The sequence below is a fragment of the Glycine soja genome, chromosome 9 (genome assembly GCF_004193775.1).
Source record: "Glycine soja cultivar W05 chromosome 9, ASM419377v2, whole genome shotgun sequence".
Lineage (NCBI taxonomy): Eukaryota > Viridiplantae > Streptophyta > Magnoliopsida > Fabales > Fabaceae > Glycine > Glycine soja.
This window is the reverse complement of record NC_041010.1, coordinates 44407668-44661129: the sequence shown is the minus strand read 5'-3', so window position 1 is coordinate 44661129 and position 253462 is coordinate 44407668. Positions and strand designations below refer to the sequence as shown.

The window sequence follows — 253462 nt, the reverse complement described above, 5'->3', positions numbered from 1 at the left end:
CACATATATAATTATTTTTACTTTTACGTACATGATGTCATCATGTATTATCCAAACACATTATAACTAACGTACTCCTCCGGTGTCAAAAGGTTTTTGGCTATGCAAATATATGAAGTAAGATGGTTGTAACTAATTTATCCTAGCTTATTACATATGCAAAGAAATTGTTTCCCTTATTTTTTTTATAAGCTAATTTTTTCTGATAAGAGATAAAGTAGAGCACAAGGTGTACCCTACTCGATCCAAAAACCAACAATACAAGTAACACAAAGAAGTTGATGTTGCGGAAAAAAAAAAACAACGCTTCCTACCACAGCACCTGTTTTTACAATCCAGCCCTCACAATTCCATCTGATCAAAGAACAAAAAACAAACCAAAATATTTAATTACGTGCTTCAAAGCCTGCTTCCCACCACTTATACGCATGCACACCAGTTACATAGCACCTAATAGAATTTAGGTATTCAATAGTGTAAAAATACTACTATTATAACGGGTTTCTGCATCAATTATTCATTCAATTTTTTCTTTGCCTGTTAATTAGACTCTTAAATTTCTTACACACACATCTTTTTGTCTGTATTTTAATTATTCTGTGTTATCTTTTAAATTACAAGACTAGTTAAACAATTTTGATATATAGGTTTTCTTAAATTTTATTTCCTTCTTAATTTTATATTTACAGTATTAATTAGTTCCGAATAAGGTACTAATGTTTATCATGCATATTGTCTAGCAGAAATTTGATGTGATTATCCGTGATTTTGTTATAATATATACTACTAGAAAAATCAGTTTTTAGGATGATGATTTATAATAAAAAATTTATAATACTTATATATTTTATTTTAACTAATTAATTAAGTTAAACTCCCTTAATTATCATATACAATCTACACCGGTATGTCAAAGGCTTCCATAAGAATAAAGCATGAATAGCGACATGCTATACAACTTATCAAGAATGGGTGTCAATGTGCCATGCCACCTGTTCATTGTGCCCTTCAAGACCTTAGGAGTTAATTAAAAAATGGTTGATGAACACCTTTTAAGCTATTGAACACTTAAAAAAAGAAAGATAAAAATAAGAAAAAAATGTTGATATAAATTTTTTTGTGATGTGACAAGAAAGAAAAAAAAAGATATTGATAAAATATTTAAAATTAAAGGATACTTATATATTATTACTTGAATTAATTAGGACTCGATCATTCCATATCAGTCCAGTAAGTCTTCAGAGAAAATAATGATGCAGCATAGTATACAAACAAACAATAACTATTTGGTTTAACAAGGATTAATTTGCAATTCCCTGTTGTAAATTGAACAAGCTATTGACAAATTCTGCAATGTTTTTACGAGAACTTCCTTCCTCGCTAACAGCTCGTGCAGCCAAAGCCTTCCATCGCTCCATATTGCTTTTCACCTCTTTGCCTCTCTCACTCTTCATTATTTCCATTATGCAACACTTTAATACTTCTCCTCTCACAATCTTTTTCTCATCAACTGTGGTTCTGATTCCAATTTTCAAGACATCTACAATTTGCTTAGCATTTGTACTTTGGTCGGACCAATATGGCATTGCAACCATTGGAACTCCTAAACTCATGGCTTCCAATGTGGAGTTCCAACCACAATGCGTTACAAAACACCCTATAGCTTCATGAGCTAAAACTTTTAGTTGTGAGCACCACCCTACTACTAAACCCTTCTCTGACTTTTTTTCAAAATCTTTGGGAAGCTTAGTTTCTTCTGAGGCTCTGAGCACCCACAAAAAGTAAATTTCGCTGTCACTCAAACCATAAGCTAATTCCTTTATTTGCTCTTCGTTGAGTATTGCCATAGACCCAAAAGAAACATAAACAACAGACTGTTTTGGTTTATCATCTAACCATTTCATGCATTCTTCACTCTTAAATTGTGTAACGCCATCATCTTCATCATCTGTAAGTCCCTTGTTTAAAATCATAGAGGTTATGCATGGTCCTATGGCCCTAAATTTGGGCCAAATCATCTCCGTCCAATCAGTTACCTAAAAGCAATTTGTATAATTAATTACAAACTATTACGTTTCAAAAGAATATATATATATATATATATATATATATATATATATATATATATATATATATATATATATATATATATATATTTACATCAAATGAAGGAATTGTGTGTGCACATGCAGAAATTATTATGATACTGATTAATTTTCACGTGACACATAATTAAATTTTACTAATCATATATAATTATATAATGATCTTAAATTATATAATAATTTCTCATGTACACAGGCACAAGGTGTTACAAGACTTGAGTTGCTTACCTCTTTTTCCAACTCGTAGAATGAATTGCACATGATCCAATCAGCTTTGTCGATATTGGAGAACTGACCCACTACCAAATCAAGCAAAACTGAATTATCCACATCTGTGGGGAAGAAGAACGAGGGCATGTCCTTATGGTGAAGTTTGGGTAAGAAAGGAAGGGAAATCTCATTTTCTGTGAGGGGAACACGCAACTTCCCTTGCTGGACATGGTAGTATATACTATTAACGGACATATTTTGAGTGAGAAAAACAACTCCAACTATCCCAAAACCCTTTGCAACCTCAAGAACCCAAGGGAAGAATGAGTCATAAATAACACAATCAACAGGGTCACCTGATCTATCAAGTTTCTCAAGAAGCTCAGCAAGGGTCTTTGGCCCTACTTGCCAAAAACGTTCCATGTAGACCTTCCAGTTCCCTGCCTCAGCAACACCACCATTGTCAAAACCATCAGAAATGGTTTCAAGTGCAATAGAAGCAGGTGCATTCTGCAAGTTCTTGCAGTAGGAAAGGGTGGTGACAAGTGTTATTCTCACCCCTTCTCGTTGCAAGAGTTTGGAGAACTGATGAATGGGGTTAATGTGGCCTTGAGCTGGATATGGTAAGATCACACAGTGCACCATACTGACTATGCTTTTGTTCTTGTGTGAGGTGAAATGGATGAGAGAGGGTCTACTTATATATACACTTAAAGGAAGGATAATACTAGAGTTGAATGGTCATACTAGAATAATTTTATATTATTATTTAATTATAAATCATTATTGATAAATTTTTTTAAGTAACTATCTAAAAATTAAAAAATTTATCATAATAAATTGTAATTAAATAATAGTATAAAATATTTTAAATTGCATGTGCATTACCTATTTTCTCATACTATTACACAAGAGAATTATATATGTGATAACTTTTGAAAGTGGAAAACAAGTTAACAGACTATGATCATCATTATTTAAAAAAAGTTTGAATATTTATGTATCTTCTAAATTACGGACTTGTATTAATGTTTGATGTAACTTGTGAATAAGATATATAGACTAGATCGAGTGTTAACATTAATAAAAGAAAGATGGGTATATTAGCCAATTTTGTTAAAGGCACTGAGGTCAACTTAATTGTATTAACGTTTGTTGTAACTTGTTAATAAGATGCACTGAAAGGTTAAGTTGAGTATGTTAGTTCAGAAATGCTAGCTGAATCGTGCTAGACGAAATTACGCACGAACACACGTAGCTGATTTCTGTTTTATCTCATAATTATCATTTCTTCTTTCAGAAATGCTTAATCGTACAAAATATGAGACCAAATTACCAACGAACAGATGTGGCCGATTTCTGTTTATCCCATGATTTTTATTTTTTCTTTATTTTATTAAAAAAAACCAATCATAACATCAACCATATAGCATTGCCCTACAAGTCTAGATACATCAGCTAATTTTAATTTTTAATCTGAAAGCCTCGTGATCTTTATTATATACTCCAGCTATTAACTCAATATTCAGATTCTTTTTAATTTCAACACTGTCCTATATAGTAAAAAAAGCTGGTAGAGTAGATTAATTGTCAAATAAAAATGACAAATTCAGGAGAGTTGCCTTTAGTTAATACTAATATATTAATTTTAAGCTGCATGCACCTATATATAAGCTGCCGTATAGAAAACAAAAACTAATTTCTGATCCAGTTTCAACCCATCAAAACCCCTGAATTGCTCATCTTTTATAGATGTACCAACAGCATTGCATAAGTCTTTAATACAGAAGAAAATTCCCCAAATTAAGCTTAATTAGCCTCTAATGCAACTGGTAATGCAGGACTTTACTGCAACAATAATTAATTAAACTCACGATCGGCCAGCCATGTGTGCATGAAAAGCCTCTGACAAAACACCTTGTGATAGGTAGCCTTGCAATTTTTTAAAAATGGAAAATTTTCTATATCAATTTCAAAACACAACTTGAACCTAGCCGATATCAATTGTCAGACATTAACAGTTGTCTCTATTCCCTTAGGGACCTTAATTATGAGTTCATGTGAAGTTGACTTGCAAAATAATTTTTCAATGTTATACAGACTTTTATTTTTTTTTCAAACAAAAATAAAATTAATAAGTCCATATTCGTTTGGCTTGCCAATGTCTTTTTATTTTATTCGTCGGTCACGTTAAAAAACGTAAGTCGCGCGTCGCTAAACTTTGTTTTGCTTGCATTGAGCGCAATTAATTATTTTCATTTGCGCATCCCATGTGCGTTCTTGAACATAAAATATCTTTAACCATGTCCTATGTTTGTCATATTCTATTACTGCAAAAATGTAAAGGACGCATTTCACCTTCTCTCTCTGTTAGACAAAGGGAAGTCTAAAAAACACAGAAATTAAAACAAGCTACATCAAAGAAAAGTAATAGGGTATGACCCCTACAACCATACCAGAAAGCGAGAGCTATCTCTATAGGAGAAGCCAGAAGAAGATGCATACTCAGCTCTTGATTTAAACTCTATATTGGACTATAGGCCCGTCTCATCTCACATAAGCAGCCCAAATTCAACAAAGCTAACATACTAGCTAGGCTAAATGTGAAGCAATGAAACAACCCAATACATGCATGGCCTAGTTGAGAGTATTCCTTATATAATGTATAAGAACTAATCTCTCCACTGATCAGAAATTTTCATTAGAAGAGAGAAAGACACAAGGTACATGTGATATCCTAATGGAGATTTCTAGTAAATGAAGATGATCTTTACTCAAACTAATCTCAACCAGCACTAAAATATTACGGAAGCCCATATGAATGCTTTCACCATTCACTTAGGTAGAGGACGCCACCCACCTAACATGCATGGAAAAGATTAGAGCAAATTTTACTAGCATACCTTGAATTATTTCTTAAAATTATACATAGTATTATTTTTCATCTATGTTTATACTAACCTTCATTTATGTTTGAGAACATTATTGACAGCCTCTTATATGTTTCATTATCGTCCTTTTAATGTTTAAAAATATGACACTAATATCTCTTATATATTATACTAACATATCCTATAAGAAAAGCTATTATAATGACTAAAAATAAAGAATGTGCTTATATAATTTCACAAAACTTCACTCGCACGCACGCATATATATATATATATATATATATATATATATATATATATATATATATATATTAATTTATTCAAAAGATTATTTGAGACAAGCATATAATAAGCGTGAAGTATACACTTTCTTTAACTCTCAGTCCTACCATCCTATAATTATTAACTTAAAACACGAGAGTCTTCGATTGTGACCATGCATATTGAAGCTTGGCTTACGGATTCCATTGGAGATCCCTGCAAATATTATATTGGATTCCTCTTCAGTCTTCTTTATGAGACTCAATTAAATATTTTAGGAAACTAGTTAATATATATAGTTAGTCAGTAACATTATATTTATATGTTTTGTTTCTAAAATTACTCCTCTAATATTAATGATTAAGTATATGCCCATGTGCTTTTTTTGCTTATATCCCAATTCTATGTTCAAGTACGTTAATTTAACTATCATTTATTGTCACATTTGACTTTGAGTGAGTTGTTAAAAATTGTGAGTGATGTCATATTTAGTATATTTTATGAATGTTGTTAGAGATTAATTTTGATCACGTTCATATTGTCAAATTATTTTGATAATTTTCTATTTTATAAATGTTGAGTTACTTTATTGGTAAAATCCTATTTTAGGATTTATATTTGCATTGTGGAAATTTTGTGCTATAAAATGTTAGAGTGGACAATTATAACTTCTTTAGTTTTGCATGTCAAGTATGTGGTTATGCGTATTTTTTTTTTTTCAAATTAATGTATGCCGAATATGACTTCTGGTGATAACATGAGAGAGTTTTGATGAAGAAAAAGTCGATGATAGAAAACTCTGGATGAAGACAAAGCCAAGAAAAGAAAAATCTTGATGAAGACAAAAGGTAGACAATTGTCAATCCCACATTTTTGGAAAAGAATACTCAATAGTCAGTTGAACTTGTATGCTTAGTCCTCTTGTAATATAATTGCAACAATAATATTGCTACTATGCATTTCGCTTAGAATAATAAGAGTTCTTCGCATTCATAAAACTTTAATATAAAATGTTTGGCTGTTAGAAAAAAATTCTAGAATTTTGAACTCAAATTAAGTACATTGCTACAAAGTACATATTACTAGATTCAATGACCAAAAGACTTAAATGTTGGAGTTTTTTTAGGGTTTGGTTAATTAAGTCTTTAAATGTTTGGAATTAGCTAGTAGAGCTTTCATTAATTCTTTAAATATTTTGTATTAGTATATGTTTGGTTAAGTCTCGGACTTAAATTAGTTGCTAAATTTAGTGACCGGAAATTGTTTTTCTATTGCTAATTTTGAAATCACTAAATTGTATAGTAATCATTTTTTTAAAAATTTACATTTAGATTGTTCTATCACTAATTTTAAATTTTTTATTCTTCTTTTTGTCCTAATTAATCTTATTATCGTTCGTTATTGTCATTCAATACAACACTTTTATTATCATAACTTTTATAACATTATAAAAATGCTTGAATCATTTATTGAAATTACATATTTATCCTAGAAAATTATGTTTTCCTTTATCTATCTTGCATATAAAATATAAGTTAAATGATATTTATCTCATTCAGATGTTACCTTTTCTAATGTTATTAAGACTTATATTTCTTAAACCATTGACATGTACGTTTTGACTGTAATTGATTGCAATAATTTTATAACTTTAATAATTGATTATTCAAGTGGGAGATTGAGAGAATATTTATTTGTGGATTAGCATTAATAAATTATTTATAATAAAAAATTAAATTATTAAATATATTATTTCTGGAGATTATTAATTCAGTCATAATACTTGACTATATATATATATATATATATATATATATATATATATATATATATATATATATATATGAATATTTATTATTGGACTTTTGATGTGAATTACCCATGATGAGTTGGGTTGCTCACTTTATTCCAAACGGAGATTCCTCCTCTCATTTAATTTGACTATAAAATTGTGTTTTATTTAATTTGAACTTAGTAAACAGCTAGAAAACTATTAATTGTGGGAAAACTCTATACAGAGAGTAATTCTCTCTATTCCTTTTTATACAGAGTCAGATCAACACTATATATGAACATTGATTCTAGCTTTCTTTCATGTATGCACACTCTAAGACATCTTTTAATTATTTAATTTGTGTGATGAGAACATGCTATATGTCACAAAATCTTAAAATTTTCTTGTGAAGTTCCTGCAACTAGGAAAGACTAATGAAATTTTGGTCGATAGTTTCGTAATTGTATTTTATGTTAGACATGGTTGACTGTCTTGGTGGTGGTTAAACGATAGTCTTTTATCGTTTAGAGACTAGCAAGGCTTACAGGTAACGTGTCAATCACATTTTTCTCTCTCCGTAAGTTGTCCATGAGCTTGAGTCCAGGTTGCAGAAACAATATATTATTATTGCATATTTGAATTACTTTTGACAAAAATGTATGCCTTTGAACTATATGAATCTAAACCAATGATACATATTTTTACTTAAACAAAATATTAATAGAAAAATAAAATAAAGAAGAATGTATGTGCTAGATTGAACTGTACTCTCCGCAGTTATTTTCCAACAGCTAGCAGAGGGTCCGTGGCCGCCAACTAATTTTGTTTGATTCCACGATACTTCATGCCAACATAATATCGTTGAAATGTTGGTATGCATTTTGACAAATATATTAAGGGGAGTCATGGAAATACATTAAGCATTATTTAACCCTAAATTTAGTGGATAGTTGTAAAAAAAATATCCATTATATGAAGGGGAGTCATGGAAATGAATATTTATAGAAATAAATGTCAGTATGAGTATTTTATTATTCAACTTAGACTCATAATTAAACATTATTTAATGCATTAAATTTAAAATAAAATATTATTATAGCCTTACAACTTTTTGCCATATCTTAATTAATTTATAATTTGTAAATCATATCTTTAAAGGATTTAATCTTATTATTTTAAAATTAAAAATTCTAACTCCTGTGTTGCATCCAATATTATTTCCATCTTTGTGCTTATCTCGCAGTGCTTTATATTACTACAAAGTTTTTTTTTTTTTTTTTTAAGTTGGTGGCTTGAGAACTTTACAAGTCAACCGTTGCTTTATATATCTTTATTTAATTATGACATGAAATGACATTTCTAGTAGGCTAAAGATTAAAGTATGAGTAATGAGTCCAAATATAAGTATTTAGATATTCAGAATGTGGAAATAAATATTATATAATTTCTATTGTGTATAAATTAAATATAAGTCTAGGTACAAATATTTGTTAAAATGTGAGTGCGAAAATCAGCACTATAAGTCTATTATACTCTACCTAACCTAAAGTGAGTGTCATTCCTGCTAATTAATGTAGGATAGTAACTCCTCTTAAATGTTTTCCAAAGTGATCTTTCACTCAAAAGTCAAAAGTAAGTGATTAATCTCTTAAAATATATTTAGACGTTAAGCAGGAATCTTTTTCAACTGTGCTTATTTATATATTTTCATTATCTTGGAATCGAAATTTTGAATAGAGTTTCAGGTTTACACAATTAAATAGTTGAATCTTTTCCTCTAAGACGAACTGACCTTAATTTTATTGAAAGAATACAAAAGAAACCCATACTGCTAAACCACAGAAACTGATATTGTTCATGAGAAAAATGCATAAAAATTTGTGGAATGTTTTCACAAGGGAAGGAGAAAATAAAGGGAAATGGACAATAATAAAGCCAAATATTCTGAAGCTACCAAGGATAATGATAGTGGATTGAGGGTGATGCAACCAAGGTAAGGAGAGAAGAGAGGCTATTTCAATTCGGTGATTAAATCAAAGAGAACGGAAAATGCAAGTTTGGCGAATCAACCAAAGAAAAAGAAGATAGTAGTTCTAGTGAAACAACCATGAAAGTAAATATTGAAAGGGTTATAAAGCGTTTGTTGTATATTATGTTAATCCGCAAAGTATGTGCATGCGTCTATGCTCGATCCAAAGCTTTTTAGCAAAGAAAAAGATTGTTGTTTTGTTTGTGTGTGTGTTGGGGGGTGCCGGAAACGGGGAAAATACACAATCGAAGTGATTCATCTCATCTCATAAAAATTACCAATAACCAGAAGATTATCCTCACTCTTACCTACGATGTTAGAGTAAATTACATTAGTTACTCTTCATGAGATTTTGTTAAATTACACAATTTTTTTTTTATCTTTTCTACTCATACATTAATGCCTTAATATATTATTTAAAAAACATATACTGACACCCTTATACATTACTCTAACTCTCTTAATTATTTAAAAAATATTACAATGTGTTTCCTACCAGAAAGGTTACTATAAAGGTTTAAAAAAGAAAAAAGGCTGTGTGCTTTTATGAAAATTCAAGAATGATTAGTATAATTTACTCATGATGTTACAATTAATTTGGTTAAAATGAACCAAAAATTCACATATCATAAGGTATATATCTAGTGTTTTTATAAATACTTTTGTACAAGTATATGAAATATATTTTCATGTAAGTCAAGGAAGTCATGGAATCAAATATAGTATTCAAGAAAAGTTAAGAGTGTTTTCTCTTCTTCTTACCTATATTTCCTTGTTATTTCCTTCATATATAACAACTTAAGTATGATAATGATTTGCCTTTTTCTATTTGCTATATAAAAGTGTGTGTGCAAAAGAGAGAGAAACTACGTGGATAATAGAAGCATGATGGCTAAGCTAACCTCTAAAAAGATCGCCTTGTTGCTCTTTGAGAGTACGTCTTAAAGCATTAACTAGAAGGGAGAAAAACAAGAAAGAAAAGTTGGATGCAAGTATATCAAAGCTACAGCATGTTATGCTTTTAAGACATTATGTGGATAAACATGCCTCTTGTTAGGTACGACCAGTGTGAAATAGGTTAAATCCTATATCTTTATGAATCTGTTTTACGTATAAAACGAAAGAATATTGAATTAGTTCACTCAATCTAGCAATCAAAGTTAGCTCATCTACTGTATAGGAAAAGCTGGAAAATATTCTTAGTTTCGTAAAGTAGTTGCTTGCACAGATTTTGTCGCTTTGAACCATTGGATAATAGTAAATATAAGATAGACGAATCTATTTAGCTTCTAACAAGGTTTGTTTTACACATTATATATTATCAAGCCAAACTCTCTCGTAACGCCCTAAAAAATGTTATGACACACTTGGAGATCTAGCTATCACACTCTTTTCTTTCATCTCACTCTTCGTGTATTTTTCTTTCATCCACTTTCCTTTGTTTCCAACTAGCTTGATTCAAACCTAAAATAGATAATTTAGAAGGGATCAAGTTTAGAAGCCTCAAATTGCTTTATGTTAATAAAAAATTGTATGTTAGTAAAACATTAATTAAGCTTATTACACGACTTCTATTAATGGCCGGCCTAATGAAATAATGGAAACAGAAATCCAAGAAATATAATTAGTTTTTCCCCACTTGTTTGTGGTGGCCGGAGTTACTTAATTATAAGAGAGAGATGTTCCACTTCACTCGGTCAAAAGCAATAATGTTAGGATTTCTTAATTAATTATTCTCTAGAATACCAACAAAACAAGAGAAATGATCTATTAATTTGTCTTGATTATTTGATGAGCGAGTTGGTTGGTTATCCATATAACTTCAAGATTGTGTTTTTGTTTTGATGTTTTCACATATGTTAGAGTAAAACTATCCACTGTTATTTGTTCCTCTCTTTGCTAATTAATCATGGAAACAAAGAAATTGTTAGATGAAAAACGAAATACGTATAGACATCATCACAACCCAACTTAAAAATCCAAAATATATATTTTTGTTATTGATTTGAGCCTATGATTTATTCAACTCAAGGTTAATGCACAACAGTCTAGTCTAATAACTCCAGCAACCAAGAGAAAACGTTTTACAGTTGTTCCTAGAAACTGATCGTCCTTACAACAAACCTAGCCAAACAAAACGATTCTTCAATAGAAAAATCAGTACTTCTTCACAAGCAATATTCAGAGGAAAGATTAGAGAAGACCAATATATATGAGATCAATTCAACTTCTCACCTTTGTGCCCCCAAAGACTCTGGATCAGTAAGATTGCCTTCCACCAGAGTTGCCAGCCCAACAATCAACAGGTAACTGAGGCATGTTTAGTGGCAAATTGAAGAATGGAAGCCCGGAAGACGGATCCGGAAAAGAGTTATTACTAACTCCACCACCATGGTCACCGCTACCATCACCAGCTGATGATTGCCCTTGTTGCATCTGCATAGATTCATCTTCATCCAAAGGCAACCTCTCATATGCTACATTAGTAAAAGATGAAGCAATAACAATAACAGGCCCAGAAGCCACCAAAGGACCAACAACATTTCCTCCCACCACTTGACCCTGTCCTCCACCAAGGAACACAGTCAAACTTGTAGCACCTGGTGGAGCTGGAGGTGGGAGGAATGATCCTGACAAAGAGAGGATCTCAAACCTTCCGTGCAGCGTGACGACGGCACCAGCCACGGCCGGCTGCCTCAATGTCACGTTGGTCACGGTGCCACTCCCACTGAGGACACATATCCCTCTTTGCCGCTTCCTTGCATAGGTAGCGACCGATTCAAAGACGTCACAACCAGTACTAACTTCAAGGATGTGAGCCCTAAGGGTGTTTGCACTCTCTCTTGTGATGATAACTGGTGGTTTTGGCTTGTTCTTTGAACCTGGGGGTCTTCCTCTTGGCCTGCGACCAACAACATCACCAGGACCTGGATTTGGTGTAATTAGGTCAAGCCCTTCGTGATCGTTAAGGTTGTTGTCTTGGTCTTGTTGGTTCTCATCGTCTTCAAGGTCAGGGCGTTGAAGGCGATGATGAACAAAATGTGATGCTGAACCCAAGTCTATGCCGGCCATACACACAAAGCTCTAAAGAAGTGTAAACAGAAAAACAAAAGGAAATAAAAAAAAAATTGGAGCAATTAAAATAAGAGGAATTTAATTAGAATAGTAACATGAAGAATTAAATTATGTACAGGGAATTTTAAAAGAAGTATTAGGGAGTGCCCAATGATTCAAACCTCAGAACGAATAGAAAAACAAAGGGATCAATTGAGTACTGCAGAGAAAACGGAATGGGAGGTTAGAAGGGAAAGAGAGAGACAAATAAAGTGGGAAACCTGCAGCCATTCTCACAACCATAAAAGTATACGGAAGAATAAAATAATGATCATGGGATTAAACTATGTACTTATTTTATTGATTTCTTTGAAAACCACATTTATAAAGTTTTTAAAATCGTGTGGGGTGAAGCTAACATGTTGTGTCTATATCTTTGGAGGATGTGTGGGAGTGGGTGAGAGAGACAGAGAGGTTGGATGATTGTTTAGGAAACCTAGGTCACCTTTCGACAAAGAGAAAACCTAAAATATTTGAACCCTTCGCTAATAAGTAATTCTTGCACATGTTGAACAATTACTTTACAAAAAAATTAGTGTGTATTTTTTTTTTCTTTTGCTCACCAATGAACATAAACAAGGCTTGTTGACACCAGGGATACAAATAGTTCTTGATCTGTTATAACAGTCTTTTGACTTAGTTCAAGAGGTTTTGACTCAACGTGCAGCTCTTCCTATATATCTTGTTAGGGTTGAAATCTTCCCTTAGATGCCTTGTCATTTGTTTTCACACACCAGCTGGCAAAAGTAAATTAATACAAGTTGTGGAATTTAAATGACTTTTGTGTAATTAAGATTAATTTATTTCACATGCATTTGAAGTTCAAAAAGTTTTAATGTTTGTAATAATGATCACAAGACACAATCCGTCCAATATATTCATATAGTTTATTAGCCTTGGCCTACATAAAAGCTCCCTGCTAAAAAGAAAAATATACAGTATAAAAGAGAGGGGGAAATGGATAAGCAAACGAAAAAATTATTCACAAAGTATATTTTTGTCTATTGATGAGTGAACTTTAATTGTCTCTTTCCCTAAATAAAATTTAGATGGTCCTTAATATATTTTTTTACCTCTCCTTAAAATTAGATGTTTCTTTTTAGCCGTCATTGGAATTAATTATCGATCCCTTTGCTAATATATATAATATATGTTACATATTATATACTCTACTTAAGTCAAAACCCTCTACTTAACTAGTTAGCTTAGATTTTCTCTGTATGTTTTAATATTATGTTTTATAAAAATCAATCTAGATTCTTAAGCATCGTGCCCAACCAGCTTTATGATTTGTTAATTTTACGCTTATTAATTAATTTCTTAATTCTTCCTCGAAAAATTTTATATAACAATAAAGTCTTTTTTTAGTATAATTATTAACTATTAAAAATTATTAGTATATTAATAAATAACCATTTTTTGCTGAATATGATAAATAACCATTTAATGTTTATTTAAACATGTTACATATTTAAAAATTGAATAAATTACACTTTTCTCTGATATAAGATGCTCAAATTATATATATATATTGTTTCCTCATATAATTTGGAAAAATTATATTATATATTCTCTTTCAAAAATTGAAGTGTAATTTTAGTCTATTTTTAATGAGAATTCTTTTTTAACTCTTAAAATTGTCAACAATTAATTTTAAATATTTTCTATTGTGACTTTCAGACGTTAGAATATAAAATGAAAATTTTGGGTGAATCGAAGCCTATAATAAGGGAATTCAAATCTTCTTCTACTCGGACTCATTTAGAAATTTGGAAACAGAAATTAAGAGATTGACAGATGACATGGAACTTTATTTTAGATGTGAAGGCAAAAGAAAAAGATATTACAAAAGGAGACGCAAAATAGAGAAAATCTTTATTGGGAGAACTTTGGCAAAATGCAATAGTACTGAAGGCCGGGCATATTTTGCATAACATATTAAGAGCAAAATGAATTAAAGAAGAATATGCCAATATAATTAGATACCTACGCATGTTTGAAAGTGAGAAGGAGGAATAATTACATTTTTTCAACACTCAGCTTCATGGGTGTTGATGGATATGGGTCACTAAGTCACTCTCACGAAATCAAGATTTTAACTCCTATCTTTTTTCTGTCACTCCTCACTCAACCATGTCAGAAATCAAAAACACACCAAAATAGTATGACATAGATTAATAAAAATTTTAGCTTATAAAAATATTAGATTTTAAATGCGTTAACAACACAAATTTAAATGTTTTGACTCCTTGACGTGACTTAACCCAGAGTTTACAAACAAGTTGGTTTGAATATTTTTTTTTGAAAAATCAATCCAAACCAACCCATTTAAATTTGATTAGATTGGATCATGAATTTAGTTAAACTCAACTTAAATCGACCTGCTTACAACTCCTACTCAACTTTAGACTTAAATAGCTTGTGGCTAGCTATATATATTAAGAGTGCTGAGGAAATGACTAAATATCATTTTTCTAGTTAATTTGTTTTTCTTAAAGAAGAGTGTAAGAGGCCAAAGATTCTGGGTTCCATTTTAGTACGTAGATGATCGAGGAAGATATAACGACGAGCTAACAATAAAAATTTAGATTGGAGGAAATTAAAGAAATTAATGTTGTTAGGGTGCGAAGGGAAAACATTAATTAAGGGTAGATATGGACTCAATTTTTGTTGGGTAATCAACACTTCCTCAAATAAAATTATCCACACCCACAAAGGATCATGAGAACACAACAAATAGTGTATCACTTTACAAACTCGAGTACTTCACTCAATGGTTACAAGAAATGATAACACTCTCACATAAAAATATTTTTCTCTCAACAAAGTGACTATGCTTCACAATCTTTCTTCTCACACACTTTCTTTATGTGTCGTTTCTCCACTAATTATCTTCTCTATTTATAGTGAAGATTGCAATCAATTATAATAAATAAGTTCTCTTGAAAGTTGAAACAAAAATAACTTTTAATGCATCCATTCAAATAAGTTTCATCTAGTAAAATACAATCTTTCACTTTGTATTTAAGCCACCTAAACCTTAATGATAAAAAATTCAATTCCCAATATGCATGTACCTTATCTTTTGGCTTGAAACTCTATAATTCTCCCCCTTAAGCCAAAAGAGAAATATCATTTAATCAATTTGAAAGTGAACAAACTCCCCCTCCAATGGAAGTATCTCCCAACACTTCTACAACATTAAAAAACTTCACTTTCTTCTTCACTTTGCTTTCTTGGTTCCTCTTCAAGGTTTGTCCATCCAAATAGTAAAGGTTACCTTTATTTTTCTGTCTTCACAACACCAAGTGTCTCCTTTTGTACACCTTCCATCCCCACTTTGAACCAATATACTTGTACCCTGTAATATCATATTGACGGTAACAGAAGGTACAAACCTCACATTTGAGAAAGTTTGAATAGTATCATCATGGAGCTTCATCCTCGTATTCCCTATGTCTTCAACCTTCATTTTTCCACCATTCCCTAACTTGAAATGGTCAAATTCTCCATCAGTTTTCAAAGTATCAAACATCTCTCGATCTCGACAAATGAGCTTTGAGGTAGCAGAATCTATCACCCATTTTGTTTTAGCAACCTCATCATTTGTTGCCAAAAACACATTATTTTCATCTTCAACACTTTTTTCTTCACTAATTTGGGAGTTGACGCTATCTTTGTTCATATCTCTTATTTTTTTTTCAAGTTCTCCTTCATTTGTTTGCATCTCACTTGCACATGACCATTCTCACTACAATAGTAACATTGTATGTTACTTATATCTCGTTATGGATGCGATTGTGATTTTGATCTTTCTCTTGACCCATCATGTCTCCTTGAATGATTCCTCCCTCGCTCAGACTCCACCATAGTTATTGCATTGTGTTCATCATCAATATTTTCAGTTCTCATCATTCTCTCATTTTCTCTAAGAGCAACGATCACTTCATCCAAATTCGAAGTTGACATTGCCACAAGCAATGTTTGAACCAAAGTTTTGAAGGACCTTGGTAGTGAGGCCAACAACAACGCCTACTCCTCATCAGAGAGTTTATCATCTGCATTTAACAATTGACTTACTAGCTTATTGAACTTGTTGACGTGGTCATGGAGATCTCCTCCCATCTCCATTTTGAGTTGATACAACTCCATCTTCAAACAAAGGCGATTGGTTAGCGACTTTGACGAATAGATATTCTCGAGCTTTTCCCACAAGGTATTCGATGTTATCTCTTTCAACACGTGTTTTATCTCGGGAGCTAGCAAGGGCTAACTGAATCGTGCTCACAGCCCTCATTTGAATCTTATTCTACTTGGTTTCATTTATAAAAGTTGACCTTTCATCTTCTAACGCCTGATCAAGACCTTGCTGCACCAAAAGGTCTTGAATAGTACTCTGCCAAATCATAAAATTTATTTTTCCATCAAACAACGGTATCTCAAACCTTTGTGTGCTCCCGACCATAGCTCTAATACCACTATTGGATAATCAACAGTCCCTCAAATAAAATTACTCACACCCACAAAGGATCATGAGAATACAACAAATATTACATCGTAGAAAGAATAATAAGAAACAGAGGAATTTAGCGTGGTTCGACACCTCTTGCCTACGTCTACCGAACTGTCTCAAAAGTATTTCCTTAGTACAAAAATGATTACAAGATTGTAACTCACCCCAAATAGTGTATTACTCTACAAACCCGAGTACCTCATTCAATGGTTACAAGAAATGATAACACTCTCACACAAGGATATTTTTCTCTCAATAAAGTGACTTTGTTTCACAATCTCTCTTCTCACACACTCTCTTCATGTGTTGTTTCTCCACTAATTTTCTTCTCTATTTATAGTGAAAATTGTAACAACTATAATAAATAAGTTCTCTTGAAAGTTGAAACAAAAACAACTTCTAATGCATCCATTCAAATAAGTTTCATTTAGTAAAATACAATCTTCCATTTTACATTTAAGTCACCTAAACCTTAATAAAAAAAATTCAATTCCTAATATACATACACCTTATCTTGTGGCTTGAAACTCAACAATTTCATCAAAAAGTTACTATCAAGTGTTGTGCAAAGGTTTTGAATGTATTATTTCTTTTTCTGCATGTCATCCTTCGCATCCCAAAGAAAATCCACAGAGAATAATAACATCGATCGCCGCATCTCTTTTATTGGCTGTACATGTAAGATCCGTTCTAAATTGTTAGAAAATAGATTAAAGAGAGTTCTGAATTACGTAATTTAACATGTTTCAATTTGCATCCCTATCAAATTGGGAAGTGTTATGGCGTTACACCAAATACATGCTAAATATTTATGCTTTGTGCAGAGACAATGTTGAAACACACAAAAGATGGTCACTCTTCCCTTAGTTGTGATATCTCATCTTGAGTATACAAGGTGCACGCACACCTTTATGATCTAAAAAGTATTGTGAAATAATGCATCAAAATAAAATGAAATTAGAATTTATTTTTGTTGAGCAGACTCAGGACATAGTAACCATATATAGTCAATGTTGTTCGTTGGATTGGGGAACTGCATATACAACCAAGAAAAAATAAATTAAAGTACATCTATCATTAATTTTAATTGTTTGAAGTTAATTTTTACAGTATTCTACAACGATCCACTTAATCTTATTGAACAGAGATTTGGTACACTAACTCCAATATAATAGCAGAGTAAAACATCATAATTCTGAACCAAAGAAAAACATATACACAATAAATTAATATGCTTACTAATTGAACAAATTTTTCATGTCCATGCATGTGATTCTTGGGATCACGATGCAATGAATCCATGTAATAGATAGTTAGTATAGTAACATTGGTGAAGATCAACACCCAATATAACCTAAATTAATAAATATTTAGTTAGCATCAATTTTTTCATATAATTGATTATTATAAATTGAATTTTATCAAGCGGCTTATCTGAAATTAATGTATAGGATTGCATTTTTACCACAATTTCATTTTGTAAGACTTTACACACATATCCTTGACCATATTAACCTTTTGGGCATGTGAAAAATATGAAGAAGGACGCGCAAAATTTTTAGCTCTTATCCACACTAAGATATTAAAAGAAAAAAGAATTAATAAAATATAAAATTGACGTATGGTGTGGCTTAAAATTTACCACACAATTTTAATTACTTGGTGAGATAAAAGCCAAGTGATGCTCACTGTCGTGTAGGTTGGCGAAGCCTTATACTATCTGATGTAGTAAAAATGTAGGATCGAGTATCGCATACATACGCATTTAAAGTTGAATTTTAAAAGAGTGAGCTACATTTGGAATGTGCGTTTAGGGTTTAGGGTTGTAACAGCTAGCTAGAGTAAGATTTGTATCTCTCGATGAAGATTTGAGTCTGTAAAGATATTGTGATTTGGAGCGACTCTGATGCATTGCATAATAAGAATGTATGCAATTGTGATTTTCTTTAAAATATCCATAATTTATTGCACTTGTTATTGTCTTGTCAAGTGTGTTAACTGTATTAATAAGATTGTAAAAATTATTTTGTTAATTTAACTACCTAAGATATTATGTTTTATAATTAATAATAATTTTCTTTTGGTTCCACGTTTTTATCTGAATCTGCTCACCCCTAGTGTTTTTTTTTTATCTCTTTGTTGTGTCTATGCAATTGCATGTGACTTGTAAAGTTGACATTACTGGTAGAGAAAACGTATCAAAGCACAAAACTGATTATCCTTCTACGAGTATAGGATTCCAATCCAACTATTAATAGAGTCACCATCACCAGAATGATCATGTATTATACTCCTTACCGTGTATATCCAAATTTAAAGTATATCATCTTTTTTTAACATAAAATATATTATCTTATGTATACGTGTTTTTACTATTTTATTTTGACTATACATAAAAATTATGATATTATAACAGCTCTCTAACATTGACACTCCATTTTCGGATACAACATTAAGTAATTGACACCCCTTTATATATATGTATATATATAAACACAACCGAGACAGCACAAATTTGCTGTGGCTGCCAAAGGGGGGCACTGCATTGGACGTCTGGCTTCTAGGTTCTAATGTTAGGGCATATTAGTTGTTTAGAGAAAAATGCACGTTTTAAATATGTTCATCAGGACAGACCAGAGTGATAATGTTTGGGTCAAATCTAGCTGCAGCATATTTTTGTCATCATGGTAATAAAATAAAGGATAAAATATAAAAGATTTTCAAAGTTGATCTTAATCTTTGTATTTAAAAAACTGTAATTTCAATCCTCGTTTTTATTGAAATGTGGAGGAATTAGTTTCTATTGTCACATGACTGCCCTGCCACTCACACATGCTAACATGTGGTGGCCAAGTGGCTAACACGTGATTGACACATGTCAGTCATTAACTACATCGTCAAAATAAGCTAGCAGTTGAAAAACTAATTTCACTCATTTTCGTAAATATGATAATTAAAATCATTGTTTTCAAAATGTGAGGACTAAAGTTAGTTTTGGTAAGAAAAAATGAACTTCAAACACATTTTTGTACCCTAAAATGAATGAGCAGGCTTCTTACTTACCCCCACAATGATAAACGATGCACAGATATTCTCCCAAAATTTTAAGGTCGTTGCAGTTATTAACAAGCAAAACAATAAAAATAAAAATATAAAAATCAAAGTGTCCGCAATTGTCCTGATTATAAATATAAATATCATGAATAACCAAACAAAAAAAAAAACAGATACTTATTTAATAAACAACATAGATGGGAAATAAAAAAATACTAACAGCACTGAAATCCCACAATACATTTAAATGCCATCACTGGCGACAACTAATTTTCCCCATCACCCAGAAAAAAAAATGGCACAGGAAATGGAAATATCTATGGGGTCTTCATTCTAACTAACTGAGGAAATCAAAATATGAGACACTCAAACAGACTCAAACCTTTTATTATATATAATGAATATGCTGTGGATAGAAGAAATAAAGATTGTTGGATGAGAAATCTAAGAAATAAAACAATCGTCACGGTCATTACAAGATGATTGAGCATGTGACTAAGGTATAAGACCTTGCTATTATATCATCAGTTTCCGGCATCTCGGCTGTAGAACTGATCAAGAGTCTTTGCAGGAATACGATGAAGAAGCTCGCGAGGGAAAATCCGAAGCAAAGTCCATGCAAGATCTAGTGACTGGAAGATATTGCGTGTATCGTAAGCTCCTTGGGCAACAAACTTCCTCTCAAACTTCTCCAAAAATTCCAAATACAGCTGTTGATCAAAAAGAATAAAATTAATTAGTACCACCACTTCAAGGACAAACACACCATACTCAAACAAGAATTCCCAAGAGAAAAGTAGTAGAGACCAGGTCCTCAGATGAAAGTGCTTCTTCTCCGACCACAGCTTTCATTGCCTGGACATCCTTTCCAATGGCATAATTTGCATAGAGCTGAAAAGAAACAAAACACCAATAAGATGGCTTATAAACAGAAAAAATAGCAATGTAGTAAACAAGCAAAACCAGACCTGGTTGGACACATCGGAATGATCCTTTCGTGTCATTCCCTCACCAATGGCACTCTGCATAAGCAAACCTCAAATATTTACTTTTTGAACTAACAAGGGTAATGCTGCTTTAGCCAGGAAAAAAAGTTGCAGAGTTTTAGTGATTGTTGGATGGAATCCAGTGGTAGGGACCACTCACCGAACCAAAAAGTCACAATTTTATCAGTTGATGGCATTTTGACATCAAACTAACAAGATTAACCTCACCTTCATCAAACGAGACAATGATGGAAGGACATTGATTGGTGGATATATCTGCCAATAAAAAAGGAATTGAATGTTTAGTTTCAGTCTAATATTTCGTAAGCAATTTGCAAAGTGGCTTTAATTTGATACCTACTTAAATACATCAAGAACAGAGCAGATCATTGGAATAAAAGGATGGCTTCATTTTATGCAGTAATGAAAGGATGAACATAATAAAATCTCTATTGATCTTACAGGTGACCCTATTTGTCACAGCATTCCATCTTAATTTTTAGTAGTGTTTGGTAAACGAGTTAAAATGGGATGGAACAGAAAATGTGTTTTATTTTATGTTTGGTGCATTTTAAAAATAGCATAGAATAGAAAACGACACAAAAATAGGGTACATTTTGGTTCAACTAAGGAGGAACCAAAAGCTCAAAACAGAAATGCCATGTTGTATTCTATCCACACACCAAGCACTACCTTAATGTGTCAATGGAAATATAAAATCAAACCATTTCAAAATACTTGTTAAGGCCATGATAGAAAGAAAATTTACATGTTGGGGAAAATGTACTATTCTTCAATTAACATTATGCGTCAAATGTTAAGATTTATTCTGCACCAAATTCTCTTGTACATAATTCAGGTGACTAACCCAGCATTTTATACAATATTTACAGCAGCCAAAATCTTCAAAGAACCCACCTGCCTGTTATACAACTGCCTGTCAATATATATCTGTCCCTCAGTAATATATCCTGTAAGATCAGGAGTTGGATGTGTAATATCTGTACAGAAGTTCAAGAAAAACAATCAGTCAGAATTGAGAGTGCATTATGCATGATAGCTGATAAGATTCAATAATATTTCATCACCATCATTAGGCATGGTTAGAATTGGAATTTGTGTAATAGAGCCTTTTCGCCCCTCAATTCTTCCAGCACGTTCGTATATTGTTGCAAGATCTGTATACATGTAACCGGGGTACCCACGTCTACCAGGTACTTCTTCTCGGGCAGCAGATACCTACAGGATCCAGAAGGGGTCAATAGTTCCATTGTCAATCTAATTGTTTGCAAAATACTTAGTTACTTTTTATAGTCGGAGAAAAAGAGATAAATAAATGTCAACTAGAAATTATTGTGCAAGCTTGATATATTATTTGTAGACAAACAAGGAAACTATAATCCCAATAGAGGCTATAAAAGATTACTCATCTCTTTTCTTTTCTTTTGCCACCTTATTATAAAAGTTAGTTTTTGGTGCATTACCTCACGAAGAGCATCAGCATAAGAACTCATATCTGTGAGTATCACAAGAACATGCTTGCCACATTCATATGCCAAATATTCAGCAGTAGTAAGAGCAATACGAGGAGTGATGATACGCTCAATTGTAGGATCATTTGCCTATAATGAATCACAGCAACAAAAGAGAGAATTTTAATGATCAGTTCCTTCATACAGGTCATGAAATCAAAATTTGAAAATAACACAATGATAATCCACAAAAAAAACAACTGTAAGGTCATAATCCATCAAATGGTACTTCCTAAAAAAATTTCTATTTCAAAATTTTACAAGTAATTCAGCTTAACAAGGGAAAATAATTGTTTTGTATTAATCATGGACATATTATCACTACAACTATGTCAATTTGTCTTGATTAATACAATGATCAGATTACAATAACATTTTGATACTATCCTGACTGGGAATAATTTTAATGTAGCATCCCATAGAAAAATGAAGAAAATAAAATTATATTCTGGTAATTCCAATTACCAGACAATATTGGTACAAACAAGGGCAATATTTTTCTTTAATGTCTCAACTACATAGATAAAATTACAAAGAAGGAAATCAGGAAGGCAAGTAAACAACAAAGAAATGGGAATAAAAGAACATTTGCATACTGGTTCTAAAGACTACCAGATTAAGGAAAAGGGTCACTCTCTCCATCGAGCCATTCTCCTCAAAGTCACGTTTGAAAAACTGTGCAGTCTCCATGTTAACTCCCATAGCTGCAAACACGATGGCAAAATTGTCCTCTTCTCCTCCACCCTGTATATTGACAAAGTTCGATTGAAAAATCACTTTCTTCATCTTGGTGTAAAGTAGCAAGTTCCAATAAATGAATAAGAAGAAAATAGCCTTATTAATTTGAAGGCAACTAGCAGAAAACTAGATAACTAGATAATCTGTAAGGGATAAAACAAAAGGTAAGGTCATTTAGTACACGTTTTAATATCCCCTGTAAACAAGCAAAAAATAAGCTGATTCTAAAGCCACATGCCTGATAGTCAACCAAGCAATAATACATATGTTGCAAGCAATAAAAATTTAATTCTTCTTGATAGAAATCTTCAAACAGAGCAAACATTAGTCCTCATTTATTGATGAAAGTAACGACATCTTACAATAGACCCATTACTAGACAGTGGACACCATATATAAATAAACCTTCAAGCAAGTACAAGGAATGAACTCAACATTTATTGAAGGAATTAATTCATTTAAAAAAAAAAGGCACAACTCTTCCACTGCATTAAATCCTGCAACTAAAGTAATGCATGTGCAATGACCATTAACAAGAGGTCAGCCCAATAAGTCCACTTTCTTTTGAAGTCCTCAAACATGCTGCTGAATGATGAAAACACTCAAATTGCCGATGCTAAGAAAGTATTAATACAAAATGTGAGGTCCTCAACTCATGATTCAGGAGCATTTAACATAGGAAATTCACTTCACTTTAATACATTGTATATACCTCGAGAAGATTATCAGACTTTTCTAGTCGCTTGACTAAGCCAGCCTGACGGCATATCTGTGCAGCAATTTCATTATGGGGGAGACCAGCAGCTGAGAATAGAGGGATCTTTTGACCTCTAGCAATAGAATTCATGACATCAATGGTAGATATCCCTGTCTGTATCATCTCCTCAGGATAGGTTCTCTCACTAGGGTTGATGGAACTTCCTGAATTATGGGGGATATATTAAAAAAGGCAAAGATAAACATACATATTCATACCTCCCCAGAAGAAATTTTATACCTGATATGTCCAAGTAAGCCTCGGGTAATATGGGTGGACCATTATCAATTGGTTTTCCAGAACCATTGAATATGCGGCCAAGCATGTCCAATGATACTGGAGTTTTTAACACCTGTGAACAAAAACAATAATTGAGAAAAAAAATGGGAGTCAACAGTTAAACTGAATCAAAGCAAATCAAACAATCAAAATGAAAAAGATTCAATAATCAATAACATGGATAAATTTGTAGAAGGGAATAGAGCAATTATAAGGTAATCAGATTCGAAACAATAAAACTTGGGAAATTATCCTTCTAGAACAAATTTAATATCTTAATTAACATGCTAACCAGTATATATATCAAAATACCCTTCTAAAATCAAACTCATAATATAATTTTTTTCATTTAATCAAGTCAATTGACAGGTAATGTAATCAATATTGATAACAATGAACCGCCCTTCACTGTTTTCTCAACCACAGTTTAGACATGCTAATGGGATTACTATTCTATACTAGGATTTATCTTATCTATTAACTATTATAATTTAGATGAGAACACATTGAAAGACCCAATTCTAAATTAACAACTACCAAAATAAAACTCTCAAACTAATAGTTAACATGTTATCTAGGTCCTACACAATTAGAATTACAATGTTACTGAACAAAGTCACCAATTAACAGAAAATTGACAAAAAATACAAAACAAAATTTGCATACATAAATTTACATTTAAATTTGAAATAAAGTAGATAATAAATAAAAAGAGTTTATACCTCTCCGGTAAATTGCACAGTTGTAAATTTATTGTCAATCCCAGATGTACCCTCAAAGACCTGGTGAATGGTACAATATGGTAAATAAACAAGCCCACTGTTTGCAATAATAGCAACAGCAGAAGATAGAACAAGACAGACAAAACCATTTGCTATTGAAATCAATACCACAACATCAACAAAGCATACAACAATGAAGGGTTTCTTACTAACTCATAATTCATAAAGCTTGAGAAATACCAGCAGAATCCTATAACAATTGGTAATAGGTAAAGTAATAAAATGGGGACGTCATCATATCAAAGATAAGGGTGAAGTATCTCCTCGTGATATATGCAACTACCATCTCCCAGTCTCAAGAAGCAGAACAGATGATTAGAGATGCGTTAGGCAGTTAGGGAGAAGTCAGTAGGCAAACCTGAACAACAGCCTTTTCACCATCAACTTCTAGCACTTGTCCACGCCGAGTAGTTCCATCTCCCAAGCGAATATTAACAATCTCTTGAAACTTAGGTCCCTGATGGAGTTGATCAGCATAAAACTCGGTCACAACACAAAAAATAGTTGGTCATCTTCATTGAGAAAAGTTGAAAATTTTAGAATAAGCATAGCATACAGAGGAGTATCACACTACAGTCATTACCTTAACTTTATCAAGAATGACCAATGGCCCAGCAACTCCAGACACAGTTCTGTATTCTGCAGCACAAACAGACAATTCACAAAGTTACCAATCAAAATTTGATCAATCCAATACCCCTTCAAAAATGACTTCTTTTTTTTTTTTCAAAATGACAAGCATCAAACATAGAGTTTTCTAGATTTATCAAACACTGGTGAATACATCCACAATCATAATAGCAAAACTAACGCAAAATAGTTAAATAGAAACGATACTCACCCATTCCAATCTCCAAGGTTCCCTCCTCCGCATCGGGAATGTTTTGAGCCACACCCATTTCTGGAACATGAAGAAAGAACCGTTATAAAGAGTCAAAACGTGAAAACAGCCACTAAGTATTTAAAGGCAGAGCAAGAGGAAGAATAGTGAACCAACCAAACCAAATAGCTTAAGGACAAAAACGTTTCAGACTTTCAGTGATTATTGATCCTTAATGTTCAGTTATTAGTGTGTGGAGAAAAAATACGAGATTGAAGGAATGAAGAGAGTAACTAACCTGAGAAGAGATTGATTTGAAGAGCGTAACTGTGTGCGTTTGATCTGAAGAGGAACAGCGAAGAGAAAAGATGGTTGATGTGGGCGTGTATGTGACAGATCTAATAGATGGGCCAAACAAATTCAGGAACCATCGGGGAAATAACAATTATTGTCAAGACAGATAATAATTAAAATATATGTTTTTTTTATTATATTATTGTTATTATGGTCAATAAAAATGTGATGTATTGATAAATTTATCATTTGAATGATAAAAAATTTAAATTTAATTTTTGAAGGTATAAAAAGTATAAAAATTTAATCTTAGAGACAATTTAATGACAAGTGGATCATTAGAAATTACAACTTAGAATTAGATTGGTTATAAAAAATGTAATTTATTATTAAATTGATCCTTAAGCATTATAATTAATGACAAAATAATTTTACAAATTTAATTCAAAACCAATTCGTCACACTTGTTGCATTTAAATATTTATATTTCAAGGACCAATTTTTTATTTTCTCGTACTTTCAAGCAATAAAAATCAATATTTACCCTTAATATTATTTAAAAAACCAGGGACTTATTCTTTTCAAAATAATATTGTATATTGTATAGTATTGTAACAAAAAGAAAATAGTATAGTTTGAGTAATTGTATATTTTTATTTTTAAAAAAATTGATGAAAATTCTTGTTGATTTTTGTACACAAAGTTCTCGTGAGTGTAGTTCTTATATGAAATGACAAGAGGAAAATATAATTTTCTACAACATTTTTTATTATTAGTTAAAATTTATAAAATTATGAGTAGAATTTATTAAATAAAAGTAAAACTTACAAAAATTTATTATTTCTAATAAATATCAATAAATAATAGTATGTTTAAAAAATTGTGTTTTTTTAACAGGTAAAATATTGTGTTAGAAGATATATTACTAACATTTTTTAAATGATACCGGAGGCAAAATTTCATTATTTACAAAGTAAATTATGTTAAGGAACTAAATGTAAGGAAGGAAAAAAATTAAAGGAAGATTGGTCAAATAAAAAAAATTCAAGAATTAAAAACAAAAATTGTAAAAAACATAGGAATAAAATAGATAGTAAACCTTTTTTAAACAAATTGCTAAAAAGATGGGATATTCATAAAATAATTTATACATTAATTTTTGTGTTTATTTTTCTTTATCATACATATTGTCTATTACATTTGAAATTTCTCCTTCTCCCTTCTCTTTTTTTAAGAAAAAAAAAATCGTTGTATAAATTATTGTATGAATAACATGACTTATATGTTTTTTCGCATATTTTGAAATAAAAAGTGTAATACAATTTTAATGGCGGCGCTCTGTCCCCTTCACGGGAAAAAATAGTGAGTCTAAATATAAATTTAAATAAATTTTAAAAGAAAATATTTATGAACCAAATGATTAAATATAAATGATTAATATGTTAAAATTAAAATTAAATCATTCAGTTGTCATTCAAGTTCAATCCTTAATAAAAAAAATTATCAAATTTTACTTACTTTTTAATCAAACTCCAAATTAATCAAAACCTCATTTTCTGTTAACCAGGATCAAGAAAAAAGAATATTTATTAACGGAATCCTCAATAAATAGTCCATCAGTAATAGGGGAATTAGTAAGGTTCATAGGAATCTCAACAACTCAAGTCTTCTAAATTGCAATCACTATGTAAAGGGCGTTTGATGTCATCTATAATTAAGCGTGCTTGGACATAATTAAAATATTTAAACGAGTGATCTTTAAAAAGTTCTGGTGTCGAGTCTTTTTTAATATATAATATAATTTTATTTTTTTTAAAAGAATGTCCGGAATCGCAATGATATTGTCTATGGACCAAAGTCCCGTCTAAATGCTGATAATAAAAATAGAAGACCCAAATAAAGATACAACTTTGGAAGATCTGCTCAAACAAATTTTATTGGCCCCATGTAGCAATAATTAATAATTAATATATTCAGAGAAATTGTACACCTCTAAATATTCAGAGAACTATGCTTTCAGGAAATCGGTAGACATGTGTATATACTTCATCAAAATTTCAGCACCTTGAGACATTAGTATCAAACAAGTGATTTCGTGAAGGCAAGCAACCATTCAGCCAGGCTATACAATTTGTAGGGAGAAATGTTTTCAAAATTCAAATTCATGTTTAAGCAAATGTGATGGTTCAATTTGAATATGATATATTGAAAATAGGATTCTGTTCAAAATGTTCCTAAGCATTTACCACTGCTAAAACTACAAGGCAGGAGCTTAGAATAACAAAAGAAAAGTTGTGCCAAATATCAACCAAGCATCATCATACTAGGCACCAGTTATAGATGTTCACCCAGCAGAACTCAAGCCAAATGACTTGACAATTGTGCTCACTCTTTCTGCAAAAGTTCTGGAGGTTATCTTTTTGCCTGGTACATGGAATGGGTTTGAAACGGCATCTACATATGCAGAATGGAACCTCCTGAAAAACTGTACAGTAGCACAATCCACCAGAAGTCAGCAAGGAGAAAATAACAAACAAATAGTTATAATACCATACTTCACAGGAGGTCATATCTCTAAAGTGAAGTGACAAAATGAAAAGAATAGTAGATAAAACGTGTACTCGTATCTCCAATAAATCTTACCCATCAGAATGTAGTTAACAACAAAATGCACATGAAATAAAACTGTGATATTGAAGATTGTAAAATTTTAAGCAACTTATGGAAGGATTTCATATAGGGGCTCTTAAATGTATACCACTAAAGTTAGAAACAAAAGCAAGTATTTCATCAAAGGAGAAAATGATTACAGGGAATCAGAACAATATCACATTCCTAAGTGAAACATTTGGCAACAATTAAAAACAAATAGTTAAAGATTTTTAATTTTTATAAAACAAAAATATTACTGAAGCAAAAGGATACCTTAGAGAACAAAGTAAAGCAGCAATGCAATGCAAAACCATCAACAAAAGAGCATCAAAGGGAAGCCATAAAAATGTGGAGAGCATCAAAGGGAAGCTGTAAAAATGACCCAATAACAAAACATGCTAGTCTCTCTCCTAAAAATGCTGAATCATTTTTATATGATATATGACAGCCTTGCTCTTATAACTGAAATTAAATTCAATCACATAATAAGTTAACACAGGACCATGACTACAGAGAATATTTTGCTATAGATCTTTTTGTCTACCACTACTTTGAAGAGGTAGCTGTGCAGAGGAATAGTGAAAGAAGAAAAACAAAAGGAAAAGGATAGAGCAGTGATACCATCCTATTGTTCCTTTCCTCTACTCTCTCCCAGCCCTCCTTTTATATTCTATCTGATTCCCTCCCTTGCCTTCCTAATCCTACCCACATGCCAAGGGTTCAGGTGGTTACAATTCAGATACCTAAGATACTCTCTCCTTGCATTTTACCCTCATCACCAGTACAGACTACTAATCTCCTGCTACCTGTTCAATTTTTCATAAAATCCTCTTTTAGTAACTGCCAAACAAAAACAGATTCTACACATAATACATACAATGGCAATAGCTACTATACATTTTAAACATCACGTTGTCATGCACAGCTCATGCTTAAAAAAGCATCAGCATTTCCTTTCTGAGGATAGGTGCTCCAATCCATAAAAAAAAATTGGAATCGGTAGTTAAATTATATGGTTAGGTGCTCCAATCCAATATCTTACGACCACAATCTAGGGATCAAAGTAGCATTAGTACCATTGTTAAAAGAATTACCTCACGAATTATTTACTTGCACCCAGGAAGACAAAGGAACTGGTCTAAGGAAAAAAGCATAGTTCTAGAAAATTTTGCAATGAATGAAAGAAGACAATCAATTACTATCCATACTCACATTCCTTACATCCGCATCTTTAACATCCAGATCCGTGGTCACCAAGATAAATTTCACCTTCGTATTAGTCAGATATCCATATCTGCAAATCACATCACATTATGAAAAAAAAAGCGTATCCAAAAACATGTCATCGTTGGATTAAAGATAATCAAACAAAACTTCTCTAACAGATAACAAATGAAACTCACACTTTGTAGTTTTCAATAGGATAAAGCAGTCCCAAAAACGTCTCATTAAGCATCGGTCCAGACTTTTTAGGATTGTTCACTGCCAAGCAAACACATTACATCACATTCAGATTATTCAGAGTTCCCCTAAAATTGAAATCTTTAACAGAAATTTTCTCCAAACTTAAGGATCTCAAAGTCACAACCATTGCATCAAATACATAACATTGCAGATAAATAAATCAAATTCAAAATCACAACAAACAAAAACCTAGGGTTCCAAAACGAGAACGATTGCATAGTAAACGCAAACTCACCTCGCTCGTCGACCACATCGAGCGAGCAATGGACGATGTGGTGGAGCTTAAGAGCATCGTCGGCCTCCGTGAAGCTCTGAATGTACAGCGGATTGTTCTGCACGAATTCAGAGGAAACCGGAAAATGAGTTTAGATCGGAGATAGAAAACCGGCGATTTTCGCCTGACGTTGAAATCGGGAGCGGGAAGTGAAGGAGACTCACCTGGTGACCGACGACGGCGACGCAGACGATCATCTTGTTCTCCGGCGGTGTGCCGACACCGATCAGGGTCTAGCTCGGTTTCGCAGCACCCGCACCCACCGAATCGATGGAGTGAATGGAAAGGCTCGTAAGAGGAGGAAGCAACCCGCCGCAGAAGGAAGTGTTCTGGTGTGCATGGGTCTACTGGAATTAAATTTAGAACGCATTATGTAACTCTCCTTACTCCTCACATTAGCATTATTTATTCCTTTTAAAAAAAAAACTTATCATTATTTACTCTTTTTTTTCCTTTTAACTTTCACTTTTTTATATAATTAAAAATTTAGATGAGTTGAGTTTCAGCTCAATAAACATATATACTTACATATACATATTATCCACACTAACAAGATTTTCATATCATAGTGAAATAGACTAATCTTTGTTAATTTTTTTTACTTGTTTTTCTTTTATGAGTTTTATCTATATATCTCGATATATTTTTAGTTTTTTTTTTTTTTTTACTTTTCTTTGTTTTTTATATTTAAAATACTTGTATAGGTATGGATCAGATATGAGGCAAATTTTCAACAAATGGGGTGGGTTAAACAGACTTATTATGAGTGAGTGTTCATTCCATTATCATTCATGAATTTACCATGCAAAGTTTTTTATTAGACAAAAAGTGTAAAAGATATTTACACTCGAGTGTATATGTTATTTATTGATAAAAAATCAATGTGATATTTTAAAATAAAATAATTTTATATGAATTGAATATGTAGATATTTTTATTATGTTCGGTGAAATTAGCTAAAAACTAAAAACTGATAGTTTAAAGTTAAAAAAATTAATTTATTAAACTATGAATATTCAGTAAAACTATCTATTAAAGTAGATGAAAAATATAAAATAACAAAAACATATATATTTATATTCTACTATTTTATGTTACATTTTTTCATGTTAAATATTATACTATTAATTTTATATTATTTCTTAAAATATTTTTAATCAAGATTAAAATAATATAAGAAAATACACTTAAGTAGACACCATACTTTTAATATGTTAATTAGTGTAATAATTAAAATAAATCATCTAATATAAAATTATTAAAAAATAATAGACAAAATATAGTGTTACATAACGATGGTTTGTTACAAAAATAAGGTTTGTTACGGTAATCAGGCGTCCTAGATAAAGATGGTTGTAAGGAAATCTTACATTACCCACAACATTGACAACAAGTCATCAGGAAAACACAATCAAATAAAAAGGTCAACTCAAACTTGTCCCGAATGATTTAACTGGTGGTTGTCCTGAGTAGCAAAGTCATTTTTTCCTCAAAAGGATGACTCCTAATTTCACATGTTACTATGTAGACATTAAAAATAAAATTCTTCCCAGGGCAGATAAACAATAGGTACGTAGTGATGAGATGAAGCTGATTCAACTTGAAGGTGGAAAGAATGGCATACTTCAGTCCTTTCAAAACAGTTCAAAGATGTCCAAAGGTAGTTTTTCCTGTGCCAACATATTTTATGAAACCAATAACCCAGTGACCCTGATCATCTCAAATAACAAAACGCCACTATACCTAAGTCTTCTGCTGAACAAGGAACAACTGCAACACAAATATTAACCTTCAAATAACCTTGAGAAAGTTTCCAAGAAGCAAGGATCATCTAAGGGATTAACAAAGTACGTTTGTCACCGGCACAATTTAATGTAATCCAATTCCAATCATCTCAGGGCCATACTGAAACTCTGCTGCATTCACTCAACGGTTGGATAGATCTGTTAGGCAGTTTATGGCCACATCAAGTATAGTTCTAGTCAAGCACAGGTAATTATGCAATCTATCAGACTTCATTATTTCAATATAAAGGGCATAAGGTGAGTTAGTTAGATATCCCTCGATCTCTCCAACTCCATTATACTAAGAATGCAAGAACCACTCATTTTTTATTCATAGAAGAATTTGGACCAGCGCATTCCAAAACAAAGCAAGGTAGGAAACAACCTGATAGCTGGGATTAAGAATAATCAACATAGAATGATAGAATGCAACAAATAAAACTCAAATTACATTACTTTGGGGGTCAACCACGTAGTAATCAAATCATCTATCCTATCTCCCTGACTTAAATCATGTCCACTAAACCATCAAACCATCAAGTATCAATTAACTCCGTGTCAGATAAACTTCTCAATTAGTGCTTATAGGAGGAAAAAAATAAAAAAACTAAACTGAATTAAAATTCTTCTTCCCATAAGTTAAAATTAGCTTATAAAAATTCTCTCATTTAGTTTCTATAAAAAGTTAATTTTAACTTATGCATAAGCTCATTTTCTTCATTTTATCTTCTTGTTGTCTTTAATAAGTGTTTATTGAGAAGTTTATCGAAACAGAACCCATAGGAAAAAACAAACACAGCATATCCCACATTTTTGGAATCAGAACTCAGCATGTAAGTCTACCAAATATCCATCTCTGATCGCAAATAAACCTATGAAGCCTACACACTAAAACTTGTCAAGTCAAAAAGCAAATCCATCAATTGAAACTTTTGCTCTTATTCCAAATTTATGCCTAAACCATGACCCTAAAAATGAACAAGACACAAAGTTAGTTGCATGCCTCATCCTTCTAATTGTAGCAAAACTTAAAAACCCAACAATGCAACCAATTAAAATTCTAATTCAGTAATTCTCACCGAACCAACAAGAAATGAAGCTAAGCAGAAAAACCAGTTCTTCACAAATTAAAAACCCTGTTGTTATTCCACTTCGAGGTCTCACAAAACCCAATAAATCTAGGAAGCCCATAAACTAAAGCAAGTTAAAAAGCAAATCCATTAATTGAAACTTCATTCCAATTTTATGTCTAAAGTAAAGCATGACCCTAAAAATGAACAAGACACAAGTTAGTTACATGCCCCATCCTTCTAATTGTTGCAAAACATAAAAACCCAACATTGTAACCAATTAAAATTCTAATTCTCCCCGAATAACAAGAAATGAGGCCAAGCATATACCATGACCTTTATTAAGCAGAAAAACCAGTTCTTCACAAAACAAAAACCCTCTTGTAATTCCACTTCCATGCTCACAAAACCCAACAATGCAACAAGGTATATAAATATAATCTCACGATTCTCCTCACCGAATCCAATTCATAAGCCGGTCTTGATGATCTTCCTCCTCGCAAGGAACCTGGCGATGGGAGGAGTGAGGGCGACGGTGATGGGAACGCGCACGGGGAACAGCGCCTTGTTGCAGAGGATCGCCAGCGTGAAGGCGCCGCCGGCCGAGGCGGCGAGCTGAGCCGTCCGGTTCTTGGGCGGCGCAGCGACGTCGTCGGAGGGGTTAGGGTTAGGGTTTTGTTCCTCGGAAACGGTGCCCATGTGGAGCTTCTCGAGGATGGCTTCCACGTCGACGTTGTTTCTGATGGCGACATATAGACCCGTGATGGAAACGGTGGAGACGCTCAAGTGAACCCCGAGTGCGACTTTTCCGTATTTCTTCATCAGCTCGCGGAATCGACCAGCCATTGTTTGTGTCTGTGTTTTTGTTTCTTTGAATTGTTAGCACGTTGTGCTGCCGAGGTTGGTGCTGTGTTGTGTTTCTTGTTTTGTGTGCGTAAGAATATGAGTGAGAAGAAGGGTTTTCTTTTTTTGCCGAAAGAGGATTGCGACGGTTATTGAAGAAGGCGGCGGCGGCTGTCTCGCTGAGGGGCTTAGGGTTCTAATTTTAGCCCAAGCAAGCCATACAATACTATGCCGTTTTCAACAATCTTTTTTTTTTCTTTTTTTTTTTTTTATCGTACTGCGATGTAGAGATTGGAATATAAATTGTCGGAGATGTTACTTGTTGGACTAAAGTAAATTCATCTTAACATTTTTTAAATGAAAAAACTATCTAAATATTCATTATTTCTTTTTAATTTTTCTTTTATATATATTCCTAAGCTAAATACTCCATTTCTTTCTATTTATTAGATTTCGATCTAGTCATCTAATTCATTCAAATTAACAAAAAGATTAATTTAGTTTATAACAATAAATTTATAACTGGTTTACAAAATTATCATAATTAATAATATTTTTCTTTCTCTTTTAATTATTTAATATATTTTCTCTCTTTTTTTAATTAAAAGTATTTTAATTTAAAAATAATTAAGGTAAAACACATTATAAATGGTGTCTTATAAAAAAGAAAAATAAGAGTTGAAAGTAAGGAAGTTGGCTGTTGAATGGGGTGTGATGGAAACTGTAGAAGGGAGAAGGGGTTGGGGTGCCAACTGTCAACTGTGAGAGCAAAATGTGAGGGGAAGGGGTAATTTTGTGGCTTCACATTTTTTTGGAAAAATCTAGCAAAAAGATAGGTGAGATCTCTGTTACTTTGCTTTCAAGGCCCAAATTGTGTTGATGAGGTCGAAAATTGTGTATCCAATGTTTCAAATTCCCGGTTTCTTACATTGACCCAGTGAAATATGAATGTAGTAGTACTTTTCTCCCTGATTCAATTTCCAAGCTGAAACATGGTCTATATATAAAAAGGCACCCAATTAATTAATCCGCTTATGCAAGTTTTGATCAAAAAAATAAAAATGTCTCCTATGAACTTTGGCTAAGATACTTTGAATATGATGAAGAAAGGGACACCCCAAGTGACACAAGAAACATTCTTCTGATAATCTGAATCACTCACTCACAAGTTCCCTTTCCATTTCGAGATATTTGTTGCCACTGTTTCCATGGCTGTGACTTTTTATCAATATATTTTTGCTGTCTCCCCAGATTTCGCTATGTCCTTATCACTCCTACGGGACCTTTTGTTTTTAGACTTCTGCTTCTTATCTTCAACTTGTTCTTGAGGAAATGTGTTCAGAATCAGAATCTACTACCTTAGTCAGACTCAGTTCATGCTTGATCTTGTTTCTTCAACTCTACCCATCACTTGATTGATTTTATAATTATTTTTTGTTTTGGATCGACGAAATACCTCGTCTTAGACTTATTAGTTTTTGAAAATATTAGCTAGCTCTGTGATTACTTTAGAGAGAATTACTTCTGAATTAATACGAAATATTATAACTATGTTTCATTAACATTGGACATGAACTTCATCAGAGGGGATAACTGGATTTTGACCGACTTTTTTTAATTGTTTCGTTGATTGAATATTTTTTTTTTTTGACATCTTGGATCTTTTATTTTATCTAAGATTTGGAAAGATTTGTGCTCCAAACCTTGAACCAATATTATCAATTGTTTGATAATAAACCATCTTGTATTGATTGAAGGAGTTAATTTATGATTTTGTTGCTAATATTGTTGCAGGCCCAGTGAGCAATCATCTGTCAGAAGTTGATATCTAGTTTATAAGCATTTTCTTTCTAATTGCAGTGTAAATTATTTTATGAAACCATTTGCCCAGGAAAATGTACTCCCTTTCAGCTTTGAATTTTAGTGAATTTTTTATTTAATGAATGAGTAGACAAGGAATAGGATCCATAATTAGGTTAATGTATATATATATATATATATATTTTTCAGCATATATTCTTCAACAATATTTACCTGAGAAGTTATATTCCCTAGTTGCTTCTTATTGAAGCATTTCTATCCATCAGAAACTACAAGGGCCGGGACAAACACCAAAAAGAGCAACAAGGGCCAGCATATATTCTTCAGCAGTATTTACCTGGAATATAAACATTATTTTTTCTTTTTCTGGAATATATGTTAATTTTTCAAAGGTAAGAGAGTCACTTCACATTGGTTTACTGTTGCTGATTTGATGCTACGAATTAGTACACCTGAGAAGTGATGTATCTTTATACTTGAAACATGTGAAGCAAAAGAAGATAATGTATTCTAGTCTTAAAATGAAAACACTAGGAATAGCTTGGCATGACTGTGTTTGATGCTGTGTAGGAGGCAGAAATAAGAGAGTCAAACCAGTATGCACTAGACCAAAGTGAATTACTGCAAGCTCAATCAGTCAATCCCATTCATTATCCTTCTATTGGTGTGGGACACAATAGTAAAAGAAAGCAGCTGGTAAGAAAAAGATATAATGCGTTTTTTTTTTCAAGTAGAAAATGATAAACCTTATTTTCTTTCCTTTCATACAAATTACTAGTAGTGTTTAATAGCTTCTTTGGTTATATTTTCAGATATTTACCTGAGCATCTGAATTTTTTTTTGTACAGTTTGAAATTTATCTGAAATGTGCATGAGATATTAAATGCCTGTTTTAACAAACTCAAATAATGACCTTGGAGGAATTTCATGATGATTTGATATGCATCATAATTTAAACACGATACTAGAAGTATGAAAGATAGATGATTGCATAGTGTTAGTACTTGTTTGATTTATAATATGATGAACATGTCTCAAACTGATCAGGTGGAGCTCTGTGGCTTTGTTTTAAATGATACAGTTGCTAATTGCTTGATATGAAATCTAGTATTTTGTTTCTCTTTGGGATGCCCTTGAGTGATTTTATGTTCGACCTATATAGGATTTTCACTTATTTCAATCAAATAGATTATTAGCAGGTGAATGTTAAGCAAAATAGGATAAATATAAGCATGTAGGGCCTGAGTCGGTTTTTGCTATTGATAGTTAATTGGTGGGAATAGAGAGTGTGAGACTACATATATATAATTCTCTTTGAAGCTTTGTAGCTATTTCTACAATCACTTTGATTTAGAACCGGCCTAAGAGAAAATTTTAATACAATTATTTTTCTTAAAAGTTGTGACAAAATGTCCTGGTATAAGTGATAAAGCTATCATGCTTTCTTGCATGAAACTCTTGTTTGCTCTAGCAATTCAAGCTTTGAAATGTGCTAATAAACATCTAAGTTCACTCTTGTTCACCCACCACAACTCAATTCTTTAATGAAGAACTTGAATTCACTGCTGCTTATTGTTTCTTTTTTGTTCTTATGGTTTCCAAAGAGTAAAGTAAATTAACTAAATCAATTTCTAGTTTAGATTTTAGAAGAAGAAATTATAGTTCTTATATCATTAATTAATAGAAACCACAAAGGATGATATAAATAGGTAGAGTTAGCTGGAGTTTCTCTAATTTGATTACAATTCAAACTATTAGATAAAAAAAAAGTGAGAGAAACAATGACTATTGAAGTTATGAATACCTTTTTTCCTCTTTGATATCTTTATTAACTGTCATAAATCATTGGGGTTTTCATGAATGTTAGTTCTTCAACTCTATCAATTTTTTTCTATACTACATTATTTTGGGATTCCCATAACTAAAAGTACTAGATTTTTTTATTTTGTATTTTGTGGTAGTGGTGATTGAAATTTCTTGTAATTTCTATTAAAAAAATTTGACATACATTTTAATATCTTGTTACTTCTTTGGTTTGGGTCCAAATGTTGTATTTTATTACATGCATTACATTTTCTACTTCACTCTTATCTTTTTTTATATATTTTTTTTCTGATAAAAGAAATAATAATCACTTTTCTCTGTCTGTTTTGATCGATTTTGTTCATAAAAAATACTACATGTATTATAATAATAAGCTACACTGTAAAAAAGTAATGAAAATATTGTTGTTAGTCTTTCGCTTGTTTATTATTTGATTTTTTTTCCTACTTGGTGGATTAACTAATGTGTTTTTCCAAACAAATTAGTTACTGATACAGGTTAACACATGTTAGAATATTTACATTTATATTAGAATATCAGCATTGATGTTAAATATTAATAATATATAAAACTAATTTGATTGTAGCAACTTGTCACACCAACTGTGATCTTCTTAATTTGTTTGATGACTGAAATTGAAAATATTGCATTTCAATTGAAAAATTGTCGGTTATTACCAGTAGGTTGACTGAAATATAAGAACGCGTGCTACTCTGTAGTTCATGTGGGGAAAGTTGTTTAAAGAGCTGAACACTAATTCATCCATCAAAATTTAAGCATTAACAGATTAGTTTTTTTAATAATTAAAATCACACATGTGAACACCATATGTTTTAATTTTTCACACCTTTCCGCTATTTTCTCACCTAGTTTTTTTTTTATATTGTTTTTAACAAAAATACCCTTGAGGAAATGCTTCATCCTATACTATACAAAATGAAAATGTATTTTACCCAATAAGGATAACTCAATTAATAACATACGAGAGAACAATTTGTGGGGAAAAAAAACCTAATCTTAATTCTCGCATACTAAACTTTTAAAAGAAAAATTTAAATGTGACTAAATGTAGTTTCGATTGTTAATAAAAAAATATTATTTTCATTTGAGTTATAGTGAAAAGGTAGGGGGTGTGATATAAGTTATAACACAAGGACAACAAATTTGCGTTGTGTATATGCATGCAAGTTGAATGAGTGGACAATTATCTAGAGTGATCTCTGGGCAATCTATTATATATCGGCATCGATTATGATACATATATTAACGGATTAAATAATTCTAGACTAGTTTAAGATTTTATAAATATAATTTATATAATAATATTTTTTATCTAACAAGATATTTGAGATAAAATTATTCAATTTATTAATAATGTAAATTTTTAGCATAACTTGTAACAATATAATTTGATCCCTCAATTGATAAGGGATTAAAAAAATGAAAACTAATTTGACATTACGAAACCGAAGTCACTTTTCACCCATTTAATTCCATGATATTATTTTATTATTAGTTATACGGCTCAATGATGAAATTATTAATAAATTATATTTTTTTAGAATTAATTTGATATTAAATTATAAAATTTAAGAATTAATTTATCATTAAATTATATATAGGATTAATTCATTACACTTTTACATATTTTTTAATTTTTTCATCTTTCAAAATTAATTTGTACTTTGAAAGACGTATTTGAGTATTTATCCTCAAATTTAACTTTCTATGATTTATTATTCCACCACTTGAAAGTTCAAACTCGTGAAAATTAAGCAAGGATTTCCCGAATATTCCTTTCTACCAAAACAAATTACCCTAAATTTACGCTCGCATTCTATCAATTTTCGCAAACAATTAATTCGACCATGAAACTTATCAAGGGACATTAGTTAATCATCTTCATGACCTCGTACATACTTTGAAGACAGCATATCTTTGCAATTATATCAATTTATTCTATTGAAAATTGAGAGATATGTTACCAAATAATTAATTATACATTTTAACTTCTTAATTTATTAATTCGTTGTACAGATTTTATCCTGTACATTGCAACCTCTTGAATGTAATAATTACTCAACATATATGATTGTGTTCTTTAATTTATAGCTTGCAGATCCAGCAAGTACCAACTATTCTGGAAGGAGGTAAGAAACTGACAAGTGTGATAAGATGCACTTTAATTAATTTGGATCGGAGGGGTAGGCGGAACTACGAAACATAACCTATAGGTTTAGATTAGAAGGAAGAGGATAGAACATGTGACTTCTATTGATCATTTATGTTAATTATCTCAAATAAATTACTATTTTAACAGAAAACCAAACATTATAAAAGATTGTGTTACCAACTAGAGTTAGTTCAACGGGTAGTGAAGTACTATAGTTGCAAGATTCCTTTGAGGTAACAATTTGGATAATTTTGTCCCTAATTATTTTCAAATATGAAATTCATTTTTTATATATACTTTTAAAAGAATGTCCAAATGTAAATATGTATTCAAATTAATTTAAATACACATTCATACTTGTTTGGGCACTCGTTACAAAACGAAAAACTAGATCAATTTTTCTATAAAAAAAAAAGATGTAAAAGCCATATTTACCAATTTCTTATTAAACAATCATGTCCCGTACGTAAGATCAATTAAACACGCTATAAAAACACATTAAAATAAATTCTTCTGAATTCTAAACCAAACAAGTACTTTATCATCTTCTAAACCTAATTGAACCATATTTGATATTTCATATCATGTGTTAGTTTTTTAAAGAAAATAGTTTAACACTTCTAAAGTATAGACCCCTCTTTAGTATATTTCTAAAGTAGTGTAAATAATGCGAAACTTTATCCGCAATGATCTCATTAGCAATTTTTCGTGAAATTTCTTCAAAGAGTTTTTTACTATCTTTTTTGTTTCTTCAAATATATGGTCGCATCATTAGTGGTGGAGAAAAAAAATATAATTGTAATTACCATATACTCAAATCTCAAATGACTGAAATTGTAATTTGTAGAAGTTTATTTTTCTTTTTAGAAAAAAAAGAAGCAGATAGAGACTTATACCAAGCAGTCAAGTCTTGCTTCGTGGTGCACTACTCTCTCTCCCTCTGTCACTTTCTATATACATGTAACCAACTAATTCTAGTTGTCCATTATTGCACATGTTTCTTTACTTCCGAAGAATTAGCCCAACTGTCAATTAGCACGCACTATCTGTTTGATGTTGAATGGAATGTCGGTGATTATGCTAGTTTGTAAAGCCACGAAAGTATGAAAGGCATTCTAAGACCTAAGTGAGTATGCAAACCAGTAGATTAACAGTGAATGGGATGAATTAGTCTGACTAATGATAACTGGACCCTCTATTTAAGACACTCCAATGTGGTGTGGTGAGTCAAAACTCATAATCATGTCATCCAAGTATAGTCATTAGATAATCTAAAATATTCTAGATATCCTGATAATTGAATTCCCACTTGAGAATAGAGAATAGAGACTATTATGTAGTGTAGGTTCTAGTGAAAAAATGTTTTTATTTTAAGTAAAGTATTTCCACAGTAAAAATTTATGATACTAATCAACTTTTTAAGAAAATAGATACTAATCAATCTTTTTCCTTCAAGTAACATACTGAATCTCTAACTGATCCCTGGACCCTAGAAGGGATGGACCTATTCGGTGTAGACTAGTGCTAAGCTACATTAAAATAGTAGCTCTCTATTGAACTGTGCACATCATTCTTTTGTCTCCTTATGGCCAAAATGGACATGTACTCACCACACAATTTTTTGTCCAAAATGTAGTTAAAAACTTTTCTCTTCGTTTAAGTGACAATACAATTGCAAATCACCGAGACTCGAGAGAATCCAAAGGTGGACAACACAAGAATCGGTCCCAACCACACAAAGAAACAATAAATTATTATATTAGTCGAGCTAATTAAAAATACCACTCATCTAGCCAGACTGTAAAGAAGAGACCATCATCTGTAGTTCTGTACAATGCCAAATAATTTAACCAGTATTCAGAAATAGAAAAATAGATTCTTTTTTTTTTTTTACTAATTAGAGACACAAAGAAGTAAGAAGAGAGCACGAGCAAAATAATTTAATTTGCAAATCTATAATAGGTTCACTACATCTACACCTAGATTACATGCATTGAGGTAATGCAAGAAATCAAACAGCTAATTGTTGTTGCTTTTGATGGGAAGAAGATTCATCCTCATTGTAGCATAAATGTGCCTTATTTAGAGATTTTCCTAAACTTAGGAAAGAATCTGCAAAATTCAGTGGTTGCATCAGCAGCATTTCGCTTTGTAGATGTGCACAGTAGGCTTGGAAGGTGCCAGGGGTTACATTTAAATGGAAACCCAAACCAAATAAAAAGTCCACCTCAAGAAAGTTCATCTCTATTGTAGTGATTCCTCCAACTTTGGCATAGTAAGCATTGTTGTAGTACCTAATGATTTCAAGAGAGACAGAAAAGTTAACACCAAAGGAATTTGCTGAATAGCATGTAAAAAAAATTAAGTTTTTAAACAAGCAAGCCAATAATCATTTAAGAGTTTTGGCATTTCCTTTTGTGTCTTGTGCTAAATTCGATCATAGATTTGTGTAGAGACATAATTTTTCAGGAAGATTATGATTGTTTTTAAAAGTTAGCTGCTGCGTACATGCAATAAAGTGGTGGGGTCACATGGGTGGGTTGTCTCTTTCCAATGTAAGGCCAGCCTGGACATAGTATTATTCACAAGCAAGACTATATTCTTTTAAGAAGCATGGTCGTTTTCAATTTACAACTATATACCAGATCATTATTATGGTAGAAAATGAAAGCCAACAAATTTAACAGGGAGAAACTAAACATGCAAGATCTGGGTTTTACTGAGACTTTATTTTATTTTTCTCCTATGAATGAAATACTTCACAGTTAACCAGGAGAAACACCAATCTCCAAACACAGGAATGGCAGAGCAATTCTCCTGCTTTTCTCTGATTTGGTTTAACCAGGGACTAATCTTTCGATTACAGATATTTATTTAAGGATTTAACCTCTTCCAACAAATGTTGTTCATTATATACAACTCTGAGGATCGAACCTGATCACATACTTAAGCGTCATGATTATTTGCCAACCATACCTCACCATGTTAGTTGATTCACATGTATCTAATAATCACAACAATTTCTTAATGAGAAATTCAAGAACACCCAGACTTGTCTCAAATTTGCTCTTCCAAGTCAATTAACTTCACCTCATCAAAGGAATATCTCACAGAAATTTCAAAGAGGACTGAACATTACAATTCATCATTGATTATCATAGACTTAAAGGGTATCAGATTTAAAAAAGAAAACAAAATTAGCCATTATCTAGATCACATTGAGATACTTACAAGTCATCCATGAATTTTGCAGCCACCATAACGCTGGTGATGAGTAACCGGTGCACATTGAAGGAGTTGATGGGCAAAGAGGGTTGCCTTTGAGTGAAACGATCAAGATAGACATATGCAACAATGAAGCACGATGGACTGCAGTTGGCATACTTGAAGATTCTCTCAAGGTAGCTTTGAATTGAGATGGTGGGGCGGGTCAAGCCATGGAAAACTGAGACCTTTTGGTGTATGAGTTGTTGCTGGTTAAGATCATTAGATTCAGCTACCCTTTTGAGCAGAGATGAGAGAAAAGATATCAGCTTAGGCATAACATTAGGACTCTCAAGCTCTGCCATGATGAGTGTAACAAATTCTAGGTAGTAAAGTGCTTGGAATTGATGTCAGATAGTGAGGGTATATATAACGTAAGGTTTGTGTTAGACTGGTGAAAGAGGTTGTTTGTTAAGGGTAGGTACTTTTCTTGGCCAAAATGCCCCTTTGTAATTTAAATTATCTATGTGTAAGTTGGCATTTGTGGTGGCTTGTGTCCTTTTCGTCTTAAAAAAGTTTTGGGGTTTTGAGTTGGGTAATGATTTTTTGTTTTTCTTCTTAGTTTCAAAACTTGACTTGCAAAAGAGGGAAAAAAAAATGGGACGTGTTTATTGTGTATTGGTGTCTCTTTGTTGCAAAGGAACTGTGGTTTTTCTGGTGATTTATTTTGTGACAACGGTTTCGGCATTCCATACCCATCATGTGATTACATGTGGGAAATTTGCGACGGTAATATAAGGGTCCCACGTTTTATTAGGCGACCTATGCATGTGTTTTGATTCTGAAACAAGTGGGGTGACATAACATGGATTTGCTATGTTGGTCCATGGCATTAGTAAATGCTGCTTTTGTTCCTTCTTATTTGCTTATACCCCATAAAACAAATGCAGAGAAAGGTGGTGTTTGGTTTCAAGATTGATTCATGTGACCCAAATCAATTTCAGATTTTTAACAATATAATAGGGAATAATAGACACTAATTTGTAAGACTTAAGGGCATCTAAATTTAATTAGATTTAGAGATTTGGCATCTTAAAAGGTCCATTAATTGTGAACAAAAAAGAAGAAAGGTCCATTAATTTGTGAAAGGGTAGGTGAATGTTTTGGGTGCCCTCCGAGTGTTCATTTATTTTACAGTTGTGTACTTGTGTTGAATTGATTTTGATAAAATATATTTTAAAGCATTTAATATAATTTAAATATGTGTTCAAGTAATATGAATATCAATAACATACTATATAATTAGATCATTGTACTACATATATGGAATTCATCTAATTAATCTGGCAGTAAGTACGTAGTTACAATTAATCTCTGACTTTTCATAATGAAACTTTTTGTTACATCACATGAACTTGATGAACTAATGAACATACTCTAGGGTTACTTAAAAATTTCACCTAATATTCAATGTACACTGCTAATTTGAATCAGTGTTTGATGGCTAATAAATCAATAATTGCATAGCAACAACTGGGAACCTAAAAATTACATTCCTTATGCAATGTAAACTTGATTGTTGAATTAATGAACATCCATATATCAACCACAAAAACGAACATTCCTTATGCAATAACATAGCAACAACTGGGTACCTTGAAATCACAGCTAGAATGAGGTGGATTTAGCCTACTAATTAAACAACCAAGCTGGAAAAATTGGCTGTAGCTGTAATTGCAAATAGAAAATGGAGACATGAACCTTTTGTATGGCCTTTATGGGTAGCTATCGTGCTAGAAAACAGAGTATAGTATTTTCTGACCCGTATCCTTATGCTTGTTGTCCAATTTAGTACAACTATCTCTAACTCGGTACTTTACTCAACCTGCTGAGGAAACCATTGTTTCGTTTCGGACAGAGAAATTAAATAATCTAAAGTCCAAACATAACGACAGAAGCTGGCTTTGTGTAACAGCTACCATATCTAATCTTTCGTAAATTAATTCCATTAAATATAATTATCGTGAGATCTTCTAATGATATCTTTAAGTTAGTCGCAGTTAAGTTACATCGAGTAATTAATCAGAACAGCTAGATAATTTAAGCCAATTTATATCCATCTATCTATATACAAGTACAACACACTCACTAAAAAAATAATGTAATATTTAATACTACTAATTATTATATTTATTCTATTAATCTATTTATATTAAAAATATATTGTTAAAAATTAATTATTACAAAATTATGTATGTAATAAAATAAATGTAGTATTAAAAAGTATTTACATAAATATATCAATCAAAATATTTTTTCCTTGCATTGTATAATTACCTTTACTATTATGATACAATATATAATTGAATTTAATATTATTATTTTATATTATATTTATTAAATATAATATATTTATTATATTTAATAAATATAACTTATAATTATTAAAATTGTGCCAATTATAGAATTCATCTAAAATAAAAACGCATTATTAAAAGAAAAGTAATTAATATTTACAAAATTTAATATCATATAACAGTATATATTAAAATGTATAATAAAAAATTTACTAATAAAATTATTAAATATACTATATTAATTTAATTTAATAAATATAAAAAATTATTTTATTAAATATATGCCTTTTTTTTATAGGAGTTCGTATTTATTAAGAAATTATTATTAAACAAAAAGTAATTACTAAAATTTTCTCTCTATATATATATTTAAATATTTTTTTATTGTTTAATCAATGTAATATTGATATATGTGTATATAATAATAATTTTCTTAATAATGTTATTAAATATTACATTCATTAAATATATTATTTTAACTTAATTTGCTAAATCTTTCTCTTCGTATGAATTAGAATAACGTTTTTAACTGTCATTCTTTAACGATAACTTTTTAACTATGTTTTTTTTTTAACGAAAATACTTTTAGAGATTTTTCTTAACATTTTACCCCCTTCATTCTAATATATCATTTTTAATATCTTTAGTTTTACAGTAATTTTAAGAAATTTTAAAACAAATTACCAGAAATTAAAACATTGTATATCACAATACAGGTTATTTATCGTAAATCAAAAATAAATTTTATATGTTTAAAAATATTTATTTATTATAAATTTTAATTATTATACGATTTATATATTTAAAAATCGGGTAAAAAATGTGTTATTTTATAGTTTGGGGACAAAAAATTGCAAAAACGTGAAAGATGAGTAAAAAAAGTGCTACTAAGCCAACAATATCTTAATTAAATTAAATTCTACAATTATCTATCAAATAAAATATTTTTTATGCAAAAATTAGAACACATGTTTGTTTGTGATATAACATTCATAATTGTTGATGTTTCGACGATTCACACTCTAGGGTATTTCATATGATGATTATTCACTCAAGATCATTGTAAAAGTCAGAATCTCTTTACTGGTCAGAATTTGAATAATCTCTCCTGAGGTCTCTCGACAATTAACTAACTGATTGTGTGAGATTATTAATTGTCCATATCTCAACATAAGACTCTTTAAAGTCATTTGTCCCTACTCATACTTTTTGGAAAATATTGTAACATCTCAACCCCAAGCTAATATACACTAAAATAAAATAAGAGGAATCACTAAAATAAGAGGAATCGAGAGACATAATAGATACTTACATTTAATCATGATTCAACAAAATTAGTTAATACTAATTATATAATAAAATACATCTATTTTTTATACTCATCACTTAGTTTACTTGACTTAAAATAATTATGAAATTCAAAATAATTATGAAATAACTGAATTTCTTGAAAGTTTCCCTTAATATAAGACTAGAGGATTCACTCAACTAAATAACTAATCTGAATATCATTACTTGGTTGAAAGAAAATCATGATAAGTTTCAATAAGGTTAATATTTTGAAGATAATATATGCTCAATTAAAAATATAATTATTCCTTTTACTCAATTTTAATATAATTATATTTAATATGATGCTAAATATTTTTTAAAAGATAGTAAGTTTATTTATTTACATATTTTTAAAAATAATACTAAGTAAAAATATAATTTAATCAAACCCGCATGGATATAAAATCTATTTAGAATAATTATAGAATAAACAGAACGGGAAACGTTAATTATGACTAAGCTTTTGATTTATTTTTCAAGGGGACTAAGCTTCGGATTAAAACTAAATATATATATCCTTCGTCCAAAAATAATTGTCATATCAGATTATTTTACACGGATCAAAAAAATATAATAAATGGATAAAAGAGAATGATAATTTTACAAAATTAACTTTGTACCATCATTAATTCATTTAGATTTTAGTATTCCTCATTGATGGTATAAGAAATATAGGTGAAAAAAATTAAATAATGATACATTCAAAAACTAAAATGATAATTATTTTGAGATATTTTTTTTTTCTTTCACGACAATTATAATGAGACAAAAGAGTATTAAATTATGGATGTGCATTGCATTGATAAATTAAATATATATCAACTAATTAATATATAAATAAGTCATTTAAAAAATGCATAGAAATCATAGGAGTAACTTCTTTCTCTCCAACAAAGCAAATTTTATACTCGATCGTGTTTTGGATGAGTTGAAATTTGGGAATTAAATAAGTTTGCAAAAAGCTGATAAGATAAGTTGTTTCCAAAAGAAAAGAAATCTTTGTTCTCAACACATTAAAGTTGTCTTGAAAAAATTTTGCCCCTTCAACTATAGGCCCTAGGAGTTGCACCCCATAACTAAAACAGCCACGGCTGCCACTGATCTCATCGATTGGTTGGTGAAATGTACATTTAACTCGACCTAAGTCCCTAACCCTCCCCCTATGTGTTAACATGAGATGCTCTTGTGTGAATGGGTGCTATGTTTAATAGACCTCAACTCTAAGCTCATTGCTTCAAAATATGTGAAAAGAGAGAAAGAAAAGGTAGGAATCTCTCTTCCCAGCTACATTCCTTCGTAGCTATCATTGTGGAAAGTGAAATTCTGACATCATAAGTCTCTTGATGTTGGAAAATGATCCTTTTTAGAGCACTTAGGTCCCGAGCCCAGTACACCTCGGCGGAAGCACAAATCTGTATGCATGATGGACATCAGAATGCGAATTTCCTACACCTCTTGATGGGTTTCATTTGTGCTGCAGATCGATAATAATCATGCTTATATTGGTAGGATTTCCTTGTCAATAATTGGCTGATATGATCGGCTTCGGAGGGAGTTGTTGGGATCAAGGTATTATCAGGAATTGGGGGATGCTATGTGATGTAATGGAACAAAAAGAAGTTAACGAAACAAATGTATATGCATTGTGGGAGTGTATGTCCTTGGTATGGTGTTTTGTGTTGGCTCGTTGATGGCAGTTGCATGCATGCATGCATGCTTGTGGGAGTTGGTTTTGTATATGCATTGGATTATGCAACAATGATTCTACGATGGTTCAACTCAAAGGAAGAAGGAAGAGGGACACACGACTTACGGTAGACGAGTGAGCTTACATTGAGTTCGTGAAGAGTAAAACTAAACTTATCGAGACAAAAAAAATTTAAAAAAAAAAACCCAAGAATTTATATGAATCAAAATCATATTTAAGACTAAAAAATAACAAAAATATAAAGTTAGCGGGTGGGAATAACACGAACGGATACAAGAATAGCAATCCCCAGTCCCCAGAAAACTATGTCAGAGACCTCACCGAGTATTGATATGCCAACTTAACTTGTTCCACAGGGATGTTGTGTAAGTACACACCATAATTTCATCAAGAGATACCCTGCTACATCAATTAAATTATGTCCACTAAGTTGAATAATTTGTTTTAAACACAAGGCAGCAATCTAATTTATACCTCCAGTAAAATCAAATTAACCCGAATTGCATATTTAATCACTGAAATTTGGTCTATGTGCCACTTTAGCTTCATAATTTACTAAAATGAAATCTCACATTCTAGAATTTCAACCAATAATTAATAGATCAATCAAATTTAAAAATAAATAAAAAAACAAAAACTACTTTTTACGTTTTATTCTTATTTAAATGTTTTATACATGATTTTTTTAAAATTAATTAAAATGCATTGATATTATTAAGAAATTTATACACTCATCCGTCTGTCAAGAAGGTATAACTCATATGGTTGAATATGAATGCATAAGTTATTATAAATTCTGTTTGTAACACTTTTTTCGGCTCTCACGGGTAAAAAAAAAAAAAAAAACACTCGTCCATCCATTCATACATCCAATTATCAACTAACATGGTGGACTTGATTAGTGTAGATGGAAAAATCTTGGTTCAAAATAGAGATCTCATTGAAAGTATACCAGCTAGGTTATCAGTGCAAATATTATTCATAAACAATACTGATATACATCGCACTAATAACATAGTAACAAGTTAGTAACCTAAAAAATATATTTCCAATTATCAGATAACTTGGTTGAAAGAGAACAAGTTAAGTTGAATAGATATTAATCATGGACAAAACTTTCAAAATAGTCGGCACAAATAACACATGACCCAACAAATGCATGGCTAATTATCAGACGAGACAATTCATCGGAATAATTAAAAACTACTAGAAAAGTTAGATGTAATGAAATGTAACTATGAGTAGCAAATCTGTGAGTAAGAAATATGAGACAGAAAATTACAAATGCTAAACCCACATTTACCCATCCTAAACCCAATATCAAGTTTCCAGCATTCAACACATCCAAACATCACCAGCTAACAATTAAAAAAGTAACACAAGACTATAGCAAAATATGAGAACCTATCTAAACCAGAAACCGAACCACTAAAGAGAATTAATCAATCACCGTCACCGTCACCGTCCGATTTCAACCTTTTCGATTTGGAATTTTCTACGGTTGCGATGAAGGCGAGGGCGTGGACTTGCCCTTGGTCCTCTTCTGCGAAACGGCCCTAGCAAAAGCCTCCACAATCCTCTGCTGCGAGTCCAGGATCATCTCGGTGCGCTTCATCTCCATCTCCATCCGCATGCTCTCGATCTCCCTGGCCATCTCCATCTTCATCTGCTCCATCCTCACGAACCCGTCGCGAAGGACCTTAATAGCCCCCACCATCTCCGCCACCGCGTCCCTCTCGCGCTCCCTCTTCACGCCCCCGCCACGTGGCCCCATCCCGGGAGGAGGATGGCTGTTAAAAATCTTATTTGACGACGCCGTATGGTGTTGTTGTTGTGGCACGCCGGCCGGGATCCGGATCCGAAATCCGGATCCGGAGCCCGAACCAGCCGAATTGAATCCGTTGTTGTTCTTGTAGAGCTTGTTGAGGCTCCTGGTGTTGGATCCGGGGGCGTTTTTGAATTCCTCGTACAGATCGTCGTCGTCGACGTCGTCATCGTGGAAATTGTTGTTGATGTTAAGGTTGTTGTCGGCGTGAGGTTTGTGGTTGGGGCCTTTTTCCATGGAGTCCATGGATTTGAAGTGGAGCCAGGAGGAAGGGGAATTGGTGCTGGCGTTGTTGAGGCGGGGAAGGGGGAGGTTGCGGAGGCGTTGGATTTCGGTGCGGTACCGTTTGCGGAGCTTCTCCATCTTGTGGCGGCACTGCACGGGGGTTTTGGCCGTGGGGGAGGCGTTGGGGCACTGCGCCGTGACGGAGTCGGCCACCTCTTGCCAATGGGTGGCCTTGAGGTTGGTGCGGCCGAGGGAGTACCATTTGTCGCGGTAGGCGTCGATGAGGGCGGAGGTTTCCTCGGGGGTCCAGCAGGGAGGAGGGAGACGGCGGGAGGAGGTGGAGGGAGGGGGAGGGATAGGGAGGGGGAGGGCAGAGGGAGGGTTGGAGTCGGTGGGGGAAGAAGGGGAGGCCATGGGTGGAGAGAGAAAAGAAAGGGTTTTTAGGTTAGGGTGTGGTGGTGGACTTGTTGATCATGTTAAAGTGCGGCTGAATAAGTGACGTGGGTGGATGAGGAGGGGAGCACCGCTTGGGAGGGGGGCTAACGTGCGCCGCGGGGGAGAGAGGTCCACCTCTGACTTTGGCCATGACCAATTCCAAATCATCAAAATTACCTCTTTGTGGTGGGTGTTATTAAAGTTACCCACCGCCAAGGCTGGGTGACTGAGTTTGCCAACAACAACATTTTTAATGGTGTGGTGGCAAGGAGGAGAGGGACAAAAGGTGCTGCTATTATTAGTGGTGGACAGACTCAGAGAGACCCAATAAAACAAGGACAGTGGGCGCGGAATATATCTTCTTAAAGTTTGGAAAATTTGCGGGCTTTATGTGATTTTCTGTTCACTCCATCACGTGATGCGTTGCCTTCTTAATGCCCCATGGATGGCCCTTTAAGCACTCATCAACATCACTTTTATGTCAAAAATCTCACAACTCACAAGCCAGTCAAGTTCTGACTCTTGTACCATCGCATAAGTTATGAAACTAAATACTTTTTGAAATTTTTAATCAGCAATTCTAATTCTAATTTTTATTTTCTAAACTATGTTTCATACTTTAAATATGTCAAATCCTCGATCAGTGTATAACGAAACTAACCCCGAGTGTTTTTTAGTGAAACTTGCATCTTATTGTTTAAGTTAAACTACCAAGTTCAGTATTACTCTCGCAGTAATCATAGCGCATGGTTGGAAGGTAGCATGCCTATAAACCTACCTAACAGCCAAGGTGGATTAGGTTTTATCTATCAATATCATGCTACTTAATATTTTTTTTTTTTGGATGTTACTGTAACTTTCAGGCCAATAGATTAATAGATTTCTTTTTTATGTGATATCAAACTCTTAACTAATTCGGGTAAAACCATATAAACTTATCTCAAGGGACAATTCTTTCTATACTTCTTCTTTTACTCCAATTCAAGACTTTGTTTCTAAAGAAATTCGAATTTCTTATCAATTCAACCAATAATTGTTAATTTAGATAGATTTATTTTCTAGGTTCCCAAACAGTTACAAACACATGAATAATTGCAAAATTTTGGACTAGATTAGAAGCTGTCAGGTTAGATCAATGCTCCAATATTTTTAAGCCCATGTTTTATTATGTCACTTGCTACGATACAGCGTTGAAAATCGAAGTTCCATCCAGAAACATAGAAGACACATAACCCAAAAGCTTCTCCAAGAATTTTTTTATGACGTGAATATGAAGACTAAAAGGCTAAAAAAAAGTGCACGCCACAACTTCCATACAATCAGTTAGTCAATTCTATTCTATATCTCCAACTTGTCTACATCATTACAGGTGCATCAAGAAATGTCCACTAATTTTTTAGCACACAATGCTTGCAAGTTGCAAATGTTTGTCATGATCTTGTATCTTGGGACCTAACATAATCTCTTCTATGCCTTCTGTTTTCAAGGAAAATGAGAACCCTTTGTTTTACACTAAATTTAAGTTCTGTACAGGGAAAAATGAAATAGAATCATGAAATATCCAAAGCTCTCATGCCTATCAAACTTGTAGTATATTCAACTCTATTTGATTTGCAATCAGCTATAATTTGGTGCCTGAATAATAATACCTAACATTATTCGAACCCCTTCAAGCATGTAGAGAAGTAACTTTGAGCCCAAGATCCATTCCTGTATTGCCTTGATAGATGAAGTCATTATCACTTAATAAAGGAGGAAAAAATTGAGAGAACAAACCAATGAAACTGAGGATTTAAGACTTTTTGTTCATTCTCCGAAACCGTACTGAAATTGGGTTCTCTAAGACAGAGACTTTAATATTATTCCAAATTTCTGATTTAGTTGGAAGCTGAGCAATTTTCTCTAAAATTTCCATATCTTCAGATAGAACAGAGCCAAACACAGTGTATGCATTTCTCCATTCTGCGTGATCGGCGAGGCTGATAAAGAATTCTGGACCAGAACCAACCCATGCAACAGATCCTCTTCTTATGGTAGGACAGTGCTCTTCTGGAATATCCTTGAACATAGACCCATAGGATTCCAATGTTCCTTGAATAAGTGCGAAAGGAGGACCATATGGAGTCTGCATCAACATTCAAATTCAAAAACACATCACATGGGTGGTCAATAAATCAATGGTCTGGATGTAAGTTACGCAGAGATTAAATTTAAGAACAATGCAGTTAGCACTGGGCAACTTTCCACCATACAGGAACAGACTTCAACTATTTCAAAATAAGAAAGCTAGGATAGAAATTAAGCAGATCCAGTTACAGGATAAAACCAGCACCAAGCACAAATGGAGCCACCAGTTGATTTCCTCTATCTCCTCCTTTTGTTATTTCATTTAAATGGTCGATACAAGAAACAGAAGGCCACAAAAAGTTGAGTTAAAACCATGAAATGCAGTAAAACATAGAGTAACCAAGTCAAAGATAGTTTACCTAGAAATATTGGCATAGGGAAGCATGCAAAATAATAGAATCATTTAAATTGAAAATAGGATAACAGGAATTCATGGGGAGCACCAGCTCGAAGCCTTTGATTCAGTAAACTTCATTACTCTTTTTTCTTGAAGTCATGGATAGTAAATATTAAATTAAAACCATAGTGATATTTAAAATGACCAAACTCTTAATATCAAAACAAGCTCACACAAAAAGTTTAAAAGGGAGCACGATAAAATATGAGCATCTTCCGGACTTTTTCATGTGAGATAGACCCAAGTATTTCACAATGTCCAGTCCAATCATAAAGTAAACAACATGGTGAAGTAGCATAGGCATTCGGTATAAAAGTACAACAACCAAGCATATGAAAAGCATGGTGTCTTGATAACTACTAATTATGAATATATTTTGGGGTTAAATTATATAGGAATTTGTAATTTTTCTCTCTTAATTTCCTTTTTTAGCAAATAATTATTAAATTAACATCATTTAAGTTTTTGTGCAAAGAATATTAAGAGTGATGAATTTATGGTGTTTAGTGAATAATTAAGGAAAGCAAGCTAATTAAGGAAATCAGGCTAATTAAGAAAAACAAACTAATTAAGGAAAGCATGACTAATTAAGGAAAACATGTTAATTCAGGAGAGTAAAGGCAAGCTTAGTGCAAGAAACCCACTAATCTGCACCTATAAAAGAAGAAGAGAGAAGAAGGAAAAAACATACAAAAATTTCAAGAGAATACAATTTCTTATAGAAGGCAAAGACTAGAAGGAGAAACAAGCATTGAGAGTCATTCCTTTCCTCCATTCCCTTTCTTATATTTTCCCTTTTGCAATTGTAAAGCCTTCATCAATCAGAAGCTATATCCTCTTTGTTGGGAACTTGACAACCAACTACTCTTGATGTAATTTCTCTTCTTATCTATTTATGAATATTAAATTTGTATTATCTTTTCCTATACTTAATATTATTTCTTGTGGCTTGATCACCCATTTGCATGGTAAGTTTTAGGGGTAGCGTTGGGAAGTTCTAACAGAACTGGAAAAGAATATGTAAATAAAGTCATCACTAGGGATATGTTGATTTTTGTTTAGCTTGTTATACATCTCTATTCTTAATGCAATTTACTATTTTAGCTCTGCAAAGAGATTTGGGAGAGAAAATAGATAAATTGAACTCTTTCATCTGGGGGACCAAAGTTAGAGTATACTAGTAGATGTAAGTGTAAATTGGAATAATTATAAATAAAGAAAAATCATTAACATTACATCAAAGAGTAGTTTTGGTATGCTAAGTTTTCAACATTTTCATCTTCTGAATTTACTTCTACAATATTATTGGATTCTCTAATTTTTCTGTGTTTAATTAATTAATTTAAATTCTTGTTTAATTTCTTCTCTTGTTTGATTTAATTTTTTACCAATTTAAATTACTATTTTTCCCATAACCTTTTCAAATTAATTTTCTTTAACTTCTTTTACTAATCAAATATCCATCTACTTAAGTATAAGCAAAGTCCTTGTGGATACGATATTCGGATTTCCATTTTATTTTTATTACTTAGGACGAATTGATGTACTTGACAATCCATCAACATCTGTATGTTGTACACACAAAGAAAGGAACTACTAGTCTAAATTAATTCATTTACAGAGAAATTGAAAGAGAGAGAAGTTCCTATAAAAAACTAATAGTCAAAATTAATTCATTTACAAGGAAAATGATTGGGAAAGAAAAATCATAAATAAAGTAAAAGAAGCAAATCTATGAAGAAGTAGCAATACATATGCACAATTTTGTATAGTTATTCACATAATGAATCTTACCTTTTTTATGTGGTTTCCTTCTGTATCCCAAAAGCTTCCTCGGCTTTCAGCACGATGAATATGGCAACCAACACAATGAGGCAACGCCAACAGCTCAAGGATGTAGGAAACAGAATATGGAGCACATTCAGGCAAAAGCTGTAGCGATGAAAGTTCAGAACACATTTTTTCAGTTTTCTCCCCTCAAACACATTGGACATGCCTCATTTGCTAGATTAAACATTAAGGAATACACAATAGAAATGAAATAAAAATGGAAAATACGTCCGGCATACTAGATAGAAAATAAACAACATAAAAAAAGTGCAACGAATGTAAATGATATAAAATATAGTGGGCATGCAGATAAATACTTACTTTTATTCGAAGAATTCCATGGTCAGTTTCCATACCAACAGTTCCCTAAAAATACAAGTGTATAAGGAAAGTTAAGAATATAGCTCAAAGATATAGAGAAGCTAAAATATATGCAACAACCACAATGCTTAATCATGAGCAGAAAATAAGTATATTGAGAATATATTTTGAGCAAATTATAATGAACATAAAGCATTGATTAATGCTAACACATAATACATTTATGGACAAAAAGATGGGATAAATCTTAACACCATAAAGACTTTAACTTTAGGATCATGAAAACATAAAATTAATCAACACATTAGAATGAAGTGATTCTAACATAAAGCTGGATTCTCAAAAATATGTATTGAGAGTAATGTGGCTTGATATCAGAAGATCCTCCAAAAGTAATTAGAAGACTCAAAAACACAAGTGTCTAAACAAGTAAACATCTACAGATTAAGTGGCAGGGAAAACAAAACTTTGGCCTTCCTATTTGTACAACAAAACTTTCTGCCTTTTATAACAATCCAAAGAAGAAAAACATTCTGCAGTTCCATCTACCTTGTTTCTCATCCAATAACAAAAGCTTTTATATAGTGTATTCCATAACATTATTTTTTTACAATTTGGTGCATTTGGTTGGAGTGTAACTCTAGTATTCTTGAGGAGGTTTCATTGACAACACTTGCTTTATGATAGATTAGGCGTTCATTTTCTATCTGGTGTTTAGGACATGGCATATTTAATAATGGGATTTCCCTAGTAGATATTTTGAGTGACTGGACAGCTTTGTTGCATTGGTGTTCTCTATTTTCTTTGTTGCTTTTTGTTTGTTTTTTTGCAGAGGAGAATTCCTCATCCTCCTTTTTCTTCTTTCTAGTTTTTCCCTGTGTTGCAATGAATTTCTTTTTAATTATAAAAGAAAATACTTATAAAACCCAAACAAAATAATTTGATAGAGATACATATCCCAAATTGGTATATGCAGTATATGTCAATTGGAGAACTAACTACAATAAATTATATTCCTACCTCTTCCTTATCAAAGACAAACCCAGAAGTCCACATAACTAGATCTCCGGAGTCTCGTCGATCAGGATTTAAGGCATCCTTTTGTTTTTTTAACCAACACTGAAACAAAAGCAGGAAATAATATTAAGATCAAGTACATCTAAAATTTTATGCATAAAAACAGGAATATTCCATCCTTATACAATTGTACATTTGAAGCAATAATAAACTACACCAGCTAAAAGAGTGTATCTTTACAATGAAGTACTATTACGCCCAACCAAACTTCCCAATCAAGACATAAATCATAACCCATTCATGAGTACCATCCAGTTAAAGCAGAGGCATTAAGCCAACTAGATTTATATCCATCCAAATAGATCTTTGTGGCAATCTCTAAGAGTTCACCATGTATCAAGTATTCAATAAACAGATCGTTAAAAAAAAAGAATTCAATAAACACAACATAAAGATATAAAAACCAATCGCAAGTAGGCGAAAATTGAAAGCATCATCATAAGATTCCGAGAATAAGAAAGGTTGGTTTTAGGCTCATAGGCTTAAAAGAAAATCGGACCTCCAAGATGGAGAACCCAATTCACAACCATTGGGGTCTCCCCTAGGGTACAATTATCATACAAATTGAATCTCAAGCTAGATCTCACAATGGGGAGTATAACCAATGAAAAATACACAATAGTGATAAATAAGCATTACATGTGAAGCCATAAATATTTGCCTGAACCAATCAACACTGCTGAATGTCCTAAATCACATGACACACAAGATAAAATTAAATCTTGTAGTGGCAAAATAAAATAAAAGAAACAATACCTCACCAAATCTAGGTCCACAAGCCTCTCTATCTCCACAATACACCCAGGAATTACACATACAAGGTCCTCCATCACCGCTACACATTCGCTTACAAGCCATGCAACATTCCTCCGAGGAATTCAACCTAAATTCAGAGCCCCATTTCACAGCATCACCCCAAAGCTCCAAATGTTCAATCCCTCTGCAGCATTGCTCCTCTTCTGCAACCCCCACCACATGATCATCCACTGAAGGAAGAGATTCAGGGCTGGGACTGAAGACCACCGTAAGGAAAAGGTAGATCACGGAGCAGGAGATTGCGCCTATCAAGAAGAGGACGAGAATCGCGAATCTACCGAAATCTGAGTCGTTTTGGCGACGACCCATTTTTCAGATTGCAGAGAAAATCAAATGGGGTGTCTTTGTTTTTTTCGTACTTCTTTCTTTTCTACGTTTGTGGTATGAAGAACAGAGAAACATGGGACGACAGCGACAACAAGCTTCGCGGCTTTTTCATTATGAAGTTGCAACAAAACACAAAGGGTGATGATGTTTCCTTCCACCGCAAAAAATAACGACAAGTTATTTCCAATCTACTATCTTTACCTCTTTCCTTTTTCCTTTGTTTTTTATTCACTCAGCTTCGTCACTGTTTTCACCTCACAATCACATTGCCTGCATGCATAATTACTATGTGTCTGAAAATCACAACCTATCTCGGACGCATTGATGCGGTAATCGAATTTTTTTAATACAAATCATAAATGTAATATTTAATTTTGTTTTAGAGTTTTTTTTACTACTACTACTATAATTTTATTAAAAAAAAAAGTTTATTGAGACGATGGGGTGGAGGGTGCACCGCCGCCAGAAATTGTCTCCGACGACGGCGAGCGGTGATGGGCGGCAGGATTACTTAGGGAAATAATCTGGTGTGGTAGGCGTGAAATATACCTATTAACATGAGATTACTCCAAGGACCAAAATTTATGATTATCACGGAAATGAATGTCCTTAATTTATAAAAAACTGCAGAATCTCAATTTAAAAAAAAATAATCATTAAGAAACTTACTTTTATAGTTTTACTTCATATATTTTTTAGTTCACATTAAAAACATCACTTTTAAAACTGAAAGATTGCTTCATTTTATAACTTCTTTATAGAGCTGCAACACACAACAGTAAGTAATGGATCTTCTCATCCTCTTCCTTCGAATATCAACATCCTCTTACTTCACAATCTTTCAATTCTGTATTGCAGTTCTGTAAAGTTGTAAAAGGAAACAACTTTTCAGTTTGAGGAGTGATGCTTTTAATGCGAGTTAAAAACATATGTGAAGTAAAATAGTAAATTTTGTTAAAATTTATTCTAATCATTAATTTTACTCCAACGGTTATTATTTATTTAAATTGAAATTTTCTAATTTTTTATAAGTTGAGAAGATCCTTGATAAAGTAAATATGAAAAAGTAATCAATTAGTCACCTTTTTGCTCTTTTACGAAATCATATTCATACTAATTGGCATCTAAATGTTTTTAAAAGGCTTGCTAATATGATATAATTTGTCTCTAAAATATTGATTAATAAACTGTTACTCGTTGTTAACTCTATCATTATTTAACATATTTAATAATAATTGGAAACTCTAATTTCAAAACTCGAAGGCAGTAATTTCAAGTTACCAGTAATTATTAATTTCAAGTTATTTTATATTTCAATTTAATTATAATTAGAAACTCTAATTTCAAAAATCGAACGCAGCTCTTTTTTGGTGTTGTTCTAATTTGAATTGGTTTACCTTGATAACTTGTGATGACATTTTATTATTAATTCATATCATCCAAAATTACATTGAATTACCAGCTTTTTTAAGTGAATTTCTACATATACAAGTCTCACATTAAATAAAAGTCACGAAGCTTGTTGTCGCTGTCATTCCATTGTTGCCGCGGCTTTTAGATAATTGTCTTGAATAAAAAAAAATATTTATACTAATATTTTAACTTTTAAAATAAAAACAATCAAACATAAATTACTTTAAAACTTATTTAAACCCAAATAAAAATTCACAAAATTATTTTTATCTAAAATCACGGCTTAATTATTATTTTAGTTAATAAATTTGAGATATGTGATTTTCTTGTCCTAAAATTTAAAACTGTATTTTTTAATCACTAAATTTTGATAAATTATTTTTTTAATCTCTAAAATAATAAATTAATATTTTATGATAATTTTTAACTGATATAAATTAATTTTTATTTTTTAATTGCTTAAATTTATATTTTAAAACTGTCATAAAATATTAAAAAATTACCAGAGTTAAAATCCATAGTAAAATATCAATTTATTATGTCAGAAAAAAAAATTATCAAAATTTAACGACTAAATAAATATTTTTTAAGTTTAGGAACTAAAAAATTACAAATTAAGAAACTAAAACAATAATTAAACCTAAAATCAATTTTACGTATTCACCCAAACAATGTTTAAATCCATTTTAGATAGCAAAGTTGAAGCTCAAATCTCTTCAAATTGCAAAAAAAAAATAAAAAAATCAAGGAAGCTATTTTAGTTGCTTCTACTTTAATGCATGTTAGACCTCATGAAGGCAACAGCAAACAGGCAGTTAGTTGAGTCAATTACCTCAATAACTAAGACAAGACTCTTTTATTTTTAATTTTAGACCATAGTGACTTATGCCACAAATTGAGGTGTTTAAAACTTACGTTAACTTTCATTATATCAAAACATTTCCTTATGATTGCCATGGACGAATTTCATCATTGTCACCATCCGCTTTAAAAGAGTAATCCTAATTGTTTCGTATAAATTCATTTTTTTTCTAGATTCCAATGTAGTGATTTAATAAATAAAAATAACGTGCATCATTCCTCCATATAAGAATTGATATCTGAATATGTAAATAAACAAAATTGGTACTTTAGTAATTTCGGACAACTCAATAGCCAGGATTTACTCTTACTAGTTGAGAGGATCAATTTTACATCAAGCATTCCAGCATAATATCCATTTAAATGGGCTACATGGTACAAGATTCAGTATATTAAATGGACTAGTCTTAAATTTTGTACAATTCGACAAAGTGGGTCGAACATTAATTTAACAAAGGCAACCATGAGGTGTATCTTTCAAAAGAAAAACATCTTGACCGTTAAGAGTTTTATGTCATCAAAGCAAGTTGTTCCAAATTAATTGTTGTAAAAGCATGTGACAGGGAATCCCTAGACACAGAATCCCTTCAGAAACAAAAGCAGCTCGAGAGTGTATCAGCATACAACCATAATAGAAGATTAGTAAATTGGAAACCTAGCATCATATGGTACTTTACCCAGAATTACAATGTCATGAATGGAACAATTTACAAAACTTGTAAAACTAAATCATGATGTCAAATAGAATGCCACAGAAAAATCCAGAGCTAAGCAGAAACCAATTTAACCAAACTTGATGAAGGGCAACACCCTGCACAGTGCAGAAAAGGAACACACGGGAAACTAAAACTTCAACAAGTCAGTAAAGATCCCTCATACAGTGAAAGGGTAAAGAAACGAAAGCCTTTCACCAAAAACTAAGAACCATGCAAACCCTGATCGACACCAATTATTCACAAGCAACACAGGGATCTTAGAAAAACATAGAGCATGTAGAGAATTTGGATACGCATGAACACGGAACATCATCAAAGTAACAAACCTCTAGTACTGATCAGAACCACTTTTGAAAAGCAGATAAAATGTTAGAAAAAACCTAAAAAGTCATTAATCTAATATTCTCATTTCGGGGACATCAGCTTCCAGCACTTTTTAAGACTCCGAGCATCAATACTTCATAAGTATTTGCTGCTTAAGGCTGATAAAATGGTATGAGTTGGAAACTAACTACCCAACTGGGGATTAAAATAAATGAGAAGACCTAGTCCATGAGCGCATAGACATTCTAGTGTGATATTATGGTTAGTTCATGTTTGCCATTGGGGCATGAGTTCTGCAAAACCAAGCAGGGTATATAACCTGGTGCATAAAATGCCAAATTCCATAGATTCTTGAATTTCAAAATCTGTTGGTAACACATGATATTGAATCCATTCCAGCTACTATACAATCTCGCAAAGTTGCATTTTCCAATGATATAGCATGGGCAAATGTCTTCCAATATTATGCAATTGGATTGGATAGTAATGAAGTGCGCAAAAATAATTGCATCACAAAGAAAAATTCCAAGGGGTGCAAGTAAACAATCTTAAGGAAAAATATGCAATGCTCCATATGCATCTTGTACTCCCCCTCAGTACAAAATACCATGTTAGAAACACTCTAGCCACACATAATCAGTGCATGATGCTTCCTAGGATATGTTACTATATCAAAATCTTTCCTTTATTTATTGCCGAAGTAGTGCTCATATAACTACTACCAATGGTAGCTCCACAAAGTGCTGGGTACTCTTGTTCATGATCATACCATTGGCGAAAATATAATGAATCCAAAGAGTAACAATATATCTCTTTTGTGAGGGGAAAAACCAACTTTATGACAGGAGAAAAAATCCAATATCAAAAAGTAATATCTGAGGCCTTGGTTCTTTCCAAATGAACAGGATATGGAGTGATCTTTCAAATTACCCACCCATAAGGGAGCTTTATAATACGAAGTTTATTTATACATCACATGCTCAGCACTTCTCATTCCATTTCTAATCAACTTCAGTACTTACAGCACAAATTCAAGAACTCAAAATTTGTCCATTTGAGAGAAGACTTGATCTTTGATAAATACCCAAACCAGGCAATTAATTAGCAATGTTCAGCTCCACATGGTAGGCATCAAAATGAGCATAAGCTTCAAATTCCACATCCTACAGCAGCCTCTTTATTGTAATTAGATCTGTTCACAGACAAATTCACTAGTGACCAGGTGATCAATCTTCGCCAGTCATCCCTTATGGAAAAATATGGAGATGTCGTTTGAGGGTAGAGAAATCTTCTAGAGAAAGCGAGATTTACATATACTGGTGCCTCCCCATGTACTTCATAAAATGCAATGGCAAAGAGTTAGAAGACTTACCTCAATAATAAGACCCAGATCCACCACTACCCATATAATTGCTGCTACCACCCACACCTCTACCAGAATACATAGATGAATATGAACGGCCACCAACCTACATCATCAAGAACGCAATAAAATGAGAATGTTGCAAACAGATAGCCATAAATCGAACTACTCCCGATTGAGAAAGAGAAACTTACATCACTTCCACGGGATGCATAATCACCACCATAACTTGATGAGTACATACCACCATCACTACCACCAAAAGAACCTGATATGAAACACACAATAAAGATGTAAGCACTAAGCAAATAACATTTGATGTTTAAATTTAAGATACCATTTCAGATTATATGTGTCCACCTCCGCCATAACTCATGCCTTGTCGACTGCCATAAGTCCCATGTAAATCTTGATTAGAAATAGAATTTCTGCTGCCACTGTATCCAAGACTAGATCTTCCAAGTCTACAAACCAAAATGCAAGGAATACATTCCTGAAGAACAACGCGATTGGAGCGAGGAGAATGCAAAAACCTTGTTTAGAGGAAACTAACCTGTCACCATAAGCATCTCCATACTGTGAAGCACTACCTCCATAGTCATAATCTAAACGAGACCTTGACTGGCGAGCACCAGTATCATACCGAGGAGGAACATCATCCTGTTGAGAAATTAAAGTAAAATAAGTTCATTTAGCAAAAAGAGAACTAAATGAAATTAAAACAATACTATTAAAGTACATAATTAGAAATAATACTTACTATAGCAGTATAAGGACGTTTTGAGCCAGATAGAGAATCATAATCACGCGGCCGTCCTTCATGGTAACTTAGATGGGGGGGAGGAGGAGAAGGAGGAGCCCTCTCAAATCTTTGGCCATAGCCATCATCAACATAACCTCTCTTTGGTGCACCACGAGATGTACTTCTATGCAGCTCAGGGTAGTCAGAACCACGGGCAGGATAATCCCTGTAAGATGAATGCCTCTGAGAGGCTACTCTAGAGCCATAATCTGTAGCAACTCTACTTCTTGGAGGTGGTAGATCCACGCGTCGACTATAATCTCTTTTCATGCCACTTTTGGGATAAGCAGGAGCTAACAATTAAAAATAATATATCATTTTTTTGACAGTCAAAAATAATATATCATACTAAAATATTCATGAAGACAGACTAACAAGAGGAAGTCAGATATATATATATATATATATATATATATATATATATATATATATATATATATATATATATATATAATCATACCAGCCAATCTCCTGTCATAGCTTCTAGCTGGAGGAGCCACTGGCCTGGCTCTTACTAGCATGGGTGTGACAGGACGTCTATTTCTCACACTAATAGGTCTAACTGGCGGAACACGACTTCCAACTCCTCTCACCACACGGGCAGGAAGACTACGTGGTGCAGGTTGACTCCGTGAAGACCTTACCAATCTTCCAGAATTGCGGCCAGAGCGGAAGTCCCCATGATTAACATATTTTCCACGGCCTCTCTGAAGAGGTTTTGAAAGAGGCCGTGACAATCTAGCCCTAACTTTTGCCTGAAACAAGCAAGAAGCATTACAAAATGCCACATTTAGCTGTTGCAAAGTACAATGAACTTAAATGCCAAACAAACCTTTTTGTCACCTTCACCTAACCCTGCACTAGTAATGCTATCAGCACATTCCACAGCAGCAACATGTGTACTAAATGTAACAAATCCATAATTCTTCCTCCGAGCAGCTGGCATGTCCTTAGCAAGCTCAACTTTTTCAATCTCTCCATATTTCTTAAGAAGATCTCGGACATAATCTTCATTCCATGAAGGAGGCAGCGAATCAATAAATACAGTTTTAACCTGCAGATAGTTATACTTCATAAGGTACATAAAAAACAAATGATGATAGATCCGCAAATATAAGGTATATTAAGTTATTAACAGCTGAACACCTATGAGGCTACAACCATGACAGGGATAGAATGTATGCTTGTCCATGTATTAAAACCAATAAATTTTATGCCCGCCTAATCTCCAGAGTAAAATAAACTGGCTTAAATTTGTAGAAATTTATTAATCAAACACAAAAATAAACCCACAGTATTCTTTTATAAATCAGAAGAAAACTAAAGTTATAACACCAAACAGTCTACCAAAAAAAAAAAACTCTGTTGGAAGCCAACATAGATGTTTACAAGTAGCCCAAATGCTTCCATAAGATTGAAGAACCGTACTTTGCAGTTTCTATGTAATGACCCTTGGAAAAGAAAATCAGATTCAGAAAAATACCTGTGCCATAATTTCATCACCCAGATCAATAAAAGAGTCGGCAAAGGAAACCTTTGCAGGCTTATCAACTCCAAATGCAACATCTCTCTTCTGCAGTCGCTTATAGGCTTCCTTAGCATCTGAACGAGAAGAAAACTCCAAAAATGCAAATCCTCGGTTCATCCCCTCATTGGTATCATCTTCTATTAAAGTCAAATCCTCCACATCTTCTACTCCATAATGTTTAAGTTTCTCCTTTAACTGGCACCAGAAGTTGCATTAACAGTTAGAATCTCAGTCCTTGAAGGTGGCAAGAAATAATCATAGTAAGCATAACTCAGGTGTTAAAGATAGCAAGAAAAGACCAAGAGAAAAACTTACAGCTTCCTTTTTCCATGTCTTGCATATGTTACCTAAGTAGAGAGTATCACTGTCCTGACTTGGAGTAACACCACATCGTTTGCCATTAATCTGAAATTGTAGCAATGAAAACATATGATCTAATACAATAGCAATTTAAAACCTGCTTTAACTATGATAAGATCAAAGATTACCACAGGATTTTTTAGCTCCACCACAGCTCTTCTCGCTTGCTCAACCGTTTCAAAACGCAAGAATGCAAATCCCTTGTTCCTTTTTGTCTGGGGATTTATCATCAGCCGGACTTCAGTAACTACCCCAACTTTACCGAAAACCTTTTTCAGATCATGCTCAGTAGCATCCTTATCTAGGCCACCAACAAATACTTCAAATTCCTTCCGCTTTCGCCTCTCCTTTACCACTTCACGGTGTTCCTCTTGCTCCACATCAGGCATCTGTGCATGCTCATGCTCCTCACCAGCATGCTCATCATCATCATCCTCAACTTCTTCATAAACATATTCAACTTCTTCATCACCTGTATCACCCTCTTCTTCACCTACAATCTCTTCGGGATCTTCCTCGACTTCATCTCCCTCCTCCTGACCTTCATCTTGTTCAATTCCCTTCTCATCATAGTCAACACCACCATATTCCTCTGCTTCATACTCAGGATAATTATCCTCAAAATCTAAGTGTTCATCTTTTTCATATTCATCTATAGACTCCTTAATCTCCTCTTCATTGTCTGCCAAAAAATAAATATTTAAAATCATCCCAGTCAAAACACAACTTTCCTAACATCAAAGTAATTATTAAAATAAGGGAGTCCGTATTCCACAACCAATCCTCAGCATTCTTGGTCCAAATTATTCCCAACATTGCATAACACTAACACACAACAGAAAAGAAATTAGAGCAAAACAATAAAACCCACTTTCATATTCCCATCCCATACAACACCCTTCCATCTCAAGTTACCAAGCAAGTAAAGAAAATTTTCAATAATAGGTAGCACCATCTAATCATAATCTATCATAAAAATGCTCGCTACAAATAGTTCCGTAATCCATAACTTCTCCAAATGGTTGGGGCGGAAGGGCTATATCAATTTTCAGATTTCCCTTACTACATAAGCAAACTATACGTCTACCAGTTATTTCCTAATCAAATTAAGATATTCACGAAGAACCAATACAAAAGTGTAGAACTCAATGTTTTAAAAACTTGTATGCACCACAATTTTGGCTGCAATTTCTCTCAATGTCAAGGATTGCAACAAAACCGCGACCATCACTGTGACAGCAATTTAAAACCTTGGCAGGACGCAAATTCACATGATACACCCATTTAAAAGTCCAAGAAAAATGAAATTGAACTTTTGACAAACCCCATGTAACATAACATCCAAAACATACAACAAACGTTAAATCACAAATAACACCCTGTTAAGATCCAAATAAAAAAAATATAATATATGTATATTATATAATAAAAAAGGGACTTACTTTCCACCTTAGCCGACCCATTTGGCACTTCCTCATGTTCTTGCTCCACATCAACGGGCTTTTCTTCCACCACAGCATCAACAACAGGATTTTCTTCATTATTTTTCACGACCACTTCCGCAGTTTCAGGCTCAGGTTGATTCTCAGGAGCAGCCTTTGAGGATCCCCTCGATGCCCTCTTCGCCGCAGCACCTCTCTTCACTATTCTCGGAGGCATTGTTCGCGGATTTATTGACCCCAAATCGATGAAACAAGATTCCCAAATAAAAAAATGACCAAATTGGAAATTAAACCCTAATTTGCAGAAGATGGAAGAAAGGAAGGCTTGTCAAAGTCGAAATAAAAATTGGAAAAGAACCCAATTGCCGAATATGAATAAAGATAGGAAATTTGGTGAAGATAGAGACAACGGAAAAACACGGAGAGAGAGAAAGAGAATCAAATAGGGAGCAAAGAAGAACGCAAAACCCTTGAAAAGGAACAGCCGGCGATGTTAGTTATTAGTGTTTGGAATAAGTCCTTGGTCTTGGGAGATTATTTGAATTTATGGAAATAATTTATGATTATTACATGAGGTTTTCAATTTTAATGTATATTAATATTTTAATATGTATAATATATAGTACAAAAAATATTAATGAAATATACAGTAAAAGATTATTATTATATAACTAAAATACATAATATGTAATTTTAATATATAAATTTATTTATTTTTATAATAAGTAATTTATATTGTGATATATTTTTATTCTTAATCATTAATAATTAAAAAAATATATAGATTAAAAGAGATAAGAAAAATCCTTTAAAACACTTTCAATGGAAAAAAAATCCTGAAAAAAGATATAAATCTTATGTTACTTTTAGGTTCAAATCTTTATAGGATAGTATCATTTAAGACGTGTCATGACTGATTTTTTTTAATTACTTATGATTTTTTTTATCAATAATTACTATGATTATGATAACGAAAAAATTTATCAACATCAATAATAAAATTTAACAGTTACGCTAATATTCCTTCTTTTGTGGCATTATAATACAAGACTTATTATATGTTGGCTGTTGTTAGTCTCTCAAATTTGATCTATGTCTTTTTTAATCATTTAAATTAAAATTTGCATTTTTTTAATCTCTTAAATTTGTGGGGGGGAAATTAACCGTTCCTATACAAGTTATACATTCAAGTCACCAAAAATCAGTTAAAAAAGACTAAAAAAATGTATATTTTAATTTAGAGATTAGAAAAGACACCCAAATTTTAAGGGACCAAAAAACACATCTATATAATATAATCACGATATCTAAACAATAAGATTAAATTAATTATAAGAAACTTAAGCAGTCTCAATATATAATAAAATTGTCCAGACATTGGACAGGCGTTGATGTGTATGGCTCTATTTTTTGGCATGGTTTCTTCTTTCTTCTTTTTTAGTTATTACTATCGAAATTAATGATTGGGTTGAGTTTGTCTTGGCCCTTCCTACAAGGCATGGAAATAGTGTTCTAGTTTATATAAAACCATAAATTTATATCTCAATATAGGACATGAGCGTGAGGCGTATGTGTTTGAGTGTGTGACTACTTTATTTAGTTTTTTTTTTTAATATCAACTTTATTTAGTTTAAACTAGGAACAAAGACAAAGTGCATGCTAAAAGTCATGGTACAAACATCATTCATTCAAAATAACAATCATCTATTGTTATACTACTAATTTTGTCGGGAAATCTATATAATTTTTGTTTCCTACCTAGTCATGATTTTTTTTATAACTTTTGGCAAAATAATGATAATGATTTGGATGGTATTTTTAGTTACTTTCCAGGGGAATTGCCAAACTTTGTTCTAATAAACACAACAATAACAAAAATGTCAATGGCGCAAAAAAAAAAAAAAAAAAAAAGAACATAGTGACTTCACCGACTTGTATTGGGCTAAACTGCCTAAACAGGTTTACAATAACTACGGATTACAAAATTTTATACACTATCTTGTACTTTTTTCTCATTCTTACTTGAGACAAAAGAAAAATAAACAACATACATTAGCTAGTATATTTATATTATTCGATTATCTTCAAAGAAAATAATTTAAAAACGATGTAACAAAAATAATGTATCATTTTTCTTCAAATTATGATTGAATCATCAAGAATTTCTTCATAACTATCGACATGCAAGTTACAATTAGGCATACCACATACTACGTTAAATACATACTTATTTCAAGGATAGAGATGATAAAATAGATTACTTAGTTCGATTTAGAATATGTTTGTTAAAGCATTAAAGTAGTACGTATTATAATTTTTGTGTCCAATTGATAAAACACAGGGAAGCTACAAGGGAAAGCATTGAGTCAGACACAAATCAAGTTGACTTAAATGTGTATCCAAATATACACATAGGTCGGCTCAGATGCAAGTTGTACGCTATAATAAATTGGACAAAAAATAAAACATCAATTTCAAAGCAAACTTGAATCAAATTATGATTAGATCAAACAAAAAAGTTCCGTATTAATTTGAACTCAAAATTTAAAATATAAATCTTATCTTTTATTGAGTGAGATCAAACCAACTCAACTCATATTATCACATCTATTCAATAGTTAATTTGATATGGTAGGAAAAAAAGAAATATAATAAAGAAAAAGTGAAAACACGTGGAGGTGTTGTCCAACCCCTTATTTGCTGTCATCCAACAAAACTTAGATTTACTTTGAGATATTTTAGAAATGGTTTGAAAATCTTGTAGAAAGTACTAGGGAAAAATGACACAAAACAATAAATTAATTTACCTAATAATAAATTTAATAAATAATCTACCTATATTTTGATATTCAATTAATTGCCTCAACTTCAGTAACTGACATGATTAAGGCTACACAGGATATGTGACAAACATTAGTTGGTATAGTGTTACCACTTCAGAGTAACAAGCATGGATCATCAAATAACATTTTTTAATATAAACTCTCCTTATAAGGAACTTGCGATAGGAGACAGTTTTGCATTCATCACCCTTGAACAATCTTTAAAAACCAATGGTCACGGAATAATATTCAGAATATCTGAAAACCATCACCTGCAAACAAAGATCAGATTAAAAAAATGTGAATGCATTTATGCTTTGAAATAGGTAAAACACTTCTAATTCCAATCAAATCAAATCACAATAGGATAAAAGCCAGTAGTGTGGTTGTTTCAACTAGTTTTAAATTTATCATTAATTGCATTACTGGTCTTGTTTGCATTATAAGTTTCTGGTTATTTAAACCTTGTTTCGATGCTTGCATTAAGTTTAATTACAATTTAGTGATTGGTCAATGTTTAATTTAAGTTTAAGGATTACTTATATGACTTTTTAAGCAAGTTGCAAGTAAGATCATAACTTATTGACTTTAAAGCTCAATTTTGATTTTAAGTCTTTATCAATGGATGTATATCAATTACACGTTCTTTGAAGGATATTTCATGCAGTACGTAAAATATTTGCCTTTAGACCCTCTAAAAATGATTTTAAGAACATACTTTCACAACAAAATATAAGACTGAGATATTTCTGTACAGTACACTGGTTATAATTTTAGTAAAAAATTAACAAAGAAAAAGAAACCTTAACCAGCTGGAGAAACAAAAACATAAAATGAATATGATGTAAAAAGAAACAAAGCATTTCTTACCCTTTCTTTATTCACGAAATGGTGTGAGATCAATGTTGAACCGTTGCTTCCCTTTGCTTATCCTCTACAATACATCAAATTGAAGATAATCAAATATATAAGTTCAAAACTACAAAGCAATTAAAAAAAAAAAAAATCGGCGGAAAATAAAATGTATTGTCACTAAACAATCTCATACTTAACCAGACTATAAAAACAATGCAAAACACTTATAATACTCAATAAACAAACTTAATGTGATTTAATGAATGTGCTTCATAAAATATTTCTGACTTTTGAGATAGGATATTAACTTTCTTTCATTTTTTATGATTTGTGCTTTCTCCATTATTTTTTTGTAACTTTTTTTGTGTTGTTTTTTCATTTTTATTGTTTAATTATAAAAGAATGACCCAACCTAAATGTGATCAGGTTCAGGTTGCACCTAAAATTGCCTAAACCCATCCCGACCAATTTTAATTGGTGAAGATCTAGAATTAATTTAATTATTTCCAACCATCTTCTGGTCACTCTTCTGAACAAAACGGTATGAGTTGGAAATTTATCCTAAAAGGGGATTTATTATCATCTTTGTTGGCAAGATATTTAATAACAAACAAGATTTTCTATTTACAATAAGAGAACTTAATACGTCCAAGGCCCTAGAGGTATGAAGACTAGTTCAATTAGCCTACTTAGAGATTTATTATGCAACTTAGAATCATAAATTTCAATTAACAACTTACAGCAATGGCTACAAGCTCTTCAAGTAGCTCCTTAAAGTGGCGCAACGGCTGTCAAATAAGAGAATTTAGTACATAGTTCATTAAGTGCCCTATTTGATAAAAAAAAAAAAAAGGGAACATCCAAAGGAAAACAATGTTGAGGAAATGATGTTTATAAATCTAAATAACTGTGATAAGCAACAACTCACCCACTGTGTTGGGCCATCAACAGGTGCTTTCAGTGGATCATCATGCACCTGAAAAGTCAAAAGGCTTTTAGAAGCTCAGTGATTGACAAACTAAATAAAGATACTCTTTGAATAGCAGATCTTGGAATCACAAGTATGATGACTATATAGCTGAGATTTTACTCTGAACTACTTTCTTTTTATAATAATACTAGTAAATTATAACTGGCATAGATTAGTCTCCGAACCTCCATGAAGATCCCATCCACTCCAACGGCAACTGCTGTCCTTGCAATGCAAGGTATCAGTTCTCGAAGACCTCCACTTGCCACACCTCCTCCATCCAACTATACACAAGAAAGCAGAATTTTAATTCAACGAACCAGGTGTAAGATGTGGAAAGGTCATTTCAGAAAGTTATTTAAAAGCTAGAACTACAGAAGTCAGATCTGATAGTTGGGTTCAGAAGTAAGCATACTTAAAGATCATGTGAGACTTCAATATACTTAAAAGATTTCAATGGAGCATAGCATAGAGGTTTACACAGCAAACACACAGAGGGAACAACACAATACTTGAAGATTCTAAATGATCCTCAGTTCCTCACAAATCTGCAGCATAGAAGCCATTCATGAACTTTTGACATTGCAAATCTGAAAAGAAAACTATTATTTGTAATTCTCCCAGCGAAATTAAACGAGTGACATTTTTGGCCTACACTGTATTCACATACTATGACATGCCCAATGCAAATATAAAAAAGAGACTGTTGAAATTAAGATAAATGATGTGAAAGAGAAAGGCAGAAAAAGAATTGTCAATTGTTGATATAATATTCATGTGCTGGTGCTGTAAAATACAAACAACACTACTTGTACAGTTGTACTAGTAATCTAGGTCATGTTCTAGTGTAGCACAATACTATCAATAGAAGCCTAGCCCAATAAGACTACTAACATACTAAGACTCAGAAAGCACTAACAATTCAAATATTCTAACAGATATTGTCAACACCAGTACTTCAACAATAAAGGTTTATTCCACTATTTTGTGGTTTTTAAAACATTGCAGGCTAAAATAGTGTCACATGAAATATACAGTTCAAAGTGCAGTTAATATCAAACAAATATGGGAATAAACAATACTAAACACACCTTCTTTCCAGCAGGCTGTTGTAGTGAGTGAGTTATATCAGCTACCTGAGGCAAACACCAAAATCAAATATTTGAGTTTTCTAAAAAAAATAAACAGCATACAGAGATAGTGGCAAGAAACTTCACCATGAGAAAATTTAAACAATGCCAAAAGAAAAACTGCTTAACAGAATAGTTCTTTATAATAAGGGAATAGTAAAGAATTAAGTTCAATCTCACTCTTATAGTTAAATAAATGGAAGCACTCTGCTTTACTTCTCAAGTAAATAACTATTTTATTAATTTGGGATTGCAAGAAAGAGAAATATTATATACCCTTTGACTAAAAGATCAACAAAAATGAATTAGGTCCTCCAAACCACACAAGAATCAATTCTTTGCATTTTGAATTCAAAATAAAATACTCTTGTTCTAGCTTATTGATAAGAGTCATCTGTACATTAAAACTTGGGTTATTATCCAGTCCAAGGAAAACATTTGCAAGGACTACAGAATCAACCTTCTCCTAAGTCAGTAAGTCACAGAAGGGAGAGACGTGAGCATTTCAGAGAAAATGTCCTGTAGAGTAAGCAATTGAAGCAACTTTTACCATTAAAAGGTGTGTATCAGCCATCAGGTTGATTGTGTTCACAGGGATTCATCTCATTTTATCAACTATAATATTTTCATCAAATAAATTATTAGGACAATGCCATCAAGAAAAGCTGCAGGAAGAAAATGCACTTCTTGATTGTATCCTTTCATTCAATAAGAAATGATATAAATGTTCAAACAGTATATCTTAAAGCATACTATAAAAGAAAGATTTACTTACAATGGGACAATTGGCTTCTCTCATCCACTCCAAGTTACGTGGATCAACAATCAAATCATCTGTATGAAAAAAGGAAAAGATTTTAATCAATTCTGGGTTTTGAAAACAAAAACGCAAAGGGCAACTAATTTCAATACTCACTTTTTTAAGGCAATATTAAACCTCAGATACACATTAAAAGGAGAGGCCAAGAGGTTGGGTAACAGATTAATAAAATAAAATTGAGATTTCAATTTTAAATTAGATGAGCGAAAAGAACACAAGACAACAATGAAATAACAACAAGTGGACATAGAGAAATAACTAGCATCACTTGATATGACATTTCCTTGGTGAAATTACATCCTGCAGTGCAGTAAAATGCTCTAAAAAATGAAGCATTACAAAATGAAAGGAAAAACAATAATTTGCTCTGCATTAAGCAATTACTGATATCAATTATTGAATGGTTCTTGCAAGATTCACATCATTCACGAACAGAAAACCTCAAAATAGTTGCTACTAACTCACTGTATCCAAACATTGTTCCTCTCTCACAAACCATCACATTAGGATTTCCAGCTAACCGGACCTTTTCAGCTGAATTTGTCATCACCTATAGACATGAAAACTATGAAACATAAATAATGGTAAAAATCAGACTAATTCCGAGGCTTAAGTTATGTCATTGCTAACTATTGAAATTGTAAATTTTTAACTCATAAAGTTGGATAATATACTAACAGAAGGAGCGCAGAACTGGCCCTTCTTAATGTTGATAATTTTCCCAGTTTTGGCTGCTGCAACTAGAAGATCTGTCTGTCATAAGAAGCAAAATTAATGAAATAATTGAAGTTGGCACATCTATTAAATTTTAACCAGCCTATTATAATGGAAATTGAAATTGAATGCAATAAACATTTACTTGGCGACACAAGAATGCTGGAATCTGAATGATATCTGCTACTCTGCCAACTGCTTCACACTGGCAAAAAATATAAATGCGTCAAAGGCAGATCATGAGTTAGAATCTGAAATATCAATACCATACTCCATTCCTAAGTATACACTGGAAGAATCAATTTAATTATTCAATATGATAGTATAAAACTTCGTACCCCATTGCCCAGAGGCTCTTCGCTATGCGAAGGTATGGGGGAGGGATGTTGTACGCAGCCTTACCCTTGCATATGCAAAGAGGCTGTTTCCGGATTTGAACCCATGACCAACAAGTCACCAAGGCACAACTTTACCGCTGCACCAGGGCTCGCCCTCATTCAATATGATAGTATATTACAAAATTATTAATAATAAAGGTGCTAACCATTCTGATTTTCAAATTTACATGGGTGGGTATAGCCCATTGTTAAGGCAAATATCAGTGATAATAAGAGAGCCAAACTTGGATTTACAAGATATAGTTTCATACCAATGAATGATCCAAGCAAAATGTTTTTCAAGTTACCATTTCTACATAAACTGATTGCATGAGGGGAAAGAAAATATAAGAATTTAAGACAGGTATCAACTAATTCATGATTTTAACATTCCATTTATCAGAGCATCACTTAAAGAAAAGTTTGTGCTATTTTTTTCTATCAACACTAACAAACAAGTAATGATTGCCTTCAAAACAACATATAATTAAGACCAAACTAGTCTGATTGGTATGCCTAATGTTAGTACTGTATGTGATCCTTGACCCATGAAATATGAATTCCATACAACATAGCCAAATAGCCAAAAATAAAAATTAAACTGACAACCGTATATATAGTAAAACTAAACATTTTACCTGGATAGACTCATGCACATCTGTCACTATAGGAATGTCATAAGCTATTTTAACCTTCTCGAGTATCTGAGAATAAAAAAAAAACATTCAACAAAGATAAAATAGCTTTATCCAGTACAAAACTCAGTGATTTAGATAAAGCAATATACATGTTAAACAAACACACTAACTGTATATTACTGTACCAGTGCTTGTGCCAATGGCTACTAAAGGTCATAAATAATTCCTTCCTAAGTAAGACTTGAAATTTTACTAGTATTAGTATAGTATCTTTTTCTTTTGGCACTGCAAGAGGTGACATTTGACCCATAGATAAGATTTTTCTAGGCCCTGCCGTAAGGTATACAGATGCTACCTCCAACTCTGACGACATTTAACTCTAAAATCTCTAGGGATAGATGGAACCAGAAACAATATAAAGGACCCTTTCATAATCTCACATTAGCGAGATATATGGCTAAAGTACCCCCTTACAATGATTTGGAAACTAACACACCCCACCCCCACCCCCTCTCGAGCTACCTTTGGCGGTTAGTTAGGATAAGACAACTTTATATTACTCATATTTAACTGAAGTCATGAAAATTTAGCAGAGCTAATACAGTCTCATCTTATTGAACAATTACAACACCTAGAATCCTCAAGATACAAATCACAAGGAGATATTATCGCAACAAAGTAGCAGAAATATGAACCTTCAATCCCTCAACCATCCCCGGGCCACGAAATGATTTTGATGATGTTCGGTTAGCTTTGTCAAAGCTTGACTTGAAAACCAACGGTATTCCAACTCTGGAAGACACATATACACTCAAGATCATGTTAGCTATCAAATATACACCCGTTCTTCCTGCTAGCTTTTTCTAATGGATTTCCATCAAATCACATTTATTTTCCCATTAATAAAAAAAATAATCATAAATAGAGATAATTACATACTCAGATGCAATAGTCTTGATGTTCTTAGCCATCCGCAGAATGTGCTCCTCTGATTCAATCACATTAGGACCCGCTAGCAGGAAGAACGGGTCTGCACCCTGGTGAGATTGAAAGAAACACGACCCATCAGAAAATTAAAAAAAAAAAAATAAGAAAAAGAAGGAATTCAGGTCATGACCCAGAAAAATTCAAAGTCTAGAAACTCATAATCAGCGAGAAATGACGGACTTTGAGGTGGTTAAACAGCAATGCCGCAGACGGATCCATTTTGCAGAAATTGAAGCTGCAGAGAGTGAAAGTAAGAAAAGATGCAGTGATTCAGAACGACATTGTATGTAAAACAGAGTGAGAATGAGAGAGATCTGAAGAGAGAAACAATGGAAGTGTGAGGTTGCGTTGCGTTAACATGTACCTTCTTCTTCTAGTTGATGACGGTAGAACGAAGGAATTATTGCACTCTAAATTCCAAAACACAGTTATGTCGGTGGTTAAATACTAGTTACTGGCCATTTTCAGTTATTGATAAAGAGAAATGTTTTGTTCAGAATGGAGTATAATATTTACCGTGACTTTAATTTTTTTTTATGAAATATTTGTTCAGGTGTGTATAAAAATATATACTATGATGTCAAATATTATAAAAGTAATTTAATATTTTAAACTGAGTTTAATACATACACATTTTTTGAATGTGTTTGGTTTGTATTTTTATTTTGAAAGATTGAAATTTTTAAAATATATTTTGTTTGACTTTTTATTTTTTGTTTTTAGAAAATAAAAAACACATATATTGACTTGTTTTGTTTGAAAGCACTGAAAATGAGATTTTATTATTTTTATTCTTTTCTATTTTTATTTTTATTGGGAATGTTTTTAAAAATCCAATCAAACATATTTTTATCACCATTTTTTGTTTTCAGTGAACATGAAAACAAAAAACAGTCAAACCAAACGATCCTTATATTGTGGACCAGTAAGAAATTATTATTGGTTTTTTGAAAAAAATTATCATTGTTATCATTTTTAAAATAGTTAATACTTTTTTAGACTAAAGCAGGAAATATTAATTTGTTCATTTGATTTTTTTTATTGTTTCCTTTGCGTGTGTTCATCTTTCCCGAAAAAAATTTAAAACTTTAACCAATACAGTATAATGGTTAGAGCTATATAAATCATTAGGTCTTAAAGTTTGGTTTCCAAGCAATGGAACTTACACTACATATTTACAAAACTAGTTTCAACCCAGTTTGGAGCTGCTTCACATTGGTTCAAGTACTTGATCAGTCTTAAAAGGTAACCTGGATCTGTTACCTCACTGTATAATTAAAGACTAACATTTATAATTTGCTAAGCTCTCAAGCTGAACGAATCCACCATCTCCAGAATGAGGCATTGTACTAGTAGTGTAATTAGCTGGCTTGTGATAGATATCAGGCTTTCAGTCATTGGACACAAAACAAAGAGGCACACATTTGATTCTACTTGATCACCACATGACGCATCACGCATGACAAGAAAATTAAATGCTGACAGAATATATTTCTTTAAACAGATTTTCAGCTACTGGCAAAGCATTTCAAAGGAAAACCCTTACTTGGAACTTTGATTTTTTTCTGATCAAATTCTTCAGATTATTTTCATTCTAAAATTCAAGTAGGGCATTCAACCTGAACTATTCAAATTTAACCTTAAGAATAGTTTTCTTATTGTTTTATGTTAAAAAAAATTATTTATATATTCATGATGTAAAATAGTTTTATACCGTTATTCAATCATAAATTATTGTTTAAAACAAACAAAAAATAAAGTTACAATAACCATTAACACAAGTGAAAAATAATTGTATCCATTAACTAAGTAATCTAAAGTTCAAATCCTAATATTGAATATGAAATAAATCATACTATAAGAAAAAATAAATACTTTGTATACACTCACGTCTCCGGTGAACATTAAAGATTGCTTTCTTTTTGTAATTAGGGTGTTTGCAGTAAGTTTTATTTAGGATTTATTTTTTAAAAATATTTTATAGATAATTTTGTTGATAGAAAGAAATATTTATTATTAGGCAATTATTTATATATGAAATATTATTTATTTTAGGCAATTACTAATAATAAAAATTAGTTTTTTTTTTTTTATCATGTACTCAATTTTCGTTCCCCTACTAACTTTTACAGATTCCGTCCCTGCCATTCATCATGATTTATGGATTGACAGATCACTCATGGAAGTGATCTCTAACCTGACAACTAACATTGGTTTTAGCATCCAAATAGAACACATAAAGATGACAGCAGTATTGAATCCATCAATTTCTCAAATCATATTTGATTTCTTGGAACTTGTGGAACATATGCTAAAATGTCTAGACAAACACACACTTACAGATCATTCACGTGAGTAGCTAATGCAACATCAGTGTAGTGCAACTACTAAAAAGCTTTACCCATATTTTATATCAAGGGACTCAAGTGATTAGTTTATGCTATCTTCTATTTAAAGAAAACATTCCATCTCAATATGAACTACTTTCTACCATTTATTTGATAGTCCCACAGTACTATCCACTACATTTTGTGCAGCCAATAAAAGGGTACAGGCAACAAATATGATCAAACTAGCCGTTGTAATGTACAACAAATACCTGGTTAGCTAATATGAACAAATGAGCAAATGATTTAAGCCAAAGAATCATAATGAGTTTAAATTACTTTCTACACGACTATTAAACAATGTTTGAAGAGTGGGGAGCCCCATGCCAGGGATCAACCAAACTTGCAGTGGCAATTAGGCCCATGAGAATCATGCAACAAATTTTTGACCCTGTACTTTGAATCCATGTCATAGTCCAGCAATCGCATTTATAAGAGTTGCCAATCATCCTCATTGGTTCCTGTATCATTGCCACGGTCCATGCCAGGGAAATCTTCCTCTTGGAATCCAGTGTTGTCACCTGACACATCATTACTGGTGACTTGCTTTGAGAAACTCCGAGACTGAGTTACAGTAAACAATGGTGCACCATTTGATTCTTCTGCGAGCTTCGAAGCTTGGGAGCAGAAATCATCAAAATCATCTGCCAACCACCATTATTGGAGTGATGAGGGACAATAGAAAGCTTAGATATTAGCCATAATTATTGAACTACTGAAATTAAGCAAGAGTAACCAGCAAACCTTTGTCTCGGCAGTAAAATCCAATAGCTAAGGATGGATCAATTGAATCTAGGGGTATGTGCCTCATAATACTGGTAAGAGTTTTAAAAATTAGACAATCAAGAATGAACAAGTTGTAGTTAACAGAATCAAAATAAAATCAATACAAGTAAAAGGCCTACTTGCAATGGTATGACGAAGTACTAGTAGGCTCTTGAGTATCCCCACTGATATTAACAACCTGAAAACCATTTAAGACATACTTAGTGAGCTATTGATTGTTCACCAACCCAGTAACAGCCTAAACACTTATATGATTGAAGTCATGCATAAAAAGTAAGGAAAGCAAATGGGATTTCATTCCTCCCAAGTCCCAACAACTAGGTTATCATATATCCATCCTTTTTTTTTCTTCATTTTTTAGTCGTTCTGTTTGTGCACTTTCTTTTCTTTCCTTTTATCAATTAGCAGTTCTTTTTAATTATTTTGTTTGGCACTCAAAATTAGAAAAGATAGCCTTATATTGTAATGTTTCCCTCTATACACCAAAAACCATCTCAAGTTACACCAATATCCAAATATGTACATACCTACATCATTAACCGAATTCTATTAGCCCGTTCCCGCGTTAAGTCAACAATTCGTAACCTCGGATTCAAGACCCCATTGTTACCCGTTTACAAATTCAAAATAATGATATGGCAAAATAACTAACAAAACATGCATGATTGCAATTCCACAAAATATTTTCAGTAAGGTCATTGCTTTCTAAATTTATACACATGTATTTGCATACATAAAGACGCTCTGTGGTAGTCAATATTCAGGATAAAGTGCCAACAAGAAGAATTAAAAAAAAGTATTTATTATATCAAAAACACATATAACATTTTATACTAGCTTAGTAATTGATGGCAGATTTGAAGTAAAGCCGGAGATACATTCAATAAGTTAATTCATATATAACAAATATGATGCAAGTTTCACAATCTCAAAAGTATTGAGATGAGTAATAAATAATAATTTTGTATACTCTCATACCTGCTGAACATCATGGGGATCAAGGTAGAATGCTTTTTCATTCTGAGCACCAATAATGTATGTTGAAGCACCTGGTTTGCCACCCATGATGCCAAGGCTTTGGGGAAATTTAAAAGTTGAGCGCAATAATGGAATATACCTGACAATTTATAGATACAACTAATCAGTCATTGTGCTACAGTAAAAGATGAATAAAGCCCTGTGTTGTCTAAACCTGTACTGTAATTCAGTCTGCTTGGTCTTGAGTTTAACAATTTAAGAATAAAGATATAGGAAAGTTTCTTTACGGATTGCCACCCCAATTATTTTTAATCCAAATAGGCAGGGAAGATTTTGATTTAACAAATATAATGATATTACTAGGTTCAACTGTGAATCAATTACATAGCACCAAAGAACCTTGAAAATGTTGCACACCTTGGATTGACTTTATCAAGTCCAAGAACCAAAGGAACCAATAAAAGTAGAGGTGTCCAAGCAGCTAAGCCACTTGAAAACTCAAAACAGCGTTTGGAGGCATCTTCAATGCAGACAACTGGTGCTCCACCACGCTCCCCATCTTCATCTCCAGAAACAACATAAATAGCCATTGGAAGTGGCAGTTCTCCAAGGTCATTTTTCTTACGGGCTAGAACTTCCCATGTGCGACACATGGCATATGGTCCCACCCATGACCCAACAGCAAGGCCATAACCTTTACCAGCTTGAAGAAGATTGTGGATAGAAAAGGCAGAAGCCTCGGAATCACCAAAAAGTTGCAAGACATCAATATATTCTTTATCTGGTGGCTGTAAATTATAGAAGTACAACAATAAGTCAACCTAATGGCATTGTATCTCCAGACAAAACAAGACATACAAAGATGTGAAGACAAAAAGTAGAACAAAGGGAAAGAGAGGGGGGAAAACAGTCTAATTACTGAAACAACACAGTGCATATCAATCAGCTGACCTTGTCAATAGGTTTTCTCCATGATCTACCTAATTTATGAAAAAGTAATGCCTGTGCACAAGAAAGCCACATTAGTAGCTTTATTTTGAAAGACAACAAAAACAGGCAAAAAAATACAGAAAATATAAGGTATCATGTGACAATTTCCTTCTCAAAAGCAATCATTATATAGAAGGCATCATACCTGTGCAACAAGCATCTGACTGCTTCGAAGCATACAACCCCAATGAACATCACTGGTATACTTTGTATCTCCAATAGCATCAAAGCCTATAGTATGCATGTTAAAATTTGTTAGTTTAACATTTATCATCTTAATACATCCCTGAAAAGGTAGTAGTATACATTCAACAGACCTTTCCGATATGTAACTAGGATTTTTGATGAAAAATCTTGTTCAAATGATGCCAATCCATTACTATTATCTACACCTCCAGATGATTCTTGCTGTGAAATTTTATGACATACACCTAGAAGCCATATATCACCATCAGAACTTGAAATGTCAGTCCTGCTTGATCCTAGTACACGCTCCTGAAATCTCCTCATTGAGCCTCCAGTTACAACTTTCCTCACAGCAGCTGCCCACCCGCTACTTCGAGAATGAACTGCTTTCTTTTCGGAAGCTGATGATTCACTATATGTTTCAACCACTGAAAAACCAGATGTAAAGATGTTTGACCATAAGGAAGCCTTGGGAAACTTACTGTTACTAGATCCTGCTTTTGAATAAACGGGCACCTGTGTATTATCTACAGTCTCGGTGGAGCTTTTAGAAGAGCATTTTGAAGAAACAATCCTCTCACATAGACCCTTCAAGACCATTATGAAGCTGAAGAAAACACGACAGTTGGCTCATAGAAGCAAACTAATTTTGTGCTAATATCTGCAAGTAAAAAAAGGTAAATAATGAAATAAAGACATAAAAAATCTTCAAAACACATGTTCATTATTATTCACTGACAATCCAAAAGGTGAAAGATACATCTAAGAACAAAAAAAAAAAGAAACTTTCTAACGCTAACAAATTCTACAGCTAGCCCAAAAAGACATGATAATCAGCATTTTAGACTTCTACAAATACTCAAATGGATGATTGAAGAAACTGCCAAGACAGGTTCGTTCAACTGGTTAAAGTGATCCAAATCAATTTTTCTTCCCATCAGGAGAAAGAAGAAATGCATTCCTATCAATGAAGATAGAAAGGAAAAAAAAGGCTAAAAGAATGAAAGCAAGCAAAAAAGAAACCAAATAATAACCTATGGCACCCTCCATCAAGCACCCCATATAGCCATGACATCTTTAATCCCCTAATCAAAATAATATTAAGAAAAATTGATGAAAAGTCAAGTGCCCCAAATCCACATAACCATCTTAAATATGAGAGAAAAACATCATACGAAAAAGAAATCGATGCCCAAAATCAATGATACAATCACACATGTTGTAATTTCAGCAGGGCTTCAAATATATTGGATAATCAGTACGAAACTATGCATCAGCCACATGAATTCGAAAGCAGAAAAATGTATAAAGCCAAGCCAAAAACACGGAACAAAACCCAGAAGGGAATTTTGCAGAGACCAAAATTGAATGGGTTTCAAGGCATTCAATCAAAGGCCGAGACGAGAAGCTAAAGCAATTGAACGAAGAAAACAACGAATCTTCGGATTAAAGAAATATATTATTATCTTTGTGTCAAATAGGAATTCGAAGAAAATAAGGTAAAAGAAGGTGACATACGAGGTTAAGGTTGTAGGTGAGATGAAGAAGAACGGTGGCAGAATTCCGATCCTAAACTCTCAGCTATGAGACTTGGTTCGGACTCCACTTCATCTCTCTCTGTCTCTCTCGCAAACTCTTAGGTATGTTCCTTGTTTTGTTTTTGGCTTTTTTATTTTTTTCTGAAATTTTAGGCATGTTCCTAACTCTATATAGATTACTAGAAATTTTATAATATAGAGATTACTAAAAAATATAATAAGTAGCTCAACTCAAGCCTCAAATTAAAACAAAATAAACTTTATTTCACTGGAAAAAAAATAAGGGTCGTTAGGATTTTCTGTTTTTTTCTCTTTGCTGAATTGACTTTCTGTTTTTTCTTTGTTAACAAGATTATCTCGATAACAAGATTATACAGTTGAATAAATATTCAAAAGATAAGGTTTATTATTCATAATGAATTAATGATCTTACTAACTTCAAATAAGATTACCTTTCATAAAAGATTAATATTTTTTTAGAAGCTTCACAAAAGATTAATATGATTTCATAAAAAAAACACTCAACTTTAATTAATATATTTAAGCTTTAAAAGACTTGATTATTTATTAATTTTCTCATACATTTTTATATTATTAGTAATTAGTAATGCCTTTTTATTAACAGATTTCGCACACATTTTTAGTCAGTCATAAAAAAATTATAAAAACAAAACTGTTGCAGTTGAATTAAGGTATCATTTAATGAAAATTCTTATGTCCTCCTCCTCACAAAAAATCTTATATCATCATTAAATTAGTGATCAGGACCCAAGGAATAGATGGTGGGGATTCTTTTGTTTTGGAGGATAAGTAATTCGTCCTTAAGAAGAAGACAAGAAAATTTTCTTATGTGTTAACTTGTACGATAATTGTATAAGATGGTTCTAAAATTAATGCGTGTAAGTTTTATCATTCTAAAGTTTTTTTTCTAAGAAAAACCCAACCTTGTAGGATAAATGTTTCTCTTCTATATATATATAATTAAAATGCAGTAGACAACTTCATTTTATTTACATATTTAGACCTAATTTCTTGATATAAATGTCATCAGAATGATGAATATCTATCAGATAAAAATAGAGATTTTATCTATCTTTTTTTACTTGATTTCATATGATATTTTTTCATATTAATTTTTTAGGTGGTAAAAATAAACTTTTTCACTTTCGTATTTTAGTATGCCTGAGTCTTATGGCAATGGAAGAAAATGATCTACTCAATTAGTCATCTTATTATTGTCGTGTTGAGTCTAAATAATACATATGTCTCTTAAGGTTTTTTTTTTTCAAGTGAATATCTCTCAAACTTTAAGGTTTGTTAAAAGAGCTTAAGTATATTAGTTGTCTCCTAGATGAATGTTGTAATCTTATTGTTGTGGTATTGAGTTTGAATATCACATATGTCTCTTAAAGCTCTTTTTTTTCCTTGGTAAATATCTCTCAAAGTCTAAGGTTTGCTAAAAGAGCTTAAGTATATTAGTTGTCTCCTAGATGAATGTTGTAATCTTATTGTTGTGGTATTGAGTTTGAATATCACATATGTCTCTTAAAGCTCTTTTTTTTCCTTGGTAAATATCTCTCAAAGTCTAAGGTTTGCTAAAAGAACTCAAATATATTAGTTGTCTCCTACATGAATGTTGTAACCAATTGAATCAACCATTTTTTACTTGAGTTTTGTTGAGTTTGAGTGACAATAAAGTGACAAACAACTAAAATACAAACACACATAAAAAACATAAATATTTTTCATAAAAGATAACATTTGTTGAGTCGTCTAAGACTATTATAAACAACAAATTGTCTTAGATATTTAATGTAATTACCTAACTAAAAATTGAACTTAGGACCACTAATTATACTATTTATTAATTTTTATTATTGAGAGTTACTTATTTTTTATTAGGAAGAATTTATTCCCTTTTAACCTTTTCTTCTTTACATTAAAGTGGATTACCTAACTAAAAATTGAACTTAGGGTCACTAATTATACTATTTATTAATTTTTATTATTGAGAGTTACTTATTTTTTATTAGGAAGAATTATTCCCTTTTAACCTTTTCTTCTTTACATTAAAGTGGATGATAAATGTATTAATTAGTAAAAAACTTTCTTTATATTGAAAATTTTAAATTAGCGTTGGAAAAAGTTAATATAGTATATAAGGTGGTGATATTTTTTTTAATATTGGGGTGGACATTCTATATAATAAGTTTGGTCTAGAAAACACTTTTTGAATGATTGTATTAAGAATTGGTGTAGAAAATATTTTCTAGATAAAATTTTTATCAACTGATTTAGAATATCGGCACCCTTTGTAACTTTGGTCTAACACAAGGTTTTTGTTATTTTATTTCAGTAATGCACTTATACTTTTGTCACGCTCCAATCTTTAAATTATAGTCCTTTGGTTTGGCAAATTCAAGACACCTTAAGGAAAGTATTTTTTCAAGTTTATATTAAATGTGCCTCAATGACATCGATCTTGCTCTTGTATAAGTACTGCCTGAGTCTTCATTTCCTTTTTATATATCTCATCAATTTTGTTTTTCTCAAAGTTTTTTGCTGTTCTCAGTATTTTCGTACTCTTTCAAATCTAGCCCTGTGGAGTGTTCTTTATACAAAAGGTATAATCTTCTATCTCTGATTATTACTTTATTTTCAACCCTTAGCCTCATTATTTGTTTCAAACCCTAACTTTGTTATCTCTTGTAACATCACCTATAATATAAATATAATACTAATACTAATTAACACACATGTTAGATCAAACACAAGATAATATCAACGCCATGTTGATTTTTAAAACGGATTTTATAATTTGTTATTTGTTCTTTTTAAAATGTATCTTTTGTATTTTGTTTTTTGAAAGATTTATTTTGATTATTTATCTCTCATATTTGAGTCAATGTTGTTCTTTTAAAATAGTATTCATTTTCAGCTTTAAGATATAATTTTGAATCATTTTTTATTGTCTAAGATGAAATTTATCTCATTAGAATCACTTATATAAAAATTTATACTATTAAAAAAAAGCCATAATATATAATAAAAATTGCATAAAAACATTAATATCATAAGAAGTATTAAAATTTTTAACCACTTATCCCTTTTACTTTACATTGTTTTTCTATTTCTAATTTTTTTTCTAAACGGATTTGGTCAATGGTTAACAATAATCTTGTATGATAATATTTTTGTTAGTTTAATATTATTGACTAGTTTAAAATAATTTTATATTATCATTAAATAATAAATTATTATTTAAAATACTATAAAATAATTATTTTAAAAATTAATAAATTTATTATGATAAATTATGATTAAATGACTATAAAAATTTTACATTATTAATGCAGAATACTTTTTCTATTTTTTTTATCATAAATCTAAAATATAATGTGTTTCTTTTAGAAAAAATTGTGTCTCTTTTATAATATATAAAAATAAACATTTACTTCACATAATACACAAACTTATCTTTATCTTGTACTACTATTTAATACTTGTTTTACTAAAAAAATATTAAACCACAAATTCGTATGTTTGGTGCATTACTGTTTTTCTCGTTTTTTACATATATCTTTGTTGGAAAGTAAGAAATTATATTTAAGATATGTTCAAATATTATTTTTTTTTTAGTGGTTGGAGAAAAAAATATTTTTAAGTATGCAGGGAAAATAAAAATTAAAAAATAAAGTACGGGCGACACGTTAACACGGTAATTGGTACCCGTACCGGAAATCAAGGAGGTAAGTTATCATGGCGCTTCGCGTGTTGTTTTTCTTTCTTCCGTGACGGCGTTATTGATTCCGTGACGGTGACAGCGCGGCGGCTTTCAAATCTCTTTCTCTCTGCCTGCTTTTTTTCTCTGTCTAGAATCCATTTGTGGCCTCTGAGAGACCCTTTGGGAGGAAACGCCAGAAAACCCAAAGTTTTGTTCTTCCTCTCTTTGCAATCTCTACACAGAAGATTTATGGATAAAATTTGCAAATTTGGTTCACTGCAGCACTGTTCCGTCGCAAATTTCTTCCACCGACAAGTGTTTGACTTCGTGGTTCCGTCGCTTTTTCAACCCTTCGATAGATTCATTCCTTGGTTACGCTTTCTGGCTCTCAAATAACATTCAAGCTACCCTCTTTGTCTTGTAATTTTCTTCTGAATTGAAAAAAAAAAGGTTAGATTTCATATGGGTTTTCTTCTTTCAGCTCAATTTTTTATCTTTTCTTTTATGTTTTTTAAATTTAGTTTCTGGGTTTTTTGGGGATGGTGTATGATGGTTTGTGTTGTGTTGAGATTATTAGGCATACTTTTTTGTGGCGAGCTTGCTTTGAATTCTGTTACTAGATTGGTGTTAAGTATACTAATTTTATTACAATTAATAAAGATTAAAAAAGAAGAACGAGTGTTTAATCCAGGGGACTTTGTACTTGCGTGTTGTTAAATATCCTATTTGTAAGCAAGAAAAGAGAGAGTAAGAATAATAAAATAAACAAGAAGAAAACAAAGATGATTTAGAAGATGATATCAGACTACAATTATGTTGGGGCTAACATGCCTAGTTATCCTTGATGCAATATTAATGTTTTTTTACTGCTTTCCTAATCTCTACTCATATCTACTAATATATTCAACCCTGATCCCTTATGATGAAGAGTCTCCCTTATGTATTCTCTCCCAAACAACAAAGACACTCTATTCCTAATAATGCAATGTTGAGATGTCATTTTCTAATTCTTTAGACATTACCATTTCTCAATTTATAATCCCTAAAAACAAATGCATAGATGACCAAACCACACAATAACAATGAAAAACAGAAAAGAACAATAGAAATTGAAATTATATTAATAGATAGGAAGAACAGTTACATTACACGGACTTTGGCTGCTAGGCTCCAACAAAGGGGATTTAGCCTCTCATAACCATGAGAGACTTTATACTTCAGAGGCTAATAAAAGAAAAGGTTGGATGACTAGTAGTAAGAAAATGGAGAATGACTAAGAAGGAGAGTTTCCCTTAATGGATAGACCCAGACTTTTGATAGCTTTGAGACTCGGTGTTTTTTACTTCTGCTTCCTCTTCCAGTCTTCCTTATATAGTCTCCAGGTAGCTTAATTTTCACGCTGACTTCGCACTTAGCGCGGGCTTTCGCGCTAAGCCTGGTGGCGCACTAAGTGAGCTGTCCAGTTCTTCAATTTTTCTTCAAGGCTTTTTCTTTCACTTTTTGCCTCAATGTTCCTTCAAAGCACTTAAATTCTTTTTCTCTTGACTTCTGCTGATAAAAAATAATAAAGATGTTAATTTCTTCATTATTTCATTAAAAATAATAATAAAGTAAAGAAATTGTACTTATTTATTAGTCAAAATTAACTATCAAATTAGCTTATATTTCGCAATTATTAAATTTTCTATTAAGATTTAATTGATATATGTGATTAAGGGTGTGGTTTGATAAATAACTTAATTGAACGCTTTTTGAATAGGCTTTAGGTTGTTATCATGTAAGCTTGTTTCTAAGTTGTTTTTATAATTAAAGAGGAAATAAGGTTAAATTGTTTTTATATAACCTGTAAGTTGTTTCCGAGCTGTCCTAGAGATTATTGAAATAAGTTGAATAAGCTGTTTTCATAAGATCTTCGAAATACTAAGTTATGCCATTAGATAAGTTTAAAGTTATGTTTAGATAAACTTTGGTAAGAGAAGAAAATAAGAAGGAAAAATGAATTGAATTTCTTCTATAAATTAAACTGAACTTATGTACTGAATTTTATGAAAGTTCTTTCATCTAACTTTTTCAAAAGCTAAAGTGCATAAGTTGATTTTAATTTATGGGACAAGTTCAATTCATTATACTTTCTTTTTTCTTTTCTTATAGGTGCTTATGAAGAGGTTTATCACACATGACTTAAATAAACTGCAAATATGCTCTTCCAAATGCACCCGAATTTTAAATTGAGTTAGTTTAAAAACTGTCATATGATATCAAATGTTTGATCATATCATGTTTTCATCAATATATAATTATACCGTGATTGTCTAACATACCGGTGCATGGTATGATGCTTAGGGCTTACAGTTATTGACTTGGATGTTTTGCAAGCAAGGCCTCCAGATTGTGGCTTTCTGAGTTCTAAATCTGCTCAAGTCTTAAGACAGAGAGATTGCAAAGTGATTTGAGACCACGTTGTGGTGTAAGGACCAAAATGACTGCTTCAGCCCGATCTTCCCTTAAGAAGATGTCATGGGCTAGGGGTCAATCCTCTGGTTGGACAGCTTTTGATCTCAAGCAGAGAAAGAATAACAATTTTGAATCTGAAGATGACAAGGACCCTTTCCCAGCTATAGGCACTACCGATCCTATGGTCGGGAAGAACCATGTTCCTGCAAAGCCTTTCTCTTCAGTACTTCTCCCAACTAGAAACTTCCCCCCTTTCAAAGAGGGTGGGAATAGCAAAAAGGCAATGGTAGGTTCTGATTCTGATGGAAAATATTGCGGGGCTACTGCTCAGGAAGATGTTAATTTAGCTATCAAAAAGCTTAGAGAGCAGCATCTTTGGGCTGAACATAGCTTGATAGATGATATTTTCTCTGCTGTTAATAACAATATTGACAAGGCCACAGCTTTATTGGAAACTATGGACCCTGCAGCGAATTTTGAAGAATCCAAAGTATCCAGCAATCCTAGATCAACTACTTCAGATGATACTCCTTGTAAGGATAAGACTGACGATAGTCTTACTTCAGAAAAGGTTGAGGATGACATTCCCTTCGATTCTAATCTTGTTGATAATCTCCAGGATAATGATAAGGACTTGGAGGATAGAAATGCTCCCTCAGGTCAAAAGCTTTCTGATGTTGATTACTTGAGATGCAAAATGAAACTCTTGAATTCCATTCCTGTTGAGCCTGAATGGGAGGATGATGATATTTACATTAGCAATCGAAAGGATGCATTGAGGACAATGCGGTATGAATGCTAATACATGTATTCTTTCTGGAAATGGTGTTAGCTGTTATTTCTTGCTTTTATTGTTTGGCTATTTATTTATCAGCATTTTTTTCTCGTGTAATACATACATATTTATGTATGTATTTATGTTTTTCTTCTGTTGTCTATTTCTATATAAGATGACATGGGGAAACATATGTAGTGAAGATGGGATCTACATGCAGTGAAACATATTGATCAATGCTTGACTTAGTCTGACCTTATCAAGATGGGATTTGAACAAGTTCCTGTATTGTTATCTGCTATACCTATAATCTCTTTGGTCTTGAAACTACTTGTAATGTGCTTAGAGAAAAGATTTCCTTAACCTTAACCAATTACAGTAAAAACAGCATTAAGTAATGAACTTATGTCTGTGGTGGTGCCTTCTGTTTTCATTTATGTCTGTAATAGTAATATGGTTTTAGATTTGCAATAACTTCTTGAGAAAGAGCTCTAGCCTATGCTGATTTTGTCATAGCATTTCCAGTTTTGCACATACTTTTAGATTTGAAGCGTCTAATTAATCCATGCTATCATATATCTCCTCTTCAGGATTTTTCATTTGTAATCACTTTCAATCATAGGGATTGCATCCTTGTCCATAATTAGAGATGAAACCATTTGAGTTTTACACCGGTTGTTTTATTGAAAATATCACATTTCTGTATACAGATCGTCACTCTGAATTGAGACTTCGTACCTTTTTAATTAAACAGGTCAGCATCACGACATTCTAGGGCAGCTTCTAGTGCTTTTCTTAGAGGTGATCATTTTTCTGCTCAACATCATTCAATGAAAGCTCGGGCGGAACGGCATACTGCTGAAGAACTTAATTCTGATGCAGCCAAAAAAATTTTAAGCGTCAGGAATAATGAAAATGATATCTGGAAACTTGATTTGCATGGTCTTCATGCAACTGAAGCTATTCAAGCATTGCAAGAACATCTCTACAGAATTGAAAGCCAAGGCTTCTCAAAGAGTTCAGCCACTTCAAATGGCGTGAAGGAAAACGGGCTTGGACATTCTACACTTGGATCTCTCAATTTCATGGACAGGGAAGCACCATTACGGCTCAGACCATTAGCTTTGCATGTCATAACAGGTATCTTGGCTTCTTTTTGACCATGGATAACATATAAAGTCTATGTTCATACTTGTATAGGTAATTCTGCTCCTGGAGAAGTTCTTTTTGATTGCATATGCATAGGCTAATGTCCACGTGAACCAACATGGTAGCACTTAATTGCATTTTTTTAATTTCTGCAGGTGTCGGTAATCACAGTCGGGGACAAGCCGCTCTTCCTACAGCTGTCAGAAGTTTCCTCAATGAAAACAGGTCGAAAATCTCCCAATGCAGTATGTCATCTATACTGCTTCCTTCCCTCCCTCCCATTACCTTTGTTGAGGATATTCAAAACGAATAAGAATGGGATATCCATTGTGTGTCTCTAGGAATAAGGTTCATTTTGGTTCTCAATTTTTTCTCTTGTGTTGTGCTTCAGGTACCGTTTTGAGGAGATGAGACCGGGCGTAATTACAGTGTGGCCCAAGTTTCGTCAAAATTGATTTTTGAGTCCCCATCAGAAACTTGTTCTTGTATTGTATCATTTCATAGGGGGATCATATACTATATGAGTATTTAGCAGTGGTGAGATTTAATTTTGGTCTCCCATGTTGATGTGAAATAAGAAATTTGCATTGCCATTGGAAATTAATTCAGATTGATTTATTTATTTCAGACATCATGCTTGTTCTATTCAACATTTACTGCAATTACGACTTAATCAGAACTTCCGGTGGTTTAATTCGCTAGGAATTACTACGACTCTAAATATGATTTTGCTTCAATTACCGTTAAACACTAAATATGAACCATGGTTTGAACTCTCCTTAGAAGAAGCACTCACATTTAATATTTAGTCATCAATTTAATAGGTATAAAAAATACATCTTATTAGTTATTCAATTAATATTGGCTACGAGATAAATTAAAATTATTAACTACGTGTTCGTATCAATTTATCTTATAAATATTATTTTTGACAATTTGCTTATAATTTTTTTTTAAATGGATAGTTTTCAAACAAACAAATCACTAAATCCAAGTATATATAATATATTGTCTCTCACTCAACTTTATTTTCATCCGTTATTTTCTAAAATTGTTAATCAAAGAACAAATATTTCTTAAATTACACGCTAGTTTGGATGGACACACTCACACCACATGGGCCCAAAAAAATTAAGTGAAGAGCCACATTACAAACAACAATGAAGGTTCCTTAATATTCTACTTTTCTTCACGAAATTTCCTTGATATTCGCCAAGCATGTCTTTATGACAATGACAATAGGGATCTTGTGTCCTGGACTAGAAAATAAATTAAAACGAGTTAAGATTCTATATACTTCTGAATTTCATTCAATTGCACAACATGTACCCATCTTACTATTATCCTTCTAGTTTCTGTGGGGCATATGCAACAAACTTCTCCAATTTGTGGTTCAATAGAAGAGGTACCTCAATTGAGCCATTCTCTGATCCTCCAAAGTCCACTTCAAGTGTTATGGCAAACTTTGGAACTACACATAGAACACCCACCACTACCACTACACCTTCACCACCCTCCTTAGACCCTTATGAACCAAAAGCGCCTCATGAAAAGTTATACACTGATTTCAAAATCTACTGGCCCTTCACCACGCCCTTGACTTCAGAAGCTGCAGCAATTCGTGTCATCAGAAACTTGGAGAATCTTGGCTTGTACTACACACTCTTTGTGTGGATCATACTCTTCATAGTCCTCATTCCTCATCGTAAGTCGTCATTGATTTTGTTGGTCATCATGACCTATGTGATAGTTCTTTATTGTTTAGTTCTAAGGGCACACCCCAAATCTGTTTTCCTTCATAGAACCATAGATAAAAAGTTTGTGTTGGCTTTGCTAGTGTTTGCGACATTTGTGCAGCTGATTTTGACTGAGGCAGGGATTCAGCTTGCTGTGACTTTGGCTTGTGCTGTGCCTTTTCTTTTGGTGCATGCAGTTTTTTGGGTTAGTCATCATGGCTTTGAGATTGAGGATGATTCTGATACCAAAGAAATGGCTCCTCTTGTTGGCCATAATAGATGTACATGTGGAGCCAAGGGTAGTCTAGAGAATGTTTAATGTTTGATTTTGGTTGTACATACTGCATAGTCCACTTCATACTTTTAAATTGCAAGTTAAAAGGAATTGTTCATACTTTATTATCTCCCTCGATATTTTTATTTATAAATATCTATTTATGAAGTGAGTTTTGAAAACTAGACTTATTTAATTTAATAAAATATTTTTATCTTTATTTTCATAATTTTAATAAATATAAAAATCATTAATCAATTTATCATGATTGAAAAACTTGAATATATTTTTTTATTTCTTATATATACATTTGATTCCTGAATAAATATTTTTCTCTCAATATTTGAATTTTTTTATTTTAGATCTGTTAACAGTTTAAAGGGATAATGTGTTCATTAATATTTGATAATTTGTGGATTTAAAAATCATTATTATTTATTTTAAAATCAAATTTATATTTTCGGATTAAAAACTGCCAATATCAATTAATTAAAGTAAAAAAATAAATAAATCAATCAAACATCAATAATTAAAATAACAAACCAAAAACCAAAACACTCCCAATTCCTAACCTTACCTCTCGCTTCCATGCCCATGGCTAAGAAACGAAAGCTTCGATCCTCCCACCCCGAACCCACCAAACCCGTCGAGCCACAACAACACGACCGAAAGTTGAACTCGAACAACAACAACAACAGCAACCCATCCCAGAACCAACCCTAACCCTAAAAGACCCTAACATCATGGTCGTCGAGGAACCAAAACATGAACAAGAGGAAGAACCGCAAAATGCTGAAAGCGAAGAAGAAGAGGAAGAGGAGGATCTCACTCTCGAAGAAGAGCCCGTGGAGAAGCTTCTGGAAATGTTCACGAAGGAGCAGCTCCACTCTCTCGCCGTAGGTCGTGGATATGTTCCCCTGATTTATTTATTTTGAACTTTGATTTAAAATAAAAAAATTTAAATATTAGGGAGATGTACATTTTTTTTTATCAAAAGATCAAACAAAATTTGAATATATATATAAAAAAACATATTTAGGTGTAATTTAAATAATGTCATAATTACCTCAATTCTTTATATTTTATGTAATGTAAATTAAAATAACTTTAAATTATCATTTTTTTTGTTGTTGTTTACAAGAGAGCTTTAACTCATCATTTGAAACGCGAGAGAGATGAGAGAAAGAAAATACAATGAAAAACAAGTCTCTTTTCTTATATTGGTGAAAAGCTAGGAAAGAAACAAAATGAAATGTATGTGGGTTTTATAGGAAATTTTATATCGTGCACCTGAGAGAAAATGAAAAAGAGGAAGGAAATTTATGATAAAAAAGGTTAAAATAGAATTTTAGCCCCTTATTTATATTTTAGATTTTAGTTTAGTCTTTTAAGTTAAAAAATTTCAGTTTAATCCCTTATATTATCTCTTTGTTAAATCAAATTAGTTCACATGATGTCTTTTTACCGTTTATCATGTGATACCAAGTTAAACAAATTAATGTAATGAACTAACAAAAAAATCAACTTGATCACCAATTTTTACAAAAAATAATGTTGTTTTATTATTAACATAATGCTAAAATATTTAAAAATTGAAAAATAATATGCGGTAAATTTTGTAAAAAAAATAATAATTGAATGATAAAACGTAAGACTAAGTCAAAAAATTATAAAGAAAAGAAAAACATGTAAACTCTGTATCCTTGTCACTACGAGAGCATGTTGTACCTAGGAACCGAAGTTCATTTTTACCATGTTGCGAAGTTGTCGAGATATTGATAAGTTTCAGTTTTACTTTTATCCTTTATCACATAAACCAACACAACTCTAGTGTAGTAATCAACAACAGTCAAGAAAAATAATGAGATCCATTGTGAGATGGTATATATATATGATATTTTCCCCGAAAATCATTATTAAAATAAAAAAGTTTGAAAACTTTATTATTACAAAGGAACATGATTTTTGTGAATTGTTGACATATAACAAACAAAATTATTTTCAAAAACTTTAAATTGAACAAATGTAATGAAACTATACATCAAAGAAAATGTACTATGGCAAGGATGACCCCCCCCATCTCGCATGCCATAGTGATGAATCCCCTCTTGAGATGCCAATAAAGAAGATCGTGAAGTTGTTATCCCTAAAATGTAAATCCTATACTTCTGGGCTTATCCATGTATGACACAAGTTGTAGGATAATCAGTGTAACTTAAAATTGGATGTTTTTCGTTTCATGCAAAAATTATGTTGCGATATCCCGATTTCCAATTTCTCCACAAGAATACATAATGTCACTATTAGGCATTGTTTTCTAAATGGCTAAGGTATAACACATATTGTAGTAATGGTTAACAATGCCAAAATAAAGAAGAGAAGAGGAAGAAGAGAGAGTAAAATGGAGAATAAAAGTTGGCGCTCTATTCAACATCTAAACATACAAAAGTAAAAGGAGGAAAATATAAATACAACCAGTAATAAAACTAAATCATCATAAAAGAGAGGAAAAGTAAGAAAATACATATTATCTAACATTCCTCCTCAAATTCATGATACATCAGTAGAAAGTTAAAAAACAAAAACATTAAGTGAAATGCGATTTTGTGAACAAATCAACAATTTGGATGGATGAAGAAATAAATGTTAAAGTAATGTTTTCATGAAAAAAGTGACATCTGAAATGACCCTCAATCTCAATATATTTGATATGTTAATAAAATATTAAATTACAATTGATTTGTATGACACTTATATTATCATAAAGTATAAATGTCTATTATGATGAAAGTCATAACACAATACTCAATTTCTATATAAAATCAAGACACAATTGATTGTTTCTTGTTCTTTCAAGAAATAAGAGAATCTCTTAGAAAGATGAAAAACATTCTTGTGGACTTAGAATAAGTGAAATTACCACCCTAATTAATCAAAATACACAACTCTAAGGAGGAAAACCAGAATTGAGTGCCCTAAAGATAATGAAGAATGTGAAGAACAACCGCACAATGAATTGTAGTAGGAGAAGCAACTAATTAATTACTAACAACATGCATAACATAAGCGCCTTTTAAAAATTATAAATATTAACAGCTAAAAATCAAAAACCAAATTCTAACAGCCAAAAATTGTTACAAGTTACCAATTTTTTATTCTTTGGTTAACACACACTCATAAGAAGAGAGACTAAAAGAGAATTTTCAAAATTCAAAAACTAAAAAATAAAAATTCTGAGTTTAAGAGACTGAAAAGGTCAGGGCCCCAAATTGAGAGAATAAAATAGTAATTAAACCTAAAAACATTCTAAATTAAAATAATAGTTTTGAAAGAAAAAACTTCTAACTTTAGAAAAAGTTTGCAACTAAAATTATCATTATCTAGTAAAAAGGCCGCCGATGGCACCATATGTACTTAATACACTCTTTGAAAAAAGCATTAATTGTCGTTGAAAAGAAACAAATTGTAGGCAGAAGATGCTTCCAACCCATGAAAAGGAGGAGTCATGAGCGATGTGGTTCAAAGTTTCTATGTAGTTTCATCACAACACTAGTACTTAAGACACTTGGGGGGTGATCAGGGAAGTAGGAAGCCAAATATTTTAAACTTGCATCTTATAGAATTGGCGATCCTCTTGTCTCATCATGGATTCGTTGAGTCTTTCTTCTGTTTCAGAACAGGCCAGGGAGAACAATGTAAATTAACTAACAAGTTCTTGCTTCCAATAAAGCCTGTAAGTTATGCTGGTAGTTGCTATGCACCTTGCTTCCCCCTCAAAGTTGACTTTTTTTTTGGCTTTAACTGGTCTTTTCATTTTTTATTTTTTTTTTTGCAAATCATTAACAACAAAGACAAGGCAACCAAATCCAATCATATACAGGAAATTGCGTCGAGGATCAACTGCAGGGAGATTTCAAGAGAAACAAATTGAGGTAAGAATTTGTTAACCTTTTGAGTAAAATGTGTTTCAAATCTTTCAATTTTCGATCAAAATTGATGTTAGTACCTATGCTTTAAAGGGGATGATTTTGATTATGGTATTTTTTCACAATTAGTAAATTTCATTTTTCTTAATTATGAACTTGAGATACTATGGTGAGAAGTGAAATTCGCAAACTATATAAAAAATGCGATAATCAAAATTATGCTTTGTAAAATATAGAGAGGAAGATCAATTTTGATCAAAAATTGAATCATCTAATGTTTTATTCTAATCTTTATCTCATCCTGGTCGTCGTCACCATTATTTTTCGGTTGTGTTTTCTTTGTTTCGTCCCCCTTTCTAACATACATGTCTCTTGCGTTTGCATTAACATTAACAGTACCCTACAAATAAGGAGTTACTGAGAACAATTGAGTACTTGACAAATGCTACATCAGTATATTATGAGGAAAGGGATCACCATTATGTTCTTCATTTTTGTGATGTTACCTGTGACTTTTCTCTGTTCATGCGACAAATGCCGAAACACTAATTTAGACTGTATATGACTTTTGTCTCCACATGCACTTAATTTGCAGCCTGACAAAATATTGTCTTACAATAAAGCCTATATTGACGAGGAAGATGAAGAAGAGTGGAGCTCACAAAGCGACGAGGAAAAGGGTCAGAAGGAACTTCAAAAAACTATCAACTACTCTAACGACATAGTCACCAAAAAACGGAAAAGGAAAAGCAGCCATGTTGACAAGATTAGTTATTCAGATTAATTTGCTTGCTCAGTTGAAAAAAAATACAATCATATATCTTATAAATCTTCACTATATAAATGGGATTTGCGAACAAAGTATAATTTTGTCTGTGCAGAAAATTTTATAAATCATATCAATATTCAATGGAAAGAAGAAAAGTAATGAAAACCCAAGTTGCCGTTTCATTTATGTTAACATTTAGTATATGTGCAAACACATTGAAACTGGGAGAAATTATTACAGTCTTGGATGATCCCTTTGTAAATTGAAATTTGATTATGTGTGTAAAAATTAGTTAGGACTATAGACATGTAGTAGTCTCCGAAGATGTAATAATCTCTCCTGAAGCTTATAAGATTAATATTTGAGTAATTCTTTATAATTTGGACAGGCAAACAAGGAATATGCTATATCTTCTTCCTCTTCCCATGTGATAGATATCAAGACACTTTCAAAACTTTAGAACGTGGAAGCCAAGGATTAAGAAAAAATGATTCTCACATAGTAAGTGCTCCCATTTGTGAGACATTCAGACAGTTCTGTTCAACGGGAGATAATTTGTCCACAGGAACATCGTGCTGCATTAGCAGTTAAGTTATACGGAGTTCAAGCAGCACTTTTATCTGCTTTGGGCAACCCTTTTGAGAACCTATCCCAGTCCAAAAGCTCAAGTTTGTGGCAAGCCTCTGGCGGGTTCTTACCAGCAATGATATGGACTGGAATGTTCCCAGTGAGTCTATGAAGCACGGACACTCCAGTCCCTTATCGTGTCTGGTGTCCGACACTCATCCGTGTCAGTGTCCGACACCGACACAACACCCATACCACGTTCTATATTTTGGACATTACAGGTGTCTACATGTTAGCGTCCGTGTCGTGTCCAGTGTTTGTGTCGGTGTCGGTGCTTCATAGCAGTGAGTTTTGTGTACACCGTAATTGTGGTTTGGTCATTGGCTTTTAGAGTGCCCATTATCTCAATGCTGTGCCTTTCTCTTCTGTACTGTTTGTCTGTGTTGGTTGCTGCAGCAGGGTTTGATGTCACGTGTGGCATGTTTAGAATGAGTGGCATCTTGTTTGCATCTTTAGGAGTTCTTGGTTTTGTTCTGCTCCTTCTTGTTGTGGTCATGATGGTGCTTTTTGCTTCCTGGAGTTGCGCTAAACAAGATGGAGGAGCCAAGTGATGAGTGCTTGGTGCTTGGCATGCAGGGTCATGGAAAACAATTTAGGATCAGGAGTCGTTCTAGGCTAGCTTCTAGACTTCTAGTTACCTTCATTGAGGGCTTTCTACATTTTTTACTACGAATATAGTTTTCAGGTTTAGTTGAAAGATTTTTACAATTTCAAATCAGGGGGGTTCTTAATTATAATGAGTAATAATTTTGACTTTTATTTTATCAATTTAGTTGGTTTCCTACAACAATATACGAAATTAGTGTAGTTTGAAAACTACGGTAATTGGTGTCAATAAGTCCTTTTTTATTTTAGTTTTAATCACGATAGATGTTAGAAGTCAATAATTTCCATATTACACTACTTTGTATATAGTTTTACGAAACCATCCGTGAAAAATCAATAATTTTGATACATTATATTTGAAAAATGTATACCTGACATCCACAAAATGCATGTGGTTAATCAACATTATTAATATTATTACTTGATCACGGTTAGTCGAAAGATTTTTACTTGACTTTTTTAAACTTTTAATCTTGAAATTATTAAAATTTGGTTTTTTTTTTACAACATTTGAGAAGCATAATAGTAATTACTTACGTTTATGATAGCCAATATTTGATAATTGATCTATTCAACGTTTGAAATATTAAACAATGAAAGATATGTATTTTAAACTGGATAGAGATGAAATTTTAACTAATGAAATAAATCAAGTAATTACCAATTAAAAAAAAAAGAGAGTAACTTACTTTTTATAAGATTTTTTTTGTCTCCTAATATTATCTATAGGTTAATAATTTTCTTTCAATTTTTTTGAGTAAAATATTATTAATTTACTATTTTTCAGGGCCTAAACAACTTTTGTCGTCTTTTAATGACGAAAAGTTCAATACGAAAATGTGGTGATTGATTGGTCGGTGGTCAATTGCTTGATTATTGGCTTCTATGAGCAAGCATGTCTTAGTGTCTTTGTTGATTATTTTAAAACTGTCTTCTCTAAAACAAAAGATATCAAACAAGGGAAAATTGTAAAATGTGATTTCAGTTATAATCAGAGATTAGTAAATGATAGTTAATTAATTAGGATTCAACCCTTTAACTCCCACCTTACATAAATAATTATATGCTATAGTATTATTACAGAATTAATAAAATTTGACTATGTGTCAAACAAGTATTGATTAGAATTTTAGATAGGTAATGAATCTCAAACCGTACAATAATTCTCTACCTCGAAAGCCCAATAATCATACAAGAGAGTATTAGAGCCGGCACCACTTAGAGAGTGCTAAGAAGCTTTATTAACAATTGGCAAGTTTGAGTGGTCAATTCTATCAGTTGAGCAGTCAATTCAATCAGTATTGTTATTAGTCTAAATCATTTTCTAAGTAGGAATTATCTGTTATATACCTTGCAATTCATTCAGTAAACGACTGCGACTTGACTTGTGGCATTTTTCGGTATAAAGAGGACTTTTCGAATTATAGGAATTATCTGTTATATAGTTTGCAATTCACTTTGAAAAGTAAATGTGATTGATGAAAATGTTAGAGTAAACAAATTTCAGTAAAAAAGAAGGAAAATGGAATTCACACTTTTGTACCTAGACTTTTATACAAGATACTTGTACATATACTGTTTTTCATGACCAACATAAGTTGGTGTAGTTGATAAAGATTTGACTCATATGTAGGAAGGACGCGAGTTTTTAGTCCTGATAAATCTTCGAAACTTAATTCATCCAAACTTTATAAAAGAACAAAACATCCACTATGAATTTGCATAGTCTTTATTACATCCATATATATATATATATATATTTTTTTTTTTTTTTTCTTTTACACTTTTTAAAGGATATCAATGCTTTTATTTTTCTCCAAGAAAAACTCAGTCACCATGTCAGAAAGGACTACATAGTGAGCCCCCAAATTTTTAAGCAGCATCAGTATTGTCATCAACATTTTCACTATGGCCTGCAAGTGGAGCCAGTTCTCCTTTTGCAGAAGCATCCTCAACCTCAAAGGCATCATAGCTAGCCCACAAAACAGCATGAACCAGAAGCACAGGCACACTACTAGCCAAAGTCACTGCAAGATGAATGCCTGCCTCAGTCAAAATCAGCTGCACCGCAGTTGCAATTGCAAGCAAAGCCAACACAACCCTTTTGTCTATGATTCTGTGAAGCACAACAGAGTTTGGAAATACCCTCAAGAGTAAAATATAAAGGGTTGTCACATAGGTCATGGTCACAAACAGAATCAATGACACCTTGCGCTGAGGGATGAGGGTTATGAAGAGTATGATCCACACAAAGAGTGTGTAGTACAACCCAAAATTGCACATGTTTCTCATGATGCGCACTCCTGCAGCTTCTGATGTGGAGGGAATGTTAATGGGGCAGTAGATTCTGAAATCACTGTAGAATTTTTCTTGGGGTGCTTTTGGTTCTGGTTCATAATTGTCTGCAGTGGATGGTGGTGTTGAGGAGGAGGGTATTCTCTGTGTGGTTCCATAATTTGCCATGGCACTTGAAGAGATCAAAGAAATATTGCTCAATTGAAAAAACTGCTCTTGATTGAACAACAAATGATATGAGAAATTTGTTCCAAAAGTGTTTCACAGAAAACTATAAAGATAGAGAGTAAGATGACTACTTGTATTTTTACTTTATATGAATTTAATTTGGATCAAGTTGATTCATAATATATAGAATAGAATCTAAGGAAAAGAGGGAGCATTAATTTTTTAGACACATGGTTGAAGACGAGTGTTATCCATAGAACAATTTGTGTGTTATTAGACATAAAATTAATTTAGTTAGTTATTAGAAGTTATTTGAGTAAATTAGTTGGTTACTCAAGTTATAGTTACAAGAAATTATTTGAGTAAGTTAGTATTGGTTATTCAAGTTAGTTATTTTCTATCTTTGTATAAATATATCAACTTTGTAATACTTTGATGAATGAATGAATTGAATGAATCCTAAAACTACTTTTCATCTATCTTCCATTTCTTTCATTCCTAATATGATATCAGAAGTTTTTGCTTCCGTATCTCTTGTTTCCTATTGAAGTTATTTGTGATTCTGCCCGGTGGTGTGGATAGTGTTGTTAGCCTTCGCTTTGTGGCGCTGAGCCCTGACTCGAGGGGGCGTGTTGCGAGTCCCACATCGGGTGGTTCATGAGGATGATTCAGTTCTTATATAACTGGGCAGACCACCCCCTTATGAATCATTTTTTAAGGGGACCTTTCGGATGCCTGGTTGGTTCTTTTTTTTTTCTCATGGCCATGGATGTCATTAATGATTAAGTTCTTATATAACTGGGTAGGCCACCCCCTTATGAATCATTTTTTAAGGGGACCTTTCAGATGCTTGATTGGTTTTTTTTTCTCTCATGTCCATGGATGCCATTGATGATTAAGTTCTTATATAACTGGGTAGGCCACCCCCTTATGCATCGTTTTTTTAAGGGGACCTTTCGGATGCCTGGTTGGTTCTTTTTTTTTCTCTCATGGCCATGGATGTCATTGATGATTAAGTTCTTATATAACTGGGTAGGCCACCCCCTTAAATCATTTTTTTTAAGGGGACCTTTCGGATGTCTGATTGGTTCTTTTTTTTTTCTCTCATGGCCATGACTGCCATTGATGATTTTAACCCCTTCATTCTTCTGACAATCTTGGCATTGCCTTAGTTTCTCATCCTTTCTTCGTGTTCTCGGCAAAAGCTTAGTTGTTGATGTGGTGTTGTGGATGAATTGGCGTGGAGCGGTTGCGATGCTCGTTTATGTCACCACATTGTGGTACCTCTTCGAGCGTGTCGATTGCAATTTCTTGTCCTTCGTCACCAAAGTTTTTGCCAACAAGCTTTGATGCTTGCTTTGGACTCTTGGAAGCCGTCGAAGTTGGTCGAAGATTTCTCGAAATTTTTTATTTTGATCAATGTATTTCCGACATGTTTCGCTATATTTCATGTTTTCAAGTTTTTTTTCTTTTCTTTTCTCTTTCTTCTTTAATGTTGATGTATTGTATTCTCCAAGCTATAAGTGTTTTCAACACATTCCAGCTTGCGGGGGGATATTAGACATAAAATTAATTTAGTTAGTTACTAGAAGTTATTTGAGTAAATTAGTTGGTTACTCAAGTTATAGTTACTAGAAGTTATTTGAGTAAGTTAGTGTTGATTATTCAAGTTAGTTATTTTCTATCTTTGTATAAATATATCAACTTTATAATACTTTGATGAATGAATGAATTGAATGAATCTTAAAACTATTTTTCATCTATTTTCCATTTGTAATACGTGTTGAAGACTTAGTCAAGTAATATCCATTGAATACTAACTTAAGCAGCTATTCATTCTCGTTACTTTGGTAAAAGTTTGTTGTTGTTGTTGTTCTTCAATTCTAACTAGCTAGTTTTTCTAGTTGTATTGACTTTGAGATCACAATTTCTTTAATATCGGTAATTAGGGAGAAAGAGTAAATTAACTACTTACCATTTTAATTTCCGAAGTTGTAAGGCGTTATTGGATTGGTTTCTAGAATTAGAGAAATTTAACAAAAAATCCTTTAAATTAGTTTTGTTGGTTACCTTAGTCCATAATATAATACTACATCAACTGAGGTTATACGTTAAGTATCACACAGTTCTTTTCGTGACTCTTTCAAATGGAGGAGTATGCAAAAGAAAACAAAGAAAGTATTTAGAGGGAAGGATGAGACGAAGGGGGATCAGAATTTTCTGCAGTCAGGGAATTTCTGGATTCGGCTAAGTTAAATGTAGATCAAATGACTTACATTTATATTCTTATTTTGATAAATCAAACTTAAAAATATGCATAAAAAATGTGAATCGTCTACATTCATCCAGCAGTTCCAATTTGTGAATGCGTGAATTCAGAAAATTAATTTTTAAAGGAGGCTAGAGACAGAGACATGAATTATGAAGACACACAAACAGAAGAAGAGAGGATTTTGGTATATCATTTTGCTGAGTGGTATGACATATAGAGGACACAAACATTTGCTTGACATTAGTACCTAAGTCCTTCCCCATTAAGTTGATCCTAATGAGTTATTTGCCTGACATATAACGTGTTAAACTACATTAGGTGACTAACGTTACAATTTGGACTAACTTGACTAGGGAAACCAATTTTTGAAAGACTTCTTTTTTAGATTCTTTAATTTTAGGAACTAATTGGATGATGTTCCACAAATGATTTATTCTCATGAGAAAATTACTATTCTAAAAATAATATTTTTATAATTCTTTTTTGTTTAAGATTTGATGTGCTTGGTTAGGCCGACTTTTAGAAGATTTGGCAAGTAACTAAGAGAAGTCCAAATTAGGGACCTTCTTTGTACTTACAAATATTGTTTTCAGTGAATTTAATGGCACCAATACCCTCTGTAATGTCTAACTGCTGGTAATGAGTTTTGAATGTTATATCTCTTTTTCAGTTTACGCGTTGAACAGTGAAGGTATAAATTAATTTCGACCTCATAACACCAATATTTTTAATATTAGTAGGAAATAAGGGAACTTTATAATAATACTCTTTTTCCTTCCCTGTGTTAGCGTGTGTAAGTAAAGGTTAATAAATGCTGAAAAAATCAATTAAGAAATATTTATAAAAATTGTTTAGTCGTTAGTAGAAAAATATTTTTAATGATTATAAAAATATACAAGCATTTGAAATGTTTAGTTGGATTTTGATTTTTTTTTTCACAACTCACTTTTTATAAGTTATTCATTTTCTTTACTTCTGATCTCTTTAATTTTTCTGCACATTACAGATCTCTCTTTTTTTTCTCTCCTTCCTATCTGTTTCTTGCTTCCACCTATCTCACATTTGACAGAAAGAACATTACTATTTTTTAATTATGAAAAAACTCAAATTTGTATTTAATTTATAGTTCATAGTACACTTCTAAAGTATATTTTATTGGTAAGTTGTAAATATCTCATAATCCCTAATGTTGATTGAAGGAATTTAAGCAATAGTGGAGTTGTTCTTTTGTCCCCAAACATAATGGCAATTTTAAGTGTTCTTCTGTCCACATCGAGTAAATGCTAAATAGTGTTAGTATCTCCTTTCAACACAGTTTACAGAGTTTTACACTCAACCAAGCTGATGCAGGACGCCTTTGACCGCTAAGATTCAGTTAATAGCTCTTTTGCATCAACAGAATTATTTAAGGACTAGAATTGAGTTTTCACAAAAATATGTGAATTCCAATAAATTTAAGTCAATTATAAAAGGTGTGTTTAAATGAGTGTGTTAGAAAATTGGTTGTTAAAATTTTCTCATGTTTTAGAAGAAACCTAGGTGAATCAAGTGTGATCATTCACTGTAGTTAAAAAAATACCTTTTGCCTTCAGTTGGCTTGTGATATAGGATTGGAACCCAAGTCCGACAGTTTATCAAGTCAAATGAAAAAACAAAAATATGCTTATTAGAAATGAATGATACATAGTTCCTAAGGTTTTCAAAAATGACATGTTACCATGATTTCGGCCACAATTAGTCATATAGACTGTATTTGTTCATAATTTCTCATAATATAAAAAAATATGATGAAACTATAACCCGTGTCTCCTTTGCTTTTCAAAGGAGAAATATCACGATTTTCCAAAAGAAATATCACAATATGGGAGAATTATGTGGAGAAACATGTTACTAAAATTTACTGCTTAATGAAAATGTGCTAGCCTAGCAAGCCAAGTATTAGACGTATTGTATGAAACATAAATTGAAAACATGAACAAAGAATTGAGTCCTTGAACCAATTACCTTTACCAATTATCTTCAAGAGACCATTGTCATATACATGGAAAAGGAATCGATGAAATTGCGTAACTAGAGTCTTTAGAGTTTAAATAATGCCTCAACTGATGAGAGATTAACATGAAAGGATGGAATATACAAAACATCATGCAGAGTTCGATCACAATTTAATTTGACTGTCCCAAGAATTGTAGCATAAAACCAGTGTGTTGTTTTGCAAAGTAATCCGATCGATCACAATTTCTACGCAAATTCCTACTATTTTCTAACGATTACAATCGAAATTTACTATAATTACCATCAATACTTTCAATTTCTTAACATTTTCCTTTTTATTCATTAAAGAAAGAAAATATTATTATTTTTTATATTATCAAAATATTAAATATATTTATTTTATTTTAAAACTTACCTCATAAAATATTTTAAAAATAAATAAAAACATATCAGTTAGATACTGAGATCACCTTTGAGTGTCGTGTCTATAATCTCCAGCGTCCATTATTACAAAAATGATTCATATATATAATTTATTTCGTAAAAAAAAAAATTAATCTATGGTGTACATTTTACATGTTATGCTGGTTATCTGCAAGTTCTGTTCTGCTCCAAAAACATGCCTCACATCGTAACAAAATATCCATTCCCTTTGTTAGTTAGCCATGGAAAACTCTGTTTCATCTCTCTCACTATGTTTCCCTCCAAACCCCAAAACCCACATTTTCCAAGCTTTCAGCTTTAGACCCTCCCCACGATCCCCACCACCACCCTCCAAAACCCACCACACAAAACCTCCCAGATTCACCACCCCCAGAAAGCACAGAACCAAAAAGCCAAAACCCTTCACCGAAAAAGACGCGTTTCCGAGCTCCCTACCCCTCCACAACAAAAACCCAATCTTCATCTTCAAAGACATCAAACGCTTCGCTCGCCAGAACAAGCTCAAGGAGGCTCTCACCATCTTGGACTACGTTGACCAGCGCGGCATCCCCGTCGACGCCACCACTTTCTCTTCTGTCGTCGCCGCGTGCATTCGTGCCAAGTCACTGCCACAAGGAAGGGAAGTTCACACCCACATCAGAATCAATGGACTCGAAAACAACTCTTTCTTGCGGACAAAGCTTGTTCACATGTACACCGCATGTGGGTCGTTGGAAGATGCGCAGAAGCTGTTTGATGGATTGCCCTGCGAGAGCGTGTACCCGTGGAACGCTTTGCTCAGAGGGACTGTGGTTTCTGGGAAGAGACAGTACATTGATGTGCTCAAGACTTATACTGAGATGAGGGCATTGGGGGTTGAGTTGAATGTGTATAGTTTCTCTAATGTGATTAAGAGTTTCGCTGGCGCGAGAGCATTTTCGCAAGGATTGAAGACTCATGGACTTTTGATTAAAAATGGATTGGTGGATAACTACATTCTTAGGACCAGTTTGATTGATATGTACTTCAAGTGTGGGAAGGTTAGGCTCGCGTGCCGGGTGTTTGAGGAAATTCCCGAGAGGGATGTTGTTGTGTGGGGGGCGATGCTTGCTGGGTTTGCGCACAATAGGTTGCAGAGGGAGGTGTTGGAGTATGTGAGGTGGATGGTGGAGGAGGGAGTGAAGCCAAATTCGGTTGTGATGACGATTGTTATTCCTGTGATCGGGGAGGTTTGTGCGAGGAGGTTGGGTCAGGAGTTTCATGCTTATGTTGTGAAAACTAAATCGTACTCTAAGCTGGTGCCCGTTCAGTCTTCTTTGATTGATATGTATTGCAAGTGTGGGGATATGATTTCGGCGAGACGGGTTTTTTATGGTTCAAAGGAGAGGAATGTGGTTTGTTGGACTGCTCTGATGTCGGGGTATGCTGCGAATGGGAAACTAGAGCAGGCGCTGAGGTCCACGATTTGGATGCAGCAAGAAGGGTTCAGGCCTGATGTGGTGACACTTGCCACTGTTCTTCCGGTTTGTGCACAGTTGAGGGCTTTGGAACAAGGGAAGCAGATTCATGCGTATGCTTTGAAACATTGGTTTCTGCCTAATGTGTCTGTAGCTTCTTCATTGATGACGATGTACTCCAAGTGTGGTGTTGTTGAGTATTCTAGAAGGTTATTTGATAATATGGAACAAAGGAATGTGATTTCATGGACCGCCATGATTGATTCGTATATTGAAAATGGGTATCTGTGTGAAGCACTTGGTGTGATTAGGTCAATGCAATTGTCAAAGCACAGGCCAGACTCTGTTGCTATTGGAAGGATGTTGAGTGTTTGTGGTGAACGAAAACTTGTGAAGCTTGGGAAGGAGATTCATGGGCAGATATTGAAAAGGGACTTTACATCAGTCCATTTTGTTTCTGCAGAACTTATCAATATGTATGGTTTCTTTGGAGATATTAATAAGGCCAATTTGGTGTTTAATGCAGTTCCAGTTAAAGGTTCTATGACATGGACTGCTCTTATTAGGGCCTATGGATATAATGAATTGTATCAAGATGCAGTTAACCTTTTTGATCAAATGAGATATTCTCCAAACCACTTTACCTTTGAAGCCATTCTATCTATATGTGACAAAGCTGGATTTGTTGATGATGCTTGTAGAATCTTCAATTCAATGCCTAGATATAAAATTGAAGCATCTAAGGAACACTTCGCTATTATGGTGCGATTACTTACACACAATGGTCAACTAGAGAAAGCTCAGAGATTTGAACAAATGAGTTCTTTCTTGTAGAAGAGACAACAAAACCTTCTCCTTCTAAAAGATTTATAGAATGCTGCACAATCCGGAATACAGACTTGTAACTTTTGGCTCAGAATTTGTAGATTGTCATGTATTTGTAATTATGTTCCATACTATACACTAGTTATTTTAGTTAATGAGATGCAATCTTAAATGGAGGAAAATATTACCAGTACCGTGAATATTGCATCCCAGTTTTAAGCTGTAGTTTATTAAAATTAAAATGTCAAGAACAGTTTAGCAAAGCCTTGTGTAATTTAAAATTTAACATGAAAGCTTAAAGTAGATTGATTTAAGTCTTTTTCCTACTACAATTGGAAAACTGTCTTACATTCAAGTTTAATTTTACACTAATGTCTTAATCATGAGTAAGAATATCGATTAGTTAAAAGGAATTAATGAAAAACCAAACCAATGATTAAATTGGTTTTAATTTTATATGTTTTTTTACGAACAAATTACAACACAATTGATAAATAATAAGATTCATTAAACATGTTAATAGGAATTTGATTCTTGATTATATGTATAAATATAATTTTGTAAAGAAATAATATCAATTTTGCTAATATTTAATCTTGAACAAATTACTCTTCTATCATAAGTTTATTTTATTTTATTTTATTAATACTATCCTATTGTAAGTGAAATGATATTCTTGATGCAAACAAAATACAATTTATATATTCTTTTTTTTAAAAAAAAATTAACCCTTATATTTAATAAAATTGATGTGATTTTCATTTCTCATTAAAATTATATAATTTTTTTAATAGTAAACATAAATTATTTTTTTAATAAAAACTAAAACGAAAAATATTATATGTTAAATAGTAAAAATATATTCACCCCTACTTGAAACGGACTCCTTACTCATCATCAGTCTTCAGGTTTCATAAGGTGACCCTTATTCCTATACGCCGTCGTTTCTCTGTTTCGACTTTGAAGCCCTATCTGCCGCAACGCGACGCGACTTCCTCCGACGACGCGAGCCGAGGTAAATTCTTCGACCTTTTCAGTTTCGCTCTTCAGTTCCTTTCTTTCCTTTCTAAAATGTTAGAGTGAATATCATTCACTGCAATGAGACTATTGATCTGTAATTCAGTTTCGAGCCAAGAACTGCTTGGTATGAAAACTACAAAATTAGTGGTTCTGGTTTGATTAGTAAATTCTGGTTTAAGCAGATGTTTGAGTTGGAGCAATCCGTTTTAGCATGATCATGATAGTTTTGATTTTTGTAAATTGCTATACTGAAACTCTAGGTTTTAGCCTGGAGTTTTTTCTATTTTCATCTACATTTTCTTGAAAAAGGGGGGAGGGGGTATAGGTTATAGTCATATCGAATCACTAGGTGAAAACTCTGTTGTGTACCAGGAAAAAGTTACAATACCTGAAATAATATTCAATAAGGAAAATTGTGAAATATATATGTTCTATTTTGTTTAACAGATAGCAGACCCTTTGATAAGCATATTTGATTGAGAAGTAAGCCATTGTCTAGGTTCTTTTGAATCTATATAATATCCGAATAATACTCCAGTTCTAAATCTACCCTAATATTACCTAAACAACTTACCAAATCCCCCAAAACTAATTCATATGAAAGTTCCAATAAATTTATAAAACATAAAACTATGATTGACCCTCCATTTTTATGCATGATACTATTTCAAGAGCAATATAACTAGATTTTTTTTTCTCTCTCTCTCTTTTGCTTTTTACTAGTGCTCATAAAAGGAATAGTAGTAAGCACATTCATCTCCCCTAGATATGAACTCAGTTGCAAGGCGTTTATCAAGATTATTCAGACATTCAGGTTTCACGCCTGAACCCTTCAATAATGGCCATCATCAAATGCAGAAGCTTCAGCAATGCAGAGGCATAAGAGTGAAGGTCATAGGTGGGAACTTGGAAGCAGCATTGGGATTGATGCAGCGTAAGATGCAATCAAGTGGGATTGAGAGGATGATAAAGCAAGAGCAAAGATTCCATATCAAAAACTCTGAGAAGCGTGTTTTAGCCCAAAAGAACTTGGAGCGGAAGATTCGATCTGAAGATCTTGCTAGGAAACTTAAGGCCATTATGATCAAGAAAGTCAGGTATTTAGCACTCATGTAAAAGACCAAATTTTCTCCTTTAGAACATTAGAAAAATATGCACCTTGATTCTACATCACATTTTTTTATCCAAGTAATACTTTAAATACATGATGTGAGCTAAATTCCCAAGAATATCCTGCAATAGCATGAATTATTTAAGCTACGAAGCATAGATTTTGACACAGACACTCCAGCATGGCTAATGTCCCAAATATGGGACACTAGGACACACCACACACACACACACACACACACACATAAGCCTTGCAAAAAAATAAAGATTATTTAGAGCCTTATTTTACTATATAATCACTTTATCTTTTCATAAAAAAAAACTCAAAATAAGATGAATTTTACCGTATTTCTTGTGGGCTTATTTTCTCTATCTAGCCGACACTGTGAACATACTGGTATGTGGTTTTATTGCTGAAGTGAAATAATTATGCGCCAAGATATCAATTTAGCCTGCAATCTTTAACCTTGAAGATATTAACTTGGGATCTGTTCACTTGTTAATTTCAAGTTTGGAAGTAATGGTCTATCTTGTTCCACTTTTATGGAGATTTGCCGGTTTTTATGCTTTGGATGCTTAATTGTGAGAATTAGTAAAAACTAAAGTTTGAATTGAATCAAAGGCTTATTATATCATCCTAGCCAGGGGATTCTATTCCACTTATTCCCTTTGCTTAAACGCTTACCCCCTTTGGTCTGTGATGTTCACATTTTATAAGATTGTATGTTGCTTCTATTTGTTCTGACTTTTTGCATATTCTATTGCAATGTGGCAGGGGTCTATGAGAAAGTTGCATTTCACACAAAAAAGGGCCGACATAAGTTGCAGTTATTTTATAATTTGCATGTGGCCACTGCAGTTGACACATTCTTTCCAATGCTCGAATCAGGTTGTATGTACTTTGGTAGCTGTGATTTTGTGTTTCAGATGCATTTGCAATCTATACTATGAATAAAGTATACATTTTATGATAAGTATGACTATGGTTTGGTCAAGTCTTGAATCTGAGTCAAGATGTTGAATGTTCTTTAGTTGTGATGGAAGCAGTTTTCAAGCAGCAGTTGGATGCAGGATGATCCTGTTATTTCTTTTTACTGGGATAATTTGTTTAATATGGTCCTTACAGAATAGAATTGACGTATTTAATGAATTCTAGTCCCATATCACTTGTTGAAATAGCCTATAAATATTTTTCATTTCAAGAAGAGTAAAAGATAGATCTCTAGCAAGAGCTGAAGACTTGGGTTAGATTTTTACTGAAGGTTTTTTCCCCGTCTAGTCACTTTCTTTTTGGTAAGTTGAGCTAATAAAAATTGTTATATTATTGTTGCTCCTCAAATTGGGAGTTTGATGTCATATGAATTAAATGTCTCGTTAATGTATTATAATGGTGTATCACTCCTGTATTAGTTTAATTTATAGAAAATATGTTATAGTTTCTTATAGTATGGTGCCTTTGGTAGTGCATGACCCTAGATTATATGTTCGCAGCTGGGTGTAATGTGGGTTGATTGAAGTCATGAAGGTGTGTTGTCAATTATGCGCCTTACTGCCCCTTATTTATTTACGCAAATGCAGCTATAATAGTCTTGTGCAACTAATGAGGATTGCATCTTATTACCACATATGTTGAGCATTTCTATTTACGCACATTATGATAAAAATATAAAAATATGTTAAACAGTATGTTGATAAAAGTATATCTCAACAGATCCTCTTGTTAATATGTTAGCTTCTCATATTTTAAGAGGTGTTGGTACTGTAAAAATCAATTAATCATTTAACCCTAAATTATACTTGTTCACACTTTGCATTTAGATTTCTATACCTAAAAATTTAATGTTGTAGTTCTCATACGAATATTTATTGTATTTGTAATTTTTATACATCATTTTGTGACATAAAAAACTAATAACAGAGACTGAAATATATAAAATAAAAAAAAAATTGCTCATGACTAAAACATCTGTATACACAGTGACTACAATTTAAGGTGAGACAACATATACACACTAAAAGATCAATTAAACCTTGTACAGGTACACAAACTAAAAATGTGTTGTTGTATGGTTTTATGTGTGAGCAAATATACCCACTTGACTATTACTTCCACTTGGCGTAGAACTTTTCATTACCCCACATCAACATTCTGTTTAAGGGAATCCTAACACCCCTCTCCTTCAAATGCAAGTGCCTTGGCACAATCCTCTCCTTCAAACTGAACCCAAAGTATTGAGGAAACCTATTCAGCTCCTCCAAATCTCTCTCCATTTCCTTCACAAGATACACAAACTTGGGCCACAGATTGTTCTCCACGTCATATCCGAAAATTGCGGGTAACCTAGCACAAGCTCTGAGTGCTTTCTCGTACAAAAACCCCAACTCTTGCATGAACAGAACTTTCGTATGCAGCTTGTCCACGCGCGTGTTCAGCATGTGCGCGTTCCTGGTCGTGGGCAGCTTCAGCCCCTGGATCCCAACCTAAACAAAAAATTTAACGTCTAACAACACTTCAAAAATATTTATCAAAATTAGTATAAATTACTTTAATAATAAAAACACAAATTTCATTTATATAGTTTTAGTGTAAAATATTTTTTTTATGAACATTTAATAAAATATGATATTTTCATGTCCTTCTATTTATTTATTAAATGTTGGTACAGAAATAAGGGTGTTTAGCAGCCCATGGAATAGTATAAGAAGTCCAAGGATGAAAAGCCTTAAGACATTTATATATGGACTTTGGAAACTAAAATTAGTCTTCAAGTCTTGGGGATAAAAAAACTATATACCCGCATATTGATTAAAATAATACTCCTACTACAATTAAGTGACGATCGACAGACAAAGCAAAGTTTGGTAAAGATTACCAAGTTTCACCCGTTGAAAGACATTCCATTCCATCTCCATTGCAAACCTAACCCACCGAGGGGAGGTGAAATAAATGAGATGTGAGAACGAAAGAAACTTATAAAGTGAAGGGTACAAAAGGTTCGAGACAATGGGACCCATCGTACATCTGATGCTTCACTCTACCATCATTAGATTTTGGAATTGATCCAAGAGCCATAATTGCTGCATGGAATTCAGCTCATATATACACTGCTTTGCATCCTCATCATGATCTCCACCTCTTTATTTCATTCACTCAAATTGCTTCAAAAGTTCAATTCGCAACCCTGCTTTTGGAGTATTATTTATTACACTTTTGAACTTCATATTTAGAAATCATGAGTTTTGTGAGCTTGTCGGTATACTTTATTCTTTCCATTCCTATTTTCTTCCTAGGGTATATTTTGTTGTTCTAGTCTGTTTGGCCAAATTTTAGAATGTTTGATTACCTTAAATTGACAAGCATTTTTATTTTATTTATTTAGTGTCACTTGACACCTATTCTTTGATTTTTCTCTTGGGTAATATATCACACATATAGTCTATGAGAGACATTTAGGCACAAATCAAATAGAATCATTATTGGATCAAAACTACAAATTAAATTTAAACAATCTAGCACCAATTAATCTACGTGTTCAGTGGTATTTTTTTATTTTCTAAATGGTGAGAAAATGATAAAAGAAAGACAAAAATTGAATATAAATTAAAAAATGAAAAAATATTTCCTTTTTCTCTTTTTATCAATAAAGAAGCATTATTGAGAGAAATGAAGCCCTTAACCATCGTTGACTATCCAGGTAGGCCTCTTTGTGCCAACGGATCACGGTTGTCCATCCGTACAAACCAGACTGAACCCTCAAACTTGAGTGACTGCATCTATCACTATGGCGTAAATGATTTGAACAAGGTTGAGTATTTAATATTCAAGTTTCACTTGTAAAATATTATGTTTAAGTTCAATTAATTTACATAAACGAAATTATAAAAACGAAAATGTTTAAGTTTAGCTTGTTACTCGTTTTTAACTTGATTATTTTAATTTATTAAATATATTTTTAAAGTATTTTTAAGTTTATTAACTACTTAATAGATAATTACTTGTCAAAAAAATGAAATAAAATAAAGAGAAGAAATAAAGTAAAATAATATTTTTTTGATGGTGAAAGTAAAATAAATAGTGAACATAAAAATTAGATCATGCTATTTTTTAAGAGAAATTAAAATTTACGAAGTAATTTTTTTTGTGTGCCTAAAATTAATACTTTTGTTTATATTGTACTCAGGCATACGAGATATTTATGTTTTCTTAATGTCAAGCTTATAGAACTTGACCTCGAGTAATTTATATAATCAAACATAAAACTAACTTTGAAATTATTTATTTATAGAGATAAATAAATTTAACTAAACGTTGAATGATAACTATGAACATCAATGTCACTGCCAATGGTCAATGATAGTGCCATGTGTATTATTATGTTAGCATTGGAGCACCATGTCGATTGTCCACATTAGCATCAAAGCACCAAATTAACAGCAGTTAACATTGCTACATTAGAGTCAATTGATGACAATGTATAATCAACTAACGGATGAACAAAATTGACAAAATTTTGAAAATAGAAAGCAAAATGCATAAAAAAATGCTTAAGAGGCAAAATGCACGTAATTTAAAACAAAGGAAGAAATAGGCGTAATTAAGCCTATATATTTATGTGAATTTATAATCTCATACCACCCGCAATTTTGGATAATTCAAAAACTATTTGCAAACTATGCAAAAATAATATACCAATTCAATCCCTAATTTTCTAATCATGAAACTCGTTGCTTTCATTCTTCTAGCTAAATTTAGAACATTTTATTTGCTTAGATAAATTTTAAATTGATTAGATAATATTTAATTACAATTGATTAGATAATATTTTATTATATTTGATTAATTCAATACTGGTCACATAATAAGAAGAGAGTGAAAGCTACGAGTTTCAGGATTAGAAAATGAGGTATTAAAAAATTAGAGATTGAATTAAGAAAATTAGGACTAAAACATTACACTTTTAATAAAACATTACACTTTTAAAAAATATTAGGTTTACAAAAAGATCCTTAAATTTTAATTAAAAAAAATAAAAAATTAAATTAGATTTTCTAATATGACAATGTAAGATACGTCACATTATATAATTAGATAATATATAAGTTAGATATCAGTAGGATTGTCTTCACATAATACATCTGAGTAAAAGATAATATTAAAAAAATTAAATAAAAATCTAAAACTAAGGAAGAAATAAGTGTAATTAACCCTATATATTTATGTGAATTTACAATATCATACCACCCACAATTTTGGACAATTCGAAAACTATTTTGCAAACTATACAAAACATAATATACAAATAATTCTTGAATAGAAAACTAAGGTAAATACATGATACTAACTAAAAATAAAAATAAAATAGTAATTAAAGAGAGCAATAATTCACATGATACATATGAGTAGAATTTTTCAGTAGATAGAAGATAATATTAATAAAATACATAAATAATGTAGCCAATATCAATTTCAGCATAATATTTTTCAAATAATACTAAAATAAATTTCTAAACCTATATACAATTTCTAACACATTGTACATGTATTCGAACAATATACATGCATGTGTCTGAAACTATAAATGAGAACATATATTTGCCAAAGTGCAAGTAAGAAAAAACTCAAATGGGTAATGAAGAAGGAAAAGACAGAGGTTGCAAAATAATAAACACATAGCTGCACATGTTTGTATTTTTTTTTATTACCAGCTAATCTAAAATGGCAGTGTTTCTCAATTTTTTTTGAAGATATTATCATATATATACATACCCTCTGGATAATAAATAGATGTTATTAGACTAAACAGTGATAAAAGATCCATGAGGAGACATAGAGAGATTGAAAGAGATAGAGAGAAAGTTGAAGGCAACAAGTAATGCATAAATGTGAGACCATAGATGTACGGGGGACCACTATGTGGATAACGCTTTTTTAAAACGTATCTTCATCAACTTCTGGGAGAGTTTGTTTGTTTCCAATTTGTAAGACCAAAAAGATTGATATTTCTCTCACCTCTATTGTTAGAGAGAGGAAAAGTAACTTTTCGAAATATATTATGTATCATGTCCATCCATATCAACTATTTGTCAATTCGGAGGGTATGAATTAAGATAGTTAATATCATGAAATAACCGAGTACTGATATTTAATCTTGCAGGCTTCATGTTTACATTAATTGGAAGAGGAACTTAATGTTAATCCACAACATCACAAAGGGAAAAAAATAGTATTGTAGATATTCTATATAAATTTCACACTAACTTTTACCTATGTTTAAGATTTTCATTCTTGAAAATATGATATTTCTTTTAGTCATTATAAAATTATATTTAATTAACAAAAATAATGTAGCTTAAGTCTGGTTATGAACTAAAAATACTTGGCATTTTTAAATATAAAAGTAAAGAAAATTTTGTAAAAAGCTAAAAATATATCATGTTCTCCTATATATATATATATATATATATTAATGTCTTGACATATAAAATAATTTTACATAATTATTTAATAACAATCTATCATCATGTATGATAAGTTAATTGTCATAGTTTAATATTTTTATTTTCTTAAAAAAAATAATAGGGAGAAAATAAACATACGTTCTGCATTGTTAATTTAAATAGGAGGAATACGAATTTTATAAATTTTCCTAAGCTAGGAAGTGCGAAAAAGATGTGGGGTAAGGTTATATATATATATATATATATATATATATATATATATATATATATATATATATATATATTTGATTTGACTATTTGGTAAATAAATTTTATTAATAACTTTAGAGTAATTTTTAATATTTTTTGAAATGTTAATTGAAATAACGTTTTTAAAAACGTTAGTTTCTCATCTTTAACTTTTTATATTTTTTTATGTTTAATATATTTATTAATTTTTTTGTTTATCTTTTTTAGATAAATCATAATTTTATTATTTTTTAATTATTTTATACTTTTCAATTATTTCAAAAATTAATTTTATTGAATATTTATAATTTAAAAAGTTAATTTTTCAGTTTTTAATTAGTTTTTTTTAGCTAATTTTGTAAAATATGACCATAATTGATTTTATAATGATTATACATTATCAGTATAATTATAAAATATTTGTATTATAGATTAATAAGAAATTATTATTAATATAAATTTTAAGGTATGCATAATAAAAATTAATAAATTTACGATGATGATAATTTGTGATTAACATAACCTATTTTTCCAATTATAATTGTAGGCTTCTCATGTCTTTTCTTCAGATTTGTTCTAAGTGCACACATGCGTTGCAATAGGATTTGACAATTGACATGTTTCGAATGGCTGTTTTTCTATTTTAATTTCCACCTTTTTTAATCTAATTTGCCTTCCGGGGACAATTTTGGCATCGATGGATTCTTTTATGTGCCCTCACCACTAATTTTTCTTTAGACTTTAATTACATCTCATTCAGTTATTTTTCTAACTCATCCCTCTTCATAATTGTATTAGAAAAAATAATTCCCTTTTTTTATATATTATATTTGTTACATATTTTATTATAAAAGTATAAAGATTTTTTACCAATAAAAATTATATCTTTTCACTTTTTATTTATTACTTAATATTATACTATACAAATTTTAAAAATAATCGATCTGTTCATTTATTTTAAAATCATTTATAATTTTATTGTATTCTTTATACAAGTAATAACAATTTACAACTGACATACAGATATACTTGAAATTGTTTAGCAGATGCAATAGCCAACTCTTTTGTTAGAAGCGGTTAGTTGTTTTGCTCTTCTTCTACTGCCACCGATTATTGTATAGTAGTGTCATCGATGAAAAACTCTTATCGGGAGAAATTAATCGTTTAAATAGATTTTCATATTTTTTTAAAAATAAGTTATTGACTATCAGGCGATAGACACCCTAGATTCACCCAAAAATCAACAGAATCTATTTTGGTTATATATTGTGATATTTTTGTTTTTCTACTTTAGTTTTTGGGTTCAGTTTTAAATTTTATTTAACTAATAATGTCATATTTACAAAGATTTCTTACATTATAGCAATTCTGTTTAGCAGAATATATACTTAAGTTAAGGGTAGATTGTCGCTGCCTTTTGTGTCAATTAATATTATGTTCTGTCGTCGGTGATCGAAACATTTCCTATACATGATGGATTTATGTATGATCTGTAATTGAAAGTTTAATAAATTTAATATTTCAGTCAAGTAAATTACAAGATTTACTGAACAAAAGAGGACAGAATAGGGGCAAGGTGCAACAAAATGTTGTTGATTTTTTTTTCCTTCATTTTTATTAGAAAAAATTGCAAAAGTAATTCTTACCCCAAAGTTTTAAGGTATAAATAGGGATGTAAGCAAATGAAAATATTTTGTTTTGACTCATTAAATATTTAATTAAAATTGTTTATTTTATTAAGAAAATAAATTTAAGCTAATTTAAGTTTGCTTATATATGAATAATCATCACGTGTTTAGATTTTATGAGTTTATTTTAAAAAAGTTTATGAATAATTTGCTGTGAATGCGCACTTTTTTTTAATTATTATTACTGAATGGAATTTTATTAATAAGAATATAAGGACTATTCTAATATATAAACAAAATTCATAAAGAAAAGGAATTAATGGAAATCCAAGCAACTAGATTGCCAAATGTGCACTCTTTGTGTATACTACACATAAGAACATTTTTTTTTTACAAAGAGTAATATTAAGCATTAATATTTACACACGCACCATTCACTTCTATAATTTGACAGTTTAATAATAATTAATTCCACAAAATAATTTTCTTTAAACTTAATTACACCTTGATTCTGTGACCTCATATATGTATGGTTTCAGGAGGGATGTATTAACTACAAAAATTCTTTTATAAAATGTAGTTTACAGAATAAATCATGAAAAAATATATCCATTGTTTTACAATCTTATTAAAGTAAGATTAAATATGGATACTTTTATAAATGTATATAACATATTTTTAAAATAAAAATATTGAACATAAAAGGTAGAAACTGTTTTAAAATTCTTAATATATTATTTTTGTATAAAGTTTTCTATATCTGAAAATTATATTTGATCTTGACTAATTAAAGTCAAGTAAAAAAGAGAAACTCATTTAAATATTCTACATTTTTACTTGTTCTGTTTAACAATGTTTTCTTAATTCCTTGAAATATGGTATCCATACAACTTGAGGGCAAACTATAATTCCATTCCTCTCCCCGCCAATTGAGACAGATTTCCTTGAAAAACACTTGTGGGACAATGCACGTGTATTTAATTGATAGAGAGTGTGTGTGTAAACTAGAAATAGAATAGACCACCTTAAAGAAAAAGGAGAAGGAATAATTCTAAGAGTTAACATAACTGGAACACATGTAGTAGCAGTTGACCCAAGTACAAAACCCTTCTTGTCTCGGCCTGCGGAATTACCCTTAATTTCTCTGTGTTCCTTCCAATCACATGGCATAGAATTTAAGGTTTTTTAACTAGAAGAAGATCTAATTAGCTATCTAGCTAGGAAGAAGACGAAGCAAATTAAAGACTAGTTAATTAGTGAGTCAAAAGTGGGATATGGAAGGAGAGAGAGGTGGCGCACCCAATTATGAGCTTCAAGTTTCGTTCACCAACACCCCACAGGCCATACACGAATTGGGTTTTGTTCAATATGAAGAAAACCAGGTCCTTGGCTTCTTGTCACCCTCTTCACAATCTCAATCTTCTCCCCTCTCTCAATCCTTAAAGAGTGATACCCTCGTCGTCGCTACTGCCACCACTGCAATCGCCGCTGCAGCAACCATCGGATTCGTGAGTCATAGCGAACTTGCCATCAAAACTTGGAATAACGACCAGGAGGTGGTTATTCACTTTTAATTGTACTTTGCAAAATTAATCTCCATGATTGAAATTAAGATCGAACAAAGTTCTCTATTGTTCACCCCTATAATAATTAGTTTATTTACTTTTGCGTTTTTGATATTTTTTTTGTGTCCTTTTCGATCTTAGGGTATTCAATCCACTACGTTTCTTAAAAAGATTTTGCCTATGGTATTTTAGGTAGGAACTCTGGATCCAAAGCCTGTCGAAGAAGAAAATTGCACTGGAAATGGTAGTGATCAAGGCAACAACAACGCTTGGTATATATCTCTCCTCCAACTTCAATTTCATTACACTATTTGTAATTTTTATGTCCCTCCTCTTTTTGCTCTCTTATCCTCTCTCTCTCCAAGTGCATGCAAGACAAATTTATTTATATATCCAACTAAAGAGATATTCTTCAGACATCAGATCAGAATCTAAAAGGTCTCCAATCTTATATAAGGAACGGATTGCTTCTTTTGTCTTCAAACAAGGTTTTACAATACGGTTCATAACTACGATTTCGTCTGTAACATTATGGTTTTTAAAGACGCATCTACAATTTCTTTTCACAATATCGAGAATTGTAACAAAATTGCAACCACGATAACAATTTAAAATCTCGTTTAGGTTATTATGGGGAGAAAGAGCTTAAAGACTCAAAAGTCTTGAATCTTGCTACTTGTTGATTCTTGAATTCACTTATGCACATCACTAGTGACTTCACATGTTCTCTCATACAGATTAGTTGTCCATCTTCTATTTCTATTTTTTTTTATCTGAAGTCCTAATCGTTTGTTTCAATTTGAGAAATGTGATTAACGGGGATGAAGAATGTTTTGTAGCTAATTATATATGCTATATATTGTGGTAGGTGGAGGAGCGCAGCAACAGAAAAGAACAAGTTGAAAATAAGGAGGAAGCTTAGAGAACCAAGGTTTTGTTTCCAAACAAGAAGTGATGTAGATGTGCTTGATGATGGTTACAAATGGAGGAAATATGGCCAGAAAGTTGTCAAGAATAGCCTTCATCCAAGGTAATATTCAAATCTTGATTAACCATGACTTTTATTTGCTCATTATAGTAAACATATGTTTTAAGGAAAAATAATAATGAGTTGAATTAATTAACACATGGAAGTTGAATTATTTTTTTACTGTACTGATTCATCAAAACTGAAGTTAAAGCAGCACTTGATTTCGATAAAAGGAAGCCATAATAACTAGGATTTGAACTGAAGAATTTTGCTCAACTACCCTATCAAATGACATTCATTGAATATAATAATTACAAGACATTCAAGATGTGGGAGAGGTTGATGAAAAGAAAAATATATATAAACTATATACTTTTGGTGTGTGAAACTGTCTATGAACAGAAAATGTTCGTGGTTGAGTACACTGGCAATACCAGAGGCATTATACCCGGGGGGAATGAAGGTAAAATGTCTTTTCTGGGAAAAAGTTATGTCAGTAGTGAATAATTTAATCAAATCGTGATCACAAGTCACAAGATTTATTGGCATCATTCATCTTAGACTTTTGTTTTGTAAGAAGAATTACGGATACACGAAAGTTTAATAACACACGAAGACAAAAGAAATAGTGGGAATCTACGACCTATTGAGGAAATAGAAGGAATGATTCATGATCGTTTATTTTCAATAATGCATAAAATAATGCTGAAGAGATAATAAATTGTTCATGCATTTTAATTGAGCCTTAGGCTTAACTTCAAGTCAAATATTGAAATGGAAGGGGGGAAATAAATATATGTATATACTGATAATATATTTGGTGGGCTATTATTAGAGTTTTGACAATAGGGTGCACTATAGGGTCCCCTCTTTCGTACTCTATTTCAAAACCATCCAATTTGTCGTGGTATTTCTATGACAAACTTCTCCGCATATTTATCCATCTCTGGAAAAGGCTGCAGTTGAACTTAAAGTTTTTCCTTGTAACTCTATCATTCATCTGTTTTTCCAAATCCAATTTATGCTTATGTTAAAATGTCATAAAGAATACTGTTATAATTTTATACTTATTTTCATCTATTTTTTATTTTTTTAAAATGCAAACTGAGGTGAGTTGATAATGAAATGGAAAAGAGCAAAAGATGTACCCTTCCACTCACAAAACAGATACAGCAAAACAGGAAGGTTCTGCATAATTCTACTGCATGCTGCTCTAATAATGTACTTATTTTCATCTAATAAAGCTTCAAATTTTATTTTAATTGTTTATATTGCATTCCTTCTTCTTCTTTTCAGTTTGAAATATATTATTTGATCATATCATCATATTATTATTACTTTTACATATTTAATTAATATATTATGTTACCAAAAAAATTGCATGGAGCCTTTCATTCAAATAGATCTGGTGAAATAACATCTGGTGAAAATATATGACTTATCACTCAAGGTTCTTCTGTGTTACTTCTATGTGTGTGAGCATTTTATTTTTCAGCTACATTATCATGAAAGGTTTTACATAAGTTTTATCCTGAATAAGAAAAGGGGAAAGAGTTATTGTCATGTGCCTCAATGCTACTACGGTAAAAGCTAAGAATTGAGTAAGTTAGTTGTGCATGAGGAGCAAGTTGGTTTCGACATCACTCACAATAAACTGTAAAAGAAAAAGTAGTTTTAAAGGTGCGTCTGGATCAGTTCAACCATATAATGAGATCTTTCGAAAATGTTCTCAAAATGGGAGACGTATTTTAAGATTTGATATGGAAGGTAATAGATCATGTATGCATTAAAACAAATTTATTAATCTTTATCGGATCATTTATTTGGTTGGAATACCAGGTTATTAGTTTAATTAACAAGTTATTGTTCAAACAGATTGAGTCATATACAGCAATATATCTCCTGAGAAAATCATTTTTTGTATAAAAGTCAGAAAAATAAATTTGACCTTGTACAGTCATACAGAAATAATTTCTATTAAAAAAATTAAAGTCACAGAATAATTTAAAAACTAGCATGACCTTGAATAGGTTCAACGTAGTTTTAGATTGGTTTAATTGTATAATCAACCATATGATATAATAATCAATATAGTTGAGATATAGTGATTGATGTTATTAGAGTAAGTAATTAGATCATAAGTTTTTTTTAACCAGCATTATTAGGTCATAAGTTAAAACCACATTCATGAAATTTTGCATTAATATTTTTTAAATTGGTTCAATTAATTAACCCCTGAAAAGGTTCAGCTTAATTTTCGATTGGTTCAATGGTATAATCAATCCAATAACTTTAGACTAGTTACTCAAGTTTGCATCAGTTGGATCGAAACTAAGTGAAGGATGCATTGAATTTGTTCAATTGACCGTATAAGTTAAATATATATCAAGACCAAAACAAAGATTCAGATTTACATATTGAATATTTAGTATGAGAAAAAGACAGGTTTTTTTTGTCATCTTGGTGTTAAGTAATATCATTCTTTTTACGAATATGTGTATTGATTTCTTGAATTCAATGACACTGGGTAAATAGACATATATCTAGTCATAAGGAAGAAAATGGGTTCAGGACCCTGGTTCAAAACAGCTAGTTATGATTTATTCTTATGCTAATTGCTTTACATATTTGTAACAAGCATATTTGACCCAAATGATAAACATTTTTTGTGTATCTTAAAATTAATGTTGTTTGTCTGCATGGGAAGGAACAATATAAGAACAGTTTCACTAGAGGTACTTCCGGACGCTATTGCAAAATGGTCAAAATGCTATTTATACCCTATATCCTTAAACTAAAAAGCAAGATATCTGTTGCATACCAACATAACAATTGCATATAAATATATTTACTTAGAAGTGCAATTAGGAAGATGAAAGAATTATTGGAATTAATGACTTCATGGATAAAGGTTCATGGAACTGAAAGAAGAAATGTTTTCAAATATGATGATGGGACATGGTTGACATTAACACATTGTTTAACAAACAATAGTTTACATCATAAAATGATGCAGTACCAATATGCATATTTTTATATTTTATTCAATTCACAAACTTTTTTAATCTAAGTATTACTAGAATGATAAGTTAATTGGTCATTATAATAATTTAAAAGTTATATTAAAGATGAAATTATAATTTCACACTTCTATAAACTCATTAAATTAATACACAATGACCTCTTTATACCTACACAAACTTTTCAAACAGTATAAAAATGGCAAATCAATCAATCTGAAAGAAATAGAGGCATCTGCATTTAATGACCGAAAATCGGTGTTTAATAAAAATCACAACTCTAACATCAGCAGTATAAAAATGATTTCATAATAAGCCACTATATATGGTCTATGTATATTAACCAATAATGGCAAACCATCGAGACTTTCAAGTCTTTTTTATTATACCATACCGCGAATGATTGCTAAATTCTAAAGGAATCTAAGCACAACAGATAACTCCAACCAATATAATCAATAGAATACATAACAAATTTCAGAAGCCAGCCTGCAAGTAAGGTTGATTTTGTTTGATAGGTTCCCTTCTAAGGTTAATCCTTTGAAATATAACCAAAATAACTTCTACGCAGTATCTGTCATGCACATCAATTTATAGTCCCCCATCTAGTATATTTTTTTTGGTGATCCCAGTTCCTGCAGCCGAAATCAGAAATTAATTATTCAAAGTATTGAAATTCATTTAAGAAATTAATCTTCTTTAACAGATTATTTTTTTCATGCAAATGAATCTAAGGATCAAATCCTGACGATATACTTAAGTGCGCGACATAGTTATTTGTTAAACATAGCACATGCACCATATGTTGGCTCCATTTGAGTAAATTAATGAACTAGTATGATGTCAATTTAAAGATTAAAAAATATATCTTTGGAGTTTCTGATTTATTTACTCCGATTTGTTTCTTAGTGGTCGATCTCATTTGTTGGGATATTGCAGAAGTTATTACCGGTGCACCCACAACAACTGTAGGGTGAAGAAGAGGGTTGAACGACTATCAGAGGATTGTCGTATGGTGATAACCACCTATGAAGGTAGACACAATCACTCCCCTTGCGACGATTCAAATTCATCAGAGAATGAATGCTTTACCTCTTTCTAGCTAGCAAGGCCAATGTCGTTTGCTTATAATGATGATCAACAGGTATTTAATTATGAACTCAATTAAGGTACCATAATTATTGATACATTCCATGTGCTTTGTCACAGAGTTCAGTGTGATGAACTCAATCATGTTATTATTCAGAACGCTCTGTATCGATAATATGCTTGTTACAACATTTCCCTTGATTTCTTTCTCCATATTTTTCATATTTCGAGGGAACCATTACCCCATAAAAAAATATTTTATCTGGTCTATATATGTGGAACTTTTTTTTTTGTCAATATATAGATTATGTATTATTTTTTACTTTTCAGCTAGATAAGACAGCAGAATATGTAGCGATGTCAAGGACTTTTACATTGTGTATAAGATATCTTGATCTTTACAGTACTCGTGTACTAACTGATATTATCTGAATGCATCCTCTACTTATAATTGCGTATCACGTACCAGCTATTTAATGCGAGATACAATGATACGAATCTATATATATCTCAATGTATGTGACTATGTACATGTTTTATTGGTTATTTGAAAGTCACTTATTTAACAGAAATCACAAAATGATCGAGTTCCATTTCTGTGTTAGCCCAATTTTTTTCGTAACAAACAATATACTTATAACAAACTTGTCTAATAGACTTTATCTTAATTTTATTTTCATATAAATAATAAAACATGAACATATTTTTCATGAAGATTTGTATCATCTCTTCTCATATTAAATAATATATAAGTAGCTTAAGAGTTCAACCTAAAAGATTAGTCTATCATGAGGAAGAATGAATTCCATTTTTTTGTAAGCAAAAAGTGGAAGAACTCCATGACTAAAGTATTGCATTAAACTTCTTATTCTAGTCAATGTAAGATTCATATCATATAACCTTTTTAATAAACAACAAAACTTTTCAATATCATATCCCCAACTTAATTTCACTATTTTAGTGTCTAAAGAATTTAAGCTAAACATGTAAACTGTAAAGTAAGAGTATTGCTGGAATGCATGTTAATGTTGTCAGAAAAATCACTTGTTATGTACAGTATATGCATTGAGTTCCTTAAAGGAAGAGAATGAAAGGCACGGATTGCAGATTTCTTTGCCAATTTTGGCTCATTTTCAATCCGTAGCTTCTTCATTTCTCATGACGTTCTCCTCTGGATTGAGTAGATATTTCAGAAAAGTTGCTGTTGTTTGGTGTTGATTTGCACAACTTTGGGCTTCAGGTCGACTTTAGAGCCGTAAATTCGGGTGGGATTCATGATCTATTTGAATAGGCTTTTCTAACATGGGCTTAAAATGCACAAGCGACCAGCGCTCTTGGGCAATCATGGCTTTCTCAGGAATGAAAGTACTCTAACTCTAACAAGGTTCAACAATGTCATCTATGGTCTCAAGTGATTAACAAGCACTTTCAACACCAACTTGCTGAGGCTTGTAGGTAGGTGAGTTAGAAAATCCACCTTACGCACCAAAACTACAAGAGTCCCAGCCAGCTTTTGGGTCAATGCCATCAGTTCAAAAGGCTTGTCTAACCAACATCTAGCTAGATGTCATCTCTCACAATATTCAAATATATAATTCAAATAATTCTGTTCAATATGCATAATTAGTCAATTCAATCGTTAAATATCGTTGGATATTATGTTTATGGTCATGTATTATGAAATCAGTATTATTATTGAAAGTAAGTATTATGCATTATTTTACTTTCAAGTTGAATAATTTATTATTTTATTATTTAATTTGAATGATTATTATTCAAATATTATTTAATATGAAAATATTTATTATTTTACTTTAAGTTTAAATTGTTAAACTTTGTTGTTTATTTATATTATTAATTATTGAACTAATTATTATTCAAGTTTTGTTTAAATAATAACAATTTCTTTAATATTTAGTGATAAAATTTTTAAATTGTAAAAATCAAGTCAAACTAAACAGTAAAATATTAACTTGATTTGGTTCGAATTTTATAAATAATTTAAATTGAACCAAATTACACTACACTTAGTTTTCTTGTTTAATTCAAACTAGTCTTAAGTCAAAATTATACCACTAAGACCCCTAATGTATATATATCAAATGAATCATTTTTGTATAATAACTTTATGTATGTTTATTATTATTGAATTGAAAACGAATCTTGTACGAATAACTCTATGCTAACAATTACGGTAAGACAGAATGCAAGCATTATTTGAAACGATTAGGAATAAAGTGTTTGTAGGAGGCTTTTTAATATGTTGGTCGCCAAATCCTAGGGGCCTAATTAACCTTGGATAGATGGTGGAAACCATCAAGTTGGAGTATAGTAAGGGTAAACAAAATTTCAACTAGAACAGTGAAATACGTAATGATAAAAAAGAACACCAACAACAAAAGGACTACACTGGGACACCCACATTGAGAGATGAAATTTAGTGGAGTGAGAATTAGATACCTATTAGTCATAGCCGTAAATGATGAACATTAGGTGTTATGCATATCCATTTCTGTGCAATGTAATAGCTAATACATTAAGTATCCCACCTAGGGATTATGTTCATAATAATGAAACTTAAAGGAATTGACCAAGAGGAGCCGCACAGGCAATGAAGTATGTACGTATGTGCTTTAAATAGATGCAAAACAATGAACCTTGCTAGAGCTTGACATGTTGTGAATCCACTCAAAAGAAAATGGTGTCTTTGGGAATGTGAACAAGGTAGTGTATGTCTGTCGACAGATTGCGTAATAAGGTGTTGGGTTAAGCCTTTCAACGAGTGCAACTCCCATATATAGTTGCCAACTTTGAGTTTGGAGCCCTGAGTAAACTATCAAAGATAAGCAGGAGGATGGTGAGGATGATATCAAGTTATGATTCTTCTTTTGCCTTAGATGACACACGTGCTATAATAGCATGACAAAGGATTGATCCCCTAAAGGTCAGCTAACTCCAAAAACACTTGTTTTTTAGGAGTATTTTAGCAGGTTGTAATTATAATTATCTTAAAATACAATTGAGGTATAACTTGCGAATTAAATTCGCTAACATACATTCACTTTTTTTTATACACACCTACTTTTTTTTTTTTTAAAAAAGTGTTTTAATAAACTATAACTTCAATTTTTTAAAAATACATTTAAGGTATAGTTTGTTAAGATAATCTTGGTTAAAAATAAGTGTATACATGCTAGCAAATTCCAATATTTTATTTTTGTAATCCTTCTTTTTTGTTTATTTCCTTTTTTCTTTCTTTTTCTATTTTTTTTTTACTCATCTCACCTTTCATGAAGAAGTGTGAGAAAAACATTATTGTTTCGCAATTTACTACGTCTGTTTTTATGTTGGAATTAATAGTTTTTTCATGTAAGAATTAATAGTTTTATAATTTTATTCTTTTACGTGGGAACATGTTCACGGTCATATAAATGCTAAACAAGTCTTGTTGTCCCTTACGCTTCACTAGTGCATTTCCTAGCCGTTGTGTTTTTATGTTGGAATTAATAGCTTATTCTTTCAGGTGGGAACATGTTCACGATCATATAAATCCTAAACGAAGTTTTATGTCTCTCTATGGTTCATTCATTAATGCTCTTTGTACTCATTGTTGAGAGGTTGCACTTAATTTATTCCTTCAAAAGAAAAATCATTCGAACTCTTACCATATGTTTGAATAAAGGAAAATAAAATAATAAAGAAAATTTTATAATTTTAAATTTTTTTATTTGATTGAAAAAGAAAATAAGGGAAGAGAAGGCAAAAAAATTACTTTAAGAAATAAAGAAATGCAAAATTTTCTCTCCATTCTTTCTTTTATTCAAAATTTTAAAATGTCATCTCCCTCATTTTTACTCATCCAAAGGTAAATAAATTTAAGAAAAATGATGGATGGTACGAAAGTTTGTGAACGAACCAATGCACCACAAAGACGTATGGGTGATTTCCTTCTAATTTAATAGGTTGCACTAGCTTTTTTTTTACAGAGGTTGCACTAGTTTTAATAAGAAAGTTAATTGCCCGCTTAAGCAACTAACCGAAGTCTTTAATTATTGTACCCCGCGAGTCTTTTATTATCTACTATTTAAAAGAAAGAGCACACTGTTCTCCCATTTCATTACCGCTGGTAATTTTCAAGAGATGAAAGTAAATTCAGTACTCATACATTCACTCCGCTTGCTGAGAAATTATTGTATGTAGAATAACTATAAATACAAGCTTCACCAATACTCGTACTAATTCAATTCACTTCAGAACCAATTCAATTTTACTCGCATTTGTTCAATTGTACAACCAAGCCATAACTCACTGAAACTAGTTAGCTAACCAAATTCACTGGTTAGTTTGAGGTGATATTTATAAATGACCAAGATCAGTTTCATTATTATGAATGCCCCAAGAATTTATCTTTTCTCTGATAGAGCACCAGAAAAGCAGGCATAAAATAAAACCATGGTACTTTAAGCCATAAGCAATAGTTAAGGTACTATTCATCAACTCAAACGTTAAAGTCTTACTCAAACAAAAATATGCAGCATATCAATTCCTCCACAAACAAGGCCCAAGGCAGAATCTACCTACTTAGGTACACCTCTGCCTGTAGACCAGAAAAAAGGGTACAAACTGCCTGAATTACAATACTGCAAGCTATATTTGCCCATTGATGGACATTGAGGAAATATATAGGCAAACCACAATTCATTACAATCTAATCTTTTTTGGTACCAAGCAAACCTACTTTTCAGACTCCCCTGGCAGTTTGTCCCACCCACAATGTTTTCCTCCAACTAGATTAAAAGCTCAACTGCTGCCTCCAGAACCTTGATGATATCATACTTAGGCTCGCCTCAGTCTTGTTAGAAGGTTAAAAGCCGAATTGGAAGGAATCGTAATTATAAGAGTAGCATCACATCAAGTAAAACCTTCTGGTTAAAACTAGTAGACTCGGAGTAAGCACGGACAACTATCGTGTGAGAAGTTTGTATGAGGGTACATCTTCTAGCCGCATTATGTCTTCAAGTAGAAGCTCTTTCTCCAGCTGACGGCGTGTAGATTTCATTACTGTCTGTTAAACATAAGTAACATGTTGATAATCACTAGCAATCCAAAGAAACTTATGTACTTCAATTAAATTTGCTAGTGCCATAATATTTCCTAATCTCTACAGAATAAATTCATGATAAATACATACATTAAAATCCATGTATGAAGCACGCATAGAAAGCCATTGTTGATCCATCATCTTGAATGTTATGCAATAGAGAAGATCAAAAGCTGAATCATTTTCTGTCAGACAAGCATAGAAACGAATTTAGTAACTTGAAACAGCAAACTAACATAAAACGAAGACTGCTGCCACTATCATGTAAAAGCTATAAACACAAGTATTTTCTTCAAGCAATGCCACTTCACCTGAAATTTTTTCATGAATCTAATACAAATTATGTAGCACCAATCAGGTGAGAAAAAAAAAAAGAAGTTAGAAAAGATAAGTGAAAGAGAGGTAGTGGAAGAAACATGCTCGGTAAAAAAAAATGCCTTTCTTAAATCAAAACAAATGTACTCAATACTTTTGTAACATTTTGCATTTTTCCATTTAGTTATGGTTAAGTTCCTATCTCCCTGCTTCCCATCCAAACTGAAGTAAAATTTATAGATTAATGAGAGGAATTATAAAGGCTACCTGCAAGAAATTTTAGGAAAGTTGCTCCCACCAGTGTCCGAGGTTTGACTGTCAAGGAAAACATTAGTAACAGATAACATAGTAAGCAAATTGGAACCAAGAGAAAACAATTTGTATAATATGCAAAAAATTATTATAAAAATGTTTAAAAGTGGGGAGTGGATGTATAAGGTTGGCCTACGTCATTGGATTGGAATGACCAACTTCCATTCTTTCAAATAAAGTAAAAACTTTATGCTATTGGGATAAGGAAAATAGGCCCTTGGACACATGTAATCTAATTCCTTATAATTACAATGTGGCACTGACCATCACTCAGATCATGATCGGTGGTAACTGGATAGTGCAAGAGTAACTAACTGGTAAAATTTTATGTCAGCAGACCAGAATGCAGAAACAAATGTGCCCATACATAAAGGCATCCCCAATTCATCTTTTATACATGAAATATTCTGAGACTAGAAAACTAAAAGGAGAAGTAAAATGACCTGCTTCAAGATCCAGCATCTGAATAAGCATGAATGTGATGTTAACACCAGCAACAGCAAATGGATATTCCCACACTGACCGATCTCCTTCCTGCTTCCGTAAAAGATCTTGAAAGGATTTCTACAAAATGAAAAGTTCAAGCTTTATGATTAGGATAAATGAATAGCAAAGACTGATTTAAATTTAGGTTGACCATTCTTGGAGGCTTGAACCAAGACTAGATTAACAAAGAGAAACCCTCAGGGAATTAGGGTCTAAAAGAAATGCAAAAATGTGTCTGGTAAAACCTGAAAGATCATAGTGACATGTGTGATACATAATATTCCTAAAACAAAATTGGCAACCATTCATAACAAATATGACCTGTAGTCTATGCTTATTTAACACCAAGAAAGTAAAAATATACAAGGAAACAAGGGATAAGAGGAAGAAAGAAAAAAATATTTATCCAAGAACCAAGAAAGAAAAAGATGACAATCCCTCATTTTCAAATTTAGAAAGAGGAAGTACTCATTCTTCAAACAGATAAATATCCAAGAACAGAATATTTATCTACAGAATAGTCCTATAACTATTTACAATTAGAAACACAAATGGCATTTCTTTTGGGTGAAATCCTAATATGATTGAATTGTTAATTCCTTCCGGTGATCAAATAAGCTTTATTTATAACAATCTAAGTCTACGCATTGATTTTGGTCAAGTAAAAAAATAAGGCTCTAAAATATTTTTTACAATATTGAAAAAAGTGTGAACAAAAATAGAAAGAGATCATACCGGGAAATTCCTAGCAAAAAACAACAAATTCTCCAATGATATGAAACCACCACCCCTACCAAATAAATACAAATAGAAATTATTAAAAACAAGTAGTTTGACTGAAGAAAGAATATGAATAGAGATTAAAACATCTAGAATAATATCTACCTAAAATCTGTTGATGGATCCTTCCCTTGCCAGCCCATGTCCTTCCACTGCTCAGAAATCAAACCATGGAGTTCTTCTTCGGGAAATGCTGCATTCCATAAATCTCTTAGGGCATCCTAAGACAATGCATCAAAAACAAATTAAATTACATTCTTGAGAGACAAAAGATTGCACATATGGTAAGACAAAGGCAGTACATAAAGTAATGTGTACATGGCTTAAAATCTTTGATGGACTTCATAGTTATTGCCATATCACTCACAACAACTTGAAAAATATCAATAGAAGGGGTACCTGGTGCTCAGGGACAGAACCATCGTATGGAATATCAATGCGATTTTGTAGTCTCTGCAAGCACTCCTCCTGCGAATTGAAGATTCAGCACTAAGAATTTCTCGTGCCATAATTATAAACAATATTTAATAATAGAAAGAATAAGTAGAGAGTGACATGTTATTTTGATCTCACAAGGTATACAGCACAAGCAAACAAAAAACAAAAAAACCAAGCATGTGAAACATGGGTGCCAAAGTAGCTGCTACAAGTTCAGAGCAAGCTATAAATTTTGTACGTTACAATTTTTTCAAAATGAGTGTAATTTCCAGAAACAATAAACAAAACAAAACACATAGCCCCAAATACAATTGAATTTTATTCTTTTTTATTTGGTAAAAGGGTAGATGTTTCAAATTTCAATAAGAATTTATAGCTCAATGTTCTTATTGCATGAAATTCTGAAAAGGCTTTGGTTGTTCCAAATAGTTCAAAAGAAGCTTATCTCATTAAAAGAACATCAACAAAGTCACATTAAAAAATTTATTTATTTATTTTTTTGCAGGAAGATGCCCAAGAGAAAAATTAACAGAATTACTTAATGAGTATCAAATTACTGCTTCGGTAATTAAATCACAAAAAAAGCATTACCTGGGCTGGAGTTAAATCAAAAGAGGGTCGGGCATCACTTTCTCTTCTCTGTGCACAGACACAGGACAGACCTCTGCCAAGCCATGCTGTTGATCCTGTCACAAACTCAGCTGTAACAAAATAAAATTGCCCATAAATGAAGATCGAGCTTCCAATTTTTGTGTCACAAATCTACAATAAATCTGTTCGACAGAAATCAATCATGTGTTTTATAAGTAATTAATTATTCCTCAGCACACCACAGCTCTTGTTCACCTATGCTTTCTACAACCTCCCACCTTATCCTAACCACAAAATATTGCCTATCCCTTCCCCGTTTCCTTTTCTATCACTTTTCGAACCGAGGAATCCCTCAAACAAGTATTTTGTTTTCTGCTACTCATATTATTGTCTAGGCTGAGGACAAGGAAAAAAGGACAAAGCCAAGCAACCAAATATAACCCGAGGGAAGAGTGGTCTTTGCTTTAATCATTATGGTAGCCACTTGCTCAGTTTCAATCATAGTGTCACCCACCAAGCTTGCTTTATTCATAATTTCCCACTATTTCTGCAACTAAACAGTAGTACTCAGCTTCACGCTAAAATGAAAAGAAAGAAATACAACAGTATCTGCATTTTCCAATATACATAAACACTAATAATGCATTTCACGAATGCTAGATCTATGATATAACACCATCACAGGTCGAACCTATAAATTAACCACATTAAACAACTTTTAACGCTAAGATAAGATTAACTAACACCTTTTCATAGTAAACTGAGCTCCATAGAGATCTCTACCAAGCTCAACTCAAAGTCTCAAACCAATCAAAATTAAAAAAAAAAAAATTAATTAAAATTTACTAAAAAGTAGTAGCTGTATGAATGAATAGTGAATTCGGTAATTCACCCACCAACGCAATTTTGAACATCCGCAAACATCACGCAAGTGAAAAACCCGAGTTCAATCTCGATTCAAAGACTATTACGAGAGTAAGAGAGAGAGAGAGAGAGAGAGGAAGAGAGAGAGAGAGAGAATAGAGAATGAATCAAACATTGAAAAAACGCGAAAATCACGAGTGAAATTTTTTTACCGGAACTTGAATGGCACGTGTTGCTTCGATCAAGACCCTGCGAAATTCTTCTCACAGCGACGAAGGAACCGCCTCTATCATCCATTTTCTTCACCTTTTCACAGCAACGGTATTGTCATCGGGAGAATGCTCTGTTTTCCAGGAAAACCCCCCACTTTCCCGGAAAATAATTGCACTGTGGACAGCGATGCCGTACGAGGCGGAAAATGCGAGTGAGGTGAAATGCGGGAGGGGAAAAACGGAGCAAGAAGCGATTGGAGGGAGCGGGAAAGATCGAAGAAGAGGTTGCGGTTGGAGATTTTCCCGGGAAACAAACGGAAAAAGGAAAGAAAAAGAAGTGAGAAAGAAAGAGAAAAGAATCTTTAAGAGAAGAGAATAAGGGATTTAGTAATGAAGAAAAGGGGTTTTGCAAGATCTGAGAGCAGAAAGAGAGTTACAGAAGAGAATAGAGAGAGAATGACTTGTTTGTTTTATTTTCTCTCTCTAGAACGCACGTTTAACGCATCCTTCCTTCACCCTCTCAACCTTTGGGAAGACAGACAGGACTGCGGTTGGCTCTCTCGTTTACACTTTACATATGCTGGCATTTATTTTATTTTACTTTATTCAATTTAAAGATAATTATTACTATTATTATTTAATTTTTTTCATGTAGTTAGACAATTTACCTCTTTTGCATTCACTTGATAAAAATTATCTATTTAATTCCTACTCAATTTGTGTATAAAATTCTATGGATTAAAAAACACTCAATCTTTAACCATGCTAAAAAAACACACGAAACTCTTTCTCATTTCATTTCCTGCTTTCACTTTTAATATAAAAAAGAAATCATGAAATTAGACACACAACACAATACTTTATTAATATGGTGTGACATTATTATCATAAGATTAGAGATTTTATATAAAAAAATGTGATAAAAAATTAATCTCTTAAATAAATTTCAATAATTTATAAAAAATATTTATTTTGTTTATCAAGATATTAATTAATGGAAACAAATCATTATTACTTGTTTTCATTAGTATTGGTATATAATTTTTTAATAACATACTTTTTAACATATTTTTTTAAATCAATTTTTTATTATTAATTAAATTTATTAGAAATTATAATTTTTATATATTAAGAAATTATAAAATTGTACAAGTTTCGGTTCAATTTATTTAATGAGTGTTTCTATTCATAACTTTGTAATTTTAATGAGTTTTAATAAAATGTATTAAAGAATGGGTCAACTTGTTAATATTCATGAAAAATGTTCGGAAAATATGCTTTGACACACTATATTTAATGATTATTTTATTATTAAATGATATTTATATTAAGACTAGTTGAATATAAATGTTCAAAAGTATACGAAGAAATGCGTATCAAGTGTAATTTTAATGTTATCACTTGTAGCTTTTAGTGAATTTGCTTATTTAATTTAAAGGTAGAGATGCAATTCCAAAGACACTCATAAAATCTTTGTAAAATGCAGTTGTGGGTTTAAAGTTCTATCTCGCTCTCATACATGACCATCACGTGAAGTGAATTAAATGGATTAATGATTAATTAAATTATGTTTTTTTTTCTTTTTTTGAAGCTTTTTTTTTTTTTTACAACATTCTTCAAACTGGCTAGTTGAACGTAGACAACAAAAATTAAGTTTGATCTTCAAAATAGCACACACGTTGACTTACAACCCAAATCAGGTTTTAGGCTACTTAAACCACCCTCATACATGATTAAAAATTTTTTTTACATAAATCACAAAAAACGTATTGAGTCACGTCAATTTATCAAACCAAACTTTTTATTTTTATTATTCTAAAAGAAAATCACGTGGGTAGGGTGAATGCATTCCCTTGTTTGGGAATTTAAAAATTAATGAGGAAGAAACATATAACACACACAAAAAAAACATAACACAAACAAAATCATTCTCATCATTTTCTCTTGCAGAACTAAATTATATATATTTGTCCCAAATTTAGGATAGAATGGAGCAGAACATAAATATAATGAAACTGCAGTAAAAAAAATATAATGAAACTTCATTTCATTTCTTTAATAATCTTACAAGCGATATTCAGTGAGAGAAAAAGAAACTTTGTTTAGTTGCTTTCTTTTTCTTTCCGACTCACCCCCTCTTGCTCTATTTCATTCGATGGGAGAGCATACACAGTGTTAGGTTATTCATTTGACTGAGTTTTTTGCTTTCAACAAATTTTTTGTATATGTGAAAACTGTTTTTGTTACAATTGTATATTTGTAAATACTAAATATTTTATGAATTCTAATATATATCCAAGGAGGACAACTAATAAGCTGAGCATAATTTATTGGTATGGTAATTTATTAATATTATGAGTCGAGTTTAAAAAAAAGTTAAAGAAGTTATACCGAAATTATTTGTTGAGATTCGTATGAATCTAGTCTAGTTGCAAATAACAACAACGTAGCTCTAGTCTACTTAATTGAACCATTAAAAGGCTAGTATTTTGGGCTATTATATTATAAAATGCAACAAAACTTATAATTAGTTGGTATTAGTATGCGCACCTAACATTGTAAATAAAGTTTAAATACTAGACTTGTTATATATTATTTTTATTAATTAATTAAAAAAATTGAACTTGTAATTACTTTACTGTAGTATATATCATCATGACTATTATTAGTTGATAGTAGATATTATGATAGTTTTCACATACATTTTGGAACTCTAGTTAAGGTTTAATTGTCTTAAGTGATTTTGTGCCTTTAATTAAAATAAGGAAAAAATTATGTTGGAGGTTGGTTGGTGATTATTCTGACATATAGTTCCTTATGTTTTTTTTTATCAGCCGACATATAGTTCCTTAGTTTCTTTTTTCCTCTAGAACAAGAGAATATCCTCTAATGGGGTTTAAATATTATTAAAAATCAAACAAATCTTAAAGATAGATAATCAGACTCTTTTTCCATCAAATATAGTAGTAGTGAATTCGTGAAATTTTTAAATTTGCAGGACAACGATTCCAAAACCTTTAAACGCTATAAAATTTATATTACCCAGATTCAGTATTTCTTGAACGTGCTAAAACTTTGTGAGGGCATTAGACAGCATCATGTGTCTCTGTAAGCTGGGGTCGAGTCGACCATAATGCTCTCTAAGTTTTTGAAAACAGAAGTCACATTCACATGGGATGTTACCAAACATGGCCCGGGCATGATGGATGCAGTGGGAAGTTCGTTTGTAAAAGTGTGTGTAGAAAACTTTCAGCTACACCAACATTATACATTTTTTTTTACTTCTTCAATTTATAATTTTTAACTTAAAAGCTCTTTTAGTTAATTTTAAACTTAAATAAAGTATATAATAAGAATCAATATACACACGCAGTATCTTGTTTAGATTCGATTTAGAGATATTGAACTTCAAGTACTTTTCTTCTTAGTCAAGAACATCGCGATCGATATTGTCCCGTTTTCAAGGATAGATTTCTCACAATCCATAGGTACCTTAGCAAAAACTAGATTTCGTCAGAATATTTCACAAATTATTTTTTCCTTATTACAAAGTTTCTTCATACACTTTAGATTCGACAATAATCGTTACTCGTGTTATTAAAGTTGCTATATAATTTAAAGAGTTTTGCTACAAGCTTAAAAATGAACATTGCTGAGGTGGATCAAGCTTTTTGTTAAACAATTAGCAAACTGTTTATTATACAGCATAAATGGGTCCAGATATTTTAAGAGCTTGGTCCACATGCATGCATCCTCCGAGCCTCCAAAAAAGTTGCAGCCACTTTACGTGCGGGCGAATTAAACATGCATGTACTCTCTTTTTTTGGGTGCTTCACTTTTCCAAGACTAACCAGCATGCATGCTCTATCAATCTTTTCTGGTTTCTTTGATGTTATATTTTTCCTAAACAAAACATTTTTGGCTAATAAACCAAAATGTATATGGTATCAGTTTACATTAATGTAAAATTTCATGTTGAGTTGATATATAAGTAGTTGTTATATATTAGTATTTTACATACGTTAAATTCTTGAAATATTAATATCAATTGAAGGAAAAGGATCATTTGACACTTATAAGTGTCAAACTTGCATACTTACACTGCCTAATATATTTTTTTATATATAAAATTTGAAATTAATCAATCTAACTGTTGAGTTTGAAAGTTCTTATATTGTTAATTAAGTTTATAAAACTTCTAATAAAAAAATTAAAAAATAATTGATACTTCCCAATATTTAAAAGTATAAGTAATTTTCTATTGCTAGATAACATAACATCTAATGTCTAATTTATAATAAATTTATGATATATATTATCAAAACAATGATATTAAATTATTCAAACTATTGGATTACTTAATTTCAAATTCTACCAGAAGACATAATTAATTAAAAGGTGCAAGAGCACAAATTTGACATTTGGTGTCGATTGATGTTTTCCCTTAATTAAACAATCACAAAAATCTGATACCAAAGTAAAATAATACTAACATGTCATGTTTGAGTAAATTTGAGCTCAAATTCCTAAAATAAAGTGCTAGGTTCTAACACTGTGAATAAAAAATGTGTTAAACAAGACGATTTCACTTCAAATGCTCAATTTTTTTTTTTGACAAAAGTTAATCGGCAAATGCTTTAACCAATTACATATATGATATACAAAAAAAAAAGAGAAAAATAAATAATTTTGTTAAATCACATTTCTATTTTGCATTTAAAGTGCACGTTATATATTACACAGTTTATATGTTAACCGGACTAAATCACCACCTTCAACAGTTTACAAAATTATTATTTTTTCTTTATTTCAAATTGTGTTCAAATAACTTTGATATAAAATTTTAAAAAAGGTTGAAATGTTCATTCTTACAGTAGTAAAATGGGGATTATTAAGGTCTAGATTTCTCAACCAAAAATAAAAAACGAGTACTCATTTTCTTTTTAGTGCTTGCAGTCTACGTGAGCACAATTTTCTTGTTCCATACTCGCATGTCGTCTTGCCCGTGTGGTCAAAGTATAATATAGGCCTGCATCACCACGTTTCAGAAAATTTTAAAATGTCGTTGGAATGTTCTTTTTCACTCAATAGAAAAATTGGGATAATTAAGATCCAGATTTCTAAAAAAAAAAGGGTATTCACTTTCTTATTAATGCTTGCAGTCTACGTGAGTCGTGAACACATTTTTCTTGTTCCATACGCGTATGTCTTCTTGCTTTGCGTGGTTTAAAGTATAATATAGGCCTGCACCACTAAATTTCAGAAAATCATATATATAAACCGTGTAGCCCTTTCGGCTGCATAAAATGCATGGCCCCTTATGATAAAAAAAAAATGTTGAATCAATGGCCATGGGGCCATACCAGCTTCCGAAAGCTCACTTGTCATGATTATAACATATTGAATGGCTATTCTGACGAATTGAGAGCTTATCAAATTCTAATTTATTATTTATTTCTCAGTACATATGATTCGCTTCTAATTAACTCGTGGGGGGTGTATATGCGATATTATCAATTATTTTCTTTGAATAAAACTAATGAGAGCTTTTATTTAATAATTATAATCACATCATATATATTTTTTGAGTTGTTATAACGATGTTATGCCAGTTGCAAGATTCTGATCACAATTTCATGATGATTTTAATACGACGCCAATGCGTGCTATACTTTCTAACGTTGAATTTAATGTGTATATATATATATATATATATATATATATATATATATATATATATATATATATATATATATATATAATATATATATATATATATATATATATATATATATATGAAAGTTATTATCGTTGCCTAATTTTTAATTTTTAAATATCGTCTCACACAGGTCATCATTCGTCTAAACCATTTTGATCGGTGTAGGGTGAGTGGATGTTTTAGTGCTAGAACCATAAAAATCATGAGAAAATATTTAAAAGTTTTATATGTGGATATATAAGGGAGAAAGGAATCCATTTGAAGACTTCTTGTTATTTAAAACAAAATAGTTTGCCAGATTTGCCATACACGTATATGTTGCTGCATGTTGTGGCCTCAGAGCTATATATTATCATCAATCCTCCCATATGTGGCCACGGTATGGGTAGTGAGCACTATATCTTAATTTTTTTTCCTATTTTTCTTAGCCGCGTGTGAAGTTAGATCACCTACACAATATCACACAAGTTAGGTGCCATATTTTATATTCAGGATTATAATATTCTACGCAACTTAGCCATTAGTCAGTGAGCTATTATGTTGGAAAAATATTTATAATATGTTCTTGGTTTAGTAAGGAAAATAGAAAAGAAAGAAACAAGAAGGAAAGAAAGAAAAACATTTACAGTATGTTTTTAGTATGTTTTTGGTTTAGTAACGAAAAGAAAGAAATGAGAAGGAAAGAAAGAAAAAGAATGGAAAATAAAATGATTTTATAAAGTTTTCCTCTCTTTCTATCTAGTTGTATAGAAAGCAAAAGAATATATATATATATATATATATATATATATATATATATATATATATATATATATATATATAAATGATCGAACATTACCTGAGGGAATAAGTCTTACCTGAAAACTATATTATTTGATAAAACTCTATTTTATTAAATAACACTTTCACTTAAAAATGCTATATAAATACAATTAGTTGGGAATGCTTTTAGATCATAGTGTCATATATAAAAAAATATCATCTGGTGATATTAATGGTGCGTGTTTGGACACTCATTCAATATGCACATAAAGGAATAAAAATAACCTCAAATTTATTTAATATTGCTTGGAGTAGATGAGTGAGCATAGACACCGAAAAAAAAAAAAACATGCTATGCTTATAGTCTATCCACATTTAAATAAGGGTGGGGTTCATTGGATGGCACTGCATAGTGCTTTGCCCTCTCTATTTCAAGTTGTTTTAACTGATTTTGATTAGGGATTAGACAACTTTTTAGGTCATGAAAAAGATTAATTAATAATATATATATAACGCTGTCACAATTACAAACCACCAGTGACCATAAGCTTTTATGAGTTGTCAAATATTTATAATTGTGAATATGAAAAGAAATTTCAATAGAACATATAAATTAATATATATATATATATATATATATATATATATATATATATTATTTTCATTTCTCTTACATCCTACTCCTTTAAAGGAATAGAAGAGAGAAATCCAAATCCATCCCTGACCCACTCGATACGTTTGTGCCTACTCACTTCCCACAATATAATCCTTGTTACTTTTATATATATATATATATATATATATATATATATATATATATATATATATATATATATATATATATATATATATATATATAAAGAGTTAATTAAAATCACAAGACATATATAGGCACTAGCAAGCATCTATGTGATAAAAACACACACTAGCTAGCTAGCATCTCAAAATGTTTTTTTTCTTTCTAATATTTAGTAAGAAAAAGTTTCATTTTCTTTTTATACTATGACAATGGAATTTAAGTTAACCTAGGACTTCATGCAAGTGATCAAAATTCCCATCACTAGACCCAACTCTAATGCATTGGAAAAAAGTTTCATTCTTATATTTAGCTTTAATTGGGTCTTTAGGTCTTCTAAAAATATTTAAATAGATCATTTTGTGATAAATTAAGTTTTGGTATAGTAACATCATAATTTAAAAACATCATTAAAAATAAAATAATATTTTGTGATATTATTCAATACCATCGGTTGATTCAATTTTCATTTCAATATAAATTCTACCGATTAAAACTGAAAAATGGAAATGTTTAGGATGAAACCAAAGGAATGGAGAATCTAAAAATCATAAAACAAAAAACTAAATAAAAATAATGAATAAATTTTAAATTATTCCTCAAAATTGTATAAGTCAAGCATTTTAATTTATAAGATTTAACAAAATTAGATTAATCTTTAATATTATAAAACTTTATTTACTGTAGTCCTTTTTATACAGATGCATGATAGTGGAAAATAAAATAAAAAAGCAATAAAACGATTTTTTTTTTTTGTAAATTTAATGACTAATGGAGAATTTTTAGAATCTCAAGGACTAAGATGTTTGGCTTTTATACAATCTCAAAAACTAATTTAAGAATTTAATCCAAAAATATTCTTTATCATGTAAATATATAAACCCAAAATCATATAAAAGGAGTGTCACTTGTCACTTGCCAATCACCATATGTGCGTGTTTGTTGTCAATGCAATGCAAATGATTTTTGTCTAAGATACCCTTTTCTTTTGGGTCACTATCTAGTGCTTAATCCTATTTTGATCTGAACGCGAACTTACATGAATTATATATAAAGCTTAATGAAAACTAAAAGGCATAAAGTTCTCACATATAAAAAGTTGTACTTTTAGTTTTTGTGAAAAAAGTTTATATATGGGGACCATTTCTTTTGGAAAACAATTTGTTAAATGTTTGTAAATGAAGGCTTCTTTATGCCATTGGTCGTAAGGATTAAGCTTCGCGTAGAGTGGGACACAATAGAAGCCTCCTCTTTCATGGAATTAGCTTTTAGAATAAAATTTATAATACGAATATTAGGTACAGAAAAGGATGTTTCATTGAAAAAGACTTTATCTAGTTTGACAATAATACGAAATCAGATTATATGTTGTGAATTAACCCCCCCCCCCCCCCCCCCTTGTTAGGTATACTAGCGGAACTGATGAAGGGTATTGCGCTTTAAGAATAATTCGACAATTAAAACATAACTATTAATTCATTCAAAAGGAACTTACATACAAGTAGTAAACTTTTATATATATATATATATATATATATATATATATATATATATATATATATATATATATATATATATATATATAATTCTATTATAATAATTAATTATAATTATAATTTTCTTAAAATACAATATATACTACTGGCATATGCCTTTGAAAGGCAGTTGAGCAAGTACCACTGGAAAAAACATTTTTTACGATGGCGAAGCAAAGACGGTGATAATTTTTTCAAGAACCGTCTTATTATAGAAGACAATGATAATTTCGTAGATACAAGATTTTTTAACGAAGACGATTTTTTTACGAAAATCATCTTAAAAGACTGACATTCTAAGATGGTTTTAAAATGTCTTAGAAGTGAATATATTTTTAATTTTTAAATTACTCTTGTGCTTCACTCTCCCTCTCACTCTCTTGCACTAGGGTTTCAATTTCTCTCCCCCTTCCCAAATCCTCAGCCTCCCAAACTTTGCTTACATCGTTGATGGTCGGCTCGACGGTTTGTTCCCCACCGATTGGCTCTTCTTTAGTGCGAAATTCCTCCTCTTGGAAATTCCTCACATCTTCGTTCAATGCGCTTTGAATCTTCCTTGTTATTCTGAAACCAAGTTGGTGGTGTTGCTTTTCACATGTTTTTGGCGTTTATGAAGGATTGGGACGTGAAGCAGATGGTGACAAGGTTATCGAATGTGGTGTTGGATTGTGTGATGTTGTACATACACGACTCCAAGGACCGCGACATCGTGTCGCAGGTGTGTCGTCGGTTGTACGAGCTTGACTCGCTCACACGTAAGCACTTGACAATCGCATTGTATTACACCACCACATAGGACAGGTTAAGGCGACGGTTCCTGCACCTCGAGTTGCTAAAGCTGAAGGGAAAGCCACAGGTAGCGATGTTCAACCTAATACTGGAGGGTTGGGGAGGTTTCATCACACCTTGGGTTAGATAGATCTCTCAGTACTTCGATTGCTTGAAGTCGCTTCACTTTCGGCATATGATTGTAAGGGATTTAGATCTTCAAGTTCTAGCTCGTTCGCATGGACACATACTTCAAGCACTCAAGCTGGATAAGTGCTCTGGATTCTCCACGGATGGCCTCTGGATTTTTAAGATGAATAAGTGTTTACCTATTGGAAAGTGTACCAATTTGCACAAGTAGTATTTAAAACGGTAAGTTCGAGTATCGTATCCACAAAGAATTTATTTTATTTAGATGTTGTATATTCAGTGTGTGAACATTTTTAGCTTTGGTAATGAAAATAAAAGATTCATCAATGGTTTGATTTTCTGTAATTAATTATGCTACTTAAACAAACGACGAAATGAACACAAAGCTATAAAACAAAATAAATACGTCGGGGAGTATTCTACCAAACTTCCTCTTGTCGTACTAATAGATTTTTCTTTATTTAACATTACTCTAGTGTTCTTGTACCACTGATTTACTCAAACAATGATTCCTCACATGAACGAGCCTAACTCTATTAGTTTTTGTTCTTGATTCCTCAACAAATTCATTCTAAGGAAGTTGCAGTACGCACACGATACAAAATATACTAGATTACTGCATTATATTCCTAGATAAACAGACCTCTAGTTGCTCTATCAAGTTCTAAGGATTCTAAGCATTTTTCAACACTCAAAACCTAACTAAACATACAAATGGATGATCAAGTCACAAGTACGTAAAATAAACACAAATAGAAGCAGAGAATACTAGAAATAACATTAAATAGATAGTTAGAAGTTTACATTAAGAGTGTTCAGTAGAATAACTCCCCAACAACAGAGTTTCTAGCCTTCCATTAATAAGGATGACTTAATACAAAGAGGAAAATGGTGTTTGAATGAAAGAAAATGGTAAAGGGATGAAGAAAACGTCTTCTCTCTAGCCTAGGTGCCTTCTTCCTTTTGTTTCACGTAGTGTCCTTTTATTTCCCTCTAGCTCAGTGTTTTAAAGGCTCTTGGGCTTCTCAGCATACGAAGGCGCGCTCAGCGAGCATGTCCCGCTGAGCGAGAGTAAGTGGATATGCGCTAAGCGGGTTTGAACGAGCTAAGGGTGAGAAGAGACAATGTCCTCGCTGAGTGGGTTGGCTGTGCGCTAAGCCCGCTGCTCTCTGGCTCAACATCTTCTAGGGTTTTGCATTTGTTTAGCGAGCTGGCTGCCTCACTAAGCGAATGAGTCTCGCTTAGCCAATCTGGCTCGCTAAACGAGTCCTTCAGCATCATTTCAACACCTTATCTTCTTTAGCCTAAAAACCAAGTTAAATTCAACATTAGTCAACAAAAATGGAGTCTCTACTTTATGAATTCATACAAGAACAAAATATTAACAATTCTCAGAAAAGAAACCATAAATTAGAGACACATTACTATTTTTTCATTTATTTTTAATGCAATTAAAGCTCATGAATAACAATTAACAATAAGGACTCATGTATTTCTTTTGGGAGATATTAGAGGTCACACCAAATAAGGGAGAGGGATTGCGATCTAGCGGATGTTAACCTTCATAATTATCATCGCATTTTATCCTTCAAATCAGATTTGTCCAAAATGATAGATTTATTTTAAGAAAATATAAACTTAGAAGTTATCATAATTAGTTGAAATTTTATTGTTAAAATTCTATAGTTAAATGGAATGCTCATATACTGAACTTAGTCTGAACCCGGGGAATACCTAGTACTCGATTGGAAAATCAATAGGTGATCTTTCAAATTGCAATCCTCTAATATATATATATATATACACACACACACGAAACCTGAGAATGCATGATTATTTATCTGCGGAGATATGTGTAATTATTTAAATATTAATTATTAAATTTTCATTCAAATGATTATAATTTCTGACCTTATTTTCTAAAATGAATCCCTGTTATATGACTAGATGATTAATGACACATATAAATTAATAGATAAATTACTAAGTATATTTATAAATATTTTTATCAGAAAAGATAGTTTAGATTGACTTTTTAACAAATAATTCACAGTAGTTGATTTAAAATAACCATTAAATATAGAAATCAGTAGATAAACTACAATATATATATATATATATATATATATATATATATATATATATATATATATATATATATTACTCCAATGAAATGTATAAAATAAAAAGTGATTTAGAATAGAATGTTTAGATAGATTTGTTAAAACATAAATAAATAGATAAGTTTCTATTTTTTTTAAAAGGTATTATATTAATGTACATTATTATTTATTAATTATTCATATGACATATAAAACTTCAAATTATATATATAGTAATTTAGGTATTATTTTCTATATTTAATTTTTATTAAAAATAAACTACCATAAATTATTTTATAAAATATTTTTCTGTCAAATAAATTTTATTAAAATGAAAAACCATATATTTAATTATATAGATATTGTTCTATATAACACTTAGAACTGTTAGCACGATTGCACAGACGTGTTTAAAACCTATATATTGCTATAAGAACTAAGCGATGACCAACTTGCTGAAATTCTTCACCATCTGCCATTTCATTTTCTTCTTCAATGTAAATCCGTTAGCAAAAGATTCCTGCGTGTGATTTCTGATCCACGCTTCCTTCACCCTCATAACTAATTATCACCTGGTGCTTTTGAAACCCACACACAATTCCTCCTCTTTCGCTTTCTTTCGAGTTTCAATTCCAATTACGATAAGATGATGTTTTTCTCCGTAGATTCCAATATAATAACTCATATTAAAAGGGTTTGATTTTCTCCCTTGTTCCTGGCCTCAAGATCGTGATCGAGTTAGAGTGAAAGCCACAGACTGCGACCTTCTCCTGTGCAGTACTAGTAACAATTGTTACACTCACTATTTCGTATGCAACCCTTTCACAAAACAATACGTTGCATTGCCACCATTACGCAAGAGTCATTCAACTGAAGAGGCTCGTACCAATCTGGTTCGAGGTTTCGGGTTGTGCACATTCCCATTGATTGTTTTCGATACGTTTCGACGATTGAAGTAAACATGTTTTCGTCCGAGACAGGTGAATGGGGTGCTTCAATTCTAATGTTACCATCCCTCTTGATCGCGAGGTTCTACTGTCAAAGTGGTGTTCTAACAACATTCTTGCCTACAATGGGGAAGTTTGTTTGGACGTTGAAGAATCACGGTCTTTTTTTGTGTGATCCCTTTGATGACCCAAGCACAGTAATCGTGTTTGGCTTGCAGAATGGGATATATGCCATGTGATATGCAATATAATGGCCGTGTATTTTCAAGTACAGATTCAGAATCTAAGGGTCTGTTTGGTTTTATTTTTATTTTTTGTTTTTATTTTTCGAAAACTGTTTTCATTTTCAAAAAATTTGAATTCTGAAAATGTGTTTCTGTTTGTTTTGATTTCTTATCTTTTTTGTATTTTTAGGTTTGCTTAAAATTTCTATCACGTTTTTTATTTCACCCAAATTCTTATTTTCAACTAAAAACATTGAAAACGAGATTTTATTATTTTTATTTTCTAGTTGTTTTCTGTTTTTATTTTTATTGAAAATATTTTCAAATATTCAACCAAACACATTTTTATCATCATTTTCTATTTTTAGTGAAAATAAAAACAGAAAATAATAAAACCAAACACCACCTAAAGTTTTTGAACTCATGAATTTTGAGGAAGAGACATGGTCGGTGCGTCCTTTTGATGTGAGAGGAGTTAGTATGATCGATATGAAGTTGTTGACTTTTCACCCTCATTGTGATTATATGATGTATTTCTATTAAGATAAAGATGTTTGATTGTTTTCATATGTGATGATAAAAACAAAAAACTGAAGTCTCTGGAAGCAGCAGCAGCGGATGAAGATATATACTTTCCGGGTAGTGTTATATGTCCCTTGTTCTCCTTGGATGGCCAACCCCAGTTCCTACCTTGAATGCAGCCAAGCTCCAAGAGTAATTCTCTGTGTGATTCATATTTATAGGTAATCAAAGTTAACTATTTGATTTGTTTATTTTCATTAGAGCATTAATTGTTTGGAAATCTGGATTGTGCCTTATGTCTGTGTGCACATGTTACATTGCATCTCCAATGTATCTGTTTGCTATTATTTTTAATTATGGTTTTATCTGAATAGTTATGTTCTGAGTTATAGTTATTATTAATTCACTTTCTCTTTTGTCTGTTTTTCATCCCATTTTTCTTCCTATTTCTCTCTTTATTTATGATTCTATTCTTATCAAATTCATCACTTTTCTTTTTGTTTATTTTTTCTCTCTATCTTAATTCCACCCTTACACCCCAAAACTTTATTTATTTTTTCTCCAAGGAGTGTTGGATTCAGTTGTTATTAAGAACAAAGATATGCAGAAAAATGTGATAGTTAAAATAGTCTTTTAAAATCTGAATTTAATACATCCAAAATCAATAACTTGTACGTATGCATGCTCTTACTCTACTAAAGATTTCCCACAAAAGTAAATGTCTAAATCAATCTCCCAAGGCACTTTTCAGTTTATTATGGATAAGGTCCATCAACGTACGCCTCAATAATTGGAAGGCTAGAGATAATGCTGGTTCTGATGTTGTGGCTTGGAAAGGAACCACTGATGGGTCGTTTTCAGTTAAGTTCGCTTATGAAATTTGAGTAATCATCATCTGATTCCTGAGGTGAGATTATTTAAATTGGTGCACCAATGGCCTAGACCTTAGAGAATAAGAAGCTTTCTTCGGAAGCTTTGTCATGGAAGTATGCTGACTAATCATGATGAATCTCTTCTTCATTGTGTTAGACGTAGAAGGATGGGCATTAGTTAGAGTGATTGTTGTTATGCTTGTGATGATCATGATGAATCTCTTCTTCATTGTGTTAGAGATTGCCATACCACTATTTTAATTTGGCAATTTTTCATCCGTTTGGAGAATGGTGGGGAATTCTATATATGCAATAATTGGAAGCAATGGTTAGAGGGTAATCTCTCAGCTAATCACATTGTCCACGGGGTCAGGTGGAATGTTTTGTTTGGTATGCTCTTGGACGACATTTGGTTCAGGAGCTTGCAATTTGGCTCAGGCTTATAAGGACAGTAGCTCGATGTTGAAGCCTCTTTCTCCCCTTAATTAATTCGACAAGTGCTAACCATGATGATATTTGCTGAAAATCTCCCGAGGCGGGTCAGGTTGCTCTTAATTGTGATGCTGCTGTCATCCAGTTAGGGAACCAATCTACTTGTGGTAGAGTAATTCGTGATCATAATGTGGCCTTTCTGTGTAGTTTTCATGCCAAAATTGGCTCGTGTTCAGTCATTTATGCAGAGCTTTGGCCATTCTCTTGGGCATCAAACTGGCTTGGTCTCGTGGGTTTAAGATTCGTGTTGATTCAGTCTCGCTGAGTGCTATCAAATTATTCGAAGGAAGCAGTAGTAATCTCCACTTGTGCTTTAATCTGGTTAGAGATATTTATACAGAGCATGCTAATACATGCACGGAACATTTCATGGAACCACATCTTTAGAGAAGCCAATCAAGTGGCCCGCGGATTAACAAAATATGCTCTGCATATCATGTTTTTGAATTTCCTCCTAGTATTATTCTTCATGCCCTAAGAGCTGATTCAGATCATATTTTTTTCCTCCTAGGCCTCTTTTTGATACTCTGTAGTTTGCCTAAAGAAATTGCAGCAATAATAATAATAACTATTACTATGACCCTCCAACTTATCTGGTTCATCTCGGCTTTTTCAGTTTTGCACCCCGACATCCAGTTTCAACTCCAACGACGACACGGATTGCAGACTTAATGAGTTTCATGCTTTCGGGATGGTCTTCCTGTGATGGGAGATCAAAATCGCATACAATACGAGAGAAAATACCAGAGGAAGAAAGAGATGAATCGAGAACGTTGGCCAGATAGACGGGATGAACAGGAGAGAAAAAGCAATTCTGTTTTTATGATATATATATATATATATATATATATATATATATATATATATATATATATATATATATATATATATTAATGATTTGTAAATGTTTAGTTAGATGTGCCTAAATTTGACGTGTTAGATAGGTGCCCATCTAAGAATTACTCGTTGGGAAGATAAGCCAGAGTATTTGACAATTTGGAAGGAATATAAAGGATTCTTCAACAAAATAATTTTGTTATGTATTTTTTGTTAAGGCATAAATATATACAAGAGAATTACAGTAAAATCTCTTAAGATTGAACTATATAGATTGATTCTCCAAATAAAACTCTTAAGATTACGTTTAGACTAAATAAATACAGGATAATAATTACACATAATTGCACACATTACATATCTCAACTTGCATAGTAAAGAGGTGAAACCAAGAGCCTTAGTAAAAATGTTAGCTAATTGTGCATGTGTAGGAACATAAGTAGGTGCAATATTGCCAGTAGATACTCGTCGCTAATGAAGTGGCAATCCACTTCGATGTGCTTGGTGTGCTCATGAAAAACCGGGTTTTTGACAATATGAAGCGCTGCTTGACTGTCACAATGAAGTCGCGTAGGATGAGAATGAGATATACCAAGACTATGGAGAAGACGTCTTAACCATTTCAATTCTCCTGTTACAGCTGTCATGGATCGATACTCGGCCTCAGCAGAGGAGCGAGATACTGTTTGTTGTTTCTTAGTTTTCCATGAAATTGGAGAAGATTCAAGTAGAACAAACCATCTGGTAAGGGACCTACGAGTTAAAGGACATCCAGCGCAATCAAAGTCACACCAACCAGATAGTTGCAGGTCACAATCCTTACGCAACAAAACACCCTGTCTTGGATTCCATTTCAGGTATCGAACAACACAGAGAGCAGCCTCCTAATAGGCCTCTTTAGGCACCTGCATAAATTGAGACAACACATGCACACAGTATGAAAGCTCGAGTCTGGTAAAACATAGGTAAATGAGACGATTTACTAACCGCTTATACTAATCAGGATGAGGAAAAGACAAGTTTACTGCAAGTGCCAAACGATGATTCTGTTCAATTGGCACATTTGATGGCTTAGCTCCCAGAAGTCCAACTTTGGCTATAATGTCCAAAGCATATTTGCTTTAACAAAGAAAGATACCTGCGGAAGATCACGCCACTTCAACACCCAAGAAATATTTGAGGATCCCTAAGTCTTTCATGTGAAAGCAATTGTGCAAATAGGCTTCAAATTCGATGATAGCTTCATGATTATCACCCAAAATGATTAGGTCATCAACATACACCAACATTACAATATGTACCCCCGATCTTTGCAAGAAGAAAAAAGAATAATAGAAAAGAGATTATTGAAATTCGTAGTGTTTTAGTGCAGTAGAAAACTTGGCAAACCAACAACGAGGCGCCTGTTTGAGTCCATATAAGGACTTATTAAGTTTACACACCATGCCATATTGTTGAGGAAGAAAGCCAGGAGGCGGCTTCATGTACACAACCTCCTCAAGGTCCCCGTGTAAAAATACATTGTGCACATCCATTTGATGTAATTCCTAAGCTCGTGCGGATGCTATGGCTAACATTGTGCGTACCATTACCATTTTTACAACGGGTGCAAAAGTCTCTATGTAATCAATCCCTTCCTTTTGATGATTGCCAAGAATTACTAACCGTGTTGTGAATCGTTCTACACTTCCATCATATTTATGCTTTATTTTGTACACCCACTTGCAGCCAAGTGCTTTCTTTCCTGGAGGCAATTGTGTGACTGTCCAAGTTTCATTCGTCTCAAGTGCATGTATCTCACTTTTCATTGCATCTCTCCACCGAATGTCTTTCATCGCGTTAGTATAAGTGACAGGCTCCTTTTCTTGTGAAATGGATGTTAGAAAAGCACAATGTGCAAGAGAAAAATAGTCATAATTCACATAATCAGTTATGAGATAAGGTGCACTTAAGTCTACCTTTGGAGAGGGTGAACAATTGGATGGGCTCAATCTTTTGGTGGTATTTGTCACATAATCTTGTAATCGAGTAGAAGGTTGTTTGGTTCTATGTCCTCTACCCAATAATGGGTCGGTTGGTGATATAGATGGAAGCACTGTATCTTGTGTGTCCATATTTTGTAGAGTAACATCTTGTTCATCGAACCCTGCATCTGGTTCACCCCCTCTATCATCCATTATCATAACACCACTTTTTTCAGTACCTCTTGTGTGATTCGTTTCTTCTACACCATCAGTCACATCAAATCATCTACAATTTCTTCACAACTCCAATTTTTAGGAGAAACATCTTTTCTAGTAGTAACATCAATAGAAAAAAGATACTTGGTCTCAACGAATTCAACATCTTGAGACACAAAAATCTCTTTTGCTTCTAAGTCAAATAACTTCCGCCCTTTTTTGCCATATGGGTAGCCAATAAACACACACTTCTTACTCTTACTTGCAAATTTATCACCATTCCTTCTTTGATTATGTGCGTAACATAAGGAGCCAAATATTCTCAAATGTTCATATGCAGGTTGTTGCCCATGTAGCATCTCATATGGAGTTTTTCCATTCAAAACAGTGCTGAAATCGCAGTGCTTGAGCCACATTCAAAATATTTCTATGTTTTCATTCCATTCTCCCATTTTGTTAAGGTGTTTCGGTGCAAGATGTCTAAAAAATTATTCCACGATCAAGAAAATATCTTTTCATGCATGTGAATTTTGTCTTATTATCACTTTTGAATATTTTGACTTGTTTATGAAACTGCCTCTCAAGCAAAGCAAAAAAATTGTGAAGCATTGTCGATACTTCTCGTTTATCAGCTAATAGGTATACCCATACAGCACGTGAATAATCATCAACTATTGTTAGAAAATAAAAAGAACCATAAGTAGAAGGAGTTCTATATGGTCCTCATAAATCACAATGAATTAATTCAAATGCACTACTGGTTTTATGTTCACTCAAAGGAAACTTTTCTCTAGTCTGTTTAGCTCTAAAACAAACTTCACATGTTTTATTCACTACATTGTTATCTTTGTGTTTTCTAACCTCAGGAATCAACTGGGTGATCTTCAAGGAAGGATGTCCCAACCGTTTGTGCCACAAGTCCATGCAATGCAAACCACCAATTTTGTAAGCTCTCATATTTCAAACTCCTCTGAAAAAATAGAGCTCATCCCTTTGTTCACCTGCTCCAATCAGCATCCTCAAAATACGATCCTGCACAACACATAACTTATCAATGAATTGAACAACTCATTTCAATTCATCCATCATCTGTGAAACAGATATCAAATTGCAATTCAATTTAGACACATAGAGAACATTAGTAAGTTTCAAGTCTCCATCTAGCACCACGTTTCCTTCTTTAATTGTTGTTGTATGTTGTCCATTAGAAAGTCCAATTGGACAACTTTGAATATCTCCTAGTTCATCCATATGATTCAGGTTTCCAGTCATGCGGTTGGAAGCCCTTATGTCAATTATCCATGTATTGGTATCACACTCACTTGTCATCTTATTATTAGAGTTTGTTTTCTGAGCATTTAGTAATTCTACCAGCGTCTGCTATTGCCCTGTAGTAAGCCCAGTCAAACCTGAACTGTCTCCTTCTGAGATCTTGGTGTCTACACTTGTTCCACCACTGTGCACAATATTTGCACTCACTGTTCCTCCTTTTCCTCGTCTAGATCTCAGGTTGTTGTTGGAATTCAATTAATATGGTGATGAAGTCTTCTTCACCATCTTATGTTCTTCTTACTTATGAGACTCATTCTTTGGTGCCTTCTCTTCATGATAACTCATTGCCACTAAATTTCAAACAAAACTTGTTGACTCTGGTAACATAAAGGATTCTATGACAGAATATAATTATATTCTGTATTTCATGCTTTGCTAAGACATAAATATATACAAGAGAGTTACAGCAAAATCTCCTAAGATTGAATTATATAGATTGATACTTCAAATAAACTCCTAAGATTATGTCTAGACTAAACAAATTGATTTACATGATCACACGCTAATAATACGGGATAATAATTGCACATAATTGCACATTGATTCTGTTATCTCATCATGATCTCATTAGAATATGAGTTGGTTTAAGAACAAGAATGATATTCTTTGGTTTCGGAAATCTTGAGCCAAATGGATCAAGGATGGAGACCATGAGACGAGATATTTCCATGGTTTGACGTTGGTTAATTAGGAGGAAGAAAGATAAATATGTGATGATCCAAGATGGTAATGAGAGTTGGATTGATGAGCCAAATGCGTTGGAGGAATATTATATTATGGGTGGGGAGGGTGCTTTTCCAAAGCTTGAGAGTGGGAGGTTTGGGATTTGGGAAAAAGCATTAATGTGTTACTAGGGAGGAGATTTTCCAAACGTTGAAGTGTATGAGAAGATTAAATTAAAGATATCACGCTATTTTTTTCAGAACCAATAATGGAGGGTGATTGGCAAAGAATTTCGTCTTATGCCTATACTATTCGTCAGACTATCACAACTCAGGCTTTTGCGCATGCTTGTCATAACCAAAATACTCCTCCGATCCTCATCAAGAATATCTCATCAGCAATGAGTAGTGAGGCTCACGATCATCGTCCTGGAGAGTGGGGAGTAGTAAAGCTCCAAACTGTCATCATCCATCACCTCATAATGTTTCAAGCATGTTGTTCAGTTGCATTGCAATTTGAAGAATAAAATGACCTGACTTTCAGTGTTTGGCCCCATGCATCAATCATATTACAACAAAAATTACTATAATAAGCAAACAACCAGAAACCAAAAAAGATGAAATAACAAAGGGTCACAGGCAAGTGATAAAATGAGATTGCAGTAGTGAACCATGCATATCTGCATTGGTGTGATATCCTGAACACAACTAACTCCAAGGAAAGTTTTCATTTGCGCCGAACCGTGATAGGACTTCTGACTAAGTGCTTTCCATTTGTCCATAGCAATTCCCCAAAACTATAATTTCCTCGCTTAGTTACACTTGTAGCCTGTACAATAACCCTGAATGTCCTCTTTTCACCTATTTTCTTGAAACTCAAGGAACTGGGTACAACAACGATGTTATATCCACGTAATTGGGCTTTTGCAAAATATGTACTTGCTGGCCCAACATTGGTGACTGTGCGAGTAACAGTTATGGCATTTAACCCAAGATTTGGCAATGTGATTGAAGGGTAGTTCAAGTCTGTTATGCTGTGAGATCCTGAACAAGTGAATGTGCTGTTGAAATTGAGTGCCGAAATGAGTTGTTGGTCGTATCCGGAAGCACATAGGAAGTTCAAGTAATCAACAATGCTTAGATCATAAATAAGTCCAGGATCTATTGCAGAGTTAGGTTGTACATGTCCTGAGCCATAAGCAAATGGGTTTGCCAATGTTTTATCAAACGCATCCCCTATCGGTTTGTTGGTGTTATCTCTCGTGCTTGCTGCAAGAACATATATTTTAGGTGAGTTACAAATTGCCAATAAAAAAAGTAGAACATGCATGTGACGAACTGATACTTCAATTTGCTTTGCATATCGGTAGTTGTATCTGATACTAATACTTTTGAATCCTTCACCAATACACATCGGTGAAATATCCAAACTTATGAAGCATTGATAATTTAATTTGTTTCATGTATTCATATATCTAATATCGATACTCTTTGGATACATCAGTGATACTTATCAATGAATTATCCAAACCTTTAAAGTATTTATAAAATCTAATACAATTACATGAAACTTATAATTAGGAGAAAGTTAAAGAAGTATTGTCCCTTAACAAACCAAGAAGGCAACAAGTATGTTTTTAATTTGATTTGCATAATTGCAATTATATATTGATTATGTTTTATAATTTTTTTATGCATTTTTAAATATGTAACTTAGACGTATTATACCCTATACATTTTGATTGCCATATTGGATACCTATCATATTCGACACACGTATCGTATTTGTGCATTGAATGATTTAGATTTGTTGTTTTAAGGAGAAAACACACACGGACATGGAGATAGAGAGACTGAGACTCTTGTGTAATGAAATAGAAATAATTAACAAAAGATATAAATTGATAATAAAGGATTATATATCTATATATTAATCCAGAGAGAGAATAGACCAGTGGTCATGATTGCTGATTTAATAGCTGCGGGACTCCAATCAGGATGAAATGTTTTGATAAGTCCAGCAATGCCAGCAACATGAGGGCAAGACATAGAAGTCCCTTGCAACACGTTGAATTTGAACCCACGACGAGTGTCTGTTAGCAAGTTCGATGCACTTGCAAATAGTGAATATGCAGCAAGTATGTTCACACCAGGGGCGGTAACATCAGGCTAAGACAAAAAACAATAAACAAAACAAATCTCATCACAAAGTGAAGACAATATAATCATAAGGAATATGAGAGTGTTAGGAATACACTTTTTTTATAAGTAGGATGAACACGGGCATGTGGGGGTATGTAGATTTACAATTCACACATGTTATTCAACCAATTAAGTTAGATCATCTAAACAATTATAAAATAATATATGTGAGTTTCATTAAATACGAAGTGAGACCTTCAAAAGTTTGTGACTTTTAATAACTTTCGATCATTTCATATTCTATACATAGATGATGCCAAATATTTCAATTCTAGTGTAGTGTATGTACCTTGAGTATTGATGGCTGAATTGGATTGGGTCCTCTGGATGAGAATGAAGCCATAACTGGAGCTGGCTTTCTTCCAAGCAACGTTCTCGCTGGAGACATCCTTAGTGTCGTATTTGAGTTTATTGGATCATCCCTGCACCAATAAACATATACAACACGTGTGCATATAATGGACCACTTCTTTTGTACGTAGAATGTCATTTGAAAATGTTAGTTAAGGTGACCAAAAAGGATATATAATTTACGTGGCAGTTATGTCAAAACTAGAGGGCGTTGTTTTTTGATGTTGTTGATGATAGTTGACAGTGGACAAAACATGAGGCTCGGCAAGAAGTGTGTCCCCATTTTGCTCTTGATTGCCCAAAATCACTCCCTTGGCGCCTGCAGATAGAGCTTCCTGACCCTCAGCAACTGATTTTATTTTTCCATCTCGAATGCATTGCACTATTTTGCCGCTTACTTTTCTAGGGTCAAGTGTCCCAGCCCTACAAAATTGACTGCAAGAATGCACGTGGAATTAATAAGTAAATGGTCATTCAATAAACAAGGTTAGTTTGAGGAAGTGCATGTGAGATGATTTGTACTTACGCGTCTCGGTTTGACACATTGGCAAATTTAGCATCTGTAGCAAGGATTAAAGAAAACGACTGGTTGGGTGGTATGTTTACGAAAAGACTCGCTCCCTGGAAGTCAAAAAACACAATTATTCCAACAATAATAATAACAGAATAATGTGTAAATTACAATATTGACACTCTTTGAACATTAGTGATTTTACCCTTGTTACCTTATTTACCTATCTTAACTTCATATAAACCTTCTATAATTAATTATATAACGTGGTCCTTTTTCTTTAATACAGATTATCTCTTGATTAATTTGTAATTGTATTGTTATATAACTTGAAAGAAGTATGTGTATAGTAAGACTAAAAAAGATAGGCTAGAGATGCAATATCTTAGAAATAATAGAGTTATTACAAGTTATGCAGATAAAAGATTGACATTAGAAACATTATTTTTGTTTAAGAGATAACCACCAAACATTTAGCTAGTATTAGTGTCATGTCTATCTAGTAATTTAATCAAGTATTCATATAATAGTTATGAGTTACTTAAATTACAATAAATAAAAGGTCAACTCATATAGCATGCATGTCATAAAGTAATATAATTTTCTCTATAAAGAATATTCTCCTCTTTATTTTTACTAATATTAATTTATAAATAATGATTATGGGGTAAGGGTATAATTTGACTTACAATACTGACAAGTAGTAGTAGTAAAAAATTATAAATTAAGAAAAAGAAAAAGAGTACTAATGACACACTTTTCACTAATTGTTGAAATTTATTAAAAAATATAAAAGTAGAAAAGAGAGTTAATAAATGAATTGTGAGATCCATTAATTTGAAAAAGTATGTTGTTAGTATATTTTAGAAGAAGAATACCGTAATTTGCTGATTGTTTCCAAAAGTTAAGGTACTGCTGAAGTCCCTGTCTAGTGTGCTAGCTGCAATTGTGAATAACCACGGAGCCACATTGATAACAGTTCCAGGCGTTGGTCCAAGGTTCCCTGCAGAGGCAACCACAAGAATATTTTTGACAAGTGCGTGGAATGCCCCAATGGAAACCTCATCAGTGAATATTTCTTCAGCCCTAGGACTAGTTCTGCCTCCAACAGAAACCGAAATAACATCAACACCATCATCTATGGCTTGATCAATAGCGGCTAACACATCCGCCCCAAAACAACTTGCTGCATCGGTTAGAGACCAACACGCTTTGTAGGCTGCAACTCGAGCTCTTGGGGATCCACCCTTTGCAGTGCCATTGCCAACGCCAAATACACTCGCTTCTGGGACAAAATTGCCCCCAGCAGTTGATAGAGTATGAGTACCATGCCCTACAAAGTCACGTGCTGTTTGTTGTGAAGCGGGAAGTTGACCGTTAAATGCTTCATAAGCTTTGTTGAAGAACCTTGCTCCAATTAGCTTCCTGGATTATATAACACAATATTGTTGATGATGTTGAAGATTTTGCATGCATAAATTAAACTAAGCGATTTAAAATCAGCAAAAAGTGCATATCATTGTGTATACATACCACACATACATTTGTTGCAATCAAATTGATACTCTTATTATCTATCCTTATTTATCTCAGTTTATTTTTCTTTGAAAAATATAACACGTACGCTCACAATTTTTTATGTTTTAAAATTATTTTACATATATATGTTTTTCATAGTGTTAAGGTACATTTGAGTGAACGAACGTACGTTGTTTCAAGCAACTCTCGTGAAACTTTTGCTTTGAACGTAACTTAATTTTAGAGGGTGTTAAACAGGTATGGACTTAATTTTTAGACATATTTTCTCTCTTTCAATAAATATAACTCTTAGATTATACTTAAACTATATACATATATATAATTTTAAATATTACTATTTAAATTTAAAATTACTTATACTATTATATAATGACTAACGTTACTACAGATATTAAATTATACATTGGATATGAAAAGTGTGAAAGATTTAAAGAAAGGAAGAGGACCTGTTACATGGAACTTTATTTGAACCCCGGAGTTTGTTAATTTGACAGACATTGCCCCCACGCCATTTTGCCGGGACAGGACCTATTCCGTTGTCGGCAAAACTCTTGGATTCGGGCCAAACACCTGTACAAAGGGAGGAGTAGTTAATTAGGAGAGTAATTTAAAGAATTTAGAGATATCTTTGTAGAAAACAAATACGTAGTAATTAATAAAATTAGAAACAGATCTTTCTTTTTTAGATGTTAAGATAAAATATAACTTCTTTACTGTAGACCCTACATCTTTTTTTGTCCGTGCATGTACCCTCATAGTATCTTCTAATATAATCAATAGGAAAAAATCTAATTCGCTATCCCCCATCTTATCTATTAGGGATTCTTAAATCTTATTACATCACAATGATTATTCTACCATACATTACTTGAATTAGTTATTTATCTTCCCAATAATTATTTGGTTAGTATGTTATATAATTAATTAAATAATTTGATATTACAACTTTTTAATCACGTGCATCAAATTCTGCATAAATTGGACATTGTTTGGTATGTTTAACTAAAATTAAACATTTAACTATATTTTAAATAACATATTATCTATTAAAATAAAGTAGCGTTATTAAATATCAATTTGTTTTTTATATAAAATTTTATAAACTTAATTAATCTACTTTATAATAAATTTTAAATGATCACACACAAAAAAAAGAACTTTTAAATCAATGAATGGATTGATTAATTAATTTTTTATTATAAAAAAATATCAAGTGATGTAAGTTCAAAAGTTCGACATCTAATGTTAATTAATCTTGTTCTCTCTCACCCTCTCTTTCTCTATATGTATGTACATATATGTATGAGGAGTATTAATTATTTTACTTTTGATAACTTTATATATAATTATGATTTTTAACAATCAAATTATTTTTTTTAAAAAAAATCAAACTAATTATAACTACATATTATACCTAAATTATCCAATATAAAAAATATCAGAGTATGTAATAATTGATATGACTTACACGATATAACTTAGTGTATATATATATATATATATATATATATATATATAGTAGGTGTCAAAATAACAAAATATAACAATTGATTGCAAAGTGATCCCTGACATTTAGGCTCTTAAATTTATTGGAATTCTCCCTCTTGCAATTTACAAATATGCAACACACACCCCAGGAGATCTTTTTTTTTTTTTTTTGGAACGGCACACCGTGAGATCTCGTGGACAAATAAAATATAATACTTTAATAAATTTCCTCAGCTTTCATGCTTGGATTTTTAGAACTCAACAAAGAATCTTGCCAACTCAAGAAAGCCAGTAGTGCATGTCGAGGAATAGATTAATTAATTTGAAAAACCGGAAAGCACCTAATAGTCCTATAATTAACATGTTACGGCAACATCGACCTTCTATACATCCTCAATAAAATAAGTAAACAAGTATATAACAAACTATAGGATAAATTGATATCTCTGGCTATGATCATTACTATTTATGTGCTCTCAAAATATTTAATAATAGATAACTAATTGATTCTAATCGAGTAAATCCCATTTTAGTTTTTTTGCATTTAAGTATGAGTCACTTTAATCATTGATTTTATGATTTTTGTACTTTAGGTTCCTAATTTTGTAAATCTTATTGGTATAAAAATGAAATTATAAAAAAACTACACTAATTTTACGAAATAGAGTCATGGATTATAAAATAGAGTAAGGTACAGTTATAAAGTTTACCTGTATCAATGTTACCGATGATTGTATTTTCCCCAAATCTTCCCCTTTGCCAAGCTGTGTTCCTGCCATTTCTTTGCAGTCCAAGAAACTCCCATGAACGAGTAGTGTGCAGTTTATGCACTTTGCTCAAGAACACAGATATTACGTTTGGGTTTTCTGCATAGTGGAATCATTGTGTCAACTAACTAACTTGAAACTAGGTTATAATAAGAAAAAATTAGTAAAAATAGACACTAATTGATTTTCTTACTTGCAATATCTGCAGCTTCTTCCTCTTCAAGTTCAGCGGCAAAGCCATTGATGTGTTTATTATATGAATAAATAATTGCTTCTTTGGCCTTTTCATGGCTGTGAATTATTAATATATACAACACAGTTAATCAATTAATCAGTTTCTTCTAAACCAGAACTTAAGCTGAATTTAATGGTTCACCAATTTATATACCTTCCCAAGATTGAACCCAGAAAATCATAATGAGAATGTGTGGCAGTTTCTAGGTCAACAGATGAAGGGGTTGGACCATGAGAATGAGCTCCCAAGTATACAATGTAGCACTATAAACAGAAAATCAAAAAACAACATCATATCATCCAAATTCAAATATTACACCCTATCTTAAAATCATCACCTGATCATTTTCAAAGTAGAAACCTCTTAACAAAATGCAAACGAGAAACCAATTAACAAGAAAAATATATAACCAGGCCTACCTTTTTACTGGCATGGACAGCATTCAGCAACAAAGTGAAAATAAGAAAGGATGAAACAAGAAGGTGAAGGTAAAGAATGGAACGACCCATTCTTTTCTATTGGTCTTTGGAAAGTGCTTAGCATCGCACATGGCCTCTATGCTATTTCCTATCCTTATATAATGAAGGACACATATGTAAAGGCACATTTTATAATAATTAGTTAAAGACTGCGCTCTAGATTGGTTTTATTACTAAAGTGAGAAAAATGAAACAATATTTATCCTTAATTTAAAGTACATAGTAATTTTAATATACTAAATCATTTTAATATCCCATATTAAGTAAAAATAGGCGAGTTGAACAACATAATGTAGTTCTCCTTTAATACTCTATTTGAGTATTGGAGTCTGTATTATTGGAAAAGCTTCCTATTACTCACGATAGAAATGTCTCTAACATTTTATCCTCTTCCTATTCTCTAACAAATGTTGGGTTTTGGACTTTCTTTTTATGTGAAGAAAAACCCAAATGTGTAAGCCCGTTTTATTTCACTTGTCTAGGCAAAGAGAGGTCAAATTAGGTAAAAGACTCAATATTGTGAGTGAAAATGACAACAAACATAGAGAAAGAATAGGAAAAGGCTAACTCACATACTCACCTGGTCATCATCCTAAAATCATGATCACAGAGTCATTTACCGTTAGATCATGCTTAAATTTTGTAAGCAAAGTTTAGCACACGTTATTCTTGATTTTCAACATTTTTTTTTTGTTGAATTCTTGGTTTTCAATAATCGGATCGGTGACTAGATGTTTGGAGGTGAATATAAATTTCTCACAATAGTAGCTCTTTTTTGGATGTATAGTTGATGCTCAGCTGTTTTTGCTAAATGTAAACAAAGTTTTATACACTATTTGAGACTCTTTTGTACCCTTAGTTGATATATAGTAAAACTATTTTTTTGGTCTGAACGACCTTGATTTGAACTATTGAGAGATTTTTCAAAGTTTTATACACTATTTGGAACTCTTTTGTACCCAAATGTGTAAAGTGTAAATCTTGGTGTCTCTTTTGTATTATTTGTGTTGTTCTATTTTGTTTCATATATTTGTTATTGCAAATTGGAAAAATTTGTTTCTGTTACATATTGCTTGCTATTGTGTTTCTACTGTTGTGTTATTATTAATTCTCCATCAACATCTACTGACTTTAAATTGATTTTTTTTTTTTTTGTATTTCCTAATCAACTCCCTTTAAATTAAACTCATTGACAGAGATGTCCGTGATATTTTACTCTCTTCCTAATCCCTATCAAACTCAGTTTAAATAAACTTTTTTTCGTTTGTATCTCATATATTTTAATTTTTAGTGTAACGAAGCTTTTTGACTTTAAGTATTTTTTTTACTGTAAGTTTAATTAATTTTTTTCAATGCACGTTCCTTGCGCGTATTTATTTTATAAATTTTTATCTTATTTTTTTCTTGTAAAAAGCCACTTGTCTGTCGAATAAAAGACCATGGAATTTCAGAATTTTAATTCTTCCTTGAAAGAATTATTCCATCGTCAAGCATCATGGTCAAAGAGAATAATGTTAAATATGTACAGCTTGTGGATGTTAGGTAACAATGAGTCAAGAGGATGACATTATTTTAGGAACCAGCAAATGAGGAAAAAGCGAGATAATGTTAAATAATGGTTTTCTTCCCATTTTTTTATTTATTCTTCTAGAGGTTATCTCTGAATGGATTTAAAATAAATTAAAAGAATGGCCATTGCAAAGTATTATTTTAACAAGACTAAAGGTGTCCTTGAAATCTAAGATCAGGTGGATGAAAGTTCTCTCCAACAACCTTTGCTTTTTGCGATAAGCATGAGCTAGTTACTAAAATTCCTAAACCCATTATAATGAGAGATTGAAGTGGAACAAGAGTCCATTTGCTACTTGTTATGAATAATTCATTTAATTAACATGGTTTGTTTTGCTTTGGGCTCTTTAATTTGGCAATTGGGAGACATACATAAGTTCCAGTGAGTTTAATTGTTTAGATTTGAGAAGTAGGTGTTTTGCACGTGTAATCATAATTAAGATAAGTGGATACAAGCTGGCGACTTTGGCGCAAGTGTTGTTTAGCTAGCTAGGGATGTGTCAACCACATTGTGCAATGACAAAGTTGTAGAAACGTGATTTATCCGGGAAAAATGGAGAAGATCGAGGAATTGGAAGCTTGAGTGAAGGAGTTGAATTGAAATTCGTAGCATAAGAAGTAGTGGATGTGGTAATATTGTCCAAAGACGTGTATATAGTATTTGTTGGTTGATGATGAGTTGATGAACTAGAGGACGGAGGATTAAGTGGGATATCGATTTGATGTGACCGTGAGAACAGGAACGAAAAATTAATAAACAAGATAGGTGTGTTCCCTGTAAGATTTTTTCTTTCAATTGAAAAAGGAAAAAAAAAAACAAAAACAAATTGTTGCTAAAACATTACAAACTGTAGCCTAAAGCTACACGCAACACTTTCCACAGCTTGATTATTCTTTTTGCTGATCAAAATCGGGACAGATCTAATGATGACTGAAACTTAAAGAAAAAAAATATATTTTACTTTAAATTAGAAAGTTATATGTTAACCATTTTTTCTAATATATGTGATTTTCTTGCTGTGGTCTTTTTATTTTATAAAAATCATCAATAAAAAAATATTTTTTTTTGTTAGTAAACCCAAAACTTAAACTTTAGGTTCTTTATTCTTATACCGATCATAATCACAACTTATTTATTTGCTAGTGTTACTTGTTGTCTCTTTATCTTTTCTTATTTACAATATTAATATTAGTTCAATTAATACAAAAGTATGGTATTATAAAAGGAAAGAATTTATGTTATATAAATAACCACATATATATATGTGTGTGTATGTATGGCATTCCTTAAAAAAATGGTAGATATCTTAATTTTCTATTAAAATTATTACTATTGTTTCACATGTCTATTAAATAATTAAGTAGTGGTTATGGTTACGCGGGAAAGACCAAGGAACAGGAATACAAAAGTAAACGAACCGAAGAAAACCTATCTCTTTTTGGATTCTATATGTTTTTTCTCTACCTCTTCTTTCTTTATTGATCTTCCATCTTCTCTTCAGCAGTAAATCTAATAACAACTCCCTTTTTCTTTTCAGACGAAGTTCAATCCATTACGATTTTTTTTTTAATTAATTTTTCCTTTCCCACAGTAGTAACGCATATTTAAGATTACAAGAAAAAAAAGTAATGCATATTTTTATTTAAGGCCATGATGTAAATCTAAAGAGACATGAACCTAGGTTGCCAAATACAGATATATAATAATACAAAGTACACAGCCATTGGATAGTGTTATACTAAACAAGTTCCATTGATAAATATTTTGTATACCTTGGTGGCAGTCTTAATGCGACCTAGTGTTGGACCAGAAATTTAAAAAAATGGACTTAGTGTACCCATGTGACATATAACACTTGGTTATTTCATTTATAAGCAACTCTGAACTCTAAATTACTATGATCACCACCATATCCTCTTATCCTTGATTCAAAGATATTGTTAACACTTACCTCATGGTACTCACGTTTGAAAGGGAAAAGTCCATGTTGTTTCTATTTCTTTGTGTGTTTCTAACACTCTCGTGGCCCCAAGCTGCAGCAGAAGACAGTGAAGCAAATGCTTTGTTGAAGTGGAAACAAAGCTTCGACAACTACAGCCAAGGTCTCTTGTCAACTTGGAGAGGTAATAATCCATGCACATGGTAAGGAATTCACGGTGACAAATCCAACTATTTAAATTTGTTTAAATTAATTTTGTAACTGCATATTTTATTTGTTTTTCTTAGTTTCAATTATAGATTAGCCTAGTCAATAAGTAGATTCTATACTTTAGGAACAAATCAGTTTTAATTCTGTTTAACTGAAATCTTGTTATGTGATTAATTTCTATTTTACTTTTAATTTATTATTTATTGTATTGTCGCTCAGAACAATTCGATTCAGAATAAAATCATTCTATTTCTTTCACATATGTATTGTCTCTCTTCTTCTTTGTTTATTATAGTTTTTCTGCTATAAAACTTACAATTGGTATCAGAGTTTTTTTCTTAGAGGGACATGTGAATGAACCCAGTACAACCCACACACACACAAAAAAACAAAGCTTATAAACTTTGTTTCAATTCATCAAATAGATGGATTCTGAAACTCCTAACACAGCACTAGCACTGCCTGTGTTTGATGGTGATAATTATCACATCTAGGCAGTAAGAATGGAGGCTCACCTAAAGGCAAATGATATCTGGGAAGCTATTGAGGAAGACTACGAAGTTCTTCCTTTACCAGCCAATCCAACTATGGCTCAGATTAAAAATCAAAAGGAGAGGAAAGCTAGAAAGTCAAAGGCAAAGGCTAACTTGTTTGTTGTTGTTTCACAAGACATTTTTACCAAAATCATGACAATCAAATCAGTATTTGAAGTCAGGAATTTCCTCAAGGATGAATATGAAGGAGATGAAAAGATCAAGGGAATGCAAGCCATGAATCTGATTAGAGAATTTGAGATGCAAAAAATGAAGGAGTCTGAAATAATCAAGGAGTATGCAAACAAACTTCTTAGCATTGCTAACAAGGTGAGGTTGCTAGGTTTTGAATTTTCTGATTCAAGAATAGTTCAGAAAATACTGGTGACTACCCCTAAAAATTTTGAAGCTTCTATTGCTTCATTGGAAAATACTAAGGATCTGCCAAAGATTACATTGGCAGAACTTGTAAGTACTATGCAGTCCCAAGAGCAGCGGAGGTTGATGAAATAAGACGGTGCAATTGAAGGTGCTTTACCAGCCAAGCACCATCATGCTAAATCCAATAGAAAGAAATATGTCAAGAAGAACCAGCCAGCAAGCAGTGAAAATAGTGCAAACAACCAAAACAAAGGTAAGGGTAAAAAGAAAAATTATCCACCTTGTCAGCATTGTGGAAAATTGGGTCACTGTTCGAGCCACGCACAATCCCGAACTTTATCGAAAAGTGTACCGAGTCATTAAAGTAATAATAAAATAGTAAGAAATTGAGTATCGAACTCAGGAAACTTGTTTCATTCGGCAAGGAGACATTGATATAAAGCCATGTAAATAAAAATGAGCAAAGGATGTATATGTTGTAAATCTAAATAACTACAAGTTACGCTTATCAAAACGGGAGAGAAAACAGATGATTAAAACGTTGGGTCCTTCTACTGAATGTTTGATGTAATTGAAATATTTTTCTCTATTTAATGTTATTTTTGTGTACTATGTTGAAGACTAAAATATCAAACACCGATTCCTCGTGTGAATGGACTAATTCTAATTAAACCTCATTTTTGGATGTCTCGTCAAACTTAGTCTAACCGAACAACATTACAATCACAGCATATCAAAAACTAAAACCTTGCACTCTATGTCTAGCAATGCAGTTATCTAGCCCTGCTCTATCCAGTTCTAAGGATTAATACATTTTCCAATGCTAAAAATCCTAACTTTACACACTAATGGGTGATCAGACCAAAAGCATACAATAATTAAGTGCAGATAGAAGCAATCAACACATAAAACAACTTTAAATAGATAGTTAAGAATTTACATCAAATTTCAGTAGAATTTCCCAACAGAGATACTTAGTCTTTCATAGCAAGGCAGCACCTTTCAGTTACAAGATGAAGGTTTAAGAAGAAAATAATAGATTACACAGTGGTGGGATGTCTCCTCCACCTCTAGGAACCTAGAAATTACTCCTAAACCTAAGATCCTCTTGAAAGCTAAGGTTTTTTTGTTTTCTTGCTCTGTTTTGTGCCTCTGTTCTACTCTCTACGTTCCAATTCATGCTCTCTTGGCCGAATGCTTGATTTTTCCAACTTCAGCCTTAAAAAGGGCTTTCTGTCCTCGAAGGCTCGCTTAGTGTCATTTTCGTTTGTGCTCTTTGTTTGGGCTCACTTAAGCGCTCAGAATGTCACGCTTAAGCGAGTTATGACTCCATAAGTTGCTTAAAATACCTTGCTTAAGCACCCAAATAGGCTTACTTAAACAAGACATGTTATGGCTTCTTCTTTTTAGTTTGCCTTGCTCGCTTAAGCGCACATCAAGCCACGCTTAAGCGAGCATATGCCCCCACTTGTGATTTCTAACTCAATATCTACAAAACTCCCCAAAATCATCAAGAAATTCTAACTAATTAAGATATCTAAGTGTAATTTTTTATTTAATCCTAACTGTGAGTCAAAAGAAGGCTCAATCTATCAAAAAATGTTATATATTCACCTTAAATAATGTGTAGAAATTAAGCATATTTGACAATTATCACATTTTTTAAATAAGCATATAAGATTTGCTTATCAAAATAAACAGAAAATAGTTTTTTTGAGCAAAAACAGTTTAGACAAATACATTAAGAAAATAGAAAATTATTTATTTTATTAAAATAAGTGATCTTTCAAGAAATAAATTTAAACAAACTCATCCATAATTAGGATGATAATATTTTAACACTCTATGTTTTAAACATTCTATTAACATCTTTCATTTCTCTCAATTTTTCCTTTTCTATTACATCATATTATCTATGGTACCTATATTTCTCTCTCGCTTGGTGTGAAAAGGCATTTGGATGTCTAAATATCTTTTTTCCATATAAGTAGGTGACAGTTGTAGGGAAAACGACGGGCCTCATATCTGTATGGTTCTTCTCACTTTCTCAGCATAGCTCACACGGTGGACAAAACATGAGGCTCAGCAAGGTGTATTACCATTTTGCTTTTGATTGTACAAAATATTCAGCAACTGGTTTTTTACCTTCTCGAGTGCATGCCACTATTTTTGCCATTTGCTTTTGTAGGATCAAGTGCTCCACGCCTACAAATTAAGTTGGCTGCAGGAATATACATATAAAGAAGAAAGTAAGAAACAATAATCATTCAATAAACAAGTTATTTTGAGGCCAAACGATCTTTTAGGGGTAAATATTTTTCTAAATTAACAAATGAAGGTAAATTTTATAAATACTCAAAAAGAACTAAGTTGTAAGATATATGATTTTAATTTATTTTTTTTAAATTTGACTTTAAAATCATAAATTCTTTATGACTTTAAAGTCATAAATAATTTTATTTAAATTAATATTTTTATTTTTAGTTTTATTTGATATTTATATATTTTTATTTACTATTTTCTATAATTTTTATGTTGTTTTTCTTTTTATTAAATAAAATATAAAAAAATAAAAAATATCTTAAGTAAAATAATATAAAAAATATTAAATAAAATAAAAAATAAAATTATTAATTTAAATAAAATTATTTAAGGCTTTCAAATCGTAATAATTTACTATTAAGGATTTATTTAATATAGAAAATATTAGATAAAATATATAAAAACATATTAAATAAAATAATATAAAAATATATAGAAAATATTAAATAAAACTAAAAATAAAATTATTTATGACTTTAAAGTCATAAATAATTTACAACTTCAATGTCACATTAAAAAAAATTAAGAAGTCATAAATTATTTTACGATTTCAGTAGAAAAGGAAAAAAAAAACAAAAATCATAAAATAATTTGCGATTTTAAACTCAAAAGTGGTGAGATACCTTACAACTTCCTTCTTTCTAGGTATTTATTTAAATTTTACTTTCATTTAATAATTAGTGGAAAAAATTGTCCCTTTTAAGTCATTTCTCCATATTTTGAAGAAAAACCTGTCAGACGTTGTACTTGCGGTTTAAGGTTACGTTGGACATTTTAATTTAGTTAATTTTTTATTTTTTTTGTTAGTTGAAATGAAAGATTAGGATTTTCTCAAAAAAAATTTCTTTGTATTTCCCAAATTCTCCATGTCTCTTCTACCATCCCGTGTGAAGAAAGACGATAAAAAAATAAATAAGAGATCTAACAGTGGGAACCTAGCTCCTTTCTCACGGTGAGAGACCTAGGTGTCACCCCTAAATTCCGTCTCAAAACATTTGTAACATAACATGTTAAAGTAATATGGAATTGTGAACGCGTCAACTTTTAGAAGTGGAGGAACTAAATTAAAATACAATCTTTGGTGAACTACGCGTCTCAGGAAAGATTAATTGATAGAAGTGGAGGAACTAAATAATACAACCTTTGAAGAATGTGTCATCAGGAAATTTTAGTCAATGTTTATAGCATCTGTGCAAGACTTTCAAAAGACTGACCATGTCAATCCATTCGATTAGAACGCCCTACACCAAAAATTCGTTTTACCGGCCATTAATATGGCCTTTACCCGCCATATAGATGACCAATAAATCTGAACAGGTCTCTCTTTTTGTCTTCGTTGTTAATTTCTATTTTACCAATCAAATGAATGTGTGTTTGAAACAAATTATTGAATGTGGATCCTCTACTCCAACCAATTATGCGAAAGCTGGTCTTTGATGCTTCAGGTTATATGCGTGTCAACTGGTACACCGTGCAGTACCAAACACGCTGTGAATATATAATATCCCCGTTGAGACGCCTTTGGACCATTGACAACATCCCTTTTTCTAAAGCAGTGTATATAATTTATTTTTTCAAAGTAATGTGAAAAATGTACTTTGCTTTTGAAGAGGAAAGAGATTCCATATATATGAGAGGAACCAACCAATACAACCTTTGGATATTAAATATCTTTAAATATTCGGAAAGCATTGTTCTTAAATTTGCTTATTATTACTTTGCCATTTTAATGCTAGACTTTGCAAAGTGTAGTCATGTCAATATATGGTTCCCTCTCGTGCCACTTGATTATTTCCCTTATAATAAAGCATATTCCTAACTCCAACTTCAGTCCTCACCATAATTAATACACCTTTGTCTTACAAGAATCTGCAGCCTTTGATTGTATTCATGATCCCAAAATCCTGTTATACTTGAACCATGGTATCCATCAAGATTCTTTTCTCGTTTGTTTTGGTGTTTCTAGCACACTCTTCACCCCAATTTGCTTGTTTATCCAAAACCATTTCTTTGGCCTCTGCTGCCAGCATAGTTACTGCTCGTGATCAAGCTGCAGCTGAGAACGGTGAAGCAAACGCTCTGTTAAAATGGAAACACAGCTTCAACAACTACAGCCAAGATCTCTTGTCGACATGGAGAGGTAATAGTCCATGCAAATGGCAAGGAATTCGGTGTGACAATTCCAAGTCAGTCTCCGGCATAAATCTTGCATATTATGGACTGAAAGGTACATTTCACACCCTCAACTTCTCCTCTTTCCCTAACCTCCTCAGCCTAAATATCTACAACAACTCCTTTTATGGGACTATACCCCCACAAATTGGTAACATGTCCAAAGTAAATGTTTTGAATTTTTCTTTAAATTCTTTCCATGGTTCCATCCCTCAAGAAATGTGGTCACTAAGGAGTTTACATGCTCTTGATCTTTCCCAATGTCTTCAACTAAGTGGAGCAATTCCTAATTCCATAGCAAACTTGTCCAACCTGTCATATCTAGACTTAAGTACCGCCAAATTTTCTGGCCACATTCCTCCAGAGATTGGGAAGTTGAACAAGTTGGGATTTCTGCGTATTGCAGAAAATAACCTTTTCGGTCACATTCCTCGAGAAATTGGAATGTTGACAAACCTTAAGCTTATTGATTTCTCAGCAAATTCTCTCTCTGGTACTATCCCTGAAACAATGAGTAACATGAGTAATTTAAATAAACTTTACCTTGCCAGTAACTCCCTTTTATCTGGGCCAATTCCTTCCTCCTTATGGAACATGTACAACTTGACATTGATCCACCTTTATGCCAATAACCTTTCTGGATCTATCCCTGCTTCCATAGAAAACTTGGCCAAACTAGAGGAACTTGCACTGGATAGCAACCAAATTTCGGGTTATATTCCAACCACAATTGGAAATTTGAAAAGACTCAACGACCTTGATTTATCCGAGAATAATTTCAGTGGCCATTTGCCACCTCAAATATGTTTGGGTGGGTCACTAGCATTCTTTGCTGCTTTTCACAACCATTTTACTGGTCCAGTGCCAAAAAGTTTGAAGAACTGCTCTAGTATTGTTAGACTCAGGCTAGAGGGAAACCAAATGGAAGGAGATATATCGCAAGATTTTGGTGTCTATCCAAATTTGGAATATATTGATTTGAGTGACAATAAATTTTACGGCCAAATTTCACCAAACTGGGGGAAGTGCACTAATCTTGCTACCTTGAAGATATCCAACAATAATATTTCAGGTGGCATACCAATCGAGCTTGTTGAGGCAACCAAGCTTGGCAAGCTTCACCTTTGTTCAAATCGCTTGAACGGAAAGCTACCAAAAGAGCTATGGAAGCTAAAATCATTAGTTGAACTCAAGGTCAACAACAATCATCTTTCAGAAAACATTCCAACTGAAATAGGATTGTTGCAGAATCTTCAACAGTTGGATCTTGCAAAAAACGAGTTTAGTGGCACAATACCAAAACAAGTTTTGAAGTTACCCAATTTAATAGAATTGAATTTGAGCAATAATAAAATAAAAGGGAGCATTCCCTTTGAGTTTAGCCAATATCAGTCTCTTGAATCCCTTGATCTAAGTGGGAATTTATTGAGTGGAACAATACCAGGTAAGCTTGGAGAGGTGAAGCTATTGCAATGGTTGAATCTCTCTCGCAATAATCTTTCAGGAAGTATTCCATCCAGTTTTGGTGGCATGTCAAGTTTGATTTCGGTGAACATATCATACAACCAGTTAGAAGGGCCACTTCCAGATAATGAAGCCTTTCTTAGGGCTCCATTTGAATCGTTGAAAAATAACAAAGGCTTGTGTGGCAACGTCACTGGCTTGATGCTTTGCCAACCCAAAAGCATTAAAAAGAGGCAAAAGGGCATCCTACTGGTATTATTTCCTATCTTGGGTGCCCCTTTATTATGTGGGATGGGGGTTTCAATGTATATTCTTTATCTAAAAGCAAGAAAGAAAAGAGTCCAGGCTAAAGATAAGGCACAATCTGAAGAAGTGTTTTCCCTATGGAGCCATGATGGAAGAAATATGTTCGAAAATATCATTGAAGCTACCAACAATTTCAATGATGAGCTTCTCATTGGAGTCGGAGGACAAGGATCCGTTTACAAGGTTGAGTTGCGTCCATCTCAGGTTTATGCGGTGAAGAAACTTCATTTGCAACCAGATGAAGAGAAGCCCAATTTTAAAGCTTTTAAAAATGAAATTCAAGCTTTGACCGAAATCAGGCACCGTAACATTATCAAGCTCTGTGGATTTTGCTCACATCCACGGTTCTCACTTTTGGTTTATAAGTTCTTGGAAGGAGGTAGCTTGGATCAAATACTAAGCAATGACGCAAAAGCAGCTGCATTTGACTGGAAAATGAGGGTGAATGTTGTTAAAGGTGTGGCCAATGCTTTATCCTATATGCATCATGATTGCTCACCTCCAATAATTCATCGTGATATATCGAGCAAGAATGTTCTTTTGGATTCACAAAATGAAGCACTTATCTCTGATTTTGGGACAGCTAAGATTCTAAAGCCTGGTTCACACACTTGGACCACGTTTGCATACACCATTGGGTATGCAGCTCCAGGTTGGATCCCTTCTCCCTATTCTTAATTTTCTTAGAAATTAACATATATGGATAGAAATGATCACATATTTTGCATTTAATTTGCCCCACTTGTATATTCAAAGTTTGTTTAAACATTGTTTACTTGTAGATTAATTATACTAATCCCTAAGCATCATAATTAGTATGCAAAATTCAAGTAAAATTAAGGTGACATGTGCAATACAAAATCCATTTATAAAACAAAGTTAGTGAACTTGTAGCTTATACAGAAACCTATACACTGGTTTATGAGTAACTTTGGAATTTTATTTATTGTAGAGCTTTCCCAGACTATGGAAGTGACTGAGAAATATGATGTATTCAGTTTTGGAGTTATTTGTCTAGAAATCATCATGGGGAAGCATCCAGGAGATCTCATTTCTTCATTGTTGTCTTCATCTTCAGCAACAATAACTGATAATTTGTTACTAATTGATGTGCTAGACCAAAGACCTCCTCAACCTCTAAATTCAGTTATTGGGGATATCATTTTGGTTGCAAGCTTGGCATTTTCTTGCTTGAGTGAAAATCCAAGTTCTCGGCCAACCATGGATCAAGTGTCTAAAAATCTTATGATGGGAAAATCACCTTTAGCAGACCAGTTCCCTATGATTAGACTTGGACAACTTCTCTAAAGCACTAAACTACTTAAGTATTTTGTTTTTCTTGTTTTCTTCTTTATACCTTTTATCCTTTATCTTTTGTTGTAAGCTTGTTTGTTTTGTCATTGAAATACATCATAAGTTACTAGAGCAACTAGATTTCCCAGTTCATAAAATAGGGGATTGATTTGGGAGAATCAATTGGTAGAATTTATTTTGTGGGAAATCCTCGTGTAGTGATAGTGTGAGCATGCATATGTACAAGTTAGTACTGGTTTGAAAGAAAGTGAAAATGATTGACTTTTTAATTAGTAACAAGAGAAAAAGAAAGAATAAAAGGAGCGCTAGCAATACACTTTGTAATACACTCTTCCTGATTCACTCCTTACAATTGGTTGAAATTATTAAAAATAATAAAATCATGAAAGAGTGTCATTAAATAAGATATGAGATTTACAATTTTTTGTAAACACAATTTTTCCTTTAAGGGGTCTAAGATTCACACGAATCACTATCATTATTATTGCTTCCACCGTAATTGGTGTCTCCATCCCTATTGTCGTTGCCAACACTCGAACACACCCTTAAACTAATTTTAATAAGATAAGAAACTTTCAAAATAAGTTTATTTTGTAATTAATTAAAAAAACTAATTTTAAAATCTAAAAACGGTTTTAGTTTTTAAAAAAATTAAACTTACAACTAAAACATAAGTTTTATGTGACATTTGATATTAAAATATAAGAATATTGATGAAATTAACTAATGGGATACACAATGAATAATTATTTTATAAAAAAATAACTAGCAGCCAATAAGTTGCACTTAAGATAAAATAAAAAATAAAAAATAATGTCAGAATAATATATACTTCAAAACCACATATTCATGTACCTGAAAAAAAGGGAAACAATATTCAAAACAGCCGCATATTCTATGACTAGATACATTGTCCATGACCTTTGTTTTTTTGGCCGAATGGAAATGAACTGTGAACAAGGATCGGTGCTTGGATAATTTTGAGCTAGGACATTAAAAGATACACATTCATTCCCAAATAAAGTCTTTTTTTTTTTAAATGACTCATCTTAGGTATCTCTCCGATTAAACACAAACTATAAAGATAAAGACAGCCCATACTCATTCCTAAGTTTCTACAATAAGATTACCTACATGAAGAAATAAATGGAAGATTGCAAACAGTACTTGCCGTGAACTGCTACCCTGCATGTCCACAACCTGGACCCACCTTAATTAGGTATCCACCCTCACTCCGATTACGGATCTGTAACGGTGCTGCTCCAAGGACAAAAAATGTGTTTTGTTCTGTTTTGGCATGCTTTGTCTAGAAATCATCATGGAAAAGCAACAATAACTTATCATAATTTGTTACTAATTGATGTGCTAGACCAAAGACCTCCTCAAACTCTAAATTCAATTATTGTGGATATCATTTTGGTTACAAGCTTGGCAGTTTATTGCTTTAGTGAAAATTCATGTTCTCGCCCAACCATGGATCAAGTGTCTTACAATCTTATGATGTGGAAATCACCTTTTTCCTTTATCTTCTTTTTTTTCTTGTTTTCTTCTTTATGTACCTTTTATCCTTTATCTTTTGTTGTAAGCTTGTTTGTTTTGTCTTTGCAATACACCATAAGTTACTAGAGCAACTAGATTTTCCAAGTTCAAATACTACGGGGATTGGGAGAATCGATTGGTGGATTTACTTTTGTGGGAAATCCTTGGTGTAGTGATAATGTGAGCATATGTACAAGTTACTGGATGAAAATGATTGACTTTTTAATTAGTGTCAAAAGAAAAGGATGAAAAAAAATAAGAAGAGTACTAGTAATATATTCTTTAACTAATATATTTCTCTTAACTTATTTTATTAAATTTATTGAAAATTATAATGTTATGAGAAAATATTATTAAATAAGATGTGAGATGCATATTTTTTATAATTTCTAAGAAAATGCAAGCCATAAGAGAGAGTGTATTTAAATAAGTGTCTTCTCAAAAAGTAATCTACAAATTTACTCAATCAATATTTTTCTGTCACTAGATTAGTGATTAGTTAGAAACATTTTGGCTTTTAGATGTCATGGGGACTACAGAAGATTGACTATTGCTAAGTCTCTGTCATTTTAGGTCCTTTTTAAGGTACGCTTGCCTTGATTAATGCCCTTATCATTTTCAAATTTTGTTCCTATTCCATTTTCATCAGCTGCCTATCTAATGGACAATGTTTTCAGCAGTGGGTTACGACAATGTTTCTATAACTGGCCTAGTCTCATCAACTCGACTAGAGAACTAGATTACCGATCCAATTAATAAGGTTATAGTTTTCTCTGTGTGTACACCCACATAGTCAAATTTCCAAAAACCATAACAATTAAAAGGCTATCTAGAAGATGATATTTATTTTGAGTAAGCTACATTTGTCAAGCCTATCTGATCAATGTCAAGCCTATCTATAAGAGAAGAGAATATTATTTATCCCACGAAAAGAATCCACAAGAAATGTTGAGCGGATTTTTTAAATGCTTCAAATTCAATTCACATTTATACTAGGTCAATACATGTTTGACACATGAATTCAATCAAATATATAATATGGGTGTGCATCATACAATTGTTGAGAACGAATGACTCATATATAATGATAATTATAATTGTTGAGTTTAATCCCAATATAAGTAAGGATATTGTTAGTAGTAGTTGGTTAAAGTGTTAGTTTTATACTGGTTTCTATTTTTTATTGTAACCGTTTTTTATAAAAACACTATATAAAGGTGCATATGTGTAAGTGTTTGATAAGAAAATACACACAAATTTCATTGAAATATATTCTCTGTTCATATTTGTGTGTGAGTGTGAAAGGGTATATTCTCTAACAAATTGGTATCATAAAGCTCTAAGGTTCAAGGACCCGATTGAAGGTGCGACAATGGCTTCCGCAACAAACACTGGTGGATTCATACATGTGTTACCAGTTCTTGATTGCAAGAACTATGATCAATGGGTTGTGAGGATGGAAGCTATTCTTGGCTTCTATGAGATTCTTGGCATTGTGAAGGAAGGAATCTCAGAGAAGGAGAAAGATGATGTTGCAATTATGAAGAAGGACTTCAAGGCAAAGTGTCTTCTTCATTTGTGTGTTGATCTTGTTGTATTTGAGAAGATTGCAAAGGCTAGTACAGCCAAGGAGGCTTGGGAAATTCTACAAAAGGCATTTGGAAATGCAGGAAAGACCAAGAAGGTGAAGTTGCAATCTTTAAAGAGGCAATATGAACTCCTCTCGATGAGTGATCAGGAAACAGTGGCTTATTACTTCAACAAAATGCAGTTGTTGGTAAATTCAATGAAGACTTGTGGAGAATCATTGTCAGATCATATGATTGTTGAAAATATCTTGAGAACTTTGTCTCCTCGATTTGATCACATTGTGGTAGCAGTTGAAGAATCGAAGGATCTTGAAAGATTAAAGATTGAAGAACTGCAAAATTCTCTTGAAGCCCATGAGCAGAGGTTGATTTAAAGGGAAAATTCAAGGGATTTGGATCAAGCAATGCAGGCTCAGTTTACCAAGAATGATGGAAACAAGAAGAAATAGAAGAAAGGAAAAGGCAATGGCAAAGGGAATTGGTTCTCAAACAAAGAAAAGGACAAGATTAGAGATAAACCTGAATCCTCTAATAAAAAAGGAGGAAGGAACTTCAGTAATCAAAAAGGAAAGAAAGGTCAAGATAAAAGAAAGATTCAGTGTTATAACTGTGAGAAATGTAGGCATTATGCCTCTGAATGTTAGCATGGAAAAGGAAAACAAAACAAGAATTCTGAAGAAAAGGCAAACATAGCTCAAGATGAGGATTCAGAAGATGAACACCTTGTGATGTTAGTGGCAACTAGTGATAGCAACCCACATTCTGAGGCTTGGTATCTAGATACTGGTTGTTCTAACCGCATGACAGGTCACAAGGAGTGGCTTGGTGATTTTGATGAAAACAGAATATCTAAGATCAGATTGGCAGATAGCAAAACTCTAAGTGCAGAAGGCATGGGGAACATTCTTATTCAAAGAAAGGATGGGAAAACAACACTCATTGAAAATGTGTTGTATGTTCCTGGGATGAGATGTAATTTCATGAGTGTAGGACAACTAGTGGAAAAGGGATTCTCTGTGTCAATGAAGGATGGAATGTTGGAATTGTTTTATCCTAATCTGAAGCTAGTCTTGAGATCTCCACTCTCAAGAAATAGAACCTTTCAAGCAAACATTAAGGTAGTAGAAGTACAGTGTTTAATGGCTACAGAGATCAACCAATTGAACTGGCTTTGGCGTCTCAGGTTTGGTCATTTAAATTTCAAAAGTTTGAATATGTTAGTAACTAATAATATGGCTATAGGTCTGCCAAAATTAAATGTACCAGAGAAGGTGTGTGATGTGTGTCTCATTGGCAAGTAACCAAGAAATTCCTTTAATTCCCATTTGCCAATGAAAGTTTCTAGTATACTTAGTGTTGTGCATTTTGATGTGTGTGGTCCTTTTGAGGTACCATCACTGGGTGGAAACAAGTACTTCACATCATTTGTAGATGAGCACAACAGAATGATGTGGTTGTACTTGATCAAGGCAAAAGATGAGGTGTTCTCAGTTTTCCAAAAATTTAAGGTGATGGCAAAGAAGCAAAGTGGACAAGCTTTGAAGGTTCTGAGGACAGATGGAGGTGGTGAATACACTTCCAAGGCATTCAACACCTACTGTGAGCAACATGGAATAATTCATCAGGTAACGACACCTTATACACCACAACACAATGGCTTGATAGAACGAAGAAATAGAACTATCCTTGACATGGCAAGGAGCATGCTGAAGCAGAAGAAGCTACCTTATTCATTCTGGGGAGAAGCTGTGAGCACAGCAACTTGTCTGTTGAACAGATGTCCTACTAAGAGATTGAAAGAGAAAGTCCTAGAAGAGGTTTGGTCAGGAAGAAAGCCACTGGTTAGTCATCTCAGGATCTTTGGATCCATATGCTGCAAACACATTCCTAATGCCAAAAGGAGGAAATTGGAAGACAAAAGTGAACCAATGATACTAATAGGTCATCATGTTATTGGTGCCTATAGACTCTATAATCCACACAAGCAGAAGGTTGAGATCAATAGAGATGTATACTTCACTGAGGCAGAGGCAGGGACTGGAGCAGACAAAGGTGTGAAATCAGACCAATGATATCAACAATTGAAGAATATCATAATGAGGTTAGCATTGTAAACGCAGAAATAAATGCAGAGGCAGAATCACCACAAAATTAGAGGCCACAAAGAGAGAGAAGGATGCCAACTAGATGCTCTGATTTTGAAATGGGAAGTGATATTGAGGTAATAGAAGAAGGAGAATTGGTTCACTTTGCATTACTAGCAGATGCAGAACCAATTAGTCATGAAGAAGCATTACAAGAACAGGTTTGGAAGAACGCAATGCTAGAAGAGTTGAATGCTATTGAAAAGAAGAACATTTTGGAGCTAGTTGACTTACCAAATAAGAAGAGAGCAATTGGTGTGAAGTGGGTGTTCAAGTTGAAACTAAATCCCAACGGCACTATTGCAAAGCATAAGGCAAGGCTTGTGGCAAAAGGCTTCCTTCAAAAACCTAGCATAGACTATTCTGAGGTTTATGCACCAGTGGCAAAAATCAAGACTGTTAGACTAGTAGTAGCAATGGCTAGCAACCACAATTGGACACTGTTTCACATGGATGTAAAATCTGCTTTTTTGAATGGTCCATTAGAGGAATCTGTTTTTGTGACTCAACCACCAGGCTTTGTGAAAAAAAGGAATGGAAGACAAAGTGTACATGCTTAACAAGGCATTGTATGGCCTAAAGCAAGCTCCCGGGGCGTGGAATAGAAGGATTGGCACATTCTTGATTCAGAGTGGATTCAAGAAATGTTCAGTTGAATATGGTGTTTATGTGAAGAAGGAGACAAGTGTGATTCTGATTTTCTTGTATGTAGATGATCTACTAGTAACAGGCAGTGATTTAAAGGGTATTGAGTTCTTTAAGACACAAATGATGCAGGAATTTGAAATGACAGACCTTGGTACTCTAGCTTATTTCCTTGGGTTAGAATTTGTAACTACCTCAAAGGGAATTCTGCTTCACCAGCAGAAGTATGCTACTGATGTATTGAAAAGATTTCATATGACAGATTGCAATCCTGCAAATACTCCAATAGAGGTTAATACAAAATTGGAAATAGCAAAAGAAGAAGAAGAAGAAGCAGTGGATCCAACCATATATAAGCAACTAGTTGGCTCCTTGAGGTACCTATGTAACAGTAGACCTGACCTCTCTTTTGTTGTTGGTTTAATCAATAGGTTCATAAATAATCCAAAGAAGTCGCATTTGACAGTTGCCAAAAGAATTTTGAGGTATGTGAAGGGAACATTGGAATATGGTATTTTGTTTCCTAGGAAGACAGACCAGAGAACAATGAGTTTACTAGAGTATTCTGATTCAGATTGGTGTGGAGACAAAACAGATAGGAAAAGCACTATAAGGTACTTGTTCAAGTTTATAGGTGCTCCAATTTCCTAGTGCTCTAAGAAGCAACCTGTGGTGACCTTGTCTTCCTGTGAGGCTGAATATACAGCAGGCTCATATATTGCTTGCCAAGCTATTTTGCTAGATTCATTCTGAGATGAATTAAAGTTTGAAGCAAAGAAACCTATTAAATTGCCAATTGATAACAAGTCAGCTATCAATTTAGCTAAAAATCCAGTCTCACATGGGAGAAGTAAGCACATTGAAACCAGATTCTATTTTCTAAGAGAGAAGGTGAATAATGGAAAGCTTAAAATGACATATTGTTCAATAGAAACTCAGCTAGCTGACATACTAAGGCAATTAAGCCTGACAAATTTGTAAAACTCAGAATAGAGTTGAGAGTTATATCTTGTAATGATTTGGATTAAGGGGGAGTGTTGAGTTTAATTCAAATATAAGTAAGGATATTATTAGTAGTAATTGGTTAGAGTGTTAGTTTTATACTAGTTTATTCTCCAACAATAATTACTCTTATGATTATCTAAACAATGACACATGTCAATTGCTCAACTATCTAACGATTCTCATCCTAATTTTGCAACATGCATATAAAAAAACAATTATTCGTAAAAAGTAAATTTATCCCCAACTTTAAACAAACTTGATGAAACATATTTAAAAATGATTTTATGTAAAAATAATGAAAATTAGATTATATTTTAATTATATAATATGATGTATTTCTCATAATTTTAAAATTAGTGATAAAGTAAATCTTCTATATTTTTAATATTTTTTGTGATAAAAATTGTTGTTACAAAAATTAAGAAAATAATATATTTTAGTTTTTTGCATATTTTTTTGTTTTAAAATTACAAATGAATTATTACCTTATAATAAATATAAAAATGTGAGATAACATGTGAAATGCATTTAAGTCTTTAGGATACATATATATAGTGCAATTCTTAAATTTGATGTAACATATATATATAGCTCATTCAAAGCAAGGACCCGGTGCTGAGAGATACTCTAACAAAATGTGACATTTGAAATTAAAATATAAGGAGATGGATGGAATTAACTAACATTAGGATACACAATGAATATCTATTTTAAAAAAAATAACTAGCGGCCAATATGTTGCACTTAATAAAAAAAAATACCAGAATAAATTAAAGCTCCAAAGCCACATGTTCATGTACCAGAAAAAAAAGGAAAACAATATTCAAAACAGCCGCAACAACCATTTAGCTCTATTATGATTTTAGTCCAACAGAGGTCTATCTGTAGATACGTTGAACGAGGATATGAGAAACCCAAGATAATGTACCGTGAACGAGGATCAGTTCTTGGATAATTTCGAGGACAAATATAATGTACACATTCATCCCCAAATAATATAAACTCTATTTTTTAATTGACTCGTCTTAGGTATCTCTCTGATTAAACACAAACCGCAAAGATACTCCGCGAGGCACGTTCTAAACTGCTGATTTGCATACAAAGTCAAAACAAGCCAACGATCCTTAGTGCCACAGCATGGACTCGTACAAAGCCCTAACATTTCTCCAATAAAAAAGTCGCAAACAAGCAAACCCCACTAGCACTAGCGCCGTAAGAATATTGGACCAATATATTTATCAAAATTCTTTCATCACTATCTGCTCTTCTTTTATCCCGTTTTGACTTCAATTCCCATCACTCTCAGATCTGGGGCAACTATGATCATTTAATCCACACTCGTGTTCTGAACGAAAATCTCTTTTTTGTACTTTCTTGCATGCACAATTTAAGTGAATTGAACAACTTAAAGAAATGTGGATAGAGGACTATCGTGATCAACGTAACATATCCACTTGGAGGCTTATAAATAGATCTTGATGATTAGCTCGGTATCTCAATTCAATACCATTTGAAAATATAAGATTTGGGAAGAGAGACAATGGAGGGAGATCATAGTGCTTCATCTTTTACTAGTGCTGTGAGTCTTGACAAGCTTGGAGTGTCTTCTATACCTCAACGTTATGTTCTTCCACCATCACAACGTCCTAGCCCTCATGTTCCCATGATCTCCACCACTCTTCCCATTATAGATTTGTCTACTTTGTGGGATCAATCTGTTATATCTAGAACGATCGATGAAATTGGAATTGCCTGCAAGGAGATTGGTTGCTTTCAGGTATAGCACACGCTCATTTTGTATATCATGCATGCAACTTTTCTAATATATCATGCATGCAACTTTTCTAATACAACCAAAAATACACGTGCATATGCATGCAGATATATACATTTGTACATATTTATTTATAAATTATAAGAGCTAACATATAATGAATTTAGTAAGAAACTATTTTTTTTAAGTTAAAAAAATATAAATATATAGGAACCGTAAATAAATATATAACCAAAATTAAAAATCATATAATCACTTTATAAAAAAATTATTTCATCTTCCTCTTGTCTCATGTAAAAGGATCATATATATATATATATAAAGTAGTTTAGAAAAGTAAAAGCAAAAACATTTTATATAAACAATTATTTTATTCAATATGCTTATCTAAAAAAAATTATTTTATTCAATATGTCTGATTCCACCAATCATAATTACAATTCTGATTTCCTTTTTTTTTCTATATAAGTCCCAATTTCTGGTAACACATGACCAATTACAAATCATACAAATTTGCTAGTGAACACCAAGCATACACATGAACGTGCATATTTGCATATATATTTGTGTATATATAGGAGTTGGCTGAGTGTGTGGATAAGTATGTAGTTTTTTTAAAAGCGAAGACGACACCCCTTGCTTCAAAGTGAGCTAAATTTAGAGGAGACAATTAGACTTATTTTATTTCTATGGTGACTTTTATACTGTAATATTACATTTACAAACGACTTATGTATTTTTGTAGGTTATTAACCATGAAATTGATCAATCAGTAATGGATGAAGCCCTAGAAGTCGCAACAGAGTTCTTCAACCTCCCTAATGATGAAAAGATGCGTTTATTTTCTCAAGATGTTCACAAACCTGTAAGGTATGGAACAAGTCTTAACCAAGCTAGGGATGAAGTTTACTGCTGGAGAGATTTCATCAAACACTACTCTTATCCAATATCGGATTGGATTCACATGTGGCCTTCAAATCCATCGAATTACAGGTATCGTTAGTTCGTTACAAACCTTTGAAAAATATTTCTCCCACGATCCCTTTTCTCACACTACCCCACCCCTACTTGCTATTTGCACTAAAGGTAAAATATATAAAAATATGAGAAACCCAAGAAAATATATTTTAAGGCAAAATGATTTTTTTTATATCATTAAAAGCTAAGTATGGGATAGAGTACAACAAGAAAAGGGAGGTATGAAAATATATATGATCCTAATTAATTATTCTTAAAACTGTGTCTTTGATTCTTTTACACACCTCAATTTTTACATCAGTAATCTTTACACCCATCCAACTGAGGGAAGATAAATTTTACAGAGCTTAATTACCTCTCCTCCTTTTCTACAATAAAAGAATGAGTGTATAGATATATGATGTAAAAGTTAAATGGTGTGGAAAAAAAACTATGTAGGAAAAAAAATTGCTTTCATAAATATAGACCTTTTCAAATGCCAAAATTTTATCCAGCAACAATATGAAACCATTATACCACAAATAGACTTATCATAATTGAAACCATTTTGCCGCTTCCATGATGAAAGCTTTTCAAATTCATGTCCATATCATTGCCCTAGTCCTAATTAAAAATATGCACAACAATGACATGCTAACAGGGAGAAGATGGGAAAGTACGTAAAAGCAGTGCAAGTTCTACAAAATCAACTATTGGAAATCATTTTTGAAAGCCTAGGGTTAAACCGTAGTTACCTACATGAAGAAATCAATGGAGGCTCACAGACACTCGCCGTGAACTGCTACCCTGCATGTCCACAACCTGGACTCACCTTAGGTATCCACCCTCACTCCTATTACGGGTCCATAACGGTGCTGCTCCAAACCCGTTCCGGCCTAGAAATCAAGGACAAAAACAACAACTGGGTACCTGTGCCCTTTGTTGAAGGTGCACTTGTGGTGCAGTTGGGTGACCAAATGGAAGTTATGAGCAATGGACAGTACAAGAGTGTCATTCACCGCGCAACGGTTAACGGGGATGACAAGAGGTTTTCCATTGTGAGCCTTCACAGTTTTGCAATGGACAGAAAGATGGGTCCAGCACTTGAACTTGTTAATGACCAGCACCCCAAATCCTACAAAGAATTCTGCTTTAGGGAATTTCTGGACTTCATATCCGGCAATGATATCACAAAGGGTAGGTTTCTTGACACTTTGAAGATGAAGAAACTCTAGATTTAGAGGGTTTAAGGGTATGGTTTATAAGTTATTAATGATATGCTGTTTGTATCTGTTAGTTTTATAAAGTGGTCTAAGAAAATGGGCATCTAGAAGCTATATATAGTATGTTATGTGTTTTCCTTTCTCTCCAGGTAGTGTGTGTCTATGGATCTCATAATATGTACTTGGAATAAAGAAAAGCAATAAAGTAAAGTTCAGCTGAATTTCGTCAATTGAAGGTACTAACATCACACATAAAAGACTAGGGCTTGTGACAATTGAACAATTAAGGATGTGTTTGCATTTGCATTGCCCCTTCAGACACAGTTCAATAGATCGATTCTAATGTAATCGAGGAAAATTGGTGGATTAAAGTTTAACAGGGTTGGTAGCGAAAATACAAGCACACACTACCTGATATTACAATATGATCTTTCTCTGTTCAATTCATTCTAACGTAACTGAAGAAAATTGGTGTTCAACAAAAATGATAATGAAAATTAATACAAACACATACTGCTTACATGACAATATGTTCTCTGTCGCTATGACTTTTTTGTGTTACTTATTACTTATCTACCGGTCACTTAATTGGGAGATTCTATTAGTATAATCTAAGAGCATTCATTATATTTGAAAAAACAAGTGTCTACTTAATTTTAATTACTTATAAAAAATTGAGACATAGAGGTTATGGAATTCATTACAAACCTATGATAAAGTTCCAACCACTTTTGAGGGTACAATGTTTACTTTTTTATTAAAAATAATATTATAATTTGATTTCAGACTTATCACACTTAAAATTTTTCATTTCTCTCAAAAATATATTGTGAGAATCGAATTCAAATTTTTTTCTCTCACAAATTCGACATGTTGTGTACAACATTTACTTTGAAATAACTATTAGATGATCCAAGTACTATTACGATTTTAATTAATTTTTACATAATATATAATTAATCAGGTATTATTAATTATTTTCAATAAATTAAAAAACTTAAATATACGTAACAATAAAAATTGAATGAGATCATCGCACATAATAATTCGAGATTATCTAATAACTTCTGGTTTAACTTTCCACCCAAAGCATAGCTATAATATCAAAGTCCTCAATCTACACTCAACAAATGTTTTTTTCTTAATTATATGAAAAAATTATCCGTAAAAGATGAAATAATAATCAATATAAAAATTACCCAGATTTTCCCTTTGTTTTTCCTCTTCTCTTCATTTCCGAGAGCTCTTATCTTAGGCTTGAAAACAAAAATGAAAATTGAAGACTGCATAATGGTTCTTGATGCCGAAGATATAGCATTCTCCTATATACTTTACACGTGGAGAAGAAGAATGTTGTGGAGACTCCTCTACCCGACGCGTAGAGGCCATAGTTGCATGTGTTCCTTTTCTTTCGTTTCTGGTGGAGGCTCCTCAGCTCAACACGTACCTAATTTAATATAATGCACCTGTTGTTTTAATTATTATTATTGCTTTAAAAGGGTGCCCCCATTCTTTGCATTGTATCTACCTTTGTCAATTGTTAACAGGCTTCTCGGACCATGATTTTGCAATAGCCCTTCAAGCCCGTCTGAGCCAACAAGAATCCCTCTAATTAATCCTCTAAGAAGTAAACAACCAGATGCTTATTCCGTTTGTACCAAATCTATCAAAATTAATTCATTACGGACATATTTTATCTTTAATTAAAATAATATTTTCTGATCTTAACAAGTAACTTTATATTTGTCTTGTTTATGATGGAAAAGTTCTTCTCATTTTAAATTGTAAATTAAGACTATTAAATTTGCACCAATTGAAATTATAAATTTGATATAATATATATATATATATATAGAGAGAGCATATCATATCATGTGAGAGGAATATTTTATTATGAGAGATTAGAGAATTAAATCTAGACCTCCCATTTTGATCTAAGGATTGCTATTTAATCTTTTCTCATCTCTCGTAATAAAACATTCCTCTCATCCAAGGACTGCTATTTAATTATCTCATCTCTCATAATAAAATATTCATCTCACCTAATATGTCCCTTATATATATATATATATATATATATATATATATATAGTTTGAATGGAAAAAATGTTATAAATAAATGTGTATGTTCAGACTCCAATTCATTATGTTATTAATTTTAATAAAGAATTATTCTTTATTTTATTATCATATTTATTGTTTTATGAAATTGTTAATTTGACAAGTCCTTGATTAAAATTAGAGACTTGTTATCATGATAGAGATTATGATATTGAGAAATAAGTCTTTTATAAATTTAATCTGAATTATTCTTGATCGTGGGATTATTGTGAATAGGACATCAATAATCTAAATAGATCAATATATATATATATATATATATATATATATATATATATATATATATATATATATATATATATATATAAAATTGTCTTTATTCGATAAAAATTAATAGATCTCATTTATTGAATTGCATATAAATGACGTACATGTGAATGTCATTATTGAACTTATTCAATTGAGAATTTCTAATAGATAATATTACCTTCATATGTCAATAGAAAGTTCTCAAGAAGATATATAATAGTTTTCTTTTACATGAGATTATCATAGTAATTAACAAGTTATTTGTTATATTTTAATTTCGAACACCTAATGTCTTAATGCACTAGTTGAATAAATATTGGATATAATTAAATACTTGTAGAATTAATGATTAATTAAGAAGGAATTCATCAACTCTAGGTAATGAGTTTGAATTCTATGATTGAATTAAGACCTTGACCAGGACAATTGAATGAAAGAAGAAAAGAGTTTCTTAAATCATTCATTAACTAAATATAATATTTTAACTTATTAGAGTTTGACAGTAATACACTCTACCATTAATCTTGAGTTGTAGTAAATGATGGAATAAAATATTATATGATTCTTCTTCTATGGGTTCTTGAAGGTAAAATATGTTACTTCATGTTATCTGGACATTAAGGAGTATTGTTAAATACATACCTTGATTAGTAAATTAATTATAATTAATTTACTACTGATTTACCATTAAACCTATGGGATTACACACAAGTGAGTGTTCCAATCTCTATAAAAGAAAATAATTTATTTGATAATTAAATTACAGAATTTAATTTAATTAAATAAATATTTTAGTAAAATATTATTATATTCTTTGCTACCAACAAGAATATAATTAATATAAACAAAAAGTATTATTTTATAAATTTAGAAGTTGTCCATAAGATAAAATTAGGATTCTATTGTTACATATTAGGTCATGTGATTAGTTAGTTATCGTAATTAGTTATGAGATTATTTGTTAACTATCTTTGTCTAATATTAGAAAGTTCAAGATAAAAAGATATAAAATAGTTTTTATTTTCAAATAGAAAGATAAAGAGATATGAAAATATTTTAAATAAAATGTCTACTTTTTAAAAAAATGATCAAATTCATATTTCTTTAACATTATAAATAAAAAAATATCTACATGAGAGTAAAGTGTATTACATACAAACTAAAAAAAGTCTATTTTTTAGACTTGAAAATTAGAAAAAGAGCTTCTCTTTAGAGTTCTATTTCAAAGAAAAAAATTTGTTGCTACAAGAACATGTACTTTCCTTTATTTATTATTGTTATATATTTTAACTGCAAAATAGATCCTAATTTTCTAGTGTAAGTGTTGAAAACACTTTCAAGTAATTAACAATTGGTGTCAAATCAATGTGTCTTTTGTATTTAAAATTAGGCTTAATTACAAATTTAGTTTTTTTATCTCAGCTCATAAAGTTGGTTTCTCTAAATTAATTCACCAATTGAGTTTTTTATTTTTTTTTTTTGCAATTCAATTATTTTAATCTTCAATCCTAAAATTAAATACTAACGACTAATTATTTACGTTAACCACCACACATGTTGTACTTTTATTGGACCTCAAACCTTCTCCATGGCATCAAACTAAAACCTTCCTCCGTAAATCTTTCCTCAAAATCTAGATAATGAAGTTTTTAAAGATTTCAGTGGAACAATACATTCTGAAGACCCAAACCCCAATCTTTATATGTTTGTTGGAAACTCAGATTATGAGCGCCAGATTTATCCTCTTGATCCTAGTCAAGTTCTTCTCAGAGATTCTAAGCTCAGGAACACTGATTACATCTATGGGGTGGCCATTTTCACTGGTCATGACAGCAAAGTCATGCAGAATTCCACAAAATCCCCTTCAAAAAGAAGCACAATGGAAAAGGAAGAAGGATTATATCATATACACCCCTTCACTGTCTTTATTTTGATATCTGTTATTAGTTCCATAGGATTTATCTTCAAGACAAAGTACCAAGCCCCAAAGTGGTGGTACTTACGGCCCGACAATATTGAATATCAGTATGATCCCAACAAAGTTGGAGTGGCTGGAATGAGTCATCTGATTAATGCACTTATTCTTTATGGATATTTGATACCCATCTCACTTTATGTTTCCATTGAGGTTGTAAAGGTTTTACAGGCAACCTTCATCAACTAAGACATTCAAATGCATGATGAAGAAACTGGGACTCCAGCCGATGCGCGGACATCAAATTTGAATGAAGAGTTGGGTCAGGTAGATACTATCCTGTCAGATAAAACTGGAACTTTGACCTATAACCAGATGGACTTTTTGAAGTGTGCATATGGGGTGCGCTCCAGTCAGATCTCTCGAATTTCCCCATGCCTAAGAGTAAAGCGCACGTTTCATGGGATAATGTTAGAAAAGCTGAAGAAACTGAACTGGAGACTGTTGTTACTTCCAAAGGAGATGAGGATGAAAAGCATGCCATAAAGGGATTTGGTTTTGAAGATGACAGGGACAAGGTTTTAGGGTGATGACATGAAGAAAGTTTTGAGGTTCAATAAAAACTTAATATGTGATGTCCAATTTTAGTTGGAAACTAAAATAACAAGAATGAAAAAAATGGAGGACTCTTAAATAAAAGTACACGAACTAAATTTGTGAACCGAGATAAATAGAAGAAGTAAATTTATCATTAAGCCTTAAAATTATATTGTGGAAATTATTTTTCTTCTAAAAGTGAATATACTTTTTCTCAGTGTCATCAAGCGTGCATATTGTAATTGTTGTGAAAATATATATTTTGTTCAATCTGAAACATGTAGAGATACATAATCATTATATTGGATTATTAGATATATGATATCTCTTGATTTTAGAATATATTTGGGAAGAAAGTTTGATCCAAATATGAATCATCTTGTGTGTGTGCTCTTCCATTTTAAATAATAAAAAATGTATTTTATTAAATTGTAGTGTATTGGTTGTGGAATTTTTTGAAAATATTTAATTTATTGATTAGATTATTATATTATATTGATAATATAGGCAAAAAATTTATAGGATTATATCAAGATTTTGATTATTATGATAAAAATTAATAATATATAATATTATATTGACTGTATAATATATTCTTCTAATTATATAATTTTGAATGGAGATATTTGATTTATTGATTAAATTGTTATATTATATTGATAATATATGGAAAAAAAATTATTATATTATTATATACATATACTGTATGTCGAATATATTATATGATTGTAATATGTAAACATATATTATAGTATATATATATATATATATAATTTATAGGATTATATTAAGATTTTGATTATTGTAATAAAAGTTAATAACATATGATATTATGTTGATCATATTATATATTATTTTGATGATATATTTCTACATTGAAATATTTGATTTATTAATTAGATCGAAAAAAATTATTTTTAAATATGCAAGTGTTGGAAAGACTTTTAACGTAACGAACAAAAACTACATTCATATCATATGAACGAGTCGCACATGTGTATACGTTCCTAGGCGCTGAGGACATCCCCGACATATATAAGTCCATCATTTTGTGGTGCTTTCTGTTTCTTAACAAATATATAGGTTATTTCTCATATGTTGTTTGGATTTATATACTTATTGGTAAAAGGGAAGTATCATCATAACAAGAAATTTGGGTTTACCGTCGGTCAAAAATGCTAAATTGATTTTAGTGATGACTTTGTGTACACTACCTTATATCTGACGCTGCAAAGCTCAAAACTTAGTTGTGTCCAACTTTTTGGTCGACGCTACTTACCTTCAACCATAAACAGACGCTATTAAAATGGAAATTGAAAGTAAAAAATAAAAAAGAAGCTAACACTAGCATTGAATTTGTAGCTAATTAATGCTATAACTTTTTTTTATAATCAAATAAATGTATCAACTAAGTGGCCACTCAAACGACTCACTCAACTTAAATCCTTATCTCAACATAACTCTCCGTTTGCACTCATTATTATAGAATCCTCGCTTTTGAATATAAAAGTTGTACGAGTAAACCATGCAGTCGTGTTCGAAGAAAATGAAGAAAAGAAAGTAATAGTTAACCTGTGTGACAGTTTTGATTTTGTTCAATAAACCCAAATCCCTATTTATTTATTTGTGAATAAACCCAAGTCCCTATAAAAGCTTACGAAAATGGTTGGTGTGAAAGTTATTTTAATCAGCTGTTACATTTTAGTGTAAATCATTAAATACTTGGTAACCAGCTGTTACATTTTAATGCAAAGCATTAAATACTTGGTAACCAGCTGTTACATTTGTAGGGCTTTGTGCAGTTTTCACTGTTTTGGCCTAAACAGATTCCGATGTATAAGTGTCGGGTATCTCTTGTGTCCAATTTATTAATATAATGTTGATTTGCTTATAAAAAAAAGTTATTTTAATCTCTCAAGATTGATATATCATATATGCATTGCAATTGAAAAAACACTTTTCAAAATAACTTGTACATTGGTCTAACAAGAAAAGTAAACCTGGACCGCCATTGTTACGAACGCACACAAATACACAACTATAACACATACACACACGCAAGACAAAGGGGTCAACTTACTTGATCTTCAAATGTATAAAATCGAGGAAGGGTGGATCAACAAAATTTCATAATATAATTTAAAAATATTAATTAACTTAAAATTATAAAATAATATTAACTTAATTGTACGATTTTATCATTCAATTATCATAATTTTATAAATTTCATCATTTAAATTTTTTCATAATTTATCACCCAAGTTTTTTTTTACATTTTATTATCATATTTTTCAATTTTCGTGTATTTTATTATTATGTTGATAAGTAGAAGACATCATTTTGCAAAAATTGAAGACAAGATGACATCATTTTTTTGAGACTTATCAGCATTCAGCACTTCATTATACATTTAACATATTAATACAATGCGCAAAGTTTAGAAAGTATGATGATAAGATCGTAAAAAAGAAAACACTTGAATGATAAATTTAAAATATAATATTAGTTCAATGATAAAATGTAAGTCAATAATATTTTATTCGAGCTTTGCGCGCGCGCACACATAAGCATTAAACTAATCCTCATCCTCAATTGTGAACAAACGAGGAGGGATTAACAAAATTTCCATATATTTTAAAAATTATAAAATATTGTTTCATATATGTATGTGTTTGCTATCAAAGTTGTCCCTTTAATCGAATCTTTATAATAATGTTTAGATTGATAAAGAGATGTGATCGACAAAATGAAATATAACAATGTTAGTTATTTTTAAATCATTAAAATAAATAAATTATAATAAAATTTATCGTATTTTATATCTTTATTTTTAAATTAAATAATACGATGATAACTAATTAATTATTTGGTGCTATTAAAATTCTATTCATTGATAAAATATATTTATTTGTTTTACTATAAAATAAATTAATAATTTAGTCTAATTATTTTATTTATCTCGTTAAATACATCCAAAGCATGTGGCATTATCTCTTTTAGTAAGTTCCCCACAAAAAATCTCCTACCTAATAGTCACCACTTTTACGTGGCTCAAACATAGCCAACGTTTGATGGATTCTACGAGATCAATTGAGATGAGACTATTCATGAATTCCCAAGGAGGACCACTTGGCCCCCTAGCCTCTTCCTGTTAGACCGTCCCCATCCATTTACACAATCATAAATTCACATCGTAGTTCAATGAGTGTTGTTCAATCTATATTTAGCAATTTTAAAGGGGAGATATATTAGGTGAGTCCCTCCTTAGGTTAAACTCATACTAACCTTGAAATAGAAGAATTGAAAAGAAAGAAAAAAAAAGATGGAAAGTTTGAAGGGTAAGCCCATTATTTTGGTTTTGAGATATTTATGTATCCCTGGAAAAGGAAAACGTACAGCCAAGAAGCCACGGCTCTGGGAAGAGTAAAAAAAACAAAGGTGCAGCAATTTGAGAAGAAGAGAGAGTTTTTTGCAGATGATTCAGTAGAGGCAAACATGCTCTGTTTGGCTCAAATTCCTGCATGTTATTTTTTATTAGAGAATTCTTTATTTTGATATATTTTATTGGTAATTTTGCCTTCTTTTTTTTGGTCAATTTTTGTATTAGATTTACTAATTAAACTTTTCAATTAATCAGAAAAAAATAATAATACTCAATTATATGTCTGTTAAAGATTAGTCAAGACTTGAGAGCTTAATCTCATACCACTTAATAATTTCTACAAGAGTTCTTGAGTTCTAGACATATATTCTTATGTATCCTCATATCCCAACATTTGCCTTATGCAATTTAAAGATGTTTTCTATCGGCTTATGGATTCTATAATATCAAAACAATTGCCGGAAAATATATATATATATATATATATATATATATATATATATATATATCATGGTAAATTTGTTTACTGTCTATCCTTTTTGTCACATTGTTATTACATGGTGTTTAAACAGTATTGACCTTGATCTGTGTTGGTATAAGTTGAGATTGATCAAGTAATCAAGTGTTGCGTGAGATAAGTCAAGAGATGTGGAATAAGTAGTGTGCCTGTGAGTCCACCCACTACAAACGTACTATTGATGGAGGATTAATGGTTGTTGAAGTAAGTAAAACCTCGTGAGTGAACAACAACCGTAATAATTATAACTGGAGAATCATTATATATAACCAATATGTACCAACTGCATCTAAATTATAATCTTTTACTCTATATCCATCTATAAATAGTGCAACGTTTAACGATCAAATAAGCCACAGCCAGCAATCGAAAATCATGAGCTATACCACTATTATATATCTCTTTAATTTCTTCACCGCGATTAGTTTTGCGCCTTTCAGTCTCTTGAGGATCATGTGATTTGCAATGGTGATCCATTCTGGTGTATCAAAACAAATCAATGATATTCCAAATTAAGGTTCTGGTTTATGAGCAATGCTTAAAGTTTTTTATGTAGTTTTATGATGACCTGTGTTCATGTTCCTTTATTCTCTCCTTTTTTTGATATATTTTTCATGATTACTATTCGTGTTGTTTGCCCCTTTGTGAGAACTATCTTCTACTAAAACTCAACTCATGTTCTTGTTTACACTGCATCAATCAACAAAAGAATTATTGTAAGCATATATATCTTTCAAACTTTATTATGTTTATTATCTTAAATTAGTAGCTAGTAAACTATCGCGATCAAACAAGAGAAAGAAATTCGAGCAAAAACAGTATCAGGATTTTCATTTTAATTTCTTGCTGATAAGACAGACAAGGAAGCAAATATGCATGAATATAGTATAATTTAATTAACGGCATCTCCAAAATTCTTAGCCCTAAATAAAGTATGTTATAGGATTATTTGATACACTAGTATGGATCATTTTTGTGAGTCACGTTACAAAGCAAGGTGTTATATTGTGTTCTTGGTGTACGTTGGAGAGGGAACTAATCATATGTTGGAAAGAGCTTTTGTAAGAAAAGGAAGGCTATAGGAACCAACCAAACAGGGATGACTACATCCAAATACTGCGCAGGTACGTTTTAGAAATAATTTTTGTTACGTATTTCGATGCATGGAAGGCTAACTTAATTACGTATTTGTTAGGGACTAATTTACATCTTTCTTTTTTTCATGGGGAGGTAACACAGACAAATGTATTTGTTACAACTCACAAGTCATATACTTAAGCGAACAATTATTTCACAGCATTATTTCCTATACACTAATATATGAGACAAGTAATTCTTATGCACAAGATCATGAAATCATTCAATCACCTTGACACAGAAATATATTAGTCTCATGAAATCATTCTTACGTAATCTTTTTGTCCTATAAAATAAGGACTTTTTTTAAGTCATTTACAAATTTCTGCTTTGATTTTAGTCTTAGAATTTATTTTTTATTTTAGTTTTAGCTGTCAAATAGTTCATTAAATTGTCATGTCATTAAGGAGTTTGACACATATATCAGTCTATTATTTTTTTCCATGAATTATATTTTTAAATCATCATCATATGTTCAAAACAGTCACCAAATAACTTTGAAAATCACAAAGGACAAAGTTTAGCATGTCAAAGCCAAGAATTAAACATGAAACTTAGCTAACAGATTGAAAGCAATCATACGGACTATTACACCAAAAAGCATAAGACACTCCTGCTAAGGGTGAACCTCTATATTTAAACCAAGTCCGGGACAGAGCTTTGATATGCGACACAACGCTTAATACATATGGCTGAATAGCATGAAATAGTTTTTAAAACAAACTTATTAATTTATTGTTTGAATTTGGATATGCATGGTAAACCATTTCTTAATTCTAACTTGTTTAGTACCAAAAAAAAAAAAAAACAATATGGTCTACTTTTAAAGTTTAAAACAAAATACTTAATGCATATTTTTAGTATTATATACTATTTATGAGACTAATTTTGTAAGGGCAACTTCGCATTTTCAAGCACCAGTACTGCATGTGACCAAATTACTCCTCCATATATACCTTCAATCTCACCCAAACACTCAAACCAATGAATGAGAATGGAATTGAAATAGAATTTGAAAAGGTTTAAAGACATTAATCAAAACAAACTAACCTAAAAGAGGAGATAAAAAGGGACTAAATTGATAGAGATTCTGCAGTACTCAATCTTCTATATAGTCTTCATAGCATCTAAAAGTAATAGGTTTCCTAAATCAATTATCTAGAGACAAAAAATAGTAATTGAGTTAATTTATGGATTTGTACTTTATTCAAACCAATAATTGTACATATGCATGCTGACAATACTCCACCAAGAATTTTCCAGAAAAGTAAATTAAATGTCCCAAATCAGTCACCCCCCAGTGTTTGTACCAGTATGACAAAACAAACAACTGAACAAGCTTACATCATAAGATAAAGGATAAATAGTGCATAAAGAAGAAAACAAGAAAAACAAAATATTTAAGTAGTTCAGTGATACAGGAGTTGCCCAAGTCTAATCATAGGGAACTGGTCTGCTAAAGGTGATTTCCCTGTCATAAGCATTTTAGACACTTCCATGGTTGGACGAGAACTTGAAGTTTCACTCAAGCAAGAAACTGCCAAGCTTGCAACCAAAATGACATCCCCAACAATTGATTTTTTTGGAGGTTGAGGAGGTCTTTCGTCTAAAACATCAATTAGTGGCCAATTATAAGCTATTTTTGCTGAAGGTGAAGATAACAATGAAGAAATGAAATTTCCTGGATGCTTCCCCATGATGACTTCCAAAGAAAGCACGCCAAAACTGAACACATCACATTTCTCAGTCACTTCCATAGTCTGGGCAAGTTCTACCATAAATGAAAACATTAAAGTTACTCATAAATGTATAGTTTTTTTAATAAAATATAAGTTCACTAACTTCTATTTTTTAAATGCATTTGGTATTGACACATAACTTTCTACTTTACTTTTTGCATAGTAATTATTGATTAGAGATTATTCCAATATATTCCTTTACAACGACTACAAGTAAACATTAATCTTTCAACAAAATTTGAATGTAAAACTGGTGTAAATTAATTGCAAAAAAACGTGATCATTTCTATTGTACTTCTGTAAAGGGGATCCAACCTGGAGCTGCATACCCAAAAGTGCCTGCAAACTCGGTCCAAGTGTGTGAACCAGGCTTCAGAATCTTAACTGTCCAAAAATCAGAGACATGAGCTTCATATTGTGAATCCAAAAGAACATTATTGCTCGATATATCACAATGAATTATGGGAGGTGAACAACCATGATGCATATAGGATAAAGCATTGGCCACACCTTTAACAACATTCACCCTCTTTTCCCAGTCAAATGCAGCTGCTTCTGTATCATTTCTTAGTATTTGATTCAAGCTGCCACCTTCCAAGAACTTATAAACCAAAAATGAGAACTATGAATGTGAGCAAAATCCATGGTTCACCCTTCTCAGCTGCAGCTTGATCACGAGCAGTAACTATGCTGGCAGCAGAGGCCAAAGAAATGGTTTTGGATAAACAAGCAAATTGGGGTGAAGAGTGTGCTAGAAACACCAAAACAAACGAGAAAAGAATCTTGATGGATACCATGGTTCAAGTATAACAGGATTTTGGGATCATAAATACAATCAAAGGCTGCAGATCCTTGTAAGGGAAAGGTGTATTAATTGTGATGAGGGCTGAAGTTGGAGCTAGGAGATGCTTATAAAGGAAATAATCAAGTTGCACGAGCACAAGTGTCACGTGACAACAGCTTTCAAAAGTGTAGCACTAACGTATGAAGCAAACATACTCTAAATATGTGTTTGGAACCGTGTCCCTGCATGATGACGCAAAAGCTACTATGGTTAGCATCGAGGGGAGGCATCTTTAACTTTCAAGTCTGAACGAGGTTTCAAAAATGCGGTTAGCCAACAAACATATGCAGTTTGAACTTTAAAGGCGTTTTACATTAAATCTAGTAAAGATAGTAATTGCCGAGAAAATTATCTGCCAACTTATGAATATGGAAGCTGCTGGTCGTTGTGAAAAGGCAAAGCAAAGAGAAAGGAGAATGGATATGAGAGATTCAAATTTTGTTACAAATCAAACACGTGGAAAAAATAAAAGAGAGTGTGAATTGAAAAAAAGAAGTAAAAATAAATCTCGCCGGTTAACAAACAGGACCAAAAAGAAAAAGAAAGATCCAATAAAGGTAGATAGGTAGATAAAACTTTAAAGGTCCACTAGAACAATGTGATTACAAAACGGGAGTTTCTATTTGCACCCCTCTTTTTACTTGTATACTTTCCTTTCCTATTACTCTTCCAAATACACTCCCCCTCATCTGTTTCTCCCTTCCGTGTTAACTCTTTTGTCTGTCTTCTTCCAAATTTTCAAGTGTAGATACCTAATTTTGTTTAAGCAAATACAAATAAATGAGAAAATTAAAATAAAAAAGACTAATACACAAATATTTTCCAAAAAAATTACTTAATTTTAATTCTTTATTGTATCTGGAAATACATGAGGCATTACCATTACAAATGTGTGCTAATAGCATAAGTGATAGTGATTGTATCTCTTAAATAAGTATTTAAGGGTTCATGTTTTTTTATGAAATAAATTGTGTAAAAAAAATATAATTAGTCAAGCGGACATTCCTAAAAAAAATCATTACAAATACGTCACCGTATTTGTCCCGTTTCCACGCGATTTTGATTCAAAAGAAAAGAAGCACCAAGCGAAGCCAGCGAAGCTGTCTTTCGATTCCTTCGTGCGTGCGATTCTCCTGATATCCAAGGTGAAGCACCGACACCGGACCTATCTCCGGCGAATCCCCAGTCCCCACTTTCTTCCTTCGAAATGAATCCCGAGTAGTACGTTCCTTTATTCCCTTTACTTCGAATCATGTCTGATTTCGGCGAAGTTCGTTCCTTTTTCGCTTTTTTCATGTTCCCTGCCAAAAGGCCATGTGGGGTTGCATTTAAATTGGTGAATATGAGTTGGGTTCTGTCTGCAGCAAATCTTGTTGGTGTGTAACCCTAGATTGATTGGTTTTCATAGATTTTGACCCACTGGGTTTTTTATTCTTTTATTTTTTGGGGGAGATTGAAATTTATTGTTTTTTAATCTCGAGTTCGCCTGCGAATAGCGATCGCTTGTGTTTGTTTTATGTTATTGATTTTGAAGTGAAGAGTTACCCTGATCTTGTCCCTTGTTTATTTCAAAGAGTTGAACTGCACATACTGTATGGTAGTTTGATTTGTGGTTTGCATGATTTGAACGGCAGTTCATTGGGAGAACATCAAATTATTCTAAACAATTAAACATAAGATTAGGGGAAACATGAGATGCTGTTTGCAAGGTTGTTACATTGATATGGGAGTTGACTTCCCGCATTGGAAGCATGGGATTTAGATTTGGTACTTATATGGTGTTGGGCTATTCTACTTAGATCAAGCAATAAGAGAAAAAGCTAACGTTTTCTTGTGTTTAGAGAAAAAGCTAATGAAATATTGGAAATATTGGTTTATAGATCTTATTGAATTGAGACTTTATGGTTGGTTTTCTATTTAACTGTTATCTTAATGTTTGTGTGTGAAAGAGAGATGGTTACTTCTGTGTCTGATTCACAATCTATTATAAGAGTCAAAGTTGATATGCTGCGGTTATTCTTTGCAGTGATTATCTGTTCAAGCTCCTTCTTATTGGAGACTCTGGTGTTGGTAAATCATGCCTTCTTCTGAGATTTGCTGTAAGCTTTCAATTGCTTTTTATGCTAGTTATTATTGTGACTACTACTGGATTAGTGGATTTTGTTTCCTATAACATAATGTTATAATTTTTATTTCCATTTTTGGTGTTTTTCTATTTAGTTACATCTCCTGTCCTAGAATAATAATAGCTACATGTTTTATTCTCTGTTTGAGGTCTTGACTGTGTTGGAGTTCTGTAATATGAAAATAAAAAGTGAAACAATTACTAGCCTTATCACTTTGAATCATTTTGCCTCTCTCCCTATGTGTAATAATGTATGCTTTCCCCAATTCCCCACACGTAGAATGGTTGCTAATTTGCAGGTTTATCATTTAGCTGTCCAATACAATAATACATGTAACATGCTATAGTTATTCAAGAAAATATAAATATATAATAAACTTTTGGTAGGTATTTTGATATGAACTCAATTTTAGAGTTGAAAATTTAGGGAGATCAAACTCCTTACGAGCATAGGTAGCCCTCTTTGAGACTGAAATTGCAGAAAAAATGAAAGAAGATTACAAAGGATTTCAGCACTGCAGATGCACTGAATCCTCATTTATCCTTATTCCTAGTCAAACCTCTCCTGTTGAATTATGCTGAAAGTGACGAGGTTGTGTCTCCTATTGTTGGTTTTGTTGTGATTTGAACAAGTGAATTTGGCCTTTGGAGAATGTCTAATTAAAAAATAAGGGTGAAAAAAAGGAATTATTAACCTGTTTTAGTTCATTTATGTGACTTAAAAAGAAAGCCTATGGCTAGTGTCATATAATATTTTTCTTTGACATGTAGTCTATTTTTTAGAGATTCTGATAGTCATGTCACTTCACTTTCTAACCTAATGCAGTACTTTGGATTAACTTGATATCTTGATGATAATTTATATTTTATGCTACAGGATGATTCGTACATCGAAAGCTACATAAGCACCATTGGAGTTGATTTTGTGAGTACAACTCTACAAATTTTTATCTGAAACTGTTTGAAGCAATGTCTAAACTCACCATTTCATGTCAATTTGTGTAGAAAATACGTACCGTTGAGCAAGATGGAAAGACCATTAAACTACAGATCGTATGTATCTGAATGGCCTTTGTCTTGTTATCTATTGATCTATTGATATTAAGTCTCCAGTGAGCTTGACCTAACTATTTTACTCTCTTTGTTGGTGTAATATTTTGCTTTAAGTGATGATGTTTCTAGACCATGTGGATCACCAAAATTCATGGTTGTGTTGACAGATAGTCTTCTTACCCTGATTTGTAATCTGTTTCTTATGTAGTGGGACACAGCTGGGCAAGAACGATTTAGGACAATCACCAGTAGCTACTACCGTGGTGCCCATGGGATCATTGTGGGTGATGATTTTCTTGGCATGGGCTTTTAGATATTTATTTCCCCTTTGTAGGTGGATCCTTGCATGCTTTACTAACTGGTTCCTCTGGCAGATTGTTTATGATGTGACAGATGAAGAGAGCTTCAATAATGTGAAGCAGTGGCTCAGTGAAATTGATCGCTATGCAAGTGATAATGTTAACAAGCTTTTGGTTGGCAACAAGTGTGATCTGGAAGCAAATAGAGCAGTGTCATATGAAACAGCTAAGGTATAGCTTTGTCAATCCCTTGAATTTTTCATTTTTTCATATTAAGTTTCAAACTTTTATTCCTATTTCAGCTACCCTTACCCCACCTTTTATGTTTTGTTTTCCTTTGATAGGCATTTGCAGATGGAATAGGCATACCTTTTATGGAAACAAGTGCAAAAGATGCTACAAATGTCGAACAGGCTTTCATGGCAATGACTGCTTCAATCAAGGATAGGTATACATTCCTGTTTATTTAACAGTAGATATTCAAGAAGATAACATAAGTTCAATGCAGCTTGGCCTTAGAAGCAAGCCCAGGAAAAATTGTTACCGCTTTACTCGATGAATAATTATACTAGTATCTGATGTTGTCAGTTTCCATAGCTGAAAAGTCAATTGCGAAAGAGTTATAAATGTCTTTTTTTTTCTTGTATTGATATGGGTTACCAGACTGTTTTTATGTCCTATTTTTTTGTGAAATTGTATGTGTCAAACATAGCAAAAAATTTCAGAATAAATATAAATGTGATGCCAATCTCCAAAGACCAAACTTAGAATTTGCTGAAAAGTGAATAGACTTTTCTAGTTGAGGCAAAAGGGATTAGTTATCCAATCTCTCACAAGTTTTTTGTAAGGAAAGTAGTTATATATAGATCATATTAATATACCTTTCTTTGTCTGGCAACTATTCCTTCTATGTTAATATGATGGTATTTTATCTTGTGAATGCAGAATGGCAAGCCAACCTGCAAATAATGCAAGGCCTCCAACAGTGCAGATCAGGGGTCAGCCAGTTGCACAGAAAGGTGGGTGCTGCTCTTCCTGACCACAGTTACTCAGATCCATTTTATTTGGTCACCTTTTTCATGTAAGATTTTTTTTATTATTATATTTCGCTAAATAGTGGACCAGTGTCAGAATTTGTCTGTTGGTTTGGAACTGACCTAGATGATCCCATTCTTTGAATATACTTAATGATGTGGCTTGTGCAAAGTATAATACTCATCAATGCTAAATACATATTCCTATTCATATCTTTTCATTTGGGACTACTACTTTTTTGTTTATTTGATTGCCGCAAAATGTGCTGTCATAGAACAGCTAGACCAATCTCTTGGCATAGACACGCTTTCCACCTTTGGCTGATACACTCCACTTTGTGTGTGTAAGAATTTTAAACTCAAATATAAACTTATGTTATGCAATCAACATTCTATGATGGGAGATTAAATGAAACCAAACCAATTATGTTTATTATTTTCTCAAACCCTGTCATTTAAGCCCGTGGAATTTCTGTTCCAAACTTCCAACATGAGTTGGTTGGACTCATTTTACTTGTAAATGTACACTTTGGAGATTAAATGGCGTTACCGTGCCGATGAAGAGAGAACAATTCCAAAGTCATTGATATTATAAACAATGACTTAATTTAACATGCACAGCCCTTGCATAAACAGAGCAAAATTTCTATTTTTTTTCTAGGTTTTTCTCTAAACACAAAGTATGACAAAAGAACTTTTTTGAAATATTTTTCAATCTTTTAGATAACTCATCCAAACAAACAGCAAAAGTTAAGGAATAAAGAGATGTCCTCGCAACTAAATTTGGTTTGATAAGGATGCTCGTCTGTTTCAATTCATATTCCAGACTTGACGATGGAGATCCAGACTTGATGGAAGAGGGAAAGGGATTTCGGAGTCGCAGGTTGAATGTGCCTGAGTTGTGACTGGGTCGTACTTACAAGAAGCAATTTCTGGCGGTTAAAATTGTCAGAAAATGAAGTGCTGAAAGAGTTAACATGTGGTTTATCTTCCAGCCGCCACATCATTAATTAACAGTGATACTAAAAATGAAAAAGTTTAAGGGAAAAAAACAATTAATCCATTTTTTTATGAACTAGCACGATATCTTTGTGGTGCATCTTCAAAAGACTAAATTGGATTTTGAATGATTCCAAACTCAACGTTTGTTTTTGTGCCATTTTCCCGTAAAGAATGTCGCAGAGCGCAAAAATTTTGACGGATAAAGACTTCGAAGGTGATTAAAATTAATCCTACAATGATAAGAAAATTAGCTAAATATAAATTGGTTGAGAACATAGATAAGTGATAATCTAGGACTGCCTAATATTTTTCTGTGTCTTGAGGTGGGAAGGAGCCTCTGGAAGAGATAAATTTATTCGCCTAGTTTTACTTTGAGCAGATAGAATAGGCTCTTTATCCAACTTGAATGTGTTAGGTGTATACTCTAACGAATAATAAAGTAGTGAAAAGAATTTTTTCATGAAAAGTTGGATATATAACATTTGAGCATAATTTGTTTGTTATTTGTTGATCGTATAATAAAGTTGTTTGTATTATGACAAATAACATCTTTAACATAAAGATATTTTAGTAATTATAATATATTCTAAGGAAAAAATAATTTAATCATCCATGTCTTAATTATTCAAAAAAAATTCCAACTAATTTTGTAATTAATCAAACACATTTTTTATTAAATATCAGGAATAATATTCCCATATTTTATTTCCCTGAATAATATTTCAGGAACTAGAGACCAAATCAGATAGTCGTTGATTTACAGTTTCGCACTCTTTCGTGTAAAAACATTTAAAAACCTTTCTAACAGATTGTCATATATAGATTTGTTGATTATTTACAAAATAACTTTTAAATCATGGTTTTATATCTGTCAACTTGTAAATGTAGTTTTTTTAATAATTAACTGTTGAGTAAAAAATTAAAACAAATCTCTTAAGTTAAAAACTATTTAATGGATAGAAGTGAGAATTTTATAAAATTATCTAACAAAACTTGATTGAAATACACTTTTCAACGATGTTTTAGCATAACTAAAATTTCAATATGCTTTACCTAGGCAATGTAGCCAACTAGATTATAATGCAAGTAGGCGTTTGAGACAGTTTGACTTAGTACGCGTATGTTTAGTATATTTTAAAAAGATTAGCACATAAGTTTACAAAACATTTTGGTTCCACCGAAAGGTTGAAAACAAAGAACACCGAACAAGACAAACCGTTCTATTCTATGTTGCACGTGTCAAACCATTACTGCCTAACATTTAGGTAGTGTGCAAAGCAAGCACTTGCACAATGGATGGGTCCAACCTTTTTTTTTTGTTGCAATAAAAAAGAAAAAGGATAGCTTCCACTAATATTTATTTTAAGTTATTCTTGATAGAGACTAGAATTGGGGATGAGAAACCAAAAATTGAAGCAAAACTGAGATGTCTATCTATGAAGAAAAGGGAACTCAACAACATTTATGTCTTACCCCGACCATATTCCCCCAAAATATCAAACGCGGTAAAAATAAAGCACAAGGAGGAACAGGCTTCAAGGGATACATGACCGTATGAAGAACAACCTAAATTTACACTTTTAAGGCATAAAATTAAATGAACCTTCTAATCCAGGAAATCCAATTACCATAGTTCCTTTCCTGCTTAAGTTCAAATAAGAGAACCCAAAATTGAAAATAGGACAGGGATATGTCAAAAGGGTTCTGGGAAGGCCTCACTTGGCACTCAAGGTTGGGAAATGCCCGGGATCTTCAATGGATGGAGCAGGTGCATTGTTGGTGGCACTTCCATGGTAACCGCCTCCGCCTCGTGAACCACGGCCACGGCCCCTACCACGTCCTGGGTTATAGTATGCTTCCCCCTCAGCAGGCTTCAGAAACTCGGTGATGCTCACAGACTATGAATATGAAATTCAATAAACAAAATTAGTCAGCAAAACAAAAGAAAATGAACAGGTTCAAAAGCAAACTAAAGAAATCATAAAAATCAACTTCTTATTGTTTAAAAACTTTCTAAAGATGAGGAAAATATATTGCCTGACTAAAATATGCAAGTTAATTTGATACAACGGGAGGAAAAAGACGAAAGAATAATAAACAATGGAAGCATGGCATGCAGACAAGAATATCTTAAGTCTCCAGTTCAAAGCACGGTAATCACATGTTCCTATCTTTAATGCACCCAATAGTAAAGATAAAAAATAATTGGGTGAATTAAAATTAAATAATTTTCTTTAATTATTTTTTTATCTATATTTTCTTAAATTTCACAAATAGTTATTACCCATGAAATGTGTTATACTTGCTTGTAATCAATATTTCACAACAAGCAACTTTCAATGATTGAGCAGAAGAAATGACAAACATGGAGCTATATATTCAAAGTACCAAGGACAAGCAAATTCAATAAAGTCAAACCTTCTTGGATTTTTCTTCCTTCTCAAAAGCCTCTTTTCGCTTATCTTTATCAGATCCCTGGAAAGATGATGAATGTCAAAACATGTTGGAAGGTATTAGAAATATAATATGAACAGCATATAGTTAGAAGGGCGGAAGATGATAAAAAAAATACACACCAGTTTAATGAATATGTCATGATTGTCTTTCTTGCTTGATAAGGCCTGCATGGATTCAAACTCTTTAGTGTCCACCTTTCTCTCTTCAGTCTTGAGTGCTTGGAAGGCCTTCCTTCTCTCTTCCAACACTTTTTCATATTCCTCCAGAGTCATCTCCTAATAAATGAACAAAACAGCCCACTGGTCAATAAATTTCAAATGCAAAACACTAACATCACAAAGTATGTAATTAACCATGATTTAGATCCTCTAAAGCTAAAGGTGCACGTCAGCAAGTAAACTGCAAGTGATAACCACCAACAACAAAATTGAGAGGATATATATCATCAATGAGCCTATATAATAAAATAAATTGTTGACATCTTAATTAGATGATATCAACTCTGCATCTCGTTTTAGATCCTAGGGAAGTCCTATTGGACCCCAAGGAGATCAAGAAAATAGGGATGTGGGGGATCAAGCTGCTACAGAATAACCACATCCCACTAGTTAGCTAGCAGGGATGCCAGAGCCAAGCTCTGTACTTGTTAATTAATTAATAAAAAATACACATGAGAACATTCAAACACTTACAAGTTACAAAAGGCTAAGCAATATTGGGAAGAAAAAAAATCATGATCAAGGAAAGACGGAGTATCTTAAAAGTGAATGAGCACAAGATTAGTAATTATAAAAAAGCATATGAAAAAAAATAATAACCAAACTAAAAAAAAAATAGTTCAATCAATTTGGAGAAATGCAATCAGCAGATAATCCAAGATGGAACATCATCTTCCATTGGTACTTTAATTGTCAAAACACAAAAAACAGAGCATACAGCAACAGTTTAGGGTAAGTAAAAGTTTTAAATAGGCTTGACATTCACCTTATCTTCAGGCTCTTTTTCTTCAGTTTCATTAGTAGGGCTGTCCTTGTTACCATCAGCTACATCTTCTTCAACTGCAGGCTTCTCATCACCCAAATTCTTTTCAGTTTCATTCGCAACCTCATCAGTTACCCTAATATAAACCAAGAGAGAAAATATAAACAATAAAAATAATTAAGAAAACAGAATTTCCATTGAAACAATGCAAATGTTTATAACTATTAAAATAATAGAATACTAGATTTTGAGAAGAATTCTTACTGAGCAAGTTCATCAGTTTGGGCTCCCCAGTTACCACGTCCTGAACCTTCACGTTTGAATTCATTTCTGCAAATAGACCAAGGAACATCAATATTGATAAAAGCAAATTCAATAAAGAAATTGTTCATCAAAGATAACATCACCCTCGTCCAGTCCCACTGCGACGATCAAATGCTCTTCGAGGTCGTCCTTCTTCAGCTTCACCAGTTTCACCATTGCTGAAACCTCCACGACGACCACCACCACCACGGTAAGGACCTCGTGGTCCACCATAACCGCGTCTTTCAGAAGACTTCCCAGCATCTCCTTCAAAAGAAACCTGATTATAAGGAGCTCCGCTGGTAGGGAATGAGTTCTCGTCATTGGAAGAGTCACGACTAAACCCACGACCACGTCCAAATCCACGTCCCCCACCTCGTCCACCTCCACGGCCTCCACGAACAGACTCATTTCTGGCATCCCTCACTATCAACAAGATAGAAGCAGAAAATATGAATACACAAGAACAGGAGGAACATCAATTGCAGAGCAATAAATGGCATATAAACTCAGCTGGCAAAAAAACACACACATTAACTTATTTAATGTTGGTTATCTTAGCCAAATTACAAATTAGAACAGAGTTTTAAATGAAAAAATGTATTATCATATCACACATTATTGACTCGGGACTTATAACAAAATGTACTTTACAAAAAAATGTCCTATCAGATTATACCCACCACAACGTCAAATGCATTATGCATCAAAACTCGATATCTTACATGAAAACTTAGAAACCATAGTTATCATTTAATACTGTTTCTTTTCAATAAACACAACCAACTTTAAACACGCAAGTGTTTGGGTGAGTGTTTATAAAATTGATTTTGCTTAAAATTTATTTGGGAATGATGTAATTTATGTTTATATGTTTTGATTCTAAAACCAAGTTAGTAGTAAAGCTTCAATTATTTATCCATCGCAAATATATTTAAAGTTGCTTCAATTCAAAATCATTTTAGACCCAGAATCAATTACTCAATATGGAAACAAACATGTGAACATTGAATCCAAACTTACTACTCTGAATCATCTAACATGAATGCAAACGCACACTGCGTAATACTAAAATAAAACATTAACAATGTACACATGTAACAAACACACATACAACAACGCAACCATGATCAACTACACATGTAAACACAACCCACAAAACTTCCAATAATCATAATCATCCATATAAAACAACACCAATGTGTTTGGATTGGCGTTGAAACCACGATTAACGGAGCAATTGCGCGTTCCAATGCAAAATTTCAAAGCAAATATGGTGTAGCTTTCGCTTCCCAAACACACAATAACGTATAACGAGCATAAAAAAACACTTTTTACTTGAGCAAACTCGTGAAATCAAACAAACCCAAAAAGAGTTACAAAATAACAAAACGGTCAGATTTTTCAAGACTGAAAAATAACAAAAACACAAAAAAGACGAAAAACAAAAACTAAAACAAAATAGGAAAGTTGAGAAATTGACCAGCCTGAGCCGGAGGAAGAGGCTTGCTAGGGAGCTGAGCCGGCTTGATCTGCTGAGCCGGCGCCTTCTTGGGAGCGGCGGTGGCAGCCGCAGCAGCAGCCGCCGCCTTGAGTTGCTCGGCGGCGATGAGCTGAGAAGGGTCCTCAGCGTCGTCACCCAACAAATCAAAAGGGTTCGTGGTTGCCATCTCTCAGAATTATTTGTTTTCCCAACTCCAAAACGACACCGTACGTTTCCAAACACAAGGCCTCAACTAACCCTTGCTACTAAACACGGAACGTCTCCATCAGAGATCAAAGAGAAGAAGAAGGTTGAAGGAATGGAGAGGCTGAAAGTGAAAAACCCAAACCCTAGCCGCAATAGGAGAGAGAAGGAGAGTGAGTGTGTGAGAGAACAGACAGGGCAACCTAATCTTGAACAACGTCTCTAATTTATTCAGGACCTAGGAAGGAATGTCTAGTGTGTTGCTATCCCTTGCTTTACAAAACATTGTTTATTTACTAATTTAGTTACCTTTTTTTAAGGGCATTTATTTATATTTATATCTATTTTAAATTTATTTTTTCTTTTATTTAGTTTTAAAAAAATTGTGTTGATCATAGATATCTTCCTATAGGAATAATGGAATAATATATTCCCACGTTTTCTCATGGGAATTATAGAGTTTACTTAAAACAATAAAATATAATATTTCTATGAATAAATTTTTATAACCTTCTAATAAATATATATATTTTTTCATTTCCGTATTTTTGGAAATAGAAGAACGTGAAACAAATATTTTCTTGTATTATAACAATCGCATGGTAAAAGAATTGAAAATCAATTGTAATTGTTTATTATTAAGAAATATTTTTTAAATAATTAAGGAAAATCAATTGTTTTGAAAATATTTTTCAGCTAACATATTTAAACATAAATATAATATTTATTTATGATGCATACAAATATTACTATAAATAATCTAAAAATATAATTTTATCTTTTAAATAGTTGTTTCTCCATTATACTTTATAATATTATAAATATATATCACTTTTAATTAAATATATTTTTACTATAATTTTTAAAATAAAACCAATTGTTTAAATAAGCATTAAATATTTATTCATTAAAAAAAATAAGTCTAAAAATTTAATTTAAATCACTCCTATAATGTATAGATATTTTATATTTATAATATTGACTGATTCACTTTATGCTTGCCCCTGAAACTTGTGCCTGATTTCTGTTTATATTCAATAATTCACAGTTTGAACGCACAAGGACAAGCTGCTCCGTCCTGACTCCTGAGCTAGTAATATATTAATTGACTAATTGTTAAGCAAAATAAAATAAAATAAAAGCATCTTAAAATTAAGAAAGCAGTAGTATACTTGAAATTGAACGCAACTAAGTTCCTTTTTTTTCAGTCCTGACACAATTCTTTAGTTAAACTCCATATAAGTTAGTTTAATTTCATATAAGTAACCTATCTCTGATAAAAAAAAAAATCATATAAGCTACTACTCTTCAAATTATACAATTTTCTTTTATTAATAGTAATTAAATTAATTATAATATGCATAAAAAAATAATTATGATACTGATTTGTATCATAATTAATTCGATTATAACTAAAAAAGAGTAGCTAGTATCATCATTAAATCAGATTTTAATTAAAAAATAATTTAATCCAAAATTAATTGTATTATTATTAAAAAGGTAACATGTGTCGTCATTATGATAATTTATATCATAATCAATTTAGTTATTAATAAAAGGATAAATTATATCATAGTTAAATAGTTAAAATATATAAAAGAAAAAAGGAAAATAAGAAAAGAGAGAAGATGGGGTGTGAGGAGAATGGGTAAAGGAAGGGAGCGTAGGAAAATCGGAAATGGCAAGAGTGTTTTTCTTTACATGTTTTTAAAAAAGTAAGTAGTGAGAATAGAAAAATTGGGTGTGAATAGTAACTCTCATCAATACGCCATACAAGACCCATTGGCATCCACAAGTAATACAAAGTCCAAGTCTTGTTAAGTGTATCCAATAAGGGTGTATATGAAACAACGAGTATTGGTCCCAGCAAATTGGAAAAGTTGTTGTTTTTTTATTATTTTTTTTCACTCGCCTTATTTTTTAATCTTTTTTTTTTAAACTTCTAATGTTACATCAATTAGTGAGTTTTTTCTTTGGTAGTTTGTCAAGAAGGATCTGGCTGTATAAATATGAGACTGTACAATTGTGGATGACTTAAAGAAATTAATTGATATTGTTTATATCAATAAGATACATCTATTTTTTAATAGTCTATCACTTAAGAATTTCATAACTAAGCGTGTTTGGCCTAGAGTAATTATGTGATGAGTGACCTTGTGAAAATTTTCCCAAAAAAACAAAAAACATATGAGTGAAAACAAAATACGTTAAAAAATCTTATGTTAATTTATGAGAACAGTCATTGATCCCGAAAGCAACCAAAATAAATTATCTAAGATCTGAAAAAGACTATCTATTAATGGTTCTAACCAACGAAGAGTTAAATGAAAGATCACCACACGAAATGTGATAGTTTGAAAATAATTGAGAACTTGAGAATCAAGATGTGTCATGCTAACATATATTTCCAAAGTTATTTGGCTTATTTGGCATCATGCATGCCTTGCCAACTAAAGACGTGTTGTTGAACTCTCAGACCAAAATAGAAAATGGCCATTTGTCATGTTTGTTCTCCCTTGAATGACACTAATATTCTCCATTGTTTTTCGTGATTGCAAAGTGGCGAAGGAGACTTCGATTTGCCTTCAATTTTTAATTCTGCGAGTTTTTTTTTTCTATACCAATGATCTTGAAGAGTGGATTTCTTCTGCAACCCGCACAAATGAAACCATTTTTCCGGCATCATGTTGGACTATTTTTAAAGGTTTACATGTTGCTTGGACTTCTAGCTATAGATGTGTGTGCCAATCTATTCTGATTCTTCTTATTTTGCGTGGGATGTTTTCCTCTTTCATACTCTGTGTGAAGCTAATTTTTGTGCGGGTTTCCTAACCAAGAAAAAGTGCTTCTAAAGACCAAGATTTCACCGTTTGGTTTTCTCCTCTTGCGGCCCTCTCTCCTTTGTTTCAACCTGACGCCATGGGAGTTTTAGAACGTGTCTGGATTACAATTGCATCTAAATGAATCCATGTAAAACTTAATTCACTACTCATGTAACTTTTCCGTTTGTGTATTGGAATGTGCAAAATCTCCTTTCAACCCCCTTTAAACAATGAATATTAAATGATCTAAAACCATCACCTCATCAATGATCTCAACCAATAATCATGTTGATAGGAATCATGAATAAAGTAGTAATCTTAAACCACCTACTAATTTCTCCCTTCAAATGGATATTCAAACACACATTTATTCCCTCGTGCTAGGCTTAGCTTGCTAGTGTTTCCTTTTGATCTTTGGTTTCGGTTTATTTTTTTTCTTTCTTTTTTTATCATACAAAAACTGTGTTCCATAATTAAATTATGAAACTCCATTTGTTACACATTCCAAAATAAAACTTTCATATGCCTATTTGTACCCATTTTGGAATTAAACTTCCACAGGTCTATTTGATGCACATTTTGGGATGAAACTTTCAAAACTTTATTCATATATAAGTATTCTGAAAATATATTTTTGGAACTATATAAATAGACTTTTAACAGTTTAATTGTAGAACACAATCATTTATAGATAGACCTCCGGAAGTTTAATTTCAAAATATACAAATAGACTTTTCAAACTTTAAAATTTGAAAGTCATTACGTTTTTCATACTTCTGGAATCTGAATTCCAGCAGAATGAAACCAAGCTCGTGTACAAGGACATTATTGAAATAAAAAATGACAAAAATAGCGGGTGAATAGCAGAAAAACATTGTGTAAAAAGTAATAGTCGAATGCAAATGGACTTTATTTTTAAACTTTATTGATGTATGGTTATTGGCCCAAAAATAAGAACTTCATTATATATTGGATTCATCGACTTTATTCTAACAACTCATCTTTTTCCATCCATCATTGTGAAACCCATCGCATGTGTCTCTGTCACTTCTTGAATTGTCCAGATTGGCCAGTTTAAAAGGATTCATTTTTTATATTTGATTAATACATAGAGGTTAAGTCTTATCTTCAATTTGATAAAATTTTGGGTTAGTGAAGCATTTTGTTTAGTTCTCTGAGTGCATATTTAGTTGTGTGGATTTGATCTCATCACTTTTATGTTGTATACTTGGAAATTAATGTGAAATGTTATTATTTTTTTTTAATTTTAAGAAATGAGACTTAACTTGTATATATTAATCAAATATAAAAAGTATTTTTTCTGAATAAAACATATAAAAAAAAGTGAGATTTATATATATGATGTATGCATTTGTGTATCATAGAACATAATTATGTATTGAAATTGGATCCATGCAGGTCGCATAAGTAATTTATATGAGATATTAAATAAAACGAAATAGATATTAATTGAAGGTACTATTTTCTGTGTTAATTATTTGAATGGAAGACAATCAGAAGTTGATCTAATACGGTATCTTGTTTGTTATGGATTTGTTAAGAGTTATACAACATATAAAATATGATGATTTCTTAAAAAAAAGTATGATGATAATTTATTTAATACAAATTCAATGTATAACTAATCATTAAACATTAAATAATATAAGAACTATAAAAAAAAGATTTAATTCAGTTAATGAAACGGTATGTCGATGAATTGTTACAAATTTGTTAATTGTATCGTACTTGGTCTCATACCTTTATATGAAATAATTTTTTTTCTTACAGTAAAACAAAATAATTTAAGGATTAATCATACCTTTATTCTACTGTAGAGTATCAAAGGTCCCATTTATCCTGGTGTATAGTAAACTTTTAAGAAAAACATTTAAAAAAAAGTACAATTATTGGATTATTTTAGTCTTAGATATTATTGAATTCCTAAAGCTTTACAGTTAGTATAACTTACTTGTGCACCCCTTTTTATGCAACTTAAAAGTTTTTTTAAAGAGGTTCCTTTTCAGAAAGCAATAAAAATCTCCATGACATAAATGCATGGCTTATAATGAAGATGCGTATTATTTAGATTTTTTTATTATACGACTATAAAAGTATGGTATAAAGTATTAAATATATTTTAGTGAATACTTTGGATTACATAAAAGACTGTATTAAACATATATTTTATGCTTTTATAAAATAATAGATATTTTTAAATAAAATATATTATTTTCAGTTTTTTATCATAATTTATGTATATGGATAAGTAATTGATAATTTTATTTTTTTTAATATATTTATTTTTGTACATATATTTTAACAAAATTTGACAATAGTTAAGAAATCAAATGCATGGATTATGCAGTAAAAAAATAAAGCTATGTTAAAAGTCATATTTATTATAAAATTTTAAATGATTAATAGTGTAAAAAATTGTACTAATAAAACGTTGAAATTAAAATCTTAATATGAATAACATAGAAATTATTATTTATAACTATTATCTGTAGTCTCTATTGTATCGTGCATTAATTATGCAGTGACTTCGTCTCATCCGCAATAAGTATTTTTTTTAAGGAAAAAAAAGTATCAGCAATAAGTTATATTTCATTATATTTTATATACATAGTAATTCACCAAACAAAAATATACATAGTAATTTACAGTGTTTATCTAATAGAATTTGCAATGAGTATTTTCTTTTAAATTTATCTTTGGAAACATATTATCTTAAACTTCTTTTTATTAATTATAAAAATATATATGGTTTTACTAATTATTGTCCTGAAAAATAACATTAAGTATTATGTGTTAAATTTTTTTACTTTGTCTTTGTCCTTGCCAACCCGTTATATAAAAATCGCCAATTTTAAAATATACGTTTCAAAGCTCCATACTTTCATAGCAAACTCCTTAATAAATATCCCCACATGTAAACAACTGTGCTTTTGACTTTAAATGCGTACTCTGCGTACATTCACATACAATTATTGGTGTAGGTTCTCCCTCGCCATGGAAAGTTTTGGATTTGAACGATTTTCTAAAAAAACATTATTTCATTTTCTATGACTTGCCCGTGTGGTTCAAATTAAGCTACGTTTCCATTTCCTTGCCAAATTATTGACCATTTTTTGTCTTGTAGAGTATATCACTGCCCAACTCAACAATGTGACTGCCTAACGTAGAAAATGCCATGACTTACCTATTTGATTACTTAAGTGAAATATTGTTGGATGCCACGGCGACTCAATAATAAATGAGGCTTAAATTAATTTTTTTTTAAATCTTTAAATATATTAGACCTTTTTATTAACATATGTATCGTTTTTTTCAATATATGAAGTTTTTTTTTTTACTTTATAAATACTATTAACAAATATTATTTGGTTAGTGTGTCTAAAGTGTAAGTAGTTGTTTTACCTTTAATCTATTCTTACCGGATGAGATTGTATTAAAAAAACTGAGGCACAAGTATGTGTATATACAATTGAGGTTGTAACATTTATAGAGTGGAGGTGTAAGTTTCTTTTTTTAAAGGTAGAGATTAGAGTATTTTTGACCGAAAGTCAAAGATTAATACTTAGAATGTTGATATTTATTTAAGAGACTAATATTTTTTAATAGATATTTTTATACATAAATATTGAAATCAAACTCTTGACAAGATACTCAAAAAATAAGTTTATTAGTCAATCATATAATGTGTGTTTGAGTTAACTTTTAATTCTACTAAAATTAATTCCAAAATCAAGTTGAAGCCCAAAGTAATAAATAATTGCTTCAATTTTTTCCATTTTTTACCATGATTTTGAGAATGAAAATTGATTCTAAGGAGTATCCAAACACACTAATAGTTGTGCATGAGCCATAGTTGGGTGATGCTAGCTAACATTTTAAATTAGTAAGTTCCTATGGAGAAACCTTGAAAAACTAATGGAAATGACTAATGTTTGGGTAATATCACTCTTAAATAGACAAATGTTGGAACACCGACTAAAGAAGTAAAAGCGATTTTTTTATTTGAGAAAAAAAAATGACTCCCATATAATTTCAAATAAAATATTTTCTTTTTTATTTCTTTAATCAGTAGTCAGCGTAGCTGACCTACAAAAGTATTTTTATGATAAAAATTAACAAATAAAAATTGAAAGTTGTGTCTATTGTTAAATTTGCGACTCTAAAGCACACTTATTTTTTAGAGGATAAAGTTTAGTGGTGACTCTTTAGTGTGATTTTTTTTAATTGTTTCTGATTTTTTTCAATCGCATTATAATTACCATTGATTTACAGTAATTAATTGGATTTTTTAAATAAAATAAAGTCTATATATAGTTGCTTAAACATTCCCGGCATTTTTTGGTATGTGGGTTAATTTATATTTTTATTTCATAGTAAGTCCTTAATAATTAAACTTTTGATTATTGTATGAATTCATTTAAAGACTAAACTGCAAATTGGATGCATTTTGATTTTAATTTTTTCAAGATATTTATGTTTTTATTATTTATGAAACCTTTTATTTACCTATTTATTAATTGACAATTATTAGACACTTTTTTTAAAAAAAAAAAAAAAAAAGATATACCCTTATTCTTAAAGGATACAAATCTGTTTCTTGTTACTTGTCCGGGGCAAAAGTTGAAAAAAGGGGGAAAAAAATTATGCATATGAAATAGTAAAATAACATGACTTTCTATCTACGTCGACTACCAAGGGCAACATGGTTCCAAACGACAAAACAAAATTGTATGATTGGCGAAATCGTTGAAGACTTGAAGTTAGCTCCATCAATGTATCGTCTTCACAAGGCAAGGGTTACTATTTACTATTCAGTGTGGGTTTGAGACGAGTGTAATTTGCTGTAAATAAAATTTGAAATGCCCTGATTTTAGGTGAATGAAATGAAATCTAATAGAGAGCGCCAATTATATGTCGATAAAAAGGAAATTACATGCACTCCATTTTTTTTTCTACCTACTAGATCATACATTAATTTCAAAGTAAAACTTTTACGCATAGAATAAATTAAATATATATAAATTTTCTCATTAAATAGATTGTATATTTCATATTTTCATATTCTTTTTTAGATATATAAAGAGAGTCAGATTACACTCGTGTAATCTTGACTGATTATTACATTGTTTAATAACTTTTGATTAGATAATATTTTTTTAAAATAATCGTTAGATTGAAAGTTACTTTCACTTAGATCATATATACAAAATTTTGTATTAATCTAAAATTAATTGTTAGCACATTTATATAAATTAAAATTAATGTAATATAAAATTTTTAAAATATATTAAAATATGATTTGTTTGATAACTTATTCTTATTGTTCAATTTTAACAATATTTTACACAAACGATTTTGGTAATAGGTAGATATAATTTAATGGTTGAATAAATAAAAATTACTTTTTATATAAAGTTAAAAAAATTATGTAACTTTTGACAACTATTACACAATTTTATAACTTCAAACTGGATAATATTTTCTTAAAACTGTTAAACTGAAAGTTTATTTTACATAAATCACATGTATAAAAAAATTTATATTAATTTAAAATCATTGTCATCCTTTTTCACATAGATTACAATCAACACAATACAAACATTTTAAAATATACTAAAATGTAGATCATTTGATTATCTTTTTGTTGTTGTTTAATTTTGACAAAATTTGACACGAATAATTTTGGTAATATGTAGATATAAATCAACTGTTGATTATAAAAATAACATTTTATATCAAGTTATAAAAATTATGTAATATCTATCAAAGTTACACCAATATATTTTGATCCCTCCTATTTGGATATTAAATTAATTATTTTTAGTTGAAGACTTTGATTATAGACATAATAATATTTAAGTATTAATTATCTATTTTATTTCTTTTTAATAATATTATAAATAAGGGAATTTTTTCCTTCTATAGACAAATATTATATTTTTTATAGATATTATTTTTCTTTTTATAGTATTCATAATTTAAATAATTATATTTTTTCTTTTTTAAAAACAAAATAACCGATGTTATTTATTTTCTTTGTTAATATATTTTCCTTTTATAATGTAATATTTTTATTTTAAAGGTTATAAATATTTATATTGTGACCAAATAATTTTATTATCCTTTATTTTATATTTTTATGAATTAAATGTTATTTATAATTAATTTTTGTTTATGAGATGAACTTTGAATTTTGAGATATACTAATAATTATTCTCCTTTTTTATCATCATTATTCACACATTTTTTTAATTTGTTTCTCTTATATATTTCATCATTTTTATTGTTATTATTAGGCTTCAATTTGTTTTTGGCTTCGAGTATATGAATCTAGGTTTGAATATATGAATCTAAACATCATTATATAAACTTTGGAAAAATAATTCCTTTATTAAGTTATACACTAATAATTATTGATGATTTAGGTATTTATATAACTATAATCATACATAATAAATAATTAGATTATAAGTGAGTATTATAACTATAATCATAACTAATTTTAAAAAAATAGTATAATTTGATATAACTAGTTTTTTTTTAAATATGGGTATATTCTTGTGACTTTTTATGCAGGTTTTTCTATTATTATTGTAATTTTCTCTATAAAAAATTTCTGCATGTTTTGACAAAAAATATGGTTATTTTTCAAAATCATTAGAAATTATTTTTTTTTTTGCGTATTTTCTCACAAAATTTGTTTTCCATTAATGATAATGCCCCTTTTTTCTCTAAAAAAAAATTTAAAGATAAAATTTCACACTTTTTTATTCAGTAGCAAATGTGGGTTTGTCATATGAAAAAGAAACTTGAGTAGCATTGTGAATAAAGTAAACATATTTTAATATTTAAATAATATTATTAAATTCTTAAAATAAATTATAGAAAATAATTTTAACTAATTCTATTTCATTCGTATATCATAGTTTTAATTATTTGGCCCTCCAAACTTTTTTCTCTAGCTCTGCCACTATGGATTCTATATGTTTACCGAAACGGCTACACTTCTCATCGAGACATATTTTTTGATGAGTCAACGAGACATATATATGTTGCATGATCTATAAGAATGACAAAAATCTAGATTTTTCATTAAGAATATTGTGGGATTAATCTGACAAATATCATGCAGTTTTTAAGGCTAAAATATATATATTTTTTAAATAAATATGGAAATATTCAAAATTTATTCTTTTAAAATTTTTAATATATTTTTTGTTCTCATAAAATCGAAATATATCATTTTTTAATTTGGATAAATTTAAACTTACGATAATAACTTTTTATATTAGTTATATATATAATTGATATAAATTAAACCTAATATTTTTTATAATTATTATGTATATAATCGATGTAAAAAATGACATTTTTTACATTAATTATGCACATAAATAATGTTAAAAAAATCATACATGTAAATTTAGGTGTTTGAATCTTACTCTAAGTAAAAAAAATGATACATTTTAATTTTATAAAGACAATAAATATAATAAAAATTTTATAATAACAAATTCTAAATATTTAAATATTTAAAAGGTGAAAAACATGTTTAAGTATATTAATGGTTTGACAAGTGCACCAAATATCCAAGTAGTAAAACTCGAAAGTCTGAGTGTCGAATTTTATAGAGATTTTGTTTTGTACTTTTATTGTATAATTTTCAATTCTTAAGGTAAGAAATAAAGAGTGGTGTAAAATAAGTAAAATAATGGTAATAGATAACAGTTAATAGTAGAGAAAATAATAAAAAGCAAAATAATTAATTAGAGAGTTCAATGGAATGAGAATGTTAGGACCTAACATGCCTTTGCTTGCTTAGGATGTATGAATTTTGGAATTTTCTTTATCAATTAGGTGATTTTACCCTACTCACATCTATTTAATTACTTGTCCCTGATGTCTCACGATGACAAACTTATTTTACCTATCTATCTCTCAAATGCCTTTACAAAGATTCAATAGATAAAATGCATGAAAACTTGATTTTAGATGTGTGCTTTAATGCATGAACATAATGTTATCACTCTATATCTAACAATGATTTCATTATGATATCCTTTTTTTAGTTCTATTAGAAGTTATTCTCTATCGAGCGCCTAACCCCTAAAATTGATGCATGCATGTTTTCTTTTGTATTTTTCTTAAGAGTTATCATCTCTCGAGTATCTAACCCCAACATAAGATGAGTAATGCATGAAATATAAATAAGAAAAGATAATAGGATAGAAAATACCTGTGTATTGATAAATATGGAGTACATCATACATCTCTTTGACTTTTTAGGTCTGTCAGACCCTAACTAAGAGTTTAGACTCTCATGGCCATGAGGACCTTACACTGAAATGGGGGTATAAGAATTGATGGAGGAAAATGGATGGAAGAAGGGAATAGAAAAAATGATGAGAGAGAGAAGAGAATTCTCCAAGGAAGAGTTATGAGGCTTTAGGTAGGTATGAGAGTATTCTAAAACTCGATGTGTTTTTTTTTACTTGATTCCCTTTTTATAATTGCTAGAGTGAATTTGGGCTTACGTACTCGCAGAGTTATGCGCGCTCTGCTTGCTTAGCGCAGGTACTAATTTTCGTGTTAGCGCGTGCTGCGCAAGTCTTGAGCGGTGCTTGATACTCAAACCTTCATCTTTTTTTTTGTATTTTCTACATCTTTTTACTTTTAATTCCTTTATTTTTTATATCTTCAAGCCATAAACAAAAAATATCAATTTCTAACAATTAAACATGAATAATTGCTAAATAACTATTTTTAAAAATATTTTAACTTTATTTTCATAAAAAATAACTCTTATTTAAGAGTTATGAAAGTATTTTTTAAATACTTCATTAGGTGTACGAACACATCTTATGAATTTCGCAAGACTTATGACGATGGTCCTACGCAAGTACAGTGCAGCCATATCTAAGTTTCGAAAAATGACTGAGTCACCTAACTTTACGATCATAATTTTTTATATCAATGTATATAATTAATAAATATAATGTTTTTTATATAATTGATATAAAAAATTATAGATATAAGTTGGAATATCTGAATATTATTTAAAGCAAACAACATAGCACATTATAATCTTAAGAGGATAATTTTTTTTATAGGAATTCAGGCTTTGTCAATTTTAGATTTACGAAAAAAATATCTTAATGTATCTCTTATTTTGCGAATTGACAGGGTATTCACTACTGTCTTTGTTCGGACATCGGGATCTGAGAGTAGATGTATGATATTTTTTTGGTGTTGGAGAGTAGACACGATACTATTATTCAGTGTAAAGGTTATTATATTACTGATTAATAATAAAAAAATTAATTATTTTTTGTATGACTTTTTAAAAATAATTATTATAATAATAATTTTATTGTATGATCATTTATGAGTGGGTGTTGTGTTATTTTGTTACACTATTTATAGTATGAATGAATTGATGACGACCTGCTAACTTCTATAATTCCGAGCTTTTCGACGGTTCCTGATTTCCAACTTATCTTTATATATTATTAGTATATGCATTTATTTATTTATGGTGAATATGTGTCATTTATTATATTATTTATAGTATGAATGAATTGATGACGACCTACTAACTTCTATAATTCCAAGCTTTTCGACGCTTCCTGATTTCCAACATTAAGAAGCTCTTAATAACAAAAGGGAGTGGACCATAATATGTTGGGCATAAACTATAAAGTGCTCCTCTTTAATGCCAACTTTTCTCAAGATATAAATCGCTATTTGCTACACTCCTTGTAAAGTGATACTCCTAACACAATAACAATACAAAAATAAATAGTATCCTAACGTGTATCTTTTTTTTAGCCTTGCGACCTAAAGTGCCTATTATAAAAAAAGAAAACACCTTTCAAAAAATAATAGAAGAGTAATGTTACAATTATTATATTTTCTCACAATACTTTTTAGATTTGATTTTTACTTCATTTCATTATACTATCTAAAAAACGTTACAAAAAAAAAAAAAAAACACTATCTAAAAAGCAAATGTTGGGTCTTTCAAAAAATATTTAAAACACATTGGTAATGTAAATAGCAAAATGATAGTGTTAATAGTAACTCCCCTAATTGGGTTGCGAGCAAAAAAGGCCAACCAGAAAAAGATCCAAGTAGCAAAACTTAGAAACTCAACTTTATTTGTAAAAATTTTAATTGCAAAAACCCATAGTCATTCTTCCATTTGATTAAGGAAAGTTATCATATCAAGCCCCAGTCTAATAAAGTAGCTAAATACTATATAATCTTAGGGTCTTGCTAGCAACCTGATTAAAGAAATATGTTAAAAGTTTTTATTCAAAAATATATTTGAGATTCGTTAAAAATCATAGTGAAAATTAATATAGTAATAATATTTTATAGTTTTTAACAAATTTTTTTAGATGGTTACTCTAGATGGTTATTTTTGACAAGTTATTTTAGTTAATTTCTAATTTTTTTTAGCTGAAAAACTTGTTTGACTATTCGGTAAATAGTTTTTAACAATTTTTTTAGATGGTTACTCTAGATGGTTATTTTTGACAAGTTATTTTAGTTAATTTCTAATTTTTTAGCTAAAAATTTATTTGATTGTTCGGTAAACAAGTTTTTTTAAGTAGTTTTTAACTTTTTTGAAATACTAGAAATATTTATCCAATTTTCTCATTGCGTTTTTTAAATATGTTATTTATGTCATTTTATATTTTCAGCTATTTCAACCAGTGATTTTACCAAACACTTATAATTTAATAAGTTTTATGCTTTCACCGAGTTTTTTAGTTACTTTTCTCAAACATAATTTTAATAATCTTAAATTCAAACTTTAAGCATGAAGTTATGTTATGCTAAATATTTAGAGATTTTTTTTGCGACCCATAATAGTCTTATCAATTTAAATGAGATTGCTTTATGTAAAATAATTGCAATATCTAAAAATGAATAAATGAAGATGTTATGATGGGTGCGGAGGGCAAGGAATGATTTGCCCATTTAAAATGTTTTACACATAGTTTTAAAAATTGAATCGATGATCAATCCAACTAATGTGTTGGATCAATGGCTGAACCTGGAAATTATTAAATAAATCAATCATATCACTGGTATAAGTGATTAAAATAATTATATATATATATATACATATATTATATTAATTTTCACTCGTATATACAATAAATTATAGTAGCTCAATGGTTAAGTTTCTCTCTTGAAATTTCAAGGACTAAGAGTCTGTTTGATAGATGAAAAAAATGAAAGAAATAAAAAAGAAATAAGGTGAGTCTCGTACTTTTTACCATCTAATTTAATTAAAAAAATATTTCTATTTTTATCTTGTTTATCAAACACACTATAAATTTCGAATCAGCTTGTGCTCAAAGGCTGCAAAAGTAGGTTGCGTGAACATACGCACGTCACCCTTGAGAGTGAGAGATTTTAACATTTTTTGCACTATAAATAATTAAATACAATATAAATATAAAATATTAAACATGTTAATGCAATGTCAAATAATAAGCTAGCTCTAGCCTAACGGTAACTAAATTGCGCTGTTGTTAGAGTGCCCAAATACCATATTCAATTCCTATAAAAATTTGACTTATAGAGTAATATGTATGCATGAGTGTACAAGTAACTAGTTGTATTCTTCTCAGTTCTCAATAGTACTGGATCTTGGGGTAAAGGCAACTTGAGTGAGATTGTGTTTTGGTTGATATTTTAAAGCTAAGAAGAGACAAATAAAAGACAATAACTCTCAGCACTACAACCGTGGAAAGAGGGGGAGAGAGAAGAGTGAGTGATTTATGCGCTAGTGCTAAAGTTTATTTTTTCCTGAAATTTTACTGTATTTAATGGACATTAACCTAGCAATTAACGTGTCCAAAATTTAAACCACAATTTCAAATTGTCTATTATAATTTTTAAATATGAATATTATTCATAACCATTAAACATTTGAATCAATCAATAGAGATTCAAGAATAAGTTCTACACTATTGTGAGTTGGGTCAGACAAAGAGAGAATTGTGAAAAGATTAGTCCTTTTATACTATACTATAGTATATTAAAATATAATATATATTCTATGTGAGACATTTGCCATAAATTTCCTTAGCGCAACAAGGCTGGAGGTTTTGCAAACGTGTCCATACAGAAATGGCTCTACGTAACGAAGATCTATAAGGTTTTCTCGATATGCTAAAAATACAGCAAAAGAAAAGAAAAATTCCACGTACCATCACGCACACACTTTCTAATTCTATCTCTATGCAAACTTGCACTCATCATAAAGGCAACCCACTCTATACGGTAAATGCAGTTATGCACCATTCCCATTCTCAACGCTTCTTTTTCGCACCTATAAATTTCCCTCCCAATTCCCCTTCTAAACCACACCAACACAACACAACTCATATAACCACATTCCCTCACTCTCTTTCTTTTTCATTCTCTTTCTCCTCTCACTCACTCACCATTGCCACTAATGAGAACTCTTCACTACTACACTTCAACCCTCATTAGACCACAGTGCACAACCCTCGTTCAAACCACCAAACCCGTGCAAAAGATGGAGAAAATGATGAACATGCCCCAGTTGCAATCATCATCCTTATCGTCGTCGCCACCATTGTCGAAGAAAGTTGGGAAGAGATGGAAAGAGTACCAAGGAATGAACAATTGGGACGGTTTATTGGACCCATTGGACGAGAACCTTCGCGCTGAGATTCTCCGCTATGGCCATTTCGTCGAGGCTGCGTATAAGTCCTTCGAATTCGACCCTTCTTCTCCAAACTACGCCACATGCAAGTTCCAAAAGAACACCCTCTTCGAACAGTGTGGGTTACGCAACACAGGTTACAAGGTAACAAAACACCTACGTGCAACCTCGGGGATCAAATTACCTAGCTGGGTAGCAACACAATCGAGCTACGTTGGGTACGTAGCAGTGTGTAACGACAAAGAAGAGATCAAACGATTGGGTCGAAGAGACATTGTTGTTGCCTTTAGAGGAACGGCAACGTGTTTAGAATGGCTCGAGAATCTTCGAGCCACTTTGACACATGTTTCTGTTCCATCTGTTGCAACAGGGATCACAGCAGACCCATGCAGCATGGATGGAAATGGAGCAATGGTGGAAAGTGGGTTCTTGAGTTTGTACACGTCAGCAGGTAGTAGCAAACAATCATTTACGAGTTTGCAAGATATGGTGAGGAAAGAGATTGGTCGGATTCTTAAAACTTACGAAGGAGAGAATTTGAGTTTGACGATAACGGGGCATAGTTTGGGAGCGGCATTGGCCACTCTCACGGCATATGACATAAAGAACAGTTTCATTCGGCAGCCGCCGGTAACGGTGATCTCCTTTGGCGGTCCACGGGTTGGGAACCCAAGCTTCCGGCGGCAGCTGGAGGAAACTGGGATCAAGCTGTTGCGCATAGTGAACTCCGATGATGTTATAACCAAGGTGCCCGGGTTTGTGTTCGATGACGTGGACAAAACTGACGATGATGTGGCATGCAATGGAGGTGCCCACGTGGTTCAGAGGTGGATTCGAAAGCGAGCGGAAGAGGTACAGTGGCTATTGTACTCTGAGGTTGGAAAGGAGCTACGCCTCTGTAGCAGGGATTCTCCGTACCTCAGGGGTGTCAACATTGCCACCTGCCACGATTTGAACACCTACTTGCACCTTGTTGACGGCTTTGTCAGTTCCACTTGTCCCTTTAGAGCCACTGCCAAGAGATTCCTTCAGCATTGAGTTTCCTGAATTTTGAAAAGAATAGAAAAAAAAAAAGTGAGAAAGTAAAATGTGTTTATTGGTGGTTTAATTTGTCTTAAATCAACGATAAATCTGTTTTCTTTTATCACTTTTTTCATCTTAAAAGAATGAGTTTGTAAATACCAGCGCAAATCTTAACATGGAAAGAATCATGAGAAAAAGAGAAAGAGCCCCGGAAATTAGTTACTTGTAATTATGTGAAAAATTAGTGTTTGGTTTGTCACTTTTGATATAACATGGCTTTATTTTTTTTTGGATTGTACTATTCAATGACTTTTTATTTTTTATTTTTTATGCATATTCTTATGCTTCTGTCCTTTAATTATATTATGGCCACGGAACTTATTACCAGCAACTGATTGAAGAAAATTCTAGATTTGTGCAGTAGAATTTTAATGTATTATTTCATATATCATGTAATTGCTAATTTGCATGTAATTTTAATATCTCGCGTAAGAAAATAACATAACACAAAAATATCAAAAGAGTGGCGTGCAACAAATTGGCTCAAAGAAGAAAAGCTGGTATCAACAACTAATATAATAGTTTTACAAAACTAAAGTTGTAAGTGAGCGAAGAATGGGTAACCGAGGCCCCATAGATGGCCTATTTTTGAGTTCTAAGCAGAGAGCTAGCAAGCGTGCTTTCCACCATTGAGGTTCGCAATGTACATGTCCACATCAAGTTGCTAACGAAAGCTACTTCCAATATGTGAAGGTTAATAATGCAAACATGTTTCCGTGTAAGGAATACATTTGAATAATCTTTGCTAAGAAAAACAAGTGCTCTTACCTATAAGGAAAGCATGGGCACAAGAAACATTCCCTAAAATTTTACAACGTTATGCATTTTCAATTCCAGATACTTCATCAACCCTACATTTTTTAGTAGATACTTCTTTGATATTTTTTCATTCCAATATCTTTGTTAATGATCGTGCCATTGCCACCCTTAGTGCCCGTCTCAATCATATCTAAGAAGAGGGAAAAGGGTGTGGCCATTGCATAGTTTTAATTTCGGTCCTAGCTAGTTGAGACATAAGGTTGCAACTACGTCGCTGTTTCCAGAATAAACAACGAACAAATGGAAATAAAAACCTAGGATTAGTCGTTTCCTGTAGTTCAAATCATTAATTCTTCTCCAAAGGCAGTGCACATGAAATGAAAGCACCACTCCTAGGCAATAATCTATGGGTCTAAAAGAATGGGTCAATTTTGAAGTAGTCAAAATGATATGAATGGAATTCTAGCTTCAGCATTATATGCAATGGTAAGTCAATATTGATCACATACATTGCATATATTATATATAGCAATTGGAGTCAAAAAATGGTTGAAAAATTTAGTTACAAAGGAAAAGTAGTTTTCATTTGTTAACAAACTGATAGATAGGTCAGTCCCTTTCGTTTTGATAATAACTTGTCAAACTGAATCTTAGGTTAATACGAAAAGATATACTGTATATGATTGTAATATATATTTATAAAAAAAATTAAATAAAATTTTTGAAGTTGCGGTTGTAATATATAATTTATAAAGATGAAAAACAGAAGAAAGAAATATGATAAATATAAGGAGTGATGTGATAAAAGAAAGAAACAGAAAAAAAAATTTAATGTATGATAAATATAAAAATTAAAATGTGAAAAATCAAGTTAAAAAAAGAATTAAACTTATATACATATTATGCGCTTCCTAAGTGCAATTAATATATCGCAGTAAAATAAAATGTAATTAAGATATCGCAGTAAAATAAAATGTAATTAATATATCAATGCTATATAAAAATGTATATAAAATAAAAATTAAGATATCAATGCACGGTTAAGCTGCATCTTGCAATCTTTAGGATACGTATGCAGGTTCCACTTGTCAACACCTGTAACCAGATAAGTAAGATATATTTGTGGAATTTGTAAGAGACTCAATAATCAGCATATAGACTTTCTCACGAAAAATAACCAGTACCTAAAATTGAAGAAAGTCAATAATTTGTACTTTATAGTTATCAAAAGATTAATTTGGCGTGTACAGACTTGGGTTGAATCCAAAAAAAAAAAAAACCTTATTGATTAAAAAAATTATAGACTTGGGTTCATGGTTAATTTGATGGGCGTGGATAAATTTTGCTAAATACATTTTTTTAAAAGTAATACAAATTATTTACTCTTGACTAAATGTGATAATCAAACAAATGAATCAATTAACATAATTTTTTAGTTTAACTAATATTATTGAATTCCAACCCTAAATATTTAGATATGTTATATATTTCATGAAAGAATTTGATAGTAATTATATCCGGTTTGAACATGCGCTTTATTCGTTCAATCCTCGGGTTCTTTAATTTGACCGTTTATTTCTTTCCAAGTTTTGAATCTTTGACATATATACTCTATAATGTTAAATTTGCGCATACAAAAGTGTTAGGTTGTTTCGCACAATGATATATAATCAAGTCTTGGTATACATCTACCTATTCTTCCTAAACCACTATCTTATCATTATTTCTTTTCTGTGACGTCGTTCTTTCATAGCTCTCGAAGCAATGATGGAACTCCTTTTCTTTTTGTCATTGTCAAGTGATTCCGTACGTGTTGGGACATCGTATATCTATTTCTTATTTAGATAATCTAATAACAATATTTTTCCACTATTTTGACCTTTCATCAACATCAACATATATATGAGAATCGTGATAAGCAGCCATTCTTGGTGGCTAGACAACGACGTAAAAATAATTGTAAGTACTTAAATAAATGTAAAAGAATCCTCTGACAATTACTAGCTAGGCTGCTATTCAGAAAAAAAATGCTGCTATTTCGTAGGAATGTACTTCTAATAATTTGCAGTAAAAAATATACTTCTAATAATTTAGTTTTATTATATATTTTGGATATCAGAGGGTCTTTAGCTTATTCACCGATAAAAAAAGGAGGGTCTTTAGCGTATATTAAATGAGATAAAGATTGTACACACACACACACAAAAAAGAAGGATAAAGATAAGGGTGACTAAGTGTATAATAAAAGAAATGAAAAGCCATAAACATGACATATGATGCGATGGTGACGAGGTAGTGTAGATGAGTATAAAAATTAAAGTGTGAAGAAACCAGAATTATATATTTAAAACGTCTATAATTGAAGCGTATATGTAATGTAACACACATATCAAACGAATGGGAGAGCTTTTGTAGCTAACATTGTTCTCATTCCCATTTGTGCATGAATTATGTAATGTGACTTCATTTTTGTATATAAGGTATATGATGTGCTTATTTTATAGATTAAAAGCTTTCTTTTACAGAATAAAAGCTAATGATCTGTTTACATTGAGAAAATATTTTTCTTCTTTTTCAATTTTTAATCATGAAAATATTTCATTTTTTATTTTAAAAAAAAATCTATATAAGAAATATCGAAAACAATTTTTTATTGTTTTTAGTATTTTTTATACGATTTACAAACTTTTGAAAAGAAAATATAAAGTAAAAATAATGTGATAATTTTATAATTAAAAGTTAAAAATAATTTTATACAATCCTTAATTACCTTTTTGTGTTATTGAAGTTCTTTTCCTAATTTACTTTTTACATGATTCTTTGTAGCGTTACCTGGACAACTTTTTTCAATTAATTACACAGGCTTTGGATTCAATGATAATTGTAATATAGAAATATAAGTTACTGTTTTATTTGAGTAATGAAATATATTGATAGCAAAACAGGAGATAGCTGCGTTGATTGAATCATTCTATTTTTATTTTATTTTTTATTTTTGTATTAAGTGTTGTTACAATTTTTAAGACACTTTGTTCCTCCATCAACATAAAGAATCAATGTTGCCGACAAAAATGATAGAAATAGAATGTTTTTGATAGGCATGCAGCTTGAAAATTATATGTGAGATCCATGTAAAGATATATTTTGTAAATCTCACATATGCAATAATGCTAGCTACTAGCTAGAATCTACCAACTCCAGATCCATATGAACGGCATGTTTATGTTTTCCGATTTTAACCATAATAGCATTCCTATGATTTATAAGTTTTATTGTGGTAATAGTAATAAGGATATTATATGTACATCTCTTGAGACTTAATAAAATTACCCTAGATATATCCTCACTTTTTATTTAATATCATTTTGACATCTTTGGATTTATATAATTTCATAAAAAACAAAAAAATAGTCTATATTAACTCGAATGATATAAATAAAAAAGGATATATTTCCTCCTTTTTTTACATTATTTTGACATCTGTGAATTTATATATTTATCTATAAAACAAAAATGTCTATATTTAACAAAAACAATTTAGAAGAGTTATGTCCCTCTCATAGTGCTTGCATTATCTTGGACTTGAAAATTGTGCCAACTCAAGTTAATGTGTGTAAAAGAAAAACATTACCTCAAGTGCAAGGTACAGTATTCACCTATTTTTATCTTGTTTGGTAACAAATCGAATTTTGAATATAGTCTACATGCATGACTTAAAACTTTTTAGATTTTGTCTAGCTAATAAATTTTTGGCTCTTTATTATGTGCAATTTAACTCTAAGCTAAGAAGAAAAAAATGTTTTAGTGAATTTTTTTTATTTATAGGAATAAATACTAACTTTAAAAAATTTATAATAATTAAACATTTCGTTTAATTAATTAAGTTAGATCTCCTTAATGGTTGATATCTTACTTGACACTCTGATTTGATTTGTGTACTTAGATAATGTGTAACAATATTATGTTTCAATGTAATGTGTTCCTTTAACTTCAATACTAACGGTAGACTTTATTAAGGTTAAATCATGAACATAGTTTAAGGTCAAGACGTGTAGTGTTTATTTTTATTTTTTAATTGGTGACTTTGTAGTTTGTTTCTCTTTATCTCTCTAGCTAATTTGACCTTATAAGACTTTTTGTTTATGGGTTGAAGTACCCATTTTTTTTTTTTTTAATAATACTCTGCTTATAAAAGAAAAGAAAAAACAAGATGGACATACACTGTTATGTTGTTACATAAATTAAGAGGACCAAGTAAAATTTTGTAAAATTTCTGGGTGTAAGTATAATCTGGCTTAATAATATCAAAGGTAAATGACAATATGGCACTGTTTGATCTCATGTGCTCACATATTTTATTTGGTGGCAATTCATGGCCAGGGCTTGCTTCGACTTTAGACCATGGGTTTGTGACACGCTTTTACTACGATAGACACTTGAATCTGATGATTTAAATCTCTGCTTCTCTTGTACGGGCCAAAAATTGAAAAAGGATAAAAACAAAGATGCATATGAATGGCCTAATAAATCTATATTTTATATCTAAACTAAGGACAGCAAATGGGTCTTAAAAGAAATATCACATATCACAGGTGTATGATTGGCTAAATAACTCAAGATGTTGGTCCCATCTCATTTATATTCACTAGACAAGGTCATCAAATGGGAGCAAAGAGAGATCAAAATGTTCTGATTGGCCAAATCACCCAAAGTAAGTCCATCCCATCTCATATATCTTCACTAGACAATTTGAGTGTGGCTTTTGGCATGAGAGAGTATATTTGTCAGCAAGTTAAACGTGAAACGGCCTAATTTGAAGAGAATGAAGTGCAGTATTATGTTGAGCTCCTCTAAAAGTTGATGAAGAAAGGAAATTCCATGCAATTCATGTTTTAGTCAATTCCATGCAATTCATGTTTTAGTCAATTCTACTGAACAATATCAATATCAATTCATGTTTTAGTCAATTCTACTGAACAATATCAATATCAATTTATTTGCATGAATTCACTGCTCATTACAGAAAAGGTACACTTCGAATTGGACAACAGTCAATTGATTCCAGATTTACTTAGTATATACAAAAATTAATCAAAGTGTATGAAAAAAAATTAGATTTTGACTTCTTTAAAATATAGGATATATATATATTGGGAGACAAAGTTTGGAGTCATAACTATTTATTTGAAAATTGAAAAATGGTTGAAATTTTAATAACTTTTTTTTACAACGAAATTTTAATAAATTAACTCACAATTTATTTACGTGTACATGTATTCAATCAATATATTAACATTGAGTTTTTAATCAACAATTATTACTAAACTTTAACTTTCTAACATGTGTTCTGCACTTTAAAAGAGTTAAATCTAGATTTTTTACTTATCAAATGAGTCTAGAAAAATTATATATAAATATATGAGTATGCGTACAATATTATCTAACCTGCACTTGCGAATGTTTATATATATATATATATATATATATAAAAGATCTTTTAAGTACATTTCGAATTGAGTGGAATGTTGTACTTGTAGTTAAAGTTTTTATTTTATTATTTTTATAACATTTTAATAAAAATATATTCTTTTATGTTATTAATTAAAAATAAAATATATTGAAGATGAATATACTACATTTAATTAAAATGTGAGTAATAAGTTAAATTATATATATCCATTGAATATGGATATATAACTTAAAAGTTGTTATGTGTGCAAAAAATCTGTTTTACTAAAAAAAACTAATTAAAAAGGGTTAGCCAAGTTATACAATAGATTATTGACAAATTCAGTGCATATTTCATTCATATATAACATGCTAACCAAAATAGGTTTTAATATAAAAAAATTCATACATTAAAAGTAAATGTGAACCCAAATATAATAATACCCTAGTCAAATTTTATCTTATTATCCTTTTTTTCTTTTGTCTCGAGGCATGTGAAACACGTGCACAGCTGCAACTTTTCATTTTTTTCCCAAGCAAATAAACAAGTTTTAATTGTAACCGAAGTTAATAACCTTTTTTTGTATACATATATATGTTTTGACTTATTAGATTGAAAGACATCAATCCAATGTGTTATGCCCATCATGCATATGTTAAATATGTGTAGTGTGCAGATCATGGTTGCTATATATAGCCTCTGATTGAGTGGGCAGTTTAATTAGCTAGAGACTTAATAAATAAAAATTCATAATGTAAGTATATATTTATCTATAAATTGTTTTTATAATTAAAGAAAAATAAATTAAACAAATTTATATAATTTGCGAGTTGTTTTTATAAATTATCTTTAAAATATCATTAAAATAAAGTGAAAACAACAATTATAAACATATTATAGGTTTTCTAAAACACCTGCACAGGTATTTATGTCATAAAATAATCCAAATAAATCATAAATAAACTCTTTCAAGAATACTCATGATATTGTAGACTATAATTGTCACAAACAAGTGTACTGTGCGTCTATGCCAGTATGCCTTAAAAGTTATAAAAAAAAGTTTTTCTAAGAAACTACATATTTAGGTTGCCAAAGACAATATTACGATTAGATCATTTTAAGCTAGGGAGTTATGTGATTGGAGGATTCAAAGAACTTAATTGGTGGGTATTTGGATTTAATTATTTTTAAAAATGATTTGAAAAATTAATATAAATGCAATCGATTATATGAAATAAGTGGTGTTTGAATGTTAAGTGACTTTAAAATAGCCTTTCTCATTTAAATTACTTTAAAAAAATCAATCAATTTTATAGTAAATTTAGAAGAAAAATAATAATAATAATGAAGTATTTACAAAAGAAGATCACGTGTTTTGGTAACCAATCATGAAGTTATTATCAAAAGTTTGTGGGGTCTATACTCAATGGTTGCAAGCATGCATTATATTACATCATTCTCTTGAAAGATTGATGGGTCAAAATCACATTTGGATTAGACTCTCACAATTTGCAATTCTTCTGACACAGCTGTTACATGATCCCATTTGCTTAAGGGTTTTGAACTTTTATTTTTCGAATTTAAACTTTCATTGAAAAAAAACTGATATATAAGTTATGTTTACAAAGTATTTCAAATTAATGCAATGCCCTCGTGTGGCAACGATGAAACTCCCAAGTCTACTGTTGTTCAAGTTAATCAATTTTCTTATGTAAAACGTGAAATTTATGAAAAAAACTTAATCCGTAAAAAAAAAACGATACGAAAGAATTTAAAATACTTACACACTATGCTAAATTAACTTAGCTAAACTTTTTTTTTGGAATATATAATTTAAGCCTTCTTCTGGAACTTCTCTCAATGTAAATTAATTTATTTGTCTACAATCCCTTATATCTATTAATGTAAAATCTAATCCAATTTATTTCGTTTTTTTTTTCTTTTGTCTTTCTTTAATATATATATATATTCTTTTCCTCGGCCCATCTATTTCGTTGTGTTCTTTTATATATATATAAACTTGAATAAGAATAGATGGATCAAAGGATTAAATTAATTGAGAATAACAATCCATCGTATCTTATTTTGAAAAATGAATTACATAATTAACAGTACTTGATTTATCAAAATCAATCCAGACCTGTTGTGGACATGCTGGTGGTTTAGGGATGCGAGAAACAAGCATCAGAATTGTACGTGTGAAATTGTTCTCCACGTTTGCCTAGAGGTTGCAGGAAATTACATGTGTAATTTAGTGTAGTGTGTTTCCGTTTGTTTTTATTCCTACACTTTATAAATAAATAAAAACTTAATTTTTTCACTTTTAAGAAAAAATTATTAAATAGTTTTAGAACAGATTCTTATATGTTAATTTTATGATTTATTCAAAATAATTTAAATTTATAAATAACCATTTGTTTTTAAAAGTTATGTTAAAAAATAAATAATCATTATTTTAAAGTGAATTAAAATAAACAAATAAAAAAATTATAAAAATAATTTTATGAATAAACGGGAGAGTATTTTGAAATATTAATTGATGGATTGAATGAATCTTATTAAATGGGTCATGGATGCATTGATATTTTTAATGGATCTAAATGTGGTGACCTGTGCAATGTATTATGTACGTGTACATTTTGGTTATAAAAGATCAAAATTAATCATAAAATATAATATAGATATTACTATTTCTTGATGTAAATAGTTTATTCTATTTTAATATATTTTTACTTTTAAATTATTCTAAAAAAATTTAATCAACGTAATTGGGATTTTTGATTTTTTGGTGGGATCCCAAAGTATTCTCACTAACTTTATTTATTTGTGTTAGTTATATGTGACTAATCCTTGATTCAAAATTTAATCACACTTAATTAAAGTTCTTTGTTTATTTTTAAAAGTGTATTATGTAAGGATCAAATCTATGTTGTTTCCACAAATTTAACATATATTTTCAACTGAACTATAACTATTTGATAATTATTTTATAATTTAACTTAAATGTTAACATGTTCTCATATAAATATTGATATGTGTCTCATATATTTTTTACTTTGATGTTATCTTATTCTTATTGTTGTTTATATTTACATATATGGTTATATATATATATATATATATATATATATATATATATATATATATATATATATATATATATATATATATATATATATATATTTGTATAAAAAGTTAAACTTATGTGATGTACATATTCACTTCTAATTTTTAATATAATTTCAAGTAATTTTTATTATCTATTTTTAAGATATATATATCACGTATCATGATTTATATATATTAAAAAAATCTCATGGAATTTTATATTCAAGACACAAATATTAAACTATGTAATATAAACACTTATCACTGTACTTTCCATATTAATATATTTATGTAAGTCTACAATTTTTTTCATAAACCAAAATTATTTTAAGTATAAATTAATTATAAAAGCTTTTATATTAACATTGTTAAAAGATGACTTTTAACATATGCATAAGCTAATTTTAGCTTATCACTACAAGAAATAAACATATTCACAATGAATTTTTCAACAACAATTGAGTTGATAAAGATAGATATTTGGTAGTAACATTTGATTGTTGATAAGATAATTAAGATTTTCCTTTCATAAAATCTCTTATGTTTTTCTTTTTCATAAATTTTTATTAAATAAATACTTAACTAAATTATTTATTCAAACACGTCTTAAACAACATAACTAAATTGAATGTTCTTCTAAGTTAAATTTGATTTATCAACCTCTTAGTTATCGAGTACACAGGTTTTTCACATGATGGTTTCTAATTGAATGCTAACAAACATATTTTTAAAGACACGTTTTACAAGTCTCAACTAAATTTATGCATGAAGTTAATGGGTTTTTAGAAGTCACTTTTTGTCAAACGAATTGGGTCAGCCCAACTTCCAAAGTACAAGCCTTTTTATTTTTTTATAAAAAGTAAAGATATTTTATAAATAAAATTACTTCCACAAACTGTAACAATTAAGCCGTCTTAGCTCAGTGGTAGAGCGCGTGGCTTTTAACCACGTGGTCGTGGGTTCGATCCCCACAGTCGGCGTAATTTATTCTTTAATTGCTTGTCATAATAGATATATAATGTTGTAAGGAATATAACATTTTCTTTTACTTCAATTAAATTTAGCTATGCTAAAAGTGATTTTAACTCCATTAGAATATAAGGTTAATTATAACTCTTTTATTGTCACTTTCTCCTCCACCCATGTTTTGCTAATAAAGTCATAGAATGCATGCAAATGAAGATTCTTTTAGACGTGACATGTAAATGAATAAAAAAAACATAATAAAATAATTAAAATTAATAGGGATACAATTATAATAGTAAAACAAAATGATAGTATAACTACATTTTTAACAACTAAACCATGCTTAAATTTATTTATTTTTTTCTTAAAAAGTTCCTATAGAAAATTTCTTTTAAAATGTTTAGACTATAATTGTTTCAAAACATATATACATGCTAATTAGTTCAAACTTAGTAAGTATCTGGTTGTCTATTAGACTAGAATACTTAATATTTATAAATGACTCGTTCGTTGAATAACCTGTGTAGTATTAATGATTTTCATACCGTCCATGTTTTCATCAATGTCTTTAGAAATATTATGTTAAAAGATTATTAATCTTCATGGTGAATTGTGATCATTACTACTAAAAAATGCTTCAATGATAGTGATTCAACGACAACCGTCATTAAAAATCGATGGCATTTTGTAAATATCAGTAAAATTACAACAACGATTTAAAAAAAGGCCACTAAAGTCGAAAATCAAAGATGATTCTTGGGAGATTTGTTGTTGAAATCGCTAATTCAAAGATGATTTTGAAAAATCATCTTTATTAAAAGTCTAAGTGTTTTGACTTTGTCTTGAGCCCTTTCTCAAAGTCTAACTCTATCTCACTACCTTGCAACCTCTTAGAGTCTCTTTGTGCCTTCTTTTACTTGCATCTCTATTGAAGTTGTCCATCGCCGTCGTTGAAGCTACCTTCTATAGAAGCTCGTGCGTGGCCTCGTTGTGGTTTGTTTTCTCTCATTCCCCTTTGCCCTCGCCCTTGTGATTTTTGGAACTCGTGCTCACAATCTCCATCAAATAGGGAAATAAGGTTAGTCCAAATTATTACTTTCTGGTCTTTTTGGGTTTAGGAAGAAAAAGATTAGGGATTAGGTAAGAGAGGACTGAAGTGCAGAAATACATTAGGTTTTGGTCTTCCTAAACTTTCGGCATTTTAGAAACACAAATAGGAACCCCCACACTACATAGTTTCTCTGCAATTTTTTTTTATAGAATGTTGCGATTTAATCTTTTTTGAAGCTCTATTCGTGCTCGTGGAATGTCTGCAAGGAAGCCAATTCACTCAAGAGTTCATCGGATGAAAAATTGGTTTGTTAATCATATTATTGCCATTTTTCATCCAAATTTGTGAAAATTTGTTTCAATTTATATTTCTTTAAGAGACATTGTAGATCTCCTAATTCTTATGCTACATGGTGATGGTGCCAGTACTCAGGAGATTGTCAATTTAAGGATGTTTTTGTCATGTTTGATTATATTTAGAAGCAATCATATATATGATTTGTTATCTTTGCTTAAATGATTTGCTTGAGTTGTTCTATAACACAAAGGGGATTGCCTGTACAATTTGATGACTTATTCAAGAATGCTTGGGATGAGGATGTTGTCGTAGAACAAGAAGAAAATGGTATTTGATCTACACTAAATCCATTTTTTACCTATGTTTTATGTATGGGAATTCTTCCATTGTACTATAAGTATAACCAAATGAACCAAATCACTGCGATGAATGTAGATCGTCATTAGATCAGATGAATTTTCACTTCTTTTAATGATTTTGCTATTTTTTAAGGTCACTTATCCGAACTAGAGATTGTTACGTTAGAAGTTGAAGTTTATACAACTAAGGTATCTAATAAAGCACATGAGAGTGAAATGTCACTTGATGATATTTGATTAGCTAACTTAGAACGATCAGAACTACATTTGGATGGATTTAATGATGAAATTGGACAATAGAAGAAGGAAGTAAGTGCTATGGACTAAATTTGTCATGAATTGTGCTTAAAATAAAACTTAGTGTTTCTTATTATGTATTATGTTTCTGCTGCTGTTTATGCAATAATATTTCCTCAACTAGTGGGATAAGGCTTTTGTTGTTTATGATGCAATGCTTGAGATAGGAAAGTTGTTCTCTAGGAAGGCTTGGGGTATGCATGAACCCAGTGAATGAATTGTAGATTGCTTTCATCAACTTGTTCCTGACATGGCACTAGAGTTTCCCTCTGAATTGGATGCATTTCAAAAGAAGTTATTCATTCATTCTAATTTTCCTCTTATTTGTCATTTGGGTACAATGACCATACTCCATCACTTATGCTTGAAACTACAAAGACAGACATGAAATAGTTATTTCATAGAAGCGTTGCAGTAAAAATTAAAAACTAATAACTAAAAAGTTACGTTTGATAGTTCCCCTTCCCTACTTTTATCCTGGGATGGAAAGTGGAAACTAATCCTTTTACTCACATTTTTTTGAGTTGTATGTAACTTCCACTTGTGTGAAAATGTCCCCAAGGATTTTGTTGATCAAAAGTTACTATAGAATAAAATAGATCAATTAAAATTAAACACATTTAAATACTGTCATTGCATATATCCTAGTTTTTCTTCACTTTATTTTTAGTTACGAGAAATTTATATTAGTTTTTTCCTTCCACTTTTTTCTTTGTTTCCCATATAAGACAATATGACACACAAACCATGTAGATTAAATGATAAAGAACTATTATGGTGTAACCCCAATAATTTTAAATCCGGAAAATTTAGCTATGACTACTATAAAGTTTGGTTGATTAAATATTTTGTTATCTTTTAAATATTACTGATTTTAATTTATTTTAAAAAAAAATTATTCAATTTTAACTTTTTAACATGCAATGCAAAGACATGTGCTTTAATTATTTTAATGAAAAGATTGAAATTATATCAATTTTAATAGATTAAATTGTAAAGGATTAAACATAAACACAAGTATTATGAAGATTAAAATAAAAATTGGTAAGAAAAAAAGTACTTAACTCAATTTAATAAAGATTAAAACGAGATTTATCACTCAGTCCTATATATCCTATATATTATTGTTGAGCATTTGTTGTGAGTTTAAATGACTTGAGTTCTTGCTGACAAAAGAAAAAGGAGTTAATTAGGGACACTGGTTGACCAAAGTCCCATATAATTAGTGTAATTGAAGGATTTGAAATAATAGTGTTCAAGTCCAAGTTTGATTCTTGGCCTCAGGCAAGTCATGCAACAATGTTTGAAGAAGGTCATGGCAAGGTAGCAGGCAGTTTTAATTAAATTTTATGAACTTGTCATTGGATTGAATATATTTCTTCACCTTTAAATTGGTTTTCAGGTTGTCATTATGTTCCTCTAATTTTGCCTCTTTTTTGTAACTTTCTAGCACTTCTAAAACGTCAAGGATTAGATGTCAAGGATCTCGTGAAATTTGAGCCTGGAAAAGAACCTTAACCGCATATAGATTGCACAGGACATTTGTAGGTACTATACTAGTTTCAACAATAAACGATTCATCAAAACTTAAATCTCTTGATGCAACTTTTGTTGGCATTATTTTAAAATTTTCAGTGGTCTTACATTCCCTATTTAATTGATTTCTTACAATGAAAAAATCTTTTGGAATCACAATCATTGTATCCATAATAGTCCACCTTTCTCCAACCCCAAAGATATCACAATGAGAGAAATATAATTCAGTTGAATGCAAAAGAGGTCAAAAGCTATATTCTATTGTATGATTGGAATATGTGAAGCCTAGAGTGTTAGACTACTCTAGATTTGATTTAGAACAAATTGATAGATGCTTAATATTTTATGAGAAAGGAATCTAAAATTATGGAGGGCCTGAAGGGATTTAATGTAGAATAGGCAACATGACACTTCTTAGATCCTACACATATTGGATGTATAAATATATAATCTATGATACATAGTTTACTTTGTGATTTATCTGCTATAAATATTAGTCCTTAATCAGATTATAATCATATTTCTTTTTTATTTTAATGAGATTTTGTATAAAAATAATAAACAACATCGGTTTCTAAGAACCGTCACAAAATATTTATATTCTGATACGGTTATTAGGAAATTCGTATTAGAAAGCGTAGTTTCTAAGATTATTTTTCTTAAAACTGTTTTAGAATCCTAACGTTTTTAACATTTAAAGAAAATAAATAGTACAATTTAAGACGGTTTTCAGAAAACTGATGTAGAAATCGTCATTCTAAGACGGTTTAAAAATCATTGTAAAAAGTGTTTATTTTTTATGATGATGAATTTAAAGACGGTTCAAAACCGTCATGCAAAGTGCTTAAAAACCATCTTTGAAAGGATTTTTTCTAGTAGTACATCAACTTGGTCTTCTTATCTCATGCATGTGATACATAAACTAAAGGAGCTTTTTCTCATGCCATTTTGAAGCAAAATAAAGAAGTTTCAAGTGAAATGATCTAAGACTAATTTTTAAAATAAAAATATTTCAACAAAAAAGATTCATATAAAACCTTGAATTAGGGTCTGTTTGAATAATTTTTTCTAAAAATACTTTTAGGAAAAAAATAAAAAAGAAAATAACAAAATAAGCTTATTCATAAGCTAAAATAAGTAATTCATTAACTCATTATTAATTAGTTTGTAGATGTTCTCTCATCCTTAGAATAATTATATTGGAGAATTTCTATAGAATAACTAATGATTAGCTATTAGAGAGAATTCATTTTAGCTAATAGGAAAATTCATTTTATTTTATTTTTATTTTTTTTCTTAAAAGTGTTTTTAAAGAAACTTACTCAAATAAGTTCTCACTTAGTCTTGTTATGAGTACAAAAGAGAAATATTTTTAAGAATTTTTTTTGCAATACTCTTATGTGATTGTTTAACGGTTTTTTAAGGAAAAAGAATGACAAAATAATTTTTTACCAAGATTTTTTTTATAGCGTAGTTTTTCATATTTGTCCATTGTAAACTCTAGGATGAGCGAGTTGTCCTTAACAATTTTTTGCATTCCCTTAAAAAAAGCATTTTTTTTTGCATCAAATTAATCACCTTAAATTTAGCTTAGTTTTATTGAGATTAGTATTTCTCTCCTCGATCGTTTGCTTCTAATGTTTTAAAAAAACCGTCAGTATTTATAAATACAGGGCTTGTCTTTTTGATTAATCATTGTGAATTTTAATAGGTAGTATTTATAAATTATGAGAAAATGGCAGGGTTTGCTTGAATTTGATTTGCTTTTATACAGTCACACACACTCCACACTATATTAGTAAAAACATAAAATAAAATAAATTAATCCAGGTCAATTCTCTATTTAATAAGTTTTAAGCATGAAATAGTCAAACCTTATTTGCCTTGGCCTCAAGTCAAACCTATGTGGGGTTCTTTCTTTTCGGAACCAACCACGTGAAGTTACTATCGTTGTTAAACTCATGTTTTTGAGATGAAAAATAGGCTCCCGTTGTTTGAAATTCGAACTAGGCTCAAAATTTGAATCCTTTGTGCCTGGACTGGAAATTGGGTCCAAGTCAAAGAGTTTTAATTCAATGGGCCCAAAAATAGCAATGTTATGGTGCATAATACAAATACGGCTCCAACTCTAAAAGGGGGGACATGCATGCGTCAAATGTTATACGTGTATCCTTTGCAATACACAATTCTTTTAAATGATTAACAGAAGTTTATAGTGTTGTGAATTATAAACAAGTGTGAAACTTTATGAGTATCCTGCTAATAAGCATTTTCTTTTCTTTTCTTTCTTTACAATTGTATGATAAGGATATATCTCCTAACATTTTTATTAAAGAAACTAAGTTAAATCATATCTTAAATGGACCAAGTTATAGGCAGAAATCTTATCTATTTTCATTTCTAATTATTGACTTTTGGAATTGTTATAAAAAGTATAGTTTAAAAAACAAATAAAAATGTTCATGTTAATAATTGCATAAGAAATTATTAATGTATGAACCTGTAGGATTATAAATTAATTTTGCATGATTGAATTAAACTTATAATTCATATATCTAACATAATATTAGAATAATGTATGAGCATGTAGGTCTTATAAATCTAGGATTAAATTAAATTCATAATTCATATCGAGTTTATTTTAATAATTGTTAGAATTATCACATCATCCGTTATCAAACTATTATTAGACTTGTTTGAGATGTCTTGTCTTTGGTGTAAAAAAAGTTTAAGGAAAGCAAGCACCAAACTTGTTTTTATTATTATTTTTTTTGAAACTTCTTTTATAAGATTGGAAGCAGGAACCAAAATTAAAACGATTGTCATATTACAGCCTCACAATTACAGATATGCACAAAGTTTGCCACTTTTGGACAAAACAAATCTCTTCCCGCGTGGCTGATCCTTCACCTATTGCATGAATGTGAAACTCAGGTTGTGTACTTTTTATCACAATATAAGGGTAGGGCAATAATGGAGTATCTCATTGACCCATCAATTTTAAAATTTTAGAACACAACAAGCCTACAAGAGTAATACGAGAAATGTGGAACATCAAACTTCGAAAGGAAATCTAGTTAAAATATATCCTTGTTGTTACATGCCGAAATCCCGTTTTTACTGCATGGTACTATAGTTAATGTATTTGTTATTGATGCTGGTCCACTTCTGTAGTAGACAATACATGTTAAAATCTTTGTATAGCCATAATGTTACGAACATTGTGCATGAAAGCAAAACATGCTGAGGAGAAACCATGCGTGCAAAAAATTAATCTCTCGCTCATAAGATTATGAATCCCCGAATACGAACGACCTTTGTCCAAATTCATTGCATAAGTTGAAACACAATTGCATAAATAATAGGTTAGCAACCTAGGACATTGACTGAAGACCAAAAGGCACGTTTATCATACTCATGAGTCGTTAAACGATCCTGCATAAAAATAACATAACGGAATTTTGACACCCAAGTGATACATAGTAAAACCGTATTTGCCCTAACAATGAGGCTCCCAAAACTGTATGTGTGCATTTTATATTTTAGTTTCATGAAACTTGTTTATTTACAAATTATAATTTCAACTAAAAACCGTATGTAGTAGTTTTATGGCTCGTTGTTTTTACAATAAATATTGTCTAGGTGTAAAGTTCTATCATGCAAATTGCAAAACACATTATTTTTAAATGAATGATCATCCCTTAAAATATCACCATTGCCCATTGGTTATACCTAACACTCAGAGAAAGATAAACATAGCGTAAAGATAGAGCTTAGAAAGAATGGCATATATCACATTGATACATAGTGGATTGAGATTTGGGACAAAGCAGAGAGCAGGGGCGGTGCGTTTCAGCCGCAACCACGTGGTTTTAGCCAAAGAAAGGTGGTCGGTGGTGGTCTAACCAAAACATAATTCAGTTCTAAGTATTGATCATAGTGTTCATATTTGTGTTCAATTATTGACAACAAAATCTCATTCATTTTCAATCACAATATTTAGTTTTCTTCTCTATAGGTTGAGGCTGGATATAATCATATATAGTCTAGTAGCTATACAATTAATGAACTTATCGTGATGAACAAGAGAAGGCAATAATGTTTTGGACGGAAAAAAATAGTTTATAATTATAAGATGGTTATGTAATATTTAAGTGGTGATAATTGTTATAAGTCTAGGCAATCTTTTCCTGATTTTTGCAACATTTTATAAGAAAATAATAAAGCGAGGGTTTTTTTTGGTCATACACGAGACTTCTCCTTTTACTCTTTGAATGTAAAGCTAATTATAATGCACACTTGAAGCGTATAGAAACAAGGTCTTTTCTTTTTTCTTTTATATTGTATACCTTTTTGAATGTAAGATTATTTCTTCCTTGATATATATAATATATGAATCATGATTTATAAACATCTAATTCACATTTTTTTCCTTATCTTATTACATTACATTATATATATATATATATATATATATATATATATATATATATATATATATATATATATATATATATATAATATGGTTATCTTTAATGAGACATTTTTATTAATTTTTAATTTTTTTATTAGTTAAAAAAATTGTTTAACTGTTAGCTAAATAGTAACTTTTTATTAGTTTCTAATATTTTTTAAAATGTCAGTAACGTTTTTAAAAATATTATTTTCTAAATTTTTATATATATTTTTTATTTTTGTTCTTAGTATATTTATTCAATTTCTTGATTATTTTTTAAAATAAATTATAATTTTATTATTTTTTTATCATTTTATACTTTTTAGCTACCAATTAGCTTTCTAACTTCCAGTTAACTTTTTAACTAGTTTTACCTAACATAACCTATATTAATCATGTAAAAATCAAGAGATCTAATTAATAAAGTACTTGATTTTATATAGTTTTTTTTATGTCTTCTATCCTTACAAATAAAATAAATAAAATAAATCACTTAAAACATCATTTCACTCTTTATTTAAACTTTAATACCTTTTTACTTTAACAATAAAATTGTTTAAGAACTTTAAATGGATTTGACACTTTAATTATTTTTTTCCTATCTCTCAATTCTTTCACTCTCTCACTAAAATGTTTGGACTCAAGGGTTTTTATCATATCTTTTTGTTTGATATTGATGTAGAGATTGTCTTTCTTTTATTCAAAATGCTATAATGGTGAAAAGAAAAATGACATTAAAGCATTACTAATCAACATAACTATTTTCTATGGGTGAGTAGATTTGTCAAATGAGTTGGCCTTAACCCATGTGGGTTAAGGCCAAAATGACCCACAAGACCAAATGAGCCACATATATAAATGCCCCACAAGGCCAAAAAGCCCACAAAGACTTGTAGGCTAAGTTCGACCTATGGGCCCAAAAAAGTTAGATCTTTTTTTTTAATTCTCATAATTCAATTATATATTTTAGTACCATCCTTCTTAAATTTTATATAATAGAATATGTAAAAATATTCTATAAAAGAGGTTAGTTGAAATCGATCAATATTAACCCTAATTGAGGTTGTCCGAGAATAAACCTTATCAAGATTGACAAAAAATAACTCTAACCAAGGTTGACCAAAATTAACTATAGACGAGATCGTCCAAAAATAGTCTTAGGTGAGATCAACCAAAATTAGCTCTAGTTGAGATTGGTTTAAAACATTGACCGAAATAGACCAAAAATAATTGTAACCAAAGTTTGTCACAATTAACCTTAATTCAGTAATTAAAAAAAAACTCTGTCGGTCGGTCAAAAACAACCCTGACCGCATTTAGTCTTATGATAATAATTTTGAGTACTCTTAACAGCAATGGCAGGTGAGCCCATGGAGCTGTCTACTACAAATATAAAAGTCGTATTGATGTATTTAAAAATATAGCGGAAAGTTCTGTGTGATGTATTTAAATATAAATAAACACTTCATCAAGAAAAACAACTCTTGATTTTGTAGCACATGCAATTGCACTCTTTTAGTTAGAAACCATGCATCCACTCTAGAATTAAGAAGGGTACTTGTTATTAACAACAGAACAATTCTCATATTTTCATCATCTTGGTTTTTTCCTACCAGTTGTCATATTATTCATTCAGCTTAATTAATTCAAGCTAGCATGTACAATTATAACATTTAGTCACTTGTATACAATATACTAGAATATTGAATATATATTGAACTTATAGTCCACGAAAAAAATTGCAAAATAACCCAATGTCAGACATTCAACAATGGAAAATTCGAGCTTTGCCTATGTGCCCCTCACAACATTGCACTTACCATACCAAAAATGCTCAATAAGTCGGAGCCCCGACTTATCTTCAATATCTGGAATTACAGGCCTCACTGATTTATTTTGCAATAAAAAAGAAAATGATTCATTGGAAAGGGTTAGTTATTCATATTAAAATGTAATTTTGCAAAGCACATTGCAACAGGTGCCAAATCTCCAGCAGTATTTTTTTTATCAGCTAAAAATATAATATATTCAAGGTACCACTGGTTCCAAATGTTCAGCAATATACATTTTACAGTACAAACTCGCATCTGTTCACAATGTTGATAGCAATTTCACGTGTATAGGATAAGACTGTTTTTAGAAACACCAAGCTATTTCAACGTAAAATTGGGATAGGATTTTCATCAGCTCAACTTATCACTCAGCCATATAGGCATAGCTAGCTAGGCTAAGTATATAAATTGGTTATTTGTAGTAAACATTACAAAATTACGAGATCAGTAAAAAAAAAAAAGATTCTTCCGTCTCCACACATGTCAGTTTTAAGGCATGCATATATATATATATATATATATATATATATATATATATATATATATATTCAATGCTTACTATATATGCTGGAGAACTATTAATAACAAAATTCCATGAAATAATTAATCAAATGATGAGTGGACCAATGTGTGAATGGGTTGATTAGTGGGTTGTATGTCAACTTTTCTTTCTAACAGAACCTTCTTGTAATCGAGTTTGCACTCTATTATATATGCAACTGTTCATGTTGCAATAGCCTTTTTTTTAATCATGTTGCGATAGCTTAGCTTTCTGCCTCAAAGCTTGTTGTTCTGTGGTCAAATTGTTTCCTTCACAAACATATATATCTTGTGGATTAAGGAAAGAAAAGAAAACTAGAGGAGCATAAGCAGAACAAGCACTTCTCTAAATTGTAATAAGATCAAAGCATACTGTAACTTTTAAATAAAAGAAATATTTGTTGTAATTCACCAAAAAAAGAATAATATATAGGCTGAACTTTGGAGAGCTAAAATGTTATCTAAACCTAAAAATTCCAGTCCTCATTATACTAATCATTTGCTTTGATATTATTGTAAATTATAATATAGCTAGAAATATCCTTTAGATTTTTCTCCAACCGAATTTTCTTCGATAAAATTACAAAATCTTACTCTCCCGCTAATCTAATTAATTTCCTTGAATGATCACACTTTATATAAGGATCACAACATATCATCACATTTTTCTATTACCTTTCCACACTAGAATATTTAATTTCTTTTGTTACTTAGTCTTGGTTGTCCTTGTACTATAGTGTGAAAGGTTTTTCGTTTTCGGTTTTAAAATGAATTCCATGAAATGTTTAAAGGGATGTAGGTTGGATGGAGTGGATTCTAATATGATATGTTTCATCATTTGTAGGTAGATAATTGAAAACTTCAATTTTTTATTTCTGAGAAACAATTAATTGACTACTTTAATGATCTGATTAAAGGGGTTTTTCTTTCTGTACTTGTATGAATGTTGATTGAAGTACTCCTAGTTAACAAGTTTCATATTTGGCTGACCAAACCTTAAGGGAATGCCTTTTATAGATACACCTCCCTGCTTACCTTTCCATGATAAAAAAAAGGTAACAACAAATGTTAGTTAAGACATTAATGAATGGTCATATAACCTACTGTCTATGCGATTCCCTCTTCCTGTAATATCTTTTTTAGTTGCATTAAAAATTGTAGCCTTAATTCAAGAACTAGGGTAAAATATAATGCGCTACAACCCTTTTAATTAGCAGCACCGCCTCTAATCTCTTTATCTATTTTGACCTTCGAGCAACTGAACGAAAGGAACATACATATAGTTTTACCGCGAACATACACAAGCAAAAGGAAATAATAGATTTAACTAGGGTACACAAGGGCACATTACGTACCCAAATTAAACCCGAGTTGGTGATGGGCATTGGGCAACATACCTATATATACATATTAAGAAGGTTGTGTTTGGTATGAAAATGAAAAATAATATAGCAAACAAATTTTGTACTTTATTACGTTAAGTGGAACTTTTGAAATTTTTTATTTCAATAATTAATATGAACTAATATTATAAAATAATTATATTAGTAATTTATCATTAGTGAATTTATTTTATATGATCAAATTAAATGAATACATTAGACAACTAAATAAGATGGCATGATCTTAAATGAACAGACGTTAGTTTTGGTCTATTAGGAATGATAAAAACTTCATTAGATTAACATATTATAAGAAAATTATGATCTCCAATATATTGAGTCATCATACATAATTCATCTTCTCCCATCTCAAGAGTTATAAAGATCCTATTGAGGAATAAAGAAAATGTGGTTGAAGAAGAATTATAAAATCTTTGGTTGTTTGTGATTCAACAATTATTAAAAAAACATTTTGATCATGGACCAACTACATATCCATATATTTTATCTCATTCTTAATAATCAAATATGTTGTAAATCGTAGGGTCTTTGGTGATTTGTTCTAAGATTATCGACCTGTAAATTTTTAGTTTTTGCATAAAAAATAAAAATTAAAGATATTCGAAAAGAGCTCACACATTTTACATTCTACTATAATTAAAAAAAAATTCTCTTTTCTTTTTCTTTTTTCTATTTTTTTGGGAATAAAAATCAACCTCCCTCTATAAGATGGAGGACTACGCTACTCCGGTGTGACTTTTCAAACGACAAGCGATTTGGTGATTTTAATCAATGAACTGAGTGAGGAACAAGATATATGTTATAAGTAGAAAGAGGACCCATTTCAACGTACGTTCGATAAGTTTTTTTTCTTTCATGTTACAGCTGCAGCCTGCAAGCACTTAGATTAAACAAAAAAAAACCTATTGATGATGATGATGATGAGATGAAAAAAGAAAAAAGAGTAGTGATTGCTATTTTAAAAGGACAAATTATTAATATCTAAAAATCTTTTGATCCGGAATAGTCAACGTTTTCGATCTCAGGCCGCTTTCTATATTTATTAACTACCTTTACATATACAAGCATTTCAAGGTACTTTCTTTCAAAGAATTGCTTATTTTGAAATATCACTATTTAGTTTTTATTTCATTTAAAAAAATTATGTATCATATTGGATTGTTTAAATTTTGTTACTTCTATAAGGGCTGTTTATGATAAGAAATATTTTTTTACCATTTAAGAATTAGTTTTGATCAGTCAAAATTATTTAAGGATAAATCATTTAACAATTTCTTTTATATTATATCACTAAAATAAAATATGTATAAGTTGTTTACCTATGTGATATTACTTTAATTAATTAAAAGGAGAAAAAATTTAAAATAAATTACTTAAATGACATATTAAAGATGGTCTAAAGTTGTTAGCAACTGAAATTTTTGTTTGTGATTAGTCAATTAATAGTAAGATCAATAATCATTAATAAAAGACTAGATTAATTGGTAAAAAAATGACTAGATAAACTTTTTTTATACACGGTCAGTTGTCATTAAAAATGGCCAATGTTAAAAAAAAAAACTATCCAAAACATTTACTCCAATGTATATTGATATTGATGATGGATATTTATTACTCCAAATCCAATCATTGTGAATAAAATAAACGGCAATTATTTGATTAGAAAGAGGCCGGGGAGAAGATCCATTTCTGTTTCACGCTGATATAATTCCGACAACAATAAAAAAAGAAAGCAGTACAATAGTCACCGACAACAAGGCATGATCGTATGAAAACCTGAGAGTCAGTTGACGGCGTTAATTATAGCGCGTATCTATTCCTTTGATTCTTGTTAATTTTCTCTCCGTTAGTGCGCTATCACTAGCCATTGTTTATTGACAGCGACTCTCCAAAAAGGCCACATATTAGTTGCTGAAAAATTTGACCTTTCTTGCACGAGAGCACAAACCCTACCATAGAGAGTATACACTTTATTGGTATAATCAGAGCTATTTTGGACTTTTTTTTATTAGATTGATTTATTTTGAGATAAAATAATACTTTTAAATTTTAATTATGATTTTACATTCAAGTTTTAAATTGAATCCTAAATTTTAGTTAAGAGACTCAAAACCACCTGTGTTATCAAGTTATACGGAAAATATACACTCCAAATACAAGTTTAATCTGTGAATATATTATAATTTGTACGGTTAAGGTTTGCCTTGATAAAAATGTATAATAAGGTATAGTGCTGTATTTGTAAAAATTTAAAATTTAGTTCTAATATGCATTTTAATGAATATTCGCAATCAGACTGAATTTTAAAAAATAGTTTAAATTAATTGTGAAACAAAGTGATTTATATTTAATTTTTTATATCTAAAATAAGTTAATTATAAACTTAATATTTTTTTTTATCAAACATAAAAGTTATCTAAATTTACTTTAACTGAATCTATTTTAAACCAGAATCAATTTCTTAATATAAGAACAAACATATAAATATTTACATAAAATCATTTTGGTATTTCAACCATGATATTAAATAATTTAATGTGAATTCAAACATATAATTAATCTCTCGATGATGAACACTTTAATTTTATTTTCATAATAACAAAATAAAAAGTTAAATATTTCAAATCATAATATTTTATTTCTCACATTAAAAGCTGTGTTGCAGGAATAACATAACATTGCCTGGCATGTCTTTGTCATTGTTTCTCCTCTGTCCTCTTCCACCTACAAGGAACACTACTTTCTTAGCCACTTATAAAACACCCTTCCGACCTTATATGTGTTCCACCGAATTAGGACATTTTCCCTTCTCACTTCTCATTCTCTCTTGCTCCCTCTTTCAGTGTCATTCTCTAAACCCACACTGCAACAATGAAGCTTACAATAAAAACACCACACCCTCTCCCTTCACCCCAATCCAACACCCTCCTCAAACCTCGCTGCATAACAACAACCACCCAAACATCCAAACCAACCAGCAACAAAAACCTACACATGTCTAATGATACACGACAAGCCGCATTACGTTTAGAGAAAATGATAAACTTGGAAGAAGAACATAATACTAACAATTATTTTCCGTCCATGCAATCATCAAAACTTGGCAAGAGGTGGAAGGAGTACCATGGCATGAGCAATTGGGAAGGCTTGCTAGACCCATTAGACGACAACTTACGTGCTGAAATACTAAGGTACGGTCATTTCGTGGAAACCGCGTACAAATCATTCGAGTTTGACCCCTCCTCACCCAACTTTGCAAACTCGAGGTTCCCCAAAAAAGCTCTTTTAGAACGTTGTGGTTTACCTAAAACGCGGTACAAGGTGACCAAATACCTACGTGCAACCTCGGGTATTCAGCTACCTAGTTGGGTGGACAAAGTACCAAGATGGGTGGCAAAACAAACGAGCTATGTTGGATACGTAGCGGTGTGTCATGACAAGGAAGAAATCAAAAGGCTTGGTCGGCGCGATGTTGTGGTGGCATATAGAGGAACCACCACATGCTTGGAATGGTTGGAGAATTTTCGTGCATCTCTCACCAACCTCCCTATTCCATGCAGCAGCAAAAGGGCATTTGAAAAAAATGGGGTCATGGACGGAAGTGGGGCCATGGTGGAAAGCGGGTTCTTGAGTCTCTACACCTCCTCACTTCCTGCAAAGGTGTCTTTGCAGGAAATGGTGAGGCGAGAGATCTCAAGGATCCTCGACACCTACCGCGGGGAACAACTCAGTCTCACCGTCACCGGCCACAGTCTGGGGGCGGCATTGGCCACGCTCACGGCGTATGACGTCAAAACCGCCTTCCCAGAATTGCCGGTGACAGTCATCTCCTTTGGTGGGCCCCGCGTTGGGGACCGGAGGTTCCGACGGCAGCTTGAGAGGCAAGGGACCAAGGTTTTGCGCATAGTGAACTCCGACGATGTCATCACCAAGCTTCCAGGGTTTGTGTTTGATGATGACGTGGCTAGCGCTGGAGGGGTACACGTGGCAGGATTTCCGAGCTGGATACAGAAGAGGGTGGAGGAGGCACAGTTAGTGTACGCGGAGGTTGGGAAGGAACTACGGTTATGTAGCAGGGATTCTCCGTACCTTGGAAACACGAATGTTGCCACGTGTCACGAGCTGAACACGTATCTGCACCTCGTTGATGGCTTCGTCAGCTCCACGTGTCCCTTCAGAGCCTCCGCGAAGAGGTTCCTCCAGCGTTGACAGCCACCGTAGTGTGGTGCTCTAACCCAAACCATTAACAGAAAAGATAAGTTTTCATGGGAAAATGTAATTATTAGCTGTAGTTGTCTAAATTGTTGCACAACCATCGTCATTGTAGTTAGTGATAGTGATAAGGTTAATATATTTATACATCTAACTTCTCTTCTGGGTTGTGACTGTTATGTTGTATCGTCACCGGTTCCAGTCCAAAAACAAGTAAGGGTAAGTTTGTGTATAATGATTCTCCATCTTACTTTTACACAGGGTGAGCCTTTTATATCAAGATAGAAAATTATTTGATATATGTTATTCAACAGAAATGTTAATTAGTTATTTTAAATAAAAAATAATTTGTATCAATTATTATTCATCAAGATATAAGATAATTAATAATACACAAATCATTCCTCATTTTAAATACTTAACCAATCCATACCACTTATTTTTTTTTATCTTTTATTCTATCTTAAAATAAATCTTATTATAATGGCTTATATTTTTTTCTCTTTCGGATAACAGATTGGGTGTCTGTATCAAACATTTCTCCTAAAACATATTAGGTTTTTTTTTAAAAAAAATTATTCTTCATTTATCTGTGTCGCATATGTACCAGTTTTTTCTTTCTTTCTTTCTTTATTTTGAGTCTTGAAATTTAACTCTTAAACAGTACAAACACTAATTGTGATAATGAAATGTAATAAAAATAAACGAACGACTATTTACAAAAGAGAAAAATAAGAGAAACTCACTTTCAAATCGTAGAAAAGAGAAAACTTAGAGAAGAAAATGCCATGCTTCATGAATAGGGGGTCTTACAGACACATCCATTTTTAGACACTTTTGGATCATCAAGATCCCTTCTAATATCTTAGCCTTCGCATGGAGGGTGCTATTAAACAAGATATATACGAAAGTTAATTTGATAAAGAGAAATATTATGCCACTCCAACCCTAGTTGCCCCTAATCCCAACTCTAATTAATCTAGCTAGCATAGTATGCAGAGTGATATTAACACGTAAAATCGTACAATCCTACGACGTGACTTATGATTTTAACCCCAATGATCTAAACTACTTAAATGTCCCAAAAAAAAGTTCCTTGTTGTTTTTTTCTTCCTCCAATCCATATAATATATTAAAAAAATACGTGAGTAGCATAACCGTCACCCTACGTCAATATATAAAAAGGTGTGGAGCATTTCATTTGTTAGCTCTAGCCATAAATATCATAATACATTCATTCATATATAATGTCTGGCGAATGGACATGGCTGCAGTCACAAAAATGACGGAATAAAATTCTAGCATTAATATATATATATATATATATATATATATATATATATATATATATATATATATATATATATATATATATATATCAAATAATAAAATAAACTATAAAAAAATTTGAAGCCTTCTGTAAGCCTTGTAATTGAGAATCTTGGTAGCCGGCGTTATGTCCATCTCAGGCTAGGTGTCTAGGGATGGCGGCCAGGTCAATTAGGAAAACAAGAACGTACACTTATTTTGGGTACATGCATGCGCCAAATAAAAAGTTGAAAGATAAAAAGGAAAAAGAAAAATAAGACGAAAGTGATAAATACAATAAGTAATAATATTGAAAAGAAAGAAAAAATAAATAATTAAAAAATAAGAATATATTTATTATTACTACTTAGGTCAAACAATATCATATTTTTACCCCATTTAGGGTAGATTAAAGTGAAACAGAGAAAGATTAAAAAAATAAAAATGATAAATATAATAAGTCATATAATGTTATAAATGAAAATATAATTAAAATGAGGTAAAACACATATCTTTATAAATAGAAAAATGATTGGAAAACATTATATATATATATATATATATATATATATATATAT

General features: G+C 31.5%; 27 protein-coding genes, 1 long non-coding RNA gene and 1 other non-coding gene across 48 annotated transcripts; 13 read left to right on the top strand and 16 right to left on the bottom strand.

Moving 5' to 3' along the window:
• Nucleotides 1–1153: 1153 nt before the first annotated feature.
• Nucleotides 1154–2975, bottom strand: LOC114367245 (UDP-glycosyltransferase 74G1-like). The gene is made up of 2 exons (XM_028324389.1): nucleotides 2334–2975; nucleotides 1154–2036 (listed from the first exon to the last, which is right to left on the bottom strand). Exons 1-2 carry the CDS (start codon nucleotides 2958–2960, stop codon nucleotides 1302–1304), a joined length of 1362 nt encoding a protein of 453 aa, XP_028180190.1. The 5' UTR covers nucleotides 2961–2975; the 3' UTR covers nucleotides 1154–1301.
• A 7547-nt stretch (nucleotides 2976–10522) lies between these two features.
• LOC114366988 (AT-hook motif nuclear-localized protein 23-like) lies at nucleotides 10523–12645 on the bottom strand. Of its 3 annotated transcripts, XM_028324047.1 has the most exons (3): nucleotides 12507–12645; nucleotides 11506–12354; nucleotides 10523–10734 (listed from the first exon to the last, which is right to left on the bottom strand). In XM_028324047.1, the coding sequence occupies exon 2, from the start codon at nucleotides 12340–12342 to the stop codon at nucleotides 11530–11532; it is 813 nt and encodes a 270-aa protein (XP_028179848.1). In that variant the 5' UTR covers nucleotides 12343–12354; nucleotides 12507–12645; the 3' UTR covers nucleotides 10523–10734; nucleotides 11506–11529. The 3 variants fall into 3 exon arrangements, with proteins under 3 accessions (XP_028179848.1, XP_028179846.1, XP_028179847.1); XM_028324045.1 differs by lacking the exon at nucleotides 10523–10734 and having other exon boundaries at nucleotides 11242–12354; XM_028324046.1 differs by lacking the exon at nucleotides 10523–10734 and having other exon boundaries at nucleotides 11242–12354; nucleotides 12462–12624.
• Nucleotides 12646–20128: 7483 nt separating this feature from the next.
• Nucleotides 20129–26285, bottom strand: LOC114425131 (V-type proton ATPase subunit B 2-like). 2 transcript variants are annotated; one of them, XM_028391915.1, is made up of 15 exons: nucleotides 26144–26285; nucleotides 25867–25926; nucleotides 25609–25664; nucleotides 25384–25482; nucleotides 24966–25025; nucleotides 24205–24316; nucleotides 23920–24128; nucleotides 23082–23213; nucleotides 22422–22559; nucleotides 22026–22176; nucleotides 21856–21938; nucleotides 21166–21213; nucleotides 20920–20973; nucleotides 20759–20842; nucleotides 20129–20661 (listed from the first exon to the last, which is right to left on the bottom strand). In XM_028391915.1, exons 2-15 carry the CDS (start codon nucleotides 25922–25924, stop codon nucleotides 20476–20478), a joined length of 1470 nt encoding a protein of 489 aa, XP_028247716.1. In that variant the 5' UTR covers nucleotides 25925–25926; nucleotides 26144–26285; the 3' UTR covers nucleotides 20129–20475. The 2 variants fall into 2 exon arrangements, with proteins under 2 accessions (XP_028247716.1, XP_028247717.1); XM_028391916.1 differs by lacking the exon at nucleotides 26144–26285 and adding an exon at nucleotides 26023–26102.
• A 1977-nt stretch (nucleotides 26286–28262) lies between these two features.
• LOC114425823 (trafficking protein particle complex subunit 2-like protein) lies at nucleotides 28263–30892 on the bottom strand. Its single transcript, XM_028392786.1, has 5 exons — nucleotides 30694–30892; nucleotides 30491–30587; nucleotides 30195–30273; nucleotides 30004–30085; nucleotides 28263–28624 (listed from the first exon to the last, which is right to left on the bottom strand). Exons 1-5 carry the CDS (start codon nucleotides 30724–30726, stop codon nucleotides 28484–28486), a joined length of 432 nt encoding a protein of 143 aa, XP_028248587.1. The 5' UTR covers nucleotides 30727–30892; the 3' UTR covers nucleotides 28263–28483.
• Nucleotides 30893–31875: 983 nt separating this feature from the next.
• Nucleotides 31876–34498, bottom strand: LOC114425130 (uncharacterized protein C106.07c-like). 4 transcript variants are annotated; one of them, XM_028391912.1, is made up of 2 exons: nucleotides 33842–34498; nucleotides 31876–32299 (listed from the first exon to the last, which is right to left on the bottom strand). In XM_028391912.1, the coding sequence occupies exon 1, from the start codon at nucleotides 34227–34229 to the stop codon at nucleotides 33852–33854; it is 378 nt and encodes a 125-aa protein (XP_028247713.1). In that variant the 5' UTR covers nucleotides 34230–34498; the 3' UTR covers nucleotides 31876–32299; nucleotides 33842–33851. The 4 variants fall into 4 exon arrangements, with proteins under 4 accessions (XP_028247713.1, XP_028247711.1, XP_028247714.1 ...); XM_028391910.1 differs by lacking the exon at nucleotides 31876–32299 and adding an exon at nucleotides 32306–32472; XM_028391913.1 differs by lacking the exon at nucleotides 31876–32299 and adding an exon at nucleotides 32306–32445.
• A 7286-nt stretch (nucleotides 34499–41784) lies between these two features.
• LOC114367130 (cyclin-U4-1-like) lies at nucleotides 41785–43726 on the bottom strand. Its single transcript, XM_028324236.1, has 2 exons — nucleotides 43276–43726; nucleotides 41785–42338 (listed from the first exon to the last, which is right to left on the bottom strand). The coding sequence occupies exons 1-2, from the start codon at nucleotides 43611–43613 to the stop codon at nucleotides 42056–42058; spliced, it is 621 nt and encodes a 206-aa protein (XP_028180037.1). The 5' UTR covers nucleotides 43614–43726; the 3' UTR covers nucleotides 41785–42055.
• A 6414-nt stretch (nucleotides 43727–50140) lies between these two features.
• LOC114368536 (trihelix transcription factor ASIL2-like) lies at nucleotides 50141–51109 on the bottom strand. The gene has a single exon (XM_028325763.1). The coding sequence runs from the start codon at nucleotides 51107–51109 to the stop codon at nucleotides 50141–50143; it is 969 nt and encodes a 322-aa protein (XP_028181564.1).
• A 1307-nt stretch (nucleotides 51110–52416) lies between these two features.
• On the bottom strand, nucleotides 52417–58421 carry LOC114367082. The gene is made up of 5 exons (XM_028324175.1): nucleotides 57639–58421; nucleotides 56826–56924; nucleotides 55806–55850; nucleotides 55449–55586; nucleotides 52417–53255 (listed from the first exon to the last, which is right to left on the bottom strand). Exons 1-5 carry the CDS (start codon nucleotides 58005–58007, stop codon nucleotides 52923–52925), a joined length of 984 nt encoding a protein of 327 aa, XP_028179976.1. The 5' UTR covers nucleotides 58008–58421; the 3' UTR covers nucleotides 52417–52922.
• Nucleotides 58422–60668: 2247 nt separating this feature from the next.
• LOC114425127 (nucleolin-like) lies at nucleotides 60669–67347 on the bottom strand. The gene is made up of 12 exons (XM_028391908.1): nucleotides 66835–67347; nucleotides 65521–66074; nucleotides 65348–65437; nucleotides 64988–65227; nucleotides 64337–64558; nucleotides 63965–64259; nucleotides 63463–63797; nucleotides 63256–63362; nucleotides 63063–63166; nucleotides 62897–62970; nucleotides 62712–62808; nucleotides 60669–62531 (listed from the first exon to the last, which is right to left on the bottom strand). Exons 1-11 carry the CDS (start codon nucleotides 67049–67051, stop codon nucleotides 62713–62715), a joined length of 2334 nt encoding a protein of 777 aa, XP_028247709.1. The 5' UTR covers nucleotides 67052–67347; the 3' UTR covers nucleotides 60669–62531; nucleotide 62712.
• A 2281-nt stretch (nucleotides 67348–69628) lies between these two features.
• Nucleotides 69629–76611, bottom strand: LOC114425847 (2-dehydro-3-deoxyphosphooctonate aldolase). Its single transcript, XM_028392809.1, has 15 exons — nucleotides 76512–76611; nucleotides 76328–76382; nucleotides 76100–76197; nucleotides 75856–75952; nucleotides 75161–75226; nucleotides 74291–74350; nucleotides 74110–74184; nucleotides 73897–73981; nucleotides 73387–73445; nucleotides 72573–72617; nucleotides 71667–71765; nucleotides 71440–71487; nucleotides 71252–71299; nucleotides 70527–70590; nucleotides 69629–69928 (listed from the first exon to the last, which is right to left on the bottom strand). The coding sequence occupies exons 2-14, from the start codon at nucleotides 76364–76366 to the stop codon at nucleotides 70534–70536; spliced, it is 876 nt and encodes a 291-aa protein (XP_028248610.1). The 5' UTR covers nucleotides 76367–76382; nucleotides 76512–76611; the 3' UTR covers nucleotides 69629–69928; nucleotides 70527–70533.
• A 1970-nt stretch (nucleotides 76612–78581) lies between these two features.
• On the bottom strand, nucleotides 78582–83163 carry LOC114425126 (cysteine protease ATG4-like). Of its 3 annotated transcripts, XM_028391906.1 has the most exons (10): nucleotides 82993–83163; nucleotides 81957–82135; nucleotides 81606–81875; nucleotides 81434–81519; nucleotides 81250–81300; nucleotides 80716–81086; nucleotides 80299–80437; nucleotides 79440–79498; nucleotides 79279–79349; nucleotides 78582–79178 (listed from the first exon to the last, which is right to left on the bottom strand). In XM_028391906.1, exons 2-10 carry the CDS (start codon nucleotides 82072–82074, stop codon nucleotides 78964–78966), a joined length of 1380 nt encoding a protein of 459 aa, XP_028247707.1. In that variant the 5' UTR covers nucleotides 82075–82135; nucleotides 82993–83163; the 3' UTR covers nucleotides 78582–78963. The 3 variants fall into 3 exon arrangements, with proteins under 3 accessions (XP_028247707.1, XP_028247706.1, XP_028247708.1); XM_028391905.1 differs by having other exon boundaries at nucleotides 81606–82135; XM_028391907.1 differs by lacking the exon at nucleotides 82993–83163 and having other exon boundaries at nucleotides 81606–81902; nucleotides 81991–82127.
• A 3572-nt stretch (nucleotides 83164–86735) lies between these two features.
• LOC114425125 lies at nucleotides 86736–91787 on the top strand. Of its 3 annotated transcripts, none has more exons than XM_028391904.1 (5): nucleotides 86736–87186; nucleotides 89080–89979; nucleotides 90720–91105; nucleotides 91270–91359; nucleotides 91506–91787. In XM_028391904.1, the coding sequence occupies exons 2-5, from the start codon at nucleotides 89216–89218 to the stop codon at nucleotides 91523–91525; spliced, it is 1260 nt and encodes a 419-aa protein (XP_028247705.1). In that variant the 5' UTR covers nucleotides 86736–87186; nucleotides 89080–89215; the 3' UTR covers nucleotides 91526–91787. The 3 variants fall into 3 exon arrangements, with proteins under 3 accessions (XP_028247705.1, XP_028247704.1, XP_028247703.1); XM_028391903.1 differs by having other exon boundaries at nucleotides 86737–87186; nucleotides 89089–89979; nucleotides 91270–91339; nucleotides 91506–91745; XM_028391902.1 differs by having other exon boundaries at nucleotides 86737–87186; nucleotides 91270–91339; nucleotides 91506–91745.
• Nucleotides 91788–92421: 634 nt separating this feature from the next.
• On the top strand, nucleotides 92422–93247 carry LOC114367368. 2 transcript variants are annotated; one of them, XM_028324534.1, is made up of 2 exons: nucleotides 92424–92819; nucleotides 92952–93247. In XM_028324534.1, the coding sequence occupies exons 1-2, from the start codon at nucleotides 92438–92440 to the stop codon at nucleotides 93167–93169; spliced, it is 600 nt and encodes a 199-aa protein (XP_028180335.1). In that variant the 5' UTR covers nucleotides 92424–92437; the 3' UTR covers nucleotides 93170–93247. The 2 variants fall into 2 exon arrangements, with proteins under 2 accessions (XP_028180334.1, XP_028180335.1); XM_028324533.1 differs by having other exon boundaries at nucleotides 92422–93247.
• Nucleotides 93248–96535: 3288 nt separating this feature from the next.
• LOC114367576 lies at nucleotides 96536–99164 on the top strand. Of its 2 annotated transcripts, none has more exons than XR_003657243.1 (3): nucleotides 96536–96857; nucleotides 96976–97056; nucleotides 97447–99164. It is a non-coding gene; the product is annotated as an uncharacterized LOC114367576 (long non-coding RNA). The 2 variants fall into 2 exon arrangements; XR_003657242.1 differs by having other exon boundaries at nucleotides 96541–96857; nucleotides 97646–99164.
• A 1668-nt stretch (nucleotides 99165–100832) lies between these two features.
• On the bottom strand, nucleotides 100833–101679 carry LOC114425617. The gene has a single exon (XM_028392556.1). The coding sequence runs from the start codon at nucleotides 101513–101515 to the stop codon at nucleotides 100925–100927; it is 591 nt and encodes a 196-aa protein (XP_028248357.1). The 5' UTR covers nucleotides 101516–101679; the 3' UTR covers nucleotides 100833–100924.
• A 4669-nt stretch (nucleotides 101680–106348) lies between these two features.
• LOC114425751 (pentatricopeptide repeat-containing protein At1g71460, chloroplastic-like) lies at nucleotides 106349–108687 on the top strand. The gene has a single exon (XM_028392705.1). The coding sequence runs from the start codon at nucleotides 106448–106450 to the stop codon at nucleotides 108494–108496; it is 2049 nt and encodes a 682-aa protein (XP_028248506.1). The 5' UTR covers nucleotides 106349–106447; the 3' UTR covers nucleotides 108497–108687.
• A 675-nt stretch (nucleotides 108688–109362) lies between these two features.
• On the top strand, nucleotides 109363–111793 carry LOC114425813. Of its 2 annotated transcripts, none has more exons than XM_028392779.1 (3): nucleotides 109363–109502; nucleotides 110231–110604; nucleotides 111393–111793. In XM_028392779.1, the coding sequence occupies exons 2-3, from the start codon at nucleotides 110276–110278 to the stop codon at nucleotides 111400–111402; spliced, it is 339 nt and encodes a 112-aa protein (XP_028248580.1). In that variant the 5' UTR covers nucleotides 109363–109502; nucleotides 110231–110275; the 3' UTR covers nucleotides 111403–111793. The 2 variants fall into 2 exon arrangements, with proteins under 2 accessions (XP_028248580.1, XP_028248581.1); XM_028392780.1 differs by having other exon boundaries at nucleotides 109371–109502; nucleotides 110274–110604.
• An 8140-nt stretch (nucleotides 111794–119933) lies between these two features.
• Nucleotides 119934–127254, top strand: LOC114367267 (probable WRKY transcription factor 12). Of its 3 annotated transcripts, XM_028324416.1 has the most exons (5): nucleotides 119934–120488; nucleotides 120690–120769; nucleotides 121366–121527; nucleotides 125397–125631; nucleotides 126817–127254. In XM_028324416.1, exons 1-4 carry the CDS (start codon nucleotides 120207–120209, stop codon nucleotides 125587–125589), a joined length of 717 nt encoding a protein of 238 aa, XP_028180217.1. In that variant the 5' UTR covers nucleotides 119934–120206; the 3' UTR covers nucleotides 125590–125631; nucleotides 126817–127254. The 3 variants fall into 3 exon arrangements, with proteins under 3 accessions (XP_028180217.1, XP_028180216.1, XP_028180218.1); XM_028324415.1 differs by lacking the exon at nucleotides 126817–127254 and having other exon boundaries at nucleotides 125397–126037; XM_028324417.1 differs by lacking the exon at nucleotides 126817–127254 and having other exon boundaries at nucleotides 119937–120488; nucleotides 125427–126037.
• A 2781-nt stretch (nucleotides 127255–130035) lies between these two features.
• Nucleotides 130036–135234, bottom strand: LOC114425121 (ELMO domain-containing protein A-like). Of its 4 annotated transcripts, none has more exons than XM_028391895.1 (9): nucleotides 134676–135234; nucleotides 133600–133709; nucleotides 132970–133038; nucleotides 132676–132791; nucleotides 132526–132535; nucleotides 131748–131868; nucleotides 131260–131307; nucleotides 130768–130862; nucleotides 130036–130641 (listed from the first exon to the last, which is right to left on the bottom strand). In XM_028391895.1, exons 1-9 carry the CDS (start codon nucleotides 134758–134760, stop codon nucleotides 130540–130542), a joined length of 756 nt encoding a protein of 251 aa, XP_028247696.1. In that variant the 5' UTR covers nucleotides 134761–135234; the 3' UTR covers nucleotides 130036–130539. The 4 variants fall into 4 exon arrangements, with proteins under 4 accessions (XP_028247696.1, XP_028247695.1, XP_028247694.1 ...); XM_028391894.1 differs by having other exon boundaries at nucleotides 132526–132580; nucleotides 133600–133694; XM_028391893.1 differs by having other exon boundaries at nucleotides 132526–132580; nucleotides 134676–135233.
• A 19558-nt stretch (nucleotides 135235–154792) lies between these two features.
• LOC114425116 (subtilisin-like protease Glyma18g48580) lies at nucleotides 154793–162230 on the bottom strand. Its single transcript, XM_028391884.1, has 11 exons — nucleotides 162088–162230; nucleotides 161822–161931; nucleotides 161627–161724; nucleotides 161377–161532; nucleotides 159625–159748; nucleotides 158518–159064; nucleotides 157655–157749; nucleotides 157312–157563; nucleotides 157067–157199; nucleotides 156528–156744; nucleotides 154793–155844 (listed from the first exon to the last, which is right to left on the bottom strand). The coding sequence occupies exons 1-11, from the start codon at nucleotides 162175–162177 to the stop codon at nucleotides 155303–155305; spliced, it is 2364 nt and encodes a 787-aa protein (XP_028247685.1). The 5' UTR covers nucleotides 162178–162230; the 3' UTR covers nucleotides 154793–155302.
• Nucleotides 162231–166369: 4139 nt separating this feature from the next.
• On the top strand, nucleotides 166370–166912 carry LOC114368534. The gene has a single exon (XM_028325762.1). It carries the CDS (start codon nucleotides 166370–166372, stop codon nucleotides 166910–166912), a length of 543 nt encoding a protein of 180 aa, XP_028181563.1.
• Nucleotides 166913–170828: 3916 nt separating this feature from the next.
• Nucleotides 170829–174686, top strand: LOC114425115 (MDIS1-interacting receptor like kinase 2-like). Its single transcript, XM_028391883.1, has 2 exons — nucleotides 170829–173696; nucleotides 173997–174686. Exons 1-2 carry the CDS (start codon nucleotides 171023–171025, stop codon nucleotides 174350–174352), a joined length of 3030 nt encoding a protein of 1009 aa, XP_028247684.1. The 5' UTR covers nucleotides 170829–171022; the 3' UTR covers nucleotides 174353–174686.
• An 8794-nt stretch (nucleotides 174687–183480) lies between these two features.
• LOC114368533 (flavanone 3-dioxygenase 3-like) lies at nucleotides 183481–185339 on the top strand. Its single transcript, XM_028325761.1, has 2 exons — nucleotides 183481–184047; nucleotides 184673–185339. The coding sequence occupies exons 1-2, from the start codon at nucleotides 183830–183832 to the stop codon at nucleotides 185244–185246; spliced, it is 792 nt and encodes a 263-aa protein (XP_028181562.1). The 5' UTR covers nucleotides 183481–183829; the 3' UTR covers nucleotides 185247–185339.
• An 11222-nt stretch (nucleotides 185340–196561) lies between these two features.
• Nucleotides 196562–197688, bottom strand: LOC114368532 (MDIS1-interacting receptor like kinase 2-like). Its single transcript, XM_028325760.1, has 3 exons — nucleotides 197544–197688; nucleotides 197207–197482; nucleotides 196562–196923 (listed from the first exon to the last, which is right to left on the bottom strand). The coding sequence occupies exons 1-3, from the start codon at nucleotides 197686–197688 to the stop codon at nucleotides 196562–196564; spliced, it is 783 nt and encodes a 260-aa protein (XP_028181561.1).
• Nucleotides 197689–198773: 1085 nt separating this feature from the next.
• Nucleotides 198774–202467, top strand: LOC114425118 (ras-related protein RABD2a-like). 2 transcript variants are annotated; one of them, XM_028391886.1, is made up of 8 exons: nucleotides 198775–198956; nucleotides 199762–199834; nucleotides 200738–200785; nucleotides 200866–200913; nucleotides 201122–201193; nucleotides 201288–201443; nucleotides 201557–201660; nucleotides 202158–202467. In XM_028391886.1, exons 1-8 carry the CDS (start codon nucleotides 198943–198945, stop codon nucleotides 202249–202251), a joined length of 609 nt encoding a protein of 202 aa, XP_028247687.1. In that variant the 5' UTR covers nucleotides 198775–198942; the 3' UTR covers nucleotides 202252–202467. The 2 variants fall into 2 exon arrangements, with proteins under 2 accessions (XP_028247688.1, XP_028247687.1); XM_028391887.1 differs by lacking the exon at nucleotides 200866–200913 and having other exon boundaries at nucleotides 198774–198956.
• Nucleotides 202468–204658: 2191 nt separating this feature from the next.
• LOC114425117 (RGG repeats nuclear RNA binding protein A-like) lies at nucleotides 204659–208902 on the bottom strand. Its single transcript, XM_028391885.1, has 7 exons — nucleotides 208473–208902; nucleotides 207094–207415; nucleotides 206951–207016; nucleotides 206690–206822; nucleotides 205825–205980; nucleotides 205667–205723; nucleotides 204659–205146 (listed from the first exon to the last, which is right to left on the bottom strand). The coding sequence occupies exons 1-7, from the start codon at nucleotides 208657–208659 to the stop codon at nucleotides 204964–204966; spliced, it is 1104 nt and encodes a 367-aa protein (XP_028247686.1). The 5' UTR covers nucleotides 208660–208902; the 3' UTR covers nucleotides 204659–204963.
• Nucleotides 208903–223920: 15018 nt separating this feature from the next.
• LOC114425714 (phospholipase A(1) DAD1, chloroplastic-like) lies at nucleotides 223921–225661 on the top strand. Its single transcript, XM_028392664.1, has one exon. The coding sequence runs from the start codon at nucleotides 223995–223997 to the stop codon at nucleotides 225264–225266; it is 1272 nt and encodes a 423-aa protein (XP_028248465.1). The 5' UTR covers nucleotides 223921–223994; the 3' UTR covers nucleotides 225267–225661.
• Nucleotides 225662–235535: 9874 nt separating this feature from the next.
• TRNAK-UUU lies at nucleotides 235536–235607 on the top strand. The gene has a single exon. It is a non-coding gene; the product is annotated as a tRNA-Lys (tRNA).
• A 14565-nt stretch (nucleotides 235608–250172) lies between these two features.
• Nucleotides 250173–251583, top strand: LOC114366899 (phospholipase A(1) DAD1, chloroplastic-like). The gene has a single exon (XM_028323925.1). The coding sequence runs from the start codon at nucleotides 250236–250238 to the stop codon at nucleotides 251571–251573; it is 1338 nt and encodes a 445-aa protein (XP_028179726.1). The 5' UTR covers nucleotides 250173–250235; the 3' UTR covers nucleotides 251574–251583.
• The last annotated feature ends 1879 nt before the right edge of the window (nucleotides 251584–253462 follow it).

Bases quoted from the DNA above. Each gene is read 5' to 3' on its own strand.
- LOC114368532 (XM_028325760.1), bottom strand. From the start codon at position 197,688: ATGGTATCCATCAAGATTCTTTTCTCGTTTGTTTTGGTGTTTCTAGCA. The intron at 197,483-197,543 runs GTGAACCATGGA...AGTTCTTGGAAG, and splicing joins TCAAGCTGCAGCTGAGAAGG to GTGGCAGCTTGAATCAAATA. The intron at 196,924-197,206 runs GTTGGATCCCCT...CATTTATGGTAG, and splicing joins TTTTGGGTATGCAGCTCCAG to AACTTGCCCAGACTATGGAA.
- LOC114366899 (XM_028323925.1), top strand. From the start codon at position 250,236: ATGAAGCTTACAATAAAAACACCACACCCTCTCCCTTCACCCCAATCC.
- LOC114368533 (XM_028325761.1), top strand. From the start codon at position 183,830: ATGGATGAAGCCCTAGAAGTCGCAACAGAGTTCTTCAACCTCCCTAAT. The intron at 184,048-184,672 runs GTATCGTTAGTT...ACATGCTAACAG, and splicing joins TCAAATCCATCGAATTACAG to GGAGAAGATGGGAAAGTACG.
- LOC114425115 (XM_028391883.1), top strand. From the start codon at position 171,023: ATGGTATCCATCAAGATTCTTTTCTCGTTTGTTTTGGTGTTTCTAGCA. The intron at 173,697-173,996 runs GTTGGATCCCTT...TATTTATTGTAG, and splicing joins CATTGGGTATGCAGCTCCAG to AGCTTTCCCAGACTATGGAA.
- LOC114367245 (XM_028324389.1), bottom strand. From the start codon at position 2,960: ATGGTGCACTGTGTGATCTTACCATATCCAGCTCAAGGCCACATTAAC. The intron at 2,037-2,333 runs GTAAGCAACTCA...AATTGCTTTTAG, and splicing joins TCTACGAGTTGGAAAAAGAG to GTAACTGATTGGACGGAGAT.
- LOC114367130 (XM_028324236.1), bottom strand. From the start codon at position 43,613: ATGGCAGAGCTTGAGAGTCCTAATGTTATGCCTAAGCTGATATCTTTT. The intron at 42,339-43,275 runs GTAAGTATCTCA...TGAAATCATTAG, and splicing joins GCAAAATTCATGGATGACTT to GTACTACAACAATGCTTACT.
- LOC114425714 (XM_028392664.1), top strand. From the start codon at position 223,995: ATGAGAACTCTTCACTACTACACTTCAACCCTCATTAGACCACAGTGC.
- LOC114425131 (XM_028391915.1), bottom strand. From the start codon at position 25,924: ATGGGTGTGGCTCAAAACATTCCCGATGCGGAGGAGGGAACCTTGGAG. The intron at 25,483-25,608 runs GTAATGACTGTA...CAACTCCATCAG, and splicing joins TCATTCTTGATAAAGTTAAG to GGACCTAAGTTTCAAGAGAT. The intron at 22,560-23,081 runs GTAGTCTTTAGA...GATTCATTATAG, and splicing joins TGACCCTTTTCCTTAATCTG to GCAAATGATCCTACAATTGA.
- LOC114368536 (XM_028325763.1), bottom strand. From the start codon at position 51,109: ATGGCCTCCCCTTCTTCCCCCACCGACTCCAACCCTCCCTCTGCCCTC.
- LOC114425117 (XM_028391885.1), bottom strand. From the start codon at position 208,659: ATGGCAACCACGAACCCTTTTGATTTGTTGGGTGACGACGCTGAGGAC. The intron at 207,416-208,472 runs GTCAATTTCTCA...TCTTGTTGATAG, and splicing joins TCTTCCTCCGGCTCAGGCTG to TGAGGGATGCCAGAAATGAG. The intron at 205,981-206,689 runs GTGAATGTCAAG...TTCATTTATTAG, and splicing joins AAAAAGAGCCTGAAGATAAG to GAGATGACTCTGGAGGAATA.
- LOC114367267 (XM_028324416.1), top strand. From the start codon at position 120,207: ATGGAAGGAGAGAGAGGTGGCGCACCCAATTATGAGCTTCAAGTTTCG. The intron at 120,489-120,689 runs GTGGTTATTCAC...ATGGTATTTTAG, and splicing joins CTTGGAATAACGACCAGGAG to GTAGGAACTCTGGATCCAAA. The intron at 120,770-121,365 runs GTATATATCTCT...ATATTGTGGTAG, and splicing joins CAAGGCAACAACAACGCTTG to GTGGAGGAGCGCAGCAACAG.
- LOC114425121 (XM_028391893.1), bottom strand. From the start codon at position 134,760: ATGGATGATAGAGGCGGTTCCTTCGTCGCTGTGAGAAGAATTTCGCAG. The intron at 133,710-134,675 runs GTAAAAAAATTT...ATTTTGTTACAG, and splicing joins CACGTGCCATTCAAGTTCCG to CTGAGTTTGTGACAGGATCA. The intron at 130,863-131,259 runs GTAGCCTTTATA...CTTGTCTGACAG, and splicing joins TTTCCTAAAATTTCTTGCAG to AAAATGATTCAGCTTTTGAT.
- LOC114425823 (XM_028392786.1), bottom strand. From the start codon at position 30,726: ATGATCGTCTGCGTCGCCGTCGTCGGTCACCAG. The intron at 30,588-30,693 runs GTGAGTCTCCTT...GAATTCGTGCAG, and splicing joins TCGCCGTCGTCGGTCACCAG to AACAATCCGCTGTACATTCA. The intron at 28,625-30,003 runs GTGAGTATGGAT...GCTACTGTACAG, and splicing joins AAGATGCGGATGTAAGGAAT to TTTTTCAGGAGGTTCCATTC.
- LOC114368534 (XM_028325762.1), top strand. From the start codon at position 166,370: ATGGAGGCTCACCTAAAGGCAAATGATATCTGGGAAGCTATTGAGGAA.
- LOC114425126 (XM_028391905.1), bottom strand. From the start codon at position 82,074: ATGGTCTTGAAGGGTCTATGTGAGAGGATTGTTTCTTCAAAATGCTCT. The intron at 80,438-80,715 runs GTGTGCAACATT...ATAAATTGTCAG, and splicing joins CTTGATAAAGTCAATCCAAG to GTATATTCCATTATTGCGCT. The intron at 79,179-79,278 runs GTTTGCTGGTTA...GGTGGTTGGCAG, and splicing joins ATTTTACTGCCGAGACAAAG to ATGATTTTGATGATTTCTGC.
- LOC114425116 (XM_028391884.1), bottom strand. From the start codon at position 162,177: ATGGGTCGTTCCATTCTTTACCTTCACCTTCTTGTTTCATCCTTTCTT. The intron at 159,065-159,624 runs GTCCTCTTCCTT...TATATAATCCAG, and splicing joins AATAAAGTTCCATGTAACAG to GAAGCTAATTGGAGCAAGGT. The intron at 155,845-156,527 runs GTCTATTCTCTC...ATGTTCTTGCAG, and splicing joins ATCAGCAATCATGACCACTG to CAAGCACGAGAGATAACACC.
- LOC114367082 (XM_028324175.1), bottom strand. From the start codon at position 58,007: ATGGGTCGTCGCCAAAACGACTCAGATTTCGGTAGATTCGCGATTCTC. The intron at 55,587-55,805 runs GTAAGTATTTAT...TCATCGCTACAG, and splicing joins ATGGAATTCTTCGAATAAAA to CTTTTGCCTGAATGTGCTCC. The intron at 53,256-55,448 runs GTAAGATTCATT...ATGTTGATGCAG, and splicing joins AAGGAAACCACATAAAAAAG to ACTCCATATGGTCCTCCTTT.
- LOC114425127 (XM_028391908.1), bottom strand. From the start codon at position 67,051: ATGCCTCCGAGAATAGTGAAGAGAGGTGCTGCGGCGAAGAGGGCATCG. The intron at 63,798-63,964 runs GTATGATTATAT...TTTAATTGTTAG, and splicing joins CTATGACAGGAGATTGGCTG to CTCCTGCTTATCCCAAAAGT. The intron at 62,809-62,896 runs GTAAGTTTCTCT...TTGATGATGTAG, and splicing joins ATGCATCCCGTGGAAGTGAT to GTTGGTGGCCGTTCATATTC.
- LOC114367368 (XM_028324533.1), top strand. From the start codon at position 92,438: ATGTACCCATCTTACTATTATCCTTCTAGTTTCTGTGGGGCATATGCA.
- LOC114425130 (XM_028391912.1), bottom strand. From the start codon at position 34,229: ATGGCTGGTCGATTCCGCGAGCTGATGAAGAAATACGGAAAAGTCGCA.
- LOC114425118 (XM_028391886.1), top strand. The intron at 201,194-201,287 runs GTGGGTGATGAT...TTCCTCTGGCAG, and splicing joins GTGGTGCCCATGGGATCATT to ATTGTTTATGATGTGACAGA. The intron at 201,444-201,556 runs GTATAGCTTTGT...TTCCTTTGATAG, and splicing joins TGTCATATGAAACAGCTAAG to GCATTTGCAGATGGAATAGG.
- LOC114425751 (XM_028392705.1), top strand. From the start codon at position 106,448: ATGGAAAACTCTGTTTCATCTCTCTCACTATGTTTCCCTCCAAACCCC.
- LOC114425847 (XM_028392809.1), bottom strand. From the start codon at position 76,366: ATGGATCCGTCTGCGGCATTGCTGTTTAACCACCTCAAA. The intron at 73,982-74,109 runs GTTAGTATATTA...TCATGTCTATAG, and splicing joins GCCAGTTCTGCGCTCCTTCT to GTGATGACAAATTCAGCTGA. The intron at 71,300-71,439 runs GTGAGTTGTTGC...CTTATTTGACAG, and splicing joins TTGATGGCCCAACACAGTGG to CCGTTGCGCCACTTTAAGGA.
- LOC114366988 (XM_028324047.1), bottom strand. From the start codon at position 12,342: ATGGCCGGCATAGACTTGGGTTCAGCATCACATTTTGTTCATCATCGC.
- LOC114425125 (XM_028391903.1), top strand. From the start codon at position 89,216: ATGACTGCTTCAGCCCGATCTTCCCTTAAGAAGATGTCATGGGCTAGG. The intron at 89,980-90,719 runs GTATGAATGCTA...TTAATTAAACAG, and splicing joins GATGCATTGAGGACAATGCG to GTCAGCATCACGACATTCTA. The intron at 91,340-91,505 runs GTCGAAAATCTC...GTTGTGCTTCAG, and splicing joins AGTTTCCTCAATGAAAACAG to GTACCGTTTTGAGGAGATGA.
- LOC114425617 (XM_028392556.1), bottom strand. From the start codon at position 101,515: ATGGCAAATTATGGAACCACACAGAGAATACCCTCCTCCTCAACACCA.
- LOC114425813 (XM_028392779.1), top strand. From the start codon at position 110,276: ATGAACTCAGTTGCAAGGCGTTTATCAAGATTATTCAGACATTCAGGT.